The sequence below is a fragment of the Mercenaria mercenaria genome, chromosome 19 (genome assembly GCF_021730395.1).
Source record: "Mercenaria mercenaria strain notata chromosome 19, MADL_Memer_1, whole genome shotgun sequence".
In the NCBI taxonomy this organism is placed as follows: Eukaryota; Metazoa; Mollusca; class Bivalvia; order Venerida; family Veneridae; genus Mercenaria; species Mercenaria mercenaria.
Window position 1 is genome coordinate 23,246,178 of NC_069379.1, and position 275,207 is coordinate 23,521,384.

The following is a 275,207-nucleotide window of genomic DNA, read 5'->3' on the forward strand; positions in this document are numbered from 1 at the left end:
TGAATGTATGCAATTATCAATTATTCCATGGTCCCAATGTTGTAGAAAATAAAATCCAATAGAAATCAAATAATTACACCTAGTTAGATCCTACGCATATTGCCCAGGTCTGACACCGGTACAAGTCATACGGTACTCGTATTACAATATTCGACAACTTATTCACAATCAGATAAATATGCTCCTTCTATATAATTTGTGATTACGTATTTTTAATGACCTAATAGGTAATTCAATTATATGTATTATATTTCAGAAGACCTTAAACAACATTTTTAAAAATTATCAAATCAATATTTCAGTGTAATACTTGGTTTTAGATGTCGTTCAGATATATCAACAATCACGCTACGTTTTTAATATTTGTTTTCTGACTCAATATTGATGGTATGATATGTACCCAATGCTAATGTTAAAGCCGGAAATTTTCATACTTTTGTACTTCGCCATTGTGATCTCGCGCTTCGCAATCGTGATTTCGCGTTTCATGCTCCTCCATCATTTAAGGGTGTTACGCGAAGCTCGAGATCACGATGGTTAAGCTGGTAACCATGAAGGCGAAGCACGAGATCACGATGACAAAGCGCGAATTTGAGAATTTTTCGTAATTTTTCTTCGCCATCGTGATCTTGCACTTCGCCATCGTGATTTCGCGCTTCATGCTTCGCTCATTTTGCGCAGGTGATACGCTAAGTTCTCTCAGCGCGAAATCACCATTTCGCAGTTTCGCCATCGTTATCTCGCGCTTCGCATATCGCTAGAGAAAGCGATGCATGAAGCGCGAAGGGCGAGATCACGATGGCGAAACTGCGAAATGATTTAAAGGTGTAAGAAACATTTTGCAGAAAACTGTTTTAGTTGAAAAAAGAAGATATGGGAAATACCCTTAACGAAGTTGACGTAATGAAGACGCCGCTGCTTTCCCTATGCAAGGTATCAGTTTCATATTTGGTATATTTGTAAAAGTATCATGAAACTTAGCATGTCTTTGTTGACTAGTATACATTTTGGAGTTATGGCAAAATTCGTATATATACTTATCATGATCATAATAATTCGAAGTACGTTCAACAGCTTTACCTAGTGAGCGGGCGCAACTATAGTATCGAAGTTAGTAATAAGTCAGTTTTACCTAGTGAGCGGGCGCAGTTTTAGTAAAAAGGCAGCATGCATGTTAAATCGTGTTTCATTCTCCTTAGAAATGCAGTTGATACAAATAGAAAAAAGTGGAAACCACAAAACGCCCAACACGACATAAATGAAAATGTTGCAGGCTCGGTTTGATTAAGCCTGTACATGCAAGACGTATATGGGATATTCGATTTAAAAGTGTCCTACATCATTATATTATACAGGTGCCTCAAACAGTGTGTGCACGGGAAGAAGGGAATGTTAAACTCATGATATTTACATCATTTTCTGAGCATTAAAGCCTTGCATTCAGTTTCAGCTACATCCCTGTAGTCTGAAGGTTGTTATTTCGTAGAAAACACAAACAAATCATTTATCAATGCAATATAATTCTTATCATCCCCCCTGACACTCGAGCCTGTTCAAACGTGTTTTGTGAAAGTAAAATACAATAACTCTCAGACAGTGCTTCCTTTTTCTACACAGTTTAAATTTAATATTTAATTCCATGAATATTTTTGTCTCTAAGATCAAATTCCGCATTAAGGCTTCTATTTATTCAAACGACTTAAAGAAAATGGAAAATTTAGAGCCCGAATGAAAATAGAGCGTTCCATGCGGACGCTCTTTTACTGAATTATCGGGCCATCAATCCAAATTCTCATAAAATTGTAAACTCAACTAAATTCAAAGTGCTTTAATTCTCTAAAGAATTGCGTCCTGTCATTCCGTGTAAAGACCTTGTAAACAGACGTCAAGGATACAAATGAAAAAAGCAAACGTAATAAACGAGTTCAAGGTCTGTCCGACTGCGGTCCCGCTCAGTATGGCGATACGTACCTAATCATTTCTTGGCTAAGGAAGAAAACAAATCTAACTACGACAGAGGCCAGTAGATATACTAAAGTGGCGTCATCAAAATGGTAGCCAAACTTTAATATGCAATTTGGTTAAGATGCTTACAAAAGAAGATGCTTATATCGCAAATAATGTCAAGGTAAAATATTTGAAAAATATCCATACCATGTAAGACGTTTTCTAAAAACGTACATGTGTGAAATGATGCAATAGTGACCAAAGCTTCATGTTTGATGTCTCATCTAAATCAACTCTCCATTTGGTTCTTGCATTTAAACTGGACTTCAGGAAATCCCAAAACTGGTAAAGATATTTTAAACATCTTTATATATCCTTAGTAGTTTACCCTTTCTTGAATTGCATGAAAACTTTTTTTAAAAAGTTTGTGAATGCGCTAGCCCAGCCACTGAAGGTGACACGTTACAATAATCTAACATTTTAAAACCATTAAATAACATAGTAGAAGAATAAAAGCAGCGTATTTCTAAATAAGAAATACGAGTAGAAATATGCCACACATAGATACCTCCAGGAAACGATTATTATAAGCATTTTGTTAAAGAAGCATAAAGGAACAGACAGAAATTGAATAATTGGGTAAAGAAAAGGTGGTAATATAAAGAAGAAATTGCCAGGACCAATGTTAAGATTTCATCTATGTCATCAATTAAGTTAACCTGTAGCAATGTATATGAAAAACAACTGTTTATACTAATATATGCAATGAGCAAGAAATGTCGCTCTGTCATATTACCTCCATTCAGTTATTTACGTCACTGCTGTAAATAAGAAGTCATGCAACCAGTCCTAATAAACGACGTGCGTTAAATATTCTAGGACTATTTTTCTATATGTCATATGTTTAAAGAATATGCATCATGAGGTTGCCCAGTCAGTGTCTCGTGTTCAACATTGCCAAGACCGGAAGTGTTGTGACTAACGGCCAGAAACTTATTTTTTAAGTACCAACAGGGGAACATGGCACATATAATAGTGTAGCATGTATAGCAAATATACCCTTTGATATAACAGTCACTACCCAACTGAAAAACGACTCTTACAAGCGCGTAGCTGGGGCATTCTTCATAGCACACAGACGTAATGAGGGGTGGGGGTCGGGGTATCCTCCCCTTGATTATATTTTCAATGTGAGAACGGAAAATGGTGCATTTTGGCATGTATTTGAAGCAAAAACATTATACGAAAACCTTATTCTTTCTTAATCTTTTATGTAAAATGTATTTTTCTAGGTATGCGCGTAACAATCTGTGACTCATTAATCCATGTTATATGTGTGCAAGTATTTATTCAAAACAGATGGTTGGTGGTAACACACTTTCAAAATATCATTATGACTATATATATATATCATTCAAGACATATGTCTATATTTAGTATACAGCTATAGAACAGTTATTATGCTACTGACATGATAAAGAAAATGTCACATTTGTGATCAAGACCATAACATTGAACTTGTTTGTGATTTCGAAGATGTCACCTAGTAAGACCGAGTAAAAAAGTTACTGAAGCATAAAAGATGTCGTTAATGTGACTTACTGACTATTGCCTTTCAGTCACTATAATGCCATGATTAGTACGCACTCACGTATCGGGTGTATTTCTTAAATCAAAAGTAAAAATATCACACAATACCTAAAATGTAAATAAAATCTATAAGAAGATCCCATAAAACTTTAATCGAAATTTCTTTTGAATCTTTAAAATCCATAAACGGAAAGAAATGACTACTTCTACTACTATTGATTAAACTTTTCATTTTTAAGTTCAATTTTTAGTGATATTATCATGTAAGCAAACTGCGACAGGTTGTAAGTTTTGTCAAATGAATGTCCATAAAAACACAATTTTTAAATTAATGGATTATATCAGTTTTCCATTTTCCTTTAACCTAAATTTGTACCAGTGAAAGATCAATATGACTGAAGAATAGTTTATTGCCTGTAAATTATGAATTCCTTATTATCAGTTATAATATGCATCAGTCAAAGCAATGCAGTTGTGGAACTTGAAAAGGATTATATAATTACATTTTTCTTCTTAGATCACTGGTAATTTATGATAATACAGATTCACATTGACCAAATTAATTGAAATGTGATATAACTTTAACATGGTTTACATTCTGTGCTCATGTCTTTTTGCCCTACTTAGGGCAAAATTTAACTTCCGTTACTAAGGAACGGGCCGAGTGTAAATTCATCTATTACACCAAGTGGTTCATCAACAAACTAAGTTACCTTTCTTTAACCTTTCGGAACTTGTGTGGCATTTGTCGTTTAATTTCATTTTTAAAATAACGCAACACAAACTGTTACAAGAATATATTTTATTTCAAATGTATAACAATTATGACGTTATAATTATCAAATAATTTGTCAATACACCATCATGATTTCGATGTACTAAACACAATCGTGCTCGAACAAAATTGATACTATTGTATATACAATATATAAGGCGATCTCTGATCCAATGGTTAGACACAAGGCTATAAAACCACGGGGAGCCAGAAAGATCCCTTGTTTCCAAAACTAATTAATAGGACTAACATTGTTTCGGATTATTTCTTCTCTTTTGTAGTTTTTACTATCAATCTAAAGTCAAAACGACTTACATGGAGGTGAAGCCAATGTAGGACTACAACTTTAAATAAATAAACTTAGACTGACACACATATATGCATAAAAGAAATTTGAGCTATACGTGCAAAAATGTGGAGATGACGGCAGTTCGGACATCAAAATATGGCAATTTTAATCAGACATAGCTATTACATGTGCTTGATTGTGAGCGTCTCAAGGCGATTTCTAAACTCCACAATAAAACGTTCATGCCACTGTCTTCTAACAGCGTATGTCCATCCAGGCATCTAATTATATGGCAATTATTGACTAGCAATTGTAAAAGAAAGAAAAACGAAAAAAAAAAACGCCTGTGCATTCTATTAGTTCTTCACTAACGTTTGTATGTCTATGTTGTTGTCTTAAATGCTGAGTCCCTCTGAAAAAAATGATACATGAATATCAACTTACGACTTACGATTGGTTTAAATATCACTAAAACTTGTGAACTATCAATTGCGCTAAAGTTAATTATGAAATGAGTAAAATGCCACTTAATATCAAGTATCTGAAACAAACAAATTGCAACATACATAATATCTGACCAGGTCATTACTAACATTCCACGATACAGTATATAATACAGTTTAGAAAAGAACTATACATACAAACAGAAATAGTACTCTCAACCAACTATGCTGGCTCATTTAAAATGAAACCACTTCAAGACTTTCAAAAAGGCGTAACTGAATCTAACCGAACTTCAAATATATGCATGCATGAACGATAACATATGGGTTTCGCTGAAACTTACATATGCATGACTAAACAATAATAAAGACACAACATACAGTTCGATTACTAGGTCATACGTGTTTACACGTTTTCAAACCAAATTTTCTCTACTTGCAAAATGATCTTTCTACTTTTTTATTATGTTTTGTTTTAGCTTGAGCTCACGTTTTTCTTATACAAGACAAATTAAAATATGGAACCCTGAGTTAAGGTTACAAAACGCAATCTTTAATGTTTACAAACATGATGTTTACGAAAACGAACTGTACATCGGCCTACAACAAGTTTACTACCAGACAATATGACAGTGCAAAGTTTTAAAAATTAGCTAGTATATACAAACATAGGAGCTGAGCTGGTACCGGGCAGAAAATAACATCTGACAGCAAGGAAATTAAATAAACATATTAAGAAAAAGAAGCAAAGCATACTTAAACACACATATAAAATATACTGAAGACAATGAGTGACCTTCATGTTATGTTATTTTACTTTCACATTAAACCGTGATATTCACACATGTTTTGATATTTTTTATCATTTTATTTTCTATTTCCTTAAAACTATATTTTTGTAAATTTTCGATGTTTCAGAATAAATATAAAATAAACATGTTTGTGTGCCTAAAAAGTTCAGTAAGTTAAGTTTTAAAATGCAACACATGTACATGTATAAGTAAATGCAGTATGCATATCAAATGTCACTTTTTTAACAAATGGCTGTTATCAGATAACATTTGATTGTGACCGCAGCTCTGTAAACACAGTTTTTATTTCTAACTTTAAAGTTATTTTAACTATTTAATGAAACTTTTGCATTGATTTAAATCAATATGTAAAGATAGAATGAGTAAGATGAGCACAGTACATCTTTGAAATTAAAAAGATAGAAACAATTTGTTCTTACCTATGCAACACTTCTGATAACAACAAAAGGCACACGCACCAATACAGAGTATGGCCGCCAGCGCACATATTACTGCTGTAACAATGATGGCAGTTATCGCGGTACTGTAATGATATATGTAGATGTGTTATTATTTTCTATGGACAATGAGTACGTTTATAATATAGAAAAATTAAGAACTTTGAACTTAATTGACAGAGTTGATTATTGAATATTGTATATATAAGACGGCCAGTTCTCTAGACATAGTTCCCTGTCAATTGACCTCCCTTATGTAAGCGACCAGTTCCTCAGACACAGTTCCCTGTCAATTGACCTCCCTTATGTAAGCGACCAGTTCCTCAGACACAGTTCCCTGTCAACTGACCTCCCTTATGTAAGCGACCAGTTCCTCAGACACAGTTCCCTGTCAATCGACCTCCCTTATGTAAGCGACCAGTTCCTCAGACACAGTTCCCTGTCAATCGACCTCCCTTATGTAAGCGACCAGTTCCTCAGACACAGTTCCCTGTCAACTGACCTCCCTTATGTAAGCGACCAGTTCCTCAGACACAGTTCCCTGTCAATCGACCTCCCTTATGTAAGCGTCCAGTTCCTCAGACACAGTTCCCTGTCAACTGACCTCCCTTATGTAAGCGACCAGTTCCTCAGACACAGTTCCTTGTAAATCGACCTCCCTTATGTATGCGACCAGTTCCTCAGACACAGTTCCCTGTCAATCGACCTCCCTTATGTAAGCGACCAGTTCCTCAGACACAGTTCCCTGTCAATCGACCTCCCTTATGTAAGCGACCAGTTCCTCAGACACAGTTCCCTGTCAATCGACCTCCCTTATGTAAGCGACCAGTTCCTCAGACACAGTTCCATGTCAACTGACCTCCCTTATGTAAGCGACCAGTTCCTCGGACACAGTTCCCTGTCAATCGACCTCCCTTATGTAAGCGACCAGTTCCTCAGACACAGTTCCCTGTCAACTGACCTCCCTTATGTAAGCGACCAGTTCCTCGTACACAGTTCCCTGTCAATCGACATCCCTTATGTACGCGACCAGTTCCTCAGACACAGTTCCCTGTCAATCGACCTCCCTTATGTAAGCGACCAGTTCCTCAGGCACAGTTCCCTGTCAATTGACCTCCCTTATGTAAGCGACCAGTTCCTCGGACACAGTTCCCTGTCAACTGACCTCCCTTATGTAAGCGACCAGTTCCTCAGACACTGTTCCCTGTAAATCGACCTCCCTTATGTAAGCGACCAGTTCCTCAGACACAGTTCCCCGTCAACTGACCTCCCTTATGTAAGCGACCAGTTCCTCAGACACAGTTCCCTGTCAATCGACCTCCCTTATGTAAGCGACCAGTTCCTCAGACACAGTTCCCTGTCAATCGACCTCCCTTATGTAAGCGACCAGTTCCTCAGACACAGTTCCCTGTCAACCGACCTCCCTTATGTAAGCGACCAGTTCCTCAGACACAGTTCCCTGTCAATCGACCTCCCTTATGTACGCGACCAGTTCCTCAGACACAGTTCCCTGTCAATCGACCTCCCTTATGTAAGCGACCAGTTCCTCAGACACAGTTCCCTGTCAATCGACCTCCCTTATGTAAGCGACCAGTTCCTCAGACACAGTTCCCTGTCAAGCGACCTCCCTTATGTAAGCGACCAGTTCCTCAGACACAGTTCCCTGTCAAGCGACCAGTTCCTCAGACACAGTTCCCTGTCAAGCGACCAGTTCCTCAGACACAGTTCCCTGTCAATTGACCTCCCTTATGTAAGCGACCAGTTCCTCAGACACAGTTCCCTGTCAATTGACCTCCCTTATGTAAGCGACCAGTTCCTCAGACACAGTTCCCTGTAAATCGACCTCCCTTATGTAAGCGACCAGTTCCTCAGACACAGTTCCCTGTCAACTGACCTCCCTTATGTAAGCGACCAGTTCCTCAGACACAGTTCCTTGTAAATCGACCTCCCTTATGTAAGTGACCAGTTCCTCAGACACAGTTCCCTGTCAATCGACCTCCCTTATGTAAGCGACCAGTTCCTCAGACACAGTTCCCTGTCAATCGACCTCCCTTATGTAAGCGACCAGTTCCTCAGACACAGTTCCCTGTCAATCGATCTCCCTTATGTAAGCGACCAGTTCCTCAGACACAGTTCCATGTCAACTGACCTCCCTTATGTAAGCGACCAGTTCCTCGGACACAGTTCCCTGTCAATCGACCTCCCTTATGTAAGCGACCAGTTCCTCAGACACAGTTCCCTGTCAATCGACCTCCCTTATGTAAGCGACCAGTTCCTCAGACACAGTTCCCTGTCAAGCGACCAGTTCCTCAGACACAGTTCCCTGTCAATCGACCTCCCTTATGTACGCGACCAGTTCCTCGGACACAGTTCCCTGTAAATCGACCTCCCTTATGTAAGCGACCAGTTCCTCGGACACAGTTCCCTGTCAATCGACCTCCCTTATGTAAGCGACCAGTTCCTCGGACACAGTTCCCTGTCAATCGACCTCCCTTATGTAAGCGACCAGTTCCTCGGACACAGTTCCCTGTCAATCGACCTCCCTTATGTAAGCGACCAGTTCCTCGGACACAGTTCCCTGTCAATCGACCTCCCTTATGTAAGCGACCAGTTCCTCGGACACAGTTCCCTGTCAATCGACCTCCCTTATGTAAGCGACCAGTTCCTCGGACACAGTTCCCTGTCAACTGACCTCCCTTATGTAAGCGACCAGTTCCTCGGACACAGTTCCCTGTCAATCGACCTCCCTTATGTAAGCGACCAGTTCCTCGGACACAGTTCCCTGTCAATCGACCTACCTTATGTAAGATGCCGTAAACGTTCATTACATGGCTTTAATATCACTGACCACACACAGAAGAGCACAATTAATTCTGGCCAGATGGCCTTAGAAAGTGTTTACATTATATTTAAATCAATATAGAACGTTCTGACAGGGTTATACCTTTCATAGACTTACAAAGTCTGTTGAGATCGAATAATCTGTAATAATATTAATTTCTTCATCTTTACACTGATATTTTTTCTGAAAAACATTTTTTCTCTAGGCTCATATAGAGACAGAGGCAAGAGATATTGTTTTTGTTTTTTCAGAAAGTGGTATTAGAGAGGATAGATTTTATGGCCAGGTGCTTTACATTTAATGACTTACGACTGATGCCAGTCTTTACCTTTCATTATCTCTTCCATTCGTCTGTCCGTCCTGCACTTCAACATCGTTACTTGATTCTATAAAAAATGGTAATTCACTAGTTATTATTTTTCATGTTTTATTATGTCATATGTATTTATATCAATATGTTCGATATGTATTAATATGATGAATTATATCTATAAAAATAATACATTGGTAAACGAATTATAAATAATATGGATGTAATTTTTTTTTCATTTCAATGGAAAAAAAGTCAGTGTACAAAAGACAGTAAAACATAGTCACACAAATCTGCAAAATAAAAAGCATGAATTCTTGTAAGACGGGTGTAAAATCATCAACTTTAATATCAAAAGAAATGTAACTTATGTCAGTAATTGTTAAACTGACCTAAATTGAATTCAAATGAAGCATTCGTAATGTGACAACATGAACAGGAGACAGCGAATGTACATAATTATATATAGATCAAAGCATTGAGAAGACAGTGGAGATATCAATATTTCCCCTGTTATATTCCATTTACTGTACAGTGCTTGCTGAAACAGAGGACAACAAGTACCATATCAAAATACACTTTTACTCAGCCTTTCAGAAAACATATTTCCCGCCTCCAGAAATACTTTTGAGTGAAGGTGTAAACACTTACGGAGTAACGTCCCTTTGACAAGCAATAATACCAGATAAAACACTGGTACGGCGTACTTTGTCCGCATACCTGAAAAAAAGTTAAAACTCATTTTCGTTTTATAAAATATCCTTTACAGTCCACTAATATCAATCACCAAGTCAAACATTTCAATGAATCCAGTGTAATGCTTACGAGAAAATTCTTGTTTAGTTCTTTTTTGTCTTTATTTCCGATATTTAGTAGCATGGCGTCTAGCGCCAGTTTCATGGTGTAATTACATTATACTGCTGAAATACATTTAAATTTCCTAACACCAGCACCTTAAAATGCCTGCAAAGTACAAGGAAAGTATTCTTACTTAAGACAGTGGAATGAATTTCATGAAATTGAAAGCACTTGTTCTCCGACAGTATAATAGTATTCGGAAAAGAGAGAGGTTAAAATAGCTTCAGTGATCGAGATTATTCGAGTCTGGGAATATGTGGCTCGAGGGTAACTGTTTAGGCGGTAACTCGGCAGCCGAGAACAGGAAATTTCCACCAGCGCATACAGAACCCGTGAATGAATCTTTCTTGCATACCATATCCAATAAATAATAGGAAGAATCACTTTCTTGAAGTAAACGTATTTAAAATACACATGTACTATAGTAATGTTAGTAAACAGGAAAGACGTCATGGCGTTTCAAACACAAACAATAATGTTTAGTTCCGGTTTTGCTTTATCATTGATTTTTTCATAAATCATTTTTAGCGGCCGTCACAAACGGCTACACTAATATTCTACATATGTGTAGTTTGACATATGTCATTTACAGGATTATGACTTACCCAAATGTGGGATGGACTTTTCCCAGCAAATGCTTCTGTTAAACAGCTGTTGAGCATTATAAGTTTAAATCTCACTATCCCTTATGGTACTGATATTATCATACCATTCATTTATTTTAACTCTTCATAAGGCATACATATTGCTACTTAGAGACTTCTAATTAGCATTATTAATTAGCATGCTTCTATCTTCCCTGAGAATAAACACCCAATTGGGTGTCTCTTGGAAACTTCTAGAATTAATGTTCATATTCTGTAACATAGTTTCTCGATTTTTTGTAAATGTATTGCTCCTTTGTCAAGTATAAGCTATACCAAAGCGGCAATCATCTATCACAACACATGTATGAAAGAGTCATGTATTGTATAAATTTTGCAAATATGTATATAGAAATAAAGTCTTTCCTGATGAAAGGTAATTTTGAGAATCACTAGCAATGGAAATAATTGCAATTTTTGATTGCTAATTATGAACGGATTATTTATACTCAGAAAGAATTTTTTTATTCTTTTGGGAATTGTTTCAGCTCAGTTTTAACGCTCTTTAGCAATCGCCCAGGATATCTTTAGTTAGCAACGTGGTTGCGTTCATCATGGACAATGTCGCAAACGATACATTTTTTTTTTTCAAAATTAAGCTACATGTAGACAATAGTATAAATGTCATACGCGTCAAAGCTACACTATTTCCTCGGTTATAGCACATATCCAGAATATACAGGGAAAAGGACAACCGTAAGCTAATTAGCTTTCTGTGCAATTCCCTTATCACTGTTATTGTAGATTATTCATGTAATGACTTGAACAAATAAAATATGTTTAAACCAAACAGACTCGCCTTACTGTTTGGAGCAAATGTTTTTCTTATATAAAGAAGAAAATACCATACAACTGTCATGTAAAGCAAATATTTTGGTCTTTTATCATCACTGTAAATTGCTATGACATGTTATAGATATTAAACAAACACTGAATGTATGATAATATTGATCTAATCTCATGTCTACGTTTTAACTCCATTTCTTACCTTTGAATCATTCACGTTCAAATTAATGCTAATAGAAAACTATTGATCTTCACTAGTTGGTAAAAAATAAGAACCTGTTTCCTTGGTGAATCATTAACAACAAATGAGAACGAAGAGATCGTCGAACTGTATAATTTGTTTCACAATTAGCAAAATTGGTAAATTCAGCAAAACATGTATAAACAATACATTTTGCAGTGACGTTGCTCTCTCTCTCTCTCTCTCTCTCTCTCTCTCTCTCTATATATATATATATATATATATATATATATATATATATATTCCTAGAACACTCTTTGTCTGTCTGTCTGTATAACAAATTGAATTACAAAAATTCTTGAAGCATTCAAAAGTCACTGAAAAAATATGAAAAGTCACATGTAGAAAATCTAAACATATTGGCATAACTATTCACTTACCTTATTATTTCGTGTTTATTACTCGCACATGTTTAACAATAAAAGATGCTTCATCCGAATCATAAGGTCAGTGATATATTAACTGGTCCTATTCCTTAACTCAGTGATAGATTCCTCAATTCAGTGATATATTCCAGCTGATCCCATTCTGCAACTCAATAATATATATATACGATTCCCAAACTTGGGGATATATCTGATTCCTCGGCTCAGTGATATGTTGAATGATATATCCGATTCCTCAACTCGGTGATACATCCGATTCCTTAATTCAATGATATATCCAATTCCTCAACTGGGTGATATATCTGAATTCTCAACTAAATGATATATTAACTGGTCCGATTTCTCAATTCAGAGATATATTAGCCCATTAGTTTGTATCAATAACACTTATTTAAGACGTATGTTTACTTCACGTTATTTTACACGCGTGTACTTCACGAAAGTATACCAATTAGATTTTTTATCAAATAACTATGTTCCTTCTTGCAATGTTTTTCCAAAAATTTATAAGATCATTGATTATCAATGGAAACTACATACCGCGCCATATAGTATAGTATATACTAAATCATGTTTATACTGCACAAAGGCTAACCTCTTATCTCATTCCAATACCGCGATGTAAAGTGATCTCTTGTTTGTTTAAAGAATAAATTACCATTAAATCTATTTATTGTTTGGATGTACTCTGTACAATTGAAGGATTTATACACGCAAATATTTGAGTTGAAGTTAAATTCATAGAGACATACCATGTACTAATTATATAATTGTACATAGGGTATTAGTGTTCACCTTTATTAGAATTAAGCAAAAATCAGTTAATGCCTTCAGATATCTAAGCATGACATCTTTTTTGATAAATACGAAAGTATTGCACAATTACTGTTGATAAATAAATGTTTGGACACGCCCCAGATAGCAGACATGCGTTGGCCCAACGTTGGGCCAACGGCAGACTCTTCGTTGGCCCAACAAAGATTTCCGACGTTGGCCCAACGCCATTTTGCTAATTGGCGCAACGTTGTCCCAACGGTTGGTACACCGTTGGCCCAACGACTGGTATCCTACACTCATCGTTGGCCCTCCATTGGGCCAACAACTGATATCCTACACTCATCGTTGGCCCTCCATTGGGCCAACAACTGATATCCTACACTCATCGTTGGCCCTCCATTGGGCCAACAGCATTTTTTCGTCTATCACGGTTGGTCCAACGTTGGGCCAACTCTGTTTCTTTGTTGGCCAAAGATGGATGCCAACGCTATCCCAACGATTACGAAATTGAAAAAAGACTAAAACTAGCATTGTTTAATACATGTTTTATTTTCAAATAGTTGTGATTTTGTTAACATTTAAAAAAAAAAAGAAATCTAACATTTATTTAAAGTTTGTTTGCAATTTTCCAGAAGAAATATAACAGAATATTTCAACACTACAACATGTAAAATACTGTTTCCAGTCTTTTATAAATCTAAATATTTTTTCTTATTGCAGTCACTAATTAAATCCTACTAAAGTGAATTACTGTCTGTATATTAACTCATTATATATCCAAGTTCTGTTGGTTTGTTTTCTTTTCTCACTGAAGTTGCAGCATTTTATATTTTTATTTTTTCCTGTGCACCACAGTGCTAGGCACTCCATTATTACTCCCTTGAACAGCATCCTGTAAAAAACAAAAATCATAATGTTGATTAAACCATCTACGTCAAATTGATAACAATAACTAATGTATGAAATTAATTTTTGTCTGTATTTAACCGAGAAAAATATGTTAGAATTAACAAGAAAATGAGTTATTTTATTTACAGAATTTAATACTCAACACAAATACCATCCGCCAGCTTTAGATATTAGTATTTAACATATGTTCAAGTCATATGGATATAACATGCATACAGGACATAAAAAGAAATTCTGTATAAGATTCCATAACTTTATCAAAAAATATTTAAAAAAAAATTCTACTTACAGTTTATAGCTGGAAGACCGGGTTTTTGTTAAACCTATCACATGAATAATAGTTTCCTTTACTTCACATGTCTAAAAAGCTAGAAATCTGGCCTAGAGAGTAAAATTAACCACATTTTCTGGGATTTCTTACATAACTCCGGTTAACGAGAGTTCATGCTCTGGAATATTCAACAGATTTATTGTAAACATTTTATGATTGTATAAAATTAGATATTTGTTATAGCGTTAGTAAGGGTTTTTTTCAATACTTTTTTCACAATTTTTTCAAGGTAGTAGATTTGAAATAGTTCAAAATATCATTACAGCTGCAGATAAGTTTTTAGTTTAATTAGCCCAAATTTAACTGATTACGAAATGGTGCAGAAAAGTGTTTAAATATTGAAAAATTAATTAAATATTGCATGTTACAGCTACACAACCTGTGTATACCTGTGGGGGCTTGTGATAAAACAGTGACCTGTAAAATATACAATTATATTATATTATTACTTCTAATGGACCAACGTTGGCCCAACGTTGGGCCAACGATGTTTTCTCTGTATAAGTCTTTCCCTGAAAATCAATATCGGGCCAATGCAGAGATATCTGTGACTGAAATTTAAAGTTGGTTCAACGTTGGCCCAACAGCTGTATTTACAATACTTATTAATCATTGTTGGGCCAACAGTGGCCCAACAACGATTATCCTTTGACGGTTTTCCGTCGTTGGCCCAATGACTTCATGTTTACAGGGGCACTATTAAACTATAAACACTGACAAGTAAACATTGCCAGTTTTGCACTTGATCGTACGCATTTAAGGAAAGACGTTATGGCATTTCAAACACAAACAATAATGTTTAGTTCCGGTTTATCTTGTTAAATAATTGGAAAAGCTGCCTATTTTGGAAGAAGCGTTTTTAGTACTGATATAAACGGTTAATACATTCCACTCGTTAACATCAAGCATTATTATTAAAATTATATTTATAGTCATTTCCATTGGTCTAAGCTTACATTCCATTCCATTGGTCTAAGCTTAGTGATTAATGATAATAGTGAACGGAAGACTATATCACGTTGACAGGTTCCCAAGTTGGAAGAGTTTTAGTAATACAGAGTAATGCATTAGCAGAGCAGTCTCGTTTCTGACAGGGATATGGATCATGTAATATCATACAGTTCTTCAAACTTACATTCAGACTTCGGTGAATTAGATGACCAATATGTCCGGTAGATTGTAGTCACCTAGTAACCATAGTTTTATAAGACTATTTTGGGGTCGTTATCATCAGTTCTATGCGGTTAATTGTAGGCACCTACACTGATATCTCAGATCCTTTTTCAGAGAGACTTTTATCTATGATATAGAATAATAAGTTATGATGTCTGGTGAATTCCTTGGAAGTGACAATAAGAACCCGAACACCTTAGCTATTTAGTTAATCACCCTGAATGCTTTATCAAAATTGTCTTGGAATATGTCAGTTTTGACCTATGGTGTAAGCCAACACTCCGTACGACAGATGATATTGGGGTTGACATAACTCTGAAAAATTAAAGTTCGTTATGCAGGTACTAAATACTATTATGATGTAAAAAAGACCAACCTTTCCAGCAAAGCAAACTGATTAGGTCAACTTCAAACGGGACATTTAAACTGTGAGTTAAATTTGCAAACACTGCTATATATAGCCCCAACCCGATTTGAGTCAGGAGTCCGTTTAAAAAACTACATCGCCCATCAAACTGTTCATAACAACAAAATTCTCTTGTACTTGGATTCAGTGTGTGCGTGCGTGCGTGTAAGCGTGCGTACGTGTGTGGCATTTCCTGATCCTTTAGGATCGTGGAGTCTGTGCAGCTACCTGTATAACAGAGTCTAAATAAGCCATTGCTCGTTTGCATGTGAGGAGCGTTGCATAGTTCATTACCTCTCATAAAAACTTTATCAAACCAAGACTTAATCAAACTGTTTTTATTTTTCTAGGTTGAATGACAGGCTTCCAATCCATATTCTTATACTTTTAATTGCTTATTGGTCATATCTGAAACCTGTCATTTTCGATGGCGTCTCCTGGCCAGGTAGTTATAAAAACTTTTACTGCTAAATTGAACTAATATGACTGAAAACGTTGTTTATAGCACCTCTGACAGACAATGCTCACCAAAAACACTTAAAAGAGCTAGTCACTACGATATTACTCATATCCTTATTAAAAACTCCACTTATCCTTGGCACAGGTATCGTTCTCTCAGATTGGATAAGTGCCTATATATAAGAAAGTATATAAAGCCAATAACTACAAAATAATCTGTCTCACCTGCATAGCCTCTGACCTCATGTAACACGTTTTGGTTTGACACGGCTTGCTAAGGCAATCCCAGCATATGTTCCGATCAAAGCACAGCTGTGAAACTCATTGCACTGGCTTCACACAAGGTGTCTTTGACAGCATTGAAAGTGATGAACAAACATATGTTTAAAGCATTCGATAAGTTTGGTCGTAAGATGACGTTTTATACACAAAAGTTTCAAATCGGTACAGCTGTCTGTGCAATATTTTGTGTTGCGTGATCGGGGTACTCTGCATTTTAAAAACATTTTTCTTTGTAGTTTTATAACAATTTAGGTACAGTTTTGCAATTTATTTTATTTTGCTACTATTTAATTGCTTATTTTGTAATAATCCTGACTATGTGAAATATTACAATCCTACGCTGTCTATGCTCACGGTTTCTATAAAAAAGATAGAATACAATGACAAAAATTGAATAAAATGTTGGTTGAGAACTCGGTAAGAGACATTTTCAAGCTTAAAAGTTTTTGAATAGAACATTGTGTATATCAATGCAGACGTAATTTGTCACGCATAATAATTATTACGTTATTTTCAGATATCATAGATATATCTTATAATTGTACTTAAATGTATGAAAGTATCAATTATGCCATGGTCCCAAAGTTGTAGAAAATAAAATATAATATAAATCAAATAACTATACCAAGTTAAATCCTACGCGTATTGCCCAGGAGTCATACGATATTACATTTTTTGACAACCAATTCACAGTGAGATAAATGTGTTCTTTCTTTATAATTGGTGATAGTTTTTTCAAAGGTTTAATAGGTAACTGAATTATAGTATTATATTTCGGAAGACCTTAAACAACATTCTAAAAAAAATATATAATCAAGATGTCAGTGTAATACTTGGTTTAAGATGTCAACAATCGCGTTTTATTTAATATATTTTTATGATTCAATATTGTTGGTACAATGTCTACCCAATGCTTATGTTAAAGCCTGAAATTTTTGTACTTTCGAACTTCGCCATTGTCATCTCGCTCTTCGCCATCGTGATTTCACGTTTCTCAGGATCATGATGGCAAAGCGCGAAATCATGATGGCGAAGCGCGAGATCACGATGACGAAGCGTGAAATCGAGAATTTTCGTAATTTTTCGCTTCGCCGTCGTGACCTTGCGCTTCGCCATCGTGATTTCGCACTTTACGATTCGCTCTCATGCCCAGGCGATAATGTAACATTATTCAAATGGTTGAAATATGTACAATGTATATTTATAGAATGTGGTATGCATGACATATGGTATTCACATGCATTTCTAGATTGTAACTGGTTATATGTAGTATTATTGTAAAGCAACGACTGACAGATTTGTCTTTAAATGACAGGTACTCTTTACGCGTAACTGTAATTATTAATTTGAAAATTATTTACTGGAAACGAATCAGAATTTTTTTAAGTATATAATAAAATTTAGGTCTAGAAACAACAGACTACCTGTAGAAACCGGAAATTGGAACAGAATAGCTTTAGAAAATAGAAAATGTACATGCTATCAAAGTAATATTGGAAGCGAGTACCACTATCTATTAGAGTGTTCTTCCTTTTCTCATATTAGAAAAAAATATATTAAACCGAAATTATATTTTATATATTAAAATTTGATATGCTTATGAATATGAATTGTAATGGATTAGAGTATAAGAAATATTGTTTGTTTGTTAAAACTATCATCTTATCATTTAATAATTGAAATGTGTTTAAAATAAAGATATTCTACCGCATAAAGGTAGAAATTCTATTCTCATCATAATGTTTGATTGTGACCTCGTTTTATATGTTGTATTGAATATATCATAACCTCATGTTGTCATTTATATGACTTGAGTGAAATTAATAAAGTAAACAAAAAGTGATCTCAGAGCGAAATTGCTAAATTTTCTCGATCTCAGGCTTCGCCATCGTTATCTCGGGCTTTGCATACCGCTAAAGTGATGCAAGAAGCGCGAAGCGCGAGATCATGATGGCAAAACCGCGAAATAATTTAAAAGGTGTAAGAAACATTTTGCAGAATACTTTTTTAGTTGAAACAAGAAATATCTTTTAAAAAAGATGGGATGTGAATTGTAATAAGACAAGCAGTTTATGAGGTTTTCATATCATTTGTTGTATTTAATCATCTATCTAAAAATTTCCAAATAGCAAAACTAAACACCACACTTTAACAATTTAAATGGTTTAATTTTTTCACAAAGGTTATGCTATAACGAATAATTACATCAGTGGTCTGGAATATACTTCTCTAACTAGAAGACCTTAATCGATCGGCTAATCACACCATTATTAATGTAACGCGCAGACCGTATCAGCTTTTTTCTGTGAATTGATATATGTTGGTATTTGAACAGGATTTTATTATATTTATTAAACTTACTGAAAGACACCCTCGTCCAATCAGGCAAAGTGTTGTATAAATCTTTCATTTTGATAAATTATCTATAATGCGTCATCAAGTAGTCTGATTTGCAAACTTCAGTCACGTGGCATGGGTCAGTCCACGTCACGAATTCGTTCTTAGACGGCGTTCGCCGAAAAAAGATAAGGGAAATAGCTATAACGAAGTTGACGTAATGTAGACATCGCTGACCTTTGTCGAAATGCTTTCCTTATGCAGGGTATCAATTTCAGATTTGGTACATTTGTATCAGTATCATGAAACTTAGCATGTCTTTGTTGACTAGTCTAGTGTTCAGTCTGGAGTTATGGCAAATAACTTGTAACAACTATCGTATATATATGACTGAAATACTGTTGAAAAAGGCGTTAAACCCAAAACAAACAAAACTTACAGACATATCTCTTGAATGATATATCCAATCATAATGATATTTTGAACGTGTGTCACCACTAACCATTTGTTTTGAATTAATACTTACACATATATCACATGGATTGCCAAACCACATATTGTACGTGCAGTATTACGAATATACCTAGTAAAATAAAACATTTTATATAAAAATAACAAAGAGTAAGGTTTTCGTACAATGTTTTTGCTTCAAAAACACGCTAAAATGCACCATTTGCCGTTCTCACATTAATAAATAATCCAGTAGAGGATACCCCGATAGCCCCCACCCGCTCCATTACCTCTGCGTACCATGAAAAATGCTCTAGCTACGCGTCTAGGTTGTCTCATATAATAACAATTATTAGGAATGCATTTTTTCGACAATCCAAGTTCATCTCATGTTTTGTGAACATAAGTAACCCATGGGGTTTGTAACACGTTGCCATTATAAAGACCAAGAATTATATATATATATATATATAGTTCTATACAAAACTTTACAAATCTTATCATCCTTACCATTCAACAGCTTACACCAATAGGATAACACCCTATGTTTAACCAGTAATGATACAGGTTTGGCACCAAGCTAACCATAAACCATACAGTCTGGGGTAGACTTTTTAACTTTTAAAATCAAATTGTACAACTTCAAGTGAAACTGATCCAGTGCATTGGTGTTTGCTATACTCCATACTTCACTGCCATATAACAATATAGGTGTTACCATAGCATCAAAAATGTAACTGGGCCGAAAATGGTAAATAAAGCTTTCGAACCCTTTACAACAATGCAAACATATCTTTCCTAGCTTGTTCAATAAGCCGTGCTTTTGTCTTAACAAACGAGCCATTGTAATTAAATTGCACACCAAGGTATGAAAAATATTCAACAATATCCAGTCTATCATTATTATATACTTATACCTTGCACTAAGTTGTGTTGTGGCAAAAACATGGTAAGTATAATTTATGATCAAGTTCTCTTCATACCATTACGGGAATTATGTTTATAATAGTATCTACTGAATCTTCTCAGTTAATGATTGAAACTAATTTTATGTGTTATGTTTTACACAAATTGTACTGTTGACTATAAACTGTATGTATGCAATTTTATGTCGAATAAAGTATATGTTATATAATAAAGTTCACATGGCATTCATAAAGCTTTCTGGAGCTAATTAATTGCAGGACTCTCAGCTAAAACTACAGTAGGCTATCATCGGCATAAAGTAATAAAAACAATCTTAAATAATCTTTAACATCATCATTACTTAGGACACCAACATGAGATAAAGATGCCAAATCATTCAAACGAAATGACATAAATTCAAATCTAAATTGTACGCCATAGTTTACGTATCCCGGTACGATACGGAACGGTACGGGAATTCTGACAATTCTTTCGTGATCATGTGACTGATCAAAATGGTAGACAGACTTCCCTGTAATACTTATCGGTAAAAATTATTGTGCTTATGCATACTATTCCTTTATTCCATATAATATTGACAGTGTTCACTGGAGATTTCACAAAATTATAGATCTACTGTGTGATATACCTAGACTCATTTGAAACGCAATTATATACTTGAGTGAAATATGATATGAAATAAGGTGCTTAGTAACCTAAAATACAGAGCTCCTTTGTTAAATCAACAATTCCCATAAATAAGAAAGTATCTAGCCTACTGGACATCTAATCCCAATCCGTGACTTTAGTTACCTTCCCTGACTGCCTGTCCACAGCGTCACAAGCAACAACGGATTTTTCTAGCTAATTTGGGAACATAGCCTATACCCCCAAAATTGGGAATTTTGACGCGTAAATGTTCCAGATTGGGAAATGTGTAGTCCCATAGGATATAGTAAGGATGTGTTTAAGTACTTTCTCATTCACTTGTTTCACACTGTACAACCTCTTTAACATACTTCCATTACAAAATTGTCCATAATTTGGTCAATGTTTGTGCAATTTTGATGAAATTTTTTTCAGAATGTATAGATTGGGAATTTTTGCACTCATTTTGGGAAAAAAACATACTTTTTGGCATTGGGAATATAGCCGAATAACGGCTATAAAAACGGCCAAAAAAAACCCCCTGAACAACGATTTAAAATCGGCGTAATCTCGAGGTACTTCAGTCTTTCAGACATGATTGCAAGCATAATGATGATTTAATGGAAAATATTTCTGAATAGCAAATTTAGTCATGCACTTAGAATTAGCCTGAGACATTGTGCTCCCCATTATCTGCTAGCTGGTAACGGTACCTGATGGTTACGGGTAAATGAAATGTGCCAATAGTGATCTGTAATAAAGCTGTGAAGTCACCTGGAATGGTGGAAAACAAAATCGATACAGTGGATGGTTTTTAGCTCACCTGTCACAAAGTGACAAGGTGAGCTTTTGTGATCGTGCGGTGTCCGTCGTCCGTGCGTGCGTCCGTCCATAAACTTTTGCTTGTGACCACTCTAGAGGTCACATTTTTCATGGGATCTTTACGAAAGTTAGTCAAAATGTTCATCTTGATGATATCTAGGTCAAGTTCGAAACTGGGTCACGTGCCATCAAAAACTAGGTCAGTAGGTCAAATAATAGAAAAACCTTGTGACCTCTCTAGAGGCCATATATTTCATGAGATCTTCATGAAACTTGGTCACAATGTTCACCTTGATGATATCTAGGTCAAGTTCGAAACTGGGTCACGTGCTATCAAAAACTAGGTCAGTAGGTCTAAAAATAGAAAAACCTTGTGACCTCTCTAGAGGCTATATATTTCACAAGATCTTCATGAAAATTGGTCAGAACGTTCACCTTGATAATATCTAGGTCAAATTCGAAACTGAGTCACATGCCATCAAAAACTAGGTCAGTAGGTCAAATAATAGAAAAACCTTGTGACCTCTCTAGAGGCCATATTTTTCATGGGATCTGTATGAAAGTTGGTCTGAATGTTCATCTTGATGATATCTAGGTCAAGTTCGAAACTGGGTCATGTGCGGTCAAAAACTAGGTCAGTAGGTCTAAAAATAGAAAAACCTTGTGACCTCTCTAGAGGTCATATATTTCATGAGATCTTCATGAAAATTGGTCAGAATGTTCATCTTGATGATATCTAGGTCAGATTTGAAACTGGGTCACGTGCCGTCAAAAACTAGGTCAGTAGGTCAAATAATAGAAAAACCTTGTGACCTCTCTAAAGGCCATATTTTTCATGGGATCTGTATGAAAATTGGTCTGAATGTTCATCTTGATGATATCTAGGTCAAGTTCGAAACAGGGTCATGTGCGGTCAAAAACTAGGTCATTAGGTCTAAAAATAGAAAAACCTTGCGACCTCTCTAGAGACCATACTTGTGAATGGATCTCCATAAAAATTGGTCAGAATGTTCACCTTGATGATATCTAGGTCAAGTCTGAAACTGGGTCACCCGCCTTAAAAAACTAGGTCAGTAGGTCAAATAATAAAAAACCTTGTGACCTCTCTAGAGGCCATACTTTTCATGGGATCTGTATGAAAGTTGGTCTGAATGTTCATCTTGATGATATCTAGGTCAAGTTTGAAACTGGGTCAACTGCGGTCAAAAACTAGGTCAGTAGGTCTAAAATTATTAAAATCTTTTGACCTCTCTAGAGACCATATTTTTCAATGGATCTTCATGAAAATTGGTCAGAATTTTTATCTTGATAATATCTAGGTCAAGTTCAAAACTGGGTCACATGAGCTCAAAAACTAGGTCACTATGTCAAATAATAGAAAAAACGACGTCATACTCAAAACTGGGTCATGTGGGAACAGGTGAGCGATTCAGGACCATCATGGTCCTCTTGTTTCAGGTATTGCGAAGTGCTCATGACATATCGCGTATTATACAAGACATGGCTGAGTTGGACATAATATCAGACTGAAATGAAAGTGATAATTATGTCACGAGTTGGACTACTGGACACCTACTAGCCTGAGTTCTAGCTCACTGTCTGTTCGTAACGCCTAGCCTATCCGCTAATTTTTTCTAGCAGTTGGGTAATCTTTTGTTTATGAACACTTTAATAAATAAATTGAATTTATCATACATTTTGTTTGTCCAAGATAGAATATTTACCTGTGCCAAAGAGCTATAAAAACTAATAGATCAGCAACTTGAAAAGCATATAAAGCAAATCTCGCCAAAAAAACGTGACAACAGAATGAGATCTCGTTTACCGGAAGTGATGCGTTCTCCATGCGCCGTTTTGTATGCGAAAGCAATAATTATTATTCATCAGTAAATTAATTATCACCGTCATAATGACCACGCTTCTTTTGATGGTAAGAAACGTGTACTTTGTGGCTTAAGACTATTTCACATTAAACTAATGTTGTTTTAGAAGCTAACATGTATTTTAAATGTAGTTTTAAAGGTACAAATTGTAACTCCATGCTCACTGATGTTTGTTTTTACTAAGATAACGCCTATTCAAGCTCTGACACGAGATCAGGTGAGATTACAGCCAGTTGCCATTCTGTGTATTTTATACATAACTAATCTTTGACTGTGCAGTACACAAAAAAGTTAGGCTTTATAACAAAAAGTTTATTCAGACCAAAAACTTGATATATTATTTTAATAACTGTTTGCAACAACAGGTAAAAGCAGAAATGTAACAGGTAAAAACGGAAATGTATCAAATTTGATAATGGTGAAACAGATCTAAATGTAGAAATATTAGATAACTTGACGTATTCTATAGTTAAGTAAATGTTTTGCCATCGCCACTGTATACACAGTTGTACGGTATTAGTACGGCATACAGTTGTTAGCTTTATGTTGCAAGGGTTGTCGCCCTTTTGTCTGTCTCCTCCATTTGTAATCATAAAGAGTTGATTTACGTTTCTCTGCCAATAAACGTTGATTTGCATCGTTACCGTTGTTCCTTGTTAACTGGCGTGGTGGCAGCGCTTTAAACAAACCCACGTTCTTCCCCTACACACCGAGGACGAGCGAGTTCATGGACATTTGAACAATAAACCAGTGCACAAAACAACTTGCTATAACAAAGGCAGTGACGAGGCAGTTTTTCTTTGACTGTTCAACGCAAATTGACAATTATGGCTGGTGTAAGGGCGCCGAAACAGTGGTCCCTGACCAAAAATGAAACAATAACAACTTTTGAAGGGTGGAAACAAAATCTTCATTACACACTATCCCTCGATCCAAATTTTGCAAGTTTTCTTGTTGATGGTTTCACCTGGGCAAAGAAGACTGTAGCTCATCCACTTAGAGGTTTTGATGACGATGGTGAGGGTGTTCCTGAGGCTAAAAGACGCACTGTGGCACAGAAGTGTACCCATCTTGAGCTAATGTTGGGACAAATAGCCAATTATTGCCCAGTAATTTCTAGGAACACCATTGTTAAAAATTCCCTTCAATAAACAGTATCTGGCAAGCGATTCGCTTACATTTCGGGTTCCAGACATCTGGCGGGCATTTCATGAACTTTAATAACTTGAAACTAGAACCAGGTGAACGACCGGAAGATTTATTTCAACGACTCACCAGTTTTATAGAAGACAATCTTCTTCGTGCTGACGGGTCAATAAAACATCATGGTGAGGTTCCGGACAGTGACGAGGATATTTCACCTACCATTGAAAATTTAATTGTACTTACCTGGCTGAGGCTTATTCACCCAGAACTTCCTGCGCTTGTGAAACAGAGATATGGTACAGAACTGCGGTCGCAGACACTTGCTTCTCTGAAGCCGGAAATATCTCTGGCTCTTGACACATTGTTAGATGAAATTCATTCTGTCGCGGAGGTTAAAGTATTAAGAGCATCATATAAGGGCAAGAATAAAATATCCAGCTCAAAATCCAAAAGACAATCTAAAACATGTGTACTGTGCAAACAAGCAGGGCGGCCTGCGCAACACTATCTGAGTGCATGTATCTTAGTGACCTCCCTGAGGAAGATCGGTTATATATAAGTAAAGCACGGCAGACTGTTTCTTACGACTCCTCGTCGGAGGTTAGTGATGACACTAGTAATTCTAGGGTAGCCACTATGTCGCGACGCGTTAGCACTAAGCAATCGCCATATTTCAAAGCATTTTATAAGCACTTCCCATTACATCTTACGCTTGATACTGGGGCTGAAATATCTATGATTAAGGCTTCAACTGCTGCGCGTATCGGTGCCGTTGTTACTAAGAGTAATCAAAGCGCTCGTCAGGCTGACGGGTTCACACCCTTAGAGGTAATTGGAGAAACAAGACTAACTCTATCTAGACAAGATAAAGACATGTATTTGGAAGCTCTCGTTGTAGGCGATCTTGACAGTGACATACTTGCCGGAATTCCTTTCATGACGCGTAATGACATTTCTGTCCGACCGGCTAAACAGCCAATTACCATTGATGGTTGCGATGTTTTTAACTACGGTGCTCGCGTTAGTGACAAAAACGAAAATCGCGTGAGACGAGCTCAAGCTAGCATCCTACGAGCTAAAGTCGGTACCATCTGGCCAGGGGACTATGTTGAACTTGATGTTCCATCAGATTTTGCGGAGGATTGTATCATAGCTATTGAACCGCGTAATGACAATGCCCCAGTTGGAACTGTTGATTGGCCGAGACCTCATATTACTGAATCGATCGCGGGAAAAATTCGTTTGTGCAACGATACATCCCAACCACAACAGTTACGAAAAAATGATCATGTCTGTCAAATTTTGAATACATGTGTTCCTTCTGTCAATGATGACGCTAGTAACAGTTCACAAGTATCTGCAGCAAGTTCTCCTAAGTATTACTCTGATACTGTCAAGCTTGATCCTGATGAAATCCTTCCTAGTGAAACTCGTAATCAGTTTCAAGAACTGTTAAGGGAACATGATGAAGTTTTCAGTACTGACCTGCAGGGTTATAATGGGGCGGAAGGATCTTTTGAAGCAGTTGTTAATATGGGACCAACTCAACCCCCACAACGCAAAGGTCGCCTTCCTCAGTATGGTCGCAATAAGCTAGTAGAGCTACAAGAAAAATTTGATGAATTTGAAGGTCAGGGTGTATTCAAGCGACCAGAGGATGTTGGTGTCTCAGTTGAGTATCTAAATCCCTCCTTTCTGGTCAAGAAGTCATCTGGTGGATTTCGTTTAGTAACTGCTTTTGCTGAAGTTGGACAGTACAGTAAACCACAACCTTCGTTAATGCCAGATGTAGACTCTGTTTTGAGAACTGTTGGTCAGTGGAAATATGTCATTGTTGCTGATCTTACAAGTGCCTTTTATCAGATACCATTATCGCGTTCATCGATGAAATATTGCGGTGTTGCTACACCATTCCGCGGGGTTCGAGTGTACACTAAAAGTGCCATGGGAATGCCTGGTTCTGAAACGGCTCTAGAGGAATTAATGTGTCGCGTACTAGGTGACTGTTTACAAGATGGCTGTGTCGCAAAGTTAGCTGATGATTTATACTGTGGGGGAAACAGCCCTGAAGAACTTATTCGTAACTGGACCAGAGTCCTAAAAGCACTTCAGAAGTGCAACCTTAAGCTATCTCCGTCAAAAACAATCATCTGTCCGCGTTCAACTACCATACTTGGTTGGGTTTGGAAGGATGGCCAAATCTTCGCCAGTCCACATAAGGTTGCGGTCTTGTCAACATGTTCACCGCCATCTTCTGTTCGTGATCTTCGTGCATTCATAGGTGCTTATAAGATGCTCGCAAGAGTCTTACCAGGGTGTGCAGAATACTTAGCGTCATTGGAAGCGGCTTCATCTGGAAAAGAATCACGTGATAAACTAGTGTGGACAGATAGCTTACGTTATGACTTCAGTTCTGCACAACATGCCTTGAGCACACACAAATCTATAACTCTTCCCAAGACCGATGATCAGTTATGGATTGTAACTGATGGATCCGTTTCAAAAAATGGTATAGGTGCTACTTTGTATGTCAATCGTGGCAACAAATTGTTACTGGCAGGATTCTTTAGTGCCACACTTAAGAAACATCAAGTCTCATGGTTACCGTGCGAGATCGAAGCCTTGAGCATAGCGGCCGCGATTAAGCATTTTGCTCCGTTCATAATTCAGTCTAAACATAAGCCGTGTGTACTAACTGATAGTAAACCTTGCGTACAGGCTATACTGAAACTTGGTCGCGGTGAATTTTCTGCAAGTCCCCGCGTTACCTCATTTCTTTCTGTGGTTAGTCGGTATCAAGTGAGTGTGCAACATGTTGCTGGGTCAGCTAACTTTCCTTCAGATTTCGCGAGTAGAAATGCTGCCGAATGCTTGGAACCACGGTGTCAAGTGTGTTCATTTATAAGTCGTCTTGAGGATTCAGTAGTCAGATCAGTTAGCATTCAGGACATTATTGAAAATAACAGTCGCTTACCGTTCACATCAAGATCAGCCTGGAAAGACCTCCAGACAGAGTGCCCTGATTTACGCCTCACTATGGCTCATTTGAAGCAAGGCACGCGTCCGTCCAAGAAACAAACTAAAGTGAAAGACGTAAAAAGATACCTCAGTGTAGCTTCCATCACTAATGATGGTTTACTCATTGTTAGACGTAGTGATCCATTGTTACCTCCAGCTGACTTAATTATCGTACCGCGCAGTGTATTGGATGGTTTGGTAACCGCTTTGCACCTAAAACTTTGTCATCCCACCAAACACCAGTTACAATTAGTTCTTAAGCGTCAGTTTTATGCATTGGATCTCTCAAAAGCTATTGACAGAGTGTGTGAGAGTTGTCATACGTGTGCTTCACTTAAGCAATTTCCTGAAAGTCTTGTGAAACAATCCTCAGAGGAACCACCTGAGCGTGTCGGTATCAACTTCGCGGCTGATGTCTTAAAGCGAAACCGCCAACTTGTACTTGTCGTTCGTGAAACAGTCACATCTTACACGTCAGCTTGCATTATTGCAGATGAGAAACGCGACACATTACGCGATAACTTAGTCAGCCTAATGGTTGGAATGCATCCATTAAATGGCCCAAACGCGGTCGTCCGTGTAGATCCTGCTCCAGGATTCACTTCGTTGAAGGATAACAAACTTCTTGAACAGTATAACATTTCACTTCAGATTGGACGGGTTAAAAATCACAACAAGAACCCTGTTGCTGAAAAAGCCATTGCAGAGCTAGAAACTGAACTATTGCGTTTTGAACCAAGAGGGGGTCCAGTGTCTAGTTTAGATCTCTCAATCTGTGTTTCACGACTTAATTCACGTATTCGCAATCAGGGCTTGTCAGCGCGTGAACTGTGGACTCATAGAGATCAGTTCACACATGAACAGATCCCATTTATAGATCATGACATCGTTTTGAATCAGCATAGTTTACGTGAAAGTAATCATAAATACAGTGAGAAATCTAAATGTCCTAATGTTACACACAGTTCAAACCAGGTCAGTGTAGGAGATTTAGTATATTTGTATTCAGACAAGCAGAAATCTCGTGCGAGGGACAGATACCTTGTTGTTTCTATTGATAATGAATGGTGCTTTATAAAAAAGTTCACTGGAAATCAGTTACGCGCTACATCTTACAAAATAAAACTGTCTGAATGTTACCGCGTTGAGAGTGAGATTCATTCTAATTATTCCTCAAGTCTGAAAGATTTTGAAAATGAGAGTGATAATAAGGACACTGAATCAAACACGTGCATTTCTGAGAAGGTTCCAGTGCCTCCGACTTTAACTATACCATTACTAAATGAAAATGTCCCTCGTGAGCCTTCTGAACCTCAAATGTTAATCGGCGAACTTGATGAAAGCCCCCCTTTGGAAAAGGGGCGTTCTGATGAAGATATAGATGAAACTCCACAGTCTAGGCCACAAAGATGTCGTAAACCTCCAAAGTACTTGGAGGATTATGAGACATAAACAATTCATGACTATAAACTACATACCAGTATTTGTAAACCTGGTGGTATATTTACCACTAGTACACACTAGTGTACATTCATTGGAATATTGATAATCTATGATAGCTTAAGAGTTTGGCTGAGAAATTTTTTTCATGTTATAGGACTAGAATCCGTATGTTTCCATGTGACAGTGTATTTTTTTAACATTTCTTTGTACTATGCTTTTCTGTTTTATGTTTTATATGATTAGGAAATCTCATTAAGTATAAAATAGGTATATTTACTAAACAAGTGTTTAATAACCTACATATTTGAATACTGACATACTTTTTGTTTAGCAGTTACTTATGGTTAATTTTTATGCGGCACATGTTACGTATTTTTCCTTTATCAGCTTGAAACATAAATTCATGTTCTGAACTACCGTACTTGTACTTTTAAGTTGGATACTTAACTATTTTTAATAATTGAGAATAGTTTTTCTTTAAAGATAGAAGAAGAGGTTGCGCCACTGTATACACAGTTGTACGGTATTAGTACGACATACAGTTGTTAGCTTTATGTTGCAAGGGTTGTCGCCCTTTTGTCTGTCTCCTCCATTTGTAATCATAAAGAGTTGATTTACGTTTCTCTGCCAATAAACGTTGATTTGCATCGTTACCGTTGTTCCTTGTTAACTGGCGTATACCGACATTATATTTATAAATTAGATCTTGATAAATACACGTAGACACAATACACATTTTTTTAATAGAGTACTTAATACCTACTATAAAAATATGTAGAAGTTAAGGTAAAAGTGATAATTAGTGACATTTTTAGTGATGATATTTTGCGACATTTCAAAACAAATTCTTATATATATTTTCATGATACGGGTGTATGTGCTTAAGGTATGCAATAAGCAGGCTAAAAGGGGATCTCTATGATTTCTTATTACTTTCTCTGTACCAAATCAGACACAACACTTTATCTTTACATTATCTTTGAAACTCGGCACAACAATAACACAACTGGAAACACTTTTAAACTACCACAGTAATTTAATGAGCAGCAGCATTTTTAACACAAACATTGATCAGATGAAGGTAAGCAACTTATTATATGAAATATAGTACAATATGTAATAGAAAAATACATAATTCATTAATAAATTGATTACTTGATGCATGCCTAGAAAACCCCTATAGAATATTCTAGATGTCTGGTTACTGGACAGCTAGAAAGCAGGCTAGGCGTCCGGTTACCCGACAGATAGGCACTTTCCATAAATAAACTGAAAGAAGTATTATATTGCAGTGTCTGTTTGACATAGTTCGTGTTTTAACAAAATGAAGGTTAAATCAGATATATTCCTGAATGCAATATCTATTGGATACAAATCTTAGACTGCATTAAACTTAAAACCACTACAAGGGTCCGGAATCAGAATATTTCCACCAAAACATGCCACTATTGCATCAGATTTAACAAATAATAATTAGTGGAAATGAAAAAAAACCTTGAAATTTTCTAAAATCTCAAAAACTGCTAGTGTAATTTTGAAATAATTTCATAGAGGTGTTCCTTGGTTTACTCTCTGCCAAAATTATTCAGTCCAGTGTTGATGTCTCCTTTTTGCCATAGGGAATTAAACAATTTTGGTGAACATGCTTTGTGACTACTATCAAATACCGGTAATATGTCTAAAAGTATATAACATACAGTTCAGTCTGCTTATGAATATTTTATTCCTTGGTAATAACAGTGTGCACATTTACTTTTGTTGAACAATTGTTGAATAGTATCAGTTATTCCCGATTTGGTACTCAGCGCATTTGATGAAAGTCAAAGTTGTATTGCTTTTTCTCTCAAAACTTCAGAGCACACATCAATTCAACTAAAATCTCATCTGATATTGCACTTTATTGTATATTTTCAGAACCAGTGTGTAAAATGGGAACAGAATACAGATACCAGAATATAGCTTATCGTGATTTAACCGAGCTTCCTCAAGACTTGATAGAAAGGACAGCTAAATATGTAGAAGAACTTGATCTAACAGCAAACAGAATCTCATATCCTTTCAATAGTACTGCCTATTTTATGTCACCTTAGTATAAAATGCTCCGATGAGCTGTTGTGATCACTCACCATCAGCGTCAGACCTCTGACTGTCCGGCGTCCTTATGTCCACACTTTTCTTCAAACGACATTTCCTCTGAAACAGTGTGGTGGAAGTTGATGAAACTTGGCCTGGATGTTCCTTTGGTGGTCTTCTTCCAAAATTTTACAAACTGTTCCATTTGGTTGCACATATGTGGACGCATCGGACGAGAGGGCTAAGACGCTTTCCTATGGAATGAAGGCCCCGGGTTCGATTCCTGGCTCCTCCCATTGTGGTGTGTCCTTGGGCAAGGCACTTTATCACGATTGCCTCAGTCGACGCAGCTGTAAATCATGGGTACCAGCAAATTGCTGGGGGTAAGGTTTAACTGTTCTTAGAATAGGGTCGCTCAAAAGCTCTACAGAGCTTATGTTAGTTGTTTCACAAAGCAACGGTAAATAAAATATTGGTCCTTACCAAAAGTGTTCAAATTATTCCAATTTGTCAGAAAACTTGGCCACTTTTCCCTATAGATATGTGTAAAGTGGAAACTTTAAATATCTTCTTGTATGAAATGCAACTTGCCAAATTTTAAAATTATTTCACACAATTGGTACTTGACACTCTACCAAGATTGTTCTAATTATTTTGATTCCTGAAAAAGCATGGAGACCAGAGGGCGTGGTCACTTTTCCCTATATGCATATATAGTGGAAACTTGAAAAATCTTCTTGTATGTAACTACATTGTACTGGCCAGATTTCAAGATAATTTCACACAATCTGTCTTTGTGTTACCTGGCCTTTACTAAGATTGTTCAAATTATTCTGTTTCATCAAAAAAACATGGCCACCAGCAGGTTTAGTCACTTTCCCCTGTATGTATGTTGTGGAAACTTTAAAAATCTTCTTGTTTGATATTGTCTCTTAGTGTACAATGTCATCATTGTTCAATCAAGCAGTGTAACTCAGGTGAGCAATCTAGGGCTTTGTCACCTTGTGGCATTTTAGTTTCATTTCATAGGATAACAAAGTTTCTGAGAAAACATCTTTGGTTAGACATTTTGTACCTTCCCAACAGACAATTAAGTTTTGTAGTGGATCTACATGTACATTTTAATCACTTTGTTCTGCCCAGTGTGAAACATTTAAGACAGTATCTAAATCTACTATATCTATCTGGGATTTTATGTAACTTGACAAAATGGTTAATGTAATCCAGACAAAGTTAAAATCTTAGGAACTTAGTACTTCTCTCTTATATAATCCAAAATTATCTCCCTTTTTGTACTTAATTTTTCAAATTTATTATCAATTAAATCATTGATTTTGACTGTACCTAAAGGGAATCAGATGTACATTGTATCCCATGTGAAAAAAAGTGGCATGCAAAACACTAATATATAATATTAATTAAATACTAATTCTGTACAGTATTTGATTGGTATAGAAATATGCAAATGAGCCAGTTCAGTACTAATAAAGCATAAAAATAAAACACTACAACAAAACACCAATTTTATACTTCATTTGCTTATGAATGGGGTTTAAATACGAGGGGTGTTCAATAAATATGCGGAAATGTGCTCTCATTTCTTCATGTATCATCAAAAATGAATGAAACTGCTAAATAATGTAGATTAGGGAATACTGATCTGTTTTCTTTGGATAAATAATAAGTAAATACTAGTCCCCATGGCAACATCATGTGAATTATCCAGCCCAATTTTGTCTCCTTTTCTATACTACACGCACTAAAACATTACTTGCCACTGGTACCTTTTCTTTAATTGGATAATTTATAAATATGAAGTGTAAGCGCTACGCCAATAACGTCAAACTATAAATGTGACATCATTAAAATGTTTGGCAGGCATATTATGTTGGTCATCGCTTGAAAGTCAGTGTTGAACGGAGTCATGAGATAACACTTTGTGTTTTGAATCGAAAATCAAGGAAAGAGACAAAATTTAATGCTTTACTGCTATAGGTTTAATGGAGCCCTGAAGAAAACAAAATTTTATCAGTGGAATGGAACGTTTAAAAGTGGTCAGGAGAATATTGCTGACGACTCGTGGTACAGACATGAAAAATGACGTTTTGTCACGTTTTATCAATTATCATTTAAAGAGCTCCTTGATACGGCATCACAGTTCAGTGTCCCATTTCATCAATACGACTGAAATATCATATGGACAAAATTATGTCACCACCCCTCTGGGGGAGACATATTGTTTTTGCCCTGTCCGTACGTACGTACGTCACACTTCATTTCTGATCAGTAACTGGAGAACCATTTGACATAGAACCTTCAAACTTCATAGGGTGGCAGGACTTATGGAGTAGATGACCCCTATTGTTTTTTGGGTCACTGAGTTAAAGTTCAAGGTCACAGGGATCTGAACATGGAAAACCATTTCTGGTCAGTAACTTGAGAACCACTTGACCCAGAATGTTGAAACTTCATAGGATGATTGGTCATGCAGAGTAGATGACCCTATTGATATTGGGGTCACTCTATTAAAGGTCAAGGTCACAGGGGCCTGAACATGAAAAACCGTTTCCGGTCAATAACTTGAGAACCACTTGACCCAGAATGTTGAAACTTCATAGGATGATTGGATATGCAGAGTAGATGACCCCTATTGATTTTGGGGTCACTTAGTTAAAGTTCAAGGTCACAGGAGTCTGAACATGGAAAACCGTTTCCGGTCAGTAACTTGAGACCCACCTGACCCAGAATGTTGAAACTTCATAGGATGATTGGTCATGCAGAGGAGATGACCCCTATCTATTTGAGGGTCACTCTATTTAAGGTCAAGGTCACAGGGGAATGAACATGGAAAACCATTTCCGGTCAGTAACTTGAGAACCACTTGACCCAGAATGTTGAAACTTCATAAAACTGTATCCAATTCATAACTTGAGAACCACTAGGCCCAGAATGTTGAAACTTAGTGGATGATTGGACATGCCAAATAGGTGATCCCTATTGCAGCCAACCATCAGTGTCTCTTTGACTTTCGCTCTTGTCCCCTATTGACTTCTTGCACATACGACTATGCAGTGGGGGAGACATGCGCTTTTTTACAAAAGCATCTTCTAGTTTATTTATTGGTAGGAAGGTGTAGAAAATGCATTTAATTGCAATAAACATTGAACCAAATTGAATGGTAATCACAATTTGTATTGATTAATTGTTTGTGATATGACAGCGTCTTAATGACGTTGGGCCACTTTTTAGGTAATGATATTGCCTAGGAGATGATAAATAAATATTATGCATGTTCTGATATCTGAAATTTAAATATTCGCATTTATTATGTTTCTATCCATCATATTTTCAAATTTTAGCAAAATAGGACCAGAAATAAAGAAATGAGAGCACATTTCTACATATTTATTGAACACCCCTCGTACATACTAAAGCTGTACTTCTGGAACTAAAATACTAATTAGAATACTAATATTGTATCAAAACAAATGAAATACTCATGATGTACTTTTTAAAGGAAGCCAGAATTACATGTTAAAATATTACTTCAGCTTGTATTGTTATAATCCTAGCCTGAATATTTCGGGAAAAGACATACCGTAATCTTTGTAAAAGCTACTGAACAACGTTTTCCAACCAATATTTATGAGATAAATATATTTTCAATTACATTATATCCTTTAAATATTTGTGAGTTACCAAAGTATGTTGTGAGAATATCCTGGTTTTTGTAAGCCTGAGAAAAATAAATTCAAAATTTACGCAGATTCGATCATTTTTAGCTCAACTATACGAAGTATGGAGAGCTGTCCTACTCGAACCGGCATCGACGTCCTTCCGTGTCCGCACGTTAAAGTTTTGATACACTTCCTTTTTATCTCTGTAATTACTTGATGGATTTGTTTCAAACTTAAAATAGTTATTCTTCATCATCCACATCATATGGCACAAGAGCCATAACTCTCACAACAATATTTCATGAATTATCCCCAGCCCTTTTTACTTGGAATTTCAGGTTAAAGTTTTGATGCACTTTCACTCTGTCTCAGTTATTACTAAATGGATTTGATTCAAACTGAAACTAGTAGTTCCACATCATCTCCCACATCTTATGACACAAAATCCATAACTCTGGTACCAATATTTAATGAATTATCCCCCCTTTTACTTAGAATTTCAGATTAAAGTTTTGATGCACTTTCACTCTATCTCATTTATTACTAAATGGATTTGATTCAAACTTAAAATAGTCGTTCAGCATCAGCACTCACATCATATGAATAAGGGTCATAACTCTTGCACCAATATTTCATGAATTTTATCCCCCTTTTAGCTCACCTGAGCCAAAGGCTCATGGTGAGCTTTTGTCTCTGCTTAATGTCCATCGTGTGTCGTCTGTCATGTGTCGTCTGTCGTGTGTCATCTGTCAACATTTTCAAAAAAAAGTCTTCTTCTTGAAAACAAATGGGCAGAATTACACCAAACTCCACAGGAATGATCGTTGCATGGCCTCCTTTCAAATTTATTCAAAGAAATGAATTCCATGCAGAAATATGGTTGCCATGGCAACCAAAAGGAAAAACTTTAATAATGTTCTTTTCCAAAACTGCAATATGTAGAGCCTTGATATTTGGCGTGTGACATCATCTAATGGTCGTCTAGTAAGATTTTTCAAATTGTATTCCTGGGGTGAAAAGAGGCCCCACCAAGTTTTACGTAGACTTATATAGGAAAAAACTTTAAAAATCTTCTTGTCTGAAAAGACCTAGGTCTTTGATATTTGGTATGTAGCATTGCCTTGTGGTCCTCTATAAAGATTGTTCAAATTGATACCCTGGGATGAAAAGAGGCCCTGCACCGGGGGGTCTCAAGTTTGACTTATATATTGGAAAAATCTTTAAAAAACTGCAAGGCATAGGCTTTTGATATTTGTTGTGTTGCATTACCTAGTGTTCATCTACCAAAATTATTAAAATTATGCCCCTGGGGTGAAAAGAGGCCCTGCCCTGGGGGTCCAAAGTTTTAACATAGACTTAAATAGGGAAAAAAATAGAAATCTTATCAGAAAGTTCAAGGCCTAGGCCTTTGATATTTGGTATGTAGCATTGCCTAGTGGATCTCTAACAGGATTGTTCAGATTATGCCCCATGGATGAAAGGAGGCCCAGCCCTAGGGGTCACTTGTTATATGAGTTATATAGGAAAAAATACTTAAAAAACTATCAGATAATATTTCCTAAACTGTTAATTATAATTACCTGATGACTCCTAGTGATTAGGGGTCACCTGACTGAGACCTTGACCTACTGGCCTACTTTCTTGTTTTTAAAGATACAGCCTTGAAATGTGGTTGACATGTACAGTTTTGCACAAAGGTCTTAAAACTGACTTTCAATGACCATGAATATGACCTATTGACCTACTTTCTTAATATTTTAGCATCAGTTTGACATTTGAAACATGTAGCTCATATAACTCAGATGAGCGATCCAGGGTCATCATGACCCTCTTATACTTAGAATTCAGGTTAAAGTTTTGATGCACTTTCACTCTATCTCAGTTATTACTAAATGGATTTGATTCAAACTTAAAATATTTGTTCCTTCTTATCACCCACATCATATGACACAAGGTGCGTAACTCTGGCACCAATGTTTCATTAATTATGCCCCCTTTTACTTAGAATTTATGATTAATTTTGATGCATTTTCACTATATCTCAGTTATTATGAAATGGATTTGGTTCAGACTTGTAGTCGTTCCACATCATCACCCACATCATATAACACCAGGTGCACAACTCTTACACCAATATTTTATGAATTATGCCCACTTTTTGCTTAGAATTATACTTATTTAATGTTTTGATACACTTTATCTTTATCTCTCTTATCACTTAATATTTTTGACACAGACTCAAGCTGTTGTCCAATATCTTCATCCACCATTGGAGTCATTAAACACTCCAGTGACTGCTCCAGCATCCTCAGATGTGCCCAGTTTCACTATCATTGAAATAGTTGAGCACGCTGTCTCCTTTGACAGCTCTTGTTGTGGCATCTTTTGAGAAGAATTCCAACAAACTCTGGACTAATTAATCCCACACCACAAATGGTGGTGGGGGGGGGGGGCATTATAGGAATGCTCTCTCCGTCCGTCCATCCTTCCGTCTGTAACATTTTGTGTCTGCTCTTTATCTCCTAAACCCTTCGAAGGATTTTCATGAAACTTTTGTCAAATGATCATCTCATCAAGACGATGTGCAGAACCTATGAGTCAGCCATGTCGGCTCAAGGTCAAGGTCACAACTCAAGGTCAAAGGTTTGGGCCTTTCATTTTGTGTCCGCTCTGTATCTCCTAAACCCCTTAGAGGATAATCATGAAACTTGGGTCAATGATCACCTTATCAAGACGATGTGCTGAACCTATGAGTCAGCCATGTCGGCACAAGGTCAAGGTCACAACTCAAGATCAAAGGTTTGAGCCTTCCATTTCGTGTCTGCTCTGTATCTCCTAAACCCTTTGGAGGATAATCATGAAACTTAGGTCAAATGGTCACCTTACCAAGAGGATGTGCAGAACTTATGAGTCAGCCATGTTGGCTCAAGGTCAAGATCACAACTAGAGGTCAAATGTTTGAGCCTTCAATTTTGTGTCCGCTCTATATCTCCTGAACCCATTGAAGGATAATCATGAAACTTGGGCCAAATGATCACCATATCAAGACCATGTGCAGAACTTATGGGTCAGCCATGTCGACTTAAGGTCAAGGTCACGATCAAGGTCAAAGGTTTGAGCCTTCCATTTTGGGTTCGCCCTTTATCTCCTAAACCCTTTAAGGATTTTCATGAAACTTGGGTCAAATAATCTCATCAAGACGATGTGCAAAACTCATGAGTCAGCCGGGTTGGCTTAAGGTCAAGGTCACAATTCAGGGTCAAATGTTTGAGCCTTCCATTTTGTATCCGCTCTGTATCTCCTAAACCCATTGAAGGATTTTCATGAAACTTGGGTCAATTAATCACCTCATCAAGACGATGTACACAACTCATGAGTCAGCCTTGTCGGCTCAAGATCAAGGTCACAGCTCAAGGTCAAAGGTTAGAGCCTTCCATTTTATGTCTGCTCTGTATCTCCTTAACCCCTTGAAGGATTTTAATATGACTTGGCTGTAATATTCCATTTATCAAGACAATGTGCAGAATTCAAAATTCACCCCTGCCAGCTTAAGGTCAAGGTCACAACTCGATTGTTTAATGGTTCCACCCAATGCCATAAACAATTTCACTATCCATAACAATGGCGGGGGATATAGGCTAAGCTGTCTTTCAGACTGCCTTGTTTAAATGTTTAGTAATGTGAAAAGTATTCCAAAATAAATGCAAACTTAATTTGTATAGAAAAAGAAGTATTGTTGTTTTTACAGATATCGAAACAGACCTAGCTGTTAATACATAAAATTAGTCAGTGTACCAAAATGTATTATTCAAAATGACTGTCACTCTAAGATACATTGCTTTCCCCTTAAAACTGATCAGTGAGAAAATTCCATTCACATTTCTTATCATATGATGCCATAATACTTGCACAACTTATGTGAGAGTGAATCAAATCTTGCAAGTACTAATTCACAGAACCCTGGGAAGTTCTTCTTAGTTACAGGAGACCATAAATAATAAATATAATTATTATGTCTGCAATTAAAAAAGCAGAAATAACTGGAAGTCATTGTGACTGTACTATACTTAACATGATGTAATAATAAAGTACCAATTTTGTACTTTTCATACAGAATTATTTTCAATGCAGCACCTGTCTGATACATTCTAACAACTGAAGTGTATAATGAAATACAAGTCTGTTTCTCATTTGCATAAAAGTATCTTATTTAGTACGGCATTAAATGTAATTGGGTGGGTTAACATGTGACATTATTCCTGTGAGGCAGCACTATAAAGCTTCGAATTGTGCTCACTGCTACAAGCTGAGACCATCGTTCATATGACCAAAAATTGTTCAAAAAATGCAAAACACACTCGAGACTCGTGCATGATTATACATTAAATCACTTTTTTTTCTTGTAAGATATCTCATATTTAAACATTTAGAAAAGTAACTTTGACTCCATTTGAGTTCATTGAATGACACTTAAAACAGCGATAAATTGAAAATCCGGAAGTTAGTGCTTTATTAACGATAACTTATCTTGAGTGCTTACAAATATTTACTTTTGTGTACTTAATGCAATCTAAGGCATTATCTTCAATGCAGTTGAAGTGAGTTTTGTGTTTATGGATATATTAAGTGGTTGCAAGGGGTGAGAGTGAAGAGGTTTGACAATTTCCCCGACTTGAATGTAAAGTTCCATTTTGTACTTAATTTTTCACATTTTTGCTGACTAACACAGACAAAGAAAATGTAACAGACTCGATTTGACTGAGTTTGTTCATGAGAGGTAATGAAAATTGTAACTTCAACCATGTTCCTTTAGTACTGATGTTACAGACAGTTTTTTCCCTGCACATTTATTTTACACAGAGAAAAACTCAACCAGTTGCTTACACCCCCTCACCTCCAACCACCAGGTTATAGTTTTACCTTCCTTGTTTTTAGCTCGACTATTTGAAGAATAGTCTAACTATTCTACTCACCCTGGCGTCAGTGTCAGCGTCGGCGTCACACCTTGGTTAAAGTTTTGCATGCAAGTACATATGGCTATCATTTAAAGGCATATAGCTTTGAAACTTATTTTTTCTTTTTCTAGGTCAATTACCAACCTCACTGGGTCAAGTCCCATAACTCTGACATGTATTTTGAGCAAACTATGCCCCCTTTTGGACTTAGAAAATTCTGGTTAAAGTTTTACATGCAAGTTACGTAATACTATCTCCAAAACTAATGCAGATATTGAATTGAAACTTCACTTGTTGATAGCATCAAGTCCCATAACTCTGACCTGCATTTTGGCCAAATTATGCCCCCTTTTGGACTTAGAAATTCCTGGTTAAAGTTTTGCATGCAAGTACATACAGCTATTACTTAAAGGCATATAGATTTGAAACTTATTTTTTATTTTACTAGATCAATTACCAACCTCACTGGGTCAAGTCCCATAACTCTGACATGTAATTTGGGCAAGTTATGCCCCGTTTTGGACTTAGAAAATTCTGGTTAAAGTTTTGCATGCAAATTGCTATCTGCAGAACAAATGCAGATATTAAATTGAAACTTCACATATGCCTACGGGGTCATAAAACTAGTTAATTGCATCAAGTCCCATAACTCTGACATGATTTTGGTTAAATTATGTCCCATTTTGAACTTAAAACATCTGGTTAAAGTTTTGCATGCAAGTTACTATCTCCAAAACTAATGCAGATACTGGATTGAAACTCTATAGATATTTTAACTTTAGGGTATTATTTTCCTGCTTCTGGGACAATAATTCGAATAGTCGAGCATTGGCTGTCTTACGGACAGCTCTTGTTGGTTTAAACAATATTTATTCATATATGTACATTTACAACATGAAACGCTACATTATTAAGGCATGAAGGATTGAGTAGAGAGCTAAGCTTATTTGAAACTCTCTCCTTATGTATTTTTATGTAACATGTTAACTTCACAATAAACAGCATCGTATGTTTACTGGTTAGTTTTTGTGTACAAACAAGGAAGATAAAACTAATCAGTTGGCTCCCCCCCCCCCACCCCAGTTATGATCTCCCCTATTTTTAGCTTACCTGAACCAAATTTCAAGGTGAGCTTTTAGTATAGGTGGATGGTACGGCATCCATCATGTACAACTTTCACAAACATTTTCTCCTCTGTAACAACTGGACAGAATTACACCAGACTTAGTCCGAAGCATTGTGGGAAGGTCCTCTCCCAAATTTATTCATATGGTTCTGCTTGATCCCTTTTTGGGGCAACTTGAGTTAAAAATAGAAATACTTCTACACAATTTCTGCTCATAAACCACTTTATAGATCTTCATTCCCCTTAGATTGTGGCATCATTGTACCCAAACCAAAATCGCAAGCTTATTTTTTAGCTTGCGGCAAGCTTGTTGCAAGCTTGCAGATGAAGCTTGCCGCAAGCTCAGAATTGGAACCTCGCAAGATAATTTCATTTTGCAAGCTTGCGCAAGCTTATGCGCATGAACCTTGCTGCAAGCTTAGAATTGGAACCTTGTTGCAAGCTTGCGCAAGCTTGCAGGCCCTTGTATTTGATTTCAATTTGCAAGCTTGCTGTAAGCTTGTGCAAGCTTGCCGTAAGCTTGCGCAAGCTTGCAGAAATTGAAAGTTCCTAAAAAAAAATCCTGCAATTAGGTCTGCATATGAAAGAGCATTAAAAGAAAATTAAAACACAATAACAGACAAGTAAAAATATACCCTTAATTTACAAAAAAATTCAAAATCTAAGAACTGACTATCATTTTTGACTGATACGTATTTATGGACAGACAGAAAAGTGATCACAAATCTAAATGTAAGGTCACTCAATAAAAATGAAACAATAAATGTAAATCAACCTTTTATTTTGATTGTTCTTAAATCAGTCAGCATTTAAACTAATTTAGAACAATAACGGTATTATTACATCTTTAAATAACTATGTTTTTCAATGCCAAAAGTCTATAATATAACAAAAATGCTTAAGAATTTTGAACTAGGTGATGTATAATAGTACAAACAATAGTGTTAAAATGTTAGTTCCACTCTTATTGTAGTATATCAATGTTTTCCACTGATAGCCATAACATTTTTTATTAAATAATTTTCGCAATTACATCTTCAGTACAGTTACTGTACTTAGTAAAATATGTCATTATTTCATCAACTTCATGTCACTGCTGATCCAGAAATTTTCTGTTAGTGTTTGCCACCACCAATGTAGATTGCCACAGTTTTTACTAACCACCACAAAGCCATCATTTGCCACCATGCATTTGCTTCACTGCTATGACCTGTTGAAATAATGAATCAATAGATATTAAACCATTCAAGCAGTTTCTTTATTAGTATTGTCCATAGTTCATAGTTTCAAAATAAAATTAATACCTTACATGGTATTCAAAGTAGTGCATCTTTATGATACAGTCAACACTGCAGATTTAAGCAAGTAATAACATTACTTGTTGCATTTTCACGAAGCTTTATTTCTCAATTTGATAAGGTTCCAGTGAAGGCAGACAGATATTTTCAATGTTTTGGGTTAGTGATTAATAGGTTGGACTTATGCATTGCTCTTATTGTACAAATAGTAACAAGTTTGATTTCTACCAGTTACTGCACAGACATCCCAAGTTGTGTTGACTGCCAAGTGATTACTTAATTTGGTACTTTTTAACCATTATATATAATAAAATTGGTCTGGACTTGATACAAGGGGGATAACTATAAAACCTGCTATGGGTCCTGCTGGAAATCGGTTGATACATTCAGTCATGTTTGGGGAAAATTTTCAGTTGAACTAGAATTATGGTAGTGTGTGTACAGTATATTACCATAGTAATATATATTATAATGCCAGTATACTTACATGTCTTTGAACTGTTGGATGGAATCTTTGAACACAATACATTGGATCACTAAACATGTCTCAATTCATTCATGTGTGCTGATACTTTATATACACATATGATGCTATACCTGAAAAATAGATTTAATTTAACACTTAGATGTCCATAATTTTTTTGTTTGTTTATTATTGGGTATATGTCAATGATCTAAAATTGAAACTGTACATTGTGATGAATAATGAGGCCAAAAAATGTCTCTGATGCATTCCTCAGTTGACAGTAATGTTTATACTTTTTTCCTTTGCTTCATAGTAGTTGGAGAAGTTATTTATATATTATGTAATTTAGCATGTAACAGTATGTAAAAGGTGTTATACAAGTATAAATAACTGCTCATTAGACAAATTTTGCATAAGATTATGTCAAACAATTTTTAAATTTTGCCACACATTTAAAATTTCAAATTATGAATAATATATGCATTATTCACTGCACCTCGTAATAAAAAAAAGTTACTTGAAGGTAAATATTCTGTAAGACTCATCTGTTAATAGGGAAAACCTACAAATCTTTACATTTTAACCTTGAACATAGAAATTTTATTTACTTGTATATTCCAGTTTATTTTGTTGAAATGGGTAAATATCACACAAAGACTATCATAAGTAGGTGGACTAGACTAGACTAGCCGCAAGACTGATAATAAAGAACTTACAAGTCACAAAATCAAAAAAAAATGTGATATTTTAAAATTTATGTTATTGTGACAAATGCCAGTCTAATTTACAGGTTTTAATATTATCATATGATATTGGACCTTAGATATAGACTGGCTATATTCACAATTTTAAAAATAAAAATTCTAAAAAGATATAATAGTCTTGGACTTAAGACGTGCAATTCCCATTATTAAAGATGCTACTACTTTTTTTTGAAAATTTGAAAATCATATTAATATTGAAAAGAATTAGACTAAGTGATAAATGTAGTTAAAGATATAAGAATTAACAAAAGAAGAAGTATAAAAGTACCTATAAATAACAAAAAACTGCTTAATATGTGTATTCTTGCTAAATTTTCGATATAAATTATCTATAATGTTCAGCTGTTTCAATAAAGGGTATAATTATCTATAATAATAACTTAATTATCCATAAACATTTCTTTCTGTTAAAAAATAATTTTCATATAATAACTGGTTAAAAACATTGATTTAAACCAAATATTCCCTGAATATACTGTGTAATATTGTAGTCAGCAGACTGGTAGCATTGTTTACTCAGCAGTGCCACCTGTGGAGATAACTCTACTGGCCTTATTTTTTTTTTTTTTGCTCCATTTGATATTTTTATTTGAAAAGAATATCCAATTTTCCTTCTAATAAATAAAATGCATGATAAATTAGAAATTGCAGCTGCATAATAGTTGCAGTGGAACAAAATGACATGAAGTAAAAATCATTTGTTGCATTACTCAGTGAAAACTAAACCACCTGCTTCCTGTTAGAATCCATTGTTCTAGTTTTGACATTGTTAAAGGTAATCTAGATTACTGTTTGAAAATAGATAAATTTTATGAACTCACCTGGTGCATTCTGTTAATTGTTGTTAACTTCCAAGATGAAATAAGCTGCACATAGTAAAATATTTAGGGAAACACTCTCCCAAATGTTTACTCTATTCTGCTCTCTGTCAAAGAACTTCCTGTGTAGATTTGAAATTTTGATATTCTTGGGCAAATGTGCCATTTACAGTCAGCTAATGAAGGTATTGATACATCTATGATGTTAAAATATTTTTGTACTAGAGGAAGATTTTATTCCATTCAATCACATACTCACAAATTTTGAAGATTACTCTGATATAAAACAGAAAAAGCTATGGATTACTTTTTGTGGTACATGTACAGCCCCCAGAAGTAGTTCACTGACTATTTTCATTGGTTGATCTCTTGTTACTAGCTTCTAAATATAAAGCATGCCAGATCTTATCAGTCTGCATCAGATAATCTCCTGTAGTGAGACAAGCAATATATACATACACTGCAGTAGATTAATAGACCCAAATGATTTATCACTTATCTAGGAATCCCTTTGCCAGGTAACTATTAATGAATTGGTGAAGAGAATTGTACTATTTCATGCAATTACTGTTGCTGCTGTTGTTTTCTAGGAGAATAAAAAGCATGATATGTCAATAAATTTTAACAGTTTAAAACTTCAAGGATGTGATTTTCCCTTTTTGTAGCTGATTTCCTCTTTCTGGACAGAAAAATTTGAGAGAAAAAAAAGTTGTCAGATTATAATAACTAATCCCATCCTCTAAAAATGGCAGCTTTGCTACTGAGTAAAAGTTAAGAGAATATCACTTGTATATCATATATTATTCCATATGACTTATATACTTACATGTACACTTGTACAGATTTCTCTGTATGATCAATTCAGACATTCCCAACATAAAATGTATAAAAAAAAGTGTTAAAAGATCTTTTTTTGTCATATTTTATTGTCTTATTTATATTGTGCATGCTACAGACAAATTTATAGTTTTGGTATTTAGTGTGACATGCCCTTATATAGACATATATAGAAAAAATAAATGTTTTCCTGATTTTTAGATTCTTTGTTTCATGTCATTTAATTTGAATACCAATATGTTAGAATAAAAATCAGTCATCATCAGATAATGATTTTTATAAATATTTTCCATGTTTTCGACTTAGAATTTTTTACTGCTTCCCACCTTACAACTGGCATGAAATTTTCTAAGTCCAGCGTTAATAGAAAAAGCTTGCGCAAGCTTGCAACTAAAAAAGCTTGCGCAAGCTTGCAAAACTATCGCAAGCTTGCAGAATTCTGTATGTAAATACACGCAAGCTTGCGTAAGCTTTCTGCAAGCTTGCAATAGTGATGATCAGCCTGTACAAGCTTGTCACAAGCTTGCCGCAAGCTTGCAGCAAGCATACATTTTGGTTTGGGTAAGCTACTGTCCTAATTTTGATCATATTGGGCCACACTGCCCCTTTTGGGACCGCAAGTGCTAAAGATAGAAATACCTTTAAATGACTTCTCCGATGAACCGCTTGATTGATCATTGTCAAAATGCGCCTTCAGCATTATTATAAAGTCTTCTCCCAAGTTTGTTCTAGTGGGGATAATTGACCCCTTTTGCATCATTATGAGGTCTTCTAAAATTTGTGGAAATGAGCTCAGCCCTTTTAGCTGTTGCTAGAGCTAAGAGTATAAATATCTATAAACAATTCTTCTCATGAACTGCTTGATGGGTCTTCATCAAATTTATCCAGTAGCATCATTATAAGGTCCTCTTCTTGGAATGCTGTGCCTTTTTTACAGGTAGCCACAACGAAAAGTAGAAAAAAAAACATTTAAATGACTTCTTGTCATGAACTGATTGGTAGGAGGTTGTCAATTGAAACTTGCTCTGTGGCAACATTGTAAGATCCTCTCCCAAATTTTTCCAAATTGTGGCACTTTGCAAGTAACACAGGTGTTACCATTCATGATTCATTGCTTCATACATATATTTAAGGTCAAACAGTCAAGGTCAGATGAGCTATTTTGGGCCACTATAGCCCTCTTCTTTAATCAAGCAGTTAGAGGAGGTATGAGTCACCTTTAAAATTGTGCCATGGCCACAAAGTGTGCATCTTTTCACTCTTCCGTTTAAATGAAACAGTATAGGACATTACATGTGATTTTACTAAATTAAATTTCTAGTTACATCCTTTCCTTAATATTGAATTTAGTTATTACATTCATGATTGTTACTATTGTAAGCTTCAAAGGAAAGATAATAAATGATTGGATAAAGAAACCAGAAAATATGTATATTTGTTCATTTTGATATAGTTTTACATGTATGTCTTCCTAAACATAGCATAATGATCTTAGATTTCTTATTGAGTATCAAAGTCTGAAGTCTTTAGTGTTGGACCACAATTTTGTGACTTCACATGTGAAAATTGCAGACATGCCAAGCTTACATACATTATGGGTCAACCACAACAGAATAGATAATTTAAGTGAGTTCAATTACGTTAATATATACTGAACAGAACAGCTAACACGTCTTTTGTTATTTTGCCCATATCTTAAAATTACTGAATGTATATTTATATACTTTGAAATGAAGCATACATGTAGCTCAACATATTTATTGCGCAAACAGAATGAAGACCTTTGATTATTTTTGTTGATAAACATGCTTTTCACAACTCACAACAGAATGAAGACCTTTGATTATTTTTGTTGATAAACATGCTTTTCACAACTCACAACAGAATGAAGACCTTTGATTATTTTTGTTGATAAACATGCTTTTCACAACAGAATGAAGACCTTTGATTATTTTTGTTGATAAACATGCTTTTCACAACTCACAACAGAATGAAGACCTTTGATTATTTTTGTTGATAAACATGCTTTTCACAACAGAATGAAGACCTTTGATTATTTTTGTTGATAAACATGCTTTTCACAACAGAATGAAGACCTTTGATTATTTTTGTTGATAAACATGCTTTTCACAACAGAATGAAGACCTTTGATTATTTTTGTTGATAAACATGCTTTTCACAACAGAATGAAGACCTTTGATTATATTTGTTGATAAACATGCTTTTCACAACAGAATGAAGACCTTTGATTATTTTTGTTGATAAACATGCTTTTCACAACAGAATGAAGACCTTTGATTATTTTTGTTGATAAACATGCTTTTCACAACAGAAATACATTTAAGACAGATGACATCTGGCTATAATCGTTGTCTTAAAGAAAACTTAGTAAAGTCTGAAACTGTAGCTAGCAGACCTAACTAGTTAGAATCAAAGTTGGATGGTTAAGGTTCTTTTATAGGTGAGCATCTCAGGCCCATTTGGAGCTCTTGTATATAAAATTGTTGATTTCAATATTCTATGTGTATTAACAGGTGTGTTTATTTCAACTCTGGCAAAGAAATGTCCTAATTTGAAGTATTTGTCTATGATGAACAATAAGGCAGCACCAAGTTACTTCAACAATGGCACTTTTCAACAATATATAGACTACAGGTAAGTCATTATTTTATCAATGGTATATTTCATCAGTATTATGATCTACATGTTTGACAGGCTATAGTTACTTATAGTTAATACATTTTAAAAGTATCTTGACTCAAAGCAGGTCAGCTTAAAATTACTTCAGCAGTAGTACATGTCATCAGGGTAAGTATAGACTACAGGTAGTTAGGTCAGCCCCAGGTAACAATGATACTTTTGAAAAGTTAAAGACCCACCATGACTTAGTAACCTACTTTTTCCTCCCGCATGAACTTCATGCAAATCATTCTGATAATACTGGTATAATACATGTATAGCTATTCTACAAGATTACAGGTAGACAATTTAGGCCCTCCCTGAATTAAGTGTTTTCACAACTTCATCTGCAAACTTATTCAGTCATTCTTTTTTCAGTATAGTTTTATAAACATAGAACAATAACTATCTTACACTGTAGAAACAAAGTGTGGTCTAAACTCACCTTAATATATCAAGAACTGTGCATACTTCTACATTAACTTAACAATATATTTAGACATTAAACACATTGTATTGTCACTGTCAGTTTGTAACTACATGTAGATACTTGTTATTTCTAGTTCTCTTCATGCAAAGCATGTATAATTACCACCGTGGAAATACAAAAGAATACAGTTATTTTGTGGCCCATCTTTAATGGACTACAAGTAGGTCAGCCCAAGGTAAATTTAGGAATGATACATTTGAACAGTAAATGAACTACAAGAAGGTTTGCCCCAGGTAACTTCAGCAGTGATACATTTAAGTGGTTAATGAATTACAAGTAGGTCAGCCCCAGGTAACTACAGCAATAATACATTTCAGTGGTTAATGAATTACAAGTAGGTCAGCCCCAGGTAACTACAGCAATGATACATTTCAGTGGTTAATGAATTACAAGTAGGTCAGCCCCAGGTAACTACAGCAATGATACATTTCAGTGGTTAATGAATTACAAGTAGGTCAGCCCCAGGTAACTACAGCAATGATACATTTCAGTGATTAATGAATTACAAGTAGGTCAGCCCCAGGTAACTTCAGCAATGATACATTTCAGTGGTTAATGAATTACAAGTAGGTCAGCCCCAGGTAACTACAACAATAGTACATTTCAATGCTTAATGAATTACAAGTAGGTTTGTCCCTGGTATTTTCAATAGTGATACATTTCAGTGGTTAATGAATTACAGCAATGATACATTTCAGTGGTTATTGAATTACAAGTAGGTCAGCCCCAGGTAACTTCAGCAATGATACATTTCAATCAATGGTTAATTAATAACAAAGAAGGTCAGCCCCAGGTAACTTCAGCAATGATACATTTCAATGGTTAATGAATCACAAGTAGGTCAGCCCCAGGTAACTACAGCAATGATACATTTCAATGGTTAATGAATTACAAGTAGGTCAGCCCCAGGTAACTTCAGCAATGATACATTTCAGTGGTTAATGAATTACAAGTAGGTCAGCCCCAGGTAACTACAGCAGTGATACATTTCATTGGTTAATGAATTACAAGTAGGCCAGCCCCAGGTAACTTCAGCAGTGATACATTTCAGTGGTTAATGAATTACAAGTAGGTCAGCACCAGGTAACTACAGCAATTATACATTTCAGTGGTTAATGAATTACAAGTAGGTCAGCCCCAGGTAACTACAGCAATGATACATTTCAATGGTTAATGAATTACAAGTAGGTCAGCCCCAGGTAACTACAGCAATGATACATTTCAATGGTTAATGAATTACAAGTAGGTCAGCCCCAGGTAACTACAGCAATGATACATTTCAGTGGTTAATGAATTACAAGTAGGTCAGCCCCAGGTAACTACAGCAATGATACATTTCAGTGGTTAATGAATTACAAGTAGGTCAGCCACAGGTAACTACAGCAATGATACATTTTAGTGGTTAATGAATTACAAGTAGGTCAGCGCCAGGTAACTACAGCAATGATACATTTCAGTGATTAATGAATTACAAGTAGGACAGCCCCAGGTAACTACAGCAATGATACATTTCAGTGGTTAATGAATTACAAGTAGGTCAGCCCCAGGTTACTACAGCAATGATACATTTCAGTGATTAATGAATTACAAGTAGGTCAGCCCCAGGTAACTTCAGCAATGATACATTTCAATGGTTAATGAATTACAGCAATGATACATTTCAGTGGTTAATGAATTACAAGTAGGTCAGCCCCAGGTAACTACAGCAATGATATATTTCAATGGTTAATGAATTACAGCAATGATACATTTCAGTGGTTAATGAATTACAAGTAAGTCAGCCCCAGGTAACTACAGCAATGATACATTTCAGTGGTTAATGAATTACAAGTAGGTCAGCCCCAGGTAACTACAGCAATGATACATTTAAGTGGTTAATGAATTACAAGTAGGTAAGCCCCAGGTAACTACAGCAATGATACATTTCAGTGATTAATGAATTACAAGTAGGTCAGCCCCAGGTAACTACAGCAATGATACATTTCAATGGTTAATAAGCTACAAGAAGGTTTGCCACAGGTAACTTCAGCAATGATACATTTCAATGGTTAATGAATTACAAGAAGGTCAGCCCCAGGTAACTACAGCAATGATACATTTCAGTGGTTAATAAACTACAAAAAGGTTTGCCCCAGGTAACTTCAGCAGTGATACATTTCAGTGGTTAATGAATTACAAGTAGGTCAGCACCAGGTAACTACAGCAATGATACATTTTAGTATACCTAGAATTTTCAAAATTGTGACTTGCGTAGGCATTCTCTGAAGATGGACGACTACCATGTTAAACGTTATCTACTAGGTGTCGCAAGAAAGACTTGCCCGGTAGTCACGCTTGAGAGGCCCTTTATAATTAAATAAACGAGGTCAAAGGTCATTCGGTGCATATTTTCATGTGTGTCACATAAAATACCTTGTATCTTGGTCATTTCTTGGTGTAGAATAACAACAGTGGTATCAAAATGAAGCTAGGGCTTTGTACATTTATTTACAAATACTTATTCAAAAATTTTCTCATTTACATACTTATGAATATTCATGAAAACTTAAAAAAATGGGCAGATAATTCATTGAAAATGTTATTTTCAAATAATACAAAGATCAAATCTTCACTATTTGTGTTTATAAATGGACAAAAATTAGCAATATCACATTTGAAACATTACTTTATATAAATATATATCTGTTTTTTAGCATTATTTATTGTTTGCAGGGGTAAATACTGTCAAAAGTGGGTGGGGTAAATTAATCATTAAAAAAAAAACAAATGTTAAAAAACTGACAATATTTACATTTCTCAAATATAAAACATATTTTGAGATAGTAAGATAGTTTGATTTTGGAATAATGTTCTTCATAAATATTAATTAAGAGTTTTCAGCTCATTTGCATACTCATGAATATTAACTGAAATGTATCAAATATGCATTTAAAACATTCATTTAGTACACATATATCTGTTCTGAACCATTGATAAGAATCTTATTAGTTTTATAAATGTCCAAGTAAAGCTTGTAAATATTCCATGCATTAAGAATATATATAATTAGTATTTAACACTTGTACGAATACTGCACAACGTAGTTAACACAGTTCAATCTTGCTCATAGTCTTTTCTCTATACACAATACCATAGGACATTGTTATAAAAATGTCTCAACTTTATTGTACTTGTTGCCTTGTACATTTCTAAAGTTGGTATATAAATAGCCTCGCATGCACTTTCAAACATGCAAACCTGGTTGGATCGGTAGCATTTGCACATTGAACTGCCACATTTCGTCTTGCAATCCACATTAGTATATGATAAGTTACTTTGGGTATTATAGGAATACAGTCATACATGTCACCCGTGGTATCCTTTGTATGCATGCAAACTTAGATCCATTATTTTACGCAATCGATAAAAAGTTGTGAAGCGTAATTAGTATATGTATAACTGGCATATAGGTATAGCTATGATGGTCTGTCTGTATACACAGGATACACATGTTGTCATAGGAAGTGTGTCAGGATAACCCAGATACCCAAAATGTCCTGCATCTATACCTAAGGTAACGATAGTTGCCTCTTTTTATGTCACGGCCACTCAAACTGTATCTGTATGTATGGCTAACCTGACCTGTATGTATATCCATATTACCCAGAGTGACCTGTCTACCTTGGATACATTGCCGGTCTTTCTGTATATCAAGGATATCCATATTGGCATACATATATAGCCCAGATAGCCTGTATGTATACAATGGACGCCACGAGAAGCCTGTTTGTACACCTAGGATACCCATAGTTTTTCGGCGACGCCGTCTAAATTCGTTTTCGTTACCTATGCCACGTGACTTCAGTTTGCAAATCAAACTACTTGATAACGCATTATAGATAATTTATCAAAATGGAAGATTTATGCAACACTCTGTCTGATTGGACGAGAGTGTCAATTTCTTTTACTCTGGTGATTGTGCTACGCTGAGTGAAATGTAGACAAAGCGTTAATCCTAAACGACGCTGTTCACAGTTTTAAAGCTAACTTTGGCTCAGTATATTTAGCAAGAATATTGATATATCTCAAAATGATAAGTAAGTTTAATAAATATGATAAAAACCTGTTCAAATACCAACTTATATCAAATTAAAGAAAGAGCTGAATACGGTCTGCGTATCACATGAATAAGGGTGTGATAAGAGTCTTTCAATTAGAGAAGTGCTTTTTAAAAGATTTTCCTTGTTACAATTGTCGTCTGTATATGAAAAGGTTTCTTGCTTTTGTGACTTATTCAGATTGCATATTAAAATGAGTACTTGTTTGCTTTGATATATTTGTTATAAATTATTTAACTGATTTATCATATATGAATATTTTTCTTTAGTATGGTATGCAAATATTGAACTCAGTTGAAATCTGTTTTATTATATATATGCTATATAATGACTGAATCTCGTTACTCTGAAATAAAGGTATGCTGCATGCAGTTTATCTATGTGATATCACTACGGTTAAACTTTGCTTATGAAAAAGAAATATTGAAATAATTACAATTGTATGTTTTGCTTGACCTTCACTTTTTTATAGGTGTCACGTCATTGTCCAAAGATTCATGAATAGCAAATATGCATTTGTTAAAGCGGGATCAGTTGGCCTATTTTAGAAATAGATAAAAATAATAAATAAAAACTCCTTTAATTGTTTTTTTCTCATGTATTCTAGTCAAACTTGATTTGTAGCATCTTTATTAGGCCCGCAGCCAACTTTGTTCAGCTGGGACATTTAACCCCTTTTAGGGGCTGCTAGAGCTAAAACTAGAAATGCCTTTATACAGCGTCTCATGAACAGCTTGGTGGATCTTTGTCATACTTGGTCTGGAGCATCATTATAAGGTCCTCTTCCAAATTTATTTATATAGAAACTTGCGCCCTTTTAGGGACCACTATAGCTAAAGGTAGATATGCCTTTCTTCGCATTAACCACTAAAATGTAATGGATTTTTACCAAACTCGATGTGTAACAATATCGTAAGGTCTCCTGCTATTTTGTTACAAATGGGGATAGGGTTCAATTTAGCTAAAAAATAAACACGTTTAATGACCTCTTCTCATGAACCGCTTCATGAATCTTCATCAAACTACTGCTGTAATTATTCGTCTAAGGATAAACGAAACAAAATTGCAACCCTACAAAACCTTTGCGAAAAATTAAAAGAGAACCATTTAAATTGTTAAAGTGCGGTGTTTAGTTTTGCAATTTGAAAAATGTTAGATGAAAGATTAATGTTAGATGAAAAATTCATAAACTTCTTTCCTTATTACAATTCGCCGACCATCATTTTTAAAGATATTTCTTGTTGTATATATAACCAGGAAGACATATATACCCAGTATACCCAGAGTGGTCTTTATGTATAGCAAGTTTACAAATAGCAGTACCAAGGATCCAATAGTGGCCTGTATTTATAGCCAAGAAGACCTGACAGTATATCAAGGATACCCAGATAGAACTGCCTTTATACCTAGGGTACACCGGTGGCATGTATTTATACCCAGGATATTCATTGTGGTGACATTTAGTAAACGCTCAGAATTTTGTGTATATTACCCAGGATACTCAAGGTGGCCTACCTAGGATGCACTCAGGTGACCTGTCTATACACCAAGCATATACTGGTCTAGTGTATAGCAACGATGGTCTGCCTGTAGACCCAGTTTTTTTTTACCCAGAAAGGCTTATTATGTAAAACCGGGATATCCATAACGGCCAATATATATGGCCACGATGACATGTTTGTATATCCAGGCTACACAGAGTGGCATGGCTGTATACCGTGGATAGGTAACCTGTCTGTATACCAATGCAATCCAAAGTGACCTAAATGTATAGCCGTGATGGCATTTCTATATACCCAAGATACCCAGAAAGCCCGCCCGCTTAGCTCAGTAGGTAAGAGCGTTGGTCTACGGATCTCGGGGTCGCGAGTTCGATCCTCGGGCGGGGCGTATGTTCTCCGTGACTATTTGATAAACGACATTGTGTCTGAAATCATTAGTCCTCCACCTCTGATTAATCATGTGGGGAAGTTGGTAGTTACTTGCGGAGAACAGGTTTGTACTGGTTCAGAATCCAGGAATACTGGTTAGGTTAACTGCCCGCCGTTACATGACTGAAATACTGTTGAAAAACGGCGTTAAACCCAAAACAAACAAACAAACAAGATACCCAGAATGGTGTATATGTAAATCGAAGATACCCTTAGTAGCCTTTATATACAACTGTAAAGCCAGGATGCCATGCCTGTATACCCAGAATACCAAGAGTTGCAAGGAAACTCGGTTGGCCCTTCTGTATGTCCAGAATACCCAGAATTGCCTGTCTGTGTATTCAGTATACCAGTATTTGTCAGTATGTATACATTTGTAGCCAATATGACCTGTCTGTATGCACAGGATACCGAGACATGACCTGTATTTAAAGCCAAGGTACCCAAAGTGGATTGTATGTATAGCCAGGGTGGCTATACTTGTATGCACAAAACACACAGAGTGAATGATTGTATAAATAAGATACTCATATTGGAATGTACATGTATAATATACCAAGGATAACTTTCCTGTATAACTAGGACACCCATTTTATCTGTCTCTGTATCAAGGCTACCTATTGTTGTCTATATGTATAGCCAGGTTTTCCCTAGATGTCTGTATGCTTAGCAAGTACGGCCAGTCTGTATACACAGGATACCAAGAGTGGCATGTCTGTATACCCTGGATACCTATAGTGGCATCAATATTAGGCTCGGATGGCGTGTCTGTAAACAAAAGATACCAACAATTTCCTGACTATATATCACTTATACACAGTTTGCCTGTCTGTATCCTAAGAATATCCATAGTTGCATGTATGAAAAGCCAAGTTTGCCTGCCGATATGCCAAAGATATACATATTTGCCTTCTCTATACGACTAGTTACATTTAGTGCCCAGTCGTTATACCAAGTATACTTTTGATACCAATTTAGGCTATCCTGTCTGTACACCCAATGTATGTTTTAGATAGTATATTGTTTAATTATCCATCAAAATGCTGCAAAACCTTACATAAAACCTTCTGTACATTCTCCAATATATTGGAAAAACTGAACATACTGACTTCTTGACGGCCATTGTGAAAAGTGGCTGTCTTATTGGTTGTCTGAGATGGTGTCAACCTGATTTAAAATAGTAATGTTTTTCAATCACAATACTGTGCTTAACTACATGAAACAACTATGTAAACTCTATAATGTATGCAAAGAAACCTTAACATATTGACATTTGGCAGCCATTTTGAAAAATGAGCGCCATTTTGGTTATCTGAGGTTGCCTACATGGCGTATGGTCTTATTATAAATTGTATTTATCAATCTTAATATTGCAATAAATTACATTAAAACTTATGTAAATACTTATATATATGCATACGTTTGAACATACTTACCTTCGATGGTTGTTTTGGTCGCCATTTTGAAAAAATGGCAGCCATATTGGCTGTGTGAGATAGATTCACAGTTTGAAATAGCTGGCAGATAATTACCTAATACAAAACAATTGCCTTGCTTTTGTGAAAACAACTACACAATTATTCTAAAGATAACTTAATGTCAAGAATCAACCACACTTCTAGCAGTCAACCACATATGTGGTGATATAAGCAGTTCGTTATCAAAATGAGATCCACATATATTTGTTACCTTGTTTTTCAAATTGAAATTATATAATAACAAAAAATATGTGTACAGCTGTACATACATGCAATTTTTATCGTATTTTTCGATTTTGTCGCTTTAATAAATATTAGTTAATATGCAAATGAGCTAATTGCATGTAGTGATTTTAATTTCATAGTTAAATAATTGGCTTCAATCAATACATTTTTGCTCATATTCATCCAAAATGACGAGATATGATGCATATAGTGAATTAGTAAAAACTCTAATGACCTTTGACCTAATTCTTGACTTAATTTGACCTTAAATGTGACTACAGGCAACATATGAACTACTTATATCATATACTCACATATAACACATAACACTTTCATCTTCACGAAATGCCTACTTGGGTGTTTTCCAGCCACATATATGAAAATAATTGGTAAACTATTTCAGTGGTTAATGAATTACAAGTAGGTCAGCCCCAGGTAACTTCAGCAGTGATACAATTTAAATGTTAATGAATTACAAGTAGGTCAGACCCAGGTAACTCAGCACATGAACACAATGATACATTTCATGGTTAATGAATCACAGGTAGGTCAGCCCCAGGTAACTACAGCAATGATACATTTCACTGGTTAATAAATACAAGAAGGTTTGCCCCAGGTAACTTCAGCAGTGATACATTTCAGTGGTTAATGAATTACAAGTAGGTCAGCCCCAGGTAACTTCAGCAATGATACATTTCAGTGGTTAATGAATTACAAGTAGGTCAGCGCCAGGTAACTTCAGCAATGATACAATTAAATGTTAATGAATTACAAGTAGATCAGCCCCAGGTAACTACAGCAATGATACATTTCAATGGTTAATGAATCACAGGTAGGTCAGCCCCAGGTAACAACAGCAGTGATATATTTCAATGGTTAATGAATCACAAGTAGGTCAGCCGCAGGTAACTACAGCAATGAGATACGGCAATGATACATTTCAATGGTTAATGAATCACAGGTAGGTCAGCCCCAGGTAACAACAGCAGTGATATATTTCAATGGTTAATGAATCACAAGTAGGTCAGCCCCAGGTAATTACAGCAATGATACATTTCAGTGATTAATGAATTACAAGTAGGTCAGCCCCAGGTAACTACAGCAATGATATACAGCAATGATACATTTCAGTGGTTAATGAATTACAAGTAGGTCAGCCCCAGGTAACTACAGCAATGATACATTTCAATGGTTAATAAGCTACAAGAAGGTTTGCCACAGGTAACTTCAGCAATGATACATTTCAATGGTTAATGAATTACAAGAAGGTCAGCCCCAGGTAACTACAGCAATGATACATTTCAGTGGTTAATAAACTACAAAAAGGTTTGCCCCAGGTAACTTCAGCAGTGATACATTTCAGTGGTTAATGAATTACAAGTAGGTCAGCACCAGGTAACTACAGCAATGATACATTTCAGTGGTTAATGAATTACTAGTAGGTCAGCCCCAGGTAACTTCAGCAGTGATACAATTTAAATGTTAATGAATTACAAGTAGGTCAGACCCAGGTAACTACAGCAATGATATACAACAATGATACATTTCAATGGTTAATGAATCACAGGTAGGTCAGCCCCAGGTAACTACAGCAATGATACATTTCACTGGTTAATAAACTACAAGAAGGTTTGCCCCAGGTAACTTCAGCAGTGATACATTTCAGTGGTTAATGAATTACAAGTAGGTCAGCCCCAGGTAACTTCAGCAATGATACATTTCAGTGGTTAATGAATTACAAGTAGGTCAGCGCCAGGTAACTTCAGCAATGATACATTTAAATGGTTAATGAATTACAAGTAGATCAGCCCCAGGTAACTACAGCAATGATACATTTCAATGGTTAATGAATCACAGGTAGGTCAGCCCCAGGTAACAACAGCAGTGATATATTTCAATGGTTAATGAATCACAAGTAGGTCAGCCGCAGGTAACTACAGCAATGAGATACGGAAATGATACATTTCAATGGTTAATGAATCACAGGTAGGTCAGCCCCAGGTAACAACAGCAGTGATATATTTCAATGGTTAATGAATCACAAGTAGGTCAGCCCCAGGTAATTACAGCAATGATACATTTCAGTGATTAATGAATTACAAGTAGGTCAGCCCCAGGTAACTACAGCAATGATATACAGCAATGATACATTTCAGTGGTTAATGAATCACAAGTAGGTCAGCCCCAGGTAACTACAGCAATGATACATTTCAGTGATTAATGAATTGCAAGTAGGTCAGCCCCAGGTAACTACAGCAATGATACATTTCAGTGGTTAATGAATCACAAGTAGGTCAGCCCCAGGTAACTACAGCAATGATACATTTCAGTGGTTAATTGATTACAAGTAGGTCAGCCCCAGGTAACTACAGCAATGATACATTTCAATGGTTAATGAATCACCAGTAGGTCAGCCCCAGGTAACTACAGCAATGATACATTTCATTGGTTAATGAATTACAGGTAAGTCAGCCCCAGGTAACTTCAGCAATGATACATTTCATTGGTTAATGAATTACAAAATAGGTCAGCCCCAGGTAACTTCAGCAATGATACATTTCAGTAGTTAATGAATTACAAGAAGGTCAGCCCCAGGTAACTTCAGCAGTGATACATTTCTGTGGTTAATGAACTACAAAAAGTTTTGTCCCTGGTAACTTCAGCAATGATACATTTTAGTGGTTAATGAATTAAAAGTAGCTCAACCCCAGATAACTTCAGCAATGATACCTTTCAATGGTTAATGGACTGCAAGTAGGTCAGCCCCAGGTAACTTCTGCACACATTTAAATGATAAATGGACTGAAAGTAGGTTAGCCCCAGGTAGTTTCAGTAATGACACATTTCACCAGTGGTGCTTTTTATTAGTGTTTGAACCACTGGTATATCAGTAGTATATGAACTACAGTTCTATGTCAGACCCAAGTTACTACAATAGTAGTACTTTTTAGTTGTGTAATTTGAACAGAAGGTATGTCATACTCAAGTTTTTACACCATTGGTATTTTTCAGTAGTATATGGTCAACAGGTATATGAGACCCAAGTTACTACACCAGTGGTACATGTAGTTAAAAATACTCAGAAATGTGTATTGACAACTTTGATATCAGCCAGGAAGTACATCCACCAAGTGGTTTTATAATCTACCTTTTGGACATTTGCTTAAATTCCTCAAAAAAAATTGTAAAAATCAAAGGCCATTCCAATAAAAAAGTAACCTATTTTCTTTATTCAGGTTTCAAATTTTCTTGTAATACCACCGTGATAAAAATCAAATTTTATTTTGTTTTAGCTTGTTTTTAGCTCACCTGAGCACAAAGTGCTCAAGGTGAGCTTTTGTGATTGCCCTGTGTCCGTTGCCAGTCGTCCATTGTCAACAATTTGACTGTTACCACTGTAGAGGTCACAATTTTGGCCCAGTCTTAATAAAACTTGGTCAGAATGTTACCCTCAATAAAATCTTGGACCAATTCATTATTGGGTCATCTGGGGTCAAAAATTATTTCACCAGGTCAGATCAAAGGAAAAGCTTGTTAACGCTGTAGAGGCCGCATTTATGAAATATCTCTATATAACTTGGTCAGAATGTTAATCTTGATGATCAGAAAGTCAAGTTCAAATCTAGGTCAGGTGGGGTCAAAAACTATGCCACCAGGTCAAATCAAAGGAAAAGCTAGTTAACACTCTAAAGGCCACATTTATGACCATATTTTAATGAAACTTTGTCAGAATGCTAATCTTGATAATCTTTAGGTCAGGTTTTTATCTGGGTCACGTGGGGTCAAAAACTAGGTCAACAGGTCAATTAAAGGAAAAGCTAGTTAACACTCTAGAGGCCAGATTTATGACCATATCTAAATGAAACTTGATCAGAATGTTGATCTTGATGATTTATAGTGATCTATAGGTCAGGTTTTTATCTGGGTCACGTGGGGTCAAAAACAAGTTCAACAGGTCATTTAAAGGAAAAGCTAGTTAACACTCTAGAGGCCACATTTATGACCATATCTAAATGAAACTTGGTAAGATCTGGGTCAGGTGGGGTCAAAAACTAGGTCACTAGGTCAAATCAAAGGAAAAGCTTTTTAACACTTTAGAGGCCACATTTTTGACTGTATTTTCATGAAACTTAGTCAGAATGTTAATCTTGATGATCTTTAGGTCAGGTTTTTATCTGGGTCATGTAGGGTCAAAAACTAGGTCACTGGGTCAAATCAAAGGAAAAGCTAGTTAACATTTTAGAGACCACATTTATGACCATATCTTAATGAAACTTGGTCAGAATGTTGATCTTGATGATCTTTAGGTCAATAGGTCAGGTGAACGATACAGGGCCTTCATGGCCCTCTTGTTTAAGATACAGCCTTGAAATTTGTATGACATGTACAGTTTTGCACACCAATCTTAAAACTGACTTTCAGTGGCCATAAATTTGATCTTCTTTCTAATATTATAGCGTCAGTTTGCCATTTGAAACATGTGGCTCATATTACTCAGGTGAGCGATTCAGGGTCATCATGACCCTCTTGTTGTGGGAACTACTTTAACAGTTTTATTTTTACTAGATTTGAAGTTGGAAGGGGTCAGAAGCAACCATACTCCAAAAATATCTTCTTTTCTAATTGTTTTAGGTACTATTTGCATTTGATGATAGCCCTAGTTAGAAGTGAAATGCTTGTTCATATATTGTACTTTATACAGATGTATATTATAACTATATTTACAGATACTTTGTTCATATATTGTACTTTATACAGATGTATATTATAACTATATATTTACAGATACTTTGTTCATATATTGTACTTTATACAGATGTATATTATAACTATATTTACAGATACTTTGTAATAAGCAGACTTCCAAAGCTTGAGGTATTAGATGACAAGAAAATTGACAGGACTGAGCGATCTGAGGCGGAACGAATATATAAACCGGTAATTTATGATAAATATACATATAGATAATGCTGGTCTATGTATAAACTTTCACAATGTAGTATAAAATATTGTGTGGCAGCCTTAATATTCAATGGGAACACACAGCTTCCTGTAAGGGGCCACTAGAGCTAAATATAGTAATACCTTACTTTTCATGAACCGCTGGATGCCGATGTAACCATTTTAAAGAGACCTTCCAAAACATCCTTAGAATGCTCCAATGGTCTGTGTGTAGCTTTTCCAATCAACTGTGAAGACCTAAGAAGCATATTTATAGCGTTTCTTAAATCTTCAAGCAACATCTAACTAGTCTGGTCCCATTTTAATAAGATTTTTTTTCTGATTTGTCCATAAACACTGCCACCCGAGTTTAACATATAATAGAAAGAAAAAACCTACGGACCATGGCTTATCCTAGTTTGAATAATTTCAATGGAATGTACCTCTATCTTCTAATTTTTTCAATTTGCCAAAAGCATAGCCACAAGAGACTGGTCAGTTTTTCCTGTATGTATATAGTTGGCACTTTTAGAATACTGTAAGAAACTGCTGGCTTGATTTTAAAATGAGCTTAAATATTCATACATATATAGAACAGAACAGAACAGAAATTTTATTTGGCATTAAATAGCATATGCAAATTTATAGCCAATATGTGCATTGGATGGTCACTTTTAAGTATATATTCACAGAACACTTAATTTTTTTCTAAAATGGCTTGCCCAGTTTCATTTTAAGTTCACATACACTTTTTCTCCTTTTTTTTTGTATTTGGTCTTGATTTGAACCCATATCAGTGGAGTAGAGCTTATTACAGAGATGGCAAATATACCAAAAATGAGAAGTCTTCTTGCAGGCTCTACACTTGTGACAATAAATACTTTATGGTCTTAGAACTTAAAGGGTGCTCTGGTTAGGGTGTTAATGGGGTTTTCGTGTATGCAACCAGAACCGGTGATCCGAGCATGCCCCATGAGGGCCCTGTACCAAGCTTAACTGAGGTCACCCAAATGGGGTTTACTCTCACCAAACTGTTTAATGTGTATTTTAAGAATAGATATCCCTGTATATATGTTGCCATGTTATCATATATTGTTATTTAAATGTATGCATTATTTACATTGTCAACTTCTGATGTATTTTCTATAGCATGGGCAGACATGTGGTTTTATTATTGAAACATTTGTATAGGATTGGAAGATTTTACCAGGAAAACAATTTCCTGGTGCAGAAAAATGTTTTCAACCCAAAGGCCTTCTTCAGTTCATTAGCTCGACTATTCGAAGAATAGGGGAGCTGCCCTACTCACCCCGGCGTGAGCGTTAGCATGAGCGTCACACAAATGTTAAAGTTTGCGTACCACCCCAAATATTTTCAAAGTCCATTGAGATATTGCTTTGATATTTTGCATGCTTGTTTACCATCATGACCCCAGTCTGTAAAAAGGAGGAGGCAACTCTGTCAAGCATTTTGACTGAATTATGGTCCCTTTTCAACTTAGAATAAATGTTAAAGTTTACGTACCACCCCGAATATTTTCAAGTCCATTGAGATATTGCTTTCAAATTTTGCATACTTGTTAACCATCATGACCCCAGTCTGTTTAAAAGGAGGAGGCAACTCTATCGAGCATTTTGACTGAATTATGGCCCCTTTTGGACTTAGAATATGCTTATTGTAATGTTAAAGTTTTACTCATAGCTTATATTATACTATCAAGCACTGAGAATAGTCGAGCTCACTGTCCACTGACAGCTCTTGTTTTTCATTTATTAGCTCACCTGTCACAAAGTGACAAGGTGAGCTTTTGTGATCGCGCGGTGTCCGTCGTCTGTGCGTGCGTCCTTGCGTCCGTAAACTTTTGCTTGTGACCACTCTAGAGGTCACATTTTTTGTGGGATCTTTATGAAAGTTGGTCAGAATGTTCATCTTGATGATATCTAGGTCAAGTTCGAAACTAGGTCATGTGCCGTCAAAAACTAGGTCAGTAGGTCTAAAAATAGAAAAACCTTGTGACGTCTCTAGAGGCCATATATTTCACAAGATCTTCATGAAAATTGGTCAGAATGTTCACCTTGATGATATCTAGGTCAAGTTCGAAACTGGGTCACGTGCCTTTAAAAACTAGGTCAGTAGGTCTAAAAATAGAAAAACCTTGTGACCTCTCTAGAGGCCATATATTTCCCAAGATCTTCATGAAAATTGGTCAGAACGTTCATCTTGATGATATCTAGATCAAGTTCGAAACTGGGTCATGTGCGGTCAAAAAGTAGGTCAGTAGGTCTAAAAATAGAAAAACCTTGTGACCTCTCTAGAGGCCATACATTTCATGAGATCTTCATGAAAATTGGTCAGAATGTTCACCTTGATGATATCTAGGTCAAGTTCGAAAGGGGGTCACGTGCCTTCAAAAACTAGGTCAGTAGGTCAAATAATAGAAAAACCTTGTGACCTCTCTAAAGGCAATATTTTTCATGGGATCTGTATGAAAGTTGGTCTGAATGTTCATCTTGATGATATCTAGGTCAAGTTCGAAACAGGGTCATGTGCGGTCAAAAACTAGGTCAGTAGGTCTAAAAATAGAAAAATCTTGTGACCTCTCTAGAGGCCATACTTGTGAATGGATCTCCATAAAAATTAGTCAGAATGTTCATCTTGATGATATCTAGGTCAAGTTCGAAACAGGGTCATGTGCGGTCAAAAACTAGGTCAGTAGGTCTAGAAATAGAAAAACCTTGTGACCTCTCTAGAGGCCATACTTGTGAATGGATCTCCATAAAAATTTGTCAGAATGTTCATCTTGATGATATCTAGGTCAAGTTCGAAAGTGGGTCACGTGCCCACAAAAAGTAGGTCAGTAGGTCAAATAATGAAAAAACGTTGTGACCTCTCTAGAGGCCATATTTTTCATGGGATCTGTATGAAAGTTAGTCTGAATATTTATCTTGATATATAGGTCAAGTTTGAAACTGGGTCAACTGTGATCAAAAACTAGGTCAGTAGGTCTTGAAATAGAAAAGCCTTGTGACCTCTCTAGGGGCCATACACTTGAATGGATCTTCATGAAAATTGGTCAGAATGTTCAGCTTGATGATATCTAGGTCAAGTTTGAAACTGGGTCAAGTGCCCTAAAAACTAGGTCAGTAGGTCAAATAGTAAAAAAACCTTGTGACCTCTCTAGAAGCCATACTTTTCATGGGATCTGTATGAAAGTTGGTCTGAATGTTCATCTTGATGATATCTAGGTCAAGTTTGAAACTGGGTCAACTGCGGTCAAAAACTAGGTCAGTAGGTCTAAAATTAGAAAAATCTTTTGACCTCTCTAGAGGCCATATTTTTCAATGGATCTTCATGAAGATTGATCTGAATGTTCACCTTGATGATATCTAGGTCATTTTCGAAACTGGGTCATGTGCGGTCAAAAACTAGGCCAGTAGGTATAAAAATAGAAAAACCTTGTGACCTCTCTAGAGGCCATATTTTTCATGAGATCTTCATGAAAATTAGTGAGAATGTTCACCTTGATGATATCTAGGTAAAGTTCAAAACAGGGTCATGTACCTTTGAAAACTAGGTCAATAGGTCAAATAATAGAAAAACCTTGTGACCTCTCTAGAGACCATATTTTTCAATGGATCTTCATGAAAATTGGTCAGAATTTTTATCTTGATAATATCTAGGTCAGGTTCAAAACTGGGTCACATGAGCTCAAAAACTAGGTCACTATGTCTAGTAATAGAAAAAAACGACGTCATACTCAAAACTGGGTCATGTGGGAAGAGGTGAGCAATTGGTCCTCTTGTTTATTATTGGCCGTAGGGAAAAACCAAGACCACTTTTCTGTGGTACAACATGGATGGTACCTCCAATTTTTAGGTGTATTTTGACATATCTGTACCTTGTAAGAATTTTTTTTTCTTTTTGGTTAAATTTCTTTCCTTTGTTGTTCCTGTCCTTTGGACTTAGATATTTTTTCTGAGGACCTTCTTGTCCTCAAATGCAGTGATAACAAGTGAGCGATATAGGGCCATCATGGCCCTCTTGTATTTAATATACGTGGATTCACGTTAGATTTGTTAAAACCTGTCATTATGTTATCAGTTAGGATAGGTTCCTGAATACCCCATGGGGTGACCTTAAACTAGGGGCCCTCTTGAAGCATGCTGAATCATCCACTCTGGTTGGACACCTGCAGAACCCCTTTTCAACCTGATTATATTGTATTGTATTGTCTTGGTTATTTTTTATCTTTGAAAAGAATGAAAAAAAAAAGAAATTTAAGTAGAATTATACTGGTTTAACTTGTGAAAATAGGACATTTTGTTCATTTAGTGAAAGATATTTTAGTCTTAAGCTTAAATAAATGAGTGGATATTCTCTGTTTATTTACAGTCTTCATAACATTTAATACAGCTTCCTCTGCTACAAAATTTCATACTGAATTTATCACTTCAGTTCTTGAAACTTTATTTTGTAAATGTAGTATATTTTCAGATTTTATGATCTGTTAACTTTATCCTTTGTTAAAATATCAGCTCAGATCATTATGGACCGAAGTCACTTATTTTAAACATGCATTTCTTTACAATTTCAGGTGAGAAAAAGAGTGAAAAAGAAACACATAACTGGTGACTGAACATATATAAAGGTTGCCTACTAGATATACCATAACATACTGTTGTTCTCAAACAATCTGACTAGGACACAAAGTTGATATACATTTAAATATAAACTCATATCTACCTAATGCTGCAATCATGTTTTAATTATTAGAATATCCCTGTTTCTCATATTCTCAGGGTTTCTCATATTCTCAGGGTTTCTCATATTCTCGTATTTTGCCTTCAAGTTGTCAAATAATTTAATGTTTGTTATTTTCTAGACAGGAATGGTACAAAACTGACACACTGAAAATTTCAATTGATTTGAATGCATATTGACGAAACTATCAGCATTTTACTCAATTTTTAAAAAAATCCTTATTTTTTTCTGGTGGTGTTAGCAAATTTGCCATAAATTATTGATTATGCAATTAATTGTCATATTTCTTGATGTATTTACTACAGAATATATCTTTTTATTACGCAATGGTAATTTTAATGTTTTAAATTCTATAACTTATTTGCGATGAAAAGTCAAATCTAAATCCACGGGAATACGAGAAACTCTTGGTCCATTTCTGTGGGTGAGGGTGGTATCAAATACAGGAACAAAATAATTAAATGGGATAATTTCAGTACCATTTTATGACTCCATCTGAAAGACAAGTGAATTTATTTTCAAAATAACACCCAAATGCTGTTTATGAAAAGGTTAATCTGTTACTGGGAATAAAAACAACCCCTTAGGTCCCCGAGAATATGAGAAAACAGGATATACATGTAGAAAATATTATACATTTTGCTTAATTGGCTTAATAAGTAATTTGTGAGGTATTTGAAATAATTGATTGTAATCTAATTATTTCTGTTGAGACTGAGTATAACATTTATTCAACAGTATTTCATTAAACATGTATTATACTATGAGCATATTTTCTATGTAATCTCACAATAGTGACTTCCTCCTGTTAAAATGTTTTTACTCTTTACTAAATGACTGTGCCTGTGTCCATTGTATATGGATATTTTCTTATGTCTGTGGAAGATATAGGCATACAGACACTAAATAGAAAAATGGCGCAAAAAAAAATGGTAGTCGCATAATGGCAGATACAAATAGTCCTCAGCTTTTTTGCTCTGTAGAGCTATTTTCCTTATTTTCTTTGCAATTTTTTTTCTATTTTTTTGCTAAAATCACATGACAGATCTATGCTTGACATGTAGGTAGCATTTTCATAATGAAATAACAACATAACAAAATATTTCATGGAAACTTAGATCATACACCACCAGTATAATTTGGGGTCTCATTTTTAGCTCACCTGTCACATAGTGACAAGGTGAGCTTTTGTGATCACCCTTTGTCCGTCGTCTGTCGTGTGTGCGTCCGTGCGTCCGTCCGTCAACAATTTCTTGTCTGCACGATAGTGGTTTCATTTATGATTTTATTTTAACCAAACTTACGCACAACTTGTATCACCATAAGATCTCGGTTCCTTTCTTGAACTGGCCAGATCCTGTTATGGGTTCCAGAGTTATGGCCCCTGAAAGGGCCAAAATCAGCTATTTTGACCTTGTCTGCACAATAGCAGCTTTATTTATGATTTGATTTTTACCAAACTGGCACACAACTTGTATCACCATAAGATCTTGGTTCCTTTCTTGAACTGGCGAGATTCCATTATGGGTTCCAGAGTTATGGCCCCTGAAAGGACCAGAATTAGCTATTTTGCCCTTGTCTGCACAATAGCAGCTTCATTTATGATTTGAATTAATCAAACTTGCACAAAACTTGTGTAGCCATAAGATCTCAGTTCCTTTGTTGAACCGGCCAGACCCCCTAATGGGTTCCAGAGTTATGGCCCCTGAAAGGGCCAAAATTAGCTATTTTGAACTTGTCTGCACAATAGCAACTTCATTTATGATTTGATTTTAACCAAACTTGCACACAACTTGTATCACCACAAGATCTTGGTTCCTTTCTTAAACTGGACAGACTCCATCATTGGTTCCAGAGTTATGGCCACTTAAATGTCCAAAATTGGCTATTTTGGCTTTTGCAGCCATATAGAGACTTCATTTACAAACTTCCAAAATATCTTCAACAACAATAAATCTTGGATTCCATGACAAATCAGATCCATTCGTAGTTTCCAGAGTTATTTTATATCTGATACCTCCCCTGATTGGAATCAAAATGGATTTATATCAGTAAGTACTTACAGGACTTATTTGAAATTTCATTATTGTCATTAGTTGGACCGAGGCAATCAGGGTAGATAACTATGGACTGATTTTATGTCAAATTACCTCCCTTTATTTTTGAAATTAAAATGGGTATATCTCCATAACTAATGAAGATACTGATCTGAAATTTCATTTATGTTAACAGATTTATTTGGCAGATCCTTCTTTTGTTAACTTCAATAATTTTCTTTTGAATTACTTCCCTTTTACGTTACTATAAATAGCCTATTTTTAGTAACTTTTTTGTTATTGGCCGTAGGGAAAAACCGAGACCACTTTTCTGTGGTACAACATGGATGGTACCTCCAATTTTTAGCTCGACTATTCGAAGAATAGTCTAGCTATTCTACTCACCCTGGCGTCGGCGTCAGCGTCGGCGTCACACCTTGGTTAAGTTTTTGCATGCAAGTACATACAGCTATCATTAAAGGCATATAGCTTTGAAAGTTATTTATTCTTTTTCTAGGTCAATTACCAACCTCACTGGGTCAAGTTCCATAACTCTAACATGTATTTTGAGCAAATTATGCCCCCTTTTGGACTTAGAAAATTCTGGTTAAAGTTTTACATGCAAGTTACTATCTCCAAAACTAATGCAGATATTGAATTGAAACTTCACATGTGTCTTCGGGGTTATGAAACTAGTTGATAGCACCAAGTCCCATAACTCTGACCTTCATTTTGGCCAAATTATGCCCCCTTTTGAACTTAGAAAATTTTGGTTAAAGTTTTGCGTGCAAGTACATACAGCTATTACTAAAAGGCATACAGATTTGAAACTTATTTTTTCTTTTTCTAGATCAATTACCTACCTCACTGGGTCAAGTCCCATAACTCTGACATGTATTTTGGCCAAATTATGCCCCCTTTTGGACTTAGAAAACTCTGGTTAAAGTTTTGCATGCAAGTACATACAGCTATTACTAAAAGGCATATTGATTTGAAACTTATTTTTTCTTTTTCTAGATCAATTACCTACCTCACTGGGTCAAGTCCCATAACTCTGACATGTATTTTGGCCAAATTATGCCCCCTTTTGGACTTAGAAAATCCTGGTTAAAGTTTTACATGCAAGTTACTATCTCCAAAACTAATGCAGATATTAAATTGAAACTTCACATGTGTCTTCGGGGTTATAAAACTAGTTGATAGAATCAAGTCCCATCTCTGACATGTATTTTGGGCAAATTATGCCCCTTTTTGGACTTAGAAAATCCTGGTTAAAGTTTTGCGTGCAAGTCCATACAGCTATTACCAAAAGGCATATAGCTTTGAAACTTATTTATTCTTTTTCTAGGTCAGTTACCAACCTCACTGGGTCAAGTTCCATAACTCTTAACATGTATTTTGAGCAAATTATGCCCCCTTTTGGACTTAGAAAATTCTGGTTAAAGTTTTACATGCAAGTTACTATCTCCAAAACTAATGCAGATTGAATTGAAACTTAACATGTTTCTTCAGGGTTATTAAACTAGTTGATAGCATCAAGTCCCATAACTCTGATATGCATTTTGGTCAGATTATGTCCCGTTTCGAACTTAAAACTCTTTTGATATTTAACATTTTGGGTAATAAATTCCTGCTTCTGTGACAATATTTCAAATAGTCGAGCTTGGCTGTCTTACGGACAGCTCTTGTTAGCTCACCTGTCACAAAGTGACAAGGTGAGCTTATGTGATCGCACGGTGTCCGTCGTCCGTCCGTGTGTGCGTCCGTGCGTCCGTCCGTAAACTTTTGCTTGTGACCACTCTAGAGGTCACATTTTTCAAGGGATCTTTATGAAAGTTGGTCAGAATGTTCATCTTGATGATATCTAGGTCAAGTTCGAAACTGGGTCACGTGCCGTCAAAAACTAGGTCAGTAGGTCTAAAAATAGAAAAACCTTGTGACCTCTCTAGAGGCCATATATTTCACAAGATCTTCATGAAAATTGGTCAGAGTGTTCAACTTGATGATATCTAGGTCAAGTTCGAAACTGGGTCACGTGCCGTCAAAAACTAGGTCAGTTGGTCTAAAAATAGAAAAACCTTGTGACCTCTCTAGAGGCCATATATTTCACAAGATCTTCATGAAAATTGGTCAGAACGTTCACCTTGATGATATCTAGGTCAAGTTCGAAACTGGGTTACGTGCCATCAAAAACTAGGTCAGTAGGTCAAATAATAGAAAAACCTCGTGACCTCTCTAAAGGCCATATTTTTCCATGGGATCTGTATGAAAGTTGGTCTGAATGTTCATCTTGATGATATCTAGGTCTTTTTCAAAATTGGGTCACATGCGGTCAAAAACTAGGTCAGTAGGTCTAAAAATAGAAAAACCTTGTGACACCTCTAGAGGCCATATATTTCATGGGATCTATATGAAAGTTGGTCTGAATGTTCATCTTGATGATATCTAGATCAAGTTTGAAAGTGGGTCACATACCATCAAAAACTAGGTCAGTAGGTCAGATAATAGAAAAACCTTGTGACCTCTCTAAAGGCCATATTTTTCATGGGATCTGTATGAAAATTGGTCTGAATGTTCATCTTGATGATATCTAGGTCAGGTTCGAAACAGGGTCATGTGCGGTCAAAAACTAGGTCAGTAGGTCTAAAAATAGAAAAACTTTGTGACCTCTCTGGAGGCCATATTTTTCAATGGATCTTCATAAAAATTGGTCTGAATGTTCACCTTAATGATATCTAGGTCAAGTTTGAAACTGGGTCACGTACCTTAATAAACTAGGTCAGTAGGTCAAATAATAAAAAAACTTTGTGACCTGTCTAGAGGCCATACTTTTCATGGGATCTGTATGAAAGTTGGTCTGAATGTTCATCTTGATGATATCTAGGTCAAGTTTGAAATTGGGTCAACTGCGGTCAAAAACTAGGTCAGTAGGTCTAAAATTATTAAAATCTTTTGACCTCTCTAGAGGCCATATTTTTCAATGGATCTTCATGAAAATTGATCTGAATGTTCAACTTGATGATATCTAGGTCAAGTTCGAAACTGGGTCACATGCGGTCAAAAACTAGGCCAGTAGGTATAAAAATAGAAAAACCTTGTGACCTCTCTAGAGGCCATATTTTTCAATGGATCTTCATGAAAATTAGTGAGTGTTCACCTTGATGATATCTAGGTAAAGTTCAAAACAGGGTCACGTACCTTCGAAAACTAGGTCAATAGGTCAAATAATAGAAAAACCTTGTGACCTCTCTAGAGACTATATTTTTCGATGGATCTTCATGAAAATTGGTCAGAATTTTTATCTTGATAATATCTAGGTCAAGTTCAAAACTGGGTCACATGAGCTCAAAAACTAGGTCACTATGTCAAATAATAGAAAAAACGATGTCATACCCGAAACTGGGTCATGTGGGAAGAGGTGAGCGATTCAGGACCATCATGGTCCTCTTGTTAGGTGTATTTTGACATATCTGTACCTTGTAAGAATTTTGTTTTTCTTTTTGGTTAAATTTCTTTCCTTTGTTGTTCCTGTCCTTTGGACTTAGATATTTTTTCTGAGGACCTTCATGTCCTCAAGTGCAATGATAACAGGTGAGCGATATAGGGCCATCATGGCCCTCTTGTTTAGCTGATTTTGCAGTTTGTGTGTTTGAATGAAATTATTTTTCTTGCATCAAACATGACCCCCACTTTTCTTTTGATTTTTAGTTAGCACTGACAATATTCTTCAAGAAAATGTAAGTTACAGACATTTAAAATGGGTCCTGATGTGTGCTGCTATCATTGGAAATATGTCAATTTTATATAGAATAAAGAACAACAACTATTTAGTGTGTTATAACCTATAGAGCGACATAGATTTATGTTGTCTACCAGTCTGTCTTCCAAATGTCATGTTAGGTCCATATATCCAGAATCTTTGAGGATGTCAATGAATTGCAGTCAGAGGCAACATGCAGAAATAATGTACATATCATGCTCGTCTAGAGTTGGACCATTTGGTTTATAATTCATCTTTTTGCCAGGTATATATTTTAAACCCAAGAAATATTCTTATCTGATGTCTGATCAAGCTGTTAACCAAAGAAACGTTATCAAGACATGCATATTTTCTGATATTATTTATCATCACTACATTTGTATGTTCTTATGATATGTTTACACAATGTCACAAACTGTTACCATGTTGTAGCAGATGTCAGAATTGAAGTATTTTGCAGGATATTATTCCCATATTGATGGAAGACCTGTTTCAGGCCGTCTAGGTTTTCAGTTTGCCCGTGGAACAGTTCTATCAGGTCAATAACTTTTCTACAGACTGACGGTTTCAAGTAATACACTGTATTGAAAGATATGTCGCAGATTGATTGGACCTCGATCCTAACACCTGAAAAGGACACACTACTGCTATAGGTTAATTTTGTCTGGTCAGTAACTTAAATATAACTTAAATATATGAATGAATATTCAAGTAACTTGGTACATACAGTTACCACAAGAAAAACGATGTGTCTAATACACGTCACATAGGATAAATATATATCTTGTGAAATACGATGACCAACGTCACAGGAACCCATGTTGACTTATATATATTTTTGTTGGTGCATGTAATTTCTTCCACATATAATTATGAAGTACAATACATGTGGAATCTTTACATCATTTTATTCACTTCTTTTGAAATAAAAGTCATGTACAGTTAAAATTGGCAGATTTTCAGAATACAAACCCAGTCATAAGTTATTACTTATCAAATATCTAGCTGAATGGGAGCATTGTTGTGGTTGCAGTACATTAGGTTGTACTTCAGATATGCATTTACCTATACTAGTATAAACTTTTACTGGTGTAGCATTTTGAAAAAGATATGATGTCACCCAAAATCATGCCTTTCATTTGTTTATTAATTACTTTTTATGATAAAATATATCCTTACATTTCTTCTTTTAAAAATAAAATCACTTAAAATCTTTAAAATACAGATTTTAACATTGTAAAGCAATTAGAAGTTGTAGGTTTCCAGACATTTTCAAAACTAGATATCTCTTCATTAATTACATAGTATATTTATATATACTTGTATACGATTTTTAATTTTGATGAAAATTTTTAGTATGTTGCCTTCATACTTTGAAGAGTACTTTGTATTTGCTGGCAATATGGTTTGTGAAGAATTTGGCAGGCTAGGACGCTGGTTACAATTTCTTGTTATTGTATTATGTACCAGATAACAGTTTCAGGCATTAAAAGATAGTAATAAGATTAAATGTTTCCAGTAAAAGTGTGTTTCAGTTTAACAAGGAGATTGTATTACTTGGCTGTTTCACTTGCAAAATTGTTCATGGCCCTTCCAGATGACAAATTTAAGAATGACTGGACTGTCATGTGTAATTATTTATGAATGTTGTAATATGATATTGTAAATTTGCACTGTCTTTCATTTCAATGATCCTGACGTTAATGTATAAGTATTTATGTATTAATGAAAAAATAAAACTGTTAAATTGCAATAATGAAATATAATTCGTTTTTACTGTTCTTTTGTAATACTACTCAATTGTTGGTGTGATTTTGCTTGCACATTTATAATTACTGACAAACTCCACATTTATAATGATTTATTATTCAGTCTTCATTTATAAATATTTAATAATAAATGTACAACTACAAATACTCTCCAGTGCAGCCATTTACAATTTTTAAATCGCCACTTGATAAATAAGAACTTATTGCCAGGAGAATTTATCGTTATGTCCAATATGTATCAAATTCTCAGATTCATTTCTATCTAATGTACTTAACAAAATTGTCTCTATCTTGTAATAAATGTTGGCCCGATTCCCCTATTATTAACACCTTTCCATACTCAAGGATTCATTGTCATTGTCATTTGAAAGTGTAAAAACAAAGTAGATTCTTGTATTTCTCAATTTTTCAATGCAAATCCTGTATAAGTATCATCATGGAAACACAATTTACTCTTTGATGACTCTTTTAAAACTTCTTACACTTTGTGTTTTTTTTTGTTATTGTTGTTTTTTGTAATATTTTACTTATATTCGCAAACGGAAACCCAATGGGCGTCTCCTCCAGAAGACTGACATAAATGGAAGCTAGGATTGTGCAAGTTTCAGAAAACGCCCCAATGCTATAATCTCCTTGGTTCTTAAGCATTCCATGTGTAAAGCACCCAAATACAGAAATCTTATCCCAATGTTAGTTACTAGCTCACCTGAGCACAAAGTGCTCAAAGGTGAGCTTTTGTGATCGCCCTGTGTCCGTCCATCGTCAACAATTTGACTGTTAACACTCTGACACTAGAGGTCACAATTTTGGCCCAATCTTAATGAAACTTGGTCAGAATGTTACCCTCAATAGAATCTTGGACGTGTTCAATATTGGGTCATCTGGGGTCAAAAACTAGGTCACCAGGTCAAATCAATGGAAAAGCTTGTTAACACTCTGGGGTCACTATTTTGGCCCAATCTTAATGAAACTTGGTCAGAATGTTACCCTCAATAAAATCTTGGACGAGTTCGATATTGGGTCATCTGAGGTCAAAAACTAGGTCACCAGGTCAGATCAAAGGAAAAGCTTCTTAACACTCTAAAGGTCACAATTTTGGCCCAATCGTAATGAAACTTGGTTAGAATGTTATCCTCAATATAATCTTGGACGAGTTTGATATTGGGTCATCTGGGGTCAAAAACTAGGTCACCAGGTTAAATCAAAGGAAAAGCTTGTTAACACTGTAGAGGTCACATTTATGACTATAATTATCTTCATGAAACTTGGTCAGAATGTGAATCTTGATGATCTCAATGTCAAGTTTGAATCTGGGTCATGTAGGGTCAAAAACTATCACTAGGTCAAATCAAAGGAAAAGCTTGTTAACACTCTAGATGCCACATTTATGAACATATCTTAATGAAACTTAGTCAGAATGTTAATCTTGATGATCCAAAGGTCAAGTTTAAATGTGGGTCAGGTGGGGTCAAAAACTAGGTCACCAGGTTGAGTCAAAGGAAAAGCTTGTTAACACTCTAAAGGTCACAATTTTGGCCCAATCTTAATGAAACTTTGTCAGAATGTTACCCTCAATAAAATCTTGGACAAATTTGATATTGGGTCATCTGGGGTCAAAAACTAGGTCACCAGGTCAAATCAAAGGAAAAGCTTGTTTATACTGTAGTGGCCACATTTATGACCATATCTTAATGAAACTTGGTCAGAAGGTTAATCTTGATTATCTATAGGTCTTGTTCAAATCTGGGTCAGGTGGGTTTAAAAACTAGGTCACTAGGTTAAATCAAAGGAAAAGCTAGTTAACACTCTAGAGGCCACATTTATGACTGCATCTTCATGAAACTTAATCAGAATATTACTCTTGATGATCTTTAGGTCAAGTTTGAATCTGGGTCATGTGGAGGCAAAAACTAGGTCACCGGGTCAAATCAAAGGAAAAGCTAGTTAACACTTTAGAGGCTACATTTATGACCATATCTTAATGAAACTTGGTCAGAATGTTGATCTTGATGATCTTTAGGTCAATAGGTCAGGTGAACGATACAGGGCCTTCATGGCCCTCTTGTTTTTTATTTGTAGTTGTAAAAATGGGGGGAGGGGGGCTGATCCCTGGTTTCGTAGTCAGACAGTGTTACCACATTACGCCCGCTCTGTCTAACAATTGTAAAAGGAGTTTTTGAATAGCTCTGCTTGGGGCATCGGTGTATAAGTTTGACGAAAATACTGTAGCGGAAAAATATATGTTTCTTTGTATTGAACTAACCGTGCACGAACTTGATACATTCAACTACGCTTTCAGTTACCAAAGGGCCAAAAATACAAGTTTTCTGAAGTGTGTTTTTATCGTGCTATATATTGGTTAATTATCACCTTCAGTTTTAGATATTTTGGTGTCAACATTTAGTTTACCTTTAAAGTTATGCTTTTCTTTTTCTGGTAAAGTCAACTTACCCACCGTTTTGTTTTAAAAGGTCGTTACTATCTAAAGTAGAAATATGATATTAAAACACATTAAATTATTCAAAATAATGTCATAAAATTAGCTTGAAATGTGCGGTTCACTTCAGTAATGGTCTAATATCAACAAAAAAAAAGCACACGGACCTATACATTTTATTTCACCATATTATGGGCCATATGTTTATGTACGACTGTGAGAAGTTTCATTAAAATCTGCATTGTAGAAAAAAATGTATTCAAGAAAATGTTATGAAAGTTGTGATTTTCCCATAGACTCCCATTACGAAGAATTGCGGGAGGCCCATTTATTTTCAAATCACTCTAGCAAAAAATCAAGCACACGACTCTATCTTTTTTATTTGCTGAATTCTGAAGTTTTGAAAAATCAGAGTTTAATCAAATTCTACATTGTTGAAAAAACATGGACCCGAACGTGCAGAACTACCTTAAGAGACAGTAAATGGCCACTTTATTTGCAACGAAAATATTTTAAACCTTTAAGCAACTCTAGATGCTGAAAGTTTTGTTAAAATGTTATGTAGCCGATCATCTACGTTGTGGAAGTTAAAACCTAGCGACATTCATGCGTTAGAACATTTCAGACTGGACTATACGGAACGCTACTGCCCCGGCAGTAGCTGTTTTCAGCATATTTAAAGGGCATCCGTGGCTGAGTGGTTAAGATCACTGACTTCAAATTACTTGCCCCTCACCTATGTGGGTTCGAGCCTCACTCGGAGTGTTAAATTCTTCATGTGAGGAAGCCATCCAGCAGCTGGCTTACGGAAGGTCGGTCGTTCTGCCCAAGTGTCCGCCTGTAAATAATGCATGGAGGGGCACCTGGGGTCTTCTTCCGCCATCAAAGCTGGAAAGTGGTCGTATGACCTGCATTGTGTTGATGAAACGTTAAGTCCAACAAAAACAAACGAAGTCTGTTTAAACTCTAAAAAAAGCGATAACCTCCCTTTGCGCTTTGTAATGCGAGAACACTGCATAGGCGACTGCTGTCTATTATGAAGAAATTCAATTTAATAAACTTTTCATTGATAAACCGACACCATTTGTAATCAAAAGGCGATTTGTCTACTAAAAAGCGGATGTTGGTCCTTACGGTCATCATTTCATCCACAAGCCGGATTCCCAACAGGAAAACACGCGGTAAGTGATCGAGTCAGCGATAACAATCACTTTGCCACTAAAGTCCCATTCTCGCATACCAAAGGTCTACCATTGTTCCTTAGTTGAACCTAGTTCGTCTCGGGATTTTCACATGGAACAAGGTCCTTACCATTCATCAGGTTTTCAGTCCTAGCCGACATAGAAATATTTTGATTTGACATTGATCGTAAAAATTGATTTAAAAGTGTGTATAATTCAATAAATAGTCTGTTTTTCTTACCAAAACATCTGATCTGCTAACTGACAGGTCACATTCAATTTACCAGTGGATGTGTTTATCAATAATATCTTCAATGCTCATCCTATTGTAACAAGTTTGGTAAAAATGACGGCATTAAGAGAAATCCTATACTTTTTTTCCTTTCATAGATTTTTTTCATATATGATAGGAAAAATTGTGCTGAAAACAATGAACAAATAAAAACAATTGTGGGTCACCAGGCTTGTTTTTGTGAAAAATTGTTTTGAACATAACCACTGTTGCTGAAATTCCTAGCGTTTTTATGCCCCCGAAGGGAGGCATATAGTTTTTGAACCGTCTGTCCGTCTGTCAGTCTGTCGGTCTGTCAGTCTGTCCGCAATTTTCGTGTCCGGTCCATATCTTTGTCATCGATGGATGGATTTTCAAATAACTTGGCATGAATGTGTACCACAGTAAGACGACGTGTCGCGCGCAAGACCCAGGTCCGTAGCTCAAAGGTCAAGGTCACACTTAGACATTAAAGGATAGTGCATTGATGGGCGTGTCCGGTCCATATCTTTGTCATCGATGGATGGATTTTCAAATAACTTGGCATGAATGTGTACCACAGTAAGACGACGTGTCGCGCGCAAGACCCAGGTCCGTAGCTCAAAGGTCAAGGTCACACTTAGACATTAAAGGATAGTGCATTGATGGGCGTGTCCGGTCCATATCTTTGTCATCGATGGATGGATTTTCAAATAACTTGGCATGAATGTGTACCACAGTAAGACGACGTGTCGCGCGCAAGACCCAGGTCCGTAGCTCAAAGGTCAAGGTCACACTTAGACATTAAAGGATAGTGCATTGATGGGCGTGTCCGGTCCATATCTTTGTCAACCATGGATGGATTTTCAAATAACTTGGCATGAATGTGTACCACAATAAGACGACGTGTCGCGCGCAAGACCCAGGTCCGTAGCTCAAAGGTCAAGGTCACACTTAGACGTTAAAGGTAATTTTTCATGATAGTGCATTGATGGGCGTGTCCGGTCCATATCTTTGTCATTCATGCATGGATTTTAAAATAACTACGCATGAATGTGTGACACAGTAAGACGACGTGTCGCGTACAAGACCCAGCTCCGTATGTCAAAGGTCCTAAACTCTAACATCGGCCATAACTACTCATTCAAAGTGCCATCGGGGGCATATGTCATCCTATGGAGACAGCTCTTGTTTTTTTAACATTTTCATAATTTTCTGCTTTTTTTATAAATACATGTACCAACAAAAACATGAATCAAGACAGCACAATAGGGTTCATTCTTTTTACAGATTTTATTATATACTTATTTCATATCATAGTCATATTTGTAATACTATATCATTACAATGATGGGTACAAATGGAAAAAATCTTGTTTCATATTCACTTTTGTAAACTTTTTTCAATGAAAAATACTTTTTAAAGTTCAATGAAAAATACTTTTTAAAGTTTGAAAAAACTGTTTCATAGATTTTTTTCTTGTTTTCCTTGTGTATAGATAATTGTATTGTGAACATAAAAATGGCCAAAAATGTATGTGTCACCAGGCTACATTGTATATTAGGACCGCTTGAATACACCTGTTCGGAGGAAAAATGGCTTGAACCTGACCACATTGATTGTGTCTGCTAGAAGTTTAAAAAAAATCTGAATCCTTTCTGTAATTGAATACTAAATGATCTGAAAGGAGACATTGTCTTGTCAATACAAAGTTAAAAATTGTCTAACATTATATGAACAATACTGTCTTGTAAATGAGATTTGAAACCAAAATTTGTAGTCCTGTTTGGCGCCATATAACCTATACTGTGTTGGTGCGCCGTAAAACCCAAATAAATAAATTGCACTAAAATGCGCTGTCAAACCACAGCCACAAATGGCAAGTTGCATGATGCATGTCAGTACAACATAAACCAGTATCAACATTTGATTACTGATAAACTTATTAAAAAATGTTATTTTATACAAGATTCCTCATATTTAAGACTGTCTGTCACATGTTTCAACAAATGTTGACTTCACTTCAATTTTCCATAGATAGTATCGGCTGCGCAGAAAGATGTGCATAAAAACTATAGGAATTCCCTTTAAATGGTGTATTACAATGCAAGGGCTGACTGCTTTCCTAGTAAAAATTAATTTTCCCCACTTGGGTTTTCATGGCCTGTACGTATATTTAGCACGTTTTACGGAATTTTGTTGTATCAATAACATTAGTTTTGACATAAACGACATAAAGGAATTCATTTTTGTAATATTTATTTTTCGAACTAACAACTTTTCAGTCAGTTTCAAACAGCATCACAGTGAAATTCGACTACAGTGTACAAAGAATGCTGTATAACGGAGGATTCGTAAACAGGATCAGGTTGTGCTAAACTAGTGTCCGAGATGTACATCCAAAGAGCTTTCGATCGATACTGATAGTGTATGTTCAGGATGGCCAACCCACGTGATTTTTTGATACCATACTCATGGGGATAATGTCCCAATATAGGTGGCATTTAGTGTTAATTTTCCTTATTACTTGATGGATTTTCATTAGATGAAGAGCGTCCAAGACAGCAAAATGAATGCTTTCTTCTGCACGAAACGTTTGCAGTTGGTTCTAAGTACTTTTCTCAACAGCGAAAGCGTGTACTTTATCTACACAGTCCGCGAAAAGCAATTAGTTTAAACATATTTTATTCCCTGTAATACATGTACAAATTAAATACATACACCATAGTTATGAAAGACAAATAGTCTTCTCCTTTGCCGTCAAAATAGTTTGTGTAAATACTTGAGCTTTTAGTTGTACCGGGATAAGGAATTAATTTTTAAGGTAGTTCTGCACTTTCGGATCGAATTTTTTTCTACAATGTAGGTTTTGACTAAACTCTGATTTTTCAAAACTTCGGAATATACTAAGAAAATTTAGTAAATAAAAAAGATAGGGTCGTGTGCTTGTTTTTGTTTGTTTGTTTTTTGTTTTTTTTTTTGCTAGACTGATTTGAAAAATTTGGACCTCGAACAATTTTTCATATTAAATGGGAGTCTATGGGAAAATCGCAACTTTCGTAACATTTTCGCGAATAGATTTTTTTCTAAAATGTACATTTTAATGAAACTTCTCACAGTTGTAAATAGACATATGGCCTAGAATATGGTGAAATAAAATGTATAGGTCCGTGTGCTTATTTTTTAAATATTTGGCCATCATTAAAGTGAACCGCCCATTATAAGCTATATTTCAGACATTATTTTGAATTATTTAACGTGTCACATGTTTTCATATGATATTTTAACTTTAGAAAGGTAGAAACATTGCCATTTTAATAAAGTAACTCACAGGTTGTCATTTATTCATAACTGATTTTCATTTCCGTACGCCGAACCCAGGCTTTATTCTACGTTTTCCGGATAAATGACGTTACGCCATCATTTCCGGTTTATCAAACGTGCAGAACTACCTTAAATTAAGAAACAATTTAATTGAATATAATTGTAATGACGAATATGATGGAAACTTTACGATTCATGTGATTTGACAATAAGACAGAAAATAGAAGAAAGGAGAGAAAGAAAGACTAAGAAAATGTCTCAATGGAGCTGTCTTATAAAACTAAAAGGTTACCAAATAAAATCGTGTTCAAGTCAATGTTAAATCCCTGCTGACAACTTAGAAGATAGTAGTAGTAGAAAAAGCAGTTAGGCGAAGTGTTTGAGAAAAGTACCGTGAACTTAAAACCAAACGACGCAATTGAGTTCCGTTCCTGAAAATGAAAAGAAAATGCCCTACATCAATGCAGGCGCATATCACGAGAGTTGGTATTAATTGCAAGTGAAAGTTAAAAAACTTTTTTCAGTTTTACATTTGATCTATATAACCACATCAAGAGATTAATGCAAAATGGGTCATTAAAAGAGTTGAAGTCTTTTTGTTATCGTTATTAAGTCAGGTAGGACCTTTTTGCGGGGCTTCCACGGCAACATGGCCAGGCTGAAACGTCTTTCTAATAAAATTATATTAGTTAAGTGATTTTTCCCCCTTACATCTGGCCTGTCTGCGACCTAAATCGGCCATATAATGGACACAGTCAAGCGAATTTTGTCTTACATCTGGTCTGGCTGTGACCTAAATCGGCCATATAATGGACACAGTCAAGCCAATTTTGTCTTACATCTGGTCTGGCTGTGACCTAAATTAGAATCAGCATCATAGTGGACCGATTGAAGTGATATTTTTCTTTCATCTGGTCTGGCTGCACCTTAATTAGCCATATATTGGATAGAGTTAAATGATATGATTCTTTAATCTGGCCTGGTTGCACCCTAAATGCTTCGGTGTGACAAGAAAACAGTTTTGTTTTATGTTTTATTTCAACTTAAATATCAAAAATTAAACAAGATGATATATAATTTAGAAATTACGAAATGTATATTAAATATGAACAAAGGTACATCAATAAAAGGCAATGTGTCAATACAATATTAATAGAGACAACTACACTGTAAATGAATACATGACAATAGAAAACTTGTAGGAAATAGTAGTCTTTTAAGTCAAAATATTTGAATGTCAACTTTCACACAGTGACACATGCACTGTAATTAGTATTCTATCTCCATTCTTTGAATAATATCGTATCAATTTAATTTGGTGATTCGTTCCCATTGATTTATCAGTAGCCATTTTATTACAGAAATGTATCATCAATGATGCCCACACATAAACCACATGTTCGTAAAGGAATATGTTCAAAGGTATGAATAATTCTATATTACAAAGATATATCACTTGGGACATAATGCAAGTCCTTGTATTCATTTTATGATCCCCGATAAGTCATTAGCAATAAATATGTCGCAAAAACGTGTGTTTCTTGTAATAAGTTGGTTATAAGGCACTTCCATATAATTATTTCAATAATGGTGTCGTTTCGGCAGCGTATGATTCGTCTTAAGTGACAGTATATTGTCTGCCTGACCTGTAATTGCTAATAAATAAACTATAACAAAATGCAATTAAGCCATTCATATTACATTTTATCAATGAGCACTGCTTAACATTTCGACAAAGGATTAATCCGTGAAAAATTTGATCTAGGTCATATTTTCAGAAAAAAACATGCTGAAGTCTCCAAAATACAGATAACAGATTTTTTTTCATGATAGGTTGTCAAAATTAGTGTCTTAAATTTGAAGTTTATATAATACACACGTTAACTCGTTTTCAATTCCGAGAAAAAATAAACACATCTACATATATACATACAGTTATTGTTCTATGATCAAACCTGCTAGTAGAGACGTGTTTTGAATGTTTTATCGAATAGATAAACGACCAAACTATTAAAGGGAAACTCGTTCAATGGAAAAATTGATACATTAATTTCCATACAATCGATAGAACAGCACCGTAATTATTAAACTTTAACATAAGTAAAGGTAAAAACGGTTTACCTTTAGTTTCAAAAAATCTAAGTACACATCATGCAAAAACCTGACTTAATGAACAACACAAAGCATTTTGATACAGCTCCGACTACCAATACAGACACTCATATTCGTCTTCAAAAATCTCACTGCGGCAGCCCAAGTACCGCCATATTTACCAGCCAAAACTTGCTCATCGATAAATTCATTTTCAGAATTATCTTTCGCTTTAGATCGAACTTTTACCAGAAACTAAATATTAGTAATCTAGACTAAACTCTGCTGTGAATTATGGAACCTCAGGCGGGTCCTCTCCAGGTTCCATTGTAGTTTGTACAGCAGGTAAAGTTTGTGGTTTTACGACAACACCAGTTGCTTTCAACTTAGAATTGAAAGTAGAATGTCCAGCGCTTCCTGCCAATGTTAACTGTTTCAAGTTATTTAAATTGTGTCCTAAATTTGAAGGAATTGAAACTGGTGTACTGACTGGACCTTGAACTACAATAAATTCGGGGTTTCCTGTGAGAAGAACTCTAGCAATGCCAGCTTTATTAACACCTGTGTTTACTGCATTATGTATGGAATCATACACCGACGCACGGATGTCATTACCTCTATTCTGATAATGACCCGCTGGTTGACTTGCTGAATTAACTGCCCCTGCAGAGTGGTGAGCTGGCGCTGCTCCGCTCAGATCAATAACTGGCAGCTGTAAGTTCGCCAATCCATTATGTTTATTCAATAAAGGTCGGTTCCATCTACTACTAGAAGGCATTCGGCTGAGAAGGAACAAGCTATTGTGTTGTGGACCAGCAGCTTGTGGTGTATGTGTCGGATGGGTGCCCCTTTGACTATGGCCAAACCCAATTCGCGGAACTCTTGACCTTGAACGAAGCCCTCGACCGCTACCTCCTCGTCTTTGGTTGTGCGATGAAGGCTTTCCTTGCATATGTTTGTCTTTTGGAAGCCTTCGTACTACAATTCTCTGTGTTATAACCTTGGCCTCTCCAGGCTTTAGGTTGAGATTATTCAGGGAAAGACTGTGGCTTAGTTTACTATTTCTAGGTTTGCCCATTAATCTATCTCGTCCAGAACTGGTTGGCACGGAAATACTTAAACTTGTCTTCCGTCTCCATGCTCCGCGTCGTGAAGGGGCTTGAACCTGAAACGATAAAAAAAACCGTGAGGTTAGACGAATATTCTCCTTGACGATATAACATCTAGAAGTAAATCAACTGTTCTCCTTGAAGATGACACTTCGAGATTTTCCTTGACAGAAATATTTCTTAAGACCACCTCTGGTTCATTATCGAAAGTAGTGACAAAACGCTGAAAACACGAAACGCTGGAATTTTACTGTTTGTTTGTAAATCAGGTTTATCGCAGCGCCGTGTTTGTTTTCTCTTTTTTAGCAGGGAGTTTTTTAAATTTCAGTTTATTAATCTACTACAGTACAACTTTTCCAGAGCGGCCCTCTCTTAAGCAAAAACCTCTCTATAACAACATCATCAAAATTTCCCTAAGCTGAAATATACTATCAAATTCACCTCTCCAAAACAACAACCTCTACATAACAGTCAATATTTGTATCTCCAAAAGGGTGTTGCTCTACAGAGGTTGCACTGTATATTGATTCAAAGAAAGCTGTTTAAACACAGCCAGTTTTTTATGCTTGCTAAATGTTAACTAAATAATACAGTGGTTAAAAGTATCTTACGGCCACTTTTCCAAGTTTGAATAGAAAATCTTTAAAATTTTATAACCAGTGTAAGAGCCATGTAATAAATAGATACTGCAGATGATATGAAATATTAATCGCTCCTCAGTTACTTAACTAACGTTTTATGGAGGGTCTACGTCAATGTCAGTATGCATCACATTGCCCCTACGCTGTAGATAATAGATATATTGAATAAAAAACGTAAGCCTACACTTTTATGTAAGATTAATGCACTCAATCAGTACAAGAACCATGTGATGTTACAAGAATGTTAAATGATACAAGAACCACGCAATGCTACAAAAATATGTAATCATAAGAATCACATAATGTTACAAGAATATTTCAGCACAAGAACAACATGATATTACACTCGGCACAAGAACCACATAATGCTACAAACAATATTTCAGCACAAGAACCACAATGCTACAAGAATATAATTTTTGCTCACTGACATTATTTAAAAAAAAAAACAGTTTTAATTATTCACGAAAAGACTCCAGTTACAATAGGGGGTTTCTCCCCGACCCGCTTTACACAATTTGTAGACTAATTCCAGTTAAAAGAATATAAAAAGTCCCAAGCTTTTGGAACTTCTCTATTGTCTTATAATTATCGGGTGATAGATTGGACCATCACGTCATTTCTATTACATCTACGATTTAGCCAGTCCATGATTATGTTAGGAAATGCAAAATTACGGGCCAGAGGCCACCATTTCAAACAAAAAGCTTACTTGGAATAAGGTAAGGTTTAGTCAGTTTGGACTGGTTAGGTAAGCAAACAAATCCAAGAAAAATGACATTTATCAAAATTGAACCTTTTAACTACAGTTATTTTGCTATACATTTTGACAATAGCAAATTAATGTGTAGCGAAAGAAAAACAGTTTCAAGCAACGGGATTCTTTGTCTCCTCCCCTACCTCCCGCATACAGGGGTCATTGATGCGAGAATTATTCAAATTCTTATATTTTTATCCATTATTGCAGTGAAACATAGAAAATAGTTTTAAAAAAGTGATTTGACATACATGTTTTGGTTTATGGAAGGCGGTTCACCCTATCATATTGAAATGGAAAACAATATTGGAGGCCTTTCTCTGACAATATAAGCTCTAGTGAAGTGTCTTGGTGGAAACTATAAGAATGAAATAAAGACCTGCACTTCGGAGATGCTTCAATCATTTGCAAAATGTAACATGATAACTTTTAAGTATATACCACCCTAATGAGTTGAAATGACATGCCATGCAACAAAAACGTATAATTATGTTATTTGACACTACACATTTTAGCAATGAAAAATTTAACAGAACAGTTGCATTTAAAAATAGCTGTAGAACCTCTTCGTTACAATATTGTATACCATAGTTAACGGAAAAGTGAACAATGTTGCTTTTACATGTAAAGTAATGCAACAATAGTTAAGATATTTGATTAAAATAGAGTGTGTTTATTGCAATATTGGACCGGCACAGAGATCTCAGGTACACCAAGCAATGAATAAAGTATTGTTTAACCTGTAAGTTAAACAAATGATTTCAAAAGAAGCAAAAGATATTACCGTAGGTTTGAGTAATCTGGTTTCACTGACTGCAACAATCGCCAAAATTCCGAAAATTAAAGATTTGCACTGCATCTTTTCTTTATTAACACGGTTTTATACTGTCCAAAAGATTGTGCAAAAAAAAAGTTTTTAGTTTTAAATGATTATTCCGACGACTAAAGGCTGCTAGTGGGTGACTCGGGACGCGCATCTGTCTTATATAGACGTGTGGTTCTTACAGTAGTGCTTGATTGAGCATACAATTGGGTCATAACCACGATCAATGTAATGAATAACGCTATGATGAATACAGTTGTGGTCAACTACTAACGTACAATTTTTATGAACAATGTAAGTTGAAAGTAGAGAACGTTCTGGCGTTTTTTTAGATCTAGTGTTTTGGTGTTGTTTTTTAAGAGAGAGTTTTGGTGTTGCTTTCTTTTTCTGAGAGTGTTTTGGCGGGTTTATTTTCAGAGAGCATTTTGATGTTATTTTTGATAGGACGTTTTTGGTGTTATTTTTAAGACAGCGTTTTGATGTTATTTTTAAGAGGGCGTCGTGAGGTCGCTGTTGAGAGATTGTTTATGCATACTCAGTGCTACACATACTATAAACGACTCTCGATATATCCTTTCAGATAAGGCTACACCAATAGATATTTTTCAAAAGAGAAAAGAAGCAGCAAGCGAACGAAATAAACAAATTCATTTTGAGTGTTTTTTGAGCGAGCGAAAGATAAAAAAAGCTAAAAATATTGTATTTATTGTAAATGACTTGAAAACTGAACAGTATAATTTTCTTGATACATCATAAGCTTCACTAGTGTTTCAACATGACATATATGAATGTGTCATTCTTTTATTCACAATATATTTATTAAAACTCCCATCCTAATGCGTGCCAATAAGTTTGAATTGTTCTGAACAAGTTCAAAAACATGTTTATATATCTTAAGTATTTCAGTCCAGCATCCTAGAATGAAGAAAGAAAGAACTTTTTGAATTTAAAATGCACTGACCTCCAGATCGTTCGACAACAAAAAAGAAGATTTTTTTAGATATCTGGAAATTAATGCTATATTTCTTAAGAATGCATTTAAACTTAATTACTTCCGGAAACACATGAGAATTAATTGTTTATACTACTTTTTTTTCGATGAAAATTGAAAAGCGTTTGTAACGCTTTACTTGAGTAAAACTGTCCAGATTATAAATATCTATATTTAACGCGCCTCCATAGCGTTATTGGTAACGATTGCGGAAAACTTTATTGCCGCAGCGGTCCGGGCTCGATTCCCGATGAGGTCATCCTTTTTTCTTGCTTTGGCATTTTTAAAATAGTTTAGAAACAAAAACTCATTTTCTAATGTTCATAATATCACCAAACTTCAATTTGAAAGAAAGATAATTTTTTATCCAAAATCTGGAGGTCAGTGCCTTTAACATAAACTTTGCCCCTTTAACTTTATGGCCATTTTTTTTTCAAAACCCCAGGTTTATATTGAGCATTTTTTTTCATTTTTGACGATCACAGATGTATTTGAGAAAAGAAAATTCCGAAAAGTGTAGAAAACAAGTGAAATGTAATGCAATTTTTTAACGTAAATCGCAACATCCAACCGATATCACTAAAACAATTTTTGCAAAATGTAACGAGTAAATGCATTTCGTATAGTAAACATTAAGTATTCAATATATAGACAGGTAGTGTACTAAAGCCAACTATTTCTTTATTAGACTCTTGGGCAGTTAAAAATACCTCATTTGATTGAAAAAAAACCTCATTCTATTGCGTTAATCTTCTGACAAAATGCTATCTATGCCTTCTGCCGTTTTGAAATATTTCACGCGGTCATCCGATAGTAGTCGGCTACGTTTTTTTTGTGTGTGTGAGCACAGGCACCAGTATCGGACCTGGGACAAAGAATATGGCCTTGTTTTTCATCCTAAATGAGTTCAAAATGAAAAATATGTAATGAAATATGACCCCCCTACAAATGATACATATGTCTACTGAAGGCCAGAATCTCGAGAATCGAGCCTGCGAGCAATGGGTTCACTTCCCGGGCCGTTGTGAAATAAATTCTCTAGACATTTGAACAAACTACCTATCACTATTTCACATGTACATTTAGCTACAAAATGAGACCGACCCCAATTCTCTAGCCCTCCCCGTTCATGAAATATCTATCTGAAAACGAGTGACTTTCTGCTGCTAGTTCCAGGTAGACAGAAATGTGGCACAATATGTACCAAGGGGAGATGTGCTGAAAAATCCGCTGAAGACAGTATTATCTCAATCTGACTAAAGTACTTGATCTTCTAAACGTCATACGTCTTCTGTATATTTTGGATTTCCAGTATCGCTATTTTTATTTTAACCAATCAGACGACTTGTTCGAATGCCAAAGAGTAAGAAAAATATGCTGATATTTCAGGGCTCGAACACGGGACATCTCGCTTACAAAGCAAGTGGCCTACCGACTGAGCTAACCGACCATCTGACACAATACGACATAATAATTGTAAATATCAAAAATCAAGGCTACAGGTAGATTTGCAAAATGTTGTAAGCCAAGCTCTGATTGGCTAGCGGAAGGGTCGTCAGAACGAGGCCATGAATATGTCGTTTTCAGATCCTATGCGTAGCGTAATAGGATATGTACTTTAGTCAGATTGGTATTATCTTAGCTTCGATTTCACTTCACAGTCATATATAGACGGATATAATCGGCAAATATAAAAGTGTGTGAAGTTGGCGAGAAGTTCGACATTGGACATTTGAATAGAAAACGGCATTTGGCATTTAAAGCGTGAATTTGGTGAGAAGTTAAACATTCGACATTGGACATTCGAAACAAGAACGACATTGGACATTCAAACCTTGAACGACATTGGACATTCAAACCCAAAACGACATTGGACATTCAAAACAAGAACGACACTGGACATTCGAATCCAGAAAAACAAGAGAACGTCATTGGAGATTCGAATCGAAAGCGACATTTGACATTCGAAGAAAGAACGACATTGAAGAGACATTGGACATGCAAATTCAGAATGACATTTGACATTCAAACCCTGAACGACATCGGACATTCGAAATAAGAACGATATTTGACATCCGAAATAAGAACGACATTGGACATTTAAAACCAGAACGTAATTGGACATTCAAACCCAGAACGACATTGGACATTCAAACCCAGACCGACATTGGACATTCAAACCCAGAACGACATTGGACATTCAAACCCTGAACGACATTTGACATTCGAAATAAGAACGACATTGGACATTTAAACCCAGAACGACACTGGACATTCAAACCCAGAACGACATTGGACATTCAAACTCAGAACAACATTGGGCATTCAAAATAAAAAAGGACATTGGACATTCGAAGCCAGAACGACATTGGTCACTCGAAAAAAGAACAACATTGGACATTCGAGACAAGAACGACAGAATTCAAAACCAGAACGACATTAGACATTCGAAAGGAGAACGACACTGGACTTTCAAACCCATAAAGACATTGGACATTCGAAAGGAGAACGACATTGAACATTCAAATCCATAACGACATTGGACATTCGAAATAAGAACGACATTGCACATTCGAAAGGAGAATGACATTTGACATTCAAATCCATAGCGACATTTGACATTCGAAAGGAGAACGACAATGGACATTCAAACCCAGAACAACATTGGACATTCAAAATAAAAACGACATTGGACATTCGAAACAAGAACAACACTGTACATTCAAGCACAGAACGACATTGGACTTACGAAACCAGAACGACATTGGACATTCCAAAAAAGCTCAACATTGGACAATCGAAACAAGAACGGCATTGGACATTCAAACCCCGAACGATACTGGACAATCGAATTCAAAACGAAACTTGACATTCGACACAAGAACGACATTGGATATCAAGCGAGAACGATATTGGATATTCAAACTCAGAACAACATTGGGCATTCTAAGCAAGAACGACATTGGACATTAAAATCCCGAACGACATTGCACATTCAAACCCAGACCAACATTAGACATTCAAATTAAAAACGAAATAGGACATTCGAAATAAGAACCACATTGGACATTCAAATGCAGAACGGCATTGGACATTCGAATCCAAAAAGACATTGAACATTCGAAATAAGAATGATATTTGACATTCAAACCCTGAATAACACTGGACATTCAAACACAGAACGACATTTGACATTCGAAACAGTGTCGACATTGGACATTTAAATTGAGAACGACATTGAACATTCAGATCCAGAATGACATTTGACATTCAAACAATATTGGACATTCGAAAAAGAAAAAGAACTGCACTGGACATTCGATTCCAGAATGTCCAATGTCGTTTTTGTTTTGAATGTCCAATGTCGTTCCTTTTTCGAATGCCCAACGCAGTTCTTGGTTTGATTTCCATTGGCGTTCTAGTTTCGAATGTCCAATGTCGTTCTGCGCTTGAACGTCAAATGTCATTCTAAGTTTGAATGTCCAATGTCGTTCTGGGTTTAAATGACCAATGTCGTTCTTGTTTCGAATGTATAATGTCGGTCTGGGCTTGAATGTCCAATGTCGTTCTGGATTCGAATGTCTAATATCGGTCTGGGTTTGAATGTCCAATGTCGTTCTGGATTCGAATGTCCAATGTCGGTCTGGGTTTGAATGTCCAATATTGTTCTGGATTCGAATGCTACGGCATATTATTTCAGGGAGGTAGCACGGTTGGGCATTACACTGTTGCAAGTATAGACACCGTGGAATATGACTGAAAAGTTATTGAAAAAGACGCTAAACCCGAACACTGTACACCTTTACAGCGCAGTAAATATTGGTTGATTATAACAGTGACACGCAGATGTTCTTAATGAAGAAATTTCGAGGTATTACTCTAACAACTGTTCAGCTTTTGTGTAGACAGTTTTTATTTCACTCACTTTTTTTGTAGCGTTTAAAACAGCTTTAGCCGTATACAGAATCTTAATAGGTGTAAGATATCCCAGTCTGTTATTGAGTATTAATTAACCATTGTATTGTACTAATTTATGTTAGCTTTTTCATAAAATTGACATTTAACTGCCTAATAACTTATGTATGAGTTAAGAATTATTTAAATCTATGTTTTACCGTTCAGAGTTAGACGAGCAGGAATTGAACCACGAGAATACTTGGTAATGAATGCACCTAAATAATGAACCGAGCAATATCAGACGATAAACTAAAAGAAGGCCTTGTTAATTTTCATGTAACATACTCAATAAAGTTTAATGATTGGGTTAACATACAAAATTTGATTTAGTAAAAAGTGCCAAATTTACAATCTTTAAATGATTATGTATCACAAACAAACAAAAATGTCTTCTATCAAATTTGTAAATGCGCTTGCAGTTTCATGGCCGGATGCCTTTCTATTCAATTTATGACCTTGTATACTGTAACCATACTTTGAAAACTTCTCAACCTTGCTGCTACAGTGAAGGCCCACTGTCAAGATTAAGGCCTTTCAATAGTGGTTAACTATTGCATATCTGCCTGGCACCTTGTATTAAAAGATAGGAATTGGGAAGTAACACAGGCGACTCATGAGTCAAACATGGATGGTCCTTCTAGTGGGGCTGACATACACAGGCGTCTCATGAGTCAAACATGGATGGTCCTTCTAGTGGGGCTGACGTTATGATAAAGAAACACATCTTTCATGACATCCACGAGTTGAAAATACTTTATAATATAATATGCAAGCACAACTAGTCTTGAAACAGGTAGGAACATGGTTAAAGTACAAAAGCCTTGAATATTTGACAAACGACAATCTGTAGGAGTAAGTTATCCTGAATTGTGATTCTGTCATGCAACTGTCATACTGTCATAACTAACTCTGTTACTCTTAGACCTCGTGAATTTCATAACGTGGATGGACCGTCATTGTATAACTGCATACGTGAAGTCAACGTGTTGTATAAATTAAACCGTTTGTTTAAATCACAAGAGGTTTTATTCTTGCATAATTAAAATAAAATAACGCGTACAATCACTAAGAAAACATTAGTTGACCGTTCATGATACGTCACCATGCATGACGTCCGGAGTTACGGAACTCTGTCTCCTCTTGGCATCGGTAAATCGGCGTCGGCAAGTTTTTTCCGGAAATTTTCTTGCATTTCCTCTCGTATGTTTCTCATTGTTTGTTCCAGCAATGAAGATAGCATTTTGTCTTGTACAGGGTTACCAGTGTTCGCTATTTTTGTACTAGAATTTCCGTTACCTTTTTGAAGAGAGGGATGAATGATTACACTAGTTTTCTGCTTTTTTGCCTTCTTTTGGTCTTTCTTTGGTACTTTTGAATTACTGTTTCCGGCTATACCGGAAGTTAAAGCATCACTACCTCTAGAAGACATCTGTCCGGGAAATAACTGGTTTGATAAAAGACTGTTGAAAAGACCACCTTCGTTGTTCATAAAAGCAAACTGTGTCAGCATATCAATGGGCAGGCTGCCTCGATTCGTTTGAACTCCTCCTTGTGAGATTTCAGTTCTTGCTTGAGGGCTTTTCATCGTTGCCTTCGGTGATCCATTGTTATTTGCGAAAGATATGCCATTATTTTTGCTACCGCCAGAGCTTCCGCTGGCTTTGTCATGTGAAGCAACATGACTTGGTTCCTTGTTTCCTTTGATTGCTTTTACTAAGGAAATTATATCATCTATTGCAATCATGTCTTTCCTACCTCCTTGTTCACTCTTAGTTTTAGCTCCTCCGCTTTTACTGTTACTTATATTACTCGGACTTGGATCTTTCCTCCGTACAGGTCGTGACCCCTGGCTTGAAATTTGTCTTAATCTAGCCCTTATTCTAAGAGGTGATCGCACGGTTGGCCTAGTAGAAGAACGACGGCTTGCACTTCGTGCTCGAGGAAACATTCTATTGTTTCGCGGCGAAGCTCCATTTTTTCGCGGTGTCACTCTGCTATCTCGCATTGTCAGTCCACTGTTTCGAGGTATTAATCCAGTGTATCTCGAGGCCAGTCCAGTGTTAGATCCACTCTTCTGTGCGTTTGTCCGATTTGGCGGACTGCCTCTTGAACCATTAATAACTTTCAAGTTTCTTGTAAAAATCTTCAGCTGTTCAGAAATTCTTGTAGGTATTCTAGTTGAACCAGATCGAGTTCTGGATCCAGACGGAGGTGCAATAGAAGTCCTCTTGGGATTTGGTTGTCGATGTAGAGCCTCAAGTCGAGAGCCATTTGGTCTTCCTAAACGTTGGTGTGTGCCAAAGGAACGAATCCTGAAAATAACAATGCATATGTAAATTTTACTGCACGATCCTTCGTTTCTTTCATAAATACAGTTTTAAACGAACACATATGAAATGTGCATTTAACTTTTTTTTTCAGTTTCAGTCATGTTTCTTTACCTAAATTACAACGTGAAGATTATTATTAGTATTACCTATTTGAGCCTGTCGGAACAAGACGATTTAATGAGTTTTGTCTACCAGTATTCGAAAGGCGTTGTGGACGTGCCCGGGTGTCAGGTTGAAAATGTCTAGGACCGGGTAACACCTGTCCTCTTCTACTAAAACGGGTACCAGGCGAATTTATCTGACCTCGAATAACACGTCGAGACCGGTCTCGTCTTGGATTTTCAGAAATTAGATTGCCCTGAAGTAAAAGAAACTCAATATGTTAAACCGTTTTATTTATATGAGATGAATTAAAAAGAAGTTGATTATATGTATATGTATATGTATATATATATATATATATATACATAAGTCTATGGCATAGCCTAAACTGGTTAAAACCTGATCATATACGTTAAACTATTTTAGCACAAGGGACATTTTTTTTAAATTAACATTATACATAATAACAGTTGAGCGCTCAGCCACAGGCTTACAAAAATGTATACTTGTCACATCTGAAAAGCAATAAACCATTATTACCTGGTATATGTATGACTGAAATTAATTTCAGAAAATTATTGATTACAAGTTATTGAAATAAAGTTTTTTCGTTTTGATATTTATTGACTGTGAATGCCTATCAGTGATGAAACTCTACAATGAATGTATAATGGTTGAAAGTTACTCACTTGGCGCTGCTGGGCAGAAGAGATTTGTCCGCAAATAATTCCAAAAACTGCTAACGAAACAATCACGGTCGAAATCCTTGTCATGATTTTTATTTGATTTTAAGTTCATGCGAAATTTAGATGATAGTTTAAATATTCGGTGGTTTCGGTTATATTGTTAATAAAATACAGAGCAATAAAACCTGATGTCCGAAAATTGCTGGCCATTTTTGCTATTTTGATCGACATATAAATTATGTATGTCATTTTGAGAGTCTTTTTATTAATTGTAATGTATGTGATGTGAAAGCTTTATGATGAAAAAGTGTGGATTTCGCCACATTCTGTCACACATGAATCTGCGAATAAATTGCTTTTTTATTTGACCCTATTATTTGGCCAAGTACGAATAGATACAGTAAAATAAATGCAGACATGTGCAAAACCTTGTATTATTGTATGAGCAAATGATTGAATGGATACAACCTTAAAACATCGTTGTGACTTGTAAAGTTTATCTAATATTGGGCTATCAGACCTTTAGCTGACAAAGTTGCCCTCAGCTTCCAACAGTAAGAGTAGCAGCATCGACATTATTATATACAGTAACATGTTCTATGTGAACATCTATATATGTTAAATATAAATGTCCGAATGTTTCGTAATTTTCTTGAAAACTCAACAAATACTAATAAAGGCATTCGAGATATGGCATATAACGATTGTTATTGCGATGATCAAAAATGAAAAGGACTTATTAAAATGTCTGTGTAAGACATGTTCGAATGTTTGTGCGAGCAATGACGAATGGACACGTTAGAATGTCTATGAGAACAATTATCCAATGTTTGTGCGATCAATAACGATTCTAACATGACTCGATTTGATTTCAAGTTAAACAAAGAAGGAAATCAAGCTCTGTATATTCTGTGATAAACAACGGTTGACGCACGGACCGGTAAGAGAGTATTATGACGTCAATTATGACGTCAAATTGCCGCATGACGTCCGATACATTACTCCTCGGGTAAATGAAGTGCAGCATAATATTTATTATAATATGTCAATGACCATGTCAGAATGAAAACAATCAAGCCCTTCTTGTGATTTATCGTCTAATTTACCACGGTTCATCGTTCAGATGCTTCAGTATTTAACCACTCGGGCTGACGCCCTCGTGGTTCAATTCCTACGCATCTAAACTCTGAAACATGATAAATTAGACGATAAACCACTCGAAGGCCTTGATTATTTGTTAAACAGACGTCATGTGAGCAATTTCGAATGGACATATTCCAATGTTTGTGTGATCAATAACGAATGGACGTCATGTGAGCAATTTCGAATGAACATGTTCAATGTTTGTGTGATCAATAACGGATGGACGTCATGTGAGCAATAACGAATGGACATGTTCCAATGTGTGTGTGATAAATAACGAATGGACGTCATGTGAGCAATAACGAATGGACATAATCCAATGTTTGTGTGATCAATAACGAATGGACGTCATGTGAGCAATAACGAATGGATGTCTTGTGAGCAATAACGAATGGACATGTTCCAATGTTAGTGCGAGAAATAAAGTACGGGCAGGTTCAAATGAATGAACATCATGTGAGTAATTAAGAGTGAGTTTGTTCGAATGTTTGGGCGAGCAATAACGAATTGACATGTTAGAATATGTGCGCGAGCAATAACGAACTGAAACGTTTGAATGTATGTGCAAGCAATAACGAATTGAAACGTCAGAATGTATGTTCGAGCAATAACGAACTGGCATGTAAGAATGTGTGTGCAAATAATAACGAACTGACATGTTAGAATGTGTGTGAAAGCAATAACGAACTGACGTAGTAGAGTGTGATTGCGAGCAATAACGAATGAACACGTACGAGCATCAACGAATGAACATGTAAGAATGCAAGTACAAGCAATAACGAACATGCTAGAAGAGTATGCACAGTTTAAATCGGTCTCAAAACTACGAAGGCCCGGTGGTGACTTCCGACTTCCTACTTCCGACTTCGCACTTTAGACTTTTCATACTATAAACATACGGAAGTCAGAAATCGGAAGTCGGAAGTCAGAGGTCGGAAGTCAGAACTCGGAATTGAAACTTCACATGTATTTTCGGGGTTATAAAACTAGATGATAGCATCAAGTCCCATAACTCTGACTCGCATTTTTGCCAAATTATGCCCCCTTTTGGACTTAGAAAATACTGGTTAAAGTTTTGCGTGCAAGTACATATATTATAGATATTTCTTAAAGGCATATTGCTTTGAAAATTACGTTTTAGCTCGACTATTCAAAGAATAGTCTAGCTATTCTACTCACCCTGGCATCGGCGTCAGCGTCGGTGTCAGCGTTGGCGTCGGCGTCACAAGTTGGTTAAAGTTTTGCATGCAAGTACATATGGATATTTAAAGGCATATAGCTTTGAAATTTATTTTTTTTTTAAAAGTCAATTACCAACCTCACTGGGTCAAGTCCCGTAACTCTGACATGTATTTTGACCAAATTATGCCCCCTTTTGGACTTACAAAATTCTGGTTAAAGTTTTACATCTCCAAAATTAATGCAGACATTGAATTGAAACTTCACATGTGTCTTTGGGGTTATAAAACTAGGTGATAGCACAAAGTCCAATACCTCTGACTTGCATTTTGGCTAAATTATGCCCCCTTTTGGACTTAGAAAATCCTTGTTAAAGTTTTGCATGCAAGCTACTATCTCCAAAACTAATGCAGATATTGAATTGAAACTTCACGTATGTCTTTGGGGTTATAAAACTAGGTGATAGAATCAAGTCCCATGACTCTGACTTGCATTTTAGCAAAATTATATCGCCTTTTGGACTTACAAAATCTTGGTTATAGTTTTGCATGCAAGTACATATAGCTATTATTTAAAGGTATATTGCTTTGAAACTTACGTTTTCTTTTTCTAGGTCAATTACTAACCTCACGGGGTCTAATCCCATACTCTGACTTATATTTTGGTATAATCATGCCTCCTTTTTGTCTCAGAAAATCCTGGCTGAAGCTTACATGCAAGTTACTATCTCCAAAACTAACGCAGATATTGAATTGAAACTTCACATGTGTCTATATGGTAATATTCCTGCGTCTGGGACAACAATTCGATAAGTCGAGCATTGGTTGTCTTACGGACATCTCTTATTATAACTCAAATGCATTTTTCAAAGGTTTATTACTTCCGTATGCTTACAGTATGAAAAGTCTGAAGTGCGAATTCGGAATTCAGAAGTCGGAACTCGGAAGTCAGAAGTCGGAATTTGATTAGTCGAGCATTGGCTGTCTTACGGACATCTCTTCTTATAACTCAAAGGCATTTTTCAAAGGTTTATTACTTCCGTATGCTTATAGTATGAAAAGTCTGAAGTGCGAAGTCGGAAGTCAGAAGCCGGAAGTCGGAAGTCAGAAGTCGGAAGTCAGAAGTCGGAAGTCGGAAGTCAGAAGTCGGAAGTCAGAAGTCGAAGTCACCACCGGTCTTTCGAACAAAACTTGCACCGATTTTACGATAATGAGAAAATACAATAAAACTGAATAATACTCCAAATTCAATTTTTAAAGATTTGAATTCTTAAAAATCCTGTCGCAATTGTGAAATCGTATCACTGAATGTGGTTTATTTATTTATTTATTTTTATTTTTTTCCTAAACTTTGATGATTGAATTTAGGTCAGTTACTTAATTGTAACAGTTCAGTTCATTTTTTGGAAGGTCTTATTTTTGTGCTTCATAAATACGTACATTTCATTTTATACGTACGAATTTTCTAGCTCAAAAAGAACATATTGCAAAATCCTGTATTCATATCCCATCGGGTATTTTGTCAGCAATGGCGTAACGACGGCGTCTCGGCGTTCCATGCAACAAACGAGTTTTCAGTCTTATCTTTTTCGGCGTGCCGTATTAAGCATGATTTATGACCTCGTACGTATGACCTTATGCCGCCTGAATAATGTACCAATCGGATTGCTTGGTAAGGTATTCTCGGTATTTTCAGCCATAATGAGAGATTTTGTAAGAGTGGCGCTGACTGGAGGAAAGGCTGAAACTGCTTCACTCTGAGTCATGTGTGACACTGAGTGAAATGACAACGCGTTCGTCATCTATAACCTCTATAAGTACAGCACCATCGGGTTGTATGCGTACCACTTGATCAGGTGTGCGTAACCAAATATTCATCTGCTCATCCGGACATATTTCTGTTTTGTTAAGTTTTCTTGTTAAGTTATTTCTGTTTTGTTAAGTTTCCTTTCCTTAAGATTTGTTTTACAAAAAGGTTATTTGTTTTATACAGTCATTAACTCTTACCCTGCATTACAGCAACAATTTCTAACCAGTGCAAATCATTACTAACCTGTAATATATCCGATACTATTAAATTTTAGACTCTAAATTTTAGATTAATCTTTCCGATGAAAACAGTACTGTACACATTCTGAATGATAGACAAATTTGATAATAAGCTGAAGTAGGGTAAGGGTTCATGTTGCTTCCAACAATTCCAGAAATAAAGTATAGAACGCGAAATACGTGCATTGGACGTTTTCTTTCAATTAACATATACCCACTCATGTCTGGTAATTAAAACAAAACTACAATTACTTTGCCTTTTTCCGGCCGAAGGCCTGTATTGAATTCACCTTCTCTTCCTGTAAATATCTGGGGTGAAGGTCATTCAACAGCTGATTAAAACTGTACATTTTGATTGGTGGATGAAAAATTCCACAGCGTTTCGAATCGAATAGATAATTTTTTCTTATGGGGTGTGCAGGTGCTGTATTGTTTGACATATTATAAAAACATGAAAAATTTACTTTAAAAACTACATTTTGTTTTGCTTTATAAATACCCGATCGTATGTAAATGCACGTTTCGTAGCTTAAAGTGTGCATTGGCTAATGCTGTCGTGTATCTTTTTTTAAAGATATTTCTTGTTTATGATTTTATGGCTGTCTAAAATACCTGGATAACTTATTGAGTAATGTACAATGTATATGTGATTTTCGGCTTAAAAACGACGTAAAACTATAAAGGGACAATCAGCTACATCTGGTCAGGATTTATTCTTGATTTTTTTTTGTAATAATAAAAAGAAATAAATTTCTTATTGTTTCCATAGGGGTCCGTCACGTGCTGAGAATTTTTTTAGGTTTTGGATTTTGATGTTGACAAAGCATTTTTTCTCAATTTCAGCATGTTTCGGACCCCTATGAACTGAATCGACATTTAAAAAAAATCAATCTCTTATGCCTCAACATTCTAAAAAAAGCGAACAGACTTTGAAGATTAGTTGGCTCGAATTTCAGGACGAAGAAAAAAATCATACGACGAAAGTATCAATCCAAACGTGTATACAAGACTATTCCAACAGGAATTTGAAATGTATATATATTAATAAACTTCGCATATTGCCGAGGACATAAAACAGTTTATGAACCCTTTGTCCTTCACAGTTATTTACTTGTTTCTCTACTGACACTTGAGACGCACGTTTTGCAGAAGTCTGTTGACCTATGGGTAAATTGTTGCACGTTTTAGCATCACGCTTTGCATTGATCAGGTGTAAAAACCGTACGTCGTCCTTGGAAGTACCGTACGTTGGTCACCAATACATTTAGTTTGCAGCTATTTTATTGCTGGTCAGTAAAACAATAAAAATATACTTTGTGCTTGTACATCAACAATTACTTTTTATTATAGGCACACCACTATTTTCGTTGGACAACGTGATCAAGGCAAACTATATAAATACATAATTAAGATGCAAAAATGTACATTCTTACTTAGTCTTTGTTTTGATCTTAGGTTCCTAACCGGCATTTCATACCTGGGCACTAAACAGGCAGGGGAATGACCACGTAGAGCATGTATATGTATGTCAGGATCAGTATCTGTACTATATCTGTACTATGTGTGGATCGGTATCAGTACTGTGTGAGTGTGTCAATATCTGTACCATGCGTTGGTCAGTAACTGTACTATGTGTGGATCGGTATCAGTACTCTGCGTGTGTCAATATCTATACCATGCGTTGGTCAGTATCTGTACTATTGTGTGTCAGTATTTGTACTGTGTGGTGGCGAGTATCTCTACTGTGTGACCAGATACTGCGTGTGGGTACTTTGTGGGTATCAGTAGGCTCTCAGTTTCAAAGCCATATGTCAAATAGTTTTGACATAACATGGACATGTCCGAAAACTGAACCAATTTCCAAGTCCAAATAGCACCATAATTCAGTCAAAATATTTGACAAGCATAGAGTTATATGCTCTTGTCTACAGGTAGAGAATGTTATAATAAACAAATGATAAAAGTTTCCAAGCCATATGTCAAACAGTTTACACAATATATGAACTAGTATGAAAAAAATAACCAAGATTTGTGCGTTAAAAGAGGCCATAATTCAGACAACAAGGCAGTCTGAAAGACAGCTAAATCCCCCGCCACTGCTATGGATAGTGAAAGGGTAAACCTTTGATTTTAGCTGTGACCTTGACCTTGAACTGACATGGCTGACTCATGAATTCTGCACAACGTCTTGATGAGGTGATCATTTGACCCAAGTTTCATGAAAATCCTTCAAGGGGTTTAGGAGATACAGAGCTGAAACCTTTGACCTTCAGTTGTGACCTTGACCTTCAGTTGACATGGCTGACTCATGAGTTCTTGATGAGGTGATCATTTGACCCAAGTTTGATGAAAATCCTTCAAGGGGTTTAGGAGATACAGAGTGGACACAAAATGGAAGGCTCAAACCTTCGACCCTTAGTTGTGACCTTGACCTTGAGCTGGCATGGTTGACTCATAATTCCTGCACATCGTTTTGATGAGGTAATCATTTTACCCAAGTTTTATAAAATTCCTTCAAGGGGTTTAGGAGATATAGAGCGGACACGAAATGGAAGGCTCAAACCTTTGACCTTCAGTTGTGACTTTGACCTTGAGCCGACATGGCTGACTCATAAGTTCTGCTCATCGCCTTGATAAGGTGATCGTTTGACCAAAGTTTGATGAAAATCCTTCAAGGAGTTTAGGAGATATAGAGCGGACACAAAATGGAAGACTCAAACCTTTGACCCTAAGTTGTGACCTTGACCTTGAGCCGGCATGACTGACTCATAGGTTCTGCACATCGTCTTGATGAGGTGATCATTTGACCCAAGTTTGATAAAATTCCTTCAAGGGGTTTAGGAGATATAGAGCGGACACAAAATGGAAGGCTCAAACCTTTGACCTTGAGTTGTGACCTTGACCTTGAGCCGACAAGGCTGACCCATGGGGTCTGCAGATCGCCGTGATGAGGTGATCATTTGACCCAAGTTTCATGAAAATCCTTCAAGGACTTTAGAAGATATAGAGCGGACACAAACTGGAAGGCTCAAAACCTTTGACCCTAAGTTGTGACCTTGACCTTGAGCCGGCATGGCTGACTCATGGGTTCTGCACATCGTCTTGATGAGGTGATCATTTGACCCAAGTTTTATAGAATTCCTTTGAGGGGTTTATGAGATATAGAGCGGACACAAAATGGCAGGCTCAAACCTTTGACCTTGAGTTGTGACCTTGACCTTGAACCGACAAGGCTGACTCATGGGTTCTGCACATCGTCTTGATGAGGTGATCATTTGACCCAAGTTTCATGAAAATCCTTCAAGGGGTTCAGGAGATATGGACCGGACACGATTTTGTTACGGACGGAAGGACGCAGACCATTCCCATAATCCCTCCGCCACAGCGGGGGATTAAAAAAATTGATGGAGTTATGTACTCTTGTCTTAAACTGAACATGGTGATGGTACACAAGTGTTGAAAGTATTAAAGTATATGTCGAAAGGTTTTGTCAAAATACGGACTGGTACGAAAAAATTAACCAAGCTGTGACGCCGACACAGACGCCGTGGTGAGTAGAATAGCTCTACTTATTCTTCAAATAGTCGAGCTAAAATAGATATGAAAGGGCAAACTAATGTTTTTTGTCCATTTCATATTGATGATACTTAGTTTCATGTAAACTGGGTGTAAACTGTACGAGTCCAGTTCACAAGGTAACTGTGATATCGTATAGTCTAAGTAAAGCTTATTTCAAGAAAAGATAAACAGGCACGAAAGTCCCGAAAACATGCGCATGTCCATGTCATGTGAACGAGGTATAACAAGTTTAAGTTGGACTTTTAGGGAACTGTAGGTGGAGCTGTACACACAACTATACAAATGCAAATGTGTACGGTAAAATAAACGTCGAAAAAATAATCGAGCTTAAAGTCCCGACAATATGTTCATGTCTCCTTCATGGTGAAAATACGTCATTTGAACGGAATGGAAACAGCAGGAGGAGTTGAGAAAACGAAGTACAGATAAACAGGCCAACTGTAAGTGTTGTCTAACGACAGGGCACCCTTCTACTAGCTAACATAAAAAAGTCTTAGCAAAATTTTCTAACACTGTTTTACCCTAAGGGGTATCAAACGTTCAAAGACTCTCAAATTTGAAATGAAATTTGTTATTTTGAAACGGGCGTTTTAGCCGGGATTTCTGGATTAGGTAATAATGAATTTATTATTTTCTAATAAAGGAAAATACAATAATAAGAAAAGACTCCACAATATTCATACACTTTTTTTGAACGAATAGTAGGGGAGAAAAAGAAATGACAGTAATGAAATTTCAAGGATATAAATATTGGTAAAAATAAGAGAAAACCCATTTTCAATTTTCAAGTCCCTGTGACCTTTGACTTTAAGTGACCCTGAATCAGTAGGGGTCATGTACACATCAAGACCAACATACGTATGAAGTTTCAAGGTCCTAGGTGAAATACTTGTCCAGATATTGAGCGGAAACCATTTTCAATGTTCAGGTCCTTGTGATTTTGACCTTTGAACCAGTGACCCTGAAATCAATAGGGGTTATGTACACATCAAGACCAACATACGTATGAAGTTTCAAGGTCCTAGGTGAAATACTTGTCCAGATATTGAGCCGAAACCAATTTCAATGTTCAGGTCTCTGTGTCCTTGACCTTTGATCCAGTAACCCCAAAATTAATAGGGGTCATGTCCTCATCAAGACCAACATACGTATGTGGTTTCAAGGTCTTAGGTGAAATACTTGTCCAGATATTGAGCGGAAACCATTTTCAATGTTCAAGGTCCCTGTGACATTGACTTTGATCCAGTGACCCGAAATCAATAGGGGTTATGTACACATCAAGACCAACATACGTATGAGGTTTCAAGGTCCTAGGTGAAATACTTGTCCAGATATTGAGCGGAAACCATTTTCAATGTTCAAGGTCCCTGTGACCTTGACTTTGTTCCAGTGACCCGAAATCAATAGGGGTCATGTACACATCAAGACCAACATACGTATGAAGTTTCAAGGTCCTAGGTGAAATACTTGTCCAGATATTGAGCCGAAACCAATTTCAATGTTCAGGTCCTTGTGACCTTGACCTTTGATCCAGTAACCCCAAAATCGATAGGGGTCATGTACTCATCAAGACCAACATACCTCCGAAGTTTCAAGGTCCTAGGTGAAATACTTGTCCATATATTGAGTGAACAATAACAATAAATGTAGATAACAATCTCTGAAAGGCATTGACCACTTGTCTGGATATCAAACATACATAGTAATAAAGACATCTCTTATTTTTTACATATAATTCGAATTCTTTAATTAAAATTCTTACACTTACAATGCTAGAATGAAAATCTATTAGTCCTCTAACATGTTCAATAGATGATAGAGTTCAACTCCACTGGCATAATCATTAACAATTTTGACTAATCAATAACAATTTTGACTGTAGATATTTCCCAATTTTACCTTCTCTGTACTACAATACTTATTGTATACTTACATTTTTAATTCATTCGTGACATTTTGAAAAGCATACCCGTTACACCGAAATAACGCAATCACATGAATTATAAAAGTTCAAATTTTGTTTTATTTACTATTCTGTACAATGATGAAAATGTCAAAATCACAAGTGCACATTCATTTGCGTCGTCGTACATTAAAATGTCACTTTGTGAGAGCATCAGCTTTGTTGAATCATATCAATCGAGCATCCTTTGCCATCGAGTGAAATATACCTTCTCTGTCGTTGAGGAGTTCCCGAGGAGCTGCGAATTCTTTAATCAAGCCTTTGTCAAGTACCATCACTCTGTGAAAAGTAAAACCTAGTAATTGCAGCTTGCTTTTAGCTTTGTAGAACATCACAATTATGAACTTTCTCTTTTTTTAATAAATACACTAAACTGTGATATCATAAAAGAACAATGTATGCGCTGTTTAATGGTATGACTATACTAAGTAACTCTAGGGTAGAGGCATTGTTGAACAGTTGCCACTCCGCTATTTAGAGTTTGTGTAGAAAATGAAAGGACCATAAATCAGTGAAAAATCAGTTAACCGTAAAGCCTGTAATATATGGGTAGCTAGATTTGCTACTCATTGACTTTCAATTAAATAAACCCAACAGTAGAGGAAAAAGTAGTATGGATTTTTTAAATTAAAAACTGACCTTTTAGGGGTCATAACTCTGCAAAAATAATTTGAACGGGACGTGTAAACGATATCTCCAACTAGTCAAGTTTAAAGTAAAATCTGGACAGAAGACTTGGAGATGATGCGCAGACAAGAACCTCTATATAGACTGTATGTGCATTTATCAAAGGATCATAACGCAGTGAAAGATCATGCAACCGTAAAACCGGTAATAGCTCTACATGCACAACTAGGCTTGGTATTGTTCATTCCTATAAAGTTTCGTTCAAATGTTATAAATAGTACAGGAAATGTAGTCCCGACAAATTCCATTCAACTAGAATGTTGCAGCCTAAAGGGCAACCATCTCGAGCCCATTATTTGTTGATACACGGCCTGAATGACTCAAACATTTCAGTCAATTGAAACAAGTTTCATTTCAATAAAATGACCCAAACTAAAGTTATTTAACAGAAAATATTATCAACATACAAAAATAATAAGTCCACAAAAAATCTTTACCAGGTACAGATATGTAAAAATACACCTAACAATTTGAGGAACCATCCATGTTGTACCACGTGCTCTCGTATTTTTCCTTACGGCCAATTATAAAAAGTTACAAAATAAGCTATTTATACGAGGGGTGTTCAATAAATACGCGCAAATGTGCTCTCATTTCTTTATTTCTGGTCTTATTTTGCTAAAATTTGAGAATATGACGGATATAACATAGTAAATGCGAATATTTAAATTTCAGACATCAGAATGTCGACGTAGCCCAGTAGCCCATGCATAATATTTATTTATCGTCTCCTAGGCAACGTCATTTCCTAAAAAGCGGCCCAACGTCATTAAGATGCTGTCATATCACAAACAATTAATCGATACAATTTGTGATTACCATTGGTTCAATGTTTATCGCAATTAAATGCATTTTCTACACCCTCCTACCAATAAATAAATATTGTCCATATGATATTTCTGTCGTATTGATGAAATGGGACTCTGAACTGAAATGCCGTATCAAGGAGCTCTTTAATTGATATAACGTAACTGAACGTCATTTTTCATGTCTGTACCAAGAGTCGTCAGCGAAATTCTCCTGACCACTTTTAAACGTCCCGTTCCACTAATAAAATTTTGTTTTCTTCAGGACATTGTCCATTAAACCTTTAGCAGTAAAGCATTTGTCTCTTTCCTTGATTTTCGATTCAAAACACAAAGTGTTATCTCATGACTCCGTTCAACACTAACTTTCAAGCGATGACCAACACAATATGCCTGCCAAACATTTTAATGATGTCAAATTTATAGTTTGACGTTATTGGCCTTACACTTCATATTTATATTTACCCAATTAAAGAAAAGGTAGCTTGAAAAATACGCCAGTGGCAAGTAATGTTTTAGCGCATGTAGTATAGAAAAGGAGACAAAATTGGGCCGGATGACGTCACATGACGTTGCCATGGGGACTAGTGTTTACTTGTTATTTATCCAAAGAAAACAAAATTTTGTCATATAAACTCAGTATTCCCTAATCTACATTATTTAGCAGTTTCATTCATTTTTGATGATACATGAAGAAATGAGAGCACATTTCCGCGTATTTATTGAATACAAATGGAATTAATTCAATAAAAAATTGTAAGTCCACCAAAAATGGACCTGCCAAACCAAACAATGATTGATCAATGCATGTCAAAGATATTGCCTAAGATCTTATATGAACTTTGACCCAAAGTGTGACCTTGACCTGAGGTAGGCCTGGGGTTTGCGCGTGACACTCCGTCTCATTGAGGCAAATATTTATGCCAAATAAAAGACGATTCCTTCATGCATGGCAAAGTTACAGCCCGGACAAATGACCTAAAAAATTACCTTTGACCCCTAAGTGTGACCTTGACCTTTGACATAGGGACCTGGGGTTTGCGCATGACATTCCGTCTCATAGAGGTGAACTTTTATGCCAAACAAAAAAAAATATCAAAGGTATGGCCCGGACAAGCTCTAAAATGACCTTTGACCCCTAATTGTGACACTGACCTTTGTGATAGGAACCTGGGGTTTGCGCAAGACACTCCGCCTCATTGAGGTTAACAGTTATGACAAATATAAACAAGATTGCTCCGTGCATATTAAAGTTATGGCCCGGACAAGATCTGACATTATCTTTGACCTCTAATTGTGACCTTAACCTTTGAGCTAGGAACCTGTGGTTTGCGCAAGACACTCTGCCTCATTTGGGGTTAACATTCATGCCAAATATAAACAAGACGCACGCACGCACTAACGCACACACACTGAACAACTATTTTGATGACTATGTCTTCGCTTCCGCAAGAGGGCTCCACAAAAATGACCTTTAAGGAACGATACTGTAGATTGGGCAATTTTCCCTTAGGGTTTATTTATCAATTTTACGGTCAGCAGCCTCATTCGCGAATGTTAGCGAAAATAAAACCATCGAGAATCTTACCCAATCAACAGTAACTCCGCAGGAGAATCTTACCCAGTCAACAGTAACTCAGCAGGAGAATCTTACCCAATCAACAGTAACTCCGCTGCATGACATGCCAATAAACCATTGATAATCTAACACTTTCAACAATAACTCCGCAGCAGGACATGCCAATAAACCATTGATAATCTAACCCAATCAACAATAACTCCGCAGCAGGACATGCCAATAAACCATTGAGAATCTTACCCAATCAACAGTAACTCCGCATCAGGACATGCCAATAAACCATCGAGAATCTTACCCAATCAACAGTTACTCCGCAGCAGGACATGCCAATAAACCATCGAGAATCTTACCCAATCAACAGTAACTCCACAGCAGGACATGCCAATAAACCATCGAGAATCTTACCCAATCAACAGTAACTCCGCAGCAGGACATGCCAATAAACCATCGAGAATCTTACCCAATCAACAGTAACTCCACAGCAGGACATCCCAATAAACCATCGAGAATCTTACCCAATCAACAATAACTCCGCAGCAGGACATGCCAATAAACCATCGAGAATCTTACCCAATCAACAGTAACTCCGCAGCAGGACATGCCAATAAACCATCGAGAATCTTTCCCAATCAACAGTAACTCCGCAGCAGGACATGCCAATAAACCATCGAGAATCTTACCCAATCAACAGTAACTCCGCAGCAGGACATGCCAATAAACCATCGAGAATCTTACCCAATCAACAGTAACTCCGCAGCAGGACATGCCAATAAACCATCGAGAATCTTACCCAATCAACAATAACTCCGCAGCAGGACATGCCAATAAACCATCGAAAATCTTACCCAATCAACAGTAACTCCGCAGCAGGACATGCCAATAAACCATCGAGAATCTTACCCAATCAACAATAACTCCGCAGCAGGACATGCCAATAAACCATCGAGAATCTTACCCAATCAACAGTAACTCCGCAGCAGGACATGACCAATAAACCATCGAGAATCTGACCCAATCAACAGTAACTCCACAGCAGGACATACCAATAACCATCGAGAATCTTACCCAATCAACATTAACTCCGCAGCAGGACATGCCAATAAGCCATCGCGAATCTTACCCAATCAACAGTAACTCCGCAGCAGGACATGCCAACGATGAACATAAATGGTTTTCATATTAATTACTCTTCTAAAGTTTCATTAAAATTTTATCAAGGCTTTTGATAAAGTAAATGCGGACAGACGGTCAGACGGACGACCAGACACACGGCCAATGAAATTGGAGAGACATAACGATGAGATGTATTACCTGTCATAGTCCATGATTGTGTTGAGCCTATGAGCTATGGTAAAAATAGTGCAGTCACTGAACTGTGTTCGTATCGTCTGCTGAATCAGACTGTCTGTTTCTAAGTCGACAGCTGCCGTCGCCTCGTCTAGCACCAAAACTTTTGTCTTGTTGAGTAACGTTCTCGCTAGGCATACGAGCTGTCTCTGACCAACACTACAAAACATTGAAATACGTGTACAACACTTATCGCGACATTTGCACGAACAATTCTGTTTTATTACATGTATTTGAAAACTATGGATGGCGCATAATTTTGTCTTAAAGTGGGTATGAATGAGACTTTGTAAACATTTCAACTCTAAGTGTAACCTTGACTTTAGGTTTACGGATATGAGACCTAAACGGTAAAATCGAAAATAGATCTAAAATTAGGACATAATTGTTATGGGTGTATGAAACGTCGATCAAATTTCACAACAGAGAATAGAGCAAATCAACGAACCTAAAATTCTGTCCTGCTTCTCCACAATCGTACAATAAACCCTCGGGTTGCTTGGCAGCAAAGGATTTTAAATGTGCGCATTCAAGGGCCCCCCAAATCTCGTCATCTGTGAACTGATTTAGAGGGTCAACATTCATTTTTAATGATCCTGAAAACAATACCGGCTCCTGAAAATTCAATTAGATAAATTGAAAACATTTCCTAAAAACAACGACAAAAGGTCCAAGCAAAGTCTACAAACTTTCTTCTTGTGCGTATCAGAAATATGCATAACAGAAACATGCAAAAATGGGGAGGGCCAATAAGTTCGCAGTTAAATAAAATTCCTTTCAATCTGAAAAATGTAATAAAACAACTTAGGAGATAGGTATGTGGTAGTCAAACAGGGTTGAATCTTTGAATTTCATAAAGTATCCGAAGGTCTGATAAAATTACTTTGATTCGCGAACCATCCATTTTCTCTTCTCACTAGCGATAAGTTTCACTTTATATATGATAGAAATATTGGCATCAGAAACATCCGGACAGCAGTTAACATTCAGGGAACGATTGATAGCTGTTTACCTGCGGAAGGATTGTAATATTTCTTCGGAGTGTATGCAGCCCAAGATTTGCAATATTCACACCATCTATATAGATGGAACCACCGCTTGCCTCTATGATACGGAATAAACTCAAGGTAAGGGAGGATTTGCCCGCGCCAGTCCGTCCCACCACGCCGATCTAAAATTATGAAATTTTAGAAATAAAATTATTGAAAATAATGAATTTTTGCTTTATGTTACGAAGTTATATTGAAAGTTTAAACACCCTGTCTCTCATAATCCATTGGTAACATTTTTATTACAATTATTTTGGCGGCCATCTTGTTTTCAAACTGGACGCCTCTGTTTATGTTATTTTCCATTTCCTTATCAAATAGATTCAATAAAACTTACTGTATGCTTTCTGTATGTTACATAATTGCTAGTGTCTGTAAAACAAGTTAGAATGAAACATAAAATTCTATCTTGTGTCCTTAGGATGGAGGAAGGTGTGATTGCAGGGAGTTAAATCTCTCGTAATTTTACAAATAAAGTGTAATTCAATAAGTATTCTTCAAAAAATTTACATGACATGAACAAAATACATTCTTTCAAGTAAAATATGTTTAAATCAACCATATTTTATATCTTATAAGATGAAATCTACCATTTTAAGCATGTCTGTTAAGAAATAAAGACAGAAAAGGGAGATAAAAAACTAAAATATGCCTTTGTTTTTGGCATCACATATTATTAAGTTCTGATTCATTCTTCGATTGCAAGAAGAAGAAAAATCATTATATTTGGTATGTTGTAGTTTTGTGTGTATACATTTTCTTATTTCCAATAAATCAACTATTGTGAGACATGGTTTACTCAAAACAATAAAATGTTCACTACTCCCATCAGTTTTTGTACATTCCTCTCAAACATTTTAAAAAACATACATCTACTATATAGTAAAGATAAAAAATTTACGAGGTATAAAAATCAATAGTTTACCACAGTGCATTCAATCGAATAAATACCCTGCACATGTAAACATTCGGACTGGCGATAAAAAATCGTCTCCAACAATACTGATATTCTGCGGTTACCTCTTGGTCGCAATTAATCCTTTAACTAAGCGACTTTTTTATTTCATCTGAGGGGTAAATGAAATTCAGCTATAAGTAAATACATAAGCTTTATGTAATCCGACCGAAATGTACTTGAGGTTGTTATGAACGTGTCCAGCTGTCACAGGATAATGATTATTTGAAATTATACCATTAAGAGATGACACCATTACAGAATATGTATGTTAGACAGTAACAACTTAATGTCCCATATATCATGACTGTGTATCAACACTGTCACACCAGCCGTCCCCTTAACCAATTTGACCCTTGATTTGAAATACTTAACTGAAAGAGTAATTTTTCATCCGAAGCTTACTATCATAGTTGATAACATTTTCATTTAAATGTTTCTTTCGTACTTTGCAACAAAATTATATCGACGGTCTATCGATGGTCTGTCTAGATCTACGACAGATCATAAGTGGTAGGTGTCTGGTATTTATTTACTCGAAATATCGAGAAACAATATGTCTTAAACATTTGTAACGTCAGTGCATTTCACCATGTTATGCATGAACGGTTTTCAACATGACTAGGATATACAGACATACATGTACGTGTATTTATGCGTCCTGCTTACTCTTTCAGACAAAATTCGGGTACCTTGGTAGCTATACATTTTGAGAAGAGGTCACAGGTGACCGGGTAGAGGTTTAACTATGTTTATCGTATCTGTAAAGTTTTCGATCTGGTATGACTCCTACCACCAGAACATACAGGAAATGTTCATATAGGTATATATGTTGGACATAGTTTAAACCTAGGGTAGCTCTAGACGCTAGTGTCGGTCATATATTTATGTATGGTACTATATTTTCAACTCCATACATGCTGGGTAATATATATATGGATGTGTAGGTGGATGTGTAGGTGGATGTATTTACTTTACATTTTAACCTTTTAAGAGTAAAAAAAGTAGCCAATCAACATTTAGGCATTTGCCAGATAGATATTCGTTCAAATTTTGTGGATAAGGAGGCAAGATACTAAGTCGAAATAGACGACTACGCAAACGATATTTTGAGTAAATAAAAAACATGCATCCGACACTAACGTTCTTCAGTAAAAATCATAGGTCTTTAATAGAAAAAAACTCTTGTCGGGAAATTTAAACACCACATTTAAACAAGCTGTTTCATTAATTTATAACAGGTTTTCAAATTCTTACGACAACGGACTTTTAGGGATTCGACTTGTAAACACATCCACCCCCACCCCCCTCCCAAAAAAAAAACTATGAAAAAGGATTATGAATACGATTTATATAAAATATTAGATTATATAAATATCTCTCATACTTTGGTAGTATCGTCAAACCTTTACTTAGCTTGTTGGATGATTTCAATGGAAAATATTCTACGTCAATGATTTCATTATTCGTTTTGTTTGTGAAAACTTTGGACATGGACCAGATTTGTAGGAATTACACACTGACCTTTTCTCCGTTTTGAATATTAAATGTTATCCCCTTCAATACGAGGTCGAGTCCAGCCCTGTATCTGGTACAATACTTCCGGTAGCTGATGTTACCTGTAGCTGGCCAGTCTTTTCTCGGGACGACTTTGTCTTCTTTCCACTCAGCCTGAATTATTATTATCATTATTATTATGTTCCCTTTAAACATTTCACTTCGCTTAAAAGTAGATAGGCATGATCCAGCAGAAATTGTCATATTTACTATTGTAAAACAACACATATTATCCAGCTTCTTCTGTTTTGTTTTCTTCATTTAAATCATTCCGCCATACATTCAGCCAAAAAGGAGACTTCTTTCAGGTTTACATTATTCTACGCAAAACGCTGTAAATACCAATATAAGACCACGTGATTGTCAAGCAATACAAAGTCCCCTTCTGGCTGCAGAAATGAGATATAAAGTAAAGTAGATAAAGTGTTTGTTTATTATAGTGTCACCCCTACTGAAAGAGCCAGCCAAGTTGGCTTATGAGACATCTACATACATTGAACAGCAATACTTCCCGATTCCTATTTTTTAATGCCAGGCACCAGGCAGGTAGGCAGTCGGTAACCATTATTTAACTAGCTGGCGGCTCACCAACCGGTCTCTCTTCAGTAACAAGTCCCGCCTCTGACAGGGCTGGAACCTTCGACCTCCCGATTGCGGGGCAGATGCCTTATCCATTAGGCCACCGCAGCTCGGTATAACTAATAAAGAATTAGCGGGAATTTTCAATATGAACCGAGTACCAGAGAATAACCTTAACAGTTTTACACAAGTCGGTTCGATTGTTGTACTACTATAGTAATAGTAGGGATAATTTCTCAGTAAATCAAGCTACATTGAGAGATGGTTTTGCACTCCAGCTCATTCCTATCTTTCATTTTATCACTCTGATCCAGAAGTACTTCCGGGTATTACTAATACAAATTTGAAAAAAGAAATTGAAAAACAGAGAGATAATTAAAAATTTTCAAGAGATTCTTAGAAAAGGTTACATTTTCCGTCACTGTCACCTATCACTAAGAAAATTCTTACAAAGTCATGTACATAAAGGGATATAATTCAAACATTATTCAAGACATGGTTAAGGTTCTTGGATTTCACACTTCCATTCATAATCTCAAGACCAAGTTTGGTGATGATCCGTCGATTAGCTCAGGATAAGACATTAAGTGTTTTTTTTCCTCTATTTTTAGGTCTGACGGCCCCTAAAAATGGCAAAACAAAATCATTTGAACAAACCTGGGAGAAGTCCATACAACGATGCTATATACCTAGTTTGATGAAAATCCATCAAGTGAATCATGAGAAGTTCTTTAAGTTTTCTCCCTATATAGTGAATCCATTTGAACAACTTGAGAGAGATCCACGCCAGGATGCTACTGCCCGAGTTTGATGTAATTATGACTAGCAGTTTCAGAAATGTTTTCAAGAATAAAAATGTTGAGGCAGGACGACGGACCATCCACCTATACTAACAGCTCTCCCTGAAGTTCAGGGTGACCTTAAATGGACATGGAAAAGAAAATAGGGAACAAATGGTTTCAGGAGATTTGAAGCACTCGGGAATCTGATACGAATAGTCTCCCTATGGAGTTTATTATCTAGCCTAGGATCAATCTGGGTCGACAATTCTAGGTACTAGTACCTCAGACGGAAGATCGGAGAATTCGTTAACTCGTTCAGCCGATACAACATTCATCTCCATTTCTGTAACACTCCATACTACTGTGTTCAAGGAAAATGTTATCTGGAAAAAAGGCACAGCCTCCGTAAGTGCAGTATAGTAATTAATACAGTATTTAGTGAAACTAATCAGAAAATTTAAAGCAGTCGTTATATATGAAATAAATACCGACTAGAAAATATAAGATATATTATGATTGTATTCATGGATAACAATATCAGGAAAATAAATCGTGATTTGAAAATCAGTAAATTCTGTATTCTGAGAAAATGCCATCCAGAAAAACGCCCCTCGATTGTGCTCATGAAAAATATCTAAGATATAAGTACAGATCTAGAAAATAAGTCAGGAGCGTGTTCATATAAAACGTGATCTGGTAGATACATCATGACTACTTTTATGGAAAATGTTATATTGGAACAGAAAACGGGCTGTGTTAAGAAGGAATGCTACCTAGAAATTATCGTTTCTGATCACTGAAAATGTAAATATAAATGTATATTTAAAATATAAATGTATATTTAAAAGGAGAAACACCAACTGCATGGAAATGAATCGTGATTGTGTTCATTGACATATTGGAATATAAATAGGTCTGCATTCTGGAAAATGCTTTCTGGACATGAATCACGGCTGTGGCCGTGCTAATTATTATTGAAATATGAATAGGACCATGTTCATGAGAACTCTATCTGGACATGAATCGTGACTGTGTTCATGCTAAATTTTATTGGAATGTAAACAGGACTGTGTTCAGGACATGAATCGCGACTGTGCTAATTGTTACTGGAATATAAGTAGGACTGTGTTCAGGAGAATTCTTTCTGGACATGAATCCGGACTGTCGTCATGGTTCCGGAGAACTCTTATCTGGACATGAATCCGGACTGTCGTCATGCTAAATGTTATTGGAATATAAGTAGGACTGTGTTCAGGAGAATTCTATCTGGACATGAATCCTCACTGTCGTCATGCTAAATGTTATTGGAATATAAGTAGGACTGTGTTCAGGAGAATTCTATCTGGACATGAATCGTGACTGTTGTCAGGCTAAATGTTATTGGAATATGAGTAGGACTGTGTTCAGGAGAATTCTATCTGGACATGAATCCGGACTGTCGTCATGCTAAATGTTATTGGAATATAAGTAGGACTGTGTTCAGGAGGATTCTATCTGGACATGAATCCGGACTGTCGTCATGCTAAATGTTATTGGAATGTAAACAGGACTGTGTTCAGGACATGAATCGCGACTGTGCTAAATGTTACTGGAATGTAAGTAGGACTGTGTTCATAAGAATTCTATCTGGACATGAATCCGGACTGTCGTCATGCTACATGTTATTGGAATATAAGTAGGACTGTGTTCAGGAGAATTCTATCTGGACATGAATCCGGACTGTCGTCATGCTAAATGTTACTGGAATATAAGTAGGACTGTGTTCAGGAGAATTCTATCTGGACATGAATCGTGACTGTTGTCAGGCTAAATGTTATTGGAATGTAAACAGGACTGTGTTCAGGACATGAATCGCGACTGTTGTCAGGCTAAATGTTATTGGAATATAAGTAGGACTATGTTCAGGAGAATTCTATCTGGACATGAATCCTGACTGTCGTCATGCTAAATGTTATTGGAATATAAGTAGCTCTGTGTTCAGGAGAATTCTAACTGGACATGAATCGTGACTGTCGTCAGGCTAAAAGTTATTGGGATATAAGTAGGTCTGTGTTCAGGAGAATTCTATCTGGACATGAATCGTGACTGTTGTCAGGCTAAATGTTACTGGAATATAAGTAGGATTGTGTTCAGGACAACACTATATGCAGGCTAAATATTATTGGAATACAAGTAGGATTATGTTCAGGAAAATTCTATCTGGACATGAATCGTGACTGTTGTCAGGCTAAATGTTATTGGAATATAAGTAGGATTGTGTTCAGGAAAATTCTATCTGGACATGAATCGTGACTGTTTCATGCTAAATGTTATCGGATTATAATTAGGACTCTGTTCAGGAAAATTCTATCTGGACATGAATCGTGACTGTTTCATGCTAAATGTTATCGGATTATAATTAGGACTTTGTTCAGGAAAAATTATATCTGGACATGAATCGTGACTGTTGTCAGGCTAAATGTTATTGGAATAATTATAAGTAGGATTGTGTTCAGGAAAATTCTATCTGGACATGAATCGTGACTGTTTCATGCTAAGTATTATTGGATTATAATTAGGACTCTGTTCATGAGAACATGTGATTGTTAGGTCAGCAGCCAGTTATGTCTACTACGCATCCCAGACAATTGTTCATAGGTACCAAACTGTTTTGCAAGACCAACAGTATGAAAATAGTAAATGTTCCAATAAAAAAAAAAACACTTTTGAACTATATATGATTTCACTGATTATGGTAATTGCTCATTTTTGAAAATGACAACCATACAGATGATAATCCATCATATCTCTGTCAGTGTCGCCGATAAAACAATAAAAATGGTACAATACTAGAGCTGAGACATCCTTTTATTAGCAGTATTTTCATTATAAAAACAAATTTGCATATTCATGAATATTAATGAGAATGTTACAAAATGACAAAATATTGTTAAAAACAACATTTTCTAAGTGTCAAGATTTTTATGTATCAAACAGTTTTGATTTGGTCTAAAATGTTTTGAATCTCTACTTTTGTTCCCTAAAATTATGCCTCTTTTTCAACACCTATCTGTAACATTTCTACAGCTGTAATTTTAGGCAGATTTACTGTTCATAGCTGTTTCAATTTTACAGCTGTAAAGTTTTTACAGCTGTGTCAGATTTGCATAAACAAACGTTTAATAGCTGCAAAGTGAAATGTACTAACTATTTGGTTTACACTAATAGCCAAGTTGTCAATTTTCCATGAAAAATAATAGTTACAGTGTTCCTAACCCCTTTATGGCCTTCAACTGTTAAAACAATTCAATACGTAATATTAATGTTGATAATCGTTGTATTATAATTGCTCAATTCAACAATCATACATTTGTCCTATAGACAGATCAGTATTCACTGCTTCTATTTGCTGTTCACATTCATTGCAAACAGTGCAATTTCCAACTGCAACTTACCTGCACTGCAAACGTTACCAACAGACCACAATAGCCTCAAAATGAAATTTAACTTCCATTGTGTAACTTACCGACAGACCAGAACAGCCTTAATCTACACTTTATCTGAACTGCATAAGTTACTGATAGATCAGAACAGCCTTAATCTACACTTTATCTGAACTGCATAAGTTACTGATAGACCAGAACAGCCTAAATCTACACTTTATCTGAAATGCATAAGTTACTGATAGACCAGGCCAGCCTTAATTTACACTTTATCTGAACTGTATAAGTTACTGATAGACCAGAACAGCCTTAATCTACACTTTATCTGAACTGCATAAGTTACTGATAGACCAGAACAGCCTTAATCTACACTTTATCTGAACTGCATAAGTTACTGATAGACCAGAACAGCCTTAATCTACACTTTATCTGAACTGCATAAATTACTGATAGACAAGAACAGCCTTAATCTACACTTTATCTGAAATGCATAAGTTACTGATAGACCAGACCAGCCTTAATTTACACTTTATCTGAACTGCATAAGTTACTCATAGACCAGAACAGCCCTAATCTACACTTTATCTGGACTGCTTAAGTTACTGATAGACCAGAACAGCTTTAATCTGCACTTTATTTAGACTGCATAAGTTACCAATAGACCAGAACAGCCTTAATCTACACTTTATCTAGACTGCTTAAGTTACTGATAGACCAGAACGGCCTTAATCTACACTTTATCTAGACTGCTTAAGTTACTGATAGACCACAACAGCCTTAATCTACACTTTATCTGGATTGCTTAAGTTACTGATAGACCAGAGCAGCTTTAATCTACACTTTATCTGGACTACTTAAGTTACTGATAGACCAGAACAACTTTAATCTGCACTTTATTTAGCCTGCATAAGTTACCAATAGACCAGAACAGCCTTAATCTACACTTTATCTAGACTGCTTAAGTTACTGATAGACCAGAACAGCCTTAATCTACACGACTGCTAAAGTTTCTGATAGACCAGAGCAGCCTTAATCTACACTTTATCTGGACTGCTTAAGTTACTGATAGACCAGAACAGCCTTAATCTGCACTTTATTTAGACTGCATAAGTTACCAATAGACCAGAACAGCCTTAATGTACACTTTATCTAGACTGCTTAACTTACTGATAGACCAGAACAGCCTAAATCTACACGTTAACTGGACTGCTTAAGTTACTGATAGACCAGAACAGCCTTAATCTGCACTTTATTTAGACTGCTTAAGTTACTGATAGACCAGAACAGCTTTAATCTGCACTTTATTTAGACTGCATAAGTTACTTATAGACCAGAAAAGCCTTAATCTGCACTTTATCTGGACTGCATAAGTTACCAATAGACCAGAGCAGCCTTAATCTACACTTTATCTGGACTGCTTAAGTTACTGATAGACCAGAACAGCCTTAATCTGCACTTTATTTAGACTGCATAAGTTACCAATAGACCAGAACAGCCTTAATCTGCACTTTATTTAGACTGCATAAGTTACCAATAGACCAGAACAGCCTTAATCTACACTTTATCTACACTGCTTAAGTTATTGATAGACCAGAGCAGCCTTAATCTACACTTTATCTGGACTGCTTAAGTTACTGATAGACCAGAACATTTTTAATCTTGACTTTATTTAGACTGCATAAGTTACCGATAGACCAGAACAGCCTTAATCTACACTTTATCTAGACTGTTTAAGTTACCGATTGACCAGAACAGCCTTAATCTACACTTTATCTAGACTGCTTAAGTTACCGATAGCCCAGAACAGCCTTAATCTACACTTTATCTGGACTGCTTAAGTTATTGATAGACCAGAACAGCCTTAATCTGCACTTTATTTAGACTGCATAAGTTACCAATAGACCAGAACAGCCTTAATCTGCACTTTATTTAGACTGCATAAGTTACCAATAGACCAGAACAGCCTTAATCTACACTTTATCTAGACTGCTTAAGTTATTGATAGACCAGAGCAGCCTTAATCTACACTTTATCTGGACTGCTTAAGTTACTGATAGACCAGAACAGCCTTAATCTGCACTTTATTTAGACTGCTTAAGTTACTGATAGACCAGAACAGCTTTAATCTGTTTTTTATTTAGACTGCATAAGTTACCAATAGACCAGAACAGCCTTAATCTGCACTTTATCTGGACTGCATAAGTTACCAATAGACCAGAAACAGACCAGAACAGCCTTAATCTGCACTTAATCTGGACTTCATAAGTTACCAATAGACCAGAAATACAATGTAGACCAGAATAGCCTTAATCTGCGCTTTATCTGGACTGCATAAGTTACCAATAGACCAGAACAGCCTTAATCTGCACTTTATCTGGACTGCATAAGTTACCAATAGACCAGAACAGCCTTAATCTGTACTTTATCTGGACTGCATAAGTTACCAATAGACCAGAACAGCCTTAATCTGCGCTTTATCTGGACTGCATAAGTTACCAATAGACCAGAACAGCCTTAATCTGCACTTTATCTGGACTGCATAAGTTACCAATAGACCAGAACAGCCTTAATCTGCACTTTATCTGGACTGCATAAGTTACCAATAGACCAGAACAGTCTTAATTTGCACTTTAACTGGACAGCAAACGGTACCGACATACTAGTATAGCCTTCATCAGCAACTTGACTTTGATTGCATAAGTTACCTAAAGACCAGTAAAGTCTCCGTCTGCAACTTACCTGGTCCGCAAATGTTTATCTACAAACCAGTATAGCCTCAATCTGCTGCTAACATTCATTGTAAACGTTACCAATATGCAACTATAGCCTCTGTCTTCAACTTATCTGAACTGCATTCGTTACCAGTAGACTAGAATAGCCTCCACATCTAATACAATCGTTAGCGACAAACGCTGTGACTTACCTGGACTGCATACGTAACTGACAGACCAAGTTGGCCTCCATTTAGTGTGTCTGACGTGATAGCGATCATTATCGCAGCGAGAAGTATTATGTTACCAAGGAACTCGATTCGCATAGCGATCCATCTGTAAATTTGTTAAACAAAGCAAATTAATAATATGAAAACAATGAAAACCTGTCTGAAGCACCTGTTTACGTCAGGTATTGTATAAAATCATGTTATTGGAAGAAAAAAGATATAACTATCATAATAATTTATCATAATCTGTTTCATCCATTGTCGATAAGGTGTGTACAATGGAATTAACATCATATACTTTGACATGCATTCATTGCTTTTTAAGTTCATGTAATTTTTAATTATTTTTTTAAACTGTAGATCAAATTTATGTAAACCTTGAGCCAGTGTTAGCGGCAAAGTAATATGTAGAATTCTCGTCATTTCGGCGGAAGAACTCTTGTATAAAACGGTTGCAACATTTATATGCCCTGAAAATAATGGATATGTTTTTCAGACTGCGAATATAAAAATAAATTAAAAACCTGATTTACTTTTTAATATCGTTACATTTATACTAGTATACGCAGCCGACAAAGGCTTGTAATGCGATGGTTGTCTTGTATGTAGTAACGGTATATGATACCAAAGTAAAGGTCATCTTAGTAAAAGATGACCCAGACTGTTTCCATTTCAACTGCTTTGAGACACCAGTTTGACAATAATTGATTCACCGTGTGAACAATGTAACTAATGTCCCAATAAAGGTATCGTCATTATACCTGATCATAAACACAAACCATAAAATGACAAAACTAATAGTGCGAGGTGTAAGACAGGGTGTTAATTTCACCCACTCGTTTTCTTTATTAATTTAGCTGATATGACTGCAAAATCCGAATAAATTGTGAGAGATCTGTTTCAATGGCGACAAGTGGCTGTAATAAAAATTGAATGACTATTAATTTACAAAGGACATTAAAGTCATAATTGATACAAGAATGCAATTTGCACAGATGTCATTTTGACATGTTTGATAACTTATTTTCTAGAACATTTGATATCTTCTATCTAATTATGTAGCCGAGACCAATCATATCATACTGAGTATGCAATTTCTACGAAAACTGCACAACATTACCCATAACTTTTTACTGCCCTGCCTAGAACACATTCTGTCCGCACGTGCGTTCGCGTGTGCATTTTTCAAATTAAAAATGACAGTAAGAGATGATAACATAAACATTGCACTTGAACATTAGGCGATCTTTCGAATTTGTGAACGGAACTGCTACGCCGTTTATGACTACATAATGATAATATCACCTCTAGGTAGCAGGGTACACTTCGAATTTTGGGCCCGTCAATATTTGTTATAAATAGAACTTCGTGTTACCTATAGAAATAGGTATATCTGTATAATAAAATGGTCATTATAAAAGTACCTTCATTCGGCTCTTGTGGATTTTGCCAGATCGGATCATATTGGGTAGAAGCGCCTCTAGGGATCCAGGCCCGGCAAAACCTACTGGAGCTCGATCAAGGTACCTTGTAATAACCCTATTGTATAGCATACCTGACCTTGTAATAATCCTGTTGTATAGCATACATGACCTTGTAATAACCCTGTTGTATAGCATACCGGTCCTTGTAATAACCCTGTTGTATAGCATACCGGACCTTTTAATAACCCTGTTGTATAGCATACCGGACCTTTTAATAACCCTGCTGTATAGCATACCGGTCCTTGTAATAACCCTGTTGTATAGCATACATGACCTTATAATAACCCTGTTGTATAGCATACCGGTCCTTGTAATAACCCTGTTGTATAGCATACCGGACCTTTTAATAACCCTGTTGTATAGCATACCGGACCTTTTAATAACCCTGTTGTATAGCATACCGGTCCTTGTAATAACCCTGTTGTATAGCATACCTGATCACTGACGATCCAGTCAAGGTTTCACTGAAGAAGTTATATATAGGGGACCTTGTTACTGCTTCAATCCGCCGCATTTTTCGCGTTGTTGGCAAATAAAAGTACTGTAAAGAGAAGCAATGAGTATACTGGAAATATTAGATACATAAATCAGTGTATCAGTTCCATACATCGTAATTATAAAAGTAGATCTACATTGCCACTCATATATAAGTTAAAGGAGACATGATATTCTTTTAAGAGTCCATGCTTTTTATTTGAATAATTATTTATTTAAATAACTTTTCACATGAAAATAATAAATACAATAAAAATAGTATATGAGCAAGTAAAAAATATGGGCAATTAATACACACAACTAGAAAAATGAACATCCAAGTATTTAAAAAGACATAGTATGCTATGTAAAGTATGTTCAGGAAAACCTGAAAAAGTATGGACTGGACTAAGAGACTATTGAATACAATCTATTGTTAGCATTTATATCTCTAACTATTCTTCTGACAACTATTCTTCTGACAGTTGTCGTAAAAGTGAACTGTATTATCCATAAAGTAATAAAACAGATTTAAGTTAAGATGCACATATCTTTAAAAAATGTAAAAAGAAAACCAATTATTGTGTTATAAATATTAGCTTAAAATGGTAATTCTATTTTCGTACTGCATCACATTTGACGAAATATCCGGCAAATTTTATCATTTACTCTTTCTCGTTGTTGAGTCATTGCTCTTAGAGCATAGGGGTAGTTTGTAACTTTTGTATTGGATATGTCACTAGTTTGTTGTAAACTCTGATCTACATTTAAGGTAAAATGAGGATTACTACTTATAATCTGTTCTGAACACTTTGAATCCTAAGGAATAAGCTTTAAATGTGTTTTTTTCAAATGTTACATTGGCGTCATTTCTTGTAGATGTATGCCCTGATTCTACGATCAATGACGAGACAGGGAAGTCTGGAACAGACATGGCCAAGCCATTTAGGGCCAAGCCATTTAGGGCGTTAACTACTGAACTGAACAACAGCCCACTACTGACCAGAGACAAAAGTAAAACTGTTTTTACTGATAATTTATTAAAGAGTCTTCAAACATATTTGGCTTGAAATCAGCAACATAAATGTCTGGTGATAAATCCCCACCGACGATGTAATATAATATTATCATCAACCACCACATATAAACACTGAAGCATTCAATCCTGAACATTACCACATAGTTACATAGCTGTAACGTCTCCAAATGTTCAAATGATTTTATGGAATGATATATGTAGTAGCATATTGAAATACTTACAATCAAGCCGATTATGATTGCGACGGTTGGCAGGACGACCAGAATGAAGATAGGCGTGCTTATAACAATGACAACTATGGCAGATACCGTTGTAAGAAACATATTGATCCATACACGATAACTCTCAGGTAACTTATTATCAAGTGTATCTATGTCACTTGAAAACCTAAATAATAACATAATGTATAAATATACAACACTTGTCAAACCCTAACCAACTGCCTTCTTACAGCTGGAGGAAAGAAAAGACGAAAGATGAAATCATATACATTTAGTTTATTGCATGACTCCGGCATTTTTATTTGAAGTTTTCTGTTTTCTAAATTCTGGTATCGCCACGGTTAGCCGTGTTTTAAATTCCGTTGCACACAGGTATCGCTCACAGTTTTCTCTGTCTGGGATGTAGAACAATACACCCCCGTGGCCGAGTGGTTACGGTCACTGACTTCAAATCACTTGCCCCTCATCGATGTGGGTTCGAGCCTCACTCGGGGCGTTGAATTCTTCATGTGAGGAAGCCATCCAGCTGGCTTACGGAAGGTCGGTGGTCTACCCAGGTGTCCGCTCGTGATGAAATAATGCACGGAGGGGCACCTGGGGTCTTCCTCCACCATCAAAGCTGGAAGGTCGCCGTATGACCTAAAATGTGTCGGTGCGACGTTAAACCCAACCACAAAAAAGAAAAAAACAAGAGCTGTCTCCATAGGATGACACATGCCCCCGATGGCACTTTGAATGAATAGTTATGGCCAATGTTAGAGTTTAGGACCTTTGACCTACGGACCTGGGTCTTGCGCGCGACACGTCGTCTTACTGTGGTACACATCCATGCCCAATATTTTTAAAATCCAAGCATGAATGACAAAGATATGGACCGGACACGCCCATCAATGCACTATGTTGAAATATGACCTTTAACGTCTAAGTGTGACCTTGACCTTTGAGCTACGGACCTGGGTCTTTCGCGCGACACGTCGTCTTACTGTGGTACACATTCATGCCAAGTTATTTGAAAATCCATCCATCGATGACAAAGATATGGACCGGACACGAAAATTGCGGACAGACTGACAGACCGACAGACCGACAGACTGACAGACGGTTCAAAAACTATATGCCTCCCTTCGGGGGCATAAAAAGAACAATACACAAATTAGCAAGTATTGCTGTGATAAGGTATTGAAAATGATAAGCTATTTGAAACAAGTGAATGAAGTATTGCCATGCAATACAAAGTCCCCTACTGGAAGGCACCTAATTTTCTCTAATGCAGTATAACATAATGAACTGATATCTGTCAAAGATGTATAAACAATATTGTACTACATATACAATATGCTATAACAACACACTTGGATTAAAATGTGCATATATAAAAACCCACAGTTGTTTTCATATTGAATTTTTTGGCTGTTTATAAAAATGTTATCATGTAAGTTATTTATAGTAACAACAAAGGGAAATTAATCTTTAAAAAAAAAATCTTAATAATATAAGTCCACAAGTAACTCTTTACCAGGTAGAGATAGGTCAAAATAAACCTAAAAATTGGATGTAACATGCATGCTGTACCACAGAAAAGTGGTCTTGATTTTTCTCTGCCGCCAGTAATAAAAAAGTTACAATAAAATCTATTTATAGTAATAACAAAGGGACGTTATTCTACAAACAAGGGTGCCTCATGGTGGTGAACATTTGGTCCAAGTTACATCAAAATCCCTCCATGCATGAAGAAGAAATATTCCGTACAAAGTCATTCTTGAATTTGACCTTTGACCTCTAAATATGACCTTGACCTTAGACCTAGGGACCTGGTTCTTGCGCATGACATGTTGTCTCAGCCAGGGGAATATTTGTGCCAAATGATATCTAAATTCTGCTTTGCATGACAAAGTTATAGACCGGACAGGAAAAAAATCCTATTGACCTTTGATCTCAAAGTGTGACCTTGACATTTAAGCTAGGGTACTGGGTGTTGCGCATGACACGTCGTCACCTCATGGGGAACATTTATGCCAAGTAATATTGTAATCCCTTGATGGATGACAGAGATCTGGATCGGACAAGGAAAAAACCTTATTGACCTTTGACCTCCAATTGTGACCTTGACTTTTGAGCTAAGGGTCTGGGCTCTGCGCATGACATGTTGTCTCATCATGGAGAATATTTGTGCCAAGTAATATTAAAATCCCTTCATGGATGGCAGAGTTATGGACGGGACAGGAAAAAAACTCTGTTGACGTTTGACCCCCAATTGTGACCTTGACCTTTGAGCTAGGAGTCCGGGATTTGCGCATGACACGTCGTCTCATCATGGGAACACTTGTGCTAAGTGATATTAAAATCCCTTAATGAATGTCAGAGTTATGGACCGGACACGAAACAGACCCTGTTCATGCTATGTTAACATTTGATTGCTAAGTGTGACCTTGACCTTTGAGCTAGGGGTCTGAAAGTTGTGCATGACACATCGTCTTATTATGAGGTACATTTGTGCCAAGTAATACTAAAATCCCTTCATGGATGGGAGAGTTATGGACCGGACAGGAAAAAGGCCTTGTTGACCTTTGACCTCCAATTGTGACATTGACCTTTAAGCTAGGGGTCCAGGTTTTGCGTCGTCTCCTCATGGGGAACATTTGTGCCAAGTAATATTAAAATCTCTTCATGGATGGGAGAGTTATGGACCGGACAGGAAAAAAGCCTTGTTGACCTTTGACCTCCTGTTGTGACCTTGACCTTTGAGCTAGGGGTCCGGGATTTGCGCATGACACGTCATCTCTTCATGGGGAACATTTGTGCCAAGTAATACTAAAATCCCTTCAATTTAAGGATGTGAGAGTTGTGGACCGGACAGGAAAAAAGCCCTTTTGACCTTTGACCTCCAATTGTGACCTTGACCTTTGAGCTAGGGGTCCAGGTTTTGCGCATGACACATCGTCTTATCATGGGGAACATTTGTGCCAAGTAATATTAAAATCCCTATATGGATGACAGAGTTATGGACCGGGCACGAAATAGCGGATGGACGGACGGACGGACGGACGGACGGAATGACGTAAAAGTGCATTCCTATAGTCCCCGAAACTGGTTTTCAACCAGTAGGGGACTAATAATTGATTACTGTATGTCTGTAGTTTAGTTCTCTACATCTTGATTTAAAACTTGATTTTTTAAGTAACATAAAATAAAACTGCAAAAATGATTATGATATTCTATTCAGTTTAAAAATATGCTCCAGGTGTTAATTCCATTGATACATGAAACCTTCTGCTCATCAGGTTTGTTGATAAAATTAGCCACGTGGGAATTGTTTACATTCTCTATTTCTCCAGGGTTCATGACATCGTTAGCGCCTCTTGGCAAATTCAAATTTTTAGCAGTTACTTTAAATTATTTCTGAAACTCTATTTCACAACTTTTTGTTTTAAAAAATAATTACAACAATCAATAAAGAATGTTTCAATGTGTATTTCACTTTTATATAACTTTTTTTTTCAGTAATTTTTTTTAAATTTTGAAAAAGGGATCTCTGATGTGAAGCATGCGTAATTTATATAAAAACCTGCCCAGCGCCATCTTCTGGCTTTTATAAGGCAGTTGGGGATTTATCATGAAATGTTTCTAAGGGAGGCTCAAGAGGGAAAATATTTTTAAATATTTTAAATTTATGATATTTTAAAATGTATTAAATTTACTCTTTTTAATCATGCAATAAGTCAGTTAGACAATACATACTCGTGTGTTACCGGCGAGTATCATCATGCTTGAGAGAATCTCAGGGAACGTAATTTGATAGCAAACTCGCCTCTACGAGGCTCGTTTGCTACCCAAATTACGTTCCCTTAGATTCCCCCGCGCATGATGATACTAGCCGGTAACACACTCTTATGTATTATCTAACTTATACGTATTACACTAAATGAAAGCAAAATGAACTAGCATTCTAACACGATCCGCAGCAATTGCTATATAAACATATAGCGAAATCGCCTATACATGAATCTACGATAAAATATGGTTGGTTGTTACATTTCACCCCCCTAAGATTGTAACATAAGAGATTCTACTTCAGTTCCATTACATACGAATTATTTCAGGGCCAAACGGTTGAAAACAGCATTTCAAAAACACAAATATAATAAAAAGTCATACTGACTTATGTGTAGGTCCGTAAACACGTTCTGATCTCTACGAGAGAATTCAATTAGCTTAATTATGATTCAGCGGTGACGTCATATATGTATGACATAAAGTATGACGTCATAATGATGTGACGTCATATAAAAGTTAATCTCGTCACTCGTAACACAGGGTCAACTCGCCTAATTTGATGATTCTGTTCATAATTAGTTTGCGAGCTGTTAAATTACTAATTTATGAATACTTCTCAAAATTCTGACAAAAAAGAAACAAATATCTATACGTTCCATTGGCTATGCAACACTTTCTAACCATAAGGGGTAAATTGTAACAGCATATGACCCGAATGACCTATTACGCTGAAAATTTAGTACTGTAAAATGCGAATTATTTGCGTTGTTAGAATCGAAATAATAAATATGTTCCAATAATTTTATCAATTATTCTAACACGATCCGCAGCAATTGCTATATAAACATATAGCGAAATCGCCTATACATGAATCTACGATAAAATATGGTTGGTTGTTACATTTCACCCCCTTATGATTGTAACATAAGAGATTCTACTTCAGTTCCATTACAGACGAATTATTTCAGGGCCAAACGGTTGAAAACAGCATTTCAAAAACAAAAATATAATAAAAAGTCATACTGACCTATGTGTAGGTCCGTAGAACACGCTCTGATCTGTACGAGCGTTTTCAATTAGCTTAATTCTGATTCAGCGGTGACTTCATATATGTATGACATAAAGTATGACGTCATAATGATGTGACGTCATATAAAAGTTAATCTCGTCACTCGTAATACAGGGTCAACTCGCTTATTTTGATGATTCTGTTCATAATTAGTTTGCGAGCTGTTAGATTACTAAATTATAAATACTTCTTAAAATTCTGATAAAAAACAAACAAATATATATACGTTCCATAAGCTATGCAACACTTTCTACCCATAGGGGGTAAATTGAAACAGCATATGACCCGAATGACCTATTACGCTGAAAATGTAGTACGTACTGTAAAATGCGAATTATTTGCGTTGTTAGAATCGAAATAATAAATATGTTCCAATAATTTTATCAATTATTCTAACACGATCTGCAGCAATTGCTATATAAACATATAGCGAAATCGCCTATACATGAATCTACGATAAAATATGGTTGGCTGTTACATTTCACCCCCTATGATTGTGGCATAAGAGATTCTACTTCAGTTCCATTACATACAAATTTCAGGGCCAAACAGTTGAAAACAGCATTTCAAAAAAATAAATATGATAAAAAGTCATACTGACTTGTGTGTAGGACCGTAAAAAACGTTTCGATCTCTACGAGCGAATTCAATTAGCTTAATTAAGATTCAGCGGTGACGTCATAAATGTATGACATAAAGTATGACGTCATAATGATGTGACGTCATATAAAGTTAAGCTCGTAACTTGTAACACAGGGTCAACTCGCCTAATTTGATGATTCCGTTCATAATTAGTTTGCGAGCTGTTAGATTACTAATTTATGAATACTTCTCAAAATTCTGACAAAAAAGAAACAAATATCTATACGTTCCATTGGCTATGCAACACTTTCTAACCATAGGGGGTAAATTGTAACAGCATATGACCCGAATGACCTATTACGCTGAAAATTTAGTACTGTAAAATGCGAATTATTTGCGTTGTTAGAATCGAAATAATAAATATGTTCCAATAATTTTATCAATTATTCTAACACGATCCGCAGCAATTGCTATATAAACATATAGCGAAATCGCCTATACATGAATCTACGATAATATGATTGTTGTACATTCACCCTTATGATTGAACATAAGATCTACTTCATTCCATTACTACGAATATTCAGGGCCAAACGGTGAAAACGCATTTCAAACTAAAATAATAAAAGTCATACGACCTATGTGTAGGTCCGTAAACACGCCTGATCTGTCGAGCGAATTCAATAGCTAACTCTGATCAGCGGTGACGTCATAATGTATGACATAAAGTATGAGTCATAATGATGTGATCGTTCATATAAAAGTTAATTACTCGTCACATTCGAAATACAGGTCAACTCGCTTATTTGATGATTCTGTCATAATAAGTTTGCGACTGTTAGATACTAATTATGAAATACTTCTCAAAATTCTGATAAAAAACAAACAATATATATACTTTCCATAAGCTATGCAACACTTCTACCCAATAGGGGGTAAATGAAACAGATATGACCCGAATGTACCTATTACGCTGAAAATGTAGTACGTACTGTTAAAATGACGAATTATTTGCGTTGTTAGAATCGAAATAATAAAATATGATTCCAATAATTTCATAATTATATCTAACACATCTGCAGCAATTGACTATATACAAACATATAGCGGAAATGCCTATACAATGAATCTACGATAAAATATGGTTGGCTGTTACATTTCAACCCCATATGATTGTGGCATAAAGATCTACTTCAGTTCCATTACATACAAATTTCAGGGCCAAACAGTTGAAAACAGCATTTCAAAAACATAAATATGATAAAAAGTCATACTGACTTGTGTGTAGGACCGTAAAAAACGTTTCGATCTCTACGAGCGAATTCAATTAGCTTAATTAAGATTCAGCGGTGACGTCATAAATGTATGACATAAAGTATGACGTCATAATGATGTGACGTCATATTAAGTTAAGCTCGTAACTTGTAACACAGGGTCAAATCGCTTAATTTGATGATTCTCTTCATAATTAGTTTGCGAGCTGTTAGATTACTAAATTATAAATACTTCTTAAAATTCTGATAAAAAGAAACAAATATCTATACGTTCCATTGGCTATGCAACTCTTTCTAACCACAGGGGGTGAATTGTAACAGCATATGACCCGAATGACGTATTACGCTGAAAATGTAATACTGTAAAATGCGAATTATTTGCGTTGTTAGAATCAAAATAATCAATATGTTCCAATAATTTTATCAATTAATAAAACATTGGCAGTCGTTTGGATGCGAATGATTAAATCACTCGTGCTACGCACTCGTGATTTAATTATTACGCATCCAAACTCCTGCCCATATTTTATTAACTGATAAAATATAGGAACATATTTATTATTTCTTAAATAAAACATGGGCAGTCGTTTGGATGCGAATATCACGAGTGCGCAGCACTCGTGATTTAATTATTACGCATCCAAACTCCTACGTAGCACGAGTGATTTAATTATCCGCATCCAAACGACTGCCCATGTTTTATTAATTGATAAAATTATTGGAACATATTTATTATTTCGATTCTAACAACGCAAATAATTCGCATTTTACAGTACTACATTTTCAGCGTTATACGTCATTCGGGTCATATGCTGTTACAATTTACCCCCTATGGTTAGAAAAAGTTACATAGCCAATGTAACGTATAGATATTTGTTTCCTTTTTATCAGAATTTTGAGAAGTATTTATAATTTAGTAATCTAACAGCTCGCAAACTAATTATGAAGAGAATCGTCAAATAAAGCGAGTTGACCCTGTGTTACAAGTTACGAGCTTAACTTTATATGACGTCACACCATTATGACGTCATACTTTATGTCATACATTTATGACGTCATCGCTGAATCTTAATTAAGCTAATTGAATTCGCTTGTAGAGATCAAAACGTGTTTTACGGTCCTACACATAAGTCAATATGACATTTTATCATATTTACGTTTTTGAGATGTTGTTTTCAACTGTTTGGCCTTGAAATAATTTGTATGTAATGTAACTGAAGAAGAATCTCTTATTTCACAATCATAGGGGGTGAAATGTAACAGCCAACCATATTTTATCGTAGATTCATGTATAGGCGATTTTGCTATATGTTTAAGAAATAATAAATATGTGCCTATATTTTATCAGTTATTCTAACACGATCCGCAGCAGTTGCTATATAAACATATAGCGAAATCGCCTATACATGAATCTACGATAAAATATAGCTGATCCATTCCACCCTACGATTGTAACATGACTGTGAGATTCTATTCTGCTTCCGTTATATGCCGACTAAATACTCGACTTTTTCAGTGCTAAGCAATAGTAATAAAATGTACATCAAATTTTCTGAAACAAACAATTTGTTTATATGCCGCAATGTTCTGGCGTGTATGTTTCAGTGCCATCATGTAGTGACGTGTACTATTTTAAGAAACTGCATAGATATAAGTTTGAATAAAGTATTTACATCTGATTTCTATATGTGACCTTAGATATTATTGAAAATAGCATTTTCACAACTTAATACTTTAATTAAAATTTAATGAATATCGGAAAATTCCGTTTTATGCAACGCTTTCCATTCGTGGGAGGTTTTTGTAATAGCATATGGCCAGCCGAATGACATGTTGAGCTAAAATGTAGTGCTGTAAAATGCGCAGAATTTGCGTGGTTAGAATCGAAATAATAAATATGTTCCAATAATTTTATCAGTTAATAAAATATGGGCAGTCGTTCGGATGCGAATATTAAATCATTCGTGCTACGCACTCGTGATTTAATTATTACGCATCCGAACTCCTGCCCATATTTTATTAACTGATAAAATATAGGGACATATTTATTATTTCTTAAATAAAATATGGGCAGGAGTTCGGATGCGTAATAATTAAATCACGAGTGCGTAGCACGAGTGATTTAATATTCGCGTCCGAACGACTGCCCATATTTTATCAACTGATAAAATTATTGGAACATATTTATTATTTCGATTCTAACCACGCAAATTCTTCGCATTTTACAGCACTACATTTTAGCGCGATATGTCATTCGGTTGGCCATATGCTATTATAAAAACCTCCCCACGAATGGAAAGCGTTACATCAAACGGAATTTTCCGATATTCAATAAATTTTAATTAAATTATTAAGTAGTTATTGCCGTGAAAATGTTATTTTTAATAACATCTAAGGTCGGATATAGAAATCAGAGATAAATACTTAATGCAGAGTTTATATATGCAGTTTCTAAAAATAGTACACGTCACCTACATGATGGCACTGAAACATACACGCTAGGACATTGCGGCGGCATATAAACACGTAAACACTTGAGTCTGGAAGATTGGAACATGAATTATGATTTATTTACTGTCAAAGTAGAATCTAGTTGACATTTGTGGTGCCTAGCTACAACGCAGGAATTGTACACTACACACACGACCAGACATAGATGCACTGGTGTTGAAGTTGAAACTTACCGGGCTGAAACATTTTCTTACGGTAAAAATATCAACAAATAAATTCATCAGTTAGAAATTGTTTGTTTCAGAAAATTTGATGTACTTCTTATTACTACTAGCACTGAAAAATCGAATATTTAGTCGGTATTATACTGTATATAATGGAAGCAGAGTAGAATCTCACAGTCATGTTACAATCGTAGGGCGGAATGGAAGAGCTATATTTTATCGTAGATTCATGTATAGGCGAATTCGCTATATGTTTATATAGCAGCTGCTGCGGATCGTGTTAGAATTAAGAAATAATAAATCTGTTCCTATATTTTATATTTAAAACTCTGTCAAAATCCAAACCAGAGTTATGGGTATTGTGTCTCCTGGTGTAGACTTTGATAGTAAATAAATATTTTAAGTTTCAAGTCAAAAGCTTTAGTAGTAACAGAGATATTTGACTTTATCAAAAACGTTAACCCAAAAATTCTTAAAAAGGGGCACAACCCTGTCAAAATTCAAAAACAGACTTATGGGGATTGTTTCTCCTGGTGTAGAAAATTGTAAAATAACTGTGAAACTATTGTTGTTGTTTTTTTTTGTTTATTTGTTTGTTTGTTTGTTTGTATATATTTGTGTTGTATATATGTGTTCTTATTTATGTTTATATATATTTGCTCATTGTATGTAGATTGTATTTATATTTCTCATCTTATGGTGGAATAAAAGATATATCTATCTATCTACTTTTTCTTCGAAAAGTCGAGCTAAAAATGGGAGAGGACCTTAAAATAACGCTATATAGTTCAAGTTAAATGTAGATCCAAAAAGTTATTCGTGAGAAGTCTTTAAGAGTTTCTTTCTCAATTTTTAGCCTTAGCGGCCCCTAACAGAAGCCAATTGCGCCCATTTGAACAAATGTGAGAGAGAACCTAACGATAATGTTACAGACCCCAAGTTTGACCAAGATCCATCGAGCAGTTCATGAGAAAGTCATTAAAAGCTGTTTCTTTTTCTATTTGAATCACTACCGCCCCATAAAAGGGACCAAGTGCTACCCTTAGAAAACAAAATAGGAGAGGACCTTAAAATTATGCTATAAACTAAGACTGATGAGGCTCCATCTAGAGCTTCATAAGTAATCATTTAAAGGTTTATCTACTTTCTAGCGGCCCCTAAAAGGAGTCATGCCCCCATTATAGCAAGCTTGTTTGGCTTTGGGTTTAACGCCGTTTTTCAATGTAAAAGTAGGCAGCTGTACCAGTACAAACCAACTACCAACTTCCCCACATGAATCAGAGGTAGAGGATGAATGATGTCAGACACAATGTTTTTTATCAAATTGAGCAAGCTTGATAGAGAACCTTAAAATAATGCAACAGACCAAGTTTGATGAAGACCCATCAAGCAGTTCACGAAAAGTACTTAACTTACAGTACCGTACTTTGAAGTATTTTTTTTCTATTTGTAGCTCCAGTAGCCCCTAAAAAGGGCCAAGGACCTTATAATGTTGCTACATACCATCAGGGGAAGAAGTCGTTTAGAGCTTTTTTTCTATATTAAGCTATAGCGGCAAGTGCGTCCATTCGAACATAATTGGGACCTTAAAGTTACAGTGATGCTACAGATCAATTTTGATGAAGATCAATCAAGTGCTCTGGCGGCTCCATAAAGTTCCCTCAGTTTAATAGATTTGGGAGATAACCATCAGTATAACATCAAGCTGACGTGGGAGAGATTGATACCTGTTAAGTATTCTTCCAATAGGAACGCTGTCAAAGAAAGACATAGGCGACCTCATGACACTCATCAACATCTTAGAATGGAGAACTGATGACGCTTGGATCAGTCGATTCAGTGACAGGTAGTACGAAACAAATACAGCCACCCCTAAAATAAGTATAATAACCACGTCAAAACTGTTCTTAATCAATCATTGGAGATTTTGAAACTTTCATTAAAACTAAGTCTCTAAAATGTGTGTATACGTGAACATTTATAACAAAGCCCCCCTCAAAAAAGAAATTCAAGAGGATCATTAGGCCCCAAGTCGTTCAGTAAACATAATTGTAGTTATTTCCATCATATTTTATCGCCTATAAACGCATGATGATACAAGGCACATAAACATGAATGAAAACAAGAAATGGGCAGGGCTACAAGTTATTACAGCATTAGAATTCAGCTCTTTTAACTGCTCAAGATTAATGGCAAATGAAAAACAAGAGCTGTCGGAGGACTATTTAAAAGCCTTGTCAATATAAAAATTCAAAATAATGAAAACGTAGATATAAACAAGAACGGCAAAAATTCTAAGTCGTACACTAGCCCCCTGTACTGTATATTTCAGCAGAAACTGAACATGTGTTTACAGTGTATATAGCACAGATAAAGCTTACCTTGTATTAGGCACATCAGAACATAAACGATCATATATTTTGTTGACTTGTCTGCATATTCATCCAGAACAGCATTGCTTCGGTTTTTCAAGAATGGGTCCTCGGTCCAAAAGGTCAACCAAAACATGGAATAGACCGTCAGCACGTGATAGAACACGAGTAGAAGTACTGATATTAAAGCCACCCATAGTCCCATAGCTTTAAAATAATCAACCAAAACTTCCAATTTCACCTGAAGTGTACAAGAACAATCTTGTGTTTTCGTTTTGTCTTCGTTCTTGTTAAGGAAATAAAGGAATGCATTTTAAGCTATCATAAGTATCCTATAACTTTAATGCATTTGGTTTTTTACCTACCTCTTATTCAACATTTGAGAAACTTTTATATATAATTTATTCCACTACCATTGCTTTGTGTAATTTCTAACTACATTTTCTGATGTCCTAGGTACTTGCATCTTACCTACATTCGGCTAGACCGGTCGGACGTTCAACTGTTGTTGCGCGACGTGAACGTACGTTTCTAAAACACAAGTCAGATTAGTAAAGACAACTCTGTGAAAGAGACTGTATACTGTGTTTGATAACAATCTGATTAATGTTCAAGGTGAACCTAATGCGCAGCGAATTTAGAAAAAAAATGATTTGAATCAAATTGTGTTTTGTTAAAAACTGAACAAATGGATTCGTTTGTGTAGCATCTATATGCCAGTATCGCGAGTTTCGCGAGTTTCTCGGTCATTTGCAAAAAAAATGTTATGTCATGTTTAGTTACCGATCCTTCTTGGACGACTTCTTCTGTTGTCAAGCGTTTTATGTTTTGTGTTGTCATGGAAATTTGTGTAGATGGCATTCTGCTCATTGACATACTCGATAAATTCCTTCTACGGTCTCTCTTCTTTCTTCAATATACAACATTAACAAAAACAAATTAAAGAACATGTATGAAAAGTTGCAGCAATAATATAAAAACAAAAGGTGCCAGAGAACTGCAAAGCTAGTAATACCAAAATAAATGCTAAATCATCAAAATATGGCTAATAATCTACCATTTAACCAAACAGATTCTACTTATTGCAAAAAAAATCACCATTATTTTCGACCGACATAGCTCTTTATATTAGATCTATTTATGAAGTAACGATCTTTTCAGAACTGTTACGGATTTATTACGGATTTTTACGGATATATTATCCGTGGCAAAATTTTGAGCATGTTCAAAACTTTGCACACTTGCCCCCGGATGCCCCTGATTTTGAACGGATACACCGGATGACTTACGAATGAGTTAGGAGTTCTACGGATGCGTTACGGATGCTATCCGGAACTCATTCGCAAGCCCATCCGGGGCAGTGTGATTGTAGCTTAATGAATATAACATTTTCATACTGTATAGCAATTTAGTTAAATTTCAAATATCTGGAGAAATGGATTCCATGCAACAGCGGGCATACTGATCAAACAACACTGTCTATGACGGCTAATGAAGCAGACGGTGCTCAATTTAAAACTGTTTTATTCATGATGCGTCGACTCACGTTTCTGTTAGGAACGTTAAAATACCTTATATTCACAATGCTTCGCTTTAATAAGTTTTTTCGAGTTTAAATAATTATAATTAGAAATTGTCATCTAAACCTTAATTTACTGACATACAAAAAATTTGCTATAGATTATGGTTCAGATTAATCTGATTTCCTTCGTTGCGCTCCGTTTTTGCAAAAAATGATAGTTTACTTTTGCCTTTTGCCTTTGACCCTTGACGCTGTGTCCTCGGACGAGTTTCCGTCAGCTCCCTCTGACGTCACAGACTCGATCTGCTCAATCATATTCTCCCGTATCCACTGTACTGAAATACAAACAACGTGACTTGTGTATGGTTCTGTGCTTCCACCAGCAACATGGTTATCCTGACAATTTGTTTCTTAAGTAACCCAAAGTTGAATCAAATAAAAACTTACTTCATGTATTGGCTCGCATGTACTCGTACATAACATATTTCCGGAAATTCTTTCATGTTTGTGTTAGTGACATTTGTAGAAGAAAAAAACTTCTTGAGATTCTTTCAATCACGGTACTCTTTGAGAAACATAACAAAACATAAACATATGCATAGGTGAAGACTAAGTAAATAAACACGGATCGTTAACGTTTTCTGCATCCCTTTTAGAAGGAATGCAAATAAATCTGCGCTAATAAACATACACGGAAAAGACTAAACAGATAACTTACTTTCAGGATCGTCACAGTCTTCAGCAGCCTCGTTCTGAAGGTTTTGTAGAAGGAATTGGGCAAACGGTCCATTGTGTAACATTAACTCGTCGTAAGTTCCACATTCCGATATTTTTCCTTCATTCATCACAATGATGTTGTCGACCAGAGGTAACCAGTGGATAGTATGTGTGACAAGGATTCTCGTCTAAAAATGGAAACGGGTTGCATAAGAAACTTATGAAATTCAAAGCTCTAAAGAAAAAGTCTATGAATACAGCGTTTTTATATTGATACATGTCGCCTAAAACTTACCAAAACAATTTCAAAAGAATCATGTACCTAGCGGACTGGGTAATGGCCAATCGTTCCGAGGATTGCGTTCTCAAATACCGCTAGATTCATCACATTAAGTCCTATTAAGCTTTCTCAATACTAAATATCAACTCTTTCAAGGCACCAAATAAAATACCGATGTGAGAATATTAGAATACAAGTATCTAATATAAAAATATCTTAAAATTTCTAGAATCGATTTAACTACAGTGTCAATAGTAAGACCATGATTCTTTCTACCAACTTCCACTTTAAAGAACTGTCTCGATAGCCTAGAGGCAGAGCGTCCGCTTTGAATACGGGACGTCGTGTAGGGTTCGATCCCCGGCCGCGTCATACCAAAGACGTAAAAAATGGTACCAACAGCTCCCTTGCTTGGCGCTCAGCAATAAAGAAGGGAAACCGTACTCTCGTGGCGACGGATTCCATCATGAATGATGTGTAGAGAGTGATTAATATAAGTTGTAGAACTTCCTTCACAATCGACCTAAAATAAATTATTCTATTCCTGTTTTATCTATCTAATCGTGAACGTTCATTTGCAACACGTGACCGTACAATATATTACCTTATTGGGCGCACGTGCGTACAAAAAAAAAACCCTGTATTTTTTCCATATTTGGACGGTTCAGAAAGCCCCATGTTAAACATGCGATTAAGCCCGAAATGTGTGGAAATTTTCCGAATGTAAATCGGGTGAAGTAGGCGCTCTATGTACAGAGTTTGATTATGCGTCTGTATAATATATATTTGCACTCATACCAAGCTGGAGGCAGAAATACAATACTAGTATTCAGTGAAGCATTTTTAATTTAAAATAAAACAGATATAGAATAAAAAGGTTATTTAACATTGTACTGTACAATACGAGCCGTTAGTCTCGTCCAATATGATTTTCTCAGCTGGGTACTCCAAATATATCTCCGTATTGTACAGAAAAATGTAAAATAACCTAATATTATACAATATTATACAGACTCTTCCTCCACCGTCAAAAGCTGGAAAATCGCCATATGACCTATGAGAGTCGGCGTGATGTTAAACCAAACCAAACAATAAATCACTATGTTGCCAAGTCTATATATAATATGATAGACGTAACACTCTACACATACTTTATTTTTAAGCATCCCACTATTTCCTATGACGTTCTTGAATAAATCCTTTCCTACATGAGCGTCAACAGCGGACAACGGGTCGTCAAGGAAGTAAATATCAGCGTTGCTATATACAGCACGTGCCACGCTGATCCTCTGCTTTTGTCCACCGCTAATGTTTGTACCCTATATCAAATACATAAAACGGGAATGTCACCTAGATGAATTTGAGGAAACGAAAACGAAAAAATTGGAACGATATGTCTCTGGAGTAGTCAAACATCGAAGTTTTCGAGTACATTTGCGCACGTGCGTGTGTTCTTCCCTATGGTGCAATGAAACTAAATAATATGCTTGTAACAAATGGCACATATGAAGTTTAGTTATATAAGTAAACCGGCGTGAGGTTTGTATTACAGTTATGTTTTCACAAGTACGGATATATGTGATATCGCTAACGAAGTTACATTTTACGGATATATGTGATATCGCTAACTAAGTTACCTTTTCACCAACAAGTACGGATATATGTTATATTGCTAACGAAGTTACCTTTTCGTTAACAAGTACGGATATATGTGATATCGCTAACGAAGTTGCCTTTTCGCCAACAAGCACGGATATATGTGATATCGCTAACGAAGTTACCTTTTCACCAATTTCAGTTTTATCTCCACCATCCAGCATCTCCAGGTCGGATTTCAGTGAGCAATTTTCTATCACTTTCCAGTATTTGCTATGGTTATAATGTCTTCCAAACAGAATATTGTCACGTAGTGTCATGTTCTGAATCCATGCTTCCTGTGGTACATACGCGACAGAACCCTAAAATAACGATTAATACAGTATCTTGTCGACAGAACCCTAAAATAACGATTAATACAGTATCTTGACGACAGAACCCTAAAATAACGATTAATACAGTATCTTGACGACAGAACCCTAAAATAACGATTAATACAGTATCTTGACGACAGAACCCTAAAATAACGGTTAATACAGTATCTTGACGACAGAACCCTAAAATAACGGTTAATACAGTATCTTGACGACAGAACCCTAAACTGACGGTTAATATGGTGAGCAGATTATAGAACGCTGTAACAACCAATAACGATTGAACTCTAAAATAATACTAAACAGTCATGGTGAACAGACCACAGAATGCCATTACAACGACTTATACGGTAAGACCCTATTATACCTCACATAAAAGCTCAATGCAAATTTCCCATTAGTCTAACTTGTATAATATATCATATTCCCCACTTAAGTTTTCTGATATGACCAGTAATATAATACCATATGCGTAACAGCGCTATTTTGCTTTTCTGCGCATATGATAAGTTTCCATATCTCCCGGTGGATGATATGATACTTTCAACGGGCGCTTATAAATTTCAGGATTAAATTATTTTTAGAGATAAAACCGATGTGTTAATATCACCGTTTGCAATTCATTATGCCATATATGCCATGTTTGTCCTAATGGGCGACTTAGTCAATGGAATTATACTTAATAAACATGAAAGTATGCAAAACAAAAGTGTCTTATACATTCCCGGGAACACTAGGAGCTCACAAACCTTTATTTGTGTGTAGCCACCCAATCTTCGCATCTCGCCAAGAATCGCGGATATCAACGAAGATTTTCCCGAGCCACAGTATCCGACCACAGCAATTAGCTGGCCAGCTCGAACTTTCAGATTAATTCTGAAACCGAATCAGAAAAAAATACTCAGGCTATTTAAATACATGAAGTCCAGAAATATTATTCTACGTTCAGAAAATATTTCTATATATACAAAAAACTGTTGTCAAAGGATATGCATAATTTACGCAAGTATTTCCCGCGATGACTGTTATTATTACAAAATGTTTGTAAGTTTGTTAATAATAGGTCATATGACGACTTTGTTATTACTAGCACTTCGTGTCACTGTATGTTCATATGATGCTTAAGTTATAATAATAATAATAATGAAAATAACTTTACTTAAATAGGATAGCATAGGCCTATTTGGCTATAGCAGTCTAACATTATGGTCATCAGACTTTTTTTGCGCGCGGAGATGGGGAGAGGGGAGAAGGGAGAGGGGGGAGGGGGAATAAAACCAAAATAAACCAAAGGAGCAAAACTTCACTTACTGAACAACATTACTGCAGCGTTTCATATAGCAATTGATGCAAGTTTTAAAATAAAAAACAAAAGCTGTCACTAATGGTGGCAAATGCCCCCGCAGCACCTTGACCTTTGACCTGGTGACCCCAAAGTCAGTAGGGGTGGTGTACTCAATAAGTACTATCAGCAGGTGAAGTTTGAAGGTCCTGGGTGAAGTGGTTCGCATGTAAAATGCCTTCATGCAAAAAGTTAACGTTGGCCCTGTGACCTTGACCTTTGACCTGGTGACCCCAAAGTCAGTAGGGTTGGTGTAGTTCTATCAGCAGGTAAAGTTTGAAGGTCCTGGGTGAAGTGGTTCGCGAGTAAAGTGCCTTCATGCAAAACGTTAACGTTGGCCCCTGTGACCCTGACCTTTGACCTGGTGACTCCAAAGTTAGTAGGAGTGGTGTACTCAATAAGTACTATCAGCACGTGAAGTTTGAAGGTCCTGGATGAAGTGGTTCGCGAGTAAAGTGCCTTCATGCAAAAAGTTAACGTTGGCCCCTGTGACCTTGACCTTTGACCTGGTGACCCCAAAGTCAGTAGGGGTGGTGTACTCAATAAGTACTATGAACACGTGAAGTTTGAAGGTCCTGGGTGCAGTGGTTCGCATGTAAAGTGCCTTCATGCAAAAAGTTAACGTTGGCCCTGTGACCTTGACCTTTGACCTGGTAACCCCAAAGTCAGTAGGGTTAGTGTACTCATAAAGTACTATCAGCAGTAAAGTTTGAAGGTCCTGGGTGAAGTGGTTCGCGAGTAAAGTGCCTTCATGCAAAAAGTTAACGTTGGCCCCTGTGACCTTGACCTTTGACCTGGTGACTCCAAAGTTAGTAGGAGTGGTGTACTCAATAAGTACTATCAGCACGTGAAGTTTGAAGGTCCTGGGTGAAGTGGTTCGCGAGTAAAGTGCCTTCATGCAAAAAGTTAACGTTGGCCTCTGTGACCTTGACCTTTGACCTGTTAATCCCAAAGTCAGTAGGGTTAGTGTACTCATAAAGTACTATCAGCATGTAAAGTTTGAAGGTCCTGGGTGAAGTGGTTCGCATGTAAAGTGCCTTCATGCAAAAAATTAACGTTGGCCCCTGTGACCTTGACCTTTGACCTGGTGACTCCAAAGTTAGTAGGAGTGGTGTACTCAATACGTACTATCAGCATGTGAAGTTTGAAGGTCCTGGGTGAAGTGGTTCGCGAGTAAAGTGCCTTCATGCAAAAAGTTAACGTTGGCCCCTGTGACCTTGACATTTGACCTGGTGATCCCAAAGTCAGTAGGGGTGGTGTACTTAATAAGTACTATCAGCACGTGAAGTTTGAAGGTCTTGGGTGCAGTGGATCGCAAGTAAAAGGCCTTTATGCAAAAAGTTAACGTTGGCCCCTGTGACCTTGACCTTTGACCTGGTGACCCCAAAGTCAATAGGGGTGGTATACTCAAGTACTATCAGCACGTGAAGTTTGAAGGTCCTGGATGCAGTGATTCGCGAGTAAAGTGCCTTCATGCAAAAAGTTAACGTTGTGACGAACGAACGGACGGACAGTTGAAAACTAATATGCCACCCTTCGGGGGCATAAAAGGGCTGAGTGAAATCCCAAACAATTTTGACAAATCGGGATAAACAGAACACTCTTGGTAGACTGTCGCCCAATGGACATTTCTTTGCAATTATTTCAAAATCATCAGTAAAACGATTTAGGAAATGTTGTTTGGCGACAGTTTGTAAGCAGCTCAAAGAAAATTCAATCTGAACAAATTTGCTATGAATAAAGTTATGGCATATTGAAAATTTGTCGCTATAATTTCTAAGTCCAAGTTTCAGTCTTAAAATGTTGATGCGAGGGGACCCAGAGCATATGACCTCCGTGTTCTAAATATAAAGCAAACCATCTGCTCTTACCTTGACAAGCATTGGTCCGCGTCTTCGCTGTCCCAGGTAAATGTGCCATCCCTAACATACACGCTATAATCTGGATGCAAAGTTCCTACATCATAAACGTATGTATTATAAAAAAAAAGAATATTTTCTAGATAACTCTATCTCAGCCGTGCTATCCCCTCACTTTTTCTCCGACGTGCTATCCCCTCACTTAGACGCATCGCCTCACACTGTCCCAGACGCGCCATCACATCACTCTGTCTCACACGCGTCATCTCTTTCTGTCTCAGACACGTCATAGCACTCTTTCTAAGACGCGTCATCTCCTCGCTCTATACGTGTAAACCTCTCAGTCTATCTCAGATGCGACAATCCCTCACTCTTTCTCATACGCACCACAACACTCTACCTCTGATGCGCCATCTCTTCGCTCTGTTTCAGACGAGCCATCTCCTTATTCTGTCTTTAACGCAACATTTACTCTTTTATCTCAGACAGGTCATCTCCTCATTCCTTCTCAGACGCATCATCTAGTTACTCTGTCTGAGACATGCCACCTCCTCACTGTGTTCTCAATCTGTCCCAGAGACACTATCCTCCCACTTTGCACGATTTCCTCAATCTATCCCAAAAACACAATTTCCTCATTCTGTCTCAGACGCACGATTTCCTCAATCTATCTAAGACAGGTCATCTCCTCACTCTATATCAAATATTCAATCTCTTCACTTTGTCTCAGACTGACCATTTCCTTACTCTGTCTTTAACACACCGTCTACTAACTGTGTCACCCACGGGCCATCTCCTCGGTCTGTCTTAAAAGTATCATTTACTCTGTCTCAGACGGCAGTCTCCACACTTTGTCTGTAACGTGTCATCTCATTACTCTTCTCAGTCTTGTAATCTTCTCACTCTGCCTCAGACGGGCAATCTCCTCACTCTGTATCAGACACACCTACCCCTCACTCTGTTTCAGACACATGTACCTACCCCTCACCCTGTTGCAGACGCACTATTCTCTCATTCAGTCTCCGACAAGGGTATCCCCTCACACTGTCGCAGACGCATTATTTTATCACACTGTCTCAGGCGCACTTTCCCCTCACACTGTCTCAGACACGCTATCTCCTCACATTGTCTCAGACACATTATCTCCTCACACTGTATCAGACGCACTTTCCCCCACACTGTCTCAGACGCACTATCTCCTCACACTGTCTCAGACACGCTATCCTCTCACACTGTCTCAACGCACTATCTCCTCACACTGTCTCAGACGCATTATCTCTTCACTGTCTCAGACGCACTATCTCTTAACACTGTCTCAGACGCACTATCTCCTCACACTGTCTCAGACACGCTATCCCCTCACACTGTCTCAGACACAGTATCTCTTCACTCTGTCTCAGATGCATTATCTCTTCACTGTGTCAGACGCACTATCTCTTCACACTGTCTCAGACGCACTATCTCCTCACACTGTCTCAGACACGCTATCTCCTCACACTGTTTCAGACACGCTATCCCCTCACACAGTCTCAACGCATTATCTCCTCACTCTGTCTCAGATGCATTATCTCTTAACTGTCTCAGACGCACTATGTGCTCACTCTGTCTCAGACGCACTATCTCCTCACACTGTCTCAGACACGCTATCCCCTCACACTGTCTCAGACGCACTATCTCCTCACACTGTCTCAGACACGCTATCCCCTCACACTGTCTCAACGCACTATCTCCTTACACTGTCTTAGACGCATTATCTCCTCACTCTGTCTCAGATGCATTATCTCCTCACTCTGTCTCAGACACGCTATCCCCTCACACTGTCTCAACGCACTATCTCCTCACACTGTATCAGACGCACTTTCTCCTCACACTGTCTTAGACGCACTATCTGCTCACTCTGTCTCAGACGCACTATCTCCTCACACTGTCTCAGACACGCTATCCCCTCACACTGTCTCAGATGCACTATCCCCTCACACTGTCTCAACGCACTATCTCCTTACACTGTCTTAGACGCATTATCTCCTCACTCTGTCTCAGATGCATTATCTCCTCACTCTGTCTCAGACACGCTATCCCCTCACACTGTCTCAACGCACTATCTCCTCACACTGTCTCAGACGCATTATCTCCTCACTCTGTCTCAGACACGCTATCCCCTCACTCTGTCTCAAAGCACTATCTCCTCACACTGTCTCAGACGCATTATCTCCTCACTCTGTCTCAGATGCATTATCTCCTCACTTTGTCTCAGACGTAATATCTCCTCACTCTGTCTCAGATGCATTATCTCCTCACTCTGTCTCAGATGCATTATCTCTTCACTGTCTCAGACGCACTATTTCCTCACACTGTCTCAGACGCACCATCTACTTTCTCTGTATCAGACGCGCTATCCTTGAACTTTGTCTCAGATGCCTTCACATTTATTCAAAGCACACTTCTTTGACCATCCTGATCCAAGATGATGCATAAATAACAGCAATATTTATAATAGTTTTGTCAACTAGTGTAGACTACTTATACATTTTAATCCGGTACTAAAATTAAAATGTGTTTACCTGCAGGTTTTAACAGGGTAATTTCAGCATCGTCCACATCAGAGCAACACAAAAAATCTTCTACTCTCTTTAATGATACATATGCCTGAAATCATAAAAAACGCGTTTGAATCCTGTTTAACAAATAATTTTACTTAGCTTTGTTCCGACTTCATGTATAATGAACGGCAGAATGAAATCGGCAAATTCATGAACTGCTCTAGTGATTTGCGGTGCCAGTCATATTCTGTCAGCAACATGGTTAATTCATTTATTTTCAAAATAATGTTTTTTTTTACTACATGCCAGCGTCGTCGTAACGGTGGCACTCGGTGCCTTTCCTTATGCGGTTCATACAATTAGCATTACTAAGACGTACTGATATGGATTTGATGTATCTTATGTCTTTGGTCACTATGGGAGAAAACGTGTTTTGGTTATTGTTTTTTACTGGTTGTATGAAAACTTTCAGGGACATATGGGTAGGTTTAGCTTGAAAGCCCCCCCCCCCCCCCCCCCCCCTCCCCTATTCCATCTCCCAACCTTTGAATTCGCTCCTACGCCACTAAAATGTTTTAGTAATAATAGATGTAGACTGAAAGTGTATCAAAACAACTTAAGTATGAATAGGACATAATTCATGAAATATTTCCGCAAGAGTAGTAACATAATTTAAAGTTTTAACAAATCAGTCTAGCATAAAACTGCTGTTTTGTCGTTTTCAATGGGTCTTTTAACTGAAGAGTAAATGTGTGTTAACGAAGAGATTCTCGCACACATGCGCTGTTAACACACCTTTTTTCATAGCGCAAACGTATTAATAATTCAAAAGCTGTCATTCCCGCTCATTTCATAGAAATTTAATGACGTTGATGGACAATATATCCATCTTTTTAGCTTTTTTACACGCTTTATGCTAGAATAGCGTTAACGCATCTTTCTTGGTATGACATTATGTAGAATCCCTAGGAATACGTCGGTACCCTCGCCCTACCGGGCTCTGGCACCAACCAATCCCTGAAGATTCTGCAGATATTATAACACGAAAAAACAAGAGGACCATGATGGTCCTGAATCGCTCACCTGCTCCCACATGACCCAGTTTCGAGTATGACGTCGTTTTTTCTATTATTTGACAAAGTGACCTAGTTTTTGAGCTCATGTGACCCAGTTTTGAACTTGACCTAGATATCATCAAGATAAAAATTCTGACCAATTTTCATGAAGATCCATTGAAAAATATGGCCTCTAGAGAGGTCACAAGGTTTTTCTATTATTTGACCTATTGACCTAGTTTTCGAAGGTAAATGACCCTGTTTTAAACTTGACCTAGATATCATCACAGTAAAAATTCTCACTAATTTTCATGAAGATCTATTGAAAAATATGGCCTCTAGAGATGTCACAAGGTTTTCCTATTTTTATACCTACTGGCCTACTTCTTGACCGCACGTGACCCAGTTTAAAAACTGACCTAGATATCATCAAGGTGAACATTCAGACCAATTTTCATGAAGATCCATTGAAAAATATGGCCTCTAGAGAGGTCAAAAGATTTTTCTAATTTTAGACCTACTGACCTAGTTTTTGACCGCAGTTGAATGACCGCAGTTGACCCAATTTCAAACTTGACCTAGATATCATCAAGATGAACATTCAGAACAACTTTCATACAGATCCCATGAAAAATATGGCCTCTATAGAGGCCAAAATGCTTTTTTATTATTTGACCTACTGACCTAGTTTTTGATGGCACGTGGCCCAGTTTCAAACTTGACCTAGATATCATCAAGGTGAACATTCTGACCAATTATCATGAAGATCCATTCAAGGGTATGGCCTTTAGAGAGGTCACAAGGTTTTTCTATTTTAAGACCTACTGACCTAGTTTTTGATTGCAGTTGACCCAGTTTCAAACTTGACCTATATATAATCAAGATGAACATTCAGACCAACTTTCGTACAGATCCCATGAAAAATATGGCCTCTAGAGAGGTCAAAACGTTTTTTTCATTATTGACCTACTGACCTACTTTTGACAGCACGTGACCCACTTTCTAATATGACCTAGATATCATCAAGATGAACATTCTGTAATTTTTATGAAGATCCATTCACAAGTATGGCCTCTAGAGAGGTCACAATGTTTTTCTATTTTTAGACCTACTGACCTAGTTTTTGAACGCACATGACCAAGTTTCGAACTTGATCTAGATATCATCAAGATGAACATTCAGACCAACTTTCATACAGATCCCATGAAAAATATGGCCTTTAGAGAGGTCACAAGGTTTTTCTATTATTTGACCTACTGACCTAGTTTTTAACGGCACATGACCCAGTTTTGAACTTGACCTAGATATAATCAAGTTAAACACTCTGACCAAATTTCATGAAGATCTTGTGAAATATATGGCCTCTAGAGAGGTCACAAGGTTTTTCTATTTTTAGACCTACTGACCTAGTTTTTGACCGGACGTGACCCAGTTTCAAACTTGACCTAGATATCATCAAGGTAAACATTCTAACCAATTTTCATGAAGATCTTTTGAAAAATATGGCCTCTAGAGAGGTCACAAGATTTTTCTATTTTTAGACCTACTGACCTAGTTTTTGACCGCACGTGACCCAGTTTCGAACTTGACCTAGATCATTCTGACCAACTTTCATAAAGATCCAATGAAAAATGTGACCTCTAGAGTGGTCACAAGCAAAAGTTAACGCACGCACGGACGCACGGACGAACGATGGATGACGGACGCTGCGCGATCACAAAAGCTCACCTTGTCACTTTGTGACAGGTGAGCTAAAAAAAAAAAAAAACAAGTGTTATCTCTTCAGTTATATTATTATATTAATAACAGTTATTTCAAGTCCTTCCTACATATCACGAAAATCATTGCATGCGAGAACTGCAACGTTACTGTCTTGATTTTAAGATAAAATGTGACAAGCAAAAGTTTGACATGTTAAAATCTTTAAATCGCTTTGAATTTTTTTTATTCATTGGTGAATGTCTCGAACAAACAAGCACATGGACATGTACATTTTATTTTATTATTGTCCATCTATGACGTCGAATGTACATTGCTTTGTCTGCCTAGTTATAAATAGGTTATGTTGGGGCGAGATATGGATGATGGATGTTGTGAAAGTTCAATAAATATTTCGGGTCTGATTGAACATAACCTTTCTAAGCCCGCGAAATATTTAATTCCCGTCATTCCAACAACTCTTGCGCATTCAGTAAACTCTAGAGTGAAAACATTTCAGCGCAAAATTTCACGTTAATGCGTGAAACTGCTAGCTATCACGATAATATGCTGTACATTCCAATGAAGTTAAGTTGTACATTTTTCTGAAAACATTATCGATAAGGATTTGTTCTAGATAGTTCTAATACTTTCTGAAAATATCTAGCTGATAAATGGCAGTTGTGGTCACTTATGCCAACCGTATCAAAATGATAATGTAAATTATCACACTAATATTTCCAGGAAACGTTCTACTGTTGAGATAACCTTTTTAGAAAACTCCGCTTTATCAAGATAATTTTTAAGTATCGCAAGCTACCTATCTCGTAGCAGAGAAATATGGCACCATAAAAAACAAGATCTTGGATAGATATTTCTCTGTTTTAAGGAGCCGTAGCGGACTTTAAAGGATGATGGCTGGGCAAAGGTGATTTTTTTTTAGAAAGCGGACACGAGTGTGGTTCAAATAAGCTTGAATTTTTCATCACAATCGAGCAAACACAAATTAATCAGTATAAACTATATAATTGTATATATAACGCAAAACTAGAAATAGGGTTCGTACGAAAACTTAGCAGCTGGCTTGGGCAACCAAATAATCATGAAACATAATATGTTAACGATGTCATATTTATATACCTTAGTTGTCAGAGACTATATTTGTACTCTACTGGTCAGCAGAAATGCTGGTCAGTGGGTCAATTAGTCCACAGTAACATAATACAGCTGTGTTAATCTGCGTTTAACTGTTTCCACTCCGGACAACCGATGTTTGATAGATAACCTGTCTGATGACTGGTTTATGGTGAATATAAATTCCTACTTGTATAATAAAATTGGCATAAATTCTACATTCTTAATAATTAATCGATACATCTTTGAGCACGCGACGTGTTAAAAATATTATTACCATATGACCATAACATAAGCAATAATAGGGCATATCCAATGCAATAAAGTAAGCCAGCGATTTGTACATTTAATACCTAATCAAGGCCTTCAAGTGGTTTGTCGTCTAATTTATCACGGTTCAGACTTAGGTGCGCAGAACTGAACCACGGGGGCGTTCTAGCCAGAGTGGTTTAATAATATCTCAGCATCTGAACGATGAACCGTGATAAATTGGACAACAAACCACAAGAAGGCCTTGATTGTTTTTGTTCTTATTTTTATAAGTTCACTGAAATATTTTGATAAAAATCATGCTGGGTTTCATTTATCCGAGTAGTAATAAACGGGACGTCATGCGGCAATTTGACGCCATAACTGATGCCATCATTACCGGTTCGCGCGTTAACCGTTGTTTATCACAGATTATACAGAACTTGAACTTCTCCTTTGTATTAACTGGCAATCGAATAGATAGTGTTAGAATGTTGTGTTTAATCTCATTTTCTGTGAATTATCTCAAAAGATTTAGTTGCATCATATTTTGTTGCTAAAATACTATGCCCCAACGATAACTTGATATTTACAAACATGACTATAAATAGATTAAAATGGAACATAGGGAATTCAACATTTTTCAAACATGTCACAATCTAAATATTTCTAGATTTTGCACCAATTACAAATTAGCTCAGTGGTAAAGCATACTGTCCATGTTCAACAGGGTTCAAAACTCAGCATGGACATTTCATTTTTATTTCACTCTTGCATAAAAATTAAGATTCCTTCATGAGCTCTGTGACAACATGACCGAAAGGTATCTAAAGGCGATATGGCGGATCAGAATAGTTTATTAAATATCTAAGATTACCGGTATATTGATTAAATGCATGCACTTAAGCCATGCAAATAATGAACATACTATTGTGTTATATAAAAACATAAAATTATATACAAATACAAACCAAATAAGAAAGAAACAAATATACGGAAGCAAAAATGTAAACGAATAGGAAAAACAAAAAAAAATCTGAAAAAAAAATCCTCATGAGGATTCGAACCCACAAAACGATTTCCTTATATCCAATTGGTGTCTGCATTTTACCTAACTGAGCTATGCTGCCATATACTTAATAGATATTCAAAATGAAAGAAATACTAATATTTGCTTGTCAAGTAATGTGCAAGCATTATGAATAGTTATTTCATCAGTTATCATGAATTAGTCTCGTCCTCGCGTTTCGGCGGGAATCACGTTATCATTGGGGGTTAGTACATATATAACTATATTTATACTGATTATATGGAGCTTAAACAACAGTCAACTAAACTAGATTGCGCCCTAGGTCTTTCCCCATTATAGGGTCGTTTGCAAATGTTAGGTCATGTCTAAATGCATGTAAAACGTTGTGTTTTAGGTTGGCGCACGACGTGCCACATGACACTCGACACTACGCACGACAATGCGACAACACACACAACAATGTGACACAACCCGCGACATTAATGTCATGATATCGTGTTGTATTGTTGTCTGTCGTATCGTGTGTCTAGCGTCGTTTCGCATTTTCGTCCTTCGTGTTCTGTGTCGACCGTATATTTACAATATATTCCACGATATACGACATGAAAACGACGGCGACACTACGAAATTAACGACGTATGACACGACACACAATGCAACTAGACACGCGACACACATTATGCAAGCGACAATATGACACGGCATCGCGACATTAATATTGCGATGTTCCGTGGTATTGACACGAATCGTATCACACTGATGTGCGTCATGTCTCATTGTCGTGTCGTATTGTCACACGTCGTGTCGTGCGCCGTGTCCGCGCATCGTGCGTCGACCTAAAGCATAACCGACGACGTATGAGCTTAACAAAATAACAGTCGGATACACATTCTGGCATCGGTTTATGCGATCAGGTAACAATGGGGTCCTTGATATGATTCCTAAAATTTTACCTGGTGACCTTGTCTTTTAACCCAAGAGGACCAAGCAGTATGAACTCCCCAAGGTATTATTGAGGCAAACAACCTGACTAAGTTTTAGTTAACAGTAAAATATGCTAGTAGCTCACCAGAATGTGTCTGATACTTTTAAATCTGTGGTACCTCTCACTTAGAAAGGTCTAAACAGCTTGGTAAAAGCAACAGTTTATACCTTTGACAATGATGAAAAACTCATGTCATTATTATTACTTTGGTGCGTTTTGTTTGCCTCCCCTTAATATAACACTCGCGAAAAGTTGCAGCACTTTGCAATGATTTTAGGTAAATTTTACCCCATTTTTATCAGCGCAAAGTCAAATACAAATCGTGACAACACAATGTTTACTAGAAAAATGCTATAAATAATTCTTACATGGTCCCAATAAATGCTATTTAAACATATGGCAAAGTATCATGAAGATCAGGTACAAAATTGGCCTTTTAGTGTTAACTGGGTCTTTCTTTGATTTGACATAGTGACCTAAATTCTGGCCTAGATAATTCAGTTTCGAAGTTGACGTAGATTTTATACAGACAAACATGCTGACAAAGTTTTATGAAGATCAAGTAAAAAATGTGGCCTCACACTGTTACCAATGTTTTTCCTGATTTAACCTTTCGGCCTAGTTTTTTACCCCAGGCACCCCAGATTTGAGCTCGACCTAGATTTTATTGAGACAAACATGCTGACAAAGATTTATGCCCATCAAGAGGAAAATGGGGCATGTTACAGTGTAAACAAGGTTTATCTATGATCAGACCTAGTGACCTAGTTCAAGACCTCAGATTACCCAGGTTTGATCTTGACCTAAATTTCATTGAGGCAAACAATCTTTCAAAGTTTTATAAAGATCATGTAGAAAACGTGGCCACTAGAGAGTTAACATGGTTTTCCAATGATTTGTCCCACTGACCCTAGTTCAAAATCTCAGTTAATCCAGTTTTGAACCTGAGCTAAACTTAACAATCTGACAAAGTTTTTACTAAGATCATGTAGAAAATGTGTCCTCTAGAGAGTTAGTATGATTTTTCAATGACTTTTCCAAGTGACCATGTTTAAGACCTCATGTAATCCAGGTCTGAATTAAGAAAAACTTCCTAACAAGTTTAATTAAGATAAAGTCAAAAATGCGGCCTCCAGAGTGTTAACAGATGTGACGCAATGACATATTTTTTACCTAAGATAATCCAATGTTTAATCTGTCCTTCTTTTTATCGAATCAAACATTCTGACAAAAAATTGTAATATTAAATCAACCGAGTTTGAACTTGACCTAGACACGAAGAAGGGGTAGAAAATGTGGCCACTAGAGTGTAACCAATGTTTTCCTATTAACCGACCCAGTGACTTAGTTTTTGACAAAGATGTTAATTTGACAGGTGAGCGTTAGCCTTTCAAAATAAACCCCTTCCCTGCGATAGAATAAAAGAACAAATACAAGAGAATAAGCACTAGTGTGACAAACACAGAGGATGGCAGTGACATTAACATAGTTTCACATTTCATCCGAGTCAGTTACACGATAGCGAAAACGAACAACACATACATAATTATGGTCAGAGAAAACCAATTCCAACAAGAGTGCCAGAATGTCACAATATACGCCTGTCACAGCAAATTTCTTTACTCTAGCACCTGTATTTGCAAATGGAATTTTAATTTTGTGGTTTTTAAGTAATCATTGTAAGTCTTTTAAGTCCACAAAAAAAAACTCCTTACCAGGTAGAGATACCTTAAAATACACATAAAATTTGAAAGTAACATCTATGTTGTACCACAGAAAAGTGGCCTTATTTTTTCCCTACGATCAATTATAAAAAAGTTACAATATATGTTATTTCTAGTAACAACTAAGGGAAGTTAATCTTAAAAAAAAAAAAAAAAAGAAAAAAAAATCCAAAAAAAAATTGTCAGTCCACACAAGAATCTTTACCAGGTAAAGACTGGTCAAAATACACCTCATAACTGGATGTAGCATGCATGTTGTACTACAGAAAAGTGGTCTCGATTTTTCCCTACGACTAGTAATGAAAAAGTTACAATACAAGCTATTTATAGTAACAACAAAGGGAAGTAATTCTAAAGAAGGGAATTGTGCATGACACTTCGTCTCATGATGGTGTATAATTGTGCCAAGTTACATCAAAATCCCTCCATGCATGAAGAAGAAATGCTTCGGACAAAGTCATTCTTGTATCTGACTTTTGGCCTCTAAGTGTGACCTTGACCTTAGACCTAGGGACCTGGTTCTTGCGCACGACACTCCGTCTCGTGGTGGTGAACATTTGTGCCAAGTTATATCAAAATCCCTCTATGCCTGAAGAAGAAATGCTCCGGACAAGGTTTTCATTCTTGTATCCTTTGACCTCTAAGTGTGACCTTGACCTTAGACCTAGGGACCTGGTTCTTGCGCACGACACTCCGCCTCGTGGTGGTGAACATTTGTGCCAAGTTAATTATATTAAAATCCCTCCATGCATAAAGAAGATATGTTCCGGACAAAGTTTTCTTTCTTGTATCCTTTGACCTCTAAGTGTGACCTTGACCTTAGACCTAGGGACCTGGTTCTTGCGCATGACACTCCGTCTCATGATGATGAACAATTGTGCCAACTTTCATCAAAATCCCTGCATGCATGAAGAAGATATGCTCTGGACAAAGTCATTCTTGAATTTGACCTTTGACCTCTTAAGAGTGACCTTGACCTTAGACCTAGGGACCTGGTTCTTGCGCATGACACTCCGTCTCATGATGGTGAACAACTGTGCCAAGTTTCATCAAAGTCCCTCCATGCATGTAGAAGATATGCTCCGGACAAAGTCTGCGGACGCCGCCCGCCCGCCCGCCAGGGGCGTTCCCATAATACGTCCTGTTTTTCAAACGGGCGTATGAAAAGTACAGGGAACATACTGGGAATGAGGTAAGTGTATACCTGGGAATAAGGTAATGTTGGTCCGTTCTGACTGGTCAGTCGTGTAAACAAACCAAAGAAGTGATTATTGTTTAAAAACTGATTTTTTTTTTTTGTTCATTTACAGTATTTCATTATACAATTTGACAAAATTGGCTACATTTTGTGTATTTAAAAAAAAAATATCAAAGGAATTTCTCCGGCCATGCCAACGATGTAAACAGGGTGTCATCTCATTCACACGAAAATTACTTAAATAAAGTATCACTATTCATATGTTTTTCGTCCGTTATTTTGGTACATCTAAGATAGTTCTTGGAAAAACATGTGATTAGATATACATGTTTCGATTTATGGAAGGCCGTAATCGCCAAAATTTATCAATGTTATAATGGAAGTCTATGGGAAAAAGAATGACTGATGGACTTTAACCACATACCATTGGTCAATTTTTCGTAAAGGGGGTTTAAAAAGATCTGGGACAAATGTTTTATAACGTTTGGCATTTTTGACAGTTGCGGAACCTCAGGGAATCGTATAGCAGCGGTGTAAATTTCAGGAGTCTGGAAGCGAATTTAACGGATCAATCTTTAAACCTGCAGTCAAATCAGAACTTCAAAAGGAAATTTTGTGTATAAAAAGGATTTATGATGAGAAGGAAAATTCCACTAACGACAAGTTGCTATAATCGGCAAACTCTTTTAATGAACTTCCGGTCTTTCAGTGGAAATCAACCGCAATGATACCGTTTTGACGATCAATATCAGCTATCGGTAAACAAGACATTTTTGTGTTTTACGAATCCAAAGGTAATTCTTTTATTGTATATTTATGCTCTTTAATGCTCCTTAGGATCAGAAGTTGCGTAACTTTTGTTGCAGCAAAGTTTGCAATGACATGAAATGAAAAGTAAGAGACTGTCAACTAAATCAAGGAAGAAGTTTTATTTAAGTGTTTCTGCTGAAAGTGCTAACCAAAGTCATGTAGAGGAATGTGACAGCAAGCCTGTGAACAAACAAATTAAAACGATTAAATTACACTAGTGTAAAACAAATTGTGCTGGTTGCTTACAAAAAGACCCTTCAGAAGCAAAATATTCAGATGCTACTTGCTTGAACTGTAATTTCTGCAAACAAATGGTGGCGTCTAGAATGTGCATTGGATCCGTTAAGTGCTAGAGTAATCTCGTTCATCCCTGTGTTTTTATGTCTTTAAGAAATCGCTTTGGCTGAAAGACATATTATCGGATCCGGTAACTGGAGGTAAAACGGTGTATAATCCAACAAAATCGGCATCAGTGTACAAAGACAATACCATCAAATTGATACAATTGTGTTATCTGAACGACAGCATAGTACAGATAAATGTATTGATTTATACGGAGTTTCTACTCCCCGTATCAGTTGTTCCAGCTGAGATAACAGATTAAAGACAAAAAACTTCAACAAAACCGTACGCCAACGCCAACGCATGGACGAGTCCAAAAGCCTGAAACGACTCATGTAAATGAAACTTCAGATCGTAGACATTATTTCAGATACCACTGTATAGTTGACACATTCTAGAACTTAAGCGAAGTACGAGTATGGTAGTGATTTAACTTTTATACGAGACATCATTGGAAGTTATCAGAGGAAATTTCTGAATGAATGTTTCAATACTTTGACCTCTAGTATTGCAGTTAGAATAACCTAAAACTTCAGGATGACCATTGTAAACTTCTATGAAAAATGGTTGTGGTATTTGTCTACAAAGATGGTCAAGGTATTCAAGATTTGGTTTAATTTTAGGGTGGCATATACATCGAACAGAATGTGTTTGACTGCAGCATGGTAACATGTAAGGCAACGGACTGAATAGTAGTATCCAAAACAATTTCTCTATAAATAACATGCACTATTTATCAAAACTGATGCTCCACCAAAACTTCATTGAAAAAAAAACACGGGAAAGAGAGAAAACAAGAGCTGTCTGATGACAGCGCGCTCCACTATTAGAATTGATTGAAGAATGAGTTCAAAATATGTCCACGCAAATTCAGACAAAAGAAATAAATAGATTAGACAATGTTCCTGTATTACTTTGATTTCGATAAGTCTTGCACTAAATGGCAATATATGAGCCAATTTCAAAGTCCACAAAGGGCCATAATTCAGTCAAAATAGTTATGTACTCTTGCCTACAGATGTAAATCATAATGATAAACAAGTGTTCAAAGTTTAAAAGCCATATGTCAAATAGTTTTGACAAAACATGGATTTGTATGAGAACAGAACCAATTTCAAAGTCCAAAAAAGGGCCATAATTCCGCCAAAATAGATGACAGAGTTATGTTCTCTTTCCTACAGATAGAGACTATTATACTAAACAAGTGATAAAAGTTTCAAAGCCATATGTCAAACACTTTACAAAAAATATGAACTGGTACGAAAAACTTAACCAAGATTTCTAAGTAAAAAGGGGTCATTATTCAGCCAAAATCCTTGATGGAGTTATGTACTCTTGCCTATAACTGGACATGGTGATGGTAAACAGGTGCTGAAAGTTTCAAAGCTTTATCTCAAAAGACTTTGTCAAAATATGAACTGGTACGAAATATTAACCATGATTTCTAAGTCAAAAATGGCCATAATTCAGCCAAAATCCTTGATGGAGTTATGTGCTCTTGCCTATAACTGGACATGGTGATGGTTAACAAGTGTTGAAAGTTTCAAAGCTTTAGCTCAAAAGACTTTGTCTAAATATGAACTGGTACGAAAAACTTAACCAAGATTTCTAAGTCGAAACGGGCCATAATTCTGCCAAAATCCCTGATGGAGTTATGTACTCTTGCCTATAACTGGACATGGTGATGGTAAACAAGTGTTGAAAGTTTCAAAGCTTTATCTTAAAAGACTTTGTCAAAATATGAACTGGTACGAAAAACTTAACCGTGATTTCTAAGTCAAAAGGGGCCATAATTCAGCCAAAATCCTTGATGGAGTTATGTGCTCTTGCCTATAACTGGTCATGATGATGGTAAACAAGTGTTGAAAGTTTCAAAGCTTTATCTCAAAAGACTTTGTCAAATGTGGACTGGTGTGAAAAACTTAACCAAGGTGTGACGCCGACGCCGACGCCGTGGTGAGTAGGATAGCTCTACTTATTCTTCGAATAGTCGAGCTAAAAAGAATATCGAAACCAAGTTTCATCAACTTCCAACAAATGATTTACAATATGATATCGTTTGAAGAAAAGTGTGGATTGACAGGAACCAGGAACCATTTTGGTCTAAAGTTCACTTTGACTTTTACTAAAGGGGACATCTACTCACCACTGGCAAACATATTAAGTCTGACTGTTGTAGGCCGACTATTTTCTGTCAAAAGTTACCTGACCTTCCGGACCCCAAAATAATAGGATCATCTGGTGACTGCTAGTGACAAATGAGTATGACTAGTGGTGAGTGATCAAAACAACTCATCCAGACCAGAGCTAAAGAACACTTATACACACACTGGAAAAAAAACCAACAACTGAAAACATTATTCTTGCCTGTACTATAAAACAGGTCTTTTATTCCAATAGATAGCAAATTATCTGATTTCAATAAATTAAAACAAATTTATTTTAAAATATAACAACAGCTGTTTGTGAAACAAAAATACAGTCAGAGGTAACTGGAGATGTAAATTTCAGTCACACAAATGCAGTGGCCATTGTACCTTTGACCTAATAACCCAATGAACAATACAGATCATCTATTGACAATATACAATCAAAATTTGATATTCCGAGGCCAAAGTGTTCTCAAGCTATAAATTTGAAACAGTTTTAAGTCACAAGGTCAATGTGACCTTGACCTTTGACCTAGGAAACTGCAGCGGATATTACTTGACTACAGATAACCATGCTACAAAGAAATAAAGGCCTATGAAAAAGAAACAATTTTAGTCGGATGGTCACCGTGACCTTTATCTTTGGCTTTCTTATCCCAAAAACAACTGGGTGTCATCTGCTGATTACAGGCAAATGTCTTAATAAGTTTGAGTGATAGACTATATCATTCTCTAGCAACTTATTGGAAACTGTTTCAGTCATTGTGACCATAGCCTTTGACCTCCTGACAATATAGGGGTCTTTTACTGACCAAAGACACTAACGTTATTAGGTCTGATAGTCGTTCACTTTGACTTTTACTAAAGGGGCCATCTACTCACTACTGGCAAGCATATTAAGTCTGACTGTTGTAGGCCAACTATTTTCAGTCAAAAGGTTACCTTGACTGTGACAACTGACCTTCCTGACCCCAAAATAATAGGATCATCTAGTGACTGCTGGAAATTATCCAATTTGACTTCCAAAGGTCCAAGCTTTCTGCAGTTGTTGACTGGAAAACATTTTCAATTTCAAGGTCACTGTGACATTGAACTTTGACCCCAAAAAATATTAGGTGTACAGTAATCTACTGGCCTCAGACAATCATCTCACAAATTTTTAACACTGTAGACCAAATCAAAATTTAAAATTGACAGACCAATTTACAGACCAACAAATGAAATTGCTTGTCTAAAAGGTTAAATGTTATTTTAATAAAACGCAGAATATTCAACAAATGTATGTACATATATAACATATATCTATAAATTTCATTATAAAATCCAGTTTATAAGTATTGTATGGATATAAACAGAAGACCGATTCACATCTGAGATTCAAATTTAGTATGTAGCGTCGCAATGCCTTAGAAAATTTACAGTTAAGTAAACTGTCAAAAAACAGATTTGTTCTAAAGAAATGCAAGATATAACATTAAAGAACTTTTAAACATGTGAAGAAAGTACTTCAAGGTACCGGGGTAATCCAAAGTCACTGGTTAATGGGTAATGTAATATTCATGGATATACTTCAGAAGGTCAAATAAATCGGATTAAAACTGAGTCAGACACATATTTACAGGATTAAAAAGCTTTAGTTATATGTGTTAAATTTGAACTGCTTCAGTCACATGTACAACAAGCACTGCTTTAGTCACATGTATAAGACTGTAAATGCTCCATTTACGTATAAGATTTCAAATGCTAAAAATCCAGTCACATGTGTATTGTTTTTGTTTGGTGTTTAAACTGTATTTTTTTCTTCAACAATATTTAAATTATGTAACGACAAGCAGTTCACCTAACAAGTGTTCCTGGATTCCTATTCTCCTCAAGTGACTACCAACTTCCCAACATGAATCTGCGGTGGAGGACAATGATTTCCGGTGCAATGTCTTTTGGATCAAATCGTCATGGCGAACACAAGCAAGCCTACAGATCGAAGTTGCAACCAAGCAATCTGTAGATCTGCACCTCCCCTACTCGGCTAAGTGGGCAAGCGTAATCACATGTGTAAGATTTGAACTGCTTCTATCGTATGTTTAAGATTTGGACTGCAATTGCGAGCATGTGATTGGAACTGCTTCATTCACATGTATATGACTAGTACTGCTTCAGTCACATGTCTATGACTAGAACTGCTTCAGTCCCATGTGTATGACTGGAACTGCTTCAGTCACATGTCTATGACTAGTACTGCTTCAGTCACATGTGTATGACTGGAACTGCTTCAGTCCCATGTGTATGACTGGAACTGCTTCAGTCCCATGCGTATGACTGGAACTGCTTCAGTCCCATGCGTATGACTGGAACTGCTTCAGTCCCATGCGTATGACTGGAACTGCTTCAGTCCCATGCGTATGACTGGAACTGCTTCAGTCCCATGCGTATGACTGGAACTGCTTCAGTCCCATGGTATGACTGGAACTGCTTCAGTCCCATGCGTATGACTGGAACTGCTTCAGTCCCATGCGTATGACTGGAACTGCTTCATCCATGCGTATGACTGAACTGCTTCAGTCACATGTCTATGACTGGAACTGCTTCAGTCCCATGTATATGACTGGAACTGCTTCAGTCCCATGTGTATGACTGGAACTGCTTCAGTCCCATGTGTATGACTGGAACTGCTTCAGTCCCATGTGTATGACTGGAACTGCTTCAGTCCCATGTGTATGACTGGAACTGCTTCAGTCCAATGTGTATGACTGGAACTGCTTCAGTCCCATGTGTATGACTGGAACTGCTTCAGTCACATGTGTATGACTGGAACTGCTTCAGTCCCATGTGTATGACTGGAACTGCTTCAGTCCCATGTGTATGACTCGAACTGCTTCAGTCCAATGTGTATGACTGGAACTGCTTCAGTCCCATGTGTATGACTGGAACTGCTTCAGTCGCATGTGTATGACTGGAACTGCTTCAGTCCAATGTGTATGACTGGAACTGCTTCAGTCCCATGTGTATGACTGGAACTGCTTCAGTCGCATGTGTATGACTGGAACTGCTTCAGTCACATGTATATGACTAGAACTGCTTCAGTCCAATGTGTATGACTGGAACTGCTTCAGTCACATGTATATGACTAGAACTGCTTCAGTCACATGTATATGACTAGAACTGCTTCAGTCCAATGTGTATGACTGGAACTGCTTCAGTCACATGTATATGACTAGTACTGCTTCAGTCACATGTATATGACTAGTACTGCTTCAGTCACATGTCTATGACTAGAACTGCTTCAGTCCCATGTGTATGACTGGAACTGCTTCAGTCACATGTATATGACTAGTACTGCTTCAGTCACATGTCTATGACTGGAACTGCTTCAGTCCCATGTGTATGACTGGAACTGCTTCAGTCACATGTGTATGACTGGAACTGCTTCAGTCCCATGTGTATGACTGGAACTGCTTCAGTCCCATGTGTATGACTGGAACTGCTTCAGTCCCATGTGTATGACTAGTACTGCTTCAGTCCCATGTGTATGACTAGAACTGCTTCAGTCCCATGTGTATGACTGAAACTGCTTCAGTCACATGTATATGACTAGTACTGCTTCAGTCACATGTATATGACTAGTACTGCTTCAGTCCCATGTCTATGACTGGAACTGCTTCAGTCCCATGTGTATGACTGGAACTGCTTCAGTCCCATGTGTATGACTTGAACTGCTTCAGTCCCATGTGTATGACTGGAACTGCTTCAGTCCCATGTGTATGACTGGAACTGCTTCAGTCCCATGTGTATGACTGGAACTGCTTCAGTCACATGTGTATGACTGGAACTGCTTCAGTCCCATGTGTATGACTGGAACTGCTTCAGTCACATGTATATGACTAGTACTGCTTCAGTCCCATGTGTATGACTAGTACTGCTTCAGTCACATGTATATGACTAGTACTGCTTCAGTCCCATGTGTATGACTAGTACTGCTTCAGTCACATGTATATGACTAGTAATGCTTCAGTCACATGTGTATGACTAGTACTGCTTCAGTCACATGTGTATGACTGGAACTGCTTCAGTCACATGTGTATAACTGGAACTGCTTCGGTCAAATGTGTATGACTGGAACTGCTTCAGTCAAATATAAATGACTGGAACTGCTTTCTTCACATATACATGACTGGTACTGCTTCAGTCACATGTAAATGACTGGAACTGCTTCCTTCACATGTATATGATTAGTACTGCTTCAGTCACATGTATATGGCCGGAACTGCTTCAGTCGCATGTATATGACCGGAACTGCTTCAGTCGCATGTATATGACCGGAACTGCTTCAGTCCCATGTGTATGACTAGTACTGCTTCAGTCAAATGTGTATGACTGGAACTGCTTCAGTCACATGTGTATGACTGGAACTGCTTCAGTCGCATGTGTATGACCGGAACTGCTTCAGTCCCATGTGTATGACTAGTACTGCTTCAGTCAAATGTGTATGACCGGAACTGCTTCAGTCCATGTGTATACTGGAACTGCTTCATCATGTGTAGACCGAACTGCTTCAGTCCCATGTGTATGACGGAATGCTTCAGTCCCATGTGTATGACCGGAACTGCTTCAGTCCCATGTGTATGACCGGAACTGCTTCAGTCCCATGTGTATGACCGGAACTGCTTCAGTCCCATGTGTATGACTGGAACTGCTTCAGTCCCATGTGTATGACTGGAACTGCTTCAGTCAAATGTGTATGACTGGAACTGCTTCAGTCCCATGTGTATGACTGGAACTGCTTCAGTCAAATGTGTATGACTGGAACTGCTTCAGTCAAATGTGTATGACTGGAACTGCTTCAGTCACATGTGTATGACTGGAACTGCTTCAGTCCCATGTGTATGACTGGAACTGCTTCAGTCCCATGTGTATGACTGGAACTGCTTCAGTCCCATGTGTATGACTGGAACTGCTTCAGTCCAATGTGTATGACTGGAACTGCTTCAGTCCCATGTGTATGAAGGAACTGTTTCAGTCACATGTGTATAACTGGAACTGCCTGAAATCATTAGTCCTCCACCTCTGATTCATGTGGGGAAGTTGGCAGTTACTTGCGGAGAACAGGTTTGTACTGGTACAGAATCCAGGAGCACTGGTTAGGTAAACCGCCCGCCGTTTCATGATTGAAAAACTGTTGAAAAACAGCGTTAAACCCAAAACAAACAAGGAACTGCTTCAATCACATTATATAACTGGAACTGCCTCAGTCAAATGTATATGACAGGAACTGCTTCAATCACATGTGTATGACTGGAACTGCTTCAGTCAATGTATATTACACGAACTGCTTCAGTCACATGTGTATAACTGGAACTGCTTCAGTCAAATGTATATGACTGGAACTGCTTCTGTCAAATGTATATGACTGGAACTGCTTCAGTCAATGTATATTACAGGAACTGCTTCAGTCAATGTATATTACAGGAACTGCTTCAGTCACATGTGTATAACTGGAACTGCTTCAGTCAAATGTATATGACTGGAACTGCTTCTGTCAAATGTATATGACTGGAACTGTTTTAGTTACATGTATATGACTGGAACTGCTTCTTTTACATGAGTATGAGTGGAACTGCTTCAGTCACATGTGTATGACTGGAACTGCGTCAGTCATCTGTATATGACTGGAACTGTTTCAGTCATATGTATATGACTGGAACTGCTTCAGTCAAATGTATATGACTGGAAAGCTTTATTCACATGTATATGACTGAAACTGCTTCTTTAACATGTGTATGACAGGAACTGCTTCAGTCATGCATATAATTATGACTGGAACTGCTTCAGTCCCATGTGTATGACTGGAACTGCTTCAGTCAAATGTGTATGACTGGAACTGCTTCAGTCACATGTGTATGACTGGAACTGCTTCAGTCCCATGTGTATGACTGGAACTGCTTCAGTCCCATGTGTATGACTGGAACTGCTTCAGTCACATGTGTATGACTGGAACTGCTTCAGTCCCATGTGTATGACTGGAACTGCTTCAGTCCCATGTGTATGACTGGAACTGCTTCAGTCCCATGTGTATGACTGGAACTGCTTCAGTCAAATGTGTATGACTGGAACTGCTTCAGTCCCATGTGTATGACTGGAACTGCTTCAGTCCCATGTGTATGACTGGAACTGCTTCAGTCCCATGTGTATGACTGGAACTGCTTCAGTCACAAGCGTATGACTGGAACTGCTTCAGTCAAATGTGTATGACTGGAACTGCTTCTTTCACATGTGTATGACTGAAACTGCTTCAGTCACATGCATGTGACTGGAACTGCTTCACTTTGTTTGTTTTGGGTTTAACACCGTTTTTCAACAGTATTTCAGTTATGTAATGGCAGTGCAGTTAACCTAACCAGTGTTCCTGGATTCTGTACCAGTACAATTCTGTTCTCCGCAAGTAACTGCCAATTTCCCCAAATGAATTATCAGATGTGGAGGATGATTGATTTCAGACACAATGTCTTTTATCAAATTGTCACGGAGAACATACCACATCACACCGCGATCCGTAGAGAAACGCTCTCCCTACTGAGCTAAGCGGGCAGGTAGTGTGTATGACTGGAACTGTTATGACTGGAACTGTTTCAGTCATATGTATATGACTGGAACTGCTTCAGTCACATGTACATGACTGGTACTGCTTCAGTCACATGTGTATGACTGGAACTGCTTCAGACACATGTGTATGACTGGAACTGCTTTAGTCAAATGTGTATGACTGGAACTACTTCAGTCACATGTGTATGACTAGTACTGCTTCAGTCCCATGTCTATGACTGGACCTGCATTAGTCACATGTGTATGACTGGAACTGCTTCAGTCCAATGTGTATGACTGGACCTGCTTCAGTCCCATGTGTATGACTGGACCTGCTTCAGTCCATTGTATGACTGGACTGCTTCAGTCCATGTGTATCTGACCTGCTAGTCCCATTGTATGACTGGACCTGCTTCAGTCCCATGTGTATGACTGGACCTGCTTCAGTCCCATGTGTATGACTGGACCTGCTTCAGTCCCATGTGTATGACTGGACCTGCTTCAGTCCCATGTGTATGACTGGACCTGCTTCAGTCCCATGTGTATGACTGGACCTGCTTCAGTCCCATGTGTATGACTGGTACTGCTTCAGTCCATGGTATGACTGGTACTGCTTCAGTCCCATGGTATGACTGGACTGCTTCAGTCCCATGCGTATGACTGGAACTGCTTCAGTCCCATGCGTATGACTGGAACTGCTTCAGTCCCATGCGTAGACTGGAACTGCTTCAGTCCCATGCGTAGTTGGAATGCTCAGTCCTGCAGTGAACTGCTTCAGTCCCATGCGTATGTCTGGAACTGCTTCAGTCCCATGCGTATGTCTGGAACTGCTTCAGTCCCTGCGTATGTGAATGCTCATCCATGCGTAGTCTGGAACTGCTTCAGTCCCATGCGTATGACTGGAACTGCTTCAGTCCCATGTGTATGACTGGAACTGCTTCAGTCCATATTCTGAAATGTTCAGTCCATGGATGACTGGAACTGCTTCAGTCCCATGCGTATGTCTGGAACTGCTTCAGTCCCATGCGTATGACTGGAACTGCTTCAGTCCCATGCGTATGACTGGAACTGCTTCAGTCCCATGCGTATGTCTGGAACTGCTTCAGTCCCATGCGTATGACTGGAACTGCTTCAGTCCCATGCGTATGACTGGAACTGCTTCAGTCCCATGCGTATGACTGGAACTGCTTCAGTCCCATGCGTATGACTGGAACTGCTTCAGTCCCATGCGTATGACTGGAACTGCTTCAGTCCCATGCGTATGACTGGAACTGCTTCAGTCCCATGCGTATGACTGGAACTGCTTCAGTCCCATGCGTATGATGGAATGCTTCAGTCCGCTATGCTGGAACGCTTCAGTCCCATGCGTATGACTGGTAACTGCTCATCAGCTATGACTGGAACTGCTTCGTCATGGAACTGGAACTGCTTTAGTCAAATGTATATGACTGGAACTGCTTCAGTCACATGCATAAGACTAGAACTACTTCAGTCACATGTGTATGTCTGGAACTGCTTCAGTCACATTTGTATGACTGGAACTGCTACAGTCACATGTGTATAACTGGAACTGTCTCAAGTGACATGTATATGACTTAAACAGATTCAGTCAAATTTTTTGACCGAAACTGCTTCAGTCACATGTATATGTCTGGAACTGCTTCAGTCACATGTGTATGACTGGAACTGCTCCAGTTACAAGTATAAGATTTGAACTGCTTCAGTCACTTGCATAAGAACAATGTCAATCAGATGCAAGATATGAACTTGATATGAATGTTGTAAAATGTATAAACATAAACTATATCAATCAAGTGTGTCAAACTTTAAGTATGTCAAGTGTAACACTTGGAACTGTGATACTGAAGATTTGGACCACTTCAATTTCAATACATGCATCTTAACTCAAGTAATTGAACAGAAATGTTCTTTTCTGTTTCATTGACAGTGACTTTGACCTGGAACCTGTCACATGTTAGATTGGACCTAACTCAGTCGCATGTGTTAAATTCAAAGAAACTAAGTTAGTTTCCTGTGTATCCCTCAAATGTATAACTGTAAGTCACATGTGTAAAATGGAAAATTTGTCTGTGGTACGTGTAACACCTGAATTATGTCAGCTAAATATGTAAGTAACCTACTGAAGAGAAGTTCCTGTAATTCTTTCCATCTCTATTCTTGCATTATTTATACAATCATTTACACTTGGCCCCTTGTATGATGACCCTACCAAACTCAATGGCAACTCTTCTCTCTTGATTTGCGAGAAAATATTTTCTAAAACCTTCCCATGTCCCACTATATACTGAGGAATGCATTGTCTTTGAATTTCAGTGTGGATTTTGATTGGCTCCTGGGAAATACTAAGCTGTGTTTTGAGAGATTTTGTGGCAAATTTCCCAAGATCATCTGTAGTCATTGAAGGTACAAGTTTCTTTAAGTCTTCAATCCAGCTACCTCCCATCATTACTGTGAACCTGTTAATAGAAAAGGTTATCTTCTGTTTAAGGTATTCATTACTTCTAATACTGAACAATGGTAAAAGCACTATGTCTATTCCACTATTAATTTCAAGCTCCTACTTCATCATTCTGCTAAATGCACTGTGCATCTCAAACAAACTCCAACATGTCTGACTGTCTCAAACAATCTCCAACATGTTTGACTGTCTCAAACAATCTCCCACCTGTCTACCCTACTATCCATCTCAAACTTTTAAGTTCCCATCTGTCTACTCCACAAGTTATTTCAAACAAGCTCCCATCTGTCTACTCCACAAGTTATTTCAAACAAGCTCCCACCTGTCTACTCCACAAGCTATCTCAAACCATTCTCATCCATCAGAGGTTCGTCAAAATCCCGAGACGAACCTCTGATTTATTTCCATCGTTTACTTGGTGAGCATGCGCACTCGTAATTACTATCGGGAGTGGTTTCAGCCAATCATTGTTCGCCATTATTTGGAACTCCGAATTGAAACTTCAAAAAATATGTAAACAAGATACTTGCTTACGATGGATAAAGGCTGTATTCCATGATTGTGATAAATAAAGATTTATTCCTGTAATTCGACGTTAAGAGATTTACATCAAGAAATAATAATATTCGTCGTAAATGGACATCGTATTCCCTCGATAATATTGAAAGGACGCGGTCATGCTTTTCACGGACTATTTTGATTGGTTCGCTACGATTTGTCGCGAAACGACGCTGATTGGCTGAAACGTTTTACCTGTAATGTAACCAAACCATAAATATCGGCGAAATGTGCCAGAGGTTCATCCGGGGAACCACGGTAGACCTCTGGTATGCGAGAATGTCTCAAACAAGCTCCCACCTGTCTACTCCACAAGCTATCTCAAACAAGCTCCCACCTGTCTACTCCACAAGTTATCTCAAACAAGCTCCAACCTGTCTACTCCACAAGCTATCTCAAACAGTTCCCACCTGTCTACTCCACAAGTTATTTCAAACAAGCTCCCACCTGTCTACTCCACAAGCTATCTCAAACAAGCTCCCACCTGTCTACTCCACAAGCTATCTCAAACAAGCTCCCACCTGTCTACTCCACAAGCTATCTCAAACAAGCTCCCACCTGTCTACTCCACAAGCTATCTCAAACAAGCTCCCACCTGTCTACTCCACAAGCTATTTCAAACAAGCTCCCACCTGTCTACTCCACAAGCTATCTCAAACAAGCTCCCATTTGTCTACTCCAAGTTATTTCAAACAAGCTCCCACCTGTCTACTCCACAAGCTATCTCAAACAAGCTCCCACCTGTCTACTCCCACCTGTCTACTCCATAAGCTATCTCAAACAAGCTCCCACCTGTCTACTCCACAAGTTATTTCAAACAAGCTCCCACCTGTCTACTCCACAAGCTATCTCAAACAAGCTCCCACCTGTCTACTCCACAAGCTATTTCAAACAAGCTCCCACCTGTCTACTCCACAAGCTATTTCAAACAAGCTCCCACCTGTCTACTCCACAAGCTATCTCAAACAAGCTCCCACCTGTCTACTCCACAAGTCATTTCAAACAAGCTCCCACCTGTCTACTCCACAATTTATCTCAAACAAGCTCCCATCTGTCTACTCCACAAGTTATCTCAAACAAGCTCCCACCTGTCTACTCCACAAGCTATCTCAAACAAGCTCCCACCTGTCTACTCCACAAGCTATCTCGAACAAGCTCCCACCTGACTACACCACAATTTATCTCAAACAAGCTCCCATCTGTCTACTCCACAAGTTATCTCAAACAAGCTCCCACCTGTCTACTCCAAAATCAATCTCAAACAAGCTCCCACCTGTTTACTCCATTGCCTGTCTAAAACAAGACCCAACCTGTCTATTACACTATCTTAACCAAGCTCTCATCTGTCTACTTCACTGTCTATCTCAAACAAGCTCCCATCTGTCTACTCCACAATCTATTTCAAAGAAGCTCCCATCTGTCTACACCACAATCTATCTCGAACAAGCTCCCACCTATCTACTCCAATATCTATCTCAAGCAAGCTCCCACGTGTCTACTCCATAATCAAACAAGCTCCCACCTGTCTACTCCAAAATCTATTTCAAACAAGGTCCTGTCTGTCTTCTCCATAATCTATTTAAAACAAGCTCCCACTTGTCTACCCTACTATCCATCTCAAACGTTTAAGTTCCCATCTGTCTACTCCACAAGTTATCTCAAACAAGCTCCCACCTGTCTACTCCACAAGCTATCTCAAACAAGCTTCAACCTGTCTACTCCACAAACTATCTCAAACAAGCTCCTACCTGTTTACTCCGCAAGCTATCTCAAACAAGCTCCTATTGTCTACTCCACAAGTTATCTCAAACAAGCTCCCATCTGTCTACTTCACAAGTTATCTCAAACAAGCTCCCACCTGTCTACTCCAAAATCAATCTCAAACAAGCTCCTACCTGTTTACTCCACTGCATGTCTAAAACAAGACCCAACCTGTCTACTACACTATCTATCTCAAACAAGCTCCCATCTGTCTTCACCACAATCTATCTCAAACAAGCTCCCAACTGTCTACACCACAATCTATCTCAAAAAAGCTCCCACCTGTCTTCTCCACAAGCTATCTCATAAAAGCTCCCACCTGTCTACACCACAATCTATCTCAAATAAGCTCCCACCTGTCTACACCACAGTCTAACTCAAAAAAGCTCCCACCTGTCTTCTCCACAATCTATCTCAAACAAGATCCCACCTGTCTACACAACAATCTATCTCAAACAAACTCCCACCTGTCTTCTCCACAATCTATCTCAAACAAGCTCCCAACTGTCTACACCACAATCTATCTCAAAAAAGCTCCCACCTGTCTTCTCCACAATCTATCTCAAACAAGCTCCGACCTGTCTTCTCGACAATCTATCTCAAACAAGCTCCGACCTGTCTACACCACAATCTATCTCAAATAAGCTCCTACCTGCCTTCTCCACAATCTATCTCAAACAAGCTCCGACCTGTCTACACCACAATCTATCTCAAACAAGCTCCCACATGTCTTCTCTACAATCTATCTCAAACAAGCTCCCACCTGTCTACACCACAATCTATCTCAAACAAGCTCCCACCTGTCTACACCACAATCTGTCTCAAACAAGCTCCGACCTGTCTATCCCACTATCTATCTCAAAAAAGCTCCCACCTGTCTTCTCCACAATCTATCTCAAACAAGCTCCCACCTGTCTTCTCCACAATCTATCTCAAACAAGCTCCCACCTGTCTTCTCCACAATCTATCTCAAACAAGCTCCCATCTGTCTACACCACAAACTATCTCAAACAAGCTCCCACCTGTCTTCTCCACAATCTATCTCAAACAAGCTCCCACCTGTCTTCTCCACAATCTATCTCAAACAAGCTCCCACCTGTCTCTACCACTATCCATCTCAAACAAACTCCCATCTGTCTACTCCACAATTTATCTCAAACAAGCTCCGACCTGTCTACTCCACAATTTATCTCAAACAAGCTCCGGCCTGTCTACTCCACAATCTATCCCTAACAAGCTCCCACCTTTCTACTCCAATATCTATCTCAAGCAAGCTCCCACCTGTCTACTCCATAATCAAACAAGCTCCCACCTGTCTACTCCAAAATCTATTTCAAACAAGGTCCTGCCTGTCTTCTTCACAAACTATATAAAACAAGCTCCCACCTGCCTACCCCACTATCCATCTCAAACAAGCTCTGACCTGTCTTCTCCACAATCTATCTAAAACAAGAGCTGTCCGTAAGACAGCCAAGCTCGACTATTCGAAATATTGTCCCAGAAGCACGAAAATATTACCCAAAAAGGTTAAATATCAAAAGAGTTTTAAGTTCAAAAGGGGGCCTAATTTGACAAAAATGCATATCAGTTATAGGACTTGCTGCTATCAACTAGTTTTATAACCCCGAAGGCACATGTGAAGTTTCAATTCAATATCTGCATTAGTTTTGGAGATAGACACTCGCATGTAAAACTTTAACCAAAATTTTCTAAGTCCAAAGGGGGCAAATTTGCCAAAATACATGCCAAGTTATGGGACTTGAACCAGTGATGTTGGTAGTTGATCTAGAAAAAGAAAAATAAGTTTTCGAATTATTGTCCAGTAAGCAGGAATATTCACCAAAAGGTTTAAAATCAAATGAGTTTTAAGTCCAAAAGGGGGCCTTATTTGGCCAAAAATGATATCAGGTTATGGAACTTGCTGCTATCAACTAGTTTTTATAATCCCGAAGGCACATGTGAAGTTTCAAATCAATATCTGCATTAGTTTTGGAGATAGACACTTCCATGTAAAACTTTAACCAAAATTTTCTAAGTCCAAAAGGGGGCATAATTTGCCAAAATACATGCCAGAGTTATGGGACTTGACCCAGTGAGGTTGGTAGTTGATCTAGAAAAAGAAAAAATAAGTTTCAAATCTATATGCCTTTTAGTAATAGCTGTATGTACTTGCACGCAAAACTTTAACCAGAATTTGCTAAGTCCAAAAGGGGGCATTATTTGGCCAAAATGAAGGTCAGAGTTATGGGACTTGCTGCTATCAACTAGTTTTATAATCCCGAAGACACATGTGAAGTTTCAAATCAATATCTGCATTAGTTTTGGAGATAGTAACTTGCATGTAAAACTTTAACCAAAATTTTCTAAGTCCAAAAGGGGGCATAATTTGCTCAAAATACATGTCAGAGTTATGGGACTTGACCCAGAGAGGTTGGTAATTGACCTAGAAAAAGAAAAAATAAGTTTCAAAGCTATATGCCTTTAATTGATGGCTGTATGTACTTGCATGCAAAAACTTAACCAAGATGTGACGCCGACGCCGACGCCGACGCCAGGGTGAGTAGAATAGCTAGACTATTCTTCGAATAGTCGAGCTAACAAGCTCCCACCTGTCTACTTCATAATCTATCTCAAACAAGCTCCCACCTGTTTGTTTGTTTGTTTGTTTTGGGTTTAACGCCGTTTTTCAACAGTATTTCAGTCATGTAACGGCGGGCAGTTAACCTAATCAGTGTTCCTGGATTCTGTACCAGTACAAACCTGTTCTCCGCAAGTAACTGCCAACTTCCCCACATGAATTATCAGAGGTGGAGGACTAATGATTTCAGACATAATGTCGTTTATCAAATAGTCACGGAGAACATATGCCTCGCCCAAGGATCGAACTCGCGACCCCGCGATCCGTAGACCAACGCTCTTACCTACTGAGCTAAGCGAGCGGGCGTCCCACCTGTCTACTCCATAATATATCTGAAGCAAGCTCCCACCTGTCTACTCCATAATCAGACAAGCCCCAACCTGTCTACTCCAAAATCTATTTCAAACAAGGTCCTGCCTGTCTTCTCCACAAACTATATAAAACAAGCTCCCACCTGTCTACCCCACTATCCATCTCAAACAAGCTCTGACCTGTCTTCTCCACAATCTATCTAAAACAAGCTCCCACCTGTCTACTCCATAATCTATCTCAAACAAGCTCCCACCTGTATACTCCATAATCTATCTCAAACAAGCTCCCACCTGTCTTCTCCACAATCTATCTCAAAAAAGCTCCCACCTGTCTTCACAATCTATCTCAAACAAGCACGCACCCATATACCCCACAATCCATCTCAAATAAACTCCCACCTGTCTACTCCAAAATCTATCATCATCTGTTTGTTTCATAGCAAAAACAGTTTTTGCCAAAACAACACAATAAAAAGAAGTGCACATTCTCAATATTGCCATCTATCCATGTACTAACTTAAAAAGTTTCATGTATAAATCTTGTACTTTTAAAGTATTTGCAAAGAAACAATACCTCCCTCATTGGCAATTAAATTAATACGGTAACATGGGGCAGTAAAGATATATATTGTTATTGTAAAATTTGAAGGTCTGGTATTGGGGTGAAGGCCGAGAATGGAAACAAGTTTTCTCAATTTCTTACTTTGTGTTAGTTGACCCAGACCTTGTAGAGTCATTCTCACCTTGTTTTTATAAAGATTATGTTATAAATGTGACTTAACCAGTGTTAAACAGTAAAACAGCACAAAACGTCTGCTCATCCTTTACTAAATATCAACTGAACCTTTGGTTAAACTGAGTTAAAAAGGAAACTTTTAAATCTGCATACATTTCAGTTGCATACAAGTCAATATGTGAAATATATATCCATACATGAGGTATGTATAATGTACGTACCTTGTTGAAGGTTTATCCTGTCTATCATGCTCTGGAAATGTACAAGAGTCATATATAACACCCAAAACACAGCTATTCTCAAATGATGGTGTCAAATGTCCAAAACCTGGGGCAGGTAACTCAACCTTCCCGTCAAACTCCATACATGTGACAACAGCATCTACTGCAGGTATTTTAGACAAATTGTGTGCCAACGTAGAGTTGTTCTCCATAACAATGTTTGCCAAATCCTGGGCATAAACACTGGAAATAAGATGATCTGATTCAATGCTGTCTCCATTGACCGTCAACAATGCCTTACCATTAGAGAAGTTTACTTGTGTGCATGGGGAGTTCATTAAAACTTCAACTTTTGGGTTTTGTTTTACAGCATCTCTGAGACTGTCAGACAATTGCTGTAACCCTTGCTTGAAAGAGAAAGTTGACCATTTCTCGTTTGTTCTTCTTACAACAAGGTTACTTAATCTACCTTGCACTGGTGGTTTATCACTGACAGCTTTAGCTAATCCTTTAATTACTGATCCATGTTTCTCTTCTGCTGAATGTAAAATTGGAAAACAGGACTTGACACTAAGTTTTCTACAATCCCCAGCAAATATTCCTCTGCACAGAGGATCAATAGCATATTTTGCTAAATCTTCATCAAACCTCCTGCTTATAAACTCGTATACATTCTCATCTTCCTTTGATTGGCTTGGTGTTGTGAAATCATGGAAAGCATACCTTACTAGAGGTTTTGAAAATGGTGGCGTCTTCTTAAACATGGAGAATAAACTTGATGGCATAATGTTTGGCCTATCATTGGCATATATAAACCTGCTCTTAGCAGCTGGACTTGAACGCAAAACTGGAACAATATCATCTGACAATCCTAGTTCCTCTGCCAGATAAAGTGTGTTTAATCCCTGCGGCCCTACTGGGCGGATACTTCGAGGACCCATTTCCATTTTTGCCCCTTCATCCGTATTTAAAGTTTTTATCCATCCACCTACTCTGTTTGCTGACTCCAGAACAATGATCTGCAAAAATAGAGACAAAATGAATCCCAGACTCTTCTTACTTGTGCTCTTGTCAATTCATGTAACATACTATTAATATAAACAAGCAAATTCAATGAACTGTTATCCCCTACCAAATGGGTTTGTGGTGATGAATGGCAAAGAAATATATCTGGCAAAAAATAAAGGATGTTACTGAGAAGTGCCCCCAACTGAACAAACATGGTAAAGGACCTAATAATGATGCTCCAGACAAGGTTTGATGAAGACCCATCCAGGAGTTAATGAGCAGTTAGTTAAAGGTATTTCTATTTTTAACTCTAGCAGTCCCTAAAAGGGGCCAAGTGTCTCCAATCAAATAAAATTTGTTAAAGGACTTTATAATGATGCTATGAATCAAGTTTGATAAAGATCCATCAAGCATTCATGAGAACATGTCATTTAAGGCATTTCTAGTTTTAACTCTAGTGATACCTAAAAGGGGCAAGCACCCCCTTTTGGGGAGGACCTTTTAAGGATGCTACGGACCAAGTTTGATGAAAATCCGCTGAATGGTTCATGAGAAGTAGCCATTAAAGGTATTTTTACTTTTACCCCTAGGGGCCCCTAAGGAAGGCAAACTGCCCCCATCTGAATAAAATTGGGAGAGGATCTTCTAATGATGCTACAGGCCAAGTTTGGTGAAGGTTCATCAAGTGGTTCATAAGAAAAAGTCTTTGAAAGGTTTTGCTATTTTTAGCTCTAGTGGCCCCTTAAAGGGGCAAAGTATCCCCAATCAAATTATTTTAGAAAGGACTTTATAATGAATTAATGATCCTTTAGAGCAGGTTTGATGATTAACCATCAAACTGTATATGAGAAGTCATATAAAGATTTTTCTATTTTGAACTCTTGCAGCCAGTGCCCCCAATCGAACAAATTTGAGAATGGACCTTATAATGATCCTCTAGACTAGGATTGATGAAGATCCATCAAGCGATTCATGAGAAGTCATTCAAAGACACTTCTAAATTTAGATCTGGTAGCCGCTAAAAGGGACCAATTGTCCCCATTTGAAAAAAAATTGGGAGAGGACCATATAATGATGCTACAGACAAAGTTTGATGAAGATCCATCTAGCGGTTCATGAGAAGAAGTCATTTAAAGGTATTTTTAATTTTAGCTCTAACTGCCCCTAAAAGGGGCCAAGTGCCCCCAGATCCAATGAGTAGTCCCTGAGAAGAAATGTTTCAAGTTTTTTTCTATTTTCAGCTCTAGTGGCCCTGAAAAGGGGAAAAGTGCCCCCCTCCCACCTTGAACAAAATTGGGAGAGGACCTTATAATGATCCTACAAACGAAGTTTGATGAAGATCCATCTAGGGATTCATTAGAAGAAGTCATTTAAAGGTATTTCTTATTTTAGCTCTAGTGGCCCTTAAGAAGGGCTAAGAACCCCCATTTGAATAAATTGGGAGAGGACCTTGAAATGATGCTAAAGACCAAGTTTGATGAAGATCTATCATACAGTTCATGAGAGGTTTTTCTATTTTTAGTTATTGCAACCCCTAAAAGGGGCTAAAAGTCCATGCCAGGATGATACTGACCAAGTTTTGGGTAATTGTTGTAAAGTAACAAGAGACCACGTGGGGATGCGGTGGCAAAAGGAGCTATCTGAATATTTTATTTTAATTAAATATTCCTACCCATGATTTTCTAAGTCTAAAAAGGGCCATCACTCTTGCAAAAAGCAGGATAGAGTTATGTTTCTTGATGTACAGTGTCCACTTATGATGGTGAAAAACTGTTGCAAGTTTTAAAGCAATAGCTTTGATAGTTTATGAGAAAAGTTGACTTAAACATAATATTCAACCAAGAAAATGATTTTTCTAAGTCCTAAAGGGGCAATAATTATTGCAAAAAGCAAGATGGAGTTATGTTGCTTGCTGTACAGGGTCAGCTTATGATGGTGAACAAGAGTTGCAAGTTTCAAAGCAATAGCTTTGATAGTTTAAGAGAAAAAGTTGACCTAAACATAAAACTTAACCAAGAAATCTGATATTTTCTAAGTCCAAAAGGGGCCATAAATCTTGCAAAAAGCAGGATGGAGTTATGTTTCTTGCTGTACAGGGTCAGCTTATGATGGTGAACAAGTGTTGCAAGTTTTAAAGGAATAGCTTTGATAGTTTAGGATAAAAGCTGACCTAAACATAAAACTTAACCAAAAAAACTGATTTTCTAAGTCCAAAAGGGGCAATAATTCTTGCAAAAAGCAAGATGGAGTTATGTTTCTTGATGTACAGGGTCTGCTTATGATGGTGAACAAGTGTTCCAAGTTTCAAAGCAAAAGCTTTGATAGTTTAGGAGAAAAGTTGACCTAAACATAAAACTTAACCAAGAAATCTGATATTTTCTAAGTACAAAAGGGGCCATAAATCTTGCAAAAAGTAAGATGGAGTTATGTTTCTTGCTATACAGGGTCAGCTTATGATGGTGAACAAGTATTCCAAGTTTCAAAGCAATAGCTTTGATAGTTTAGGAGAAAAGCTGACCTAAACATAAAACTTAACCAGGCAACGCCGACGCCGACGCCGACAACCGCTCAAGTGATGACAATAACTCATCATTTTTTTTCAAAAAATCAGATGAGCTAAAAATGTTAACAAAGGGACAAAGGACGATGGAGGATGGACCACGGTGAGCTAAAAAGGGCCATAATTCTGACAAAATGCAGGTTAGAGTTATGGTTCTAAGTCTACTTTCTCATCTAATGATGACAAACAAGTGTGCAAAGCTGTAGCTCTTATAGTTTTTGGGAAAAAGTGGACCAAGACAAAAAATTTAAACAAGAAACTCAAATTTTCTAAGTACAAAAAAGACCATACAGTTACTTCTGACAAAATGAACATCACAGTTATGATTCCAAACTTGGCCTACATAGTCACCTAATGATAATAAACAAGTGTGCAAAGTTTCAAAGCTGTAGCACCAATGCTGATGCAGGAAAGTATTTATTGCCATGGTGGCCCAGGTAATGAATCCCGACACAAGCATGATTTTTTCTTGATATCGCACTTTTTATGATAGTTCATGTTTTTATGTTCATAATATGATGAAACTTCAATTCTAACAAAAGACTGTTTTAGCCAAAATCTGAAGTTCAGTCCCTTTAAGCCAAACGCTTGTTAAAACAAGAGGGCCATAATGGCCCTATATTGCTCACCTATTATCATTGCACTTATGGACAAGAAGGTCAAAAAATCATAATCAAGATCAATCGAAAGAATTATGAGAAAATATAGTTGAAATTTTCTTAAAGTTACTTCAAATAAAATTCTTTTCGAATCAGGCCAGTAGTTTCATGCCTGAAGGATTACATCAGAGGAAGATAGCAGCAAAATTTTGACTAATGAAGCCCAAAGGGCAGGAACAACAAAGGGAAGAAATTAAAAATAAACCTAAGTTCTCAGAAAAAATATCTAAGTCCAAAGGACAGGAACAACAAAGGGAAGAAATTTAACCAAAAAGAAATAAAAATTCTTTTAAAGTATAGATATGTCAAAATACGCCTAAAACTTGGAGGTACCATCCATGTTGTACCACAGGAAAGTGGTCTCGGTTTTTCCCTACGGCCAATAATAAAAAAGTTACTAAATAAGCTATTTATAGTAACATAAAAGGAAAGTAATTAAAAAAAAAAATTACTGTAAGTGAACAAAAGAAGGATCTGCCAAATAAAAACGAGAGTACTGCAATGCAACGCAAATGCAGATCAATATACACACAAAACAAAGTCATATGACCTTTGACCCCTAAGTGTGACCTTGACCTTGAAGTGACTGTGAGCCAACCGAAACATGCACTCTGCACATCGTTTCGATGCGGAGAACATTTGTGTCAGGTTTCTTTGAAATCCTTCAAGGGGTTCAAGATTTACAGAGCGGAAGGGAAATTGCTAACCTACAGACAGACGGACACCGAGGCGATAACATAATATGTCCCTTTGGGCATATAAAAACAAAACGAGATCTTATGGTGATACAAGTTGTGTGCAAGTTTGGTTAAAATCAAATCATAAATGAAGCTGCTATTGTACAGACAAGGTCAAAATAGCTAATTTTGGCCCTTCCAGGGGCCATAACTCTGGAACCCATTATGGGATCTGGCCGATTCAAGAAAGGAACCAAGATCTTATGCAGACACAAGTTTTGTGTAAGTTTGATTAAATTCAAATCACAAATGAAGCTGCTATTGTGCAGACAAGGTCAAAATAGCTAATTCTGGCCCTTTCAGGGGCCATCACTCTGGAACCAAAATTTGAATCTGGCCAGTTCAAGAATGGAACCAAGATCTTACGGTGATACAAGTTGTGTGCAAGTTTGGTTAAAATAAAATCATAAATGAAGCTGCTATTGTGCTGATAAAGTCAAAATAGCTAATTTTGGCCCTTTCAGGGGCCATCACTCTGGAACCCATAATGGAATCTGGCCAGTTCAAGAAAGGAACCAAGATCTTATGGTGATACAAATTGTGTGCAATTAGTTTGGTAAAAATCATATCATAAATAAAGCTGCTATTTTGCAGACAAGGTCAAAATAGCTAATTTTGGCCCTTTCAGGGGCCATCACTCTGGAACCTATAATGGGATCTGGCCAGTTCAAGAAAGGAACCAAGATCTTATGGTGATACAAGTTGTGTGCAAGTTTAGTTAAAAATAAAATCATAAATGAAACCACTATCGTGCAGACAAGAAATGGTTGACGAACAAAAATAGCAAATTCTGGCCCTTTAAGGGGCAATAACTCTAGAACTCATGATGGGATTTGGCCAGTTTTCGAATGGAAACGAGATATCATGCCAATACAAGTTTTTTGTACAAGTTTGATCAAAATTGCTTGCAAAATGTGGTCTCTATCGTGTTCAGAAGAAATTGTGGACGGACGGACGAAGGACAATCACAAAAGCTCACCCTCTCTTTATGTGACAGATGAGCTAAAAAAAGAAATTGTAAAAGAGCTACAAACCTCCCCCACCTAGAGACATTTTTCAAACAAGAGGGTCACGATGACCCTGAATCGCTCACCTCAGTAATATGAGCTACATGTTTCAAATGTCAAATTGATGCTAAAATACTAAGAAAGCAGGTCAGTAGATCACATTCATGGTCACTGAAAGTCAGTTTTAAGATCGGTGCGAAAACTGTATATGTCATCCAAATTTCAAGGCTGTATCATAAGAAACAAAGTAGGTCAGTAGGTCAAGGTCAAAGTCAAGTGACCCCTAATTTAATAACTTGGACAAGAATATTTTTAAAGTTGCAAAAGCCGCAACAGCAAATTTTGGCCCTTTAAGGGGCCATAACTCTTGAACGGGATCTGGCCAGTTTTCGAAAGCAACCAAGATATTATGCCAATACAAGTTGTGTGCAAGTTTGATTAAAGTTGATTGCAAAATGTGGTCTTTATCGTGTTTACAAGCCAAAAATAGCTAATTTTGGCCCTTTAAGGGGCTATAACTCTAGAACCCATGATTGGATCTGGCCAGTTTTTCGAAAGGAACCGAGATATTATGCCAGTCCAAATTGTGTGCAAGACTGATTAAAGTTGATTGCAAAATGTGGTCTCTATCGTGTTCACAAACCAAAAATAGCTAATTTTGGCCCTTTAAGGGGCCATAACTCTAGAACCCATGATTGGATCTGGCCAGTTTTTCGAAAGGAACCGAGATATTATGCCAGTCAAAATTGTGTGCAAGACTGATTAAAGTTGATTGCAAAATGTGGTCTCTATCGTGTTCACAAACCAAAAATAGCTAATTTTGGCCCTTTAAGGGGCCATAACTCTAGAACCCATGATTGGATCTGGCCAGTTTTCAAAAGGAACCAAGATATTATGCCAATACAAGTAAAGAATTGAAGTTGTGTGCAAGTTAAATTAAAATTGATTGCAAAATGTGGTCTCTATCGTGTTCAAAAGAAATTGTGGACAGACGACGACGAACTGATGGACGATGGACGAAGGGCGATCACAAAAGCCCACTATGTCACTAGGTGACAGGTGAGCTAAAAACATACTGCATGCCAATACAATTTCTTCTAGGTAATAGGGCAACAAACTAACAAATCATGACTTTATATCCTAGAATTCATGAAGACATTCTGAAGTTTGAAAATGTCTGGAAATCTGTAACTGGTGAATGCTTTCAAATGCTTATATCTGTATTTTGATTTTATTCTCAAATTGGTAAAGAAAAATAAATAAAAATATAATAAAATATTTTATATATCAAAGGGAGGTAATTAATAAACAAATGAAATGTATGACAAATGGTACTAAAAAAACTTGTTTTTGAATTTCAATTAACACACAAGAAAAACTTAATTCTACTGTTGGTCAATGCACAGGTGCACTACATATCAACCTAATGTGTTGCAACCAAAGTAGTGCTACATTTAGCTATATAAACCATTAATTATAACTTGTGCCCAGGTTTACATGAAATCTACAATTGTTAATAGCTTTCTATATCTATCAATACCAATCATCTTACTTAAAACATAATTTCATTTTTTTATTAGTGGGAAAACTGATATAACAGGAGCTGTCCGTAAGACAGCCAATGCTCGACTATTCAAATTATTGTCCAAGAAGCAGGAAATTATTATCCTAAACGTTAAAATATCTATAGAGTTTCAATCCAGTATCTGCATTATTTTTGGAGATAGTAACTTGCATGCAAAACTTTAACCAAAAGTTTTAAGTTCGAAAGGGGACATAACTTGACTAAAATGCATGTCAGAGTTATGGGACTTGATGCAATCAACTAGTTTTATAACCCCGAAGGCACATGTGAAGTTTCAATTTAATATCTGCATTTGTTCAGCAGATAGTAACTTGCACCCAAAACTTTAACCAGAATTTTCTAAGTCCAAAAGGGGGCATAATTTGCCCAAAATACATGTCAGAGTTATGGGACTTAACCCAGTGAGGTTGGTAATTGATCTAGAAAAATAGAAAATAAGTTTCAAATCTATATGCCTTTAAGTAATAGCTGTATGTACTTGAACGCAAAACTTTAACCAGGATTTTCTAAGTCCAAAAGGGGGCATAATTTGGCCAAAATGCAGGTCAGAGTTATGGGACTTTATGCTATCAACTAGTTTATAACCCCAAAGACAAATGTGAAGTTTCAATTCAATATCTGCATTAGTTTTGGAGATAGTAACTTGCATGTAAAACTTTAACTAGACTTTTCTAAGTCCAAAAGGGGGAATTTGCCCAAAATACATGTCAGAGTTATGGGACTTGACCCAGTGAGGTTGGTAATTGATCCATAAAAAGAAAAAATAAGTTTCAAAGCTATATACCTTTAAATGATAGCCATATGTACTTGCATGCAAAACTTTAACCAAGTTGTGACGCCGACGCCAGGGTGAGTAGAATGGCTGACTATTCGAAAGACTATTCGAAAGACTATTCGAGCTAAAAATGCACGTATTGTACTTTATCATATAAAAGGGAGGTAATTTCATGTACAAAAAAAGAGAAGGTTAACTTGGGTGCTTGTGACCTTGACCTTTGTACATGACACAATGTCTTGAAATGGCGAATATATATGCCAAGTTATTTGAATATAATCCAATGCATATAAAACTTATAGACCAGAGAAAACAAGAGCTGTCTCCGTAGGATGACACATGCCCCCGATGGCACTTTGAATGAATAGTTATGGCCGATGTTAAGAGTTTAGGACCTTTGACCTACGGAGCTTGGTCTTGCGCGCGACACATCGTCTTACTGTGTCACACATTCATGCATATTTATTCTAAAATCCATGCATGAATGACAAAGATATGGACCGGACATGCCCATCAATGCACTATCATGAAAAATGATCTTTAACGTCTAAGTGTGACCTTGACCTTTGAGCTACGGACCTGGGTCTTGCGTATGACACATTGTCTTACTGTGGTACACATTCATGCCAAGTTATTTGAAAATCCATCCATGGATGACAAAGATATGGACCGGACACGCCCATCAATGCACTATCCTTTAACATCTAAGTGTGACCTTGACCTTTAAGCTACGAACCTGGGTCTTGCGCATGACACGTCGTCTTACTGTGGTACACATTTATGCCAAGTTATTTGAAAATCCATCCATTGATGACAAAGATATGGCCCGGACACGCCCATCAATGCACTATCCTTTAACGTCTAAGTGTGACCTTGACCTTTGAGCTACGGACCTGGGTCTTGCGCACTGCATGTCATCTTACTGTGGTACACATTCACGCCAAGTTATTTGAAAATCCATCCATCGATGACAAAGATATGGACCGGACACGCCCATCAATGCACTATCCTTTAACGTCTAAGTGTGGCCTTGACCTTTGAGCTACGGACCTGGGTCTTGCGCACTGCACGTCGTCTTACTGTGGTTCACATTCATGCCAAGTTATTTGAAAATCCATCCATAGATGACAAAGATATGGACCGGACACGAAAATTGTGGACAGACCGACAGACTGACAGACTGACAGACCGACAGACAGACAGACGGTTCAAAAACTATATGCCTCCCTTCGGGGGCATAAAAATCCAAAACTCTCCAAAGGTGACCTTGATCTTGGAGCTAGGGGTCTGGGTCTAGCAAAGATACATCAATTCATTATGGGGAACATTTGTGCCAAGTAATTTTAAAATCCTTTGATGAATGGCAGAGTTATGGACTGGAAAAGAAACGGACCATGTTAACCTTTAAACACCAAGTGTGACCTTGGCCTTGGAGCTAGGGCTCTGGGTCTTGCGCATGACAAATCGTCTCAATCTCATTATGGGGAACATTTAAGCAAAGTAGTTTGAAAATCCCTTGATGAATGGCAAAGTTATGGACTGGACACGAAACAAGACACTGTTAACCTTTGACATCTAAATGCGACACTGACCTTGGATCCAGGGGTCTGGGTCTTGAGTATGACAAATCGTCTCATTATGGGGAACATTTAGGCCAAGTCATTTCAAAATCCCTTCATGGAAGGCAGAGTTATGGACTGGACACTAAGTCTGATGGACAGAAGGACAGACGGATGGACAGACATAGCCTATTTCTATGTCCCCCTTTTTTTCTTCGAAAAAGGCGGGGCACAACAAGTCATCTGATTGGTTCAAATAAAGATATATTTGTAGAAATAAAAATAGCAATATTTTAAATCTTATTAAACAGAAGGTTCGCCATCACATCTAACATTTTCGAAGATTGGGTACTTTAGTCTGACGTAACATACACAAGAAATTTTGCAATTGTCAAAAATTTTGCTCTATGTAATAGTTATAGTATGTGTGAGAGTGTGTTACCAGGATATATCAGAGCTAGGGGTACATCGAGGGTATTTTTCTCTGCACATATCGTCGAGGCCGGTAGGCCGAGACAGATATGTGAAGAGAAAAATACCGAGATGTACCCCTAGCTCTGATATATCCTGGTAACACACGAGCACTACATATTATAACTGTTTTATCGCATAGTTTATCATTAAATTTTATATATTATTTTCATTTAAATTTGTTTATTATCATTTTTACTATTTTGATTCCCTTTCTGCGCCTCGCTGACTGAAACACTAAAACTTCTGTTTTAGAAAATGTGTTCCCCAGATAAAAGTACCCAACAAATTTCTGCATTGGTTTTAAATCTTTGCATTTCATTGGCCAGACATATTGTAAAATTTGTTGTTTTTGTTTGTAAAAAAAATCAAAGAAAAAGAAACATTTGAGAAATCTCAGAATTTCATATATTTCTGAATTTGGCAATAACTATCAAGTTTTTGAAATATTCTAGTTTATTTATTCTTTTACTTTATAAATGTAGGTGTTTGTGACAATTCTTTCTCTGTGAACTGTAAACTGGAGCTAAAATCATCTTTTCTTTGAAAGGAAAAAATTATACTCCCTTGATAGGACCTCAATAGAGAAAAAGTGTTCTGATATATATCGGAACAGTTTTACTGTGCCGATATATATCGGAACACTTTTTTTCTAATGAAACTCCATAGAGATTTCCGTGTTGATATATATCGCAACAGTTTTGTAAGATATCAGCACAGTTTTGTAGTAATAATGTGTGTTACTATGTATAACATGCTGCAAAGATCAAAGGAAAACTGCCGCACTATGCGATAATTATAAAATCTTCCATCTACGTATACTTGCACTTTCAGCTTTGTACGATAATCATCAGAACAAGCTGGTACCACTGTTCACTGCGCGAAAAATATTTACTGTATAAAGCCGCAGGCCGCAGTTTAATAGTAAAATGTAGATACGGGTAAGGCTTAGAGGGATGACAACTAAAAATATCAGATCATAAAATAAGTCATCCCGATAAGCCAAATGAGTAAGGCTACAGATAACTCGCCAATAGCGGGTCACTATCAACACTTTTAGCATGTGGTGAAGAATTTTTAGACTTTCATGATATCTAAACTTACTAACACTTAAAACTATTACTCACATTCATTTAAATGTTTGATTTATTTGAATCTATCTTTTATGTCTGAAGTTATAATGAAATATCTAAACCTGTCTGATTCACCAATAGGGGGTCACTTTTGCCAATAGGGGGTCACCTAGTTTATCATATTTTCTATCCATTAAAATAGTCTTTTTTCTGACAAAACAAGACTGTGGTATTGGAAATAAACATTTCAAGGCAGAATATAATGAGAATCAGTATGTTTACATTTCAAAAGGGTGATACTAGTATTACTAGGTAAAAGGAATATAGCGCTAGTTTTCACAGTTGTATTTCTAAGCATAATTAGCACCAGCTATATCTAAAACTAAAATCAAAATATTGATGCACAGAACCTTATTCATTTATCTGAATTTGCCAGTTCAAACCATTATTACATCAAATCAACCATTGATTTGTATTTTTAAGCAGAATAAACAGTCTTTTGATTATCCCTGATATGGGTGACCCTTTATTGGCTAAATGGCTGCCTCTGCTTAATGGCACTTTTTTTCGTCAAAGTCAGTCTAAAATTCATAATCATATTATTCCTATGAAAGTGTGTGTTTCACTCTTCAAAATGGTACCAAATTTGTGTGGTTTTATCTAAGAAACTGTGAGGTATGCTCAAAAATATTTTACTTCAAAGAATTCAAGACTGCTAAAATCCAAGTCAGGAAACATGGTTGCAAGTGTTATCTACTCATGTAACTCAAACTCATTAGATTAGATCCATCTTCTTTTGTCTAGTAATTGCTAAATGATAAGTTTATATTACTGGATACTTAAACATTGTGTACCCTGATTATGTATAAGAGAGATTCACATTTTATTTTCAAGTGACCCGCTATTGGCAGTGATTCTCTATTGGCGAGTTGACTGTACCAAACCACTAGTGTCTGACTATCCACCCATTTATAAAAGTTTAAAGATGATACACTAAAAAAATTACATAAAATCCTTGAGCTCCAGGTGTGACACCGACCTTCAAACTTTTGTTTGTTTAATTCTATTTGCACATATCATTATTCGATATCCGAATTATACACTATCCGAATTATATAATTGATATTCAAATGAATGCAAACCATTTTACCTTTGTAAATTTGGAACTTTTTTGTAGGTAATAAGCAGATGACAATCCACTGACACCGCCTCCAATAATAACAGCTGTTGACATTCTTGCAGTTTGACGCAAAACACATAAATATGCAAACGTAGAAAAATTTGCGTGACCGGTGCAATGCGATAAGAATAAGACTGTGGTATATGCACATAGCCTGAACACGACTAAATCCGATTGTTCATCGTAACTTCGACATTTTTAGTAATCATGGTAATGCTTGCCAATCAAGAGCTGTCGTAGGACAGCAGTGCCCGACTGTTTCAATTTCCAGCCTAGCTATAAAACTATTAAGCTTCAGATATTTTATGCTGTTATATGCTGTTTTGGATCTCTGTCAGACTAGTCGAAATAATTCGACGTTCAGATTGTTTTATTGTACAACATTTTGCACAATATTTTGTACAATATTGATTTGTGACTGTTTTTATTATTTCACTTTGTTTTTTCCACATGCATATTATATGCCATGGATTTAAATAAATCTGAAATCTGAATTTGTGACGAGGCGAGTGGGGATATTGCCCATATGAACAAATTATCTCAATATTTCCTAGGATCGCGTCAAATTTGTTGGACTAACATTATGGTAGCCAGAACTATTTCCAACCTAGCCCACGGCAGGTTTCATATTTACCTCCCCAGCATCCACTGCTGGAAACAGTGCCAGTTTAAAACCAGCTGGAAACAGTACCAGTTTAAGTATTCACCCCGCACTAAACACTAAATTTTTAGTTCGGATATCAGCTGCGACCAGGAATCGCACCCGGACTGCATGCGCTGTAGTCAAACTTGCTATAACTACTGCACCACTGATTTTAATTCTACATAACGACAATGGCTTATCCACATATCTTAACTCATAGTTTTCATATCTTAACTTGGGTCAATAAGGACATGTGTTTGTTAAACCACATATCTAAAACAAACATTACTCAAAACAATTGTTTATCAACATATCTGATCTACGGTTAATCAGAATACTTGTCCACAAATCATACCTACGATTAACCAGGACAATTGTTTATATCTTAATTAACTGTTACGAGCCCTAGTATACAATGGAAAAAATGTACATCGGATCAAATCTCCGCGTACCAGCATAAAATGTCTATGCTGTTAGGAAATTTTGATACCAATGCATTAGGCAAAACTACCTCCCCGCCAGTAGTCATTGATTCTTTGTAATGTCACATAGTATCTTCCATTAAAACCGCTGCAGCTGAAACATTGCCGTCATCCCATTTTAACAGCCACTCAAAACCTTATTGGACAAATGATGTAAAGATAGCTCATTCAATACAGAGAGCTAAACGGAGGCAATGGGTTTCTGCTGGCAGACCGCGCAGTCCTACTAATAACCTATTTAGGTCATACAAGGACGCTAAACGTAGTTTTAGAAATATGCAAAAGGCTTCCATTTCTGAATGCGAGTCAAAATATTATGACGAACTCAACAATGCCGCGGAATGTGACATGCGCTTATTTTGGCAATTGGTCAATAAAAAGAAAAATCGCAGAACAGGCTTAATAACTGAAATCTCTACGGAAAACGGTGTTTTCAGAGATCCAAATGAGATTTCAAATGCATTTAAAGACCATTATTCTAAGGTATTTACGCCTATCGAAAGCGACAGCTTTAATTACCCACATTATCAGAGTATCAATACGCGTATTTTAAATTTCTTAAAAGAAAATGTCAATCATTCTTGTGATAATCTTAACAAAGTAGTTGATATACAAGAACTATCAGAACACGTGAAGTGCCTTAAACGGCGGAAAGCACCAGGTTTTGATGGCATCGTGCACGAACATCTTATAAATGGTGGTCAAAAATTGCTAGAATATCTTAAGTATTTGTTTGATTTAATTCTCAGATATTCGTATGTCCCTAACCAGTGTAAATTAGATGTTATTATCCCTGTTCTGAAAGATGGTAAGCCCAAGACAACTAAAAACAGTTACCGTCCCATTACTCTGTTGCCAGTGATTTACAAATTATTGGAAAGAGTTGCTCATACGAGACTAAAAAATTGGGTAGAATGCCATGGCAAACAATTCCCAAGTTTACAACAGAATGCCTACCAGGAACATTTAGGTTCTATAACTCTTTCTTTTAATCTTCAAGAAACCATAGCACATTGTATAGAACATTCTAATAAGGTATGCGCCCTGTTCCTGGACGCGAGCGCAGCCTTCGATACGGTATGGCACAATGGGCTATTGGTCAAGTTGTTAGACTTCGGAGTAAGCAAGCAGTTTGTGAGAACAATTCACGCAAGCTATTCACAAATGAAAAGCTGTGTCCTTGTTAATGGCATAACATCCGAAAGCTTCCCTGTCCTGCAAGGGGTAAGACAGGGTGGGGTCCTGTCCACTTGGCTCTACCTATTGTACATAAACGAATTACTTATCAAGCTGCAGCAAAGTAATAATGGGTGTGTGATTGGGCAACTGGCATGCGGCAAGCCTACCCTTGCTGATGACCTCACATTAGTCTGCCCCAACATGACGTCACTCAACTCAAGTGCCTCAATAGTCAGATATTATGCCTCGCTCTGGAGGTACCAGTTTAACGACGCGAAATCTAAGCTTGTTGTCTTTGGGGACTTACAATCATCACAATATTCCATGACCTTTGGGTCGTCCAGTATAGATTCCTCTTGTAGCACGAAGCATGTAGGTATAGAACTTCATAAATCTTTCCGCAGCTCAAGTGCTATCAACGCACATTGTAGAAAAGCCAAATCATCTCTTTTCTTCGTCCTGTCGATTGAATCCGTCCCTGGAGATGTCAACCCTTTAGTTCTAACTAGCTTAGTCGAAAAGGTTACAATCCCGGTTGCACTGTATGGTTGCGAACTATGGCACAACACAACCCAGAAAGATATGCTATTACTTGAGCGATTCCTGAGATTAGCAGCTAAATCCATCCAAAAACCGCCCACAAGGACACGTACCGATATGGTCCTTCCTCTTTTAGGATGGCGGCCCTTTGAATCACTCGTAGACAAAAGAAAACTCTGTTTCTTACAAAAGCTATGCATAATGCCAAATGAATGCTTAACCAAGCAAATATTTGACCTACGTTTAAACTATTTCATGTTGAAAGGGGCTAAAAATCAATTAGGTTTCATTCCTGATATTTGCAGAATATTAGCCAAGTACGGCTTATTTAATTATCTAAAGGAATATATCCAAATGTCCATCTTCCCATCCAAATGGGCATGGGAATCCATTGTCGCAAGCAGTGTAAACTCCTACTATGATATACATTGGGAAGACAGAATAAATTCAGACCCTGAGTTTGATAGGTTCAAATCTGTTCATCTTGCATGTACCCCGTCCAAGTTGTACGTACTAGCAAATACCAAATCACTCATATGTCACGTCCTCAATGTCGTCAGGCTCCTTACAGCGGGTGGTATACACAGCGAAGCTATCTGTCAAGTATGCAGATCGCGTGTCACTGATATCAATAGACACATAATTTCGGAATGCATTGGTTTTCATGAAATCAGAAAATCATTCCTTGTCACAGTACTTGAAAATTTTGGGTACACAGTATTCCAGTATCTGTGCTATGATAATTCAGAACATTTTCTGCGCTGCCTGATAGACCCGGATATATTGACAGTACTAGGTTCAGAGGCTAGCAAGTCCCAGGACTATTTGAACTTAACATATAAGTTCATTGGTTCTGTGCAAAGCGCTTATAAGTTATCTGCTAATTCTTAATAGTTTAACTGTACTTGTAATCAATTCCCAGGCCCTTCCTTAAAGTGATCTTGATTTTTCGTTTCGGCAAGATTTCTAACAATAAGGAATGGTTGATTATATATAGCGCATACTAATTTGATGAATCACTCAAGTGATTAAATTTAACATGACGACAAAATTCTGCTTGCATTACTTGAAGCCTTAACATATATTGATATGTATTAACATATATTGATATGTGATGTATGTGTACGTATAAGTATACTAGTTTTGACCAATATATAGATGAAACGCGTGATTTTAAATATGTATCAAAAAACTTTTTGTACATGAAATTTATTTATAATATTATTTGAACCTGTGAATTCTATATATATTACTATAAAATCACAATTCCTTGATACCTCTTGCATTAACTTTTGACAAGGGGATTAAATATAAATGTTATCATTATCCCTATAACTATTTTATCTAATTTTTCCAGGCGGTGTTGAATAATATTAAATGTATGTTATTGTTGTGTATTGCTACCTGATATTTGTACTTCTCCGCTTTTTCATGTTTATACTAAAGTCTTGTATTATATGTTGCATACTTTTCTGAAACTTACATAATGTTTGTTTCATGTACACTATTGTAAAATATGTTAAACGTTTTTCAATTTTGAATGCCACGCATTTTATATGTTATTGTTGCTCACTTTATTTGTTTGTTAAAAATCTCAGCAAATGGGGAAATAAAGAGTGTATATACGATTTATCACGACTCTTGATTATCCGAATATCATACCTACGAGCAAGATCACTCAAAATAATTTTTAAAAGACCCTGCTACGTGTAATCTGGCAGGATAAATGGCTTAGGTTAATAATAAATGTCACGGTATATTATAAGTTCTTCTGATAAATATAGATATATCACAGTGCAACATAGAAGTATTGACTATTAACTGGATCATTTCAATAATCACTTTTATCATCATTTATTGGGTAAACTTTAAGACAGATATTATTATTTGGTTGAATTTGACGTTTCTGTTCGTGATTCAGTGTTTGTAATTATTGTATACATACCTGTAAATTAACGCATTCCAACTTGAATGGACAGATATTAGGTTTGACAAATGGTTAGATTACCATGTTAGGTTTGACAAATGGTTAGATTACCATGTTAGGTTTGACAAATGGTTTGACAAATGGTTAGATTACCATGTTAGGTTTGACAAATGGTTAGATTACCATGTTCTAGCCAAACGAAACGTATAACAGTATAAGAATTATTTTAAATTTGCCGTCTGTAATATTTTCAACATAATGAATGATAAGAAAAATATGCAGTTAAGGATGATTTCAAAAGTATATCTACCTCGGCCAAAGTCTCGACCGACATTATTTTTTCTCCGGTTAATAATATCCCCTATACATGTGATATATATATAAACTGAAACTGAAACTGAAACGGAATATTTTGATTAAACACATACTTTCATACAATGATATATTCAATGGCGTTGTACATAATAATAATAATTATTATTATTATTATAACAGTATAAATAATGACAATAATAACAGCCTTATTGTAACAAACAGTCATGACAGCACCCCTCCCCTTGAGGTAATTTTACCTCTATTGCGAATACCAGTGCTTAAAGCATCACATGGTACGCCCAGACGAGCTGCATATAGAGGTTCAACCCCCCACCCTCTTTCCCCCGGTTAATGGTTCCATCATATACTATTTAAGAAAGAAATACTACACACTACCCTACCCATAGAGCCTTACCAACAAGTGCGTTTAATTAAACAAACCTTGGAAATATAAATGTTGAAATGTAAACCCTTTTACAAAAATTTAAGAACTATCACCTGCTGTTTTCGCATAATAAACAGTTATCAAAAAAATTTAAAACAATGCCGCGAAATCTCTGAAATACAGTGTCTTAAGATATATTTTTTAATGTGCCAAGTGATTTACTTTTGCGTAGTTCTAACGGCAGTTCATTCCAAAGTTTTGGACCAATAGTACAGAAACTTTTATCATTGAATGTTTTGCACTTGTTGTATGGAACAATATAACGACATTCAGAATTTTCAGACGATCTCAAACCTTGTTTACTAGGAATATACTCTGTAAGCAATTCTGTTAAAGACAGAGGTGCTCTGCCAGTGTGACAGCTATACATGAAAGAAAGTATCTTGAACTCGATTCTTGCTTTCACTGGCAACCAACGTTAGTGATACAATGCTTGTTTAGAACTGTCAAATTTCCTCCTGTTAAGGACAAGTTTTGCGCACATGTTTTGAATACGTTGCATCTTACGCACCTCACAGTTAGCTACACCATACAGTATGGCATTGCAATTATCCAGATGTGAAATAACTAGTGACAAAACTAAAATTTCAGTGGCTGCTTTTGTTAAGTATTTTCGGATGTTCTTTATTCGTAGGTAATTCAACATGGCTGTACGACATTTGCGATTTACATGATCTTTAAAGTTCAAAGTTTCGTCAAGAAATGCACCGAGATATCTAATTGTGCTTTCACGTTTGACATCATCACCAGCAATGTTAATGGAATTTGTAAAACATTTGTTCAATTGTGGTCTGCTACCAAACATAATAAATTCAGTTTTGGAAGTGTTCATTTTCAGTTTGTTTCTATTTATTCAGTCATTGATTATAACTGCGCACCTTTTATATATATACATAATATATCTGTGACATACAGACTCTAATGATTCTGTCTTATGGCCGGTTTTGTAGTACGTACTCAAATTGCATGCATGCAGAAGAGACGTTTTACATGAAAAAAAAAACAACAATGCATACATGAACACTTACCTGAACTAGCGTGTTGAGAAGTGTTGGTAGAATTGTGAGAGGGCTTTTGATGATGACGAGGACAGACATTGATACAAACACAATGGTGGAACTAACATATCGATCAGACGATGTGAGAGCGTATATCACAATCAAAACTAAGTGGATCTATATTAGATAGAAAATAAAAATAATGTATATTGAAAAACGAATATGATGATAAAGACGTGCTAAATACATATTAAATACAATTTCAAAAAGAAGTCATATGTGTTTTCACGTCCTCAAGGACTCTGCAGCCATTAATAATTGGTTCGAACACCTTCATTACAAAAAAAAATCGATTACTTAGTACTCCGCTCCTTTTGTTTTTCCTGTAGGAAGTATGGACTTTATAAAGTACCATGCATAGGGTACGAACATGCTGATAGGCTTCACTGTACGAGTTTGACCAGTTTATTTGACTACTTTGAACATCCTATACATACTCTAAGTCGCTGAATGAAAATGAGTAGTTTTCTAGAAGGTTTAGAACATGTCCGGACTTTTCTAAATAAAACTTCATGTATACACAACAATCACGAACTAAATATTCACGACAGGAACAAGCAGGTTTTGTTACATATCTGAATAGGGCTGGGTACCGAGCAGAACCGTATACTTTTTCATTCCTTTGAAAACAATTAAGAATAAAATCTATAAGAAGAACCTTTGGAAGCATAGAACACAACCAACAACCACAGATTTGAAATGATTCAGTCTGTCTATGTTATATATGAGAATAGATATCTATAGCGCCCTTTTCATGATAAACACGTTCAACGGCGCTTTACATAGTACAAAGGCAGTCATTCAGAGCGCTAAATTCATCCTCTAACAGTACAGACACAGAGTGACAGAGCAAGAGAAAGCTGCCAGAACAGAGAGAGAACTCCTCTAGATACAGACATGACCAGCTAACTTAGACTTGCTCTTTTTCTAATAGACAGTCGGGTTCTTAAACGTGTCCGATGTTTAGCACCGATACATGCAAATCCGTCTATTCTGAGGGCCTCTTAGTTAGATGGGAGACACTCAAGAGTATCTCAGAAATTTTCAGTGCCTGGACCGGGATTCGGACCCCGGCATCTAGATTGACAGTCAAGCGTATTATCATTAAATCGCCGACTCATGAGAGGTAATAAAATGTGCAAAACACTCCCCTTGCAAAGATTACTTTAATATTTTAGAAGGACTTAAACTGATCGTTTAGAGCTTAACATGATTGGAAAGTGCTTACAAATTGATATGTATTAAGGCTTGTTCAGAACAAATGTTCAAGTCTGAACTCGTTCATTTATAAGATATTATCACATGAGTGGAAGAAAGCCATTACATAGAATTGATAATACACTTGTGTAATAAAGCTTCGACGTCGACGTTGGTCAGTTTGACTTGTTTATAATAGTAAAAGAAAGTACATGTCTTTTTATATTTCGGCAGGAAAAGCTAACATCTGATAAAAAGAATATTACATTTGTGAATTTCCACATTGACTTTATTAAACGAGTTGAGTAACATTGATAAAACACTGGGCAAAGCCCCGCACTATTATTTTATTCAACTCGTTTAATAAATTCATTATGAAAAGACACTCATGTAATATCCTCTATATAATCAATGTAAAATATGCACTGGTCGGATAAGACTGAACATGGTCGAAAAGGGCCTACTGTAATATTACTACAGTAAACATGTTTCTCAAAAACTATAAGCGAAATGCGAGATATTGAATTGTCTCATTCGACAAAAGTACAAAAATAATCCAAGACAAGTTCAATTTTCAGTTTTCGCGCATAATAAACAGCGATATTCCAAACTTATTAATGGAATGTGTTGATGTGTGAAATTCCAATTTGTCGCGCAACGTAGAAGCCGATAATCCAAGTTCACATTTTAATTGTTTCGTTGCATAAAATAATACGAAAATGTGATGGCAATAACCGGAATCCTTAGTTCTCATGCAGTAAGGACTTTATAACGTACCATGTACTGGCTATGGTTAGCTACGGACGTGCTGATAGCCATGAGGGTTGCGTTCTTTCTCAAATATTCTATTTCCTTCTTCCTTATATCTTGTATCTTCTGAATGAAAGTGTACTCCCATGCGTACATTTTCAAAACCTGTTGGAAAATACAAATCTATCAGCTGCAAAGTCCTTAGATACCATTTGATCAATATATAACTCAGTGCTACTTGATATGGTTAAAAAAAAGACTACTCAAGTTTGCAACACGTTTCGTATTGAAATACTTCTTCAAGCAAATCTAATTTTAACATATGTATGACGTCATGACGTCACATAACATGACACCATAATGTCAAAGTATGACGTTACGTTTGGCGCACTATCTGAATTGCATATTAGTATATTAGTCCAGAAAAAGAGCAACAGAATCTATAGTTAGAAGAACAATATTAACGTAAATAAGTTCCATATATTAATGTATTATTACTATTATAAAAAATATAATAATGTAATTTAACTGTGTACTATAGTAACTGAGAAAAAAAATCAATAGTTGAATAGTGTGCACAAAAGTATGTCTACAACAGCAAGTCAGGATCAATTAGATTCAATAATACTACTGATAAAGACTGCCAAGAAAGCAAATAAAAGCTGCTACTTAGTAATTACTGTTTGCACAAAGAGTTTTATCATTATTACCACATTCATTCTTGTTATGCTGCTGTACATTTCACATATCATTACATTTTAAACTAAAACTATGTGTGTAATGATCGGACAATAACTTAGGCAGAAAATAATACGAAAGGTTGTTAGACCTTAGAACAAACCGAGTTGTTTTATTTTGATAAGGGATTGACCAGATGAGTTGCTTAAAGGTTTCTTTTCTATTTTGTAGCTCTTGCGGCCTCTACGTACAATCAAACGGAACCATCCGAAAAAAAAACACTTGAGAGAGGTCGGAATGCTACAGACCAACTTTGCTGAAATTCTCACTAACTAGAAAATTCAGATTTTTCTCATTTCAAATAAAATGTCGATACCGACAGACGGACGATAACGGATACAGGTGATCACAAAAGGTGAGTTTGAAATATTAGATATACAAAACAAGAGGACAATGGTGGCCCTAAGTCGGCTCACCTGAAACTAACTATTTGACACTGAATTATGAATGGTAACAACTGTTTCTTCTGTTTTTTTTTAGTTCTGACAGCCCCTAAAACCTGTCAAGCAAAAACATTTGAATAAATTTGAAAGAGGGCCTTATTTAGATGCCACAGAGTGAGACCATGTTTGGTAACGATTCTTAGGGCAGTTCAAGTTGAGAAGGTTTTTTTTTTCTTCTATTTTTACCTCTTACCTCACAAGGATACTACAGAACTAGTCTGGTGATGATCCATCTAGCGGTTCATGGGAAGCTGTTTAAGCTTTTTCAATTTTAGCCTCTGACAACCGTTTGTTGATGTTCATTCAAGGATTTCATGATAGGCAGTTAAATAAATTCTTTTGTTTTAATTTTCTCTGGCACCCCTAAATAATTTAAGTCAAGCGTATATTGGAGAGGACCTTATAAAGATGCCACAGACCAAGGTTACCGGTTCATGAGAAGCCGTTAAAAGGTTTTTTCTATTTTTAGCTCTGGCGACCCATGAAATCAGTTAGTCGGCACCGTTTGAATACAAATGTTGGAGTGCTAATGCGACTGCTTCTCAGTCGATAACCTTGCGTTGTTGAGTGTTTAATTTCATGTTCTTCAGTGGTTAACTGAAACTTTACAAAGGAGTATAATTGAAACTTTCATTGTTTCAGACAATGGGATTTTATTTTATAATTGTACTCCCCCGAGGGTGTATACCGGTTTCAGATTGTCTGTCTGTCTGTCCGTAGACATAATATTGTGCGCATTAACTCTTCTCATCCCCTTGACACAATTTAATGAAACTTCACACAAGTGATCAGCAACAACAGTAGTTGTGCATGGTGCATGTTAGGTTCTATCAGAAAAAAATTCTGCACAGAGACTTTGTCGGGTGTTTTTTTTTCGTTACTATACTATATACATACAGCCTGCATATACAATTTTTTGCGCGCCTAATCTCCCAGACCCTTGCACACAATTTAATGAAACTCAACACAAGTGATCAGTAGTAACCCTTGTTGTGCATTGTGCATGTTAGGTTCTTTCAGAAAAACTTGAAATTCTGCACAGTTATATGGGACTTTGTTTTTTGTTAATGTACTATATACATACAGTCTGCATATGCAATCTTGTGCGCGCCTAATCTCCTGAACCCTTGCACACAATTTAATGAAACTTCACATTAGTGATCAGTATCAACCTTAGTTGTGCATGGTGCATGATATATCCTTTAAGGAAAAAGATCTGCAGAGTTATCGGACTTTGTTTTTTGTTACTATTCTTTGAACAAATATAGGTGAGGACCTTAAAGTTTGATGTTTTTTTTTTCTACCTCTAGCGATCCCTAAAGTCAGTGAAACTCGTGGTCCAACCCTTTTGTATTATCACACCTTTGCAAAGATACCGAATGTATCTTAAAGCTGCTCGCCCTCAGTTTGGTCGAAAAAAATAAATTTCTCATAAGCAACATTTTTGTAACAAGAATATAAAATGGAAAGGTATAATCAACAAAATAAGCGAAAATCTACGTAGCGTTTTGAGAAAATGGCTAATGAAAACAAGTTTACGGACTTACAGCACTATATGGCTATACTGAAAAATAATAAACCGTTTGCAACGCTTTACTTTTTCCTACATAACCATATAGTGCGGTAAATCCATAAACCTTTGTGCGGGCGAGCAGCTTTAATGTACTGTAAAATTATTGATGTAATGATAGTTTGCTGTTATATAATATATTTACATATGTATATGTATATTATTATCTTGATACACATTTACCATCATGTCTTGTGTGATAATTGCAATAAAATATGATTAAACTAAACCCATCAAGCGGTTCATGAAAAGAAGTCGTTTAAAAGTTTATTTTCTATTTTTAGCTTAACTAGGAACTAACATCCGCCAAACGTACTATTTGAACAAATTTCAGTAAAGATGTTAGAAGGATGCTACAGACCAAGTTTGGTGATGATCCACTGACTGGTTCATGAGAAGTCGTTTAAAGGTTTTTCTATTTTCAGCTCTGATGGCCGCTAAAATCAATCAAGCGAAAACATTTGAATAAACGTTACAGACCAAGTTTAATGATGATCCATCAACCTGTTCTTGAAAAGAAGTAGTTTAAATGTAAAAAGCTAACGCCTGATAAAGCTTTGGCTCAGGTGAGCTAAAAACTATAATCCAAAGCAAATACATATATCACCTTTATCCCAGATAAAATTTCACTCATAAGTCGAACACGAACTCCCTTTATATGCAACAAGTTTTCTTGGATGGTCTTCTGCGCGCGTACAATAGCCACATTTAAGGGCACGATCATACACAGTAAACACATGCCACCAATTGTTGCTGGGCCTGAAAAGATAATACATAAGCGTCAGTGGCACCAGTACAAAAACTGATTTCACAACTGCTAATCAGCCTGATTGAAAAATCACTTATTTTGTATTTTTGACTGTTAAATTTCTATATGTTATGGTGGCTGATTTCTGCCATTTCGTGTGTTCGTGTCGGCGAGGCGAAATGTCGAAGTAACGAAAACACGAAAGGTCGAAATAATGTATATTTGTTCGTGTCGGCGGGTCGAAATGTTGAAAACACGAAAACACGAAAGGTCGAAAACTGCTTATTTGTCGTGTGTTCGCCTTTCGACATCCGAGGCGAATACACGAAGTAACGAAAAATTGAAGGCGAAATAACGAAATTTCAGAGGCGAACACACGAACTTTTGTTTAATCACTTTTCGTATCGGCGGGTATCAAAACTTCGTGTTGTCGCCCTTCTTTTGTCGTGTATTCGTGTATTCGCCTCGAAAGTCGAAAGGCGAACACACGAGAAATAAGCAGTTTTCGATTTTTCGATCTTTCGTTACTTCGACTCGCCGACACGAACACACGACAATTTCGTCCTTTCGTGTATTCGCCTTCCGGTAGGCATGCGCATAACAATTACACATATGCTGCTGAAATGAATATGCTATCTTAATAATGTGTTTTACCATTTATAAAATAATATTTGTCTTAAATATATTCCATAAAAGATTTCATTGTGTAGATATTTTATCACTAGTATTAAATTTGTACATACATTAAGTGTTTGTCAGTCTGACGGGGCATATCATTACGCCGACCTGAACTTTGAATGCTATCTAGATAATGTGTTTAACAATTTATACAAAAGATCTTCTCAATTTATGATAGAATGTTTCATATGCAATAAAACATGTCACTTTTCAAGTATTTCAGTTCTGGTATTAAATTCATATCTACATTACGCCCCATTTATAGTGTATTAAGGCAGATCCTACGAACCATTTGTCGTGTGTTCGTGTCGGTGGGTCAAAGTAACGAAATGTCGAAAACAGCTCAATTTTCGTGTGTTCGCCTTTCACCTTCCGAGGCGAATACACGAAGTAACGAAACATTGAAGGCGAAATAACGAAGTTTTAATACCCGCCGATACGAAAAGTGATTAATACAAAAGTTCGTGTGTTCGCCTCTGAAATTTCGTTATTTCGCCTTCAATGTTTCGTTACTTCGTGTATTCGCCTCGAAAGTCGAAAGGCGAACACACGACAAAATAAGCATTATTTCGACCTTTCGTGTTTTCGTTACTTCGACATTTCGCCTCGCCAACACGAACACACGAAATGGCAGAAATCAGCCACCATAATATGTAGTTCTGTAAATCAACAACGCGTAAGTTACAACACAGCTTTAAGAATCCCGCCAGTTTTTTAGTTTCTTTATTAATTTTGACGTTAAGGAGGAACCACACTATAACTTTTTTTCAGAGCCCACGTTATTGACTGGTACCAACAAAAACTGGACGATATTTCTGATTTAGATCTGTGTATATTTTTACGTTTAATGCATCAGTGACGTTTCCATGACGTCGCAAACATGACCACTTCGCGCACTTTTGACGTCAGATATACGGGGACAAAATCTGCCTTGAAATGATTGTACCGGCAATATTTTTAAACGTAAACCCATAAATTATACATGAAATGAAAGCTGACATAAAACTCCAGACGATGATTTAATCGGAATTGCTCTACGTTTTCGCTTAATAAAATGAGAGCCAAAAAGCGAGTTTTCTTTTTACTTAAATTTTCCACTAAAAAATAGTTTCACTCAGCATTAAAAAAAAATCCATCCGTAATTTTTTTACCAAAATTGAATATGTTTTACACTAATACATCCTGTAAATATGTAGTAAAAAACAGAAAGTTTAACCGTGCCGTTTTGTAGCTATATGAACCTCTTAATCATTACTACAGTAACATTTTTCGACGCTGAAAAAAAAATGACGTGAATGTGAAGATATGGCCCTTAAGGTTAGGCCAAAAAGGTTGGTTTCTGATAACATGCTAAACAAATAGGGTAGGTAGCTAAAGTGCCGCCAGTTTTTATTTACACATTTACAATTAACTATAATAGATTTTTACTTAATGATGATTTAATCGGAATTGCTCTACGTTTTCGCTTAATAAAATGAGAGCCAAAAAACGAGTTTTCTTTTTATTTACAATTTCTACAAAAATAGCTTCGCTCTGCATTAAAAAAATATCCATTCGTAATTTTTTTTTATTAAAACTGAATATGTTTTACATTAGTATGTTTTCTGAATAACAATCAAAATTTAGAAAGTTCTGCGGTGTCGTTTTTAGGTAATTAGCTGTTATGCATTGATACTAGGTCAACAAATTTACGTTTTCTCGACGTCACCATTTCAAATTGATTTTGAAGAATTGACAAGTTACGCAACATTCAGATAAACATGAAATTACAATAGTTATCCAATTATTTAGTAATTGTGGTAGCTTTTATGGAATGTGTAATCACACAGACGGTAACACTTTCATTAGTTAACATACTGTCAGATCCGAATATCTAGCATTCAGACCCAAAATATGGAAATATTATGTTTCTGCGAGGATTAATACTAATTAAAGAATAGGCTGAGACTATGACATTCGTTTATAGTGATAAGAATAATTATCACATCAGTGGAAACACTAGTGTAAATTTCCTTTCAGTGACCTCATTATCTGCGTGGTCATATTCGAAGTTACACAAAGTAATAAACATGTATTATTTGAAACTCTTCTAACATTATTGCTAATACATTTTCCATAAAAGAGAGTTATAGACCTGAGCCTATTTAACAACGCAAATACTAGTTAACATATTTTATATACTTTGTATAAAGCGTACCATATTTATGTAGTAATTTTACAGAAATGACCGAATTTGTCTATAATAGCATAAAATATTACACATTTGTTCAGAGTAAATTGGCCGATCGCGATCACGAGCTTGGTGTGGTCAAAAAGACATGTAGACTCCAGATGATAGCGTGTAGTTCTGCACGGATTTCTTGGCGCATAGTTTACGATTTTTATCGCTTCTTTATTACTAGGTATACGATATATTACTCTAGATATCTTAATGAAAGTTACATTCATTTGTAGAACTATTCAAGAACTATTTCATAAAGGTATAGCGCAAGGCTCAAACTCGACCCTAACGGTCGTCCGGACTCGAACATGGGTGCCATTATGTCAAAAAGCAAAAACATTACGAAAATACACTATTTTTCTCAAAAAATATTTTACATCAATTAAGGCTCTTAAGTAACACGTTTTGGCGAATATCAATTATTTCTATGGAAATAAATAGTTTTAGGTAAGTTTTGTTCGTCTGTGCGATCTGTAGACTTGCTATAGGGACCGTATAACGCTAATATTGGTCGCATTTTTTTCGAAAAATTCATCAATTTCTTTTTATTATAAAAAGCGTTAAGAGTAAGATATCAAACTGAAATTTCTTTTAAAAAGTAGTTGGAAATATTGTCTAATCGAATATGAAAAACAATTGTCTTCCCCGATGAGCACGCCGTCGGGAACATTTGCTGAACTTTGCCATTTTTGGCTTAAAATATTTGCCGTAAAATAAGGAAAAAGTGCTTATAAAATATTTACTTTGGCGAAAGAACTGCAAATTAAATCTTGTTTTGACAGGAATTGACAAAATTTGAAAGTTTGTAACAAAAAATACAACATCTTTTCGTCCGTCTGTACGTAATTTAGGATAAAAGCTGTATTTCCGTACTTTTCCGTACGGTAAAAGGCAGTGTTTTTCATTAACTTCACATAATTGTAGAATGTTCCAAACACAAGATATTTTAATGAAATAACTTTTATAAATTATATCTAAACATTGTCTAAGCAGATATGTAATTTGTATATTTTTATCGCCGACGGTTTCGTCGGAGGACCGTCTCAAAATGTATCATGTTTCGTGAAAATATGCATACTTCTTCATAATTATATTAGATAGAGGGACTGGCCTTGTCAGAGGAGTTATATCTTCATAACCTGGTGTCCGATTTTAATGAATGATACCTTGTTGCGAAGGGCAAGCAAGTACCTAGAGAAAAGGTTCGAACTCGGTCGACTAGGGGTCAAGGTCATAAGTCAAATTCCGGTAATATTCTCAAAATATGAACTTTTATTAGCAGTCAAGGCAGTCCTGAAAATTCGAGCACTACCTTCACTGAGTCCAATGACACCATTGGAGCAATTCTCTCACGGCTCCCCGGGGCGGGCCAGCTTAGTCGTGTCCAGCACTCTACTGCAAATAACAAGTATGGCCATTTTCTGATACCTGTCCTGAGCTCTGATGGCATCATATGGACTTGTAAGCAGCTTAAATGTAAAGCTAAGACATCTACAAACATATTCATGTATGGTATAGGTAGGTACCTGGGGTGTAGAGACTCGAACAAGGGTCAAAATCTAACATAGTGTCATTATCAGCTGAAATTCAGTATGAATTTAATACAATTACCTCCCCTGACACATATGGCTCACCCAGGTTTTCGAACATGGTCTTAATCCGTAGCCAGGACCTATACCTAGTCGACCGTGTATTAAAAGGGTACAAGTTTATGTCAAAAGGGATCCAACTGGGTCGAAAACCTTCGAGACATGGTCAAAAAAGCCATTTCGAACCTACTTCGTAGCCGTGACTTGGCCTTATACCTAATAATAAATATATTACAGTTAATTGTAACTGTGTAAATAAAAACTGGCGGCACCTTAGCTACCTACCCTAATTTTTTAGCATGTTACCAGAAACAATCTTTTTGGCCTAACCTTAAGGGCTATGTCATCACATTCACGTCATTTTTTTTCAGCGTCGAAAAATGTTACTGTAGTGATGCTTAAAAAGTTCTTATAGCCAAAAAACGGCACGGTTAAACTTTCTGTGTTTTACTATATATTTACAGGACGTATTAGTGTAAAACATATTCTATTTTGGTAAAAAAAATTACGGATGGATATTTTTTAACGCTGAGCCAAGCTATTTTTGTGGAAAATGTAAGTAAAAACAAAACTCGTTTTTTTGCTCTCATTTTATTAACGAAAACGTAGAACAATTCCGATTAAATCATCATTAAATAAGAATCTATTATAGTTGATTGTAAATGTGTAAATAAAAACTGGCGGCACTTTAGCTACCTACCCTATTTGTTTAGCATGTTACCAGAAACAAACTTTTTTTTGCCTAACCTTAAGGGCCATATCTTCACATTCACGTCATTTTTTTTCAGCGTCGAAAAATGTTACTGTAGTGATGCTTAAAAAGTTCTTATAGCCAAAAAACGGCACGGTTAAACTTTCTGGTTTTTGCTATATATTTACAGGATGTATTAGTGTAAAACATATTCAATTTTGGTAAAAAAATTACGGATGGATTTTTTTTTAATGATGAGCGAAACTATTTTTTGTGGAAAATTTAAGTAAAAAGAAAACTCATTTTTTGGCTCTCATTTTATTACGCGAAAACGTAGAGCAATTCCGATTAAATCATCGTCTGGAGTTTCATGTCAGCTTTCATTTCATGTATAATTTATGGGTTTACGTTAAAAAATATTGCCGGTACAATCATTTCAAGGCAGATTTTGTCCCCGTATATCTGACGTCAAAAGTGCGCGAAGTGGTCATGTTTGCGACGTCATGGAAACGTCACTGATGCATTAAACGTAAAAATATACACAGATCTAAATCAGAAATATCTTCCTGTTTTTGTTGGTACCAGTCAATAACGTGGGCTCTGAAAAAAAGTTATAGTGTGGTTCCTCCTTAAATGGAAGCAAGAAGCGTTTACCTTATCAAAGTTGTAAATATGTTATCATAATGTTCATACATGTATGAACAGCTACATATGTGCTAATAAGATGTCATACTCGGAAAAACATGATTTATTTGCCTCTAAATTAAAGGAAATTATAAATATTAGTGATTTTCACTATATGCTCAATGTAAATGGTGATACTTTTAAAACAAAATTGGAAGCAAGAAGATATTTTGTTAGAATAAATATTTTAACATCAAATTGAAGACAAGGAATTGATGTAAAATGTCTGCTAAAACATTCAAAAATTTAAAGAAATATTTAAAATTAACTATTAAAGATAGTTTCCCTGTATAGTCTATTGCTCAGATGTCACACTACAATATATAATATTCCTTATATATTCTATATAAAACTGACATTTTTTAAAGAACTATCAAACATAGACCCATTCAGAGAACAAATCCTTACTTCATTTAAAGAGTTATGATAAACTGATATAAAATGAAGAGAAAAGTAATGGTCATGTATCTTCTAAGAGAGATTTCTCTTGTCACATTTGCTTACTGTAAACTGACATCAAAATCACACTGCTGTGACCTGGAAGTACTACTCATACTACAACTGAGTTTCACTTCACCAAATACAACCTCCTTTTCCATTTTTTTCTATCAAAATGTCAAAAATATATCCGCAATGAAATTTAAACAGAAAACAGCTTTAATTTAGACTTCTATGGCCATGCCAAGTGAAAAAATTAGTGTTACGGCTATAATATACCAATAAAAGAAATTGTTCTTTGTTTCATATAAAATTCAGCTACTTCAGAACAATTTTGTTACAGTTTCTAGATTTTCACTCCATCGTAGACCAATTTCCCATAAGATATCTATACATTTGCTTCGAGAAAACGAAAATAAAAAGGGGTGTTGAATAGTAGCAGTGAAATGCAAGCCAGCTGAAGTCAGGTACCCACGTATTGCCGCATTTCAAAAAGCGGTCCGCAGCATAAACACCCTACTTTCGTTTTTAAGTAACAACTCGAAAACATGCGAATATTAGTATGAAAAGTATCCTGTTTTATGTAAAATGTATTCCACGACTGAAATAATGCCAATGAGATTTACACAGAAAGAGGAAAAGAAGGAAACAAGATGACTAGGAAAATAATTATATTCATTCGGATCGCCAATGGAGCAGTATTGCATGTATCATTCAGTGAACAGATGGCGAGATGCACATGAAAATCGTCAGCTTTCCCGGATTAGCCTTGGACTGCTTGGAATATTCTAACGCTGAGATTTCGGTCTCCATTCAGTAGAGTATAGTGTAATGGTGCAATATTTGGAAGTAGGTTAAAGGAGACGGACTGCATTGACAAAGAGGTGTCGGAGAAATGTTTTTCCTGAACAAATGCTGGTTTAGGGAGCTGCATTCGGTACGGAGCCGAGCATGATATGCTTGCCATTTTCTATCGCCTACGTAGAAATAATTAGGGCATTTCGGAGCGATATTTTTCAACTGCATTTTGAACGAAGCTGATGAAGTTGAATGTTGCAAGTCTCTTGAAAGTGTGTTCCAATCTATAACAGCCGATTGTAGAAAGGCAATGTAGTAAAGAGATGTTCTGGTGTGTATACGTGGAATGCCAGTGGCGTTTCGTGAATTATACCTAAACGTTTCTTCTACAGATGGTGGGACAAGAGAAGAAAGATACTTGTAGTCAGGAGTAAGGCCGTTTTTCATTTTGTAGAGTAGAATTAGCTTATGGTTTTGTCGTCTACTTTCAAGTAATTCCCAAGGAACTTCTCTATGAAGTTCAGGAAGAGATACAAGTTTAGTAGCCCCAGAAACAATATGGGAAGCTTCTTCCTGAATTTTGTTGAGTCCGAATTGATATAAACTGCACCAGCATACACAATAAGAGGTCTTATGAAATATAAATATATTACTTCTAAGGATCTTCTGTCAAGTTGAAACTTGAGTTTTCTCATGATATTTTTTCTTTTCCATGCCCGTTCTTTGATAGAGTTAATATGAGAATGCCAAAAACCGTCGTCAGAAAAGTAGGCACCAAGAAGTTTGTGACAGGCTACCGAGGGAAAAAGCTGGTCATGCTTTAGAGTATTCGGGTGAAAAGGTTTAGATGATTTACGTGAGATGGTCATCATTTCTGTCTTAGAAGGATTAAACGTAATAAACCATTTATCAGCCCAACTGCATATCTTGTCGATGTCAGATTGAAGAGTTACAGCAGCAGAAAAAGGATGATCAACAATTAAACGTAAAGTGGTGTCATCAGCAAAGAGATGTACATGAGAGCCCAAGTCATCAACAATTGCATTGATAAATATTAAGAATAAAAGAGGGCCTAGAATAAAACCCTGAGGGACTCCTGCATCTACTGTTGGATTGGGTACCTGGTAGGACAATGCTATGACGTCTGTTAGAGAGATAGTCAGAAAACCAGTTCAATAAACGTGCATCCAATCCAGTCCAGCATTTTTCAACTTAATTAAAGAGTAGACCTTTATGCCAAACTTTATCGAAGGCCTTGCTAATATAAAACTAGAGCTATCACTCAAGGTGATGAATGTACCCCCCACATGCACTGACACAGTACACTGCAATTTGACGCACACAATATTGCATAATTATGTGGACTGTATGTATATAGACTGTATGTATACAGTATTGTAACAAAAAACAAAGTCCCATAACTATGCAGAATATTTATCTAAAAGAATGTAACATGCACCATGCACAACTAGGGTTGGTACTGACCACTTGTGTGAAGTTTCATTAAATTGTGTGCAAGGGTTTGGTAGATTAGGCACGCACAAGATTGCATATGCAGACTGTATGTACATAGTATGTTAACAAGAAACAAAGTCCCATAACTCTGCAATTTTTGTCGCTGAAAGAACCTAACATGCCCCATGCACAACTACTGTTGGTACTGATCACTTGTGTGAAGTTTCATTAAATTTTGTCAAGGGGATGAGGAGAGCTGGTGCGCACAAGATTGTGTCTATGTATGTAGTATAGTAACAAAAAAACAAAGTACCATAACTCTGCAATTTTTTTTCTGAAAGAACCTAACATGCCCCATGCACAACTACTGTTGTTACTGATCACTTGTGTGAAGTTTCATTAAATTGTGTCAAGGGGATGAGGAGAGATGGTGCGCACCAGATTGTGTCTATGTATATTAAGTATAGTAACAAAAAAAAAACAAAGTCCCATAACTCTGCAATTTTTTTTTTCTAAAAGAACCTAACATGCCCCATGCACAACTACTGTTGGTACTGATCACTTGTGTGAAGTTTCATTAAATTGTGTCAAGGGGGTGAGGAGAGATGGTGTGCACAAGATTGTGTCTATGTATATAGTATAGTAACAAAAAAACAAAGTCCCATAACTCTGCAATTTTTTTTCTAAAAGAACCTAACATGCCCCATGCACAACTACTGTTGTTACTGATCACTTGTGTGAAGTTTCATTAAATTGTGTCAAGGGGATGAGGAGAGATGGTGCGCACAAGATTGTGTCTATGTATATTAAGTATAGTAACAAAAAAACAAAGTCCCATAACTCTGCAATTTTTTTTTTCTAAAAGAACCTAACATTCCCCATGCACAACTACTGTTGGTACTGATCACTTGTGTGAAGTTTCATTAAATTGTGTCAATGGGATGAGGAGAGATGGTGCGCACAAGATTGTGTCTATGTATATAGTATAGTAACAAAAAAAAAAGTCCCATAACTCTGCAAATTTTTTTTTCTAAAAGAACCTAACATGACCCATGCACAACTACTGTTGGTACTGATCACTTGTGTGAAGTTTCATTAAATTCTGTCAAGGGGATAAGGAGAGATGGTGCGCACAAGATTGCGTCTACGGACAGACAGACAGACGGACAGACAGACAACCTGTAACCAGTATACTCCCCCCTCCCCCTCCCTTACAACTTTGTTGTCGGGGGGTACAAAGACAGTTTTTACTTCCAGCCCATAATAGATACTTTACAGAAGGTATTGTGCAAATAAGTGAGCTGATTCACGGTCAAGTCCCCTGGAGTAAATCTAGATTGTAGAGAAGACAGGAAGTTATTATCACGAAGAAAGATAAAAGATACTTAAATACAATGCGTTCGAATTCCTTTCAGTGCAACAGAGCGACGAAATCGGTCAGTAGTTGTAAGGTAAGGACTGGTCACCTTTTTGAAGACACCACAGACATAAGCATCTTTCCAAATTTGATGTACCTTACTGCTTTGAAGTGAATGGTTAAACAGAGAATAAACACGGAATGCAGTTTCACGCAGTATCCGGTTACTAATTCAATCTGGTCCTGAGGCTTTGTTAACTTTTAAAAATCTCAGAGCGTCTTCAACGTCTTGTGGTGTAACGGAAATAAGGTTAAGTTTGTTTCTCGTTGCTTGATAGACATTATCAGGAAGGTCATTATTAAAGTCGATTATCGGAGTCTGGCTACAAGAGAAGTCATTCAATAGAACAGATTTTGATTTAGAATCAGAAACAAGTTCCTGAGTGGCAGGGTTTCCGAGTGATGGAAAAATTTGTTTATCAGTTGTAGAGATGAAGCCTTACAATCTTTACCCGTAGTAGAATCAGAATCAAATTTAAGTGAGTCAGCAAGTTTTAAGAAATGATTTTGTGAAGCTGTGTGAATTAATTATGCTATTTCATTACGAACCATTCTGAATGTATTCCAGATCGCAGGGTTCTGAGAAAGTTAAGCTCTGTGATAACATTTTTTCTTGATTTCTGCTGTGAAGGAATACATTCCATAGACAGCTCGAGTAGTTTATTAGTAACAGATGTCTTCAGTTTTGAAATGGTCCCAGTTGTTATCCTTGATTTTACGTCTAAGTGATATATAATCACCGCGGTCGTATAGCCATATGAAACGTTTAAAGGACTTGACATGGGACGTACAAAATTTAAGTAGGGCATAAATAGGACAATGGAACCGCTGATTCTGGTCTAAAATTGGTTCTAGTTGGTATCCTTGTTTAAGTGACATTATTACACCAACGGCATTTATGCTGAAATAAACGTTATTCTCTACTTAATGAGTGCACATATATGGCGATAAACTTACCACCGACAGTGACATACAAGAAGTAAGATGCAATTGTGAGGAAGAGAATACAGTTCGGGAGGTAGTACGAGTAGAACACAGAGTCCTGTATACGTTGACAATCCACGGACATATGGTTCACCACATCCCCTACAGATATCTTATTCTCGGCTTTGGAGACAGTCAGAGCCTAAAATTCACGTATAGTGAAAGTATATTCAAACGTTTCTAAACAAAATTTTCAAAAGGCACGTTTGGAAGCATTTTGAAACTTTAGTGAAATATTACGACATAACTTGCCCAAATAAAATTCAGTCTATGAATAAACTGGTATAATTTTGCAAATACAAAACAGTATAAAAGAGATAGTATAACATATGCTATCTTAACTTTTCAAACAGTATAATAAAATATTTATACTGGTAAAGACGAATTTCACATCTTTTAATCAGACGAATTGTCTGCATAGGTTGGCCATTTTTCTTCTACATATTCTGAGGGTTCATCATATCTCAAAAATATTTAAAGGTCCAATACTAAGGAAAGTGAACATTTTAATTTCTTTTGAAAAGCACAGAAACTATTTCATTTTATTGGAAAATGAAAGTTGGTATGTAGAAATTCGAAATAAATCGCAGTATATGTACAATTATTTTTCTATGAAGTATGAAGAAAGTTAAAAAGACCTGGCGGGTCATTCTGTCGATTCATTGAAATTTCAACATAATACACATACATTTCTTTGAGTTCCAAAGACCTTCTGTAAATTTTGACCTGCCAATCTTCATTATTTAGTGTCTTGTAGAAGTCTATGCACTGGCTATGAAAAAAATTGCCAACTCACTTTCCCTTAGTAATGGAACTTTAAAGAAGTGAATAATTTAACCAGTCTGAATTAACATATTTTTTCTGTCCAGAAGTCCTACCCCCATTCCGTCAAGGAGAAACCCACATTAAGTTCCGATGGTTATATAGGAAGCATGTACATAACTCACTTAAATACACTGAGCAAATGTTTACCTTCTGGTATATGAGATACATTAAGGAGTGTTTGATTTTGAGTCCAAGGCACGCTGCATAGTGACACTGTGCATTGTAGAATATTGAACTTGTTTCCATGGAAATGACCACAATAAGACAGTAAATAATACCCAACCATAACGGTGAGGTAGATGTATCCTTTGCGTCAATGAAGTCTATTAAGTAACTAAAATATAAAAGCAATAAGTTCTAGTCATACAAGCTAAACTGTTAGATTCGTAAGAAACTAGTCAGCACTGTTCATGCACGAAACCTCTAAACTCTTATTAAAGAGAAAAACTTACCGCTTTCTATAAATGGTTTAATGAGAATTGGTCTCATATAAAAAAGTATATCTCTATTATTAAATAAAGAAGTATCTAAACCGTGACTGGTTTAATTTTTTGAAGTAGTTTGTTCCAGTGCTTTATTGCCAGTGCAGAATAAGAAGACACTCTTCTCTCGTAAATGATATTATCTAAGTATGAACATCTGCAAAGAAAGTATTCCTAACCGTGATTGTGTGCTTCAAATCATAATGGTTTATACATTTTTTCACAATCTTTATCCACAGTATTATTCTGCTATATAATATTCGGATATACCAGTTAGCACAGTTCATTGTGTGCCCCAACTTATATACTTGGGTATACTTGTTTGTTTGCTCAATTATCCCCTAGTACCTATTTCTGTAAACACTTAAGTATACCTGGTGTGCACTAATACCGTCTATTGTGTACGTCCACTTAGACTTAGGTATACTATGCAGTCAGCACAATCACGATCTACTGTTTTACACGTACTCGTTGCACAGACGCGATCTACTGTATTCCTCTATTCGTACTAAAGTATATTAGTTAAAGGTCCATTACTAAGGGAAAGTGAGTTGGCAATTTTTTTCATAGCCAGTGCATAGACTTCTGCAAGACACTAAATAATGAAGATTGGCAGGTCAAAATTTACAGAAGGTCTTTGGAACTCAAAGAAATGTATGTGTATTATGTTGAAATTTCAATGAATCGACAGAATGACCCCCCAGGTCTTTTTAACTTTCTTCATACTTCATAGAAAAATAATTGTACATATACTGCGATTTATTTCGAATTTCTACATACCAACTTTCATTTTCGAATAAAATGAAATAGTTTCAGTGCTTTTTAAAAGAAATTAAAATGTTCACTTTCCTTAGTATTGGACCTTTAACACAGACACGATCTAATGCATAACTCTATTCGTACTAAAGTATACTAGTTCACACAGACACGATGTACTGTATTCCTCTATTCGTACTAAAGTATATTAGTTCACACAGACACGATCTACTGTATTCCTCCGTTTGTACTAAAGTATACTAGTTCACACAGACACGATCTACTGTAATCCTCCATTCGTACTAAAGTATACTAGTTCACACGGTCACGATCTACTGTATCCCTCCGTTCGTACTAAAGTATACTAGTTCACTCGGACACGATCTACTGTATTCCTCCATTCGTACTAAAGTATACTAGTTCACACAGTCACCTACTGTATTCCTCCATTCGCACTAAAGTATATTAGTTCACACAGTCACGATCTACTGTATTCCTCCATTCGTACTAAAGTATATTAGTTCACACACTGTGACAGTCACGATCTACTGTTTTCCTCCGTTCGTACTAAAGTATACTAGTTCACTCGGACACGATCTACTGCATTCCTCTATTCGTACTAAAGTATACCAGTTCACACAGTCACCATCTACTGCATTCCTCCATTCGTACTAAAGTATATTAGTTCACACAGTCACCATCTACTGTATTCCTCCATTCGTACTAAAGTATATTAGTTCACACAGTCACGATCTACTGTATTCCTCCATTCGTACTAAAGTATATTAGTCCACACAGTCACCATCTACTGTATTCCTCCATTCGTACTAAAGTATATTAGTTCACACAGTCACGATCTACTGTATTCCTCCATTCGTACTAAAATATATAAGTTCACACAGTCACGATCTACTGTATTCCTCCATTCGTACTAAAGTATACCAGTTCACACAGTCACCATCTACTGCATTCCTCCATTCGTACTAAAGTATATTAGTTCACACAGTCATGATCTACTGTATTCCTCCGTTCATGCTAAAGTATACTAGTTCACACAGTCACGACCTACTGTATTCCTCCGTTCGTACTAAAGTATAGTTCACTCAGACACGATCTACTGCATTCCTCCATTCGAACTAAAGTATACTAGTTCACATAGTCACCACCTACTGTATTCCTCCATTCGTACTAAAGTATACTAGTTCACACAGTCACGATCTACTGTATGATTCCATTTCTCTAAGATATACCAATTTGCGCTATCACTGACTACCATTTGATTCGACTAAAAAGTTAACAATAATTTGGCAACCAAACATACCTTTGACCTAATGGACAATTATGGTGCAAACTAGAGGAAACACAAAGTAGGACAAAAGAGTGCAAACAATCATACCCGAAAACACAGTAGGCCAAGATTGCGCACACCAGCATACCTGAGAACTAAAGGAAGCGCACAGTAGTCCAAAACTGTGCACACTAGCATACCTGAGAACGAAAAGGAAGCACACAGTAGGCCAAAATGGTGCACACTAGCATACATGAGAACTAAAGGAAGCACACAGTAAACCAAAACTGTGCACACTAGCATACCTGAGAACTAGAATTAGTTGAAGTACGCTGTACATCATGATTTTGCAAAGTAAAGTATTACCTGAGAACTAGTGGAAGCATATGGCAATTATGCAAACTGGTATACCTGAGAACTAGAACCAGCGGAATCACACATGAGACCAAGATTGTGCAAACAAGTGAACCAGTGTACTGGTAAAGGCACACATTAAATCATGTGCAAAGTAGTCCACCAGAGTATATAATTGCGGAAGCATACAATAGTTTATGTGCAAGTATATGTAGGAGCATACAGTAGATCATGTATAAACTACTAAGCATAATATTATGTGGAATGATACATAAGACAATGATATTTTAGTATACCTGAGTATAAGCGGAAGAGAACAGTACGTGATGAGTGAAAACCAGCTGTAGAAAAGGAACTCTAGTAACTCGAACCAGTTTTCCAATAGCACCACCTTCAACAGATTTGCTCGACCACTCTGAAATAACATCAATAAATATCAACTAGAGCTATCACTAGAGATGATAAACCCCACCGGCTTGAATACAGGTAAGATAAATGTGGTGATCATGGCCTTTGACCTCAAAATGTTGACCTTTAACCTAATGACCAGGTTTGTGCACAGTGCATATCCCTTTGATAAGGTCAATAACTGAAGCTTGTTTTCAGAAAATCCTTCTAGTGGGGATATAAGATATTCCTACACACAAAATAAAACTATTTGACCTTGAACTCCAACAGTGACATAGAAATTTGATATAAATGTCTGGACTATTCTTGATTCTCATCGTATTACCACGGTGAACATTTAAAGTCATTAGCAAGTCTAACAAGAGGGCCATGATGGCCCTATATCGCTAACCTGAGTTAAGTTGCTTATTTGAACAAATTTCTTTGCAAAAGCTTCAAACACAAGAAAGTCGGTCAGTAGGTCAGTAGGTCATATTCATGATCACTGAAAGTCAGTTTTAAGATTGGTGTGCAAAACTGTACATGTCATCCAAATTTCATGGCTGTATCTTAAAAAACAAGAAAGTAGGTCAGTAGGTCAGGTCACAGTCTGGTGACCTTTATCACTTGGGGTCGTCTAGGAAATATGATCTCATATTTTTTTAAGTATTTATTCCTATATAACTCATATATCAAGTGACCCCTGGGGCGGGGCTTCTTTTCACCCCAGGGGCATAATTTGAACAATCTTGTTAGAGATCAACTAGGCAATGATACATACAAAATATCAAAGGCATAGGCCTTGAACTTTCAGACAAGAAGATTTTTTAAAGTTTTTTCCTATATAAATCTATGTAAAACTTGGGACACCCAGGGCAGGGTCTCTTTCACCCCACGGACATAATTTTGGTAGTAGACCACTAGGCAATGCTACATACCAAATATCAAAAGCCTAGGTCTTGTGGTTTCAGACAAGAAGATTTTAAAAGTTTTTTTCCTATACAAGTCTATATAAATCATGTGACGCCCCTGGGCGGGGCCATATTTCATCCTAGGGAGATCATTTGAACAATCTTGGTAGAGGCCACAATATGATGCTACATACCAAATATCAAAGCCCTAGGCTCTTTTGTTTTTGACAAGAAGATTTTCAAAGCTTTTCCCTATACAAGTCTATAGAAACAATGTGACCCCCAGGGTGGGGCCATATTATATCCTAGGGGGAAAATTTGAACAATCTTTGTAGAGGCCCACTAGATGATGCTACATACTAAATATCAAAGCCCTTGGCCTTATGGTTTTGGACAAGAAGATTTTCAAAGTTTTTCCCTATATAAGTCTATATAAACCATGTGACCAAAGCCCTAGGCCTTGTGGTTTTGGACGAGAAGATTTTTTAAGTTTTTCCTTTCGGTTGCCATGGCAACCAGAGTTCTGTACGGAATTCAATTTTTTGAATAATTTTTAAAGAGGACCATCCAAGGATCATCCCTGTGAAGTTTTATCAAAATTGGCTCGGTGGTTTAGGAGGAGATGTTGTTTAAAGGAAAGTGTGGACGGACGCCGGACGGTGAGCGATCACAATAGCTCACTCTGAGCCTTTGGCTCAGGTGAGCTAAAAAGTAAATCTATTTGAACTTTGGCCTCCTGTTGTGTCGTTGACCTTAAACCTAGTGATCTGAATTGTAAACAGTTGCTGCTAGTTTTATGAAAGTCCTAACAGCAGTACGGACACGAAATTAATACTTGACCTCTAAATCTGACCTTGACCTTGCATATTAGTGACCTGTCCGCTGTATTATCATTGTAAATATTTAATATAACGGATATGCTAGACTCATATATAGCCCCCGTATGCTTTGTATATATGAACACCAGTTTGTTTAGCTATTTGAGAAAAATATATCTAGAAGGATCAGCCATCTACACACTTGGTACAAAAACATACATGGAGGGTATTGCATGCCACAATACAAATTGCATAGAGGATAATTGTTGGTTTCGGTGTAATATCACGTTATAATTTCACCGAGTGGGCACCAAAAGTGATATTTTCACGAGTGGCGCAGCCACGAGTGAAAATAACAACTTTTGGTGTTCACGAGTGAAATTACCGTGATATTACATCGATACCAACAATTTTTCTGTTTATTTTATGTCTAAAACTCTACTTTTGTTGTGTTTATTTCAATAAAATGTCGAAATTTGCGGGAAATTTTATCAGGAAGCATCGCAAAGATGACGTCATTTTAACGACGTCATCGTCATATTGTTTCCGGCTTTCAGTACGCTCGGTAAACTTTTTGACGTTAATCCGGGTATCAGATTTGATAATTTTCACTGAGTGGCCAGTGAGTTTATCAGGATATAATTCACCGTTATATTTCGATAAACCACCGAAAAACATAAAATAAAATATAATATTTTTGTAGATGTGTATGAAATTTGATTAATATACTGTTAGAATTATGAAGATATTGCAAAAACTATTCAGGGTGCGTTAGGAGTTTTGATTAATATACTTACTTTAGTGTTTTTCTTTTGTTCTTGCCTTTCTCCCTGTGACAATAACGGTGTACACTCAGAGTTGCAGGATGTCGACAGATCGCCAACGGGCTCAACAATAACGCTCACATTATCTCTTCTCTCAGTTCTATATTAAAAAGTAATAATGGAAGTTATTTACAAGGATCATTCCTAGCATTCTGGTAAACCAAGCATCGCAGCATGGTCATGTAGGAAGCAAGATTTCAATACAGCAAATGTAGCAAGCAACGCTGCATCGTGGTCATGTCAGAATGCAAGATTTCAATACAGCAAATGCAGCATGCAACCCCGCAGCATGGTCACGTCAGAAAGCAATATTTCAATACAGCAAATGTAGCATGCAACATCGCAGCATGGTCATGTCAGAAAGCAAGTTTTCAATACAGCAAATGCAGCATGCAACATCGCAGCATGGACATGTCAGAAAGCAAGTTTTCAATACAGCAAATGCAGCATGCAACATCGCAGCATGGTCATGTCAGAAAGCAAATTTTCAATACAACCAATGCAGCATGCAACATCACAGCATGGTCATGTCAGGAAGCAAGATTTCAATACAGCAAATGCAGCATGCAACACCGCATCACTGTCGTGTCAGAATGCAATATTTCAATACAGCAAATGCAGCATGCAACCCCGCAGCCTGGTCATGTCAGAAAGCAAGATTTCAATACAGCAAATGCAGCATATAAAACCGCATCATGGTCATATCAGGAAGCAAGATTTCAATACAGCAAATGTAGCATGCAACGCCGCAGCATGGTCATGTCAGGAAGCAAGATTTCAATACAGCGAATGTAGCAGGCAACGCTGCAGCATGGTCATGTCAGAAAGCAATATTTCAATAAAGCAAATGCAGCATGCAACATCGCAGCATGGTCATGTCAGAAAGCAAGTTTTCAATACAGCAAATGCAGCATGCAACACCGCAGCATGGTCATGTCAGAAAGCAAGTTTTCAATACAGTAAATACAGCACGCAACACCGCAGCATGGTCATGTCAGAAAGCAAGTTTTCAATACAGCAAATACAGCACGCAACATCGCAGCATGGTAATGTCAGAAGACAAGTTTTCAATACAGCAAATGCAGCACGCAACATCGCAGCATGATCATGTCAGAAGGAAAGTTTTCAATACAGCATGCAACATCACAGCATGGTCATGTCAGAAAGCAAGTTTTCAATACAGCAAATACAGCATGTGACATCGCAGCATGGACATGTCAGAAGGCAAGTTTTCAAAACAGCAAATACAGCATGCAACACCGCAGCATGATCATGTCAGAAAGCAAGTTTTCAATACAGCCAATGCAGCATGCAACATCACAGCATGGACATGTCAGAAAGCAAGTTTTCAATACAACAAATACAGCATGCAACATCGCAGCATGGTCATGTCAGAAAGCAAGTTTTCTATACAGCAAATACAGCATGCAACATCACAGCATGGCCATTACTGAAAGCAAGTTTTCGATACAGCAAATACAGCATGCAACATCACAGCATGGACATGTCAGAAAGCAAGTTTTCGATACAGCAAATACAGCATGCAACATCACAGCATGGCCATTTCTGAAAGCAAGTTTTCGATACAGCAAATACAGAATGCAATATCACAGCATGGCCATTTCTGAAAGCAAGTTTTTAATACAGCAAATACAGCATGCAACACCGCAGCATGGCCATTTCAGAAAGCAAGGTTTCAATACAGTTAATACAGCATGCAACGCTGCATCATGGTCATGTCAGAAAGCAAGATTTCGATACAGCAAATGTAGCATGCAACACCGCAGCATGGTCATGTCAGAAAGCAGGATTTCGATACAGCAAATGTAGCATGCAACACCGCATCATGGTCATGTCAGAAAGAAAGATTTCAATGCAGCAAATACAGCATGCAACATCGCAGCATGGTCATGTCAGAAAGCAAGATTTCAATACAGCAAATACAGAATGCAATCACAGCATGACAGCAGAAGCAATTTCAATACAGCAAATACAGCATGCAACACCGCAGCATGGTCATGTCAGAAAGCAAGATTTCAAACAGCAAATGCAGCATGCAACACCGCAGCACGGTCATGTCAGAAAGCAAAATTTCAATACAGCAAATGCAGCATGCAACATCACAGCATGGACATGTCAGAAAGCAATATTTCAATACAGCGAATGCAGCATGCAACATCGCATTTCAATACAGCAGATACAGAATGCAACATCACAGCATGGTCATGTCAGAAAGCAAGATTTCAATACAGCAAATGAAGCATGCAACATCACAGCATGGACATGTCAGAAGGCAAGTTTTCAATACAGCAAATGCAGCATGCAACACCGCATTTCAATTCAGTAAATAAGCATGCAACACCGCATCATGGTCATGTCAGAAAACAAGATTTCAATACAGCAAATACAGAATGCAACATCACAGCATGGACATGTCAGAAAGCAATATTTCAATACAGCAAATACAGCATGCAACATCACAGCACGGTCATGTCAGAAAGCAAGATTTCAATACAGCAAATGCAGCATGCAACATCACAGCACGGTCATGTCAGAAAGCAAGATTTCAATACAGCAAATGCAGCATGCAACATCACAGCATGGTCATGTCAGAAAGCAAGATTTCAATATAGCAAATGCAGCATGCAACACCGCATTTCAATTCAGTAAATGCAGCATGTAACATCACAGCATGGTCATGTCAGAAAGCAAGATTTCAATACAATAAATGCAGCATGCAACATCGCAGCATGGTCATGTCAGAAAACAAGATTTCAATACAGCAAGTGCAGCATGCAACATCGCATCATGGTCATGTCAGAAAGCCAGATTTCAATACAACAAATGCAGCATGCAACACCGCATTTCAATACAGTAAATGCAGCATGCAACCTCACAGCATGGTCATGTCAGAAAGCAAGATTTCAATACAGCAAATGCAGCATGCATCAACGCATTTCAATACAGTAAATGCAGCATGCAACATCACAGCATGGTCATGTCAGAAAGCAAGATTTCAATACAGCAAATGCAGCATGCAACATCACAGCACGGTCATGTCAGAAAGCAAGATTTCAATACAGCAAATGCAGCATGCAACGACGCATTTCAATTCAGTAAATACATTATGTAACATCACAGCATGGTCATGTCAGAAAGCAATATTTCAATACAGTAAGTGCAGCATACAACATCGCAACATGGTCATGTCAGAAAGCAAGATTTCAATACAGCAAATGGAGCATGCAACACCGCATTTCAATACAGTAAATGCAGCATGCAACATCACAGCATGGTCATGTCAGAAAGCAAGATTTCAATACAGCAAATGCAGCATGCAACATCACAGCATGGTCATGTCAGAAAGCAAGATTTCAATACAGCAAATGCACCATGCAACATCACAGCATGGTCATGTCAGAAAGCAAGATTTCAAAACAGCAAATGGAGCATGCAACACCGCATTTCAATACAGTAAATGCAGAATGCAACATCACAGCATGGTCATGTCAGAAAGGAAGATTTCAATACAGCAAATGCAGCATGCAACATCACAGCATGGTCATGTCAGAAAGCAAGATTTCAATACACCAAATGCAGCATGCAACATCACAGGATGGTCATGTCAGAAAGCAAGATTTCAATACAGCAAATGCAGCATGCAACATCACAGCATGATCATGTCAGAAAGCAAGATTTCAATACAGCAAATGCAGCATGCACCACCGCATTTTAATTCAGTAAATGCAGCATGTAACATCACAGCATGGTCATGTCAGAAAGCAAGATTGCAATACAGCAAATGCAGCATGCAACATCACTGCATGGTCATGTCAGAAAACAAGTTTTCAATACAGCGAATGCAGCATGCAACACCGCATCATGGTCATGTCAGAAAGCAAGATTTCAATACAGCAAATGCAGCATGCAACATCACTGCATGGTCATGTCAGAAAGCAAAATTTCAATACAGCAAATGCAGCATGCAACATCACAGCATGGACATGTCAGAAAGTAATATTTCAATACAGCGAATGCAGCATGCAACATCGCATTTCAATACAGCAGATACAGAATGCAACATCACAGCATGGTCATGTCAGAAAGCAAGATTTCAATACAGCAAATGAAGCATGCAACATCACAGCATGGACATGTCAGAAGGCAAGTTTTCAATACAGCAAATGCAGCATGCAACACCGCATTTCAATTCAGTAAATAAGCATGCAACAACGCACCATGGTCATGTCAGAAAACAAGATTTCAATACAGCAAATACAGAATGCAACATCACAGCATGGACATGTCAGAAAGCAATATTTCAATACAGCAAATACAGCATGCAACATCACAGCACGGTCATGTCAGAAAGCAAGATTTCAATACAGCAAATGCAGCATGCAACATCACAGCACGGTCATGTCAGAAAGCAAGATTTCAATACAGCAAATGCAGCATGCAACATCACAGCATGGTCATGTCAGAAAGCAAGATTTCAATATAGCAAATGCAGCATGCAACACCGCATTTCAATTCAGTAAATGCAGCATGTAACATCACAGCATGGTCATGTCAGAAAGCAAGATTTCAATACAATAAATGCAGCATGCAACATCGCAGCATGGTCATGTCAGAAAACAAGATTTCAATACAGCAAGTGCAGCATGCAACATCGCATCATGGTCATGTCAGAAAGCCAGATTTCAATACAGCAAATGCAGCATGCAACACCGCATTTCAATACAGGAAATGCAGCATGCAACCTCACAGCATGGTCATGTCAGAAAGCAAGATTTCAATACAGCAAATGCAGCATGCATCAACGCATTTCAATACAGTAAATGCAGCATGCAACATCACAGCATGGTCATGTCAGAAAGCAAGATTTCAATACAGCAAATGCAGCATGCAACATCACAGCACGGTCATGTCAGAAAGCAAGATTTCAATACAGCAAATGCAGCATGCAACGACGCATTTCAATTCAGTAAATACATTATGTAACATCACAGCATGGTCATGTCAGAAAGCAATATTTCAATACAGTAAATGCAGCATACAACATCGCATCATGGTCATGTCAGAAAGCAAGATTTCAATACAGCAAATGGAGCATGCAACACCGCATTTCAATACAGTAAATGCAGCATGCAACATCACAGCATGGTCATGTCAGAAAGCAAGATTTCAATACAGCAAATGCAGCATGCAACATCACAGCATGGTCATGTCAGAAAGCAAGATTTCAATACAGCAAATGCACCATGCAACATCACAGCATGGTCATGTCAGAAAGCAAGATTTCAAAACAGCAAATGGAGCATGCAACACCGCATTTCAATACAGTAAATGCAGAATGCAACATCACAGCATGGTCATGTCAGAAAGGAAGATTTCAATACAGCAAATGCAGCATGCAACATCACAGCATGGTCATGTCAGAAAGCAAGATTTCAATACACCAAATGCAGCATGCAACATCACAGGATGGTCATATCAGAAAGCAAGATTTCAATACAGCAAATGCAGCATGCACTCACGCATGATCATGTCAGAAAGCAAGATTTCAATACAGCAAATGCAGCATGCACCACCGCATTTTAATTCAGTAAATGCAGCATGTAACATCACAGCATGGTCATGTCCGAAAGCAAGATTGCAATACAGCAAATGCAGCATGCAACATCACTGCATGGTCATGTCAGAAAACAAGTTTTCAATACAGCGAATGCAGCATGCAACACCGCATCATGGTCATGTCAGAAAGCAAGATTTCAATACAGCAAATGCAGCATGCAACATCACTGCATGGTCATGTCAGAAAGCAAGATTTCAATACAGCAATTGCAGCACGCAACACCGCATCATGGTCATGTCAGAAAACAAGATTTCAATACAGCAATTGCAGCACGCAACACCCTAGCATGGTTATGTCAGAAAGCAATATTTCAATATTGCGAATACAGCATGCAACCCCACAGCATGGTTATGTCAGAATGCAAGATTTCAATATAGCAAATGTAGCATGCAACACCGCAGCATGATCATGTCAGAATGCAATATTTCAATATTGCGAATGCAGCATGCAACCCCGCAGCATGGTCATGTCAAAATGCAAGATTTCAATACAGCAAAGGTAGCATGCAACATCACAGCATGATCATGTCAGATTGCAAGATTTCAATATAGCGAATGCAGCATGCAACATCACAGCATGATCATGTCAGATTGCAAGATTTCAATACAGCGAATGCAGCATGCAACATCACAGCATGATCATGTCAGATTGCAAGATTTCAATACAGCGAATGCAGCATGCAACACCGCATCATGGTCATGTCAGAAAGCAAGATTCCAATACAGCAAATGCAGCATGCATCCTCGCAGCATGGTCATGTCAGGAAGCAAGATTTCAATATAGCAAATGTAGCATGCAACCTCGCAGCATGGTCATGTCAGAATGCAAGATTTCAATATTGGGAATGCAGCATGCAACACCGCATCATGGTCATGTCAGAATGCAATATTTCAATATTGCGAATGCAGCATGCAACACCGCATCATGGTCATGTCAGAATGCAATATTTCAATATAGAAAGAACAAAACAGCATTAACGATCAATCAAGGAAGAAACGTCTGTGAAGTGTAAAAAGATAAATGCCTTTCTCTCTTCTTTTCTATTTCTCTTTTCCACCTCATCTCTAGCCGTGTACCAATCAGTGATGACTGCAAACTGTAGGTCTGATTCCACATTGTTTCACGCTGAAAGGTTTTCTTGTAAACAGAATACACTAAACTGAAAAAAAAATCATGAAACTGGAAATAATAATTCATAGCGTAAAAGAAATCTTCGTAATTTTAATTGTCGAAATGGATAAACAAAACATCAAACTATTAAGGCTATTATTAGACGCCGAGATTGCAAGCAGCAGTTGATTTAATGATTTTATCCAGCATTTATTAATTTAAAAATGGTATGACAACATTCAATGATAAAATCGACATTTAATGACATCATTGATGAAAATAAAAAAGAAATTAAATTCCAGTTAATTCCGAATCGAAATTCTTTACCAAACGCAGCCAAGCAATCACATCTGCTTTGCTACATCATGTACATACCAAAATAACTGGATCGCTTTTTTTTTATTAACACTTCAAAACATTTTGAGGTAATTTCACATGAATAAATTTGACACTAATTTTAATAAACAAATGCTGGGTCAATTTTGACGTGCACTTGTTCTTTGTAAGTTAAATCGACTTTTATCATATACCTACATAAATTCTGCCAAACATTAGGGTTGTATTTCACAAGCAGATATGTGTAGGCCCAAAAAAAAATCCGTATTATACCTTTTGTGTAGTATGTTGCCGGACTACTTTCATTTAATATGCATGAGCTGACACAGATATATAAATAGCGCACACAAAAACATCACTCATTTCATTTTAACATCAACAAATATGGATAGCAAGTAAACAAAACAAAAAGGTGGAGGTATATAATCAAAGGGTTATTATAACAGTAGTTCAATCAGGGATTTCATATTCGGCTCTCGTGGATTGTGAAAAGACGGATCACACTCGGCTCTTGTGCGCCTCGTGAGATCCGATCTGGCAAAATCCACTCGAGCCGAATAACAGCATCTCAGATCGAGCCACTTGCACCAGAACAGAAAGAAAATGCCTCTGTAAAATTTATACCTTACCCGTAGGTATTCTATAGAATAACTAGGGGTAGGGTATAACATGTACAGAGGCATTTTCTTTCTGTTCTGGTGCCAGTGGATCGAGCTACAGTTAAAATAACCCTATTATATTTGTATATACAGGATGTGAATAGCATGAAATACAGCACGACCTGCACGAGGTGACAACGGTCATGCGTCAGGTAGCTTTGAAATAAACTACTGCGCTAGATAATTGAAAAACAAGCTGCAAGACAAGTTTGTCACATAAGGATGCGGCGTTGTAATTATTTTCAGTACATTGTCAATCAACAATTCGTAGCATTAGATGATCATTCATGATAACCCAGACCTCGACTCGTTGGCCACCTGGAAGCTGCTGCTCCGAGCATAAGATGAAGAAAAAAATGTTTGGCATATAAATCCAATGTTGTAAATCATAATGTTTGCATGGAATGCCGTCCCTCTTAGTAACATTTTTCAAACAATTATGTTTTATTAAAAGCATTCGATATTTGTAACAATCTAACTGAAACACATAAAACAGCATCGCAAAAATAAAACATATATATATATTTATAAATAATATAACTTTAACTTGTTAATCTTGATACCTGGTCATCCACGTGTATGTGATCCGGTTGAGAGTGGAAGCATGGTCTTGCGGACATGGAACCTGTTCGTTCAATAGGTAGCAAAATACACGACTTTTAATATGTAGTACAAAATACCAATTCTAGTTAAATAGAGGCATGCAGTCTACTATGTACATTTCTGTCAAGTCAACAAAATTCCATAGATTCCACATGGACAATTTTGGTAAGATTGGTCAACCAAAACAGCAAACATAATATGAATTTTGAACTGCAGTACATGCAGAATGCAATAAATAAACGTACGTTACATTTCACAAATGTTCTGAATAACGCACAATTTTTCTTGCTAATAACTTAAATTCTTCTTGAAGCAAGCATTTCTTAAAACGTCTAAAATGCATAATAATGTCAAAAAAAAATATACCAACGAGCGAAAAACAGGAGAATAAAGACAATAAAGTCTCTAAGATGAGGACATGGTTTTTGTGTAATACTTAACCATTTCGAGAAAATCTAATGTCTTCATCTCTATTTTCTTATTAAAAGATATTTGCTCGTCTGATAATATCTTTTATTTAAATTTGGTTTTTAAAGTGGGCGAAGGTTAAAAAAAGAATAGAATTAAAGATATGTTCGGATTTTCCTCATTTTCTATATTCCTTTGATATTTGTCATTGATAACTGTAAATACAAATTTCAGAAATGTACGGTGTGAAGTATAACGGTTAGAGAGGGATCAAGTATGGAAAAAACATTAGTGCAAGGTGACTGTCATTTATTAACCACTAAGTCTATAGTTCGAGAAACAATAATCAAAATTTGAATATCTGTCCGATGTCAAATGGCTACTTTTATTTACTCTTAGATAATAAAACTGTAAAGTACCAAAACATTCATATATGGTACCCAGCATGTAAGGACTTAAGCATATACTACGATATATCAATGTATGACCTACGTAGCAAGCCACAGAGCCTTTCCAGATATGGTGAAAACAGTGAAATGTTGTAAGTTCTAACACTACCTGGTTCTATGACCTCTCCTCAAAATCTAGAGCTATCCATGTCCCAAATCTAAGTAAAACTCGTAACTACACGTTTATGTAGGGATTATCTACAGTTCCTAAACTGGGTCTACATAAGAAACATATCTTTGGTCAGGACCTGTACATCTACGATTGTTTCTAAGGGCCTACTAAGTCAAAATTTCGAGTAAGTATCTAGAAATTGAGTTAATAATTAACATACACTAATGTTCTGCTATAGTTTAGTTATGTAAAACCTAACATTGGCCCAATACCTAAACTGGCAGTCTCTTACCTTGTCAGAAGGAAGTAGTCCGGCTTTGTCAGAGAAACAGTGCACTATAAACTGGACGACGACAAAGGCATAATAAATGTAGAATACCACATGTGTAACGCAGTAAAGCTGAAATCATAAAATCGTTAGCTGTATTTCTTCAGTTATTTCAGAAGTCATATTGGGTGCAAGTTAGCTGTATTTCTTCAGTTATTACAGAAGTCATATTGGGTGCAAGTTAGCTGTATTTCTTCAGTTATTACAGAAGTCATATTGGGTGCAAGTTAGCTGTATTTCTTCAGTTATTACAGAAGTCATACTGGGTGCAAGTTAGCTGTATTTCTTCAGTTATTACAGAAGTCATATTGGGTGCAAGTTAGCTGTTTTTCTTCAGTTATTACAGAAGTCATATTGGGTGCAAGTTAGCTGTATTTCTTCAGTTATTACAGAAGTCATACTGGTGCAAGTTAGCTGTATTTCTTCAGTTATTACAGAAGTCATACTGGGTGCAAGTTAGCTGTATTTCTTTAGTATTTCAGAGTCATACTGGTGCAAGTTAGCTGTATTTCTCAGTATTACAGAAGTCATACTGGGTGCAAGTTAGCTGTATTTCTTCAGTTATTTCAGAAGTCATACTGGGTGCAAGTTAGCTGTATTTCTTCAGTTATTTCAGAAGTCATACTGGGTGCAAGTTAGCTGTATTTCTTCAGTTATTTCAGAAGTCATATTGGGTGCAAGTTAGCTGTATTTCTTCAGTTATTACAGAAGTCATATTGGGTGCAAGTACTCATATCATTAATATATATTTACATGCGACTGTGGAGATTCAAGTGAGGAAAATGTTACTTCTGGAAACAAAATTGTTACCGAGTTATTTACAAATTGATAAGAAGATTACTTTTTCCAGTAAGGAAAGGTACAGCTGTATAATACAAATATAGCGAAACAGAACAAAGGAATTACGTTCAATTTTTTAAAGGGTTTTCCTCCACTTAGAGAATTGCTGATTTATGCACTCTACAGCTGACTTCAAACACATTCCGCTTCCGCTCAGATGTAATTTTCAATCGTTATTCTAGCAGCTAGAATGATGAAATAAAATCCCGAATCCCGAGGGTTGTAAAGACCATTTGTCACATCGTACGACCGGTGCTTTTTATAAACCAGTGTCAGTAAGCAATTGAAAAAAGCTCCCACCTTCTCGAATTTTAATTGAATTCCGCCATTTTGTATCCGGAACAAACATTTTCCTCACTTGAACCTCCCCAGGTGAGTCTACACTTGCAACTCCACGTGAAACATCAACGTGTTAGGTCAGAAATAGCAAACAGTTTTTTTTACATTTTCTGGACATGTTTTAGGTACGTTTACGCGTCTAAGATTTTACATACATCTGATGTACTGTACCTGTGAAATTAGATATGAATAAAATCTGAACGATTCCGTCGTGATGAGTAGGAACCAGAAAGCAAACAGTACACCGGAAGTTCTTATTCCATGACGCTTTTGTACCTCGATCAGAAGGGTCGCCAGTAACTGTAAAATATATAAATATATTTGTTGGTCAATGAGTTAAATGTTACGTTATAGGACGATAAGTGTTGAGATAAGAAATGCAAGAAAGGACAGATGCAAGTGATAACAATCTTTCTTTACAATCGTGCTAAAACAAATTAGTATAAACAAAACAGTATAATTGCTTTTGTACTAAAGCAAAAACCATGTTGGTATAGATATACTTTTTGAACAGGCATGTTTTATTATATACAAGGCTCAATGTAATGAGAGAAAGCACAGCGCTGTGTTTGACAAAACGTTCAAATTGACCACTGAGTCAAAAAAAATCATGAAGTCAATCAATACATTTTATATCAGTCAACATACAAACAGTTACAGTAACGATAACTTACCAATGTTCCAGTCCTGACACCCATAGCAACCATGGCGGACAAAGGCAAAGTCTGCAGCCCTTCACACATAGGTCCATACATAAGCCGAAATAAAAAATGTAGCTCCTCTAAACATATCAGAGTGATACACACTGCCTATTAGTAAATACACAATGATATGTACATTATGCATGCTAACATATGTGCATTGCGTAACATCTTCAGTTATTGAATATCATCAACGTTTCCAAACATGTGCACACTATTTAAAAAGAGGTCTATTTTTGTTTGTAAGACATATTTATAAGTTAAATTCCAAAAAACGCCTTATATCTCAAGAACCTATCTGCAAGTTTGAGGAGGAGGAGAATGCCTTTATCTCCAGCTGCAAACATTGATAGTAAAATTCAAAACTAAAACAATGTAATTACTCGCGGTAAGAAATAGACTGACTGTGAAGCATTTTAGTAGGCTAAATCAATTCAATAAAGATTTTGATAAAATTAGTTTATTTTATAGATAGTAAATGGTCGGCTATATCGGAGTTGTTTCTACAAGATTTCTTGAAAACATACAATTTTGACGACATGAATGTGAGAGAATGGCAGAGGTTTTCCACAACATTTCAGCATAAACACGACGAAAGGAGGCGATGCAATCCAAAGAAAACCGCATGTGATCCAGACCGGAAGTGTGTCCAAGAAACAGGAAGTGAGTATCGGCTGATCTTGCAGTAGAATGGTTTTATTCTTTAAAAAAAAAAAACGTTTAATTTGCAATCATTCTCAGTAATAGCAATTATTATTTATGTGTACTGGCCACACCAAATTGATTACCTGTTCGTCGGATTTCCCGCACCAATTTGACGGGAAATGAAAAAAAAAATATTTTAATTTTTTTTTGACCGCCCGCACCTGGCGTATTTATTGCGCTGGGTCGAAATCAGTAGGAACGAAAAAAAAAGGTGGAAATTCCGAAGTTTAAGGTGATGTCACTTTTTGAATTTCCGGTGAATAACAAAAACCAAAGAATATTCAGTTCTTTCCAAAAACTGTTATATTGTGATTCAACCAAATAGTTTCCATTGTCTACCAGAAAGGAACAATTCTTGTTCTTTCCGACGGCGAACCATCAGACAGTGGAAATTTAGAAGACATTCAGTCAAAGCTTAAGAGAGCAAAAGTCACAGTTGTTGGCTGCTACATAACAAAAGAGTCTCAAGTGGAGCCTCGAAGATTATACAGTGTTGCAGACACACTTTGGGAGGACGGTGCTAAGTTTTTGTTTAACTTAAGCTCATATATAGACAGTAAACTAAAACAATAGACATTCATATGTGACGTCGGTGAGCTCAACAAAGCAATTCCAAGCACAAATATTAATGTGGAATGTAAAGTAAGTTACACACAACAATATCCGTCCAAGATACTTTCAAAAACAATGCATTTGCAGAATAGAGAGATAAAAGTAATTTTGACAGCTCGTGAAAACTAATGACAAATTTTGACAGGTATATGATGACTCATGACCTAATTAATTTTTTTTCTGTTATTTCTAACTTCCAGTTTGATTTTCATAAAATGGGTATTCTTTATTGTAGCTTACAACTCGTACATTAAAATAATAAAAGAATATATTGTTACCTCACTGTCGTTTTGTCTATTCATCTCTCGTACGAATTCCTATTGTTTCAGTCATTTGTCAGTAATTAGAGCAACTCACAGTGTTGCAATCATACAAAACACATCCCTTATTTTCACATCGATATTGAGGATTTATCTAATGAGCACATGTATTGGAAACACAATTTCAATACCGACTGTGTATTGTAATAATGCTAAACTATCTCAGCCGTGACATCTCCTTAAACGCACCTAGCTTGTTATTTAGGCCAGCATTTTTTAATTTTCTAGTTTACGGGAGCGCAGACCCTATTTTTGACAAAACGAAATAAAAATAAAAGTCATTTTCAGTACTTTTATTTTCATTTTACCCGCCGACCGTCCATATTTGCTACTGTCAATACAAGACGCATGAAAAATGGCAGCCTGCATGAATGAAATTGTGTAAAATTAAATTAGAAAAAATATACTAGTTAACAGACAATAATCTTTGGAATAAATTGGTAGTGATAACAAGTACTGTAAATGAATTGGAGCTGAGTAGAAATTACAGCTGCTAAAGCTCAACATTGGGAATAATCACGTAAAACTACGAAAAATGACGTTCACTAACAACGCTGTCTAGATGTTGAAAAATCTGGCGTATCCCATGTACGAGATTTGTTGTCTGTATATTATAATTGGACAACGATCAAATTCATGTGGGACTGCCAGAAAAATACCACAATTAATAAAAAGGAAAGACACCAAAGAAATGGCGAAATGGAAGAGCAAACGTGAGTATCAGCTTGTAAAAACATTTTTTTTTCTTTGAAGTATTAAGAGTCTTTTCCTTTGAAGTATTAGGGGTCAGAGAAGAAAAAAATAAGTAATATCACAATTGTTAGTAATTATGTTTAAAACAAACTGCATTTTCAATGTATAATGATTGATGTCCCCTGCAAATGCAAACACGTGATAAAAAGTTCGAACTAGTCCAAATCATTTGACGGTCACAATAATGATTGTTTTATATTTCTGTCGGGCAACCTAACCGAGTGGAGATATTGCGCATATGAAAAGCTTATCTCAATATTCCGAGGATCAAGTCAAATTAGTTTGAATAAAGTTCTAACCAGGTACCCTAACTCAAAAGATAATTATCAAACATGAAACTCCTGGCAATATTCTCATGTCCACTTAAGTATACTAATAAAGAAGACCCATTGAAAGTATGTATGGGACAAACATTCAAGCACTAACTGCCACATGTGCCTTTTACACTGAGGAACACAATAAAATATCCAGTAACAAATGTATTTTCGGACTCCTCACTTACTACGTCCAAGTCCCATTTCAGTGAAGAGTCTTTTCTCCGAAACTGTTGTTTGAGCATCAGCCGATAAGGTTATTTCGTACACATTTTTGCTGAACCAAAATTAAGATTGTTTCGACTTATACAATATAGATGGAAATACACTTTATCTGGTGTTAAACATGGAAGATAGATAGATAGATAAACATGACACAAGCGATAATTACTTTTTTTTTATTTCATCGCTCTTCGCTCGCATCAATAAATGATGATTTGAAAAAAAAATTATTTTTTTTCGCTCGCTCGCCCCAAATATTTTTGAAAAAAATCCGAAGAACAAGACATCAATTTGGTGTGGCCCAGACAATAATATCTAACACACTTATTTTAAAGATATCAAATGCCCATATTTATTTACTTCAACAGTAGAAAATCTTCATAAATATTTTTATCTTTACTATATATCAATTAATCGTATTTATAATTATGTAGATCTACATTCATAAATAAATGTCATAGAAACAGTCTAATAATAAAAAAAATCCTCCAGTACTTTTGTGGTAGCACACATTTATACATGTGTTAAGTTTGTTCGGGTGTACTATTTCAGACCTAATGCAATGTATCGTAATACAGATAAACTTGATAATTCTATTGTTTACAGGACTTATATGTATATAGTAATTGTTCAAATTTTCATATGTTGCATTCAGCTTGAGCGGATTATGCCAAGCCCGGCTTGCTCGAAGCACGAATGCATTGAGAAGGATCCAGGCTTGTAAACTCCACTCGATCCAGACCCTTTTATTAAATACTTCTCTATACTTCTGTTTTAATTTTAGCAATAGAATTACGTTTAAACTCCTCTGAAAAGAGGAACTATTTCTACCAGAGACATAAATACAAACGAAAGAAGCCCAGGCACAAACAAACTACGACTTTAGAGTTCCAACTAGTTAAATACAGACTTTTTGTCAGTTTGTATTTTATTGTACAGATAGATAGATAGATAGATAGATAGATAGAATGTACTTTTATTCCTTCAGTTGTAATACATAATGCATGCATCCAACGGAAAAAAGCAATATCAATTTTTCATGGGCAACCACAAAATACTTTAATTAATTCACCATAACGGGTGACCTTGAGTGCATCAACAGAAATTACCCGTTTAATACATTAAAAACAAAAACAACGAATGTATTACTCTAATAATCTTTATACATACCAGCAAATCTTGAGCGGAAGTAGAAGAAAAACAAGATTTACAGGAATGAAGAGATGCGGGATTATTCCAGATAGTATTTATGTAAATTCCAAAGTAAACATGCAAATTATTACCAAACCTTTTTAAACCTTGAAACGAAAGCGAAACTCAAGATTTGCAGGTCATAGAAAACTTGCAAAATGGAACACATATATCAAGATAGTAGAATAAATAACAAATGAAGAACGTTTTTCTTTAACACAATATTATAAAAGATTACGCGCGCATGTTTATACTCCTATTTAAATTTTAAACAAATTTTCTGTGAGAAAACACAGGCCCTGTTTGAAAACTTTCCTTGCGTGACATTCTGTAAGCTAGCTGTTAAACTCATGTGATTTAGAACTAGCATAGCTCTTATAACGGACGTATCAAAAGGAACACAGTTCTGCGTTTGATTTAGGTAATATGTTTTTGCAACTCAGCTCAGACCGAGAGTGATAAAATTCGAGCGTTTTAAAGAATATCAACATGCCTAAAGTATACCTTCACGGTTATGAACCACGCCTCCTTGTCTTTTGTATGGAGTGAAAAGGAAAGCTAGCTACATCGCATGTATACATAATTATATTCCTTTCGATAAAATGTAGCAGGAGACTCCCTGGAACTTCCAAATTTATACCCGCAATGCCGTCATTGAATCAATATAATCAAAAATGTGTAATATGAATAATCATAAAATATAAAAGCGACTGGATATACCACGAAAACACAAAACAACCCACATAACATATAAATAAAGTTAAAAGTAAGTAATAACAACATACCAGAAACGACAAATTTCCACAAAATTCATAGAACATTGAATCCATTTTATCACAGTAACGTGAATACTTGCTAGCGCTGTAATATATACATACAGCTGTTCGAACCACTGTTACTTATATGCTGTATGAGGGTCTTACAGTGGTCGAAGAAATTCTGATATCTATTGTGATAGGAAATATCAGCTCTTATAACAGATTGTCACATCTAATTCTCCAACAAGTAAAAGGAACGCAACAGCCAGAATTATCGCGACGGTCAGGAGTTAAAAATATGCGCAACCACATAACAGACTAATGTGGAAAAATATCAGAAATCTTAAACCCTTAGGTAGGGCCTTTCACATGGTGGTGTTATAGTACCGGAAATTACCAACAGAAACTAGTTTGATTGTTTTGATATCCGTGCTTCTATTTTATGATGCTTAATTAAGATGCATATCATGTGTGAAAAATAACCAGATAAACAAAATTTTACATATGATTAAACGCATTTTGAGACAGACTGTACCATGTGTACTGTACGTGATAGACCAGGTAAATATTTGTATCACAGTCATGATTATCTCTGCAAAAAAGGTAGATGAAAATACTACGCTTGACTTATATGTACCATAGGCGTAGGTTATATATGAAACTAAAGGCCGGTAGCTACTAACGCCGGTGTAATGAAGTATTTCGACCCCCATAGAATAACGGCCCCCCGGTCATTATTCTATAGAAAATGTGACTCTTTTCCTGTAAAATATTGACTCCCCTTATAAAAAACTGACTCCCTTTGAAAACTCTATAGAATAACGACCCCCGGTCATTATTCTATAGAAAAACTGACCCCTCCAAGTAAATTACTGACTCCCTAAAGATGACTCCCTTCGAATCTCATAGAATAACGACCCCGGTTATTATTCTATAGAAAAAGTGACTCCTTCCATGTAAAATACTCACTGCCGAAATTACTACATTCGAACTCTCATACAATATCGATTCCCGGACATTATTCTATTTAACAAAGTTACTCTTTCCGTGTAAAACACCGGCTCCTAAAAAGACTTTCGACGATAATATCTATTAAAAAGTGATCCCCACCAAACCTAACGGACAATTATACTAGATCTACAACTCTAATACCCTCCATTGCCAATAGTTAACATTTTGATTGTACTACTACTACCGGTGCCGCTACTTCTATTGCTATTACTACATGTACTTCTTCTTCTACTACTACTTCTACTACTACTTCCACTACTACTGCTACTACTGATACTACTATACCTGCTTCCACTAATACGTCTTGTACATCTACCTCTTCTTCTCCTGCTGCTGTTGTTGCTGTCACTTATTCCTCTGCTGCTGCTGCTGCTGCTGCTGCTGCTGCTGCTGCTGCTGCTGCTACTGCAACTGCCACTACCACTGCCACTATAGCCTGGGATTCAGGCGTTGATATTTTTTGCTTTGTCATAACATACGCGCTATTTCATAATATATGAGCAAGTTACTGTTACCGGCTCGTTTAGTTTCTGATAGTATCAATAGTGTCGATTTGCAGAACAGAAACACGTAAAATCGAGACTGGAACCCAGGCTACTGCCACTACTACTACTACTACTACTACTACTACTACTTTCTATTGTTGCCGCTACCGTACTTTACTGCCACTGCTAAGTATTGCAACTTCTATTAATACTAAATTCTATGCTAGCAGTTTCTTGAGCAGTTTTCTTCTGAAGAATTACTTCATACCGAAGTTTGCAGGGATTATTGACACTGATGTGTTTTGTGAACGTATTGTGAATTGTTATTTTCCTGAAAAAAATGTATACATCAAGATAGAAATAGAAATCCCTTTTCCCGTTGCGGAATGCTCTGATTTCTGTGTCAAGTGATGGTATATGGGGCTAATGGTCAAACGGAAGGACGGACGGACGGACAAGGGCAAATCTATATGCCCCCCTCCCCCGAGTGGGGGCATAAAATGCAGCAATTAGGCCTTAGATACATAAGTTATCACTAAATTTGACTAAATGACCGGGGGTCGTTTTTTTATGGGAGTCAATATTCTTCGTGAGGTTCAGTTTACTTCACGTGGGGGAGTCATAGTACTATGATCTGGAGGTCATAATACTATGACCGGGGGGTCACTTTTTCTATAGAATAATGGCCGGGGGGTCATTATTCTATGGGGGTCGAAATACTTCATTACACCGGCTGTTCTTTATTTTATATAAAATCCACTTATTTTATAACGAATCTGTGTTGATATTTTACTCTTTATTTCGAATTTTCGGACACTTGTCCTTTTTCAAGAATATGGAAATATTTTTTCTGACTAAGTAATATCCATGTAACATTTTCTAGCATATCAGATTTTCAGAGACTTACATTCCCATAAAGAACTATATCGCTGGTGTAAGAAAACTACAGTTCGCTGAATTTACTCCTTTTGGTTTCTCGAGACATTATGGGGGCAAGGGACAGTAAATTTGAAAATTCCACAAATCTGCGCTGATACCAATGCGAAAAAAATCATGAAAAATCCAATTTTGATAAATTCAAGGTAAATGTTGAGCGAATGTATTGCATAGACATAGCACTTCATTATGTGACATTTTCAGCCTGCCGATTCTGTTGCTTCTGTGATAAAAACGTGTGAAACGCAGGTTTCAGGACACTAAATTTTGAGGCAAAAATGGCCCAAAATGCACACCTTGCGCGACCTGTACCGTATTATCTGCAAATGACTGACCTAAAACACCTGTATATTTTTAAAGCATGTGACCAGAAGAAAATAATAACGGTGGGAAGAAAAGTGTCGCATAACCGTTTACTTTTTCCGCAATTTTGAGCTGAACCTCAGGTAAGAATTTAGACCCGGCCGTCTACACGGAGCTAGGGAAATCGATTCAAGCACATATTTACTTTACACAATAACTACTTGGACTCAGGAATCCTCAGTTCTATAAATATCATAAATAGCCAGTTGAATATAAATGCCTTTAAAGTGCATCTGTCTATTTTATTTAAAAAACGTATCCGGGCCAAATGCGAAAATGGCCCCTGCCACTTAAGGTTCTTACGCCGCCAAATTTACCTGGCATGCGATAGGATTTCGATAGAATGCTACACATACATACTGAAACACGTTAGTGTGAAAGAAAACACGATGCTATTGAGAAAGGGCACGAGCAAAGGAAGAAAGATTAGCTCTTTTTATATCTGGACTACTTGCGGAGGCTTACATTTGATTTGGTAGTGATCAACCTAAACAGAACCAAGTCAAATAAAGAGAGTGGCGTTTTGTATCCAAATATAATAATTTATTTTATGCTCTACTGTGAAATACTGAAATTTATCGTGAAGTAAAATTGATGTTTTCACTGTTTCAAACAGTGAAAATATCATTTTTATTTTTCACTGGTACGGAACTACATTTGAATGCGAAATGATACGAATTATGAATGATAGGAAATTCCTTGCAAACTATTCTTCGGTAAAAGTAAAGATGTATGAAAATAATAAAAGGATAATAAATACTTACAACTAAAACACGTAAAAGAGCTATTTATAGTTTTTCTACAAAGACATCCTGACGTCACAACATTATGATGCGATGCACGTGACGTTGTGCGAACAAACTGAATATAATTTGGTTAAAACCATTAAAAATCATGCATGAAATAAATAGAAAATTTGTTTGTTTCAGCGTAAGGTCGAAATATATTTCACTCGTGAACACCATAATTTACATTATAGTGTTCACTCGGTGAAATATATTTCGATCTTACACTGAAACAAACAAATATCCTCTATATTTCTAATATAAAAAATCTATGAACATTCCCGTTAAAACAAGGGAGTCTGACGTCACCTTGATGTACTATTTGGCGCCATACAGGCGCCGAGAGAGAGAAAGACAGAGTACTATTTTATTTGATGAGCTATATAGTAGTACATAAAATACGTTTCATGATCGAAATAATACACACATTGTATATAGGTTATAAAGCGCGGAAAATAACTCAATACACGAACTACTTCCCGTATTTTAAGTCAGTCCTTGCGTTGACGTCACGTCGACCTACTATATTTTGCGCCATACATGTGGGATGGTAGAGTGCTTCTTTATTTCATCTACTTGTTTACAAGAAACTACTTTTGAAAAAGTGCATGTCCTCATGCTGCTTCATTTGATAACTTAAGTGGTAACTGATATGTAATACCGGAGTATAGTTTTGGTAATTTCTATATAACCTATACTACGGTGCCCCTAAAGTGACATGTTACACACTTTTTTTCCACTTAGGTAATGTGAGACTTTTTTTATTCGTTTAAACGAAATCATTTCGTTTTAACGAAATAAGTTTAAACGAAATCATTTCGTTTGAACGAAATCATTTTTTTTTTATTTTGTTGGGTTTAACGTCGCACCGACACAATTATAGGTCATATGACGACTTTCCAGCTTTGATGGTGGAGGAAGACCCCAGGTGCCCCTCCGTGCATTATTTCATCACGAGCGGGTACCTGGGTAGAACCACCGACCTTCCGTAAGCCAGCTGGATAGCTTCCTCACATGAAGAATTCAACGCCCCGAGTGAGGCTCGAACCCACATCGGTGAGGGGCAAGTGATCTGAAGTCAGCGACCTTAACCACTCGGCCACGGAGGCCCCCGAAATAGCATTTCGTAAAAACGAAATCATTTAGTAAAAACGAAATCATTTCGTTTTAACGAAATAACTATTTCGTTTAAACGAAATGTAACTTATTTCGTTTAAACGAAATCATTTCGTTTTAACGAAATAGTTATTTCGTTTTAGCGAAATGATTTCGTTTAAACGAAATAAAAAATAGTCTCACATTACCTAAGTGGAAAAAAGTGTGTAACATGTCACTTTAGGGGCACCGTACTATACCGTTCACCTTCATCTTTGAGGTTGGAGTCTGGGTGTTGCTCATGACAAGTTGTCAGTTACAGGGGAACATTTGTGGAAAAAAAATCCCTTCATGGATGGGAGAGTTAAGGTGAAAAAAAAAACCTAATGAAATTTGACCCCAGTGTGACCTGAATCTCATTATGAGATACATTTGTGCCATGTAATATTAGAAACCCTTCAAAGATGATAGGTAAACAAAACAGTACGAACGTTTGACCTCCAATTGTTTATTTTAATCATATACAAATACAATACAAATTTACAAGACATGCATACAAAAAACGAACTAAATGTAAGAATATTATAAATGCATGGATATACAGATTACATATAAAAGCAAACGGGTAGACTGGCATCAGTCGTTAGAGTCATTAAATGTAAAGCACCTGGCCATAAAATCAATCCTCTCTGATACCACTTTCTGAAAACATGTCTCTGTTGAGATGAGCCTAGAGAGAAAATGTTTTCTGAGAAAATATCAGTGTCAGTATGAAGAAACTAATATTATTACAGATTATTAAATTTTGATCTCAACAGACTTTATAAGTCTAGCAAAAGGGTTGGGCCATAAGTTTTGACAACATTAGCGGGCTGGCCCTTCCCAGATGTCATACTGCTAGTAACAAAATGAGCATTATTTTCTTTGTATTTCCGTCGCATTTACATGAAATAAAAGAACATTTTATTTTATAATGAAGTTCAAAAATGAAAAAGAGGAAGAAAAAAATAATGAAAAATACAACGAAGAAGTAAACTTGATTTAAGAAAGAGGAGAAAAGGAGGGAAAAAAAGACCCTGCGTTGATATTCTCGTCCGTAAGCTCATCGCAAACACCGAATATACACCTCAGACAGCCATTGTTGAAAATAGGCCTATCTTAATTTAAATCTAAAAACATATTAATCATTTTCGAACCTTCTTGTCGATTTGATAAAGCAGTGAACATGTTGAAATAGCCTTTTATTGTGACCTTGACTCTGAATGTTGTGCATGACTCATGTTAAAGGCGTTGTACTACCTGAAACTGTGGTCCCCTAATGTAGTCCTTTTCCGGAGTTTTAGGCATTCGTATTTATAAGTTATTAGATTTGTATCGAGAAATATGCATGAGTTCTGCAGCGGAAATATTGCGCGACTTTAGGAGCGCAATATTGTTCCGCAAAAGAACGAGTGCATATTTCTCGATGCAAATCTAATAATCTTTTAATTACATAGACCTACGCATCTACACTTAGAATTATCATATAAGTGATACAAGTTTGTTATTACGCCTGTGTGATAATGGAAATATGGTCGTTAAAGAACATTTAGACGCGAAGACATACATGAAACTGACGTCATAAGTGACGTCATACAACCGATATGAAATTTGAACGTCAATATGGAAAATTATTATTCAACTTTACAATATTATACACTGTATTAGATCAATTGCAAACATCATATGAAACAGACAGAGCTAATACAAAACATAACTGAGCCAATATGAGAAAAACAGGGCCAATACGAGAAAAACAGGGCCAATATGGAATTCTAGCATTCTGATTGGTTCAAAAGAGAGGGCCAATACGGAGAAGCCACTTCCATTAGATTTTTAAATGACGCCATTTTGTTTTACATCAGAGTTATAGATTATATTTTTTTTTTTACATTTTGACAAAAAATCATCCAACATATAGAGGATAATTGTTGGTTTCGGTGTAATATCACGTTTTATCCTGTCACTTGCAGTATTTTCGACCCGATATCAGGGTGCCGTATATCTTTCTTGATATACCGTCAGTTGATCATGTGACCAGTGATATACGGTCAATTGATCATGTGACCTTATGATCGATATTGTTGTCATAAGAAATTTTGCAACGAAACCATCATCATTGTGTTGGAAATGTCCGAACTAAGAAAATGAGTGGTCAAATAATGAGTTTTTATTAAAAAACGAAGAAGTTATTGCGATTTTGCCGGTAATCGCGTCATTATATAAGTGACGTCATTACGAATATGACGTCATAAAAGCGATTGTCGCACACTTATTTTTGTAAAATAAATTGACAAATATAGGAATATGAAGTAATGACAAGATAAATAGAATAATAGGTTAGTGCCTAAGATGGAGAAAGTTTATCTGGCTTGGCTCCGGACGTTCTCAGGTTCGCCTTTGGCTCACCCGATAACCTCCTCCACCTCGCCAGATAAACTTTCTCATCTACGGCACTAACCTATTATTCTCTATATAATTTCACCGAGTGGGCACCAAAAGTGATATTTTCACGAGTGGCGCAGCCACGAGTGAAAATAACAACTTTTGGTGTTCACGAGTGAAATTACCGTGATATTACATCGATACCAACAATTTTTCTGTTTATTTTATGTCTAAAACTCTACTTTTGTTGTGTTTATTTCAATAAAATGTCGAAATTTGCGGGAAATTTTATCAGGAAGCATCGCAAAGATGACGTCATTTTAACGACGTCATCGTCATATTGTTTCCGGCTTTCAGTACGCTCGGTAAACTTTTTGACGTTAATCCGGGTATCAGATTTGATAATTTTCACTGAGTGGCCAGTGAGTTTATCAGGATATAATTCACCGTTATATTTCGATACACCACCGAAAAACATAAAATAAGTTCATTTAATAACCAAGTATGACTGAGCGGGATGTACGTCTTCAGAGATTACAACGATACTTTCGCTTATTCGGTATTTTGTAAAATGCAGGTGTTTCCTGTCAGAAATTCTGGCAGTTGTGAAGGAAAATAATAAGAAAATATGGAAACTCAGATTAATTAAAAGGATGAGACTTATCTTTAACAGACATTTTGATAGTGTGGACTATTTGTGCAATGATAAATAGCGATTCAAATGCTGGAAAGTGCATGAATAAATTGGTGAACAAGAGTGTCAGTTGTGAACTGCAAACAACTGAACAATTTCGGATAAGAATTAAACGAGGCATGGGACTATATAATATGTGCTTGGTTGGTTGTATTATCTTGATCAACACATATGTGTATAATTTTGTGTCTCGTTGCTTGCATCCTAAAAAGAAATGACTTTTAAAGCAGTTTTTATCACTGTTCAAATGATAAGATACTCGCTAAAGAAAATAAATAGGAATTCCAAAAAATAAGGTAAGTTCTAGTTACTCTTGATTATGTCACATTAAAAATATCTCTCAAAATTATTCTCAAGTACCTACATACAACTCATTCTGTTTTACTGGCGAAAATGATCATGGTTTCTAAAATACGTCAAAACAATTTGTCAAGATTTTTCACCTGAACTTGCATAGCTATTGTAACATCATTGAATTAAGCCACAGTCAGATATACCTTATTGGCCAGGGGGAGGACGGGGACTTACCCACGGAGATGTAAATTAGTAAGAAGAGATTACATACGTCTGTTCTCTGTGGTGACACTGTAAAGTCTGCTCTTCTAGTTGGAGAATCCCGCCCTCTAACGACTTCCGGAAGTAGGTATCACACCACTAATAATACCAACCTTTAGGAACACGGCCGCTAAATGTATCATCCGTCACAACACTCCCCCCAACTTTATAATGAAAGCCTCAGTCCAGTGTGGGAGAAATGTTGTGAATAATAAACCAATGATGATTAGAAACCATCACAGATTTATTAGCCTGTGGAGAACTAGAAGTCCTTTAACTGTACATGACTGGTAGTTATCGAACTGGACTGGAACTCTGTATATTGGACTAGAAGCCCAATAACTGTCATCTGGAACACCTTCTGTACATAGTTTGGATTAGAAATCCAATGGTTTGGCTTCTGGCACTCATGGACATCTGGTGATGACGGACTATAAGTCCATCCTGTGCGGACGATGGTGCACCTTAGCCGACTAGAAGTCAGGCTAATGTGGACTTTACGTTACATTACTGGGACTGCCCTCTGTAGAGATACATTGCGTTGGCAACTGTGATCTCTAACACTCGCTCCACAGTCATCTGTCGGTGTGTGGCTACACTCTTGGCTGCTGCGAAGATCTGACTTGGAGATGATGCCTCGGAACCCATACTTGGAAAATATGGCGCGTCTGACTTTCCATGCTTCTTGGTCGTTCAAAACATGCATGTTTTCCAGCTTCTTTATCAATACACCCCTGACAGAATTTGGAAATGGCCTCCTGCATTCGGTGTTGCTCAGGAAGATCTCTAAATGCAGGTGTAGCTAGAGTTAGAACTCTGTCTGACCAATCTTCAAGTGACTCATCGGGACGCTGTGAAGCTTGCTGAAATTTGGCCTTGGATGTTTCCGACAGTTCTCTTGCACCAAAACGACCTTCAAGTTTCTTCATAATCTGACTGAAGGAAAAGTGATCTCCCATTCTAGTTGTTAACGTAAAGAAATCCAAAGCTTTTCCTTCAAGACTCCAATTCAGATAATCTCTGCTTTCATTTTCAGACCAGTTCAGGACCGACATGTAGCTCTTGAACTTCTGTTTAAATGACAACCAACAGGACTTCCCATCATACCTTAAATTCTTAGGAAGTTTCTTTGGGTCACCCCGCCTTTCTTGATACTTTGGTACATATTTATGGTAATCATTATCATCTTCCTCTGAACTACTGTAATAATAATGTCGATTACCATATTTACTGCGTCGGGGTTGAAAGTGTTGTTGTCTATCTGTAGACGAAGATCTAGAAGACCTATGTCTTGAAGAAGTTTTTCTACTGTCATAATACGCAGATTCCTTAGCTTTGGAACTGTATTTATCACTATGTCTTGTCTGTCTACATTTTATGCAAGTACATCGTGACCTTGACCTTTTGTTGGAGTTTGCTTTACTATGATGGTTTCCTGAACTGTGTCTATCCCCAGATCTGCTACTACTACTTGACCTTGATGACCTTTCAGATGACATTGATGATTCAGATGACCTTGAACTTTCAGATGACGATGACCTATCATAGGACCTTGACCGTTTATTGTTCGAGTGGCTAGATGTCTGATGTCTTGAAGATCTTTCTTTATATTTAGTATCTTCTGACCTTGATGTATGAGACCTAGCACCCTTGTCATCTGTCCTTGTTCTTGATGATTTAGTGTCATCTGACCTTGCTGTTTTGTCCATCTTTTCACTGTGTGGATGTTTATGATGTAATTTAGTATTATCTGACCTTGGTGTTCTTTTGCCAGATTTAGTGTCTTTTAACCTTTTTTCTTTACTACCGGATTTAGTGTCATCTGACCTTAAATTGTATTTTTCTTGCTTGTGATGTTTACTGGGAGATGCAGAACGTTGAGGCGAAGATTGATATGGATATGATTTTTTATCTCTTGACCTTACATCACGTGACCTTGATCTATGACCATTTGACCTTCGGTGTGGAGACTGAGACCTATTTCTTGAAGAACCATGATGTGACTCATGTCGCGATTTAGATCTATCTGACCTATGTCTAGACGGAGATCTAGAAGAGCTGTGTCTAGTAGATCTATGCCTTGTATCAGATCTTTGATGTTTGGGCGACCTTGACCTGTGACGTTTGGAATGTTTATCTGTAATATTACTGTCGCTGGATTTGGTCGGTTCTTCGTGTACCTGTCTGTCGCCTGAATTTTTGTCGCTTGATCCTGAATGGCTATCGGGATTATATGATGACTTATCTGCTACCGGTTCTGGGTGCGAAATATTTTTGGTCAGAGATATTTTTGGTGTGACAATTTCTTTCTTGATAGGAGACCTTGACCTTGCCCATGTACTAGAAGTACTAGGCCCTGTATGTAGTGATGTTGCTTGATTTGGGCGTTCATCAGACTGTGGTGTTTTTGGTAAGGCTGCTAACATTGAAGCAATGTCTGTTCTATTCATGCCTTGACTTAAAGCTAACAACTGTTCAAGACATTCTTCAATTTGTTGATTTAATATTTTGCGTGGGGAATGGGGAGATAATGGTCCCAAGGCGCCTGTCATGAGTGACGTCCCTTTCGGAGTCGTAAAACTATCTGTCAGAGTCGGTCGCACTAGTGGACTGCTTGTAACAGGTGCCTCTGTTGTTGTTTTTACAGATAAAGTATCTGGATTAGGCGCAGGTTTTGGTGAAACACTAACTGCTACATTCCCCCCTGTCTTATTAATTTTATCTGGTGAAGTAACTGGAATTGTGAAATCAATATTTTCCAGTATATCTGTTGTTAATTCACCAGGGAACACCATAGCCAAAGCTTCTTTTGTGACAAATCCATATGTCTGTCTAAATGCTATTATTTTTTCCGCCTTCTTCGGTCCTATTGAAGGGATGTTCTGCAATTCCTCTTTGCCTGCCGTATTAATGTTGATGGACATTTTGTGTGTAATTAAATGTCAGTTGTCGGACAAAGCGTAATCACAATTATTAATATTATGGGTATAGAATACACCAAAATATTTTATACTTTTTGTTGTAAATTGATTTAAGTATAGAATACTCAGACACAATTTATTTTTCTTGTTTATTTATTTACATTTATTTCCAGTATAGAATACTGAAGAAATAATTCAATTTTTATGGTCAAGTAGGTAGAACAGTTTTGTTTTGTGTATAGAATACAACAAAAACAATTTATCTCCAATGTTTATCTATTTAAATCTATTTCCAGTATAGAATACTGAAGAAATAATTTAATATTAGAGGTCTCAATGGTAGAACTTATTTGTTTCGTGTATAGAATACGCCGAAAACAAATTACCTCAGATTACAAGCTACAGACAGCCACTTGTGTATAAAATACACTTTTTACTCAAATATTTAAACCGGTCACTCAGACTCAAACAATAAATATTCAAATTTCTTATAGCAGTGTATTGGATACACTAAAATATTTTTCCATTGGTAGACACCACCATTTATATGGAAAAAAATAAACCAACCTTATTTCTGTCTGTATATCTGTTGAAAATAGGTAGGTCTAGAAGACTGCTACTCTATAGTTTTATTCTGTAATCTGTTAGAACCTGTAAGAAGAGCAAAGTGAGTCTAGAAGACTTCACCGGAAGTGGACAGGTTTCGTGAAAAAATTTCAACTAATTTCCGGCAGAAGTTGAAAAATTACTTGGCTTGAAACCTGGAGACTTTACAATTAAATCTATATTTCTTCTCCCAAGCTACAAAAGCCTTTTTCCTGACCGAAACCTTATTGTTGATTATATGATAAATAAATCAAACTAGAAGTCTGGAATTTATTTACCAGCCTGCTCAACCCTTCAGACTGCGCTTAAAACGAAAACCTTCAAGTCACTGCCAAACCTTATGTAGTGTAATCAATTTCGCCCTTATGCCGTGCCGGCCTATGACAAAAATGTCAACTCGAAATTGATGCTGTCTACCCTTACGGCAAATGACTGTATCTGCCCGCTAAATTGCCATTTGAATCCTCGTCGCCATTATTGTAACATCATTGAATTAAGCCACAGTCAGATATACCTTATTGGCCAGGGGGAGGACGGGGACTTACCCACGGAGATGTAAATTAGTAAGAAGAGATTACATACGTCTGTTCTCTGTGGTGACACTGTAAAGTCTGCTCTTCTAGTTGGAGAATCCCGCCCTCTAACGACTTCCGGAAGTAGGTATCACACCACTAATAATACCAACCTTTAGGAACACGGCCGCTAAATGTATCATCCGTCACAACATAGCTGTCATAAGGTAACTCACAGAGTTCTTACGGTGTTACCGTCAACAGTTGAAAGTTGAATAATAATATCATCATTAATCAAGCGATTTCATATTGGCCTAGTTATTTGTCCTCGGGCAGTCGTATTGGCCAAATAACAAGGCCAATATGAAATTGCTTGATTAATAATATTATAATATTGACGTTTCAGGTTCCATTGAAACTTAACGGAGTTTTTAAATGAGTATGTAATAAATCACTTGACTGGTAATCGTTTTGCAGAATACATGGTAAACCAAATCTTTCTTGGATATGATTTGGTGATGTTAAAAATTCTGTATAAGTCCGGCTTTCACACCTAATTTCTAGGCGACCGGACAGATCTGTATACAGTACCACTGCTTACTAAAATTTCATTTCCGAATCTATATTTATCTTTTTTACTCTTTCTTATAATAATTTTTATACGATTGTTTTCAATGGATATATATGATATTACTCAGTCCGACGAAACGTAAATAGGCCTATCCTGCAAAAATAATATGTTATCATTGTGTTCAATTATCTAACAATACACACTGTATAACGGGTTATTTCTGAGGTCAAATACTTGCGTTTTGGTTAATTTCTGCGTGTTTTATTTCTGCGTTTTCGCATAGAAGAAAGGGAAATTTCTGCGTTTTTACACAAAAGAAAGAGCAATTTGTGCGTTTTTACATAGGCCTAAAAGGAAGAAAAAATTCTGCGTTTCCGATGCCAAGGAGGAGGTTATTCTCCGCAAGATGCGTCATCGTGAGAATGACTAGCGCGTGGAAAACAATAAACTAAATCAGTTCAGTATTACAGTATTTTCCGATGCTAGCGCGGTCAGATCGTGTGTATGATGCATATTTGCCCCTAAATTAAGATGTCCCTGCAGTTTCAGAAATTTCCAGGTAGACGGGGAAGTGATGACATTCCTAAGGACCTTATTATATCATTTACTTCCTGAAGCACACTCTCGCAAATTAAAAAATTCTTTAGTTCACTATTGGCCGGTTGCAGGACAGATCGTCCGATAACTCGCTGATCAACGCTGAGCGGCGGGTTGAGTTATCTACCTATAATCTCCAGATTATCCCGGAGTCAAATGGGTTGCGCATGAAAATTTAAAGTCTTACTCAGTTGAGTAATGGATGATAGGCGAATCATGTTTGCATTCACATGTATAGTGGATGTATGTGTACACACGGTATAGCATTATAAAATTAATAGTTATACATTTGTAATAATACTAACTTTATTTTCTGAAGGTTACATTAATTATAACTTACATACTTACTGTACAAATACAAATATTATACAATTTATTTCCAGTAAGGCATTCAATTAAATTTCATATACATTCACACATCTACACAATCATACAGTGAATTTATAATTATATATTTATACAAAAATGCACATATCAGAATTATTTAAATTTTCTCCGACAAACAGGTCTCGAATTATAGAAGTCTTATATAAACATGCCATACACAAGATATAAGTATAACAATAACTATTTTAAAAAAAAATACCATGCGTCACAAAGATTAATTCAGGACAATTAAGATGTGCAAAATGTCTGTCCCACGAAATAATACACATGTTCCAGATTTGGATAATGAGATAATACATACACTTATAATTATTATTGTTAACCGAATTATTCAACATTCACGCTCATTTGGAAACAAACGAACCGCACCATGAGAAAACCAAAATTGTGGCTTTGCGACGAGTATTGATCCAGACCAGCCAGCGCATCCACGCAGTCTGGTCAGGATCCGTGCTATCGCTAACGGTTTCTCTAATTGCAAAAGACTTTGAAAGCGAACAGCATGGGTCCATACTTGTCGCAAAGACACTGTGTTGGTTTTCTCATGGCGCGGCTCATTAATAACATTATTTCAACAAAATTCTTGTTAATACAAGTAACTGAAGATGCCTAGGCAAAAGGGCGTTTTATTTTCTCCTTATGAGAAAGAAGTTTTTATAGAGCTTGTAGAGAACATTAAGATCATAGAAAGCAAATGCAACAATGCGAAAATATTGTTTCAGAAGGAGGGGGCTTTGACGGAGATAGTAACATCATTGTTATAATATTAGTATATTTAAACTCTATAAAGTCCCCCGAACATATCCGTGTAATCAAACACATATATTGGCCAGTTTTTCAACTCTAGCACTAAGAAAGGCTTAAGCCAGTATCAGTTAGCTATCGCTCAACCTTGTTTTCTAACGGATTTTCACTAATACTCGGCGGGTATATTTGCAATGTATTAGCTAAGCCTTGGTCACACACTATGAACATGTAGATACAGTCATCGGACCGTTTCGCTGTATTTTTACATATATAAAACGTGTTACTTTGGTGATTTACTACTTTCGAAAAAGAAATTCTCATAGAAATCATAGAAAAGTACAGACACATTAAAACACAAAAGCACTGGCGCCCGTCTAATGAATGAAAAAAATATTTGCTGGGAAAAGGTGACTTTAAAACAAGGTAAGACTACAAGCATTCCTATGTTTGCTCATTGTCTTATTGTTTTCATTATTTCTAAATGTTCCACCTTTCATGTACAAAACACGTGCAATATGCACTTGTAATTAGGAATGCATTTGTAAATTTAAATTAATAGTATAGGTACTCAAACTGCACTTGCAAACGCATGAATTTCAAAATCCACACGTCATTGAAAGGAGACGTATATTTGTAGACGTACGTATCCATATATATATATATATATATATATATATATATATATATATATATATATATATATATATATATATATATATATATATATATTATAATTAATTACATGCACTTATATATTTATGATCGCACGTATATTTTGAAACATGTACAAACGTAGCGAATTTAGTAAAGTTAAAATTGAAGAGTTGAATCTGTTACATTTTAGCCCGACTTTTCGAATAAAAAATAGAGCTTTTGCATTCGCCCCAGCGTCGGCGTCGGCGCAGCCGTTTGTTTAAGTTTTTTTTTTTTAATAACGGTAAAACATCTCTAATACTAGCTTTACTGAGACGAAATCTATCCAAAAGTCCAAATCGTCGTATATAACGAAAAGGTTTGCTCAGTCCCGTATCATTCCCTCCCTCCTCAACATTTCTGCTTGAACTTCATGCTGGGAATTTAAATCATTGTCTAAATATTCAGCCTCCATCTTTTCTTAAACCACCTATGCCCCAGGTTTAAAATAACAATAGAAAGATAAGCCATTGCTGATACCGCTCAAAGTAGATAAATCCAATCGAAGGTTAAACTTATTTTAAACCTGGGGCATAGGTGGTTTAAAAAAAGATGAAGGCGGAATATTTAGACATGGATTTAAATTTCCAGCATGAAGTTAAAGCAGAAATGTTGAGGAGGGAGGGAATGATACGGGACTGAGCAAACCCTTTCGTTATGTACGACAATTTGGACTTTTGGATAGATTTCGTTTCAGTAAAGCTAGTATTAGAGATGTTTTACTTTATAAAATAACTTAAACCAACGGCGACTCCGACGCCGACGCCGATGCTGGGGCGAGTGCAAAAGCTCTATTTTTATTCGAAAAGTCGAGCTAAAAATGTAACAGATTCAACTCTTCAATTTTAACTTTGCTAAATTCGCTACGTTTGTACACGTTTCAAAATATACGTGCAAGCATAAATATATAAGTGCATGTAATTAATCATAATTACATGTAACGCAAAAATATGTAGTTGAACACATATATATATATATGGATACGCACGTCTACATATATACGTCTCCTTTCAATAACATGTGGATTTTGAAATTCAGTTGAGTTTGAGTAACTATACTATTAATTTAAATTTACAAATGCATTCCTAATTACAAGTGCATATTGCACGTGTTTTGTACATGGAAGGTGGAACATTTAAGAATAATGAAAACAATAAGACAGTGAGCAAACATAGGAATGCTTGTAGTTTTACCTTGAATTAAATTCACCTTTTCCCAGCAATTTTTTTTTTCATTCATTAGACGGGCGCTAGTGCTTTTATGTTTTAATGTGTCTTTGTATTTTTCTATGATTTCTATGAAAATTTCTTTTTCGAAAGTAGTAAATCACCAAAGTAACACGTTTTATATATGTAAAAATACAGCGAAACGGTCCGATGACTGTATCTACATATTCATAGTGTGTGACCAAGGCTTAGCTAATACATCGCAAATATACCCGCCGAGTATTAGTGAAAATCCGTTAGAAAACCAGGTTGAGCGATGGCTGAACTAACACTGGTTTGAGCCTTTCTTAGTGCTAGAGTTGAAAAACTGGCCATTTAATTATCGTAAGATACTCATTATACCGTTTTTAAGCCCAACAACAATTGTACAAACTACGGTATATACCGGTATAAAGGTTATTAAAGGGTAGAACGATCTTCACAAGGGATTAATAAGAACAAGTCACGAGAAATACACTCAGTTTATTCACTCACATAGAAAATCGTTTTCTGTGGGATTAACAGTTAGGACTTTGATTGACACTCAGTATTACCTCGTGTAACATACCATGAAACAACGGCGGTGAATAAATGCAGATTTGTTTGCGGTTTAAAGTTTTGCTGGGTTAAAATTCTGTTGGCAATTGTTTTTTTGCGATTATACTTGGAGAGACCACAAAAACGCAAAAATATCCCACCCGCTATACGGTAAGTCATTTGACATTTTGTATTTGTCACAAAGTTTCACAATAAGGTCAGCTGATACTGGATCTTTCTTCTGTTTGTTTGTTTGTTTTGGGTTTAACGCCGTTTTTCAACAGTATTTCAGTCATGTAACGGCGGGCAGTTAACCTAACCAGTGTTCCTGGATCCTGTACCAGTACAAACCTGTTCTCCGCAAGTAACTACCAACTTCCCCACATGAATCAGAGGTGGAGGACTAATGATTTCAGACACAATGTCGTTTATCAAATAGTCATGGAGAACATGCGGCCCGCCCGAGGATCGAACTGGCGACCCTGCGATCCGTAGACCAACGCTCTTACCTACTGAGCTAAGCGGGCGGGCTATCTTTCTTCTGTGCATGCGGGCTTCCTTGCGGTACGTTTTGACGATTCCAGTAAGTTTTTCATGAATGTATTTTAGTAGGATGTTACACCTCAAAATGGTAGCAGTGCATTTTGGAAGTCACTACCAAAATTCGGCCGAGTTTTGGTAGCGACAAAATGCGTTGCAAGGGTACATATGATGTGTTAAGGTTCATAGAGTGGAATGCATTTTGATAGTTTTTCTGCATCATGGGTGTGCTCATTTTACATTACTCACAAAAGAGAAAGACAAGTTTAGCTTTTAAAAAAGCTAGAAAGTGGCTCGCTTAGCTCTTGTTCTAACAGGGCAGTTATGAAGCACAGTGATATGCCAGTGAAAATTATAGGGTCTGTGATGCCTGGATAGGTCAGTGGTAGAACGTTTATTGTGGGTACACAGGTTATGTGTTCAATGCCTGAACGTGAGCATTTTACCAGAAATTCCCTTGCTTTTCCTAGCATTAAAAAGAAAACCAACTTCCTCCCTCTTGTACATTCATGGCGATGGATATCATATAGGTAATACAAGTTACAGCTATGGCGATGAGATTTATGTCTTGCACATCTACAGGTTTTCAGTTTTAACCGACCATGCTTGTGTTGATTACTGTAGAGAGTTGCAAAAACCGAAAAATTTAACGAGAAGAGCCGAAAAGGAAGGAAGGGAAAAAACGAAAAATTAAACAAGAAGAACCGAAAAGGAACGAAGGGTACTGTATTCTGTGTTGATAACGCTTTGAAATTTTGCCTTATTACTATTTCAGATCTTGTCTACATAGTTCTGAGGCGTATATTCATTCATTTTTTCCAGAAAAGGAGCAATCTGAATCTTTCTGCATAATTTCAACAACTACAATAAGGGACAGGCGATCGATGCATTTTCTACTTGCATAGATTGGTCCTTTGCGTGTCATTGAGCTTCTTTGTGTTCATTAATATAAGATGGTTGCGGCCTATGTGGATTACAATACTTTTTCGTAAACCAGCTTTCGATTGGTCACTTTTTGTAAGCCTGCTTTCCACTGGACACTTCTCGTAAAGGAAACGCTATTTTGTTTTCTTGGTTGCTGGCTTGCATTTGTAATGAAAGTAAAAAGCTGAGAGCCAGGTTTAGGAGATGTTCTGCCTTTTAGGTAGATTTAATAGTAAAATCCTATCGTAATACTGGCTCGTCCAGACGAGCCAGCATAAAGGGAGGGAATGTCTTCTATAAAAATGGCGGGGGAGGGGGTTCGGAGTTCGCGGCCCTCCCGAGATATAGTGTTCGTATAAAGAAAAGAAAACAAAATGCAGATTCCTGAGCGTGTGAATGGGGCCACAAACGACGCTTCCTATGCAATAACATTGTGTTGTTTTAATGTGCTAATGTTGTCGGAGGGATAGTCCACCGGGATTTTTTAAAGCACGAAAATGTTGAATTCTGTAAAACGAGGTTTAAATGTGAGGATGGTACATGGGTTCTCCCCCTACATATTTTTAAAACATCCCACATAAACATAAATGGTGAATTCTGGGCGTGTTTTAAGGGTCTTAGATAAATGTTTCCTGCAAAAAAGGGATTTTTTCCCTACAAAGATGAGGGGTTCCGAGAATCAACCACAGATATCTTAGAAAAACAACTTAAAAGAATGGTAATGTCTATACTAACTTATGGGCGTTTGTGAAACCTGTCCCAGGGTCATGCGAACGGCGCATCAAATAATTGTGGTGAACAGTTGTGCCAAGTTCCTTCAATATCTCTCGATGTATGTCAAAGTTAAGAGATGCATTGACCTCTCTCGCGTGTGTTCCAATGGTCCTGCTTGACTGAATATAGGGCCGTTTATTTTCAAGGTCAAATGGTCAAGGTCGGATGAGTGTCTAAGTTCCATGATGACTTCTCTTTGAAATAATATTTCCATTCGTCACAAAATATTCTTTTTGTAAATCATTAGATTATCATTAATACCGTTTTGCGTTGGATGTGTACATATCCGACGCATTTTGGTACTACATTTTTGTAAACGACCAAATTGCGTTGAGTGACTACCAAAACTCGGCCGAATTTTGGTAGTGACTACCAAATTGCGTTGCTACCATATTGAGGTGCAACAATTTCTGCACTGTTTAGTTCATGTGCCCATTTAATTCCAGAAAAGGCAGTTGACACAGTATGATACGAACTTCCGGAATCTAAAAGTTCAGTTAAGTACTGCGCAAGCAATATTGGTCGTGCGGGTAACGCTAATATCCTTTTCTTAAACAATATACCTTCTATCTATTAAAACCGTTACTATATTTTTTGTTTGTATTTTCACTCAGCATTGTCAGCATTTCATTTATCCTTTCGATCTGCAACTGTAAACATTAAAGGTCCATTACTAAAACCCGAATGAGTATTATATGAAAACTAGAGTTTGTAGCTGAGACTTCCTATTTACTGAAAATATGGCCCACTGCATCGGTTCTGACCAAATAGTCATGAATATGTTAAAGAATAACTAACAAATAAACAAAAAATGTTGCCTATGTCAAACCGAAAGTATGCTTTCCGACTGCTTACGAACCCGTCGAGCATCTTCGGACTTTTTCGGAAGAATCCTCCGAAACGAGGCTATAATTTATAAATAGATGCAAAATATATCATATGCCCAAACGATAACGTGATTTTTACAAACTTAGCACATGGAATTCAACAATTTTGTAACTCACAAAAACTTCATGAAAATCATTCTTATAATACAGGTAATATACAGCTATACTACAAGTTTTCATAAGGACAATTCAGGCCCTTCCCGAATAAAAGTGTTTTTACAACTTCGTCTGTAAACTTTTTCAGTTAATCTCTTTTCAGTATAATTTTAAGAATATAAATGAGTAACTGTCTTACACTGCAGAAACAAAGTATGATTGAAATTTACCTAAATACATTTATTTATGTACACATGGCTACATTAATTTAATAAGATTTTAGACATTAAACACATTAGATTTAAATTTTGTACATCTCATATTTTTCGTGCAAGTCGTGCATAATTACCATCATGGAAATACAGTTATTTTGTTGCGCGTCTTAAAACGGATATTCGTTTGAAACAATTTTAAAATCACGTGATCCCGAAGAATTTCCGACCGATTACGGAAAAGCGATAAACACGAAAGTAGGACAAAATGACTCCCCATGTCAGTCTAAGAAAATACAGAAACAATCATTTGTTTCTCTGTACATGTGTTGATTTCAAGGGAATATTGCACGGCTATCGTAAAGTTTAGTACTATATTTCAAAATGCGTAGTCTTTTTTAAGATTTATGTCTATTCATTTGTCTTTATTTTGCACCTTTAAATAGGACCTGAAAATATTATTTAGAATACCGAAAAGACCCCAAAATACCGTTATTACCAAAACTGACGGAGATAATAAACAAATACAGTTTCTGAATATCCTCATATCATTTGTCCATATTGCATTCGAGTGAATTTCAATTTCGTTAATTTTAATACTTTTTGTACAGATGAGAAGAATAAGTTCTCCATGAGTCCATATGTGCATAACTTACGTTGAGACCGAAAATGGGTAAAAACATGTGATACAAAAAAAATTAAAAAGTCTGTTGTCTAGTCGGTTTGTGCATTTTTAGGACATACATGTGTTTGTATAATACAATCTGACATTTGTAAAATGTTTTAGTTTATCTAGGGCTCAAGCCTTTGACATCCGCATATTCACCTATTCCAAAATTATGTAGAGCCAGAGGCATAAAATGTGTTATGGTTGTCCTGCTTTTTACCGTTGTAAATATTACAATATAGCGCATCCGGGTAAACAAAGATATATTGGAATCAGGTGTTGAGTGACTGCCATGTATTTTGGGGATAGTTAGTCATTATACCTTCAATATTTGAGGATGTTTGGTTCTTTAATGTATTTTCAAGCCTTTTTGGTATGATTTGGCAGTGCTTGTGACAAGGTGTTTTTTTTTTATTGAAATCGCTCCTCGTCCGCTGCAAAAATAGGTGAAATAAAAAAAAAATATTTCGCTTGCTCGCTCCTATTTTTTTTTTTTTTTTTTTTGGGGGGGGGGGGGGGGGAATTCCGATGACAAAGAAATTAATTTGGTGTGGCCTAATTTCATGTAACAATCAATATCGATATTTTCCCACTCATGTATACAATCTTTCAGGAGCTCAACTGGCGACGCGCCCTCTGGGAAAACCATCACTATTTTTAGGACTATCCCTTACGAAACTTTCTGAGGCCCGAATGGCATTCTTTTCATTGTAAATATTATGTCATTTATGCAAACGTTTTCAGTACAAACAGAATAAGAAACTGTAATTATCTTTTTTGTCCACCTTGTCACTGCTTGGGACTCTACACTCAAATTTCCATTGCCCTGGCTTGCCGTATGAGAAACACAGCCTCGGTCTGTTTAGTCTGCTGGATGTCACTGTTCGAATACTTCCCCAAGTTTGCGCTGGCTTTGGTGAATGCGCTACCGTTTGCATGACACGTGCAAACGGTGAATATCTTTTGAAACCAGAATATGGACATTTGCACTTCATTTTTCTATTTGCTCTGGCTTCTGTACGGGCGTTCTTCTTTTCACCCTCGGAATCTGATGCGAGCGGGTTGTTTCGATACTCATTGACAACCGACCAACCTAAATCCGAAGAATCGGTTATTTGTATGAGCTTCTGACGATTATGAATTAAGTTCAAACCTTCTAAAATGCTTGCTGACACTCCGCTCAATTCCATCTCCCGAACTTTCGTGTCTGCGTCCTTCAGTGTGTTTGTTACTTTTGGAATGTGAAGAAACTTTGGTGTAGATAATATTATCCAAGCGCCGGTCATTTACATGAGACGGAGGATGACCTATTCTTGCACATCGGACAGGCATTTCCGGTGTTTTTACCCATGCCGGCAAGACCCACCTGGCACCCCCCCCCCCCCCCCATGCCAGATGACACTCGTGTTGTTAATTACAACAAGTGATTTTTTGCACTGATAATATATTGTTCATGTAAAATACGAAAAATGCAGGTACTTTGATAGTTTCTCTCCGTTCCTTATAGTATATTTCTCAATTCAAATCACGTTAGTTTACCGAAAGAACATAACGTTACGCTACAAACGATAAAACTAAAGTAGAACTTTGTTATTGTGCGTAACGCAAAACATCATGACATCACTTCTGCTTACGGGCGTTAATTTCCCGCGCTCTACTATAAGAAAAAGTGCTACAAAGAAAGTATTTCTACCAGTTATTTGTAAAATACTGTATGCAAGAAAAATAGTCTGCCAGAATAAAATGCTTACATGTATACGATATGCAAGAAAAAATGTCAGTCATGTGTTTACGAATCGGATGGAAATATCCGCCCCTCGGCCACCTGCGCATGGGCGGTAATTCGGCAAGCCTGATTACCGCCAATGCGCAGGTGCCCTCGGGACGGATATTTCTATCCGATTCATAAAGGTCACAACCATCTAAATAGTTTTCCCTATATATTCTATATAAAACTGATATTTTTAAAGAGCTTCCAAACATAGCTAGACCCATTTCAGAGAACAAATCCTTACCTCATTTTAAAGAGTTATGATAAAACTGATATAAAATGAAGAGAAAAGTAGGGGTCATGTATCTTCTAAGAGAGATTTCTCTGGTCACATTTGCTTACTGTAAACTGACATCAAAATCACACTGCTGTGACCTGGAAGTACTACTCATACTACAACTGAGATTCACTTCACCAAATACAACCTGCTCTCACATTTTTCCTACCAAAATGTCACAAATACATCCACAATGAAATTTAAACAGAAACCAGCTTTAATTTAGACCTCTGTTGCCATGCCAAGTGAAAAATTAGTGTTCAAATACCTGGCAGCCATTACGCTGGTTCCTTTAGTATAGTTAGGACTAAACACATGACAGATATTATTATTCATCTCTGTATTTTCAACATTTTCCAATGACCTCTATTTAAAAAAGTTCATTTGTATTTGAATATTCCGTCTCAGTATATTCTTAAACCACCCTAACCATAGCTTTAAAATAACAATAGAAAGATATAGAGGATATTTGTTTGTTTCAGTGAAATATCAATTCTATTTCACAAGTGAGCATCAAAAACTGATATTTTCACGAGTGGCGTAGCCATGAGTGAAAATGACTTTTTTTGGTGCTCACGAGTGAAATAAAATTGATATTTCACTGAAACAAACAAATTTTCTTTTTATTTCATGTGTAAAACACTATTTTTGTTGCGTAATTTATAAAAATGTCGAAAATCGCGGGAAAGATCAACAGAAAGCATAACACTAATGACGTCATTTTAACGACGTCATAGTCATTATGGTCCACGGTATTCATATTATAAACGCCCGGTATACAATTTTACTTCAATTGCGACGGAGGACCGGAACAAGTTCGGCAAAAACAGTGAAAATTAAAATGATAGTCTACTGTTTCAAAACTGTAGATTATCACTTTTATTTCACTGAGAAAACTCTATACTTCACGGAAAACATAAAATAAAAGTCATTGCTGACACCGCTTAAAATACAGCGAAACGGTCCGATGACTGTATCTACATGTTCATAGTGTGTGGCCAAGGCTTATAGATTAGCTAATACATCGCAAATATACCCGCCGAGTATTAGTAAAAATCCGTTTGAAAACGAGGTTGAGCGATGGCTTAACTAATACTGGTTTAAGCCTTTCTTAGTGCTAGAGTTGAAAAACTGGTCAAAAAGGAGCAAAGACCTTATACATGTAGAAAGGTATTGATCAAGTTGTCAAACTTAAAAGTTACGTGTCGACTGAGTATTGTTTCCACAGATAACGAAGGTAGAACATATCAAACATAAAGTCAAAGTAAACAACGATTATCCCGCTTATCATCTTAGATCAATGAAAATGTTCGGTTATACATTGGTAACGTGCAATTTTCTACATGTTTTTTGGATACTTTAATGCAGTGTTAACATAGGTTTTATTCTTAACCTGGACATCTTTATGATTCAAAAAATCTCCATGCTAAGTAGAATTCTGTTCGATGTATAAAATAACTTTATCAACTTTTAAAAACTTGTTTGGTCATCACTTTCGTAGTTGCTAACAGACGTATTATGCAGTATGCATACATTAGAAAGGATCTTTCAATTTAGTTGATTAAGTTAAGAGTTTACTATTATCTATTTCGTTTTATCAAGATGGAAGATGTTGTAAATATCATTTGTTGTCCGATATGTATGGAAGTTTTTATAAAGCCTAGGATGCTTCCATGTCAACATACATTTTGTGAAAAATGTTTATCAACATACATAAGTGATAGAAATGGACGGAAACAGAAGGCAATAGATAACAGCTTCCCATGTCCTTTGTGCAGGGATCACGTGACATTGATCAAGGAGCCGTTTGACGGTACTACTTTTCCGCTCAATCTGACTATTGTTGCGCTGACAGATACAGTGGAAGTGAACACAGATGATTTAAGCTGGACCATGGATGAATCTGACGGAATGACGAACATTGAGAATAATCATGTTGATGTTGAAACTACAAGAGAAAATATGTACAACGATGATTTTCAATCTCGGTTTCACTACGAACAGCTCGACAGCAGTTACATGTTTGCAGAGTACACAATAAGAAATGTTCTCATTCCATTTTCAGCATTTAAGTGGCATACTCTTAAAATGTTTTCTGCTGTGATTCACTTGTTTACATGTTTGACTATATATATGTACACGATACGTTATGTCATTATTTATGATGTTAAAATCATCTTTTGCGTGATGTGCTATTCTTTGTTCAAAGATACGTTGAAAACTTCTAAAAATCTTAATAATAACCAAAACGTTCGAGACATCGCCAGACGTTTTCTAGGAAATGTAGTTATTCATATTACATCCGTGTCTATAACTGTCTCTCTGCTATCACTTATATTGTTTAGCGCATGTGTAATTGAAAGCATACGGACAGTGCTACCTTCCGCTTCGAACATCGTTAGTATGGACAATGCTCAAGAAGGGATGCCACTTGAAATAACACAGGTATTCAATGATGCATGGCATATGATGTTACTTAGTATTGACAATTTGTATGTTCAGTGGACATTATTTATGCAAATATTGCCTAATGTGTTGACTGTATAGTGGTCCATTAGGATCCTTTGATAAATGAGTACGAGCTTTTAGAAAGTAAAAATAAAATAATTCGTGACTTCTGGGTAAGGTACACTAATTAAGTATGTTTTACAATGTACAATGTACTCGCAATTTTTAAGACTGGGAATCTATAAGAAAATAATAATTTTGACGACATTTTCGCGAACGGATTTGTTTCTTTGTTACATATAAATCATATATGTATATTTAGCTAAATCTTATTTTTTGAGCTGGCTTTGAGGCTTTACCTTATTTCATAATAAGAAATCTACCAGAACAGCAAAGTGAAAATATATCTTATAAGGTTAATGTCCTCTTGAGATGTTATTTGTGCTAATGTGCAAAGCGTGGTTAGTAATTGCAAAAATTAAATCCCACATTGATAAAAAGTAAAGTTAACTTAAAGAATCATCGTTTGTGTTCCTCTGTGTACATTAGCCTCGACCAGTTTGTGTTCCTCTGTGTACATTAGCCTCGACCAGTTTGTGTTCCTCTGTGTACATAAGCCTCGACCAGTTTGTGTTCCTCTGTGTACATAAGCCTCGACCAGTTTGTGTTCCTCTGTGTACATTAGCCTCGACCAGTTTGTGTTCCTCTGTGTACATTAGCCTCGACCAGTTTGTGTTCCTCTGTGTACATTAGCCTCGACCAGTTTGTGTTCCTCTGTGTACATTAGCCTCGACCAGTTTGTGTTCCTCTGTGTACATTAGCCTCGACCAGTTTGTGTTCCTCTGTGTACATAAGCCTCGACCAGTTTGTGTTCCTCTGTGTACATTAGCCTCGACCAGTTTGTGTTCCTCTGTGTACATTAGCCTCGACCAGTTCAAATCCAATCCAGCCTCGACCATAAATTACTTGAAACCAAGTACATTTCATTCATTCGCCCAATCCTGGAGTATGGCGACATTATTTTTGACAATTGTGCGATCCAAGAGAAGAGCATGCTTGAAAAAGTCCAGTACGAGGCTGCTAGGATAGTAACGAGTGCTACCAAACTTGTTTCTTTGCAGAAACTTATGAACGAGATTGGATGGGAATCACTTGAAAGTAAAAGGCAATTACAGTTATTGTTCCATCCGTGCACATTCCAAACCATGCATGTCTACCGGACCCGCTTCCCCTACGCTTTAGATTTCCTTTCTGTCTGTTGCCACCACTGTTAACATTTTATGATTATCCGGAGTATAATCGTTGCTGTTTCGCCTATGATTATCGCGATGTCCATTACTATATATCGTTATGATGGCGATAACCTATCACTTGGGCTACGGACAAGGTATTTTGTGGTTAAAATTTAAACATAAAGAAGATGGTATTACCTTATTACCGTGTGTTTGTTACATGTACCTCTCTCCAGAAAATTCGTCTAGATAGTTAATACGTTTTTGTTTTTTTTTTGACAAATATATACAGTTTTCAGAATAAAAGGTTGGTGTATTCATGTGGCGATTTTTATAGCCGATGTTGCGATTTAGAAGGCTTTGTAAGTTGTGTTGGTAAGGTACAAGAACGTGATACTGGTTATTTTACTACCAATGCTAAATGCCAGACCAACAAGTTCTTAAACGAAACTTTGCCTTTTGAACCTTATGATAAGTTTGATCTACGCTCAGGTAAATGCTGGTAGTTATAGCTGGGCACGAGAGCCAAGGATGATATACGCTCAGGTAAATGCTGGTAGTTATAGCTGGACACGAGAGCCAAGGATGATATACGCTCAGGTAAACGCTGGTAGTTATAGCGGGGCACGAGAGCCAAGGATGATATACGCTCAGGTAAACGCTGGTAGTTATAGCGGGGCACGAGAGCCAAGGATGATATACGCTCAGGTAAACGCTGGTAGTTATAGCGGAGCACGAGAGCCAAGGATGATATACGCTCAGGTAAACGCTGGTAGTTATAGCTGGGCACGAGAGCCAAGGATGATATACGCTCAGGTAAATGCTGGTAGTTATAGCTGGGCACGAGAGCCAAGGATGATATACGCTCAGGTAAACGCTGGTAGTTATAGCGGGGCACGAGAGCCAAGGATGATATACGCTCAGGTAAACGCTGGTAGTTATAGCGGGGCACGAGAGCCAAGGATGATATACGCTCAGGTAAATGCTGGTAGTTATAGCTGGACACGAGAGCCAAGGATGATATACGCTCAGGTAAATGCTGGTAGTTAGAGCTGGGCACGAGAGCCAAGGATGATATTGACTCTGTATACTATGAATGGTGTAATTAAAAAAAAAGAACATGTATACTCGACTCCCATATGAAACTGTTAGTGTGGGTTTAAATAATAAAAAACGAAGACCAGGAAAACCTTAGTGGTCTGAAAGCCTTAAAGAATTATAGTCTAATGTTTTTAATGCAAATCTAACGTTTGTGGATAAAGAGTAAAATGATACAGCAATTCCATTCTTACATTCACTTATTAGTATGTTTTAGTAATGGCATTGTACCTTCTTTATGGGGAACCTATTCCTAAATCAGGCTCGACATACCCAAGAGATCTATTATCTTATAGAGGAATAGCACCCGCATCTTCCATAAAATCTACTGTACTATTCTTAATGAACTGTTAATTGTTTGGGCGGGAAGTAACGGCAATATTGTGGATGAGCAAAATGGTTTTAGAAAAAAAACGTAGTACAAATGACCAAATTTCGGCACTTACTAATTTGTTTGAAACCAGGAAGAAATCACGTAAATCTACATTTTCTGCCTTCATAAATCTAAGAAAAGCTTATTTAAGAAACAATAAGTTCCCAAACGTGGTTTATCGTAGAATAACCCGAGTTCTGAGTTCTTATGCGTAAGAATATATCACGAAAGCCGTAGGCCTGAGTGATATATTGTTTCGCATAAGAACGAAAAAATCGGGTTATTCTACAATAAATCATACTTGGGAACTTATTATTTCGATTCTAACACGACAAACTAGTATCAAAAGTGTTAGAAAAAATGGTAACTACTTTTTACGACCGTGCTACGCGCCTGGATCGGATGACGTCATTGCACGCGAGTGGTTTATTGCAGAATAACCCGAGATAGATTTTGCTCTACATGTATGTAGGTTATTTGCTGGCCGTGTTAGAAATGTGTTTTGATGTATGTAGATGATATAGTTTTATTGGCTGAAAACACACATGATTTGTAAACTTTAATAAATGCTCTAAATGACTGGTGTAGTATAGTAGTCGCAACTTGACCACGATGGCTGACCTTAGGCTGATTATTCATATTGATGATTTCCTAATTCGCTACGCTCAAACGCAGGCCCGGTTCCAGGGCCCGGCCGAGGGGACCCGTGCCCCTAGTTGGCCGAGAAGTGACTTTTACTCATTAAAGATGCCCCTCAAAATTTAGACCCAGAAATGCACCAGAGGCCACCATTTCATACCTGTATTCAAAATTTTCCAGAATGAGATCCCCCTGACCCCCCATTCAAGAGGAGAGTATCGTACTCCTCCAATACTTCAAAATTTAGACCTAAAATTCTTCTTTCAAGACTGGTGCCCACCCCCCAGGCAAAAATTTCTGGATCCGACCCTAAAACATAAATAAACTATTTATCCCATAATCAAAGTAAATCGAGGGAAGAAAGGAGAACAAATACATAAATGCATTTTAGGATTTGTTGTCTGCATTGTCATGTATCCACATTGTTAACACATTTCAAGCTTTAACACAACACATCATGCATGAACTTTGATACTATTTTGTTTTTTATCTGAGCGAAAACTGCACATATTTATATACATAATATATACAAAAACCCGCATAAACCTTCTTTATAATTAAATCCTGTTCAACTGAACTTCAATCATATAAAATATCAATTTTCTTTAACTCCTACACGGAAAACTTACATATATGAATATACTTTCCCAGTCAGTGTGCTGCGAGGCGGCTACTCAACCCTAACTCCGTCCTGGGAGGGGGAAGTAGAAAGATACCAAGTCTCAAGAGCAGCTTCCATCTTCTGGCGGCCTGACAACCCCCACTCCACAATTTATTGCCGAAAAATATTATCCTTAGTGAAGATAATGTAGTCCATAGAAGTTTAATTGCTAGCCAAAAGCATGTGCATTCATTAAATGTATGTCTTCCGAACATATCATTTCACTAAACTTATAATATACGAGTACATATAAATTCATTTGAATTCTTACAATGTATTTATATCTTAATGAGACTATGATAAAATCGATTTTGCACTTTTGGTAAAATACTGTCTCTATCTTTCTGTCTTACAAGAAAAAGTAACTTTCTATTTTTAAAGGATCTTTAAACGAGGCAAATGTATCAGTCCATTGTAGAACAGTTCTCTATATGCATCAATATAAAACACATATCATCCCGAGAAATCTAGGCGACAATGTATCCAGAAGAACTCCTCAACTCTTGGAATAATCTGTAAAATATAAACTAAACTGTATTATTATCAACATCATGTTGAGAACTGTACAGATTATACTTAAATCAGCTCTTACAATTAAGCCGAGCAAGTTAACCAAACACATCATAAAATACATGAGGGAAACTTCCATGCAGTGCTATGTACTGTTAATATTTAAAATAACGTTAAAACTCGTATTACATTTGTTTATGACGTGGTTGTCACACTTTTATGAACATAAACATATAATTTATTTTTAGTTCCTAATTTCTTTCTTTTGATAATTGTTTTCTCCAGTATTTGAAAATTTGTCAGGAGTTTGATGATCAACTGATACAAATTCAATTGAAACTATTATTGAATTTTCTAGTTCTGATTGCCTCCCTTTATGCATGGCTATTGTATATCTTCGTTAAGTGCCTCTCCAAGCGTGTCCAAAATGCACAACATGTATATCGACCAATTTATTATTATCATTATTATGATTATTATTTGTTTTAACTTTTATATCTTTTCAAGAGTTCAATATTTTATTGAAATTCAAAAAAGCTTCCGATGGGTGGGCGGGATGGGATCCAGTTTGTATACATGTAAGTAGTGTGTGTTGTGTTAAGCAATGCAGACAACCTCGAATGACTTAACTGACGATTCAACTCAGCTATATACCAACTGAAATTTGCACGAAATAATTGTGCAACCAAGACTTCAATAACTTTTCAATACAGTAAAATCTCGATTAATTTAAACCTAGAATAAATACATTTATTTCATTGTAGAAATAAGGGGTGCTTAGGGTAGCCACGTATGTTTATATGGAATTAGTTTGTATACAGTGCAATATCAAAGTATGTATACTTACATTTGAACAGTTAAAATTTTCCAATACACTAATTTATAACTAGAAAATGCTTTTGTAAAAAAGCGAATGTCTCCCCCAATGCAAAGTCCTATAGGCAAGAAGTCAAAAGGGGTCAGGAGCGAAAGTCAAAGAGACACTGATGGTTGGCTGCAATAGGGATCATCTACCTGGCATGTCCAGTCATCCCGCTAAATTTCAACACTCTTGGCCTAGTGGTTCTCAAGTCACTGTTCAGGCTCCTGTGACCTTGACCTTTGATCAAATGACCTCAAAATAAATAGGGGTCATCTACTATGCATGTCCAATCATCCTATGAAGTTTCAACATTGTAGGTCAAGTGGTTCTCAAGTTATTTCCAAAAAATGATTTTACATGAACAGGCCACTGTGACCTTGACCTTTAATAGACTGACCCCAAAATCGTTAGGGGTCATCTACTCTGCATGACCAATCATCCTATTAAGTTTCAACATTCTGGGTCAAGTGGTTCTCAAGTAACTGACCGGAAATGGTTTTCAATGTTCAGACCCCTGTGACCTTGACCTTTGACGGAGTGACCCCAAAATCAATAGGGGTCATCTACTCTTCATGACTAATCATCCTATGAAGTTTCAACATTCTGGGTCAAGTGGTTCTCTAGTTATTGATCGAAAATGGTTTCAATGTTCAGGCCCCTGTGACCTTGACCTTTGACGGAGTGACCCCAAAATCAATAGGGGTCATCTACTCTTCATGACTAATCATCCTATGAAGTTTCAACATTCTGGGTCAAGTGGTTCTCTAGTTATTGATCGGAAATGGTTTTCAATGTTCAGGCCCCTGTGACCTTGACCTTTGACGGAGTGACCCCAAAAACAATAGGGGTCGTCTACTCCAGCAGGCCTACAACCTTATGAAGTTTGAAGGTTCTAGGTAAAATGGTTCTCCAGTTATTGCTCGGAAATGAAGTGTGACGTACGGACGGACGGACGGAAGGACGGACGGACAGGGCAAAAACAATATGTCTCCTAGGGGAGACATAATTACACAAACTTATGCTTCTACTTTCTCATGCAGCTCGTGTTTTGCGTACACTCCTTTTCAATAATAGGTTGTGCCTCATTTGGCCAGTTTTTCAACACTAAGAAAGGCTTAAACCAGTATCAGTTAAGCTATCGCTCAACCTTGATTTCTAACGGATTTTCACTAATACTCGGCGGGTATATTTGCGATGTATTAGCTAAGCCTTTGTCACACACTATGAACATGTAGATACAGTCATCGGACCGTTTCGCTGTATTTTTACATATATAAAACGTGTTACTTTGGTGATTTACTACTTTCGAAAAAGAAATTCTCATAGAAATCATAGAATAGTGCAGACACATTAAAACACAAAAGCACTAGCGCCCGTCTAATGAATGAAAAAAATATTTGCTGGGAAAAGGTGACTTTAAAACAAGGTAAAACTACAAGCATTCCTGTTTGCTAATTGTCTTATTATTTTCATTATTTCTAAATGTTCCACCTTTCATGTACAAAACACGTGCAATATTCACTTGTAATTATGAATGCATTTGTAAATTTAAATTAATAGTATAGTATCCATATATATATATATGTTCAACTACATAGTTTTGCATTACATGTAATTATAATTAATTACATGCACTTATATATTTATGCTCGCACGTATATTTTGAAACATGTACAAACGTAGCGAATTTAGTAAAGTTAAAATTGAAGAGTTGAATCTGTTACATTTTAGCCCGAGCTTTTGCATTCGCCCCGCCGTTGGTTTAAGTTTTTTTTATAAAGTAAAACATCTCTAATACTAGCTTTACTGAGACGAAATATATCCAAAAGTCCAAATCGTCGTATATAACGAAAAGGTTTGCTCAGTCCCGTATCATTCCCTTCTTCCTCAACATTTCTGCTTGAACTTCATGCTGGGAATTTAAATCATTGTCTAAATATTCAGCCTCCATCTTTTCTTAAACCACCTATGCCCCAGTTTTAAAATAACAATAGAAAGATAAGCCATTGCTGATACCGCTCAAAGTAGAAAAATCCAATCGAAGGTTAAACTTTTGTCGAGTCCCATTATTCACGTGCTGACTTACGCGTTGTATATATATCCGACACGGCTTAAGTCAGAGCTTAAGCCTTTACTTAATAGTTGAAAAACTGGCCAATTATGTATTATAATACAAAAGTCAACCATCGGGGTCAAGTTATGTCCTCTATACCAATTATATGAATATTAAGGGGACACATATTGCTACTTTCATACTTCATGCATAAATGAGGAAGGGTGGATTTTTAAGAAATTGATGGTGGGATGATAAAACCCATTCCTAAATTGATAAAATTTGTAGATAAGGATGTGGTTGTATGAATGTGATAAGGAAACAGACTCAGGGGTGTTCGTGAGAGAACAGCCAACACAAAATATTTAAGCTTTTGTATAAAGAAAAAATAGGTTTTGTACAGCACGAGTGTAACAAATAATGTTGTGCTTCTAAATTTTTTGCTCGGCTATTGGAAGAATAGTCTAGCTATTCTACTTACCCTGGCGTAGGCGTAGGCGTCGGCGTCCCACCTAGTTAGTTTTTTTCTTTTACTAGGTCAATTACCAACCTCACTGGGTCGAGTTCCATAACTCTGACATGTATTTTTAGTAAATTATGCCCCCTTTCGGACTTATAAAATCCTGGTAAAAGTTTTACATGCAAGTTACTATCTCCAAAACTAATGCAGATATTGAATTGAAACTTCACATGTGTCTTCGGGGTTATAAAACTAGTTGAAAGCATCAAGTCCCATAACTCTAATCTGCGTTTTGGCCACATTATGCCCCCTTTTGGAAATTCTGGTTAAAGTTTTGAATGCAAGTACATACAGCTTTTACTAAAGTGCATTGTAGATTTGAAACTTATTTTTTCTTTTTCTAGATCAAATACCATAGCTCTGACATGTACTTTGGGCAAATTATGCCCCCTTTTGGACTTAGAAAATCCTGGTTAAAGTTTTACATGCAAGTTACTATCTCCAAAACTAATGCAGATATTGAATTGAAACTTCACATGTGTCTTCGGGGTTATAAAACTAGTTGATTGCATCAAGTCCCATACCTCTGACATGGAATTTGGCCAAATATGCCCCCATTTGGACTTAGAAAATCCTGGTTAAAGTTTTACATGCAAGTTACTATCTCCAAAACTAATGCAGATATTGAATTGAAACTTCACATGTGTCTTCGGGGTTATAAAACTTGTTGATTGCATCAAGTCCCATAACTCTGACATGGAATTTGGACAAATTATTCCCCCTTTCGGACTTAAAGATCCTGGCTAAAGTTTTGTATGCATGTTACTATCTCCAAAACTAATGCAGATATTGATGGAAACTTCACATGTGTCTTCGGGGTTGTAAAACTAGTTGATATATAGCAGCAAGTCCCATAACTCTAACCTGCATTTTGGCCAAATTATGTCCCCTTTTGGACTTAGAAAATCCTGGTTAAAGTTCTGCGTGCAAGTACATACAGCTATTACTTAAAGGCATATAGATTTGAAACGTCATGCCATCTTTCTCATTGATAAAAGTGTAAACAAAAAAAGCAAAGTGGGATTAGCATTGCAGGGCCATAACATGACATTCTACGAAATAAATACCTTAGTACATGTATCGAAGATGCTACACTGGCATAGTGGGTTAAATACATAACGTCGATCACTTGAAATTGATCTTGAAAAAGTGATTAATTATGTCTCCCCCAGGAGACATATTGTTTTTGCCCTGTCCGTCCGTCCGTCCTTCCGTCCGTCCGTCCGTACGTCACACTTCATTTCCGAGCAATAACTGGAGAACCATTTGACCTAGAACCTTCAAACTTCATAGGGTTGTAGGGCTGCTGGAGTAGACGACCCCTATTGTTTTTTGGGTCACTCTGTCAAAGGTCACGGTCACAGGGGCCTGAACATTGAAAACAATTTCCGATCAATAACTAGAGAACCACTTGACCCAGAACGTTTAAACTTCATAGGATGATTGGCCATGAAGAGTAGATGACCCCTATTGATTTTGGGGTCACTCCGTCAAAGGTCAAGGTCACAGGGGCCTGAACATTGAAAACCATTTCCGATCAATAACTAGAGAACCACTTGACCCAGAATGTTGAAACTTCATAGGATGATTGGTCATGAAATGTAGATGACCCCTATTGATTTTGGGGTCACTCCGTCAAAGGTCAAGGTCACAGGGGCCTGAACATTGAAAACAATTTCCGATCAATAACTAGAGAACCACTTGACCCAGAATGTTGAAACTTCATAGAATGATTGTTCATGAAGAGTAGATGACCCCTATTGATTTTGGGGTCACTCCATCAAAGGTCAAGGTCACAAGGGCCTGAACATGGAAAGCCATTTCCGATCAATAACTAGAGAACCACTTGACCCAGAATGTTGAAACTTCATAGGATGATTGTACATGCAAAGTAGATGACCTCTATCGATTTTGGGGTCACTCCATTAAAGGTCAAGGTCACAGGGGCCTGAACATTGAAAACCATTTCCGGTCAGTAACTTGAGAACCACTTGACCCAGAATGTTGAAACTTAATAGGATGATTGGGCATGCAGAGTAGATGACCTCTAACAATTTTGGGGTCACTCTGTGAAAAGTCAAGGTCACAGGGGCCTGAACATTGAAAACCATTTCCGGTCAGTAACTTGAGAACCACTTGACCCAGAATGATGAAACTTCATAGGATGATTGTTCATGCAGAGTAGATGACCCGTAATGATTTAAGGGTCACTCTGTTAAAAGTCAAGGCCACAGGGGCCTGAACATGGAAAACCATTTCCAATCAATAACTTGAGAACCTCTCATCCCAGAATGTTGAAACTTCATAGGATGATTGTTCATGCAGAGTAAATGACCCCTATTGTTTTTGGGGTCACTCTGTTAAAGGTCAAGGTCACAGAGGCCTGAACATTGATAACCAGTTCCGATCAATAACTTGAGAACCACTTGACCCAGAATGTTGAAACTTCATAGGATGATTGAACATGCAGAGTAGATGACCCCTATTGATTTTGGGGTCAGTCTATTAAAGGTCAAGGTCACAGTGGCCTGTTCATGTAATATCATTTTTTGGAAATAACTTGAGAACCACTTGACCTACAATGTTGAAACTTAATAGGATGATTGGACATGCAGAGTAGATGACCCCTATTTATTTTGAGGTCACTTGATTAAAGGTCAAGGTCACAGGAGCCTGAACAGTGACTTGAGAACCACTAGGCCAAGAGTGTTGAAATTTAGCGGGATGACTGGACATGCCAAGTAGATGATCCCTATTGCAGCCAACCATCAGTGTCTCTTTGACTTTCGCTCCTGACCCCTATTGACTTCTTGCCTATAGAACTTTTACATTGGGGGAGACATGCGCTTTTTTACAAAAGCATTTTCTAGTTTTAGTTTATTTACATGGTTTTTAATTTTCCCACGACTTCTCTGCGATTCACTGCACGCTAGACGAACGGTAACTCTAATCATACAACGGGAGGCAACGTACGTGTGAGCACGTGTGTGTATATATAAAAAAAGAAAAACAACAACAACTATAGATGTGTTTAATTTCTTATCATATAATGAATCCTATTCAGAAAATGTGTCTTCAGTATCTGAAAATTACTAATTAATATGGACCTTTATAAAAAACAAAACATATTACTTACAGCGGACTATACTATTTTCCGAATTGAAGTCATTTCCGCTTTCAGCTGTGAGGCACTTCCGTAATAGTTTTTGACAATAATAACATGCAAAATGAATTGATAAAGTCACATATAAACTGACTGCTACTCAGATCAGTGTAAGTTTTGTTGTTAGTACAACATTCTACTTGTTCATTACATTATGAGATAAAGTTTTCCTTGAACTGCATTATCAATTAATTACGTTTACAGGTATTGCATTTGCAACTTGTCTGACCCCGATTTTTACGTGAATTACAGCAGTCTCGTGCAACACGTGGAAACAGAGTAATGAAAAGTATGGTGGAGAATTCGATGACATATTTTAAGGTAACTTGACATGAACAACCAAGATGGCGTTACGAAATTAGGGTTGGTCACATTATTTACTCGTATAGACGAAATGCTGCTACAGAGGTCTGAAGATGCATTTTAATCATTAAATACACACATAAACAATTGTAAAAATGCATTTAGTTTACATAATTATAAAATCAAATGTTCTGAAACTCACCATGAAAACTAGTCAATTTTTGTGCGCATTTTGCGGAAAAGTTATGTATCCAAACTGAAAATAATTTATATCCTCATATGTTTGAATATGTCCTTCAGGTGCTCCACCTATGAACAAAAGAACTTATCCTCTGAGTTTTATGCTATTTGCTCTGGAATTTCATCAGTAAATTATAAATTTCAATATTTTGTTGCAAATAAATTCTGTAACAAGGGGCTATGCAATTCCAAAACTATGTTTATCGTAAAACTCACCCAGTCCTATGAACGGAAAATGAACCCAAACATAGCTGATTTTGGGTATATTACATTATGTTTTATGACCCTTGCATGTTCAAATGAAGAAATCCTCATCTAAACTGGCTCTATATTTTTGGGAGGCAACAGAAAATCAAGAAAATGTACTTTATCAATTACATTAAACATACATTAATTTAGGATGGCCTAAGATCCACGCTTTCCATGAGATTTCCATGCAAGTCAGTAAAGTTTTGACATTGAGAGTTATTCAAACAGTAGCAAACATATTTGAACTAGGACACAGATTGAAAAGATTGTAAACGTTTTATAAAATTAAAATACAAACAATGTAGAATTACTAAGAAATGAACGCATCACTTAAAACCCTTAATATGTGAGGATGTAAAGTCTCAGAAATAAGGACAAAGTAAACTGACATGTACTTTGAATTTTTTTAATGACCCTCTTACTGCAGACAGGTTTCAACTTTTTAGGGTGTAAAATATAGAAATTTATAATTTACTGATGAAATTCCAGAGCAAATAGCATAAAACTCAGTAGATAAGTTCTTTTGTTCATAGGTGGAGCTCCTGAAGGACATATTCAAAGATATGAGGATATATATTATTTTCAGTTTGGATACATAACTTTTCCGCAAAATGCGCACAAAAATTGACTAGTTTTCATGGTGAGTTTCAGAATATTTGATTTTATATCTTTATAAATTAAATGCATGCATTTTTACAATTGTATATGTGTGTTTTAAATGATTAAAATGCATCTTTAGACCTCTGTAGCAGCATATCGTCTATAGGAGTAAATAATGTGACCAAGCCTAATTTTGTGACGCCATCTTGGTTGTCCCTGTCAAGTTACCTTAAATGGCATAAATGTGAGAATATTGTAAAATTCTGTCCGCTAGATTTTTCATATCATTAAGGCATCGCCACAGTCACAACTCAGTATCAGTTCATATTTTCAGGCCGAGTATTTTTCTCTTGAAAATTGCACTAAAGCCTTAACTGCTGGTCAAATTATCATCAACATAAGAAGCATATGATGATTTATAGTACATATGCTGCTTGTAAAATGTTTGAGTCTCATTTAGACCGAAAGTTTACCCCAAAATATTGAAATTTTATGTGCAGTCAAACTCCAGTATAAAAAATATTACAAAGACAAAATTTAGTTAATTTCATAGTACAATATGTATACTGCAAACTCTTATGGATTTTTGTCGAAATTGTTCCTGGTTATTGCATTAGACACAAAAAGACAACCCCATGTAAATTTAATTTAAAATGTTGTTTGTACATGCATTACTGACCACAGGTAGCCAGATAAACCTATACATAATCCTATAATATCACCTGTTTATATACATGTAAATTATGTGTGAACATATAACACAAATTGGATAAATTGATGGTGTTGGGATTTTTGTGTATAATTCAGTAATCAGGTAAAATTTCAAAATAATTTCTGAAGACTTTATTCTTCACAGTCTGCTTTACAATTGGCTGTAATTATCTTTGAAATGTATTGAATATATATTGAGTTTGACTGCATGTAAAATTGCAGAATTTTGTCATAGAAAAATATCGAATAAAGGCATAAAACAGGTAGTGAAATGCACATCCTTTAACTTGCATATGTTCACATAGATATTTAAAACATAATTATGACAAATTTATTGACTTTATTGTTACCACTTAGTCATCTTTTATTTTTGTGAAAATTTGCATGTAAAATTTTGAGTCAAATGGCCGCCACTGTAGGCGATGCCTTAAGAAATACTTCGTGTTTTTCTCAGTTTCAGATACTTTCGACATCTGTCAAGAGTAATTTTTCTGAGTTAATATATCTATATGTTGACATTTTATGCATAGTTATAGTGGTTTCATTAATTGTGATGCATAAACAGTAACATCAGAGTGAAACATTGAATAAATAATTGATTGCAGTAGTTTTATTATGACATGTATGTATTGTTTCTTCAGACAAAAATACCGATTTGGTGTTCTTAAAAAACTTTGAATATTGAAAAAAGAAGCACGGGTACCTACCATTTTTAGCTCATCTGATTTTTTGAAAAAAAAATGATGAGTTATTGTCATCACTTGAGCGGTTGTCGGCGTCGGCGTCGGCGTCGGCGTTGCCTGGTTAAGTTTTATGTTTAGGTCAGCTTTTCTCCTAAACTATCAAAGCTATTGCTTTGAAACTTGGAATACTTGTTCACCATCATAAGCTGACCCTGTATAGCAAGAAACATAACTCCATCTTGCTTTTTGCAAGATTTATGGCCCCTTTTGTACTTAGAAAATATCAGATTTCTTGGTTAAGTTTTATGTTTAGGTCAACTTTTCTCCTAAACTATCAAAGCTATTGCTTTGAAACTTGGAATACTTGTTCACCATCATAAGCAGACCCTGTACGTCAAGAATCATAACTCCATCTTGCTTTTTGCAAGATTTATTGCCCCTTTTGGACTTAGAAAATCAGTTTTCTTGGTTAAGTTTTATGTTTAGGTCAGCTTTTATCCTAAACTATCAAAGCTATTGCTTTAAAACTTGCAACACTTGTTTACCATCATAAGTTGACCCTGTATAGCAAGAAACATAACTCCATCCTGCTTTTTTCAAGATTTATGGCCCCTTTTTGACTTAGAAAATATCAGATATTTTGGTTAAGTTTTATGTTTAGGTCAACTTTTTCTCTTAAACTATCAAAGCTATTGCTTTGAAACTTGCAACACTTGTTCACCATCATAAGCTGACCCTGTACAGCAAGCAACATAACTCCATCCTGCTTTTTGCAATAATTATTGCCCCTTTTGGACTTAGAAAATCATTTTCTTGGTTGAGTATTATGTTTAAGTCAACTTTTCTCATAAACTATTAAAGCTATTGCTTTAAAACTTGCAACAGTTTTTCACCATCATAAGTGGACACTGTACATCAAGAAACATAACTCTATCCTGCTTTTTGCAAGAATGATGGCCCTTTTTTAGACTTAGAAAATCATGGGTAGGACAATATTTCTATTACACAAAAAAAATCAGATGAGCGTCAGCACCCGCAAGGCGGTGCTCTTGTTATTTTTTATTTTAACTTGTCATACATCAATCTATAAATATGCAAAGTTACAAAAAATTCTGTCCGCTAGAAATAATTGTGAAAAACATCTTTAACCAGATTTCATACCATATTTTAATAGTGGTATAAGTACAGTTATTCATTTTCGACCAGTATCTATTCCAAGGTCAAACTGTGCTTTTATGTGTGGTAATATGATTGTTGATAATATAATTATATATCTTGGTATAGTTTAAGTTGTATTTCTTGACAAAGTGCAAGTTGTGCACTCGGACAAGTTTTTGCTAAAGGTAAAGCCATTAGAGGGGTGCAATATATTTACGATTCACTTGTTTGGCAAGTAATCAATTATGAGTGTGTATGCGCAAGAGAATCAAATAGATAAATAAAGTCTAGAAATAACGTCGTCACTTACTTACTAATCAATTGTGAACATAAGTAACCTAACTGGTAAATGTATTCATCTTTCAGAGTTGTTCTATTAAAGCTGCACGCCTACAGGCTTATGACACATTTTCAGTAATTTAGAAAATGCTTTCTTTTGCTAGTAACGGTAATAAAAACAGAACAGAACTGTTCTGTTCTGTTATGTTCTGTTCTGCAATAAATTCAGAAATGAACCTATTATCTGTAATAACACACCCTTGGCCAGTTAATCAGGAAGCACTCAAAGTGCTAGTCACGTTATTGAAATTTCACAAAAACAAAAGGAATGTTGCTGCACTTTGTATTTATATCTTAAAATTACTTGTCCATCATTTTCCGTATCTCATATCAAATGTTGTTTGCTTTAAATCTTTAACCTTTAATGTTGACTTGGAGGCAGGTTTCTTTATTCAGCATGAACAGATTGTAACAGCCATTTTCTTAATTATATTTATTGTTCAGTATTCAAATGAATTGTGAAAGAGGTTGAATATAGTTGTAATTGTTATCAATTATGACATAGAACAATAGGCTAATGAACGCAATTCTAAACCGAATAAATACATGATAAATAGTGTCATATAGCAAGTCCATAGTGCATATTTTCATCCCGGTATCCAGTTTCAAACATTTTTCTTATCAAAATGGCCATTGTACAAGTTAGAAAGATGGGCTTGACTGTGTACCCTGACTTCTCCCGGTACACCGATTTCAACGCCTTGCGCTTCTTTCAGACAGGCTAGTTGCTCAAGCATCAATTTTTGTCAGTCGTATGAATCGAGCCTACATTGCGTTTCAGTGCTCGGGTCTCTTCAATAAAAATGGTAATATCTGGACCTGTGTATATTATGTTATAGGAACAAGCATTTTTCTTAACAGGACGTACTAAAACTTTATATTTCTATTGTTCTGAGTAGCTTGTTGTAATTAGTATATATTTTCATACTGTTACAAATAAATATTTCTTGACATTCCTGAAAACTTTACTACAAGAACATATTTGCTCTTGTGTATTTAAGGAGTTTCAAATTTCACTTCAATAAAATTATTCTAAAACAGACTTCGATTGTATGAGCACAAGCAAAAATTAATATCGGAAAATGAAAAGCTAAGCTTAAAATATCCTCACCCACCTGTGACCCTCACACCTTAGATATGTTAAAGTATCTGAAGCATTACCGACAGAGCTAGCCGTGCGCTTGTACTTGAAAGGTATAGTAAAAATGAATGCTACAGTGTCCCTAAAGTGACTTGAGACACTGTAAAGACTTTGAGACTGACTTTGATTTAGGTTGTATTACACTTACAGGAGCCTTGCTAGGTCAGAAATATGCAACCGAGGTCCGGCTGACACTCACCCAGGAACATTAATTTCTGTGTAGAAAATATGTAGAAACCTTTTTCAGAGATTGAACGGCAGAGCAAACGTGTCAAATGAAAAATACGCTTTTTATTTCAAGGCACGTCTAACTGCAAATAGAAACAATAAAGGTTGTTACTAAATAATAAGATAACCTTTACAATTAGAATAGCGTTAAAGAGTCCGTCTATTGTTCAAAAATGCAACATAAATCCTAATTATGTGTGCATGTCGTTTCCCTTTGTTAACAGTTTAAAACCAATTTCGGCCCAAAACCATTATTTTTAGGGGATGATTTCACAGGAGTGTAGACGTGTGTCAAAAGAGAGATTCTCGCGCTCACGCGCTATTAACTTGCAAAGCATGAACGTATTACGTGTTTTAATGCATAATTCAAAAGGAAATTACGTCAACGAAATCAAACAATGCTGGCTAACTTGCGCATTTCATGAACATTTAATGACGTTAATTGACTGTATTTTCATTTTCCAGCTGTCCCAAGTTTTATGTTGGAATAGCGTTAACGCATACACATGCGCATCCACAAGAACATCAGCAGAATTCCTCGAGATATGTTAGTACCCGGCAAGTTCGGACACACACCAATCCCTCGGGATTCTACAGGAATTCCTATAGCTTTTTATGCGCATCTTTCTGCGCAGCCGACACTTTCTATGGAAAACTGAACTGAAGTCAACATTTGTCGAAACATGTTACAGACAATCTTAGATATGAGGTTTCTTGAATGAAATAACATTTTTTGATAAGTTTTATCAGTAATCAAATGTTGATACTGGTTTATGTTGTATTGACAAGTATTATGCCCGACAGATATCTTGCTATTTTTGTGGTTGTGTTTCACATCGCATTTTAGTACAAAGACAGTGTTGTTCATATAATGTAAGATAATTGACTTAGTACTGATAAGTCAATATCACCTTTCAGATTATTTAGTATTCAATTATAGAAAGAATTAAGAATTTTTAAAACTTTTGTTAACTTCTAGCGCACATACATGTAATCAGTTTGGCGAGGTTCGCGCCACTTTCCGTCCTAACAGGTGTTGTATTCCAGCGCTCTTAACATAAAATTTAGCCTGGTGACCCATACATTTTTAGCCATTTTTATGTTCACAATTCAATTATCTATACACAAGAAAAAACAGGAAAAAATTCTATGAAAGAGTTTTTTCAAAATTTAAAAAAATATTCTTCACTATGGGTATTTTTCATTGAAAAAAAGTTCACAAAAGTAAATATGAAACAATTTTTTTTTCATTTGTACCAATTACTGTAAGGATAGAGTATTACAAATATGGCTATAATATCAAATAAGTATATAATAAAATTTGTAAAAAGAAAAAACCTTATTGTGCTGTCTTGATGTATATTTTGGTTGGTATTTATAAAAAAGCAGAAAATTATGAAAA

The 275,207-nt window shown here is 36.5% G+C and overlaps 3 protein-coding genes and 2 long non-coding RNA genes across 6 annotated transcripts; 1 reads left to right on the forward strand and 4 right to left on the reverse strand.

Moving 5' to 3' along the window:
- Positions 1–4,322: 4,322 nt before the first annotated feature.
- Positions 4,323–13,033, reverse strand: LOC128551136 (uncharacterized). Its single transcript, XR_008368645.1, has 5 exons — positions 12,355–13,033; positions 10,097–10,165; positions 9,464–9,521; positions 6,276–6,379; positions 4,323–5,013 (listed from the first exon to the last, which is right to left on the reverse strand). It is a non-coding gene; the product is annotated as an uncharacterized LOC128551136 (long non-coding RNA).
- A 7,837-nt stretch (positions 13,034–20,870) lies between these two features.
- LOC123542921 (leucine-rich melanocyte differentiation-associated protein-like) lies at positions 20,871–71,828 on the forward strand. The gene is made up of 6 exons (XM_045328968.2): positions 20,871–20,937; positions 31,265–31,400; positions 46,851–46,990; positions 47,899–48,019; positions 61,106–61,202; positions 65,800–71,828. The coding sequence occupies exons 2-6, from the start codon at positions 31,279–31,281 to the stop codon at positions 65,839–65,841; spliced, it is 522 nt and encodes a 173-aa protein (XP_045184903.2). The 5' UTR covers positions 20,871–20,937; positions 31,265–31,278; the 3' UTR covers positions 65,842–71,828.
- Positions 41,549–45,354, reverse strand: LOC123551951 (uncharacterized). Its single transcript, XR_008368564.1, has 3 exons — positions 44,531–45,354; positions 42,967–43,076; positions 41,549–42,391 (listed from the first exon to the last, which is right to left on the reverse strand). It is a non-coding gene; the product is annotated as an uncharacterized LOC123551951 (long non-coding RNA).
- A 32,047-nt stretch (positions 71,829–103,875) lies between the features above and the next one.
- On the reverse strand, positions 103,876–231,502 carry LOC123542307 (multidrug resistance-associated protein 1-like). 2 transcript variants are annotated; one of them, XM_053532147.1, is made up of 34 exons: positions 231,350–231,502; positions 226,975–227,148; positions 226,421–226,555; positions 225,918–226,046; positions 224,532–224,639; positions 223,231–223,292; positions 221,587–221,721; positions 214,898–215,024; positions 212,281–212,399; positions 209,252–209,438; positions 208,253–208,421; positions 197,184–197,335; positions 193,853–193,990; positions 191,849–191,995; positions 145,042–145,126; positions 142,493–142,577; positions 140,029–140,155; positions 139,091–139,267; positions 138,461–138,628; positions 137,031–137,217; positions 136,536–136,647; positions 135,574–135,700; positions 134,800–135,031; positions 134,146–134,290; positions 123,045–123,210; positions 121,745–121,851; positions 120,204–120,296; positions 119,809–119,932; positions 113,745–113,846; positions 112,070–112,216; positions 109,554–109,712; positions 108,990–109,156; positions 108,506–108,700; positions 103,876–104,401 (listed from the first exon to the last, which is right to left on the reverse strand). In XM_053532147.1, exons 1-34 carry the CDS (start codon positions 231,392–231,394, stop codon positions 104,290–104,292), a joined length of 4,644 nt encoding a protein of 1,547 aa, XP_053388122.1. In that variant the 5' UTR covers positions 231,395–231,502; the 3' UTR covers positions 103,876–104,289. The 2 variants fall into 2 exon arrangements, with proteins under 2 accessions (XP_053388122.1, XP_053388123.1); XM_053532148.1 differs by lacking the exon at positions 191,849–191,995.
- Positions 165,782–185,424, reverse strand: LOC123542308 (protoporphyrinogen oxidase-like). Its single transcript, XM_045328100.2, has 3 exons — positions 185,260–185,424; positions 172,676–173,694; positions 165,782–166,448 (listed from the first exon to the last, which is right to left on the reverse strand). The coding sequence occupies exons 1-3, from the start codon at positions 185,341–185,343 to the stop codon at positions 166,109–166,111; spliced, it is 1,443 nt and encodes a 480-aa protein (XP_045184035.1). The 5' UTR covers positions 185,344–185,424; the 3' UTR covers positions 165,782–166,108.
- Positions 231,503–275,207: the final 43,705 nt, after the last annotated feature.

Coding starts and splice junctions, on each gene's coding strand:
- LOC123542307 (XM_053532147.1), bottom strand. CDS start 231,394: ATGGATTCAATGTTCTATGAATTTTGTGGAAATTTGTCGTTTCTG. Junction 227,149..231,349: donor GTGGAAATTTGTCGTTTCTG/GTATGTTGTTAT, acceptor TTTTTTTTAAAG/AATAAAACCATTCTACTGCA. Junction 208,422..209,251: donor TGTATCTCATATACCAGAAG/GTAAACATTTGC, acceptor CGTGAATTTTAG/GCTCTGACTGTCTCCAAAGC.
- LOC123542308 (XM_045328100.2), bottom strand. CDS start 185,343: ATGTCAACAGCTGTTATTATTGGAGGCGGTGTCAGTGGATTGTCATCT. Junction 173,695..185,259: donor AAAGTTCCAAATTTACAAAG/GTAAAATGGTTT, acceptor CTATTTTTGCAG/ATCATTGTTCTGGAGTCAGC. Junction 166,449..172,675: donor CAGGATAAACCTTCAACAAG/GTACGTACATTA, acceptor TTCTATTAACAG/GTTCACAGTAATGATGGGAG.
- LOC123542921 (XM_045328968.2), top strand. CDS start 31,279: ATGGGAACAGAATACAGATACCAGAATATAGCTTATCGTGATTTAACC. Junction 31,401..46,850: donor CTAACAGCAAACAGAATCTC/ATATCCTTTCAA, acceptor AACATAGCATAA/TGATCTTAGATTTCTTATTG. Junction 46,991..47,898: donor CAACAGAATAGATAATTTAA/GTGAGTTCAATT, acceptor GTGTATTAACAG/GTGTGTTTATTTCAACTCTG.